Raw genomic sequence first — 288,358 nt, 5'->3', positions numbered from 1 at the left:
GCTAAGTGAAATAAGCCATACAGAGAAAGACAGATACCACATGTTTTCACTCTTATGTGGATCCTGAGAAACTTAAACCCATGTGGGAGGGGAAGGAAAAAAAAAAAAGGTTAGAGTGGGACAGAGCCAAAGCAGAAGAGACTCTTCAAAACTGAGAACTGAGGGTTGATAGGGGGTGGGAGGAAGGGGAGGGTGGGTGATGGGTATCGAGGAGGGCACCTTTTGGGAGGAGCACTGGGTGTTGTATGGAAACCAATTTGACAATAAGTTTCATATATTGGAAAAAAGGAAATTAAAGTATTTACATATAAAGAAAAAATATTTTGCTAACTGAAGGAAACCAACAATTCAAAGGGTGATCTACTCAATGGGAGAAGATACTTGCAAATGATATCCGATAAGGGGTGTTCTGCAAAAGGCAGAACGAATTCACCTAACTCAGCACCAAATAAATACAATGCAATTAAAAAATGGGCAGAGAATCTGAATCAAGACGTTTTTCCAAAGATATCCAGATGGACAACACATGCGTGAAAGAAGCCTCAACACCGATCATCAGGAAAATGCAAATCAAAACCACAATGAGATCCCCTCGTATCAGTCAGAATGGCCAGTAGCAAGACTACAACAATTCCTGGCAAGAATGGGGAGAGAAAAGGACCCCTGTACACTGCTGGTGGGCACGTAAACTTGTACAGTCACTATGGAAACCGGTAGGAAGATTCTTTCAAAAACAATTACCATGGGATCCAGTCGTTCCACTACTATTTACTCAAATTAGTTCAAGAAAACATGTGCACCCCTGTTTATTGTGGCATTATTTACGACAGCCACAATATGGCAGCAGCCCAAGTGTCCATCCGCGGATGGATAAAGGGGTATGTAGACAACGCAGTATTACTCAGCTTTAAGAAGAACATGCTCTTTCCATTTATAACAAAGTGGATGAATCTATGTAGAGGGTATAATGCTAAGTGACACTGGACCGAGAAAGAAATACCATGATTTTGTTTACAGGGAATCTAAAAATCAACAAAAAAACATTCATAGAACAGATGGTTGCCAAAGAAAAGTGTGTGGGGGGGTGAAATGGGGGCATTAGAAGTACAAACTTCCTGTTAAGTCACAGGGTGAGAAGTGCAGCATAGGGAATACAGTCAGTAATGCTGCAATATACTTACAGCAGTGAGCATCTTGTAACATATACACTTGTTGAATCACGGTTGTATACATGAAACACATTACAGCTCAACTACAATTACAGGAAGGGCAGGTAGTTTTTAATAGTTATACACTGTCCTTTATTTGCTGTATAGACCCAATGCATGTCCATGAAAATCAAGGAATCCCTCAAAAAACTAGACTGGGTCCTCAGTAGGTTTAATGGTCATTACCAGCAAAAACCTTCCTAATGTGCAATGAGCAAACATCCTCTAATCCAGATCAAGACATACAGATGGCCAAACACATGAACTCAGGATCACTAGTCAGGGAAATGAAAATTGAAACCACATGGAGTTATCACTTAACAGCTGTCAATGTCTAGAACAAGAAAGAAACAGCAAGTGTTGTCAAGGATGCAGAAAAGGGAACCCTCTTGCACTGCTGGGAATGTAGACTGGTGCAGCCACTGAGGAAACCAGTAGGGAGGTTCCTTAAAGTAAACCTAGAATTGCCTTACAATACAGTTAATCCCAGTGCTGGGTATTTACCCAAAGAAGGGAAAACACTAATTTGGAAAGAGATACACCTCGTTTACTGCAGTGTTTACAATAGCAAAGATACAGAAACATAAGAGTCCATCCATAAGTTAATGGATACAGAAGATAACCCACTGTTTGTATATACATGGTATATGTATTCAGTGGAGTATTACTCAGCCAGAAGAATGATCTTACCATGTTACAACATGGACAGGACTAGAAAGGATAATGCCAAGTAAGTTAGAGTCAAATTTTTACTCATTTGTGGAATTTAAGAAAAAAAAAAACCCAGACTCCCCAGTACACAGAACTGGCAGTTACGGGAGGAGAGGTTGGGGGGGGGGGGGATGGGTGAACTAGAGGGACTAAAAGTACACTGAACTTAAGCACAGAGAAATACATACAATGCTGAATGATTATATTGTATACCCGCAACAAATACTACATTAGTTATAACTGAAATACAAGAAAATGCAAGTGAGCTGGAAAACAAAGACCAAAACCAGCCATGAGGATAGCAGAGAAAAATGGGAGCCAGAGACTGAGCGGCTCTAGAGGCCTTGCTGTAAGCCAGGTGCACTCTGGAGCTGAGGGCAGGTTTGGCCGGGGCGGGGGGGGGGGGGGGGGGGGGGGGACTGTAATGCTAGTAGGGCTGGGGATTCTGTTTGAAAAGTTGGGTATCCTTTTCAAACCACTTCTAAGACCACCGTCAAGGAAGAAAGGCTTACACAAGAGGGAAGTTTTAAATACTGTAGAACAATTTTGTCTTGACCCTGGAGAATAAGTTTGTATTAGAATTAGCATATTTGAGGTGCTCTCAAAGATTTTAACACATCTCAATACTGTAAAGACATTCCATTCCTCCAAAGAAACAAAACGGCAAGAACATGAGGTACTAACTGGGGAAATTTTCACCTTAAGATGTTTGAGAGAGAGAGAGAGAGAGAGAGAGCGCGCGCACGCAGGAGAGTGCATGCAGGGAGAGGCAGAGAGAGAATCCCAAGCAGGCTCCACACTGTCAGCACAGAACCCCAAGAGGGGCTAAAACTCACGAGCTGGGAGATCACGACCTGAGCCAAGATCAGGAGTCGGACACCTAACTGGGCCACCCAGGCACCCCTTTTTTCACATTTTTAAACAAGTTTTACTAACTCGTAGACAGAAAGCACACAAATCAGTACAGAAAAAATAGAAGGAAAAACACCCATTTAAACACATGAAGGACCAATGAACAGGAGGATGTTTGACATCTTACAACTTCAAAGTAACAGTAATACATGCTTTTAACTATTGATTTGGCAAAGTAGTCTAGTATAACCATACTACAGCCAGAAAAGCCCACTCGTGTTATTACTGGTGTGAAAGGAAATCTTGGGCAGAGGTCCCGAGAACTTGTAATCCTTTCACCAACTCAAACATGTACATCACACGTGCTCTTAGTAACATCCCTCCCAGAGGGGAGAGGGTCACACGTGAGCACAAAACATGCTCAGGAACCTGAGCCGACAACAGACTGCACGCAGGGAAGACCTCCGTTAACGGAAAACTGAAAACGCCACGTGTTCACACGCTACAGCTGTGGAGGTGGAGTACAGCTATACGTGAAAGGGGACAGATCGTGGGGTTGGGCACTAGAAAATAAAATTCATACTGCACATAGCCTAACGCCAGTCATAGAAGATCAAAGGTAGAAGACGGTCCTACGTAGGATGCACACTTTGATAAAAACAAGAACAAAGGAAAGAATCTGGGACATCCCTCCGGGTCAGATCAGACAGGACAATGGGTCTTGACCGCAGCCTGCAAGTACCTTAGTGGTCTTGCCAATTACTTCTTAGATGTTGAGATAAGTATTTTTGTTGCTTCTTCTAGTTTTTCCTCCAAGTTTTTATTTACATTCCAACATGCCATTAATTTCAGGTGTAGAATTTAAGGATAAATCACTGAAGTATTAGCTTTATTATGCTTCCCAACTTATAGATCATTCTCAAATGCATTAGTCACATATCACACACATTAAGATTTCGTAAATGTATCTGTAACAACAATGACTTAATGTTACCTTTTACTATTTGAGTCTAAGAATTGGAGAAATAAGTTAAAGTATGTTTTGTTGTATAAATAGGTAAAGTAACCCCAACTGTATCTTCATTAAGACAAAGTTCTGATAGATTAGTCTTTATAAATAATCTGGAAAGATCAAGATGCTAAGAAATGCTCTCATAAAAAAGTGTTCAAAGTGAACTAATCAAAGCTTCTCAAGTTATGACAGGGATTGAAACCTTGACACAAATTTGTTTTGACAGTAGTCAAGGGATTCCGAATAGAAGTCTATAATTTAATCACATAATTTCAGAAAAGGAGTCACAACCAGAAATACTCTTGAACACCAGCAAGGCACCCAGTGGAAGCAGGGGATGGAAACAGCACATGGCAAGTGATGGAAGTTTGATTCTGGGGAAGGAAATCAGCCTAACAAATTAAGATAACCCCCCCGAAGGGCAGGAATTTCCTAACGTGCTTATGCAGATTTTTTAATCTTATAATCCTGCCACCCACCATAGAAGCTTATCCACCAGATGTTATGGGTCCAAAATACCGGAAATGCTCACTGAAGAGTAGCCTACATTTCTGACACCACAAACCCTCAGCTTCAGAGGACAAGGCATTGCTGCTACACTCAGGTGTTTTTTTTTTTTTTTTTTTTTTGAGTAGCAAAATACCTTCCAGTTTAGGTGAAATTAGACATTAGGTATTTGAGAAGACTGTAGTAGTACACATAATTGAAGGACTTCAGTCCATTTGGAATTTTCCAACTTTAGTTGAAAAATACAGTTTACCATTCCTTAGTAGGATCTTTAGGATTTGTAACTATTGCAACACCTCCCTCTTAGGGAGTTTTAGCCTTCAGCCTTACACAGGAATGACTGGAAGAATGCCCACCTACGAAAGAATAATCTTTGTACACACGCACATGCACAATATTTGCACACGTGCATAGGTGTCATTCTTGAATGTGTTAATTCTTGAGTTGTGTTGATGAATTCTTCAGTTTGTGTTCTTACCCAAAATTCCATTATCAACTCTCTATGCCCCACACATAGCATGGTTACTACAACTTAAATACTTAGTACATTAAATTGGATATTCAAGTCAAATTTCAGGGTTAGTGGAAAGAAATCTATAGAAATCCTTTCTCCAAGTCCTCGATACTAAAGACATTGTTTTATTTTTTTTTCGAGAGCAAGCATTCGCACACATGCAGGGGAGTGGCAGAGACACAGACACAGAATCCGAAGCAGGCTCCAGGCTCTGAGCTGTCAGCAGTGAGCCAACATGGGGCTCGAACCCACAAACCGTGAGATCATGACCTGAGCCGAAGTCAGACACTTGACCGAGCCACCCAGGTGCCCCAGTACTAAAGATACTTTAAAAATATAAACCCACAGGGCACCTGGACAGCACAGTCGATCAAGCACCTGACTCCATTTCAGCTCAAGTCATGAGCTCAAGTTTGGGAGATGGGAGCCCCATGCTGTCAACGTGGGACCTGCTAGGGATTCTTTCCCTTTCTGCCCCTCCTCTTGCTCACACACACTCATTGCTCTCAAACTTTAAAAATTAAAGGTGGGGGGGAACTGGAGAGAAGAAAGCCATAAGTCTATATATTAAGTCTGGAAGGAAGATGGGGAAATAGGAACCCATCTAGCAGATACAAGAGGGCATCCACAAACCTACGGGGAAGAAGGCCGATATAAATGTAGATTCCTCAGAAGTTCAGAAACTAGGGCCTCCAGTAACACTGAGTTGATGAAGGGGGCTAAGTCAAAAAGGTGGTTTTTGATGGTTGTGTGTGTTGACCACAGTATTCTTAACCATTTGGTCCAACAGAATTCTAGGGGTGTAAGGGCCTTTCTGGATGGAGAAAACACTTAAGCCAGTGATGCTGACTGAATCCTATAGGGGGCGAAGTTCTCCAATCATCAGAAGCCCTGAGTAGAACAAAGACTGACCCTTCCCCCAAGTAAGAAAATTACCTCTGCCCTCAAACTGGGACAGGAATTTTCTCTTCAGGGGGACTCAAACCAAAACCTTTTTTTTTGGGGGGGGGGGGGGGCGGTTAGGCCTGCCAGCCCCTGGACCAGAAAGTAAGTCATTAGCTTTCCTGGGTCTCCAATTTATGACAGATCTTAAGACTTTCCAGCCTCCATAACAATAAGAGACAATTCCTTCTTCTAAATCCCATGTATGGATTTCTATGCATGCACATCCTACTAGTTCTTTCTCTAGAGAATCCGAATACAACTCGGGCTTGCTTGGAGTCTTGAGAAGCAATGTGCTCCTCGGATGTTTTCCTCATTTCCAGGCTCCTGCCCCTGCCTTCCACTCATGCAAGTCTGCAAATTTATTCCATGTGAGGGGACAGAGGCTCAGGACTAGAAAACAGTCACAATTAAGGTCATGGCCCTCCTGCCAGGAGCAGTCCCGCCTTGCTCACTGGAGGCTGCTGCCTACTTCTTCCGAACTTGGCTCACCAATCACTGTTGGATCGGGGCACCTGGGGGGCTCGGTCGGGTAAGTGTCCGACTTCGGCTCAGGTCATGATCTCACGGTTCAAGAGTTCGAGCCCCACCTCGGGCTCTGGGCTGACAGCTCAGAGCCTGCTTCCGGTTCTGTGTGTCCCGCTCTCTGCCCCTGCCCCACTCATACTCTCAAAAATGGATAAACATTAAAACTTAAAGACACTATTGAATGGATCTCTAGATTTAAGATTATACTTATGAAGAACCTGAACCCCACCAACAACAAGACATTTTGTTTCGTGAAAACACATTTTACCCACCCGATTACTTCAAGCTCAAGACTCCAAATACCAGTTTATTATTTATCTACAAATACTCATGAAAGGCCCAATATCCAAGGAAAGTCTAGGACCCGAAATATAAAGCTTCTTAAGAGTTCAGGCAAGTAGTGCACAACTTTATACAAAGAAAAATTCACAAGCCAGGTCATTGAGTGACAACACGTCATTGTACACCTGAGACAAGGCACTTCTCAAAGACATTCGGACAAATCTCCGTTATTTGTTATAACGAAAGCTCAATAGAAAAACCGGAATATAGATGGACTCTGGAACAGAAGCACAGGTAACAGGAAGAGGGAAGGCACTTGAGGGATTAATCCTACCCAGTTCAACATCTCCACGTCCACGATGAGGGAGCGTGGGGCAAGCGGAGAGCACAGCACAAGCTAACAGCACACCCCTCCCCCAATAGGTGGGATGTGTGTGTGACTGTGACATTCCTCGGACACTCTTGGCCGCCCAGAACAGGGGAAAGGAAGGAAAGCATCTGGTTGACCAACAGATCAGTCATGCAGGACAGGAGTCTCCAAGTTTACAGGCAACTTAGTAACCTGCAAGAAAAAGGCAATCTTATCCAAAGCCTAATTTCCAGAAACCTACAGACTCCGTTTCCTGGAGCCCTAATATCACCCTCAGCAAGACGTAAGGGGGTTTAAGTGCCACGGTGACGTGGGAAACTCAGGCAGATTAAAAATTCCTTTACTGCCTACAGCCCAGTGACAAGTCCTTGAAAGAGTGACCTCCCCCTAGGAGCTCAACCTGTCTCGATGAGGATACCTTTGCTAGGGGCATAAGGGAATCTTGGCTTAACATTATCCTGACTCCCCCCACCCCACGAGGAACCCGTAAGCCTACTTTAACCTACAACAAGCTTCCTTGGGAAACTTCCTTTACCTCACCCTCACCCCAAGATATATGCTGGTAATCATCCTCCAAGTTTAGGGGCGCCCCCCCCCATATACATCTGAAGGGTCTCAGACTGAGGTTTTCCTAAGTGGTAACAAATGGCTTGTTTTCCTAACAATACCCAGCCCCCTCAAGGTCCTGGAAACCTTGCTTCCAAAGTACCAGAGACTTACTCTATCCTTAACCCCTGACCTGACGGTATGTAATCAGTTACCTGCCACAATCCCAGTGCAGCTGTTTACGGGTTCTGTTCCTGTGCTTTTATAGTCACCTTTTTGCACCAAAGAGGTCTTCAAGAATTTTCTTGGCCATCAGCTTCAAACCACCCTACCATCACCCCAAAGCTTCTTCAGGAACTTCCAAAAGTGGGTGAAGGAAACAAACTAAACCCAGAAAGGGGAGCCTCAAGAGTGAATGGTTTCCTAGTCAAAATGGCCCACTCCAGCAACTCCATATTTAAAGCTGTATACTTCCACACCAAGACACCTCAATGGTAAAGTTCCAGGAGAAAAAAAAAAAAAAAATCTAGTCCTACTGGAGAATTACAACATCCTTAGATTTCTCAATAGCACACTGGAAGTTACAAAATCATTTCAACAGTGTTTCCTAACAATGAAAAGTTATTTATAACTTGGAATTCTACCCCCAAACTATTAGTCAAGGGACATAACGGCACAACTATTCAGGAGTTTTATAACAAAACCTCGTTTCCCATAAATTTTTTTGCCAAAATCTACCTGATAGGCTTCACCAAATCAACGGCAGAGATGAAACAGAGGATCCCAGAAAACAGAGTAAGGAGACAGAGAAACCAAAGAGGATATGCAAGGCAATTCTGACCTCCCATAGGCAGAATGTACAAAGATTATTCCAAATTGGAGGAAGATCGATAACCTTGAGCCAGGAATGCTGCATGCATTTGTATCCATAATGGTTTCCTTCCAATGGCCACTGAGAATTATAGTGAGAACAATTAGGGCTATGAATCTCAGATCTTGGGTTGGAATGTGCCTCACAGAATTTCAGAGGTCACCACGAGGCTTGCTGTTAGTTTGCTAGTCAGCTTCTTGGCCAGAGCATTCTGATCTCCAAACTGGCCAGACCCAAACAGCAGAAAAATATTTCAGTAAATACCTAGAGATGGAGAACTGTGAAGCATGTTTAACAGTGGCTTTCCCAGGACGACTGGAGCATCAATGTACCAAGACTGAGCACTCTGGTCATGGACGGTGTAGAGGGCTTGGGATGGACGCATAAATGGTCTCCATCCATAAATCAAGGTCAGAGACCAAAAGTGACCCTAATGACCATCTCAAAAACTGCCTTGTTTACAATCATGCATTTGTTTTCAAATGCAGTTTATTTTACAGACAGTTTTGCTGAAATATGTGTTACTTTACCCCTATTGGATTTGATCTTCTAATTTTTAGTATTGTGCTTAGAGCTAACAGCATGAAACATCATGTGTGCACATTTCTTGCATGGGCAGGTCAAAAATTTAGACTACGTGGTCGAAACCTTTCAGAAATTGTTTTTGCAGTGACACCATGTACAAACGTGTCCTTGGGTCTCCTCCCTCCAAAAAAAAAAAAAAAAAAATCCTCCACTGCCCTTGATGGTACTTTTTAAGACATCACTAGTCTGGGCCCAGGGACTGCAAAGTTACAGAAGTATTATGGAAAGTCTTTTGAAAATGTTAGACCAAGTTGCTCATCTGCAATGTTGAGATGCTAAATCCCCAAGAGAAATGGATCTACAAAGAAGCCTGCATTAAGCGGAGTGAGTGATTTACAGTGTAAAACAAGTAGCGTGCAGTCCTTAGCAGATTAGTTTCTAAGACCATCTAAACCATCACCATTCAGTGCATGTACCAGCCACTGTTTTGCAAGGTTCTGGGCACAAGAAAAAGTAGCTCCTACCTTTAAGGAGAGAATACAAAGTGAAGGGAGTAGGAGAAGATTCCACGCAAATGGAAAGCAAAAGAAAGCCTGGGCAGCTCTACTTATCAGAAAATGGACTTCAAAACAAAGACCACAGTAAGAGACAATGAAGGGCATTACATAAGGATAAAGGGGTGAAGTACAAGAGCATGTGAATATACTCCCAACAAGGAACCTACATATACAAAGCAATCACCAACTGAAGCAAAGGGAGAAATGGCAGTAATACAGTAATGGCAGGGGACTCCAACACCCACATAGGCCAATGGAGAGATTATCCCATTAACAAGGGAACGTTGGCCTTGAGTGACACATTAGACAAGATGGACTTTATATACAGAACATTTCATCCCAAAACACATCAGTACACACAGAACATTCTCCAGGATAGAGGTTAGGCCACAAGACTAAGACTGAAATCCTCTTTTTTGGCAGGGAAGATAGGAAACTAAAAAGCAATTACAAAAAAAAAATCTACAAACTATGTGGAGATCAAATAGGCTAATGAAACAATGGATGAAAGAAACCAAAAAACACCTGGAGTTAAATGAAAACAAAACTTACAGGATACAGCAAAAACAGCTTATAGAGGGAGATTCATGGCCTTAAGCACCATTTCACGAAAGGGGGGAAAAAAAAAAAAACCTAACTTTACACTTCAAGGAACAAAACAATGAAGCCAGTAGTTATACCAGAGCAGAAGTGAAATCAAGAATGGAAAAGACCAACAAAAGAGTGGTTTCTCTCTGAAGGAACAAAATTGACACACCTTTGGTTTGACTCAGCCAAAAAAGAGGGCTCAGGGAAAATTACAATGCACACAAAAATACAAAGGATTGTAAGAGGCCATTATGAAAAGTTATACACCAACAAGTTGGTCAATCTAGAAGAAATGAGTAAATTCCTATACCTTTACCATCTTCCAAGACTGAATCACAGAAAATCTGAACAGACTAATTACTAGTAAGGAGATCGGAATCACTAATCGAAAACCAACAAAAAAAAACTGTCTAGGACCAGAGGGCTTCACAGGTAAATTTTCCCCAAACACTCAATTGATAAGGATTCTCTTCAAACCCTTTCATAAGAGGGGAACATTTCCAAACTCCTACGAGGCCAGCATTGCCAGGACAAAACCAAACACGGACACAAGACCTACAGGCCAGTATCCCTGATGAGCACAGACACAAAAATCCCTAAATTATCAAACCAAGTTCAATACTACATTAAGAGATCATGTTCAAGCAGGATTTATTCCAGGGATCCAGGGTTCCACATCCACAAATCAGTCTGTAGGATACCCTAGAACAAAATGATCTAAAAAATGTGTTTCAGTAGATGAAGAAAAAGCTTTGGACAGAATCCAACACCGACTTATGTTGAAAAAACTCAACAAATTGGGTATAAAGAGAAAAAGCACACGGCAGACAAACTCAGTGGTGGAAAGCTGGGATGGTTTCCTCAGAATGTGGGATCCTGGTCTTGGTGATCTGTTTTTTTACACCGAGTTTAAGTCCTAGCCAGACTAATTAGGCAAGAGGAGGCATCCAAATTGGAAAGTAAAACTGTCACTATGTATGACATGGGGTTTTATTGTAGAAAACCCAAAGGACTCTGCCAAAAATCTGTTCAAGTAAACTGTGAAGTTGCAGGATACAATAGCATTCTACAATAACCTGTTGTGTTTCTATACACAAACTGTCAGGACTTCGCTTCACTTGCAACTGCATCCAAAAAACCCCACAAAAACAAAAACATCTAGTAATAAGTATAATCGAGGAGGTGGAAGAGCTACACTGATAATTTTAGGAAACCGAAGAAATTGGAGGAATATGTTACACGTTCATGGGTTGTGAGAATATTGTTAATGACATCCACCATACCCAAAGCAGTTTAAGATTCAATGCCTTGGAAGTTTTCACAAAATAGAGCCTAAACTTTGTATGGAAGCAAAGATACTGAATAGCCAAAGTGACATTAAAGCAGGAGGCATCTCACTCCCTGATTTCAAACTGTTACAAAACTACAGTAATTAAGACACTGTAGTATTGACAAGCAGCACACTGCTCAATGGAGTACAGGGCCCGGAAATAAACCTGTGCATTTGTGGTCAATTAGTTTGCAATAAAGGAAAAAAGAATAAACAGGGAAAGGACAGTCTCCATAACTGGTGCTAGGAATTTATCTTGTATGTGGACAGCCACACGCAAAAGAATGAGACCAGACCACTATATGTTAGGCAGTACACAAAATTAACTCAAAGTGGATTAGAGCTCTGAAGCCATAGAACAAGCCAAAACAGATGGTAAGCTCCTTGACACTGGCTTGGCAAGGTTCTTCTTCTCATCTGATGTCACAGGCAATGACAAAATTCAACAAGTGAGACTATATCAAGTTAAAAGCTTCTGCACAGAGGAAACACAAGGAAAAGGCAAACCACTGAATGGAAGAAAATATTTACCAATCCTATCTGATGGGGGTTAGATTGAAAATATACAGAACTCCTAGAATAAAAACATGCAAGAACAAAAACATCAGATTAGAAATGGCAGGAGTATCTGAACATTTTCCCCAAGATACATACAGATGGCCAGCAGGTACCCTGGAAATGTGCTCAACGTCCCTAATCAGGAATATGCAATCAAAACCACAAGGTGATAGCGCACCTTTTAGGAGGACTATCAGAGACCCAAGAGACAAGTGTTGGAGACTTGTAGAGAAGGGACCTTGTGCACTGTTGGTGGACATGTAAATTGGTACAGCCACTATGAAAACTATGGGGGGCAGGTTCCTCAATTAAAAATAGAGCTACCATATCCAGCAATCCCACTTGTGGGGATCTGAAAAATGAGAACACTAATAGGATTACATGCACCTCAATGTTCACTGCAGATTTACCATAACCAAGAAATAGCCCACGTGTCCATTGATGGGTGGATAGAAGGGTATATATGTATATACACATACTTTTCAACCATAAAGAAAATCTTGCTATTTTCCAGGACACGGATGGACCTTGCAGGCATTAAATCAGAGCAGGACAAACACCAGATGATGCCACTGACGTTAAATAGTGAGCTCCTAGATACAAATGGGCAGTTACCAGAAGTGGAAAGGTGAAGGGGGTCCAAACTTCCAGTTAGGAGTCATTGGGATACAACGTACAGCAGGACTAGTTTATTCTGTACTGGGTATTTGAAAGTTGCAGAGAATAGACCTTAATAGCCCCAGTCACCAGAAAGTCAATTTATAACCATGCATAGGGATAAGCGTTGAGACAAATTTTTCCCCCCCTCAATGTAGACAGATACTGAATCATGCCATACAGGTAACCTACACCTGTTGCAGGTCCATTATACCTCAAAAGGTGAGTGTGACAGATGTAGTTGTTGAACATGGAATCAGGCTCTGGTGTGGAGTTTTGGTCTCCCCTGAAAGGTATAGCACAACACACGCACTGGCCAAGACAGACACACCCTATGGATTTGAGGACGTTCATACCCTCACGTCCCCCTATGCTGTCAGTTTATGCATACATTCCATTTTGAGAACAGAGTCCCCAAGTTTAGCATTCTCGCACATGCCCTGCAAGGAAGACCAATACTCCTACTTTAAGCAAAAGAAAACCAAGAACAATTTCCTCTAAGGTGTGACACCAGCAAATAGGAGTTTAATGAGCAAATTAGCAAGGCGATTTGAAACCGTGGCCTTCGGTGACCCCAAGAGAACACAGCCCATATTACTTCCCGGTGAGAACGTGGTAGCCCGTAACTCTGCTGGTGACCTCGTCCATTTTTGCTGTGCTTTTCCAGACTTAAATTGCTCGATCACAACGCCTGTTCTCTAAATACCAGCAAAATCCACCAACAACAGGACTCTAACAAGGACCATTGCTGGGGCAGCTGTCCTCCCCAACTCAGGCAAATCAGGTCTTCAAAGTGTGAATTACCCCTAATGTGTAAATATTTGAGAAGTCATGAAAACTTGTTTTCTAAGTAAGTTCAGTGTGAACAAGTGGATTACTATACCATAAGAATTCATAGCGATCTCAGAGAAAATAAGCTTGATCTCTTGTACAGAAGTTAGTGTGGTGGATCCATGTGGTTCCATTGTTTCTAAGTCTGAACATAAGTGTCTTACCTATCCGCGAAGATTGCCATCTCTGAGATAGAGAACAATTGAAGGGAAAAGCAGTCCCGCAGAACATCGGCACTCTCCAAAAGAGCAGCATCGATACAGAACTGCAACGCCAAGACCGTCTGCACATAACGTGAGATGATCCGATAGGACGTTCGTAGGAAATTCAGGCTTTTCCCAAGGAAAAGTCAACACAGATTACATTCTTCATCCCAGAAAACTGCCCCCTCAGCACCCCCAGTGAGTTAGGAAGATGCCCCGGGAATATCGAAGGTCTTGGTCACGCACTGAGCTATAGAATGTCTGAGGACTCTGCTGCAGTATGCCAGCCGCCGTCAGGAAGGCACTCGCTGCATCCTCGTCCTCAGCAAGGAGTACGAACATGTGGTTTTTCTGCCCTTTGCTGGCAGCTGTCAGATTTGTACTCCTGTAGCGGCCAGCAGCACATTATCGTTCCCGAGAAACGGCACATCTGACATTGCAAGATCTGACCCACTGCTTTAGTGTTTTTTAAACAGAAATACCTGAAATGACAGCCGATCTTCCCCACCCCTTTCTGCACACCACAAGCATTCTAAACTAGCTGTGGAGCCAGTCAAAATTCACTCAAATGTTGCCTCAGATACTCTTGGATTACGAAGGGATTTGTACACAATGATTTAAGATTCTGACTTAAAGCATGAAGTTTCCCAGAACACAAAAGGAATGAAAAACACATCTTGATGTGGAAACTAGATATATTCTTAATCTGCCAGTTTCTGAATACTTCCTAAAATGGTCTATCACTTTAGTAATTAACCCCACTGAACACGGACTCAAAGACCGAGCCCACTAGGCACACATGGCATTAAACTAGAGCCCCAGGTCTACCAAGTACAGCCCAGGTTACCCTGTTTTTCCAGACAATATCCGACAGCTTTGACTTGAAAGAGCTGACCCTTAGTTTTTCATCATCCTGCCAAAACAGTGATGATCCAACATGGCAGGAAGAGGTCTCTATGCATTCCATACAGGATCTGAACCGCCAGAATTCCCTTCCTTCAGATCATTTGTAAGTTGACCAAAGCAAATCACAACAGCCTGAGTTTAGGGGACTCATGTCATTATCAAGGTTTTTAATTTGCAGAGTTTCTTGTGGCTAACAAATACCTCCTACCCCCTACTTCATAGGATGTAAGAACAGATGAAAGGAGAATGGTCTTGATCCCATTAGGACACCAGCATTAGCACGGGAGCAATCATAGAAGTAATTGACTATACTTTACCAGCACCGGGAGGGGTTCATTGTCAAGACCCATCCTGCTCTGGGTTAATGCCGAGATCCTCCGCCTTCTGCTGTGTGCCCATGTGTTAGGTTTTCATCCCTCGGAGGCATTCAGCATTTCTGAGACTCAAAGTGCAACATGAGCACTATCTTGGAGGGTTGGTTACTGCTGCCTGCAGTTTACTGCTCACATCCCTGCTCCCTCAGAGAAGCCAAGTACACGACTTCCATCCCGACATTTTTAGGATTATCTGAAAACCTGCATAAGAAAGGCATATATTCCCTCTGGTGATGTGTAACTTAGGGACTTCAGTACATCCAGTAAAGCTTTTATCAGTAGTATAGATTAACTCCCAGGGTCTAAGGTTTACAGTACAAGTAACATGAACCAATTTTAAAACACATTTTAGAGGTTTCAGGATTATAGAAACAAACCTGAAAATACTACAAAAGATCCCAAGGACCCTATGGAAGACATTATGGTACATTTGTCACAAGTAGGAAATGAAAGGTTCTTTACTAACATCCATAGGTTTCTTCCTATTTGTTCCTCCCTTGTGTCCTTTTTCTGTTCCAGGATCCCACAAAGGACACATTACACTGGAGTGTCCAGTCTCCTTAGGCTTCTCTTGGGTGTGGTAGTTTCTCACACTTCCCAATGTTTGAAGACCCAGGCAATTTTGAGGGATGCTGGTACTCGGGAAGCTCCTTCAAATGGAGTTTGAGGTCTTTCTCAGACCGGGTTAAAGACCCTTGAAACCCATTGCAAGGTTCCATGTGGTTGCCATGACTGGTCACCATCAGCATGGACCTTGGTCACCTGGCCAAGGTAGTGTTTGTCCACGTTCTCCCATTCTTTCTACACTCAAGTGATATTCCACCAAATACTCCTCCTGGAGGGTAGAATATCTACTGGAGTTTAGAATTCTGCACAGATCTCTGCCATTTATATGTTCAATAACTTTATAGCCCTACAAACTCAAGGACACATGTTCTACTTTGGTTTATAACTTAGTTGCTCAAGTTATTCAAATTTGACCATTTGGAGGTTTCAGTCGGCTGTGTCCCTTTCATCTACTCAATGCTTGTCAGCACTTTTTCCCTGGAATTATAGGAGGCACCAGGCTTATGGAAACTCCCTTCTCTTTTAGGTTCAGCCATTTCTCTAGGAATCCCAGGATGCTTGGATTAGAGAATGGGATTAAAAATGAAGATGGGGGTCACCTGGGTAGCTCAGTTAAGCAGCCAACTTCAGCTCAGGTCATGATCCCACGGTTCATGGGTTCAAGCCCCACGTTGGGCTCTGTGCTGACAGCTCGGAGCCTGGAGCCTGCTTCCAATTCTGTGTCTCCCTCTCTCTGCCCTTCCCCACTTACATTCAAACTTAAAAATTTTTTTTTAAAGACATTAGGCATTGGACATGCTCCTTGCTACTTAGGTTGCTTCCAGATTTTATTAACTGACAGTAATAGATCTATTCTAATCCCTGCATACACCAACATTTAACTACTTTATATGTAGAGCTAGGCAGCAAAACATCATGCTTAGGGCTTATGTGTTACATGATCATTCAGGGGTTCTTTGGAGTTTATAGACACATCTGGCCTGTTCCCTGTGGAAGCTGGATCAGCAAGAGCAGTGCTTACAGATGGTGCCCTGGCCTCCAGTTGCAGATTCCACGATTTCCAAAGGTACTTAAACTGGTACATACCCAGCCCCAGGGCTTTCAGGGAGACAGACCCAAAGAACATTTTTGTACAAACTTTCATCCCAGGCTGCATTCTATGAACATGTGCTCCCCACACACAAGGGGGTGGGGGCTTTTGTAGAATCTTCTGTCCCAGGCTGCATTCCATCAACACGTGCCACACACAATGGAGTATTTTCTGTGTGCTACATAGCCACCATGACCAGAACATCAAGGATACTTCCACAGCTGACCACCTTACAAGAATGTTCTAGGATATATTGTTAGAAACTGAACTCACTGGGAGAGGATACTTTGGTATGAACAGCTTAGCAATACATCTCCAACCTTCACTAGGACACAAAGTTTCATCAAAATACCTTAATTTTAGCCTAAAATTCTTGCAAAGATAAGGAATCTTCTGAGTTCATTTAATCCTTTTCAGTCAACTCTCACCAGACTGGAGAAAGGTCTGAGAGGGTCAGATGGGAACACTTTGGTCCCCTGCACCAACATCTTGAACAGGCTCTAAGTGGCCCCAGAGGTCCTAGATAAGAATCACCTCTGATTTCGTGGGTGGGATTTCGTCTGAGCAGTAGAGATCTACACGTGTCTAATACACAAGGAGTTAGGACACCAACCTTTCTTTCCTGTGTTTACCTTTATATGATCTACTCACACCAGTGAGAAGACAAGGGGAACAAGGCTCAATTATGTTCTGACAGTAAAATATAGCAAAATAGGAATAACCAAGGAGGTGAAAGAAACACTGAAAACTACATATAAAAGTTGAACACACATGGAAAGCTATTTTCTGCTCCTACACTGGGATATGGTTAAGCTTTCCACATTACCCAAAGTTATAGATTTAACACAATCCAATGGAATTTTCCAGAAATCTGAGAATTTATATAGAAAAAGAACCCTAAAATGCCTAAGGAAACTTAAAAATAAAGCTGGAGGAATCACGCTGATACCAAGTTATATCATGAAACTACAGTGAACAGTAGGATATTGGCATGAAACAGATCAACAGAACACACACCCCAGAAATAAACCCACACTTATGCAGTCAATTATCTTACGACCAAAGAGCAAAGACCACACAAGATACTGCGAATTCTGGACAGCCACAAGCAAATGAATGAGATTGGACCACTATTCCACCATATGCAAAAATTAAGTCGAACAGGTAACAAGTGGGACTACATCAAACTATAAGGATTCTGCACAGCAAGGTAAAATGGTAAGGCAACCTACAGAGTGATGTTTGCAAACTATCCGATAAGGGGTTAACATCTGAACTACACAAATAACCACAACTCAAGAGCAAAAAGAAGCCTGACTTAAGAGCAGAGGAGCTGAATAGTTTTATAAAGACCTACAGGTGGCCAACAGTTACATGAAAAGATGCATCAAATGGGGAAGATGCAAATCAAGACCACAATGCTATCACATCACACCTGTCAATATCTAGAATCAAAAAGCAGGAAGTGCTGGCAAGGATGCAGAGAAAAGGGAACCTCACACACGGTTGGGGGGAGTGTCAGTTGGCACAACCACTATGGAGAGGAGTACGGAGTTCACTCAGAACAGGATCCAACAGTTCCAATAATGGGTATTCGAAGACACGAACTTGAGAAGATACACCCACCCCCACGCTCATTCGATTTACAGCAGCCTTATACTGAAACAAGGACCTACTGGTGGACACATGCCATATACACACAACAGAACACTCGGCTATTTGTGACAACACAGAGGATCTCAAAGGCATTAGGTAAGCGAAGCAGATCAGGAAAAAGTACATGATCTCACTTTTATGTGGAAACTAGAACACAAATTCAGAACAGATAGGTGCTCCCATAGGTGGGGGGGATAAATGGGTGAAGGGGTCAAAAGGGACAATTTTAAGTGCAGCTTTATAGAAGTCACAGGCAAGTGACGCACAGCAAGGCTGCTATGGTTAGTACCCCGTTACATATTGGTAGGAGATCTTCAGTTTCCAAAATTTGTTACTATGTAAAGTGACAGGTGTTTGACTTAGCATGGGGATCATTTTGTAAGTATATAAATATCATTGTGTTGAACACCTGAAACCAGTCTCCTGGGTCTGTTATACCTGTTATTTTCCAGATACAAAACATCAATGGCAGTTATTCTCAACAGAACTTTCCACTGATTTTCTTCTGTTTTACCAATGCCTTAAGAACTTTAGACAAAAGGGATTTTAAAATAGGCGATGTCAGAAGGCCATATAAAGATGGTCACAAAGGGACTAACCTTCTCACACACACACGAAGTATCCATAGTAACTTCAGAGAAACAGACATTAAAACATGGAAGATGAAGGACCAAGTAGAATTCCACAGTCATGAAGAGATCAACTCTCTAACATTCCCAAACAGGTCTGCACCCAACAGAGCTCACGAATACACAAGGCAAAAAACCCTTAGAGCCAGAAGAAACGGACACAACCACTCACCATAGTTGGAGACTTCAACACATCTCCAGTAACTGAGGGGTCTCACGAAAATGAAGATGGCAGGAGGAAGAGCAAGGGAAGGAGTCACGAGGCTCAGCTCAAAGACTAAGTGTAGATTATTCAGTTCAGTAGAACATCCGGTAATTGGTCCCTAACCTTACTCAAAAGGGCATACAACATGCATGGTTACTGGAACTTTGGACAGTTTCAGATGGTTTTTCTGTATAAAAAGTGAATAAACTACCGTTAAGTATTCTAGAATTGGATACAGGTAAGTGTAGGATGTGACATGGAGCCCAGATCTTAGGAACAAGGCCAATGCAAAGCCACTGTAGGAACACTTCTAGGCAAGGCCTCCTGTACACCCTATAATAGAAGCACCCCAGTATTTAACAGCCAATTCAGAGTGAGCAGGGTGGCCGCACAGGCTCCTCTGAGCACCAGTGTGGGTGTGACATGGCCCCCAGCCTGTCACCAGCAGCTCAGGAGTGAGCACGGACTGGCTACCTGCCTTCAGTGAAGAGCCTCTACCCATCGAGTGGGAGCCCCCCCACTAGAGTCAGAGGTAATAGCCTGGAGCCTAAGTGTAAGGGATACAAGGTGAGGTCTGCAGTCAGATTGCACAGTAAGGCAAACACGACCCTCATCTCACAGGACCACCCTCTTGTGAGGGTGAGAACACGAACACACTGCACAGCTTACACACACACGCACCACCCAGTGTGAACCACAGGTGTGGGGCCACACACCCGGTCCCTGGGACTTGTAATGAAGTCCCACCAACCTCTTTTCCCCCACCCTCCAGCCCCATCCCGCAGTTCTAGGACCTCAGTCTGACTCCACACATGAGCTCACAAGGTCCTGGGCTTCCAGAACTGTACTCAAGCCAACTGAACCTGTCACCCAGGAGCCCAAGTTGCAGGACAAGATGCACTCTATGTTGTGTTCATGTTTACCTGTAGTATTTCTATGAAGCAAGTTCATCTACAGGGGACAGGGTTTTGCCTCTGCCAGGTGCTCGGGAAGACCCAGAGCCTACATTGTGGTTTTCCTAGCACCTGTCAAATGGTTTATGCACCTTTATGAAATCTGAGAAAATACTCCCCATCCAGATCCTTCAATCTCCCTGTAATCTGCTGCCATAGGTTTTTTTTATTCCTTCTAAGGTTTTCCCAGAATCCATCTGTACATACAGACTAGAGGTTTTTCTGAACCAAAATCAGTAAACCTTACAGGAGACCGTTTATTAGACCTTAAAGTGAAAGCCCGAGAAGTTTTTTTTTTTTTTGGCTATAGTACATCTGGCCCGTCTTTCATGATCCCGCTGTTAGTCCTGGGTGACAGGGTCACTAGACTCCTTTGGGCCATTAAAAGCCAGACCCCAATTCAATTGCAACACTCCCCCCCCTCACAGGTGAGGGGAATCGGTCACTGGTGAGGGCAAGGGGGGCTGGCTTCCTGAGCCCCTACAGGTGTCTCCAGAAGCCAGTGATGAAAACGTGGGCCCCACCTGATCTCCACGGCAAAATTCCCACTAGGCAGCTGAAGCCTCCGGGAACCACAAAATCCATTTTCGGCTCCCTGTTCAGTTTTCACCCTTGGGGACGTCCCGAATTACTTCCTAGCTCATCTGGTTAGATCAGACATTCTGGGGTCTCTGGGAAGAGCACCCTCAGAGTAGCTTGGACAAGGTTACTTCCAAGCTGGTAGGGGAAGTCACAGGCCAGCAGTCCTAGGACACCAGCAAGTCGCCAGTGCTTGAGGGCAGACGGTCGTCTCCAACTACCCACCCCCCAGCTGCAAGCCGCTGCTCCACAGGGACCCCGAGTCGAGGTGGCACAGAGGAGACCCTCTGGGGGTGCCTTCCAGGGCATCCCGAACACAAACCCGGCCACCCAACCACCACTCACGTAGGCCTAAAGTCCCCCCCCTACCGAGTGATGCAGACTTCAGGACAAAGGTGCCGGGAACCCGGTAGACAGCTAACCACACCCATGTTCATGTCATAATGCTGGGACACCCCACCTGGGCCTCCTGAGGTCCCCCCAGGCCAGGGACCTCTCTGGAGGGGACCGGGAGCTGCTCCAGGCAAAACTGGTGGGCAGCATATGAGGAAGCACAGGGGCCCTCTTCTGAGGGCACAGCCTGACAGATACGAGCAGCTGACCTCTGGTCCGAGATTAGATCCCAAACCGGGAAGACCGTGTTTTCTCTAGGCTCTAGATTAGGACAAGTGGTGAAAATGAAGCGTGAACTGTTGAGCACTACACTGGTAACTTCCTGCTACTAATTGGGGGCAGGGGTGGGGAAGGGGGACTAGATTTCATTCCCCTGCATCTTGGTGTTTGGCTTTCAGAGATGAGAGTTTAAGAGAGGAGAGCACCCCAACACACAGCACAAGTGGAGACAAGCACAGGGAGAGAAAACTTGACTTAGAGGTGCCCTTGCTCGCTTTTGTGATTCTCCTATACTCACGGAGTCTGGAACTAGGTATACTGGTATTACTAACCCAAAGTAAGCAAAACTCGAGGCTGTGAAGCTTTGGGCCCCCATCTACCCATAAGCCCCCTTGGCTAATTCATACTGGCTCCCTGATCCTGGGATTGCCAGGCGTCTACTCAGAGACTTGTTAAATTAACCCATTTGTTAAATGATCCCGAGCTCCTGGAAGTTGCCTAGGCCTCTCTCTAAACGCCAGGCTTTGAGCAAGATCGACTCAGACTGGCATTTGCATTCCAGTGAAAAGGACAAATCGATGGAATAAGTTTACAGCTGATGGAAGTTTCTACAAGTCAGACACCAGGGGCCTGAGGCTGCAAGTGTAATATGGGCCGGGGGAGGGCCACGGGTCAGCAGGGTCGTGAAATCAGACGGGGCCCAGGTTTTCATCACTGGCTCCTCCTACAGACACCTGCGGGGACTCAGGAAGCCGTGCTCCCCATGACCCCACCGGTAACCGATTCCCTTCACCTGTGCAGGGGGCAGGGTGCCACTGGTGTCTGAGTTCAGGGGCTCCAGCTAGGATCAGGCCCAAGGGGCTCAGGCTGAAGCTCTCCAGAGTGGGAAGGGTCTTCAGACGGGCTTCTAAAACACTCTGCAGAGTTAGAGTGGGGAGCAAAGGGCACTAGGGGCCTGGGGGTGACCACACGCACAGGCCTGTGTGAGACCACTGCAGCCGGGCTGAACTCCGGGATTCCGGGGGGCTCTCCCTGTGCCTCCCCAAGCAGCCAGGGTTCACAACCAGATGGGAGAAGCCACCAACCTAGGTCTCTGAGCAACGGCAGATGGGTTTTTGCCATTTCCTAAGAACGGAAGGTCTGCGACACAGGAACAGTAGATCTGGTTTGGGGCAGATTCCACTTGGAACAGCCCAGTCAGCAGGGTAGCCCAGGGAGAATGGAGAAGAGCCCCGGCCAGTCCAGCAGGCAGATCCGTACACAGAAACACTCTGGAAAGAGAGAGGACACCCTTACCTGCAGCCTGTTTTCACCTGTGAGGAAAAGTTACCAGACAAGGATTAAAGTTTAGTTCTCTGGGGTTTTGGTATTAAACCCTACAAAAGTCCCCAGTGCGATTCTCGGGGGTGGGGGGGGGGAGCATGAAGGGTTCCCCCAGGGGAAGCCAGGGAACCAGCTCCCAGTTACCTCCTGTGCAGTAAAGACTAGAAAATTCCAGGCTGTCTGGAAAGGCGCTCGAAGACCCCTGGCGTGCCCCTGTCTCAGGGGGCCCCCTACGAATTTGCCGTGCTCTGGGGACTCGGAGCAGGCCCACTGGCCCCAGGCCACCTGCGCGCCAGTAGCAGGGGGGAATAGCACAGGAGAGGAGCTGACCAGGGCGCCTGCTCCTAGCGGGGCCCAAAGCCAAGGCTCACAGTCTTAGCCCAGCAACAGAGGTCCCCGACCTGGGCTTCCAGGCAACTGGCACTAACCTCAGACGCTGGTGGCAGCTGGAGACTCAGGGCTAAGGCCTAGCGTGGGGGTCCCGGTGAAGGCTGCTCCCCGGTGCAGGGACGGCGTCCCCGCGGGCCTCTTCCTTCTCGTCCACAGCCGGGAGAGAAAGCAGCCGCTGGGCCTGGCTTCTCTTTATAAGGGATGCACCACGTGTCAGAACTCCTGCCCAGAGGGACGGGCCGAGGCTCGGGCTCCCCGGGCTCCCCGGGCTCCCCGGGCTCCCCGGGCTCCCACCCAGGGGGCTGGCCCGAGCACAGCGGGGTGGAGCCTTTCACACAACTTCTAACAAGCAGTCCGATTGGGCGTCTGTGTTACAGGCTCCTGCGGCCACGTGGCCTCCCTTTGCTCTGAGGAGGCCCCCACCACCTCCCCCGAGGGGGCCGCCCTCCCTCTACCACCGCCAGGGCTCCGCCCCCACGGGGCCCACCGGCCCAAGGTGATGGACGGTGGCCTCACCTGGGGGGGTGAAGATTCAACACCGCAGAGGGGGTCGGGGTGCGAGCCTCCGGTCTGCGGTGCCCCTCCCGAGCCCCAGACAGGCTTCCTCACCTCCGAAAGCAGTCCTGATGAGAGAAAAGTGCATCTCGCAAAAGCCTAAGTAAATTCCACTTTTAAATATCTGTGTTCCAGGCAAGAGCACAGGCTGAAGTTGTAAAAATCAATCGGGAAAATGGCCCGTGTGTCCTGAGTGAAGACAGGTTTGACCCAGTGTCTCCCCCCGCCCCCCCCGAAATGCAGGTGCGAGGGCCTCAAGGGCTCCTCAGAACACTGGCTGGCTGGAATTCACGGAAACGCGTGACATTTTGCCTGGCACGGGGAGGGATCGGCACGTTTAATGTCACCTCGTGAACTAAGGCCGTGTAATTAAGGGAGAATATGAGTAAATAGTGTTCGTACGATGTCCAATTAAAATCACAGCTTCCTGGTGCTGGTACTCACTTAAACATATTCACCTGTTCCTAATGGTGCTGGTTAGTCCTGGCTCATTGAGTCCATCATCTGTCCCCTCTCTCTGGCTTTCTAGAAGGTACCCAAGAGGAAAAATGTGGGTGAAAATGTGAAAATTATGTAAGACTTTTTATTCATTAACCTGTTGTGGTTTTGTTTGTTTTTGTTTTGTTTTGTTTACAAACTGGTTTGGAGGTAATACTATACAGTTTGGTGGTAAACACTGTAATCTAGTTCTTGGGATAGCAGGGTTCTACAGAAATAGGGGGAAGACATGGCCATTTCCAACAAAAGTAGTAGACACTGGTTAACGTGCTTCCTAAAACAGATGCTCCCTGGAATGCTACATGAGGTAGCGTGACCTTGGCAGCTTAGCTGGGAACAGGAGAGGGAGACGTGCAGGTCCAGGACCTGAGTTCCGGTTCTGAGACGAGGCATAGGCTGAGTCCCTGTGTGCCTCACTTCCTGGAGCCTCTGACACATGGCTTTTCTGAGGACTGAACAAGAGGCAGAGGAAATGCTTAGAAACATATGTATTAACCTACCACAGGGTAACTGCTCAATGCACGTCGAGTTTACATCAATCACCTCGTCAAAGAGCATCACAACAACTGCTACATGTTTTGCCTTTGCAGAGAGAAAATCGTGACTCAGAGGAACTGGGCTTTGAAGGTCACACAGGAAGAAGACCACAGTGGGCGTTCGCCCGGGTGCAGACACCTCCAAAGCCTGAATTTTCTACACGATACCGGAGAGATGTTTATGACCGTGCACAGATTCTACAAAATTCTAAACGTTCTAAAGTTTGGGGCACTAATAAGATAACACCCAACTTCCTTCTTAAAAAAAGAACACTTGTACTTTGATTTTTTTTCCTGCTCCACAAAATAACTTCTCCCCCCCCCCAATTATGATTTTAAAAGTGAGTACGTGTGGGAGAATAATTTGAAAGATAATATCAACGTCAGGAAGTTCAAACGGAGCAATTATGCAGTTTTTCAGGAACTCTCTGAATGTGAGAGTAATATTGGCGGCAAATGTATCACCCTGACGTTGCTTGGAGAGCACTGGGAATTGCCCAGTACGGCAAGCGTTCTGTAGCACACGACAGCCCTGTGTGTGTGAGTGTGGACATCTGGGTAGTCAGAGGGACAGCCCCGGCGTCAGAGTGCTCCCCTCAGCTCTCCCCTTGGATGTCTAGACTCTACGAATCCCATTCTGCATGCGCGTGTCACGACCCGTGGCTGATAAGCAATGACTGCAGCCTTTGATTAATACAGGTTGCTTTGGCCAAGGGACTTCAGTGCTGAAATCCCCACCGGTGAAGGAAAATTAACAAAGCCCCTTCAAGGTCACGCTGACAGTGCAGGTGGTCCGTCCAAATGCAGGTAGCAACTTGGCAAAAACAGAGTTGCGCCCGTGGCCGGGACGTGCCGGAGTAAACCAAGCCCGCCCTCGCTCCTGGGTGCCACGAAGCCATGGGATGATTTCTACAAAGTGGCCTCTCAAGAGTCCCATCTGTAAATATTTTCCATGAAAAGACTAGGTAACACCAGGACGTCAAGCTCTTCCCCTTTTCGCCCTAAACAAGCAATTATCTCTTGTGATTTTCCAGACATGAGCTAAAAACATCTGAATGATCAAAAGGTTCCAAGCCCCAAACTGATCGCCCCACCTCTTCCCAAACACCGTGCAGCACACGTGTTTCTTACTGGAATTTTCAGCTGGCAACACTTTTTCCACGGCTTACGAATTTGCGGTGACTTAAGAGCAGCACCTCACATCTGCGGACTGCTCAACACCACCGTTTCAGTTGCTGAGTTGAATTAGAGAAGACGATTGGGGAAAAAAACCGTCTTGAGCGGGATGTTCTAAAATGAATTTTTAATCTCCATCTCTTATGTTAGTCTTGATTTACCGCCAAACGTGGTGAAAATTTCAGGTTTTTAAATTTATCAGCGAGTGGTTGGCCTGTGAATGTAAAATGACATCCTTGGCATTCTTGAAAAGATCGCAACTTTTTTCAACCTTTCGCCGGTTCGGCTGGTTCGAACTCTTGCTTTCCTCACTAGTATTTTTGCTTAAGTGGACAGATCTGGCCGCTTTCCATGACGAAATTAGATTCGTAAGCGGAGCCTGCACGAGGCAGTGGCGCATTCGCGCTCGGCTGTTACGGCCAGCTGCAACGCGACAATGTACAAGTGGAAACTGCTGAAAACAATAGCCTGGGGCAGTTACGTACCAATAACCGCGCTCAGAAACGGCCACACCTGCTCCCCATCCATCCTTATTAACAAGCGCCACACAAAAGCACAAGTGCTAGAAAACAAAGTAACCATTACCAGCTGGCACGGGCAGGTGTCGAAACAAACAAACGTCACTGAGCGGGAGACCTGAATTCCAGAGAACCTGCCAACGCGAGTGCTCCAAGTCCAGAACTTTCCTTGACTGATCATGTTGGGACAAGGACTTTTCTTTTTCTTTTTTTTTTTTAATGTTTATTTATTGAGAGAGAGAGAGAGAGAGAGAGAGAGAGAGAGACAGACAGAGCATGAGCAGAGGAGGGGCAGAGAGAGAGAGGGAGACACAGAATCCGAAGCAGGCTCCAGGCTCCGAGCTGTTAGCACACAGCCTACCGCAGGGCTTGAACTCGTCAACTATGAGATCATGGCCTGAGCCGAAGTCGGACACTTAACTGGCTGAGCCACCCGGACGCCCCGGTTTTTATTTTCAACATGCAACAGTCTACCATGGTTTGTGAAATGAAAGCTGAACGGTCCAAATAAGAGCTTTTTATCGGTTTTTTTTTTTTTTTTTTTTGGTTTTTGTGTTGGTTTTTTTTTTTTTTTTTTTTTTGAGACAGACACAGAGCGTGAGCAGGGGCGAGGTAGAGAGAGAGGGAGACACAGAATCTTAAGCAGGCTCCAGGATCCAAGCTGTCAGCACAGAGCCGGACACGGGGCTCAAACCCACGAACCGTGAGATCATGACCTGAGCTGAGGTCAGAGGCTCAACAGACTGAGCCACCCAGGTGCCCCAAGAGCTTTTTATCTTTCAGGAACTTCTCACATTAGGGTTTGGAACGGGCCAACTTGCTTGGGGAGAGCAGCAAGGGGTAGCACCCATCGTCTCCCAGCTGGGAGGGCTGGCGTTCGTCATCCGCGCAGACAATGGTGTGGGAAGTGATCGGCTTGAATTACACACACACACACACACACACACACACACACACACACATGCGTCTGTTCACATTTCAGTATTTTCTTGATTGAGAGTCTTTCCAAGGGAGAGACAGGAAGGCACGGTATCGACCAGTCTTTTTTTTTTTTTTTTTTTTTTTTTTTTGCAGCTCCCAATTTGGGTTCATTCCCTGAAGTAAGGTGTTTTGCTCAACAAAACGTGCTAAATGATACCACAGGGTCTAGCACTTAAAGAAAGAGCGTGAACGCTGGTGAAGAATCAGCAGAGGGTTAAATAAGCCCAAACTGATTAATTGCTAACGTGTGATTCTTTACAAATTTAATCCTATAAAATAGAAAGGTCTCAGAAGCAGTTTTGTTGGATTCTGCAGTTCTTTCAGGTGGGCAGGAGTGCCTCAGCCCATAGTTTCTTCTTCTCCAGAAAGGAAGGGTTGGTGGTGTTGAGCAGGAAGAGGGTTAACACCAGGCAGGGAGAGATCAGGGCCTCCGGGGAGGCTGCAGGGGGCAAGTGGGAGGTGAGGAGGCAGCAAAGGCAGAGGAGTTTGGAAAAGAAAAAGAGGAGGTAAACGTGTCCCGCACCTGCCCGAGCTAGGGGCCGTGCGCAGAGTTGCACAAACTTTCTGATCAGGTTCCAGTAAAAAGTCAGGGACAAAGTCCTTGGTGGCTGCCCAGTCGGGACCTCTCTCACTCTTGACAATTTGTACTTTCTCTCAATAAGCTATTGCTTTGCTCTCTCTCTGTTGTCCATGAGATTAATGCTTCGACTCCACGAGACAGGGACCAGCATGTCTCCCACCCTCCTTAGCAATATTAGAAACTGTGTGTGCACATGTGTAGGTGTGCATCTGTGTACAGATTTGTGTGGGTGTGTGCATGTGTGTGCATCTGTGTACAAGTGGGCGTAGGTAGGTGTGTCCAGGCGAGCATGTGTGTACACAGGTGTGCATGTGTGTGGGTGTGCATCTGTGTACAGGTGTGCATGGATGTGAGGGCGTGTGGGTGTGTGCATGTGTGTGCACAGGTGTGCATGTGTGTGTGCATCTGTGTACAGGTGTGAATGGATGCGAGGGTGTGTGGGTGTGTGCATGTGTGTGCACAGGTGTGCATGTGTGTGTGTGCATCTGTGTACAGGTGTGAATGGATGCGAGGGCGTGTGGGTGTGTGCATGTGTGTGCACAGGTGTGCATGTGTGCGGGTGCATGCATATGTGTGGGTGCATCTGTGTACAGGTGTGCATGGATGTGAGGGCGTGTGGGTGTGTGCATGTGTGTGCACAGGTGTGCATGTGTGCGGGTGTATGCATATGTGTGGGTGCATCTGTGTACAGGTGTGCATGGGTGTGAGGGAGTGTGGGTGTGCATGTGTGTGGGTGTGTGCATCTGTGTACAGGTGTGCATGGGTGTACGTTGTGTGCACGTGTGGGGGGGTATGCACGTGTGTGGGAGGTGTGCACGTGTGTGTGCACCCGTAATTACAGAGTTGTTAGCGAAAAACAAGAAATGTGCTGTGTCCACACTAGATTGTAGTGACTCATGGACAATCTACTAAAATTAGTGTCCTTAAATCCAGAGTTTATAGGAAAAGTGTAGAGAAAACAGTATTTGGAAAGCAAAAAAAAAAAAAAAATGAAGAAAGTGTTCATGGGAAACATCAGTAAAGTCAAAAGACAAGGGACTTCAAGAAACTGAGAATATTTCTATCTTTACTTAATGGCTTCACCCTGAAGGGCTGCCTCTCCTGGGAAGCCTTCCAGGGTTATTACCTCATTTGAAAGGGCAGATTTCTCACTCACCACTATTCCTTTGATGTCCTTCCTCACCACCATCACTACTTGTCACCAGACAATTGTTTTTGTTTTGTTTTCTTTTCAGATGGTCAATGGCAAGTCTTTCCCACCAGAAGACAAATGGGAAATAGGTCTTTCCCATCGCTGTACCTCTAGTCTACAGGACAGCCTGAGACCTACTAATTCAGGGAAATGAGGAACAGATAACTGGTGCAAGCTCCCAAATCCTTCTACGGATTCACACGGACAAACGAATGAACCTCCTTTCCATGCATTAACAAACAAGGCATAGAAACTTCCTGTTTCTGCCAAAAATACATCTTTCACTTAGAAATGTTGCAAACCTCGCACCAATTATTTCTGGTACTCGTCACTGATGAAAGATTAGATTGAAAGCACGGATTCGCCAGGGTTTCCCATCCCTTCTGGGAGAAAAGCGAGTTCATCATTTTGGCGGTGGCTTTGCACTGGGAATTTGCATGTCCTTGTTCAAATCCAAAACGAACGGAGACCAGCCTTGAAAAGTCCCTGAGCAGACAGACATGCTTTTAGTCCCACAAAGTTTAATTTAGTTTATTTGGCAAGACTGACCCGACCTGGGTCATCCGTTGTTTATGCCACTGAAAATCAGAAGCAAAACTTAAATTGTTTCCCAAGGTCAGTGGGAGGTAACCACTGACCAATTCCCTATCATTTAAGAAAATTCTTTTCACCTGTCACAGTGAGGCACGCATAGCACCTCCTCACCATGCCGGGGTAGAACAATACACCCCAAGCCCCGCTCTGGGGTGCAGTCGAGTGCCCCCCCAACTCCAGCTGCCTTTCTGGTGCATGCGCAATAAACTTCCACAAATTAGGACTTTAGTGACCCACTGGGTTTACTTCTGTCATTTCCGAACTTTTGACAACCTTCCAAGCTATTTTCAGTTATTGCTTTTTCCTTAAATCAGGACACATTGCTACTATGGACACCACTTCAAAAATAGAGAATTATGCACACTAAGTGCAATATCTTTTAAAAGAATGAGTAACTGATAATCAGGATGCCATAATAAAATATAGTTATATGTGATTTTACCAAAAACAAAAAACCCTTGTAATTTTGATATATTCACTATCGCTAGATGAATTTTGGTCTGTTTCTGTATTTTCTTGTAATTACATTTGACTTAACTAACAATCTAAAATTGAGATCGTTAAGGACGTCAATCAATATATACTTGGGCAAAGTAGTACAAATATGAAGTTGACTTGAAAGTTATAAATAAATGCCTCAAAGAATGTGTTCGCCTACTTTTAAAATATAATAAAATCATCATGATGATGATTTAAGCTAACACTTAACAGGTGTCAGGGTCTCTTCCAAACACTACATTTTTTTTTTTTTTTTGAGAGAGAGAGTACAAGCAGGGAGTGGGGCAGAGGGAGAGAGAGAATCTTGAGCAGGCTCCATGCTGATGTGGGACTTGATCCCATGACCCTGGGATCCTGACCTGAGCCAAAATCAGGAGTCGGACACTCAATCAACTGAGCCACCCAGGCACCCCCCAAACACTACATTTTTATTGTTTGTTACATATATATACATATATATATACATATATATACATATATATACACATATATATATATATCTTACGTGTATAATTTTAAAGCTGACCAAATATTTGTATTTCATTCCCACTTAAAAAATAGCTAAGCATTAATACAAATTTTAATTTGGTGAACATACTAATGAGTTCAAAATACCAAGTTTAAATGTCGTGCCTGAGCTGGGCCCCAGTGACTCATGACGGGGCACTAGACCGTGCTCCATTTTGGGACACAGATGTAATGTTGAGTAAGATTAAACCAAACTGAGCAAAAAGAGTTATGGGTCCACGTTGGGGCTCCCTTTCCTGATGCATGTGAGCAGGTAGTTAAAAGCGTCAGGATCTGTGAGAGGATTAGCCAGGAAGAGCTATCATCACTCTGTAATGAACAATAAATGTTAAAAATAGAAACCTTAATTCAAAACGTGAGTTCAAATTTACATGTAAATACACTCTATAATATAAAATAATCCTATCACATATCTGACATATATTACTCCGTCTAAATTATTTATATTTTGCTCACAAACAGTCCATATTCATAAATATCATGTTTGGATTGATTTATTTTTGTCTTTATACGCAGTCTGTTCTCCGAGCTCCAGGCTTTTAATTAATCTGGATTTGGGGTATAAATTCTTTGTGCCTTGATTAATACCAAACAGGCTTTATTTAATTAAAGAGACAGACTGGTGAAAGACATTTTAATCAAAAATTTCATATGCATATAGTACATCTGTATTTAATACTTGCAAAGGAAAAAAACCTGATTTATTGTATTTATTTTTTAAATGTTTTGAATAAAGCAATAGTTCCTGTGATGAATGCCTTGGTGTTCTACTTCATCTTGAAGCCATCACCACGGAGAAGAGAAAGAACACAGAGGCCCCCGAGAAAGCCCCCGGCATCCTGACTCGCTTGATGAGGAGTGTTCTGGCATATCTCGAAGCAAGACATGAAAACAGAAGAGGTTTTCTTCGTGCTTTCTTTGTCGGTTCCCGGCGGCTGTGTTCAGGCCCTGTGAGGCCATCGAATGGAGTGGAATGAAATCCTAAAATTTGAGAAACTATTTTGAAATTCGTGATTTATGCTGCTGAAAAGGGGGTGTCCTCTTAGAATGTTCTGCCTGTGCCTGCCCGCTGTCCTGCACATGTCAGATGTCAGCAGAGCAACATCCAGTCTCATGCAAATGCCACAATTTACTGCTGGTGGACTCTCACGGGGGAAGGCAGGACGAACATCGCAGAGGACAGCAGCCGTGAGACCTCCTGCAAAAACCCACAAGTTACCTTCTGTACAGCTAGAAGCAGCGGGCTCCCAACAGCAGTAAGGTGTGTGCACAGCAATCGTGGGGCAAGGAGTTTTCTTCGATGTTCTGTATTAGAGGGCCCTCAGATTTGAGGCCACACTTCTCCACACCGCTTCCCTATCGGGGGGAGACGGATACCTGGGGCCACAGAGACAGAACTGGAGGAAATTAGAAATACACTAGCTTTCTAAAAAGGGAGCTTTGCTTTTTAATGAATTAACTTAAATTAGCTAGAGGGTGGTTGGGGAGACAGGAAGAAGATCAGCATGAAATTTAAGCAACGAGAGTTCTGGTGGCTAGATGTAAGCCCACCGTAGCTGTGAGAGCACGTTTTCTTACGTAAACCAGGACTGAAGACCGCGCGTAGAGCATCAAAGCAATACTTCTTGGCAACATGTAGACCTGAGGTTAAAATCTGTGCCCCCACCCTAAGCGGTAACGCACTCTGTACGAGCACGTATCGTAGTGCTGTTAGCCACGGGTGGTTCTTCGAGACAGGTTCTGTGTTTCCTTCCTAAGACTGTTCTACCAGAAGCCCAAACCGGGTGGGCGTGGTGGTCGCTACTCCCAGAGAGGGACCCAAGGGACCGGCCAGTGCACCTGTCACCTCTCACCTGGCGCCGGGAACAAACCCTTGAGGCCATTCGGTGGATCGCGATGTACACGTTTCCAAAAGACACGCTCGTGTTGAAGTTTGTCAGATGATAAAAAGGACGGTTGGGGGAAACGGATGGCTGTTAGCAGGCCGAGATCCTACCGCTCTTTTCCGGTCAGTTCCCTGTGTACGTGTGCGTTTACTTTCCGTGTCTACAGCTGCTTTCGTCTGATTTTACAACGTGTTTGAACACTTGCCCTCATTAAATTAATGCATCCATCGTGGGGATGTAATCGTTCCCAAAATCAAAATTGTGAGGGAATGTCAACATTCAGGGGAAACAAGGCCACTTCTGATTCAAATATTTAGAAAGCCCTGGAAAGTATGGACCCAGTTATGTAAAATTGTAGGAATTAAAATATTTGCGTGAAACTTCTTTCTTTGTGAGTTTAATGTCCTCAAAGAATATAGGTGTGTGATCCAGAATAATACCGATATTAAATCAACAGAAAAGGAGATAGAGTTCTTTTGCCATTTCACGTGGGTTTTATATGTGGAAATGTGAATTGCTGGGACACAAAATATTAACAGAATCTCGTTTCTCTGTACAAATGTCGAAATAAAGGAGGTCTATATATCTTTAATTGATGAAGACGGCACAGTTTCTAACCTACCAATTAAATACGTTATCTCTATTTCTATGCTTTCTCTATTGCCCTATAATAATAGTACTTTGGCTAGTGAATTGAAATTTTGCTCTATTTTGTAGGAGCTGGTGCTTACGTAACTTTTTCGCGGGTGTGATTTGACTTTAAATTTGTTGTCAGAGCAAGTAGGAACCATCTGATGACGTTTTAGGAGCTAGAAGGGCGGCGAGCCACGGGAAAATACACATCTGTGTAGCTGACTAGCTGAGCAATGTATCCCAGAGCAACACTTTGGGTTGGGTGTAACAGAAAATCTGACAAATGTTAGCTAAAAAATAGTTGATGTTTTCACACAACAACTTTAGGATAAATGACTTACCATGGGTTCGATATATCCGAATCTCCCATTATTTTTTCCAGATGTTTCCCAAGTCGCTGCTCCAGCACCAAGCGTGGTATCCGGGTTTAAAGCAGGAACCAAGGGACGGGAAGAAATGGCACCCATGACGCTCGGTCAGTGCTCATCAGGGGAGCGTTTCCCTAGACATCTGCCAGCCCACAGCCCAGTTTCCATCTCTCTAGCTTGTAATGCTAACAGAGCCCCAGGCTGTCTTTAAAGAAGTGTCCTGGGGCGCCTGGGTGGCTCAGTCGGTTGAGCGTCCGACTTCGGCTCAGGTCACGATCTCACGGTCCGTGAGTTCGAGCCCCGCATCGGGCTCTGTGCTGACGGCTCAGAGCCTGGAGCCTGTTTCCGATTCTGTGTCTCCCTCTCTCTGCCCCTCCCCCATTCATGCTCTGTCTCTCTCTGTCTCAAAAATAAAGAAACGTTAAAGAAGTCTCCTTATTACAGCACACTCCCCCTTAGTTCCGATTTCTGTACTCACTGAGGTAAAGAATTCTGGTTCTTGAAATAAATGACGTGGTTTAACATCAGCAACTGTACTCCTGGCTCTCCTTGGAATCCAGTGTAGCTGGCCGGGCTCGGGGCACGTGCCCACACCCGGCCTCAGCAGCCCGTGTCGTCCGTGAGTCGTCTCTTCCATTGCCTGAACTTCAGAAGACTCCACCGGACCTTTCGCTCAATGACCCTTTCGCTGTATCTGCGAGGCTTGGGGCAAGCAAAAAAGTCCACATAGTACACACCTAAATATTTATAGTGATAAATCAGGAACTAACTGTGCAGGGCATTTAGTCCCCTACCTTGACAAACATACAGCTATAATCTTTCAAAGGACGGATTTAACCGTAAATTCTCAGACCCCTTGCATTGTGCCAAAATGTGGTAGTGGATGGAGGAACAGCCCTTGACCCCAGCACCCGGCTCTCACTCTCCACCCCAGCTAGTCTCCCTTCTTCTCCCTACCACCCCCCCCAGATTCCATCAATGTCACAAAGGGCCATGTTTGTCCATTTGTACACATGTAATCCCCATATGTATGCAGGATATCCCCTTATGCACACGGGCAATCCCCGTGTGGACCCATGCAACCCCCGTGGTATGTATGCAATCCCCGTGTGGACCCATGCAACCCCCGTGGTACGTATGCAATCCCCGTGTGGACCCATGCAACCCCCGTGGTACGTATGCAATCCCCGTGTGGACCCATGCAATCCCCGTGTGGACCCATGCAACCCCCGTGGTACGTATGCAATCCCCGTGTGGACGCATGCAATCTCCATCTGCCTACCCTGCCAACAACACTTGATCTCCAAAGCCTGGGCTGCCGAGTGTGGATGTTGACCACTGGTCGTCCCTCCAGGAAACGGGCTGGAGAAGAGGACCCAGCATGTCCTGGGCATTTGCTCAGGTATTTAGGCAGGCAATGCCAGGGCTCCAGCTCCCAATGGCGACTTTGCTTCATGCAGAAGGAGGCAGCCACAAAAGAGCCTGAGTGAGGCCTTTCCCGTCAGGGTCCAGGCCGAGGCCCATCAGGTCTGAGGTGGTTTAGGGAGGACCAACAGGAAGCACGCACACACACACACACACACACACACACACACAGCACACACCACACCTCTAGGCTTCTGTAGGAGGAAGACACACTGGTGGCACCAGCCCCTTCCACTTCCACTTCTGCTGCAATTCAGCCACGGTGCCCAGCCCAACTGCAGGGATGAAGGGGAAGCCTGGTCTCTGTGCCCAGGAGAGGGGGACACAGGCTTGCTGCACACCTGCACAGGCAGTACGTCTCCGTCACACGAGGCCATGCAATGGCGCCTCCCTCGGGTGCTAAATTACAAGGGCAATGCTTCGAGGCATAAATTAAAGTTCTGGTGGACACTCCGCACTGAGGTTCACGCAGCTGCTGATGCCCACCTTGGTTCAAGAAAGAGAGAACAGGTGTGTGACCCTGTATTCCTGGGAGGGGATACTAGGCATTTCCCCCCAGCTCTGTGGACCACAGCCCTGGAAACACATGGGCATTGTGGCACTGTTGGGGTTACTACTGGATTTTTAGAAGATTTTTTCTTTATCATCCACCTGTCTTAGCTCAGGCTGCTATAACAGAATGCCACAGCCTGGGGGCTTGTAAAAAATGAACCTTTATTCCTCAAAATCCTAGCGGCTGGAAGCCTCAGATTCAGGAGCCAGCAGACCTGGTGTCCAGTGAGGCTCACTTCCTGGCCCAGGCGGTGTCTTCTCGCTATGTCCTCGCCTGGCCAAGGGACAAGGGGGCTCCCTGGGGTCTCTCCTGTAAGGACCCATCATGGGGGCTCCACCCTTATGACCTCCCTCCCAAAAGCCCCACCTCCTAAGACCATCACTTTGGGGTTCAGTTTCAACACAGGAATTTGCAAGGGACACAACTATTCAGTCCATAGCAATAGCTAAGTCATGTTTTGCTGAATTTTACAGTTTTCTTAGAGCTCTCCATTCTTGTCATTTAGACACTCTTCGGTGTACAGCCTGAGGAAGTGAGTATGTGTGTCCATGTATACGCACAGACGCACACACTTTTATGCCCCTGTTCCTACTTATCTCCTCGTTCAAGAGAGATCGTTGGATGCGTCAACATTTGTGCCCCAGAAAATGCACAAATAGATATTTTCGATTGGATTTTTTAGTCCATGCGGATTGAGTCTATCTGACCCTGGCACGTGACAGACCATGTCCTGGATCATTTCTGTGAGGGCGGGGTCGAGCACCACCACCTGGGGGTTCAGCGCTGCCTCCATCAGCGGGTGCACGTCTGCAGAGCCTCCGGCCAGAGTCCGAAGTCAGACACGAACACAAGCCCTTCTCTCAGAACTGTGGCTCAGGGGCTCCCCGAGAGCCTCCGGGGGGGCGTGTGAAGTTCTTACCGTGGAAACACGGCGAGGACACACATAAACCTGAGAGGGAAGGAAAAGAGAGTAGTTGTACAGCTAGAGGCAAGAGCTGTGTTGTTAAAAATCTCCCAGAGGACCTCCAGGCATACAGTGCTCCTGCCCAAACAAAGAGGCTTAACGGACTGTTTAACCAGAAGGATTGTGTCGGCTGTTCGCTCAGGCACTGACCAGAGATAGAGCCGCCCGAAAACAGTTGTCCAAACAGCTTAAAGGCACAGCCGGCCACACGTGGCTCCCTCCCCGAACCCTGATCCGGGGAGAACACCACAGGAAACAGCGGCAGGGGCTCACGACTCACGTCGAGTGTTTTCAGATCCCCACACGTTTCTGTGCCTAACACCCTCGTGGTCTTGGACGACAACTAAGGAGACCTTATTCCCTCTGAGGGACATACTCAACTCGATATGCCCGCAAGCCTACGACTTTTAAAATGTTCCCAGCCACATCCCTGTGTCATCCATAAAATACACCCAACACCTGCCTCAAAATCTAATCAGATGTGTGTTTTACAGATCGGTTCGTGAAAACGTTCTGCCCACTGGGCTTATTGCCATGGACGGCTCAACGCTCAAATCAGAGACCAAGGCTGCACGTCCTAACCCTTTGTAAGTGAGTCACACATTAACTTCTTCAAAGTCATATCTACGCCTTAAAGCACTTAATGTGTGAATAGTGGCACACAGCAGAAGATACCTGGACTGGAGAGGAAGATGATGAGTAATGTGACTGTAGCCGAACCAGAACGCCAATACTGTGGGTTCAACAGGAGACCACGGCATCGTGGGGGGCTCTTTCCAGCCCTGGGCACATGCACGCACAGAGCAGGGCGGGTGGCTGTTACAGTGCCGGGGTTCGGGCGGGGTGGCCCGGAGAGTGGGGAGGGAGGGTGTGGGAGCCCAGGTGCACAAGGGTGAACCTGATGAGTCGTGAATCTCACTCAGCGGGGTGGGGAAGGGAGAAATGGAGCAGCAGGACTGAGATACCACATCACCACGGCCGTCTGGGCCACACGGAAACACCGTGGGGCAGCCATACGGTCCTGGGGCGTGTGCACAAGGGAAAGGGGACGGGGGCGCCGGGAACACGCAGCTCACCACCTGCCTCTTCCCCCGTCGTGGACCGGTACCCTTACCACGGAGACACCACGAAGAGCCTCCAAGAAGAAGGAAAGGGAAGAAACAGTAGGCCCGGGGCCCCGGAGCACACGCTCCTACTTTGCCCCATGAATAAGATGCGTGTCTGTGTGATTTCACAATGACAGAGTGCGTCCCTGGTCCACTCTCATGGAGATGTAACAGTTCCAATATTCTGATACAGAAAATACAAAATGTCGCTAAAAAGCACAGGCGGGCCCCTTCCGGCTCTAATCCACAGGGATAGATGCACATGTGCGGCCGCACGATTATCAACGAGATACGTGAATGGTTTACAGGGGTGAGTGAGGCAGGGCTAGGAGATGCCTCATCCTCACTGGCCCTCCCGTGCCCACCCCAGAGGGATCTCTGGTGGGATCCACACACATTGGAGACACGGGCTTCTGAGGCGTGTACCTCGTTTCGCTCCGTGTGAATCAGTGGCCCGGCGTGCACTTGCCAGGAGCAGTCAGCAGGTGCCCAGAGCGGGGAGAAGGCAGGGGTGATGCTCTCTGGTTCTGGGCCCACCTGCTCCGGTGTTCCTGAGTTCTGCAGGAAGACCCAGTGTCTTCGTGACGAAGGTCAATTCTACTCCAAGGCAAGGAGACTGCTCTCCTGTCACTTGCAACCGCAGAAATGTTACAAATATGGCCCATTAACCAAGAAAACAAAACAAAATACATGTCACAACACTCGGAAAATAATCGTCATTCTAGAGATTTAAACCCTCTTAAATCAGAACAGAGAGCAGGCTGATTAAAATGAAAAATCCGTGTTTAAAAATTCATTTTCATAAAGACGCTGTCCGTGTTTCTCCTGGTTCATCTGCATATTCCAGTAAGGCCCAGAAGATTCACTCCTGCGTCGGCCAGGGCCCGCGGGGAGCTGCACACGGACCCGCAGGCTCGGGAGGGCTCCACAGTGTGTACTCAGGGTAGGTGACAGTAAAGGAAGAGGGCACCATTCAGCCAGAGGAAGAGAGCAAGGCAGTCCCCGGGGTGGACACTCACTTTCTCGGCCCCGGGGCTGGGCAGCGTCCACACGCATCGCCAGGAACTAAGTGAGGTGTCCCGGCTTCAGGGGGGGCCAGGGGAGGGTGTCGATGAGGGCTTCTCTAACCTTGTGTGCAGGCAGTCAGGCAGGCTGTGTAGCCAGTTAAACCGTAAACATGAGTCTAGACATGCAGAAACAGTGAGGCGATGTGGCAGGGGGCCTCCAGGGAGGTCTCCGACTGTAAGAGCCACATTCCGGATCGACAGCTAAGCCCCTTCATCTCTACCTTGGGCAGCACCAGCGCGAGGAGGCCGGACACCCCTGCAGGTTAAGTGTAGACGGATGGTTCATTTTCTGTGCCAACTTGACCACGTCACGAGGTGCCCGCATATCTGGCTGAACATTACTCTGGGTGTGCCCGGGAGGGTGAGTCAATGTCCGTAAAGCAGATGCCCCGCGTGTGGGGATCCTCATCTAGTCCACTGTGGCCCTGGACAGAACAGAGGTGAGGAAGGAGGAGCTTTCCCCCGCGTCTGCCTGAGCATCTGAGCTGAAACGTCAGTCTTCTCCTGCCCTCGCACTGGGGCTCGCCCATCGGCTGCCCTGCTTCCCAGGCCCTCGGACCCACGATGAGTGACGCCACCAGGGTCTCCAGCTTGCAGAAGGCACCTCGCACAGAAAGACTGTGATCACATTTTTGCTAAACTGAGTCTCTAATACGGGATATTTATCCCACGTACTAAGAAATGTCACCTCAAGAGTCTGGCTAAGGAAAAAACTGCATATACATTGACAAATTTACTTATTTTTTGTAAAATTTTTTTAATGTTTATTTATTTTTGAGAGAGAGAGAGAGAGAGACAGAGCATGAGTGGGGGAGGGTCAGAGAGAGAGGGAAACACAGAATCCGAAGCAGGCTCCAGGCTCCGAGCTGTCAGCACAGAGCCCGACGCAGGGCTTGAACTCAGGGACCGCGAGATCATGACCTGAGGCTCAGCAGACTGAGCCCCCCACCCCAGGCGCCCCTACGTTTACAAATTTAGATGTTTAGAATTTCATGGGCCTTCTCGATAATATTCCATTCTAGTACAGAATGTACAATTATCAAAACATACAATTCTTTCACTGAAAACACAGTTCCAACGAAACATTATCCCCATAAGTGAGACATCACAAGTGACAGAGCATCTCGAAGTGAAATATCACACACCTTTGAGCTTTCCCCATGGAGTGAAAGCAAGCCTTTGGTCCATGCTTTGACCTTGTTTGGATGAACTACCATATTTTTCCTTTTTGCAAAGTTTGATTTTAGTATTCCAGGGGACAAAACCGTTCCAAGTGGTAAAGTGTTTTGGAGTCAGTTCATTGAATACTTGGATTAAATAATTCCCCTATTTTGACTGAAATGCAAAAAAATCAGCGTGTAGTTTTTAGTTCTGAATAATAGTAATAGAAAAATGATACCATTGTAGGAAACTGCAGAAAGCTGTGGTCGTTCCTCACGTGTATTTCACACACTTTACCCCATGTGCGCAGAGATGCCCACCCTGGAATTTCAGCCTGGCAGGTTTCTGCACCCCGTGTCTTTCCAGCCGCCACCAGCAAAGGCCTTAGCATGGAACGCCTCCCGCCCCAGGGCCATAGCTGCTCACGTAGGAGAGCGCTCCCCTAAAGGGGAGGTACTCCTCCATTAATGGTGTAGAAAGAGAAGCTGGTCATTGTTGCTTGTCATTTGGGTTTGGCCATGAGTTAAAGCGGTATCTTAGTCCGCTATACCAAAACACCACAGGCTGGCGGCTCAAAGAACACGTGTTTACTTGTCACAGCTCTGGAGGCTGGACATCGGAGGTCAAGGTGCCTGCAGATTCCGTTCCTGGTGTGCCTGTCTTCCTGGCAGACAGACGCCTCCTCTCGTCTCCTCACTTGGAGGAGAGAAGGACCTCCATCCAGCCTCTTCCTCATCTTATCAGGGCACCGATCCCATCCTGGGGGCCTCACCTGCACGGCCTCATCTAATCCTACTCTCCTGCCAGACGACCCGCTTCCAAACACCATGCTTTGGGGGTTAGGCTTCTACACGTGAATCTTGCTGGGGGAAACACGTACTCAGTCTAAAACAAGTGAGAACACTCTTCCCTCCTTACAGATTTTAGTGGCAGATTCGGAGAGAACAAGTCGGAGGCCCTCCAAACCCGTTCTGGATTACGACAACATACCCTCGGCGCTCAGAGTTAAGCCGGAATACCTGGATGTATATTAAACGCAAGTGTGCCAGGGTTTTCAGCAAGGAGCCCAGAAAGTGCGGTGACCACAGATTCCCTTCCAGCTGGGATGGGGGAGGCGTTCTGTGTCCTGAGGAAAATCCAGCACAGCAACTAGTTCGACTCTGTCATCACCACAGAGGACTAAGTTGAATTCAGGATCATGCATGGAGTGTTAAAAGACAGAGAGGGGCACCTGGGTGGCTCAGTCAGTTGAAAGGCCAACTCTTGATTCTGGCTCAGGTCATGATTCCAGGGTCGTGGGATCGAGCCCTCCGTCAGTCTCTGTGTTGAGCGTGGAGCCACCTTGGGATTTTCCTCTCTCTCTCTCTCTCTCTCTCTCTCCCCCCCTCCTTCTGCCCCTCCCCTGCTCACTCTCTCTCTCTAAAATAAAAGGTACATATATTTAAAAATACCAATCTAAATTCCTTACATACATTAAAAGCAAAAGCAAGGTTGACTTTACAAATGTCACCGAGCGTTATATACCCTCACCGGTCCCTCCCACGCGGACACTTTGTTGTAGATTTGAGAACAGAAAGGAGCAGGGCTTAATCTGCTCTACTGTGTCCTCATCTCTGTGGCATTTCCCAATTCTGGAAATGTAATTTAAACGCAGGGCGCACACACCACAATTTCTTTATCCATTCATTTGTTGCCAGACATTTAAATCGTTCCTCTATCTTGACGACCGTGAGTAACGCTGCAGCAAACACGGGGGTGCAGACAGCTCTTCGAGGTACCGGTTTCATTTCTGCTGGATACGTGCCCAGGGGTGGGGTTGCTGGGTCACAGGGTAGCCCTAGTTTCAACTCTTTGCGGAACCTCTGCGCCGTTTTCCACGGTGGCTGCCACAGTTTGCATTCCCACCAATAGCTCACAAGGGTCCCTTTCCTCCACGTCCTCGCCAACACTTGTTATGGTGTCAATAATAGCACCTGATAGGGGTGAGGTATCATATATGGAATGAAATATCATTCGGCTTTATAAGAGGAGATTCTCTCATCTACAGCCGTATGGATGCACCCGGAGGACATGATGTTAGTGACATAAGTCAGACAGACGCAGACAGAAAGAAAAAAAGCATGATCTCACGTGTGGAATCCTTAAAAAGTCAAATACAGGGAAGCGGAGAGGAGAAGGCTGGTGACCAGGGGTGGGGAGGGGGAGAAGAGGGGAGGTGAGCAGGAAGTTGCAGCTCTGTAGGGCGAGAGGGGTCAGGGGTCTCACGCACACCATGAGGACTGCAGTTGGGAATCCTGTTCTGAACACTGGAAATGCTAAGAGTGGATTTCGGGTGCACTCATCACACACACACACACAAAATGTGTATGTATATTGTCATCATGGTGTACAATTCAAGTGTTTTTTTAATGTTTATTTTTGAGAGAGAGACAGAGAAACAGAGCATGAGTGGGAGAGGGGCAGAAAGAGAGGGAGGCACAGGATCCGAAGCAGGTTCCAGGCTCTGAGCTGTCAGCACAGAACCCGACGCGGGGCTCGAACTCACGAACCGTGAGATCGTGACCTGAGCCAAAGTCGGTCGCTCAACTGACTGTCACCCAGTTGCCCCTGGGCACTTTAATTGTACAATTTCTATTAAAAAGTAAAACAAAGCAACTTTACCAGAGCAACAGAAAAAAAAACCCCACAAATATATAAACACTGCAATAGCTAAACAATTAACTACATTTTAAATGCATTCCTTGGTCTTTAGCTGGTAATAATTTGTTTTAATGTCGATTACATTTTCCCATTTAATGGGGAAGAAAATTTAGATTTTGCAAGAACAACTTATGTTGGTGATATTCCATGAAGAATCTTACCAGGATTTCAGGGGAGATGGAAAATTACCCAAATCAATGAAATCAACGTTTACTTACGATGGAAATCATGGTGAAACCTTTCCTTTCATATTTGTTTCTAGTTTTGTTCTGTGCACACATGAACATCTCGGTCTCGACAGAGCTATTCTACACCAGTGTCCCTGTGCTGATAAGATTCACAGGAAGGACACTGGATGAGGAAATGTGGGTGTTGGTCCCAGCCTGTCTCTGCTGCTCTTTGGCTGTGTGTCCATAGCTCCCCTGCCCAACCTCATCATCCCGCCTTAAATATGTGTCGACGTCCCCAGAGTTATGCCTCCTGCCCAGGCTTCTGTGCAGACCTCCGGACTTTACACCCAGCTACGCACTCAATATTCCCGTCTGGACTTGGACAGAAGTTTCAAATCAACACGTGCCACGGTGAACCTCTCACCCGTCTCCTCTCTTGAACTTGTTCTGCCCGGGGTCTTCAACATTTCAACTCTTCCAACTCTGCCTTTCAATTCCTTGAGGTCTCCCCACCCCAAAGAAAACTGTGTTTTCTTTCTTTCTGTTAACACTCAACCCTTCAGGAAAGCCTTTTTGCTCCATCTTAAACATAATTCCAGAATCTGGTCACTGATCTGAAAGCCACCATCATATGTCACTTGGCTTACTGCATTGGCTTCCTCCTTGAATGTCTCAGCTCCTTCCCTCCACCCGTGACAGTGTGCCCTCTCCAGGCAAGAGCCAGAGTGGTCACAGTCCCAGAATGTCCCCCATCTTGTCTGCAATAGAACTGATGTTCTCAGGATGGACTGACACCTGTGTCACCTTGCCTGCCCACTGTCCTCTGAGCCCTTTCTTGTTGCTCCTCCCCTCGTGCCCTGTTCCAGTCTTACCGGCTTCCTTGTCATACTGCAAACACACCAACACCACTCACTCCTGCCTTAGGGATGCACCGGGGGTACGTATGTATCTTCTCACAGATAACCATTTGATGGATCCCCTGGCCTTTGTTAAATCCTGTATCAAGTCTCAACTTTCAAAAAGTCCTGTGCTAACCATCCTACTTAATCTGGAAGACGTCCCTTCTCCCAAGCCTACGTCCCTCATCCTCCAGACTCTTCCGTGCTTTAGTTTTCCATTACACTTCCTATGTTCTAACATCATTTACAGACAAAGTGTCTGTCACGCTCAGAATTCGTTATGTGTCCGCCCTGCTAGGGTGTCACATCTAGGAGAGCTCATGCCTTTTATGAGAATTTCACTGATACTTCCCAAATGTTTAAGAGTACGTTTAGCACACTGCAGGAACTCAATAAATATATGTTTGTAAAAGTGACTGAATAAAAGAATAAATGAGTGGACTTGCCAAGAATTAGCTGTCTGACTTAGATAACTTCTTTTTCTCATCCAAATAAAAAAACAATAATAATATCACAACAGACTCAAAATATACTTAAGCATAACAAATAAAATAATTAATTGCATAAGTGATTTAAAATTTTTAAGGAAAATACAATAGAAACGCAGGGTCCTATTTTTAAGTTCAGCTCACTCTCCTGTTCAATATGGTCCCATGTTGACGAGCTCTAATTCAGGTTGGGGAAGGTAGGAAGACACCATAAGGGAAATTTCCGGTGTGCTTAAGGCATCCGGAGGCACCCTGATTCAACAACACTCAGGAGGCACCTGATTCAACCACACTCATGGTTTGGATTGCCTGAAGGAGCACAGCAAACTTAAATATAACAACCATACAAAGAGGTTTAAAATTCTGTTAATGCTTCTAAATCCCCAGCCCACAAATATCTGTAATTGTGGTCACACCTAACATCCGTCTACCACCTTTACTTTTAAATTCATTTAAGAATTTTTAAATAATTTTTTTTTGTTTTGGAATCGTTGTATATTTACAGCATTACTGTGGCTATATTACAGAGCCCTCACACAGCCTCCACCCAGGTTCCTCTGTTATTAACATCTTATGTTAGTAGGTACGCTTTTCAAAATTAGTTGACAAAAATGAATATATTATTATTCAGTAAAGCCAGTGATTCATTCAGATTTCCTCAGTTTATTATTTTTTAAGGTTTTATTTATTTAAAAAAATTTTTTTAACGTTTATTTATTTTTGAGACAGAGAGAGACAGAGCATGAACGGGGGAGGGTCAGAGAGAGAGGGAGACACAGAATCTGAAACAGGCTCCAGGCTCTGAGCTGTCAGCACAGAGCCCGACGCGGGGCTCGAACTCACGGACCGCGAGATCATGACCTGAGCCGAAGTTGGACGCTTAACCGACTGAGCCACCCAGGCGCCCCAAGGTTTTATTTATTTTTGAGAGAGCACAAGCAGGGAAGGGGCAGAGAGAGAGAGGGACAGAGGATCTGAGGCAGGCTCTGCGCTGACAGCAATGAGCCGGATATGGGACTCGAACTCACAAATCACGAGATCATGACCTGAGCTGAAGTTGGATGCTCAACCGACTGAGCCACCCACGTGTCCTCTCAGTTTATTCTTAATTTCCTTTTTCTGTCCCAGGTCTCACCCAGGACATCACACAACATTTACAAGTCACATGGCTGTCTCACAGACTTTCCTTGGTTTGGATGACCTTGACAGTTTTGAGGAGTGCTGGTCAGGTGTTCTACGGAATGCCCTCTGTTGGGATCTATCTGATGTTGTTCTTTTTAAAAATGTTAAAAGTTTATTTATTCATTTTGACAGAGAGAGAGAGAGAGAGAGAGAGAGAGAGAGAGAGAGAGAGAATCCTAAGCAGGCTCCATGCTTCTGGTGCAGAGCCCACTGTGGGACTCAAACCCATGAACTGCGAGATCATGACCTGAGCTGAGAGTGAGTTGGATGCTTAACCAACTGAACCACCCACGTGGCCCTATCTGATGTTTTTCCAAGGTTAGACCAGGACAATGTGTCTTGGGAGGTGACTGCAGTGGTAAAGAGCTGCTGTCATCGTCTCGTGTATTGCCTTCCCCAAGTTGGAGCCATCCCTTCTCAGATCCTGGTTCCTTTCTTTACAGAATGGTATTAGAACCCAAGACGTAGGAGCTGGGGTGCTCATTGCTACCGAGTGTCCTCGTTTCTAGGCCTTCGGCTGGCAAAGCAGGGAGATAGGTGTTTCTACAACCCCAGGTACTCACATGTATCAAAACATTTTGGTATATAAGCATCTATGTCTACACTAAGCTAAACAAGAGTTCATACTGACACCTGCAACTTCCATCGACTGCCACATGGATCACTCTGTCCTACCCCCCGTCTTACCTGTACACAACCCACTCCAACAGTGGAAACCTGGCTCCCACCCTCCCCCATGCATGTAGTTCACCATTCAATTCCAGTACGTGTGCGTACTGTTTCCAGAACTGTTAGTTCCTGTCCTCATGGGAAAGAACTTCAGCTCGATCAAAGAGTGCAGTCTTTATGCACAGCCGCTTTTGCCTTTACCCTTACAAACACCATGCTTTACCGAAGCTACCGAGGTCACACCCATTTCCTGCACAAATACGAAGTTGTTTCAGACACTGTCATAAATCTAAATGTATCTGCTATATTCTATAGTCTATCCAGCCCTTCCTAAGTGATCTTTTGGTTGCATTCATTAAAATTCCCTCTTTCTGCTCTGAAGCTTTGTTCCGTGAATTTTGGCAAATGCTCAACATCTTGAATTCATAATTACAGCAACCTGCAAAATAGTTTTACCATCCATAATTTTCCTTCATGTTTCACCTATTCAACACTCTGTCCTTTCTCAAAACCCCTGCACACTGATATTTTTCCCATCACTACTATTTTACCTTTTATTTTATTTTATTTTTTTAATTTTTGGAGGGAGGGATAAAGAGAGAGAGAAAGAATGCATGAGCTAGGAAGGGGCAGAGGGAGAGGGAGAGAGAATCTCAAGCAGGCTCCACACTCAGTGCAGAGACCAACACAGGGCTGGATCCCATGACCCTGGGATCATAACCTGAGCCAAAACCAAAAGTCAGGTTCTCAACCAACTGAGCCACCCAGTGCCCCTAAGTTTTACCTTTTAGAATAACATATAATTGGAAACATCAGTATGTGTCTTTCCAAAGACTGGTTTCTTTCACTTGGAAATAGGTATTTAAGATTCACTATTTTCTTTTACATGGGCTGCTAGCTCATTTCTTTTTATCACTGAATTATATCCATCGTATAGACATAACACAGCTTGAAATCAACTCACCGATTGAATTTTGCTTGCTTCCTGTTTAGGGCTATTATGAATAAAGCTTCAGTAAACATTAATGTGCAGGGTTTTGTGTAGACATGAGTTTTCAAATCAGCTGGGCAAACCCTTAGGAGCATGAGGAATGGACCATATAAGACCATGCTTAGTTTTGTAAGAAACCACCGGCCTCTCTACCAAAGGCACCACACCATTTCGCATTCCTACCAGCAGTGAACCTTCCATACCCTGGCCAAGAGTTTGCATTGTTCATACACTTATTTTTCATCTGTACATCTTCTTTAGTGAGGTGTCTGTTCAGATCTCTTGCTTACTTCCAACTGGACTGTTTGTCATATTACAGGTGAAGTTTAAGAGTTACCTGTATAATTTTAACACACGTCCTTTATCAGATTTTTCTTTTGCAAATATTTTCTCCAAGTCTGCCGCTGTCTTTCCATCCTCTGACAGTGACTTCCACAATGGTGACACTTTTAATTTTAATACACTACAAATTATCAATGTTTTCTTTCCTGGGTTGAGCTTTTGGCGATATGTCTAACAATGTACCACCAGATCCAAATTCACATAGATCTTTTATATTTTCTTTTAGAACTTTTACAATTTTGTGTTTGATGTTTTGGTCTTTAGTCTACTCTGAGTTAATTTTTAAGAAGGTTCTATGCCTTGGTTCTTTTGGTTTTCTTCTTATATATGGTATTCTAATGCCATTTGTTAAAAACACTGACTGTTCTCTGTTGAAATGCCTTTGCTCCCCTGGGAAGGCCAGAGGTCAGTTGACTATTCACTGTATTGTGTGGGTCCCTTTCCAGGCTCTCTATCCCTGTACCACTGACCTGTGTGCACGTTGTTTCAGCATTGGCACACTGCTCTCATTACAGCAGCCTCGTGGTACTTGTCAAAACTGAGTATGCAAAGCCATCCAACCTTGGAGTTACAGAGCTTTGTTCTAACATGCTGGCTATTTTTTTCAAGTTTATTTATTTCGAGAGAGGGAGAAAGAGAGAGAGAGAGAGCAAGGGAGGGGCAGAGACAGAGTGAGAGAGAATTCCAAACAGGCTCTGCGCAGACAGTGCTGAGCCCAACATAGGGCTGAAACTCAGGAACCGTGAGATTATGACCCGAGCTGAACCCAAGAGTCAGACGCTCAACCGACTGAGCCACCCAGGTGCCCTAACATTTTGGCTGTTCTTGGCACACAGCAATAACTTCCAAGCTTCCAACTTGCACTCTGTGATTGCTCATAACATTTCACTCCCTTGCAAATTTTCTTCTCTTGGACTGGAACAGAACATCTGAAATATAAGTATACTTATATACATATATATATATACACACACACACACACAAAGAGACTATAAGGAAAATATAAAGGAGAATATAAGGTTGTTATCCACCTAGATATCTATTTTGAGTTATTGAAGAAACCCAATTCTCTCCTTAAAAGTAAGCAAATCAGAGCCCTTCCCTTCAATTGTGCCAGGAAGTAACTAACCTAATTAATCACCAGTTAATTTATCTTGTGATCAAAATGATAAAAGTCAACATTTGTCAAGGGGGTGTTTATATGCCAATTACAGTAAAATATTACTAGCCCCTAATTAAGTTGTTTGTTTTGAATAAGCTGGGTTTGGTCTCTAGGCTTCTCTCATAAATTAGTCGCACATTTGAGTTATGGAAAATACAATTGTCACCGTAACACTCAAAGAGTATACTCAGTACCATAAATACTGAAATATAAACTCTCGATTTTTTTTGTTAAATTATTACAGTTCCAATAATTAGGGTGCCACATTTATTTAGTGTGTTTCTTTTAATGAAAACTTAGATCTCATTAATAACTTAAATAATGTAATTTTAAGAAACTTGTGTTCAGGATGTTATCATAATATTTTCACTAGTATCTCATTGTTATTAAACTTATTATCTTGGGGAAACCACATATTCATTACTTACAGAATAATGAATTTTATTGGTCTCCCAAACTAACGGCACTCTTGGCTATCATTCCTTGGAAATCTTTATCTAGAAGATTATTATAATTAGGAGCTTTGTACTATAAAAATGGAAACCCCCTCTGACTCATCCATGAGTGTATAAACATATTTTGAACCCTGTTGTACGCATCTGGAAGGTACAATGTATATTAAACAAAGCTATTTTGTATGCAGACACACACTGTATTACTTATGCTCTATAAATACACTAATGTGCCCTACGTGAACAAAAGTGATACTTAACAAATTTACAATCTCCTACGTTTTATTTATTTTGGTTTTGTGACTTGGTGAAACTAAGACTCTGGGCTTTAATTTTCTAAATCAGAAAAATAGAAAATAACAATAATGCCAGCTATCTCATTGTGTTGTTTTAACATTAGATGTTATGTAAAGGACCCTGCAACGTGTCTAGCCAGAGGAAATCCTAAATATATACTCAGTAGTCACCAAATTTATTGTCACTGTTTTTTTTTAAGTTTATTTATTTATTTTGAGAGACACAGAGAGATCACATGAGCAGAAGAGTGGGGAGAGAGAGAATCCCAAGCAGGCTACACATTGTCAGCACAGAGCCCAACACGGGGCTTGAACTCACAAACCTGAGATCGTGACCTGAGCCAGAATCACGAGTCAGACGCTTAACCGACCGAGCCACCCAGATGCCCGTTGATAGTCATTGTTAATACTGAAATCAATACAACCTTCACTTCTTTATTATTTATGACAATCCTTTCAGTATCTTTTTACAGTAAAGAAATTAAGATTTTAAAAGACATGTGCATCATCTTACAAGCTTTTCCCTCTAGAGCCAAACCAGGGAATCTCCTTAAAAATTGTAAGAGAGCTGAGGAAGTCAACCCTGTGATGTAGGTCTGGGGACAGGAACAACTGTTCACTGTAGGCAGATCATGAAAACCCAGCCGGCACTTTTCTCTCTTTCCTCTGTGGAAAAGAATCTGTAATCTTTAGGCATGGTTATCTATCTAAAAGTTCCCAAAGAATCTTTGAAAAAAATCTATCATCTATGGATATGAACATTACCACTTTCAGGATAGTGATGAAAACCCATTTCAGCTAGGGTAGTGGGAAAGGAGAAATTCACCACAAGCCCCAGACGACAAGCAGACGTCCATGCTGGGGACGTCCGTGCTGGGGACATCCGTGCTGGGGTCAGACTCACACTAGCATGAGGGCAGAGGCACCAAGAGGCTGCATACCGGTAACCCAGGCAGGTGTGCCTGCCCAAGCGGAGAATTAATCAGGAAAACAGACCTGCAGGTATAATGGATACAAAGAAAAACAGAAGCCTAGAAATTTGCCAACGCAGGTGAAACTGACCAGCTCCTTGAAAGACACAACTACCGAAACTCATTTGGGAAGAAACAGGTCAACAGTGTAGTAGTTCTGTATCTGTCAAAGAACTTGAGTTCCTAGTTGTGAGTCTTCTGATAAAGAAAATTCTGGGTCAGATGGTATCACTGGTGAAGTATAAGAAATGCTGAAGAATCGTTGGCAAGTCCACGTAATCTCTTCCACAACGCGGGAAAGAAATGGAGTGTAGAAAACCACACCAACGTCGCTCAGTATGGAATCCGGACAAAGTTAATACAAGATAAGCCAACTAAAGAACAGAATCAACTGGTCTTCATTCAACTAAGTATCAGCAACTCGAATCCAGCAAAGAAAGAAGAGGACGACCCATTAGTAGAATGGACGTTTACCCCAGGAATTTAAGGCTGGTTAAATATCAGCAGATCAATCAAGGGAATTCTCCATATTAATGAGATAAGTCACATTAGATTCAGGAAAAGCATTTGACAAAAAAGTAATAATCATCTTCCTTCATGATAAAAATTCTCAGTAAATGAGGAATGGATAAAAATTCCCCATTACATGTGCTGAGTGGCACCTATGAAAAACATACAACCAGCATTATAACTAATGATGGAAGCCTGAATGATGGCCCATCAGACTGAATGACAGGCAAGGACTTCCTCTCTTGCCACTGTAATTCGACATCAAATTGTGCTGTAAATCAGAAATTTCTATTTATAGAAGCACGATTATCCACCTAAAAATTCCCAGAGTCTTTGAAAAAGAAAAATCTTCTAGAAATAGTAAGTATATTTTGCAATATTACAGAAGAGGGTCATACATGGTCTATATGAGATCACTTGTATTTCTACCTGCTAGAAATGAAAAGTTGGTACATCATATTTGCCATAGCAACCAAAAAATAGAGTGCTTAGGTATAATCCTGAGAAAACATGTACAAGGTCTGTGTGCTAAAATCTACAAAACACTGACAAAGTAGATCAAAGAAGACTTCATTCAATGGAGATAAATGCCATGCTTATTAGTGGAAGTATTAATTGTTTATATGTCAATTCTCCCCCATTTAACATACAGATTCAACCTAGTATCCATCAAAATGCCAACAGACCTTTAGGAATATATTGGCAAGCCTATTCTAAAAATCTAAAAGGAAAAAACAGATGAAGGGCTGGAGCCAAAACAATTTTGGAAAACAATTCTATAGTTTTAGACCAAAAAGGGTATATAAAGGGAAGTTTCTTTAAACATTAAACATAAACTGGGGTGCCTGGGTGGCTCAGTCGGTTGAGTGTCCAACTTCGGCTCAGGTCATGAGCTCGTGGTCCGTGGGTTCGAGCCCCACGCCGGGCTCTGTGCTGACAGCTCGGAGCCTGGAGCCTGCTTTGGATTCTGTGTCTCCCTCTCCCTCTGCCCCTCCCCCACTCATGCTCTGTCTCTCTCTGTCTCAAAAATAAAGAAAGCTAATAAAAAAAATAAAATAAAATAAAAATTAAACGTAAACTTAACATAAACTTAACATTCAGCCTAGAAATCCCATTCCTAGGTATCTACCTAAGATGGACAGAAACACGAGTCCAAACAGAGAGATGTATAAAAGCTCAAAGCAGTGATTATTCACCATAGCGAAAAAGTAGAAATAACCTAAATGTCCACAAACTGATGATGAGATAAACAAAATGTGCTATTTTCTTACAGTGGGAAACTGTTAAGTATTTAAAAGACATGAAACGTTGAGGCATCTATAACACAGATAAACCCCAAAAGCATTGTGCTAAGTGAACGAAGCCAAAGACCTATTATATAATTCCTCTTACAGAATATATGCAGAATAGATAACAGATCGTTTATACAGAAGGCAGATCACAGTGTGTCTGGGGCTGGGGATGTGCAGGGATCCACGGTGAGCAGGCTTGAGGGGACTGTTCGGTGACAGAAACGTTCTGACGCTGGAATGGGTGATGGTTGAACAACTCTGAAAATCTCCTTAGAAGAGTCACTGGAGTGTTCTCTTGCAATGGTAGATTTCATGGTTTAAGTGGTTCCTTAATAAGGCTGTTAAAATCAGTGCTGAGAGGAGAGGACGAACAGAGAGGCACCAGTGGGCGCCTCGGTCCCACGTCCTGCGCCACGTCCTGTGCACCTGAAACACGTAGGCCCACGATGCCCCTGCTCTTCACAATGGGTTCTCAGAGCTCACCATTCAAGAATTTTGTGTTTTCCTGGAGAAATCCCCGTGATGAGCCCGGGAAGCATGGAGTTGGCGCAGTCAGAGGAGCGGGGAAGGGGCTGGAAGACGAGAGGAGCGGAGAAGGGGGTGGAAGAGCCGCGTGAGCCTGTGTGGTGACGCTCATTTGCTTTGTGACTTGAGTGGAAGAGACTGGAGGGGTGCGTCAGCCACCGCTGCAGCTCACCCAGCTCTCTGGGGTTCCTGTCTCTGTAGCAGGTGGTGGCCACACACCGTAGCCTTGACAGTGGGAGTTCCGCTATCCTTTGATCTTCCCCGTAGTCCCAAGACCTGACGGTATTGCAAGCATGAGATGGATGAACTTGGTCAGAAAAAACCATCAAGTCACAGGGATATGTCCTGTCATTACTGAGGGTTTAGCGTGGGGTGTGACGCTTCCTTACATTCGAGTAGAAACCCTCTCATCTCAGCGTAAGAGCGATGCTATAAGGTACATCCTGTTTATAGGCTCATTTCCGCCATTGAGAAAATATCCACAGAGGAGTTAGATCAGCCACTGGGGTCATGGGATGGCGGGGGTGGAGCCAACACCAGAACCAGAGACGGCCTGCTTCCCCACACATGCTTGACCGTCCCTCCAAACACCAGATCACAGATGGCCTTACGTGGCCCTGCAGGATGAGGCCACCAGCTGCCAGCGAGCACATGAGTGTGGGTGTCTATTTACCGAGGAAGAGACGTGTTCAGTTTCTGTGGGGAACCCTGATTTGTTCAAGCAAACCCTGGGCTGAGCTCCCCTCTCAAAATCTGTCCTCTGGAACATAATGTTCACCAGGACACATGTAGCTACTGGGGACTCTGAAATCACTAATGGATGGAAACTGGCTTAGGGGCACCTGGGTGGTTCAGTCGGTTAAGCGTCTGACTCGATGTCGGCTCAGGTCACGATCTCACGATCCGTGACTCGGAGCCCACGGGGGACTGACGACACGCTCACAATGCAGAGCCTGCTTGGGATTCCGTCTCTCCCTCTCTGTCTGCCCTTCTCTCTCTCTCTCTCTCTCTCTCTCTCTCTCTCTCTCTGTCTTCTCTCTCAAAATAAAGAAATACACTTTAAAAAATAATAATAATAAAACAAAAAGTTTACTTAACGAAAGGTCTTCACGTAAAACAAAAATAAAACAAAACAAACAAATAAAAAACCCCACAAGACCTCAAGCATCTGACTTAAATACCTAAGTGACATTTACCAGGTTTGATGCAAACATTCAATTCTAGAACATAAAATCTGCACTGGCTCAGCGTGAAGGCTAAATCGCCGTGGCCCGTGGGTGGCACGCGATTATCATCCGTGGCCAAATGTGCACCTGGGCTGCTAGAAGCGGCAATCGGCCGTCCTTGCAAGGCTGTTCAGCCTCGCTCCACGGGTCCCCTCTCCAGGGCTCAGATCCGGGGAGATACTGGGCAGGGGCTGGGGGTGGGGAGCCCCAGCCTCCAAAGCTCTGGGGCCGGCGAGAAGGCAGACCCATTATCTGATAACACCAAAGAGCCAGGCGCGGGCCGGGCTGATTGCATCAAGAAGGGGATTTGATGACTGTTTTCCTCCTCAAAAGAGAAGACAGCTGCTTTGAAGTCACCTTAGCACGGACCTTTCATCTGAGTTTTTACTCACCTAGACCCAAAATTAAAACTCGTTTTCAAAATCTCAAGGCTCCCTTTGCGAACAGTATGCTTTGGATTTTTAATTACCAGCCTTTTTGGGGGTTGTTATCTGGGACTACAGAAGGGTCGCTAAGATAAAATTTCTGTCCCTCCCGCAGCCCCGGGCCTGGCGGACACACTGCTGCTATCGGCCACCCTCCCCGGTGACGGTGGCCCTGCACCTGCCAGTGTTCCCCCCCTCCACCCCCGTTTCCGTTTCTCTCTAGCTAACACTTGGGTCCCTGAGCTCTGATGCCCGTGTGTGTCTGTTTCTGCGAGTGTCTTGGTAAAGAAATTCAGGTCTCTAAGAGTCAGACAAGTGGGACAGAAGCGCCCAGGCCTACTGATCTCCTGGGGCAAAATTCCTTTGGTAAAATCATTAAATGCTGTGTTCTAATGTCCTTGGATGCAGGGCGGGAGGCATCTGTTGTTAGCTTGATTCAAAGTATTATGCTCAGTGCCAGGTATGGACATGGAACAAAGGAATTGTTCAATAAACATTTTTGCTCTTTAAAGAAGGGATTAAAAATCTTAGGGATGAAAAGACTACATATTGCATGATTCCAACTCTATGCCATTCTGGAAAAGGCAAAACTATGCAGACAGTAAAAGATCAGTGGTTGCCAGGGGGAGGGATGAACAGGTGTACACAGGACCTTTAGAGCCGGGACAATACTCTGCACGATACCAAGAGGGTAGACACGTGTCCATATACACTCATCCAAACCCACAGAATCTACAAGACAGAGTGACCCTAATATAAACCATGGATTTTAGGTGAGGATGCCGTGACACTCCGGGCCCCTCAGCCGAAGCAAATTTAGCATCGGGTGGGAGATGCTGAGGTGGGGGAGGCTGTACGTGAGGGCCTATGATAAATCCTACACCTCCCCCTCAATTTTACCGTGAGCCTAAAACTGCTCTAAAACCATGTAGCCCTAATATAAAAAAAAAAAAAAGAAAGAATAAATAAGAATGAAGGAAAGTAAGGCCAAACCAAATACAATTCAGGCATGAAACATTAGGAAGAAAATCTTAGGGTTGTGGTCAAAGGTTTTAGTTTTGAGGCTTATCTGACCACAAACTAAATATATGTGTTTAGTTTGACAGCTCGTTTATTCTCAAAAGCCCTTCTGGGGTCTGTAAAATAGACCTAGTGGGCAATTGTTCTAAAGTAGTGAAAGGTCAGGGTATTTGGGGAGGTGCAGGCCGGCTGCCTCCCCGGGCTGGAGGGCCCTCACCCCCAAGCGACGTGGGGAGGGTCAGGGTGGCACCCGGGCTTAGGGGTGCAGCCTGCAGGGAACCGGGGGCTCGGCATCGTAACTCGTTGGTTGCAGGAGTGGAACAGATCTGCCTCGCCTGGGTCTGGAATACACAACTGACCCAGCTCTTCCTCTGCCTTCCCGAGTTCAGCCGCCCCACCCTTCCCAGGGGCCGGGGTTCTCCAACGGCTCGGGGGCCCAGGAAACAGCACCCCCCCACCGCGGTCAGAACCCCCACCCCGGGGGAAAACGCGCTGCGATCCGCTGATGGATCCCCGCAAGTGAGAGGTCAACCGGTTTGTATGTTTTCCTCGAACACACATCTGCTATTTGCTCACCAGCTCCGTTTTTGGTAAAAGCTCAGTGAAAGAGAGGCAATAGTAGATAACACAGATCTAAGGACGTTTTTACAAAAAGAACACATCAAACGAAGAAAATATCACCCACAAAGTTTCCTGCCAAGTGGGGGAAACAAAGGCTATTACTCACTTTCAGTAGGAGGACACCCTCCATCCACCTGCCAGAAATCCACACTCCCCAGGAGCGTAATTTGAGAACCTCAGCAGGAGATTGTGTGCTGTTTTTGTGTGGGCCACATGGAAACCTCTGGAAAGACTACAGTCATTCAAGAGAAGCAGAGGAGGATGGACAGGTGGCCCTTTGTGTGCTCCAGGCTCCTGGCAGGCGGTTGTGTGTGTTGGGAGTGCAGGGTGTTTATAAGCTGTTTCTTCTCGAACCAGTCTTTCCCAGCTTCTCTTTAAAAACTTCCTAGGCATTACAGGCACAGAGTAAAGGGCACACATCTTCCGTGTACGATGCAGCGAACCCTGCAAACACACACACCCTCACCCCCACTGCTGGTGGAGGCACAAGAAACTGCCGGGCCTCTTTGTGGCCCCCTGGGGAACCACAGTCAGCCTGGCTCCCTTCCCCTGGGAGCATCACACAGGCTGCGGCCTCGGTGTCACTGGCTCACAAGGCTCCCGTCATTAGCATCGCGTGACGCACCTCGTACCGCGGAAAGATCCAGAGACTAGGGTCAAATGGACCAGTGCTTTCGTGGTTCACCGTTAATACCGCTGTGATCCCTGCTAACTCTTTGACACGGTCCGACGGCCTTGACCCGAGGGAAGCAGAGACCCCTCTTCCGGGAAACGCTCCCCTGACATTGACCAGGAGGGCTAATTTGAGTTTATTTTAACTTGTGGGAATATAGGCAATAATTTGGAAAACCAATAAGAGAAATAATCCTACGCTGAATGACTTCCTGTTCCACACACACCAGAGCCTGCAGAAATATGCCACAGAGCAATTTCTGGGTCAGAGTAAATTAGAGTTTGCAATGCGTTTGCCTATATTGAGAAAGCATGAAAAGAAATGAGGTAATTTTGTCAGGGTTTGATGCTCATTGTTCACTGAAACATAATGCAAGTTATGTCTCTGGCCATAAAATAAAATAACGAGGCGATATATTCCAAGTCATTCTCATAGATTATAAGTTCAATATTCCAATTGTGTGTATTTAATGACTCTCCACAGTGCTGATCACTTATTTTCAAGTGGTATTTGGAGATAATAAGCCCGAGTCTTTGCAGCGTGCTGTGGAATTTACTTTTCCAAAATGAAGGGTGAAAGGAGATCTTGCCAGACTGGGTGAGTGCCACAGCAAGGGTCCTCCCCGGGCCAGCCCTCCTCACCCCTGGCCTGCGGGCCGGACAGCTTCCAGCACGGCGGGGAAAACTCTTCAGCGTTTCCTGCTGGGTCACCTCTTTACTAAATTCATTGATTGCTCATTTCTTAACAAATTTTTAATGTTTATTTTGGAAAGAGAGAGAGAGGGAGAGACAGAGCATGAGTGGGGCAGGGGCTGAGAGAGAGGGAGACAGAATCCGAAGCAGGCTCCAGGCTCCGAGCTGTCAGCACACAGCCCGGAGCGGGGCTCAAACCCATGAACTGTGGGATCATGACCCGAGCCGAAGTCAGATGCTTAACTGACTGAGCCACCCAGGTGCCCCCACTAGTTGCTCTTAATCACTTAATGATAATTGGCTTCTGAAGCCCATGACAGAACACCAGACTCGGCGGCCCCTGCCGGAGAATGAGGCTCAGAGATGAGGGGAGAACGAGATGGGGATCCGGTGCCTCTGAGCGCATGGGAGTGTGATCGCAGGTTCCACGTGTGAGTGATCTGAGAAGACAGAGCCAACGTCTTCCCTTGGGATCCAGAATCTTCTTCAGGAAGTCACGTTAGTACGTGAGGAGGTTTCCGTATACTATGATCTTTACTTGTCAATTATACCTCGATAATGATGGGAAAGTAAACGGGTAAGTGATTTTACGTAATAAAAAGAACACAGCTGCTTACCTCCTATTTCCATGTTCTCTGCACGACTTTGAAGTTCTGCGGTCGATGCAGAGAACACCTGCAGGTCTGGGCATCACCCACGTCCCCCCGCGGCCGAATGGGCGCCTCCCCCGCGGCCCTGGGGGAGCAGGACGGGAACGGCGCGGGGACAGCAGGGTTGTTATTCCGTCCCTTTTATCCGTGTTGACCCAGAAGCCCCACAAAAGATGACTTATTATTTCTCTAACTTTCATGCTCTGTGTTATTTACTCAAATCTGGGCTTGAAACTTTTATCAGTCTTCCCACCTCTCCAAATCCGGGTGCTATCAACCCAGCCGTCTACTAAGTCCAGAATGGCATTTTCTACCCCAGCCGTTTTCTGTCAATAATGCGTTTCTATTAAAATAAATGCACCCAAAGTATGAACTGCTTTATCATTTGCTTAAGGAACGTGGTGAGCGCTTGGCTTTCATAGTATGCTAAGGTAAAAATAGAATTTAACATTAGCGAATTATTTTATTGAGCTTCCAAAGCACAAGGAACGGATAATTTTGGCCCGGAGGAAATGAAAACAGCATTTAGGTCCTTCAGTCAATGGCATTAGGGATCTACACTGACAGAATTTAACAGACGTTGCCACCTTCCCCATGTACTATTTGCACGAAGATATTATGCCTAATATAACGTTCGATTGTCTTACTCTACTTTTTTTAACATTTTCAAAGCAACTCCGATTTTCACAGGCACATATTTTAATTCCCCAAACAAATGTGTTTCTGCTTAGTTATTATACATTCTTTACAACTAGTCAGGCGATGTTCCCAAGAATCACTAGGACCTCCTTTTCCAAACTTCTCTCCATGAAATCATCCCACAAATGCTGTTTAGAAGCTGCGAGCCCTGCACTAGCTGGGCGCCGGATATTAGCACAAAAGACACCTGCCCTCAGGTGTCACAGGCACGTGCAGAAGGGACAGGGCCTTTCAAGACAGGGTGGTAGGTGCTCAACGCGTTGGGTGTGGAGGACTGACCAGTACCTCGGCCGGTGGGGCTGATGGGGGACCTGGGACCCAGCCGGGGCACCTGTTGCCCTGGACCTGCTCCCCCACCTCAGCGTCAGAGCCCCGGGTGGTGCCTGCAGCCTGTGCTGGGGTTACCCCGGGGGTACCTGTGCACACTAGAGTTTGGGAATCACAATGCAGTGCACAGGACATTATTTCCAGGCCGTCTCTACGTCGCAACGGGGACACATTCACAACCAGGAAAATAACACTGTTCTGAGGGAATTCACTGTTCAGAGAACAGAGTTGGTTGACAAAAAAAAGGGGGGGGGTGTCTCAGAACAGTCCTTCCAAAGCCATCACTCTACAGAAAGGTTTACTTCTTATTTTCACACTTTCTGGAGAAAATAGCTTCTACTCGCCTCAGAAACCGAATTTTGATCTCAGGGTCAACGGTTATGTTTGTCTCCTCTTTGGTTTTAGAAAATGGCCACTCTTTATGAGGACAAGTAAAGAAACTGAGAGACAACTTCATCATTACTTATCGACTTATCAAGAAGATACCGAGAAATAACATTAGAACTTTGGGTGTGTTTTTTTGGTTTGTCTGATTCTAAAAAAATAACGTAAGAGTCTTGAAATGGGGAACAGAACCGCTAATAAGAATGGAAAGAAAGGCACACCCGTGCTTATTACTACCCTTACAACGTCCTTAAGTAAATATCGTTTATGTGACACACTTTAATGTATACACCTTTGGAATATATAACGTGTCAATTATGTTATTCTTCACATTTCTATTCTAGATTTACTTCTTCCATAAAACTCACCTTAATAAAATACACCGTCATTGAGAATATGCACACTTAACGCGGATACTTGACTTTATTTTATTTTATTTTTTTTTAATTTTTTTCTCAACGTTTATTTATTTTTGGGACAGAGAGAGACAGAGCATGAACGGGGGAGGGGCAGAGAGAGAGGGAGACACAGAATCGGAAACAGGCTCCAGGCTCCGAGCCATCAGCCCAGAGCCCGACGCGGGGCTCGAACTCACGGACCGTGAGATCGTGACCTGGCTGAAGTCGGACGCTTAACTGACTGCGCCACCCAGGCGCCCCACGGATACTTGACTTTAAAGGTGCGTCTGTACACAGAAATAAGCTCTTGTAAGAGCAGATGACTACCTTATCACAAGAAAAGAAAGCTTATCACAGGAGAAAAATATGGCTCCATGATAAAGTCACTATGATTTTTGATTTGGCATTTGCAGCCTCAGACAATGCACGCCTATTAATTATTAATAAGCGACGGGCTGTCTATGACACGGGGTTCGAAACTGTGTAAAGGAAAGGGCAAGTGAAAGAGACGTATTCGTGTGTTTACCTCTTGATTCAGGTTTAAAGATGATCTTAAATATTTGATTCATCAGGAAATGAGAACAGTTCCATTGTGACACAGAACATTCATCATATGGTTCAGACACATGAGAAAATGCCTTTTATGTGGTTCTGCAGGTTTTTTTAGAGGAAAAAAGAGGGAGCATCCTGACATTCTCGAAGGAGAGAAGAGTTTTGTACACAATGAGCCTCCCTCTCTGCAGGTTCCCTAAGCTGGCCTCGGACACGTGTCCCCTCAGGAACAGCCATCCAGCCTCAAAATAAAGGTATGCCTTTCTGGAGTCTGCCCCAAGCGGGGCACATTCCAACCTGGAGCAGAATGAGACGTCAGGAGGAGGATCCCCTACAACCTCCAGGAGGAGGGACACGTAACTGTTCTACCTGCAAGAATCCACTCAAGCGAACGTCAATGCACACGTCTGAGATGCACATAAGTGTGAAAGCTGCATTACGTAGGAGCTGGAATATCAGTCTCTCTTCCTGATTTGCCATGATACTTCCTTTTCCCTAAATGCTCCAAAATGTGATTCCATCAGTCAATCTGAGCTCTGTCAACCTCAGGTCTGTCACTGCCTCGCAGAAGAATAACACACCCACAGATCTGACTCGCAAATTGGAACGTTAAGTGTCATTCTCAAAGTCAGCCTACGGAGTGCGAACAGTGCCAACGGACAACATGGCTCGCAGGGACAGCACGCTGTCCTCATACGTCAGGACACTGGGGATGCTGGCACCACGTTGAGATGCCCGAGGAGGATGCTAATGTGGCCCAGGCAGTCATCCTCCGATACTCGGTCTTAGGAAGGGCAGGTGTTTTCTGAAAAGTCTTACTTGAGGCAATATGGGTTTAAGGTAATGGCTTCAGAATCTGAAGACTGGCAGCTACCACAAAGCATGGCTCCCTGGTGCATCCACACAGTGGCTAAGATTCGTCAATGAAAGGCATTTACTGAGACTCTCAGAAACGTGCTCTAAGAAGGGTGACTCTCACTGAATGCAAATTAGGCCTTCAGTTTTAAAAATTCAAGCGTTACTGGGCATAGCTGTTAGAAGGTAAGGAGTTAAGCTGGTGAACTTTTAAGAATATTCTCCAATGAGTTGTAGTTCCCTATATAACATGGCAACTCAGAAGACAGATTAGTGCCGTAGCCAGTGGTTTTGCCTGTCCAATGAAGGGAAACTGGTCGTTTACACCTGCATGCACCTGTCCCCTTCTCTTTAAAAAGCGAGCAGATGACTAGGTCTGCATTCAAGGACAAACGCAGCCCGAGAAGGTGTGATAGGGTTGTTAACATTACAGGTCTCACTAAATATTTGAAATGCTATGGTCACTGCTGGCTAAAGAGCTTTGGGATTTCAGAGGACGTATGTAGAATTGACAAAATCTACATTAAAAATGTGGGGAAGTTCGTCACACCTTTTTCAACAGCCATTCCTGTTAGTATTGTTTCTTGTCCCCAATGTCTCTGAAAGCCTGGCGCTCTAAGATTATTCGTGCGAGGGAGACAGCTGCACGGGAGCAGTTGTACGTCTGTTGTTCTGTCTGAGAAGTAAATATTACACAGAGGACTCAGGTCAACACGAGTATCAGCGGTAAAGCCTGTCTGTGGATAAACTCTGCTACTCTTTCTGCCCAAAAGAACGGATGTTCTCTGCCTGCTGGAAAATCTGTCCAGAGCACTGTGAACTTTAAATATGAATTCCTGGCAGGTGTCCTGATGCCGTAATCATAGAAAATAATGCTCGAGCATGAAGTTCATCAATAGCCCCAGCTTTATCATGAAGTCAACATGTGTCCTAACAGGATTCCATGTTCCAGATGCAATTCTAATGGCTTGGAGGCAACCACAGCTGGGACAGAGGAACCCTGCCCACATGGAGGTTCCAAGTAGATCCAGACCTGCCCCTCAAAGCTGTATTTTGTTATAGAACTATACTCTTTTAGACTTTCTAGAACACTGTTCAAGAAAGACCTCCCAGCCTACATGTAAGCAGGTTTCTTAGGCTCTGCCCCAAATACCTAAAATTTACTACATTTTTTAACTGTGTGGTTAGGTCCTTAGCAAGAGCTGTGATATCCAACCCGCAGGCATTGTAAGAAGTCACCATTTCACTGGAGAGTTTTGCTTATTTATGCAGTTAATGGAAAGGAGAGAAATCATGAACATCAGTGAGTTTCTTTGCTAATGTGACATTGTCAATTTTTAGCTAATGGATTTTTTTTGTGTGTGTGTGTGAAACAAATACCATATATATTCATGGAAAAATATATGAATAATCCAGAACTTTTTTTTCCATTAGTCCCTTAACATAGCAAGTACAATTACTGAGTTTCTTACATTAAATTCTTGGAATAAGCCCTATGTGGGGATGCTTTCAGATTTCTCAGAATTCCCAAGAAAAATCCATTGATAATTTGCCCAAAGGCAAATGCCCCCAAGAGTATTGAGAGAGCAATGTAAGATTCTGAATTGGAGACGAGGTGAAGAGAAAAGCTGGAAATACCTGCTGTTATCCCACACGTATTTTGATTTTATTTTTGTGTGTATGTGTTCAGGACTATTTATAACAAAATATGCACATGTGGAGGAGAGGGAAGAGGAAAAGTGAATTAATATGCAGTCACGCTCTGTTTAAAGTGTTGCTTTAGGAGTTATGTATTAACATGGAGCTATTTCCCGATACATAATTAGAAGAAGAAAAAAGATGATCACAAAACATGTCAACAAGAGCCTCATTGTATTTAAAGCTCTCCTGGTAACAGCTGAACTCAGAGTTTATTGAAACCGTCAGAAAACAAGGTCTTCTGCTTCCTGTGTCTCTCTCCTCCCCACCTCTCACCTCCTTCAGCGCCCTCATGCACGGATACTGACAACACTCTTCTAAGTCTGCTGGGTCACATAACAGCGGTAACCTCCTGTTTTCCTGTAGGGCCTGAATATGGCCTATTTATTCACTGGTCAATTTTCTTCTTTGATAAATATGCTCTGAGCAGCTGCATAGCTCTGGACGCTATTCTCCCATGGATGTCCAGCAGGAAAGAAAATATGTAAAAAATTAGCTGTCGCAGGCTAGACCTCGTATTCTAGCGGTGATGATTGCCGTAGGAAAAATAAAGACCAATGGGGTGTTGGGGACATCATGAAGTGGGGAGTGGGAGGCAGAAAAAGGAAGCAAAGTTGGAAGGGTATAAGGGGAGAGAGAAAGCACGGCGGGATAGCACGTCCTGGGCATCAGGAACACCGGCTGGCCATCTGGAGGGGACGGGGGCCCGTGTGACGGGAGCTGATTGGGCAGAGTGGGGTAGGGGGTGAGAGGGAGGTGAGAAGGGCTATGGGCTGAGTGGTGTCCCCTCAAATGCCAACGCTGAAGCCCTAACTCCCCCAATGGCGGCATTTGGAACGAGCCTTTGGGAGGTTTCAGGGCTACAGGAAGTCACAAGGGTGAGGGCCCCGTGATGGCATTAGTGCCCTTGCAGGAGGAAACCCCAGAGAGCCCCCTCCCCATCCTCCATGGGAGGACACAGTGAGAGGGCAGCTGTCCCCACGCCGGCGGGAATCCTCCCTACACCCCCGGCACGTGGGCACCCTGACCTCGGGGTCCCGGCCTCCAGAGCCATGAAAAACAAGTGTGTGTTGTTTAAACCCTGTCTGTGCTCTTCTGTTATGGCGGCCAGAGCAGAAACCAGGCTTGGGAGTTAATGGGGTGGGACTGTGAGGGGCTTAGAGGCAAGGTGATCATACTCCCCAGTGTGCCGGGGGCAGTCCCGGTTCATGTCCGCTATTCCAATGTAGCCATTGATCACTCGTCAGTTTTCCCTCGGTAATGAGCCAGCTCGGACCGTCCTAACAACTGTGTGAGTCCCACTGTTCCTCCTCTGCTCGTGCTCTCTCTCTTATAAACAAACAAGCAAACAAACTTAAAAAAAAAGAAAACAAAAATATGAATTCAAAAAGGTATCTACAACCCCATGTTCACTGTAGCATGATTTACAACGCCCAAGACATGGAAACATCCTGAGTGTCCATCGTTGGGTGAAATGATAAAACATAGTGTGGGATATTTTGTATATATATAAATATATAATGTATATATGTATATATTATATATATTATATATATAAATATATATGTGATCTAATATATAACATAATATATATAATGTAGTATCATTCACCCATAAGAAAGGATAAAATCTTGCCATATACGACAACACGGATGGCCCCTGAAGCATTATATCAAGTGAAGCAGGCAAAGAAAGACAAGCACCATATGATCTCACTCACGTGTGTAATCTATATTTAAAAAGAAACACAACTCAGCTCACAGATACAGAGAACAGTTTGGTGGGTGCCAGAGATGGGGTTGGGGGGTAGGTGAAACGGGTGAAGGGTCAAACTTCCACTTACAAAGAAGTCGTTGGGGTGTAACACACAGCATGGTGGCCACGGTTGATGCCGGGCTGCACATGTGAAAGGTGCTGAGAGAGTAGACCTTGGGAGTTGCTATCAGAAGAAAAAAAAATGCAACTGTGTATAGGGACAGATGTTAACTACGCTTATTGCTGTGATCATTTTATAAGGTATATAGACACAGAATCATTATGTTGCACACCTGAAACTAATACAATGCTGTATGTCAGCTGTATCTCCAAAAAAAAAAAAGAAAGAAAAGAAAGAAAAGGAAAGAAAAGAAAAGAAAAAAGAAAGAAAAGAAAAGGAAAGAAAAGAAAAAAGAAAGAAAAGAAAAGGAAAGAAAAGAAAAAAGAAAGAAAAGAAAAAAGAAAGAAAAGAAAAAAGAAAGAAAAGAAAAAAGAAAAGGAAAAGAAAAGAAAAAGAAGAAAGAAAAGAAAGAAAAGGAAAGAAAAGAAAAAAGAAAAGGAAAGGAAAAGAAAGAAAAGAAAAGAAAAGAAAAGAAAAAAGAAAGAAAAGGAAAAGAAAAGAAAAAGTAGAAAGAAAAAGGAAAGAAAAGAAAAGAAAAAAGAAAGAAAAGAAAAAAGAAAAGGAAAAGAAAAGAAAAAGAAGAAAGAAAAGAAAGAAAAGGAAAGAAAAGAGAAAAGAAAAGAAAAGAAAAGAAAAGAAAAGAAAAGAAAAGAAAAGAAAAAAAAAGAGCTGCAGAAAGGTAAAGGGACCTGTGTCTCTTGAGGTGGGGTGATCAACGGTTTGCAGAAGACAGGTGGCAGGATTCGTCTCGTTTCAGCAGGATCATTCTGGATGACGCAACAGTAGAGACAGGATCTACCATCAGTACAGCTAGAGAACGATGGTAGAAACGAACCGGAGACAGCAAACTTGTCTCTGCCCGCTCTCCACAGGGGCCAGGCGTGAATACTTCAGATGTGTCCTCCTCTCCCTCTGTCACAACGCCTAGGTGGGCCTGGGGGTCGGAAAGACAGCCACAGGCCATAGGTTAACCAACGGGTGTGGCTTCATTCAGTAAAGCTGTATTTTGTGACACTGCAATTTATAGTTCAAAGAATGTAGGTGCACAAAATATTCTTCTTTGGGTATTTTTCAACCACAAAAAAAAAAAAAAAATCTGAGCTCAGGGTCCAAAGGCGTTGCAGGGGCTGGATCTGGCCATAGACCATCCTGGAAGAGAGTGAGGGGAGCAAGTGGAAACAGAAAGACCAGAGAGGCTGCCCCAGTAACCACGTGAGGGTTGGACGTTGGCGCTCGGGTGACAGTAGAAAAGGCTCTCGATTAAAAAACGGATTCTGAGGATGGTTTGAAAGTTGCCTTGAGGCTCTTCGTGGGAGTCTGGACACAGGGAAGAGAAGAGTGAGATCCAGGGTGTGAGCGCCTGGACGCAGGGAGCTGCCGGTGGGGGCTGTGAGAAAGCTGGACGCAGGTTCGGACACGTTCACGTGTTGACAGCCGTTGGCCTTCCAGGTGGAGACGGGGAGCGGGCCCTCGAGATCCCGGCCGGTAACGAAGAGGTCCGGCCTGGAGACATCAGCTCACAAGTCATGGGCGCGGAGGGCCTGACAAGGAGGGAACGCAGCCAGAAAGCAGAGCGCACCGAGGACGGGACCCCGAGACACTCCCACAGCCCGAGTCTGGGTGCAGGGCACGGGCCCAGTGCCGCTTTAGTTCTGACGCCTCGGGATCCGCAACGTGGAAATCGCGGGTGTCTCCTGCACCTGCGGTTTGGGGGGCCTTCCGAGGTGGTGAAGCGGGTTCAGAACGAATGGGAGAAGAGTAATTAAGGACAATGTGTGCAGACAACCCACCAGAAGAAATCTCCTGTGGCCAGAAAGAGAAAGAGGGTCGGCAGGAGGATGCGGAGAAAGAAGATGTGCATTTCTTTGTCACGAGGTCAAGAAGACAGTGCAACACGACACAAAACACCTCCTGTCGCCCATCACGTAGACTGAACAATTGTCACCACTTCGCTACAGTCGTTGATCCCGTTTTTAACATTTTCTGAGGTACTTTCAGGCAAACCCCTGACCTTCTTACTTCACCCGCAAATATTTGAGAGCGCGTATCTAACAGTGGGGCCAACCGCTTTATGACCACAGTGCTTAATCTGCCTCGTGACGGCAAGAACCTGTCCCCGGGCCCGCAGGCTGCTCAGACCACACAGATGGTTTGCTCTTCTCTTTTACGCTGGGACAAAGTCTGGTAGCATGTGGATGGAGAGCCCTGCAGAGGGACAGTGGTGAAGCACAGAAGAGGGGAGATCCCGGGGCCACAGGCGGCAGCCAAGGTGGAGTCCAGCACACAAGGCGAGAGCCGGGTCTTGGCCAACAGCACACCCGTGTGATTTACTTTTGTTCTCATAACAGAAGGGCGAGGTTTCTTAAAAATGGCATCTAGGAGGGCACGGGACACGTTTTGCTGTGCGCCATACACACTCACGACTCTCCCCGTCTCTAGCTGCGAACTTCCAAGTTCTTATTTCAGGAGGAAAGAATCGTCAAGCGCCAGAGATCTCAAAAGCACCGTTTTGCTAATTCTCATGCAGAGAACGACGCGTGGCAACATGGACACAGTTTCTTAAAAGTTCAAAACCTGTCTTCGGGAACTGGTGTTTACAGAGCTGACGCAGCTACAGAATTTCTCAATGACGATGCTATTTTCTTATTTCAGGAGAGGCTGTCGGGGAGTGCCAAGTGCAAACCGAAGGAAGTAATTTGATATTTCATCCGGCGTCACCGGTGTCTTTCCACCTTAGCTTGAAGCGTGATTTCCTTGTTCAGTTTGATAGAACCTTCCGGTGCCTGTCCTTTGTTTCGGTGAGGAGCGGGTTATGGCCGGGATTAAATTTGTTAAGAAATCATGACGTCTTTCAGGGCAAACATTATAAAGTCAACGTATCTTTTTCTTTTAGTCTGAGAGCCAATATCCAAACCAACTTGACAAACTCCTTTCTGGTCCCATCTCAATGATGCCAGCGCGATGTAATCTCGAGGGGCTCTTGGTAAGGATAGACCCAGAGTGAGGCCAGCAGAAAAGTGACATTCTAGATGCCCTTAACGTATTAAGTATTATGACGGATCCTAAGTCTGCTCTAATTAAGGGTGGTGGTGAAATCGCATTTGTTTCTGTTTTGCAAAGCTTCTGTAAAAATAACTGTGTTTTTTATAGTATGTGTGAGGGGGGAACATGAAAAGGGTAAAATACAAGAAAGAGGGTTAAAGTTACACTAAAATCCCACAATCGGGAGGTAGTAGGACCAACACCGTAATTAATGAATGAACCCCCCATACGAGCCCACATGCTCCCATAAATGCATAAATGTACATAGTCTTGCATAAGTGGAATAAAGCTTCACAGGTTTTCCTTGCGTTTCGTATTCACTCGGTGATATGTTAGGAACATTCTTCCAGATGGCTCCTTATCTTTCTATTTTTAAAACATATTTTGCTTGCGATCGCCCGTTTGGTTGTTTGCTGTGTTTGTTTCTATATGGTATTTTTTTTCTTCTTTGTAGTCAAATCCATTTGTCTTCTTTGTTTCTGATTGTATAACATATTTAGAAAGGCTGTCTTTTCTGGAAAATTACTGAAGTTTTCATATCTACCTTATTTTTGTAATTTTAAGCACTGCTCTTCAAAATTGAAGTCTTTCTTCCACCTGTAACTTTTTAAATACAGCAAATAAGTCAGGAAGCCACTTTAATTTTCCCAAATTACAAGCCAGCTGTTTAAACTGCATTTGTTGAAAATTTTGACTCTATTGCCACTTATTTGTGCTCAATTGTGTAGCATTCCACACATGCCTATCTCTCCCAACGTGGTAGGAGATGAAAATAGCTGCTCTATGCTCTTTGGGTTCAAAGCTGGGCCCTGTGAATTAAACTGACAAAATACAGATTAACACAAGATCTATTTCATACGCATACAGGCCCCAACAAAAGAAGTAGCTGGCTTGTTGGATGGTTAAGGGTAAAGGCTTATACACCTAACGTAAGGGGGCTGAGGAGGAGGGGAGAAATCGCTTCGATGCGAAAATCAGACAGGTTTCTTCAGGAAAGACAGATGCTATGAAGAGCAGACAGGAGACAACGAAGTTGATAATAATGCTTGTGTCAAGTGGTCTTCCCAAATTCTTCAGGGCCCCCCCCCCAGGAGCCCCCAGGGTCTACCTTGGCTTATCTTCTTCTGAATCTGTGTGTGTCCTGCGGCTAAGGATGCCTCTCTTTGACTGCTGAATGGGGCACCACGGTGTCCTTCCCGGAAGAGGTCCCCAGGCTATTCTCATGCCATCGTTCCTGAACAAGGCACTGTCGCCAGGTTAAGTTCTAAATAATTCTAAAGATACTAAATAAATTCAATTAATTTGGGGAGATTTAACTTAGGCGTCCTGTGCAGGGACAAATGTTTTGTCTGTTGCTTGTTTGTCTTTTTCCGTTTTTGATTTCCCACGTAGAGTTTCACATTTGTATGTAAACAGATACACCATTTTATGAAAATGTTACTGCTAGGAATTGTAGTGTTTTTATTGCCATTATGAACGGAGTCTTATGCTTTATGACACGTTTTAATTACCTATGGGGTTATATAGGAACGCTTGAGTATGTAGTTCATTTACCTAATCTCTCAATTTGGCTTATAGTGTTCATAAAGTTTTTGCCATTCATTTATCCTGGATTTCAGAGCCAGAACTTTTTTGGCTACTGGAAATGACTACAATCTGTATTCTTCTTTCTGATATTTATACTCCCCCCCCCCCCTTTTAAGACTCTGTTGCCTAAAACTTCACAAATACTGTGGGTCTTGCAAGCAATACTGTATTCTCTTCATGATGGATAAGGATGAGGTTAAGCTTTAGGAAGAATATCAAGTTCTGGTCTGGGAGATACGTTTTTACAAGGTGCTGTCAGTGAAGTAGATGTCCATCGAGCACCAACCATCCCCAGGAAATGCACCGGCTTCTTCAAGGACAGATAGCGAGAAGGTCAGCTGACACTAATGAAAAGTATAGCGTGATACAGAGGATAGAGGGGGCACTTGTATCTGACCCATAAATTCAGAGAAGAAACAGACGGTTACCCAGGGGAGAGGGTGGGGGTTGGGCAAAGTGGTGAAGGGCACCGGAGGTGCAGGCTTCCAGTTCTGGAATGAACAGGTTGCGGGAATAAAAGGGGCAGCCTGGAGAGTGTGGTCAATAGCACTTTAATGACACTGCGTCGGGACAGGCGGTGGCTACGCTTGTGGTGGGCACAGCATAATGTCTACCCTGTCCCATCACTGCGCTGAACACCTGAAACTAACATTACGTTGTGTGTCAGTGATACTGAAAGAATGATAGCAAAGTCTAAAAATTGAAAACAAGAGCTCATCATTCTAAAACAGACAAGCCAAAGAACTATGGATGTTTGCAGGAACGCGGACCGTGAAGGACTCAGGGGCCGGGGAAGGCTGATCAGAGAAGCCTCTGGAACTGGGACGTCTCCGTCGGATCACAGACAGAAGAGGAGCCCTCAGAGGGGTTCGGGCGGAAGGACGACGTCGGTGGGCCACGGAGGCCTCGTTTGGGATCGTGATTGTTGACCGTATGCAATGCCATCTGCCCCGGGGCGGAGGCGGCCAGCGGAGATGGTCTGGAAGGGCAGCAGATGGGGCGAGGACAGGAGGGTGCTGTGTCCTGGGTCTGCTAAGACGAGGAGGTGAAGCAGGTCCCCTAACGAGGAGTCGCGTGGGCATCTCCGATGGTTTGATGGTCCGGCCACCTCCCTGCCGCTCCACAGGGCTCTCAGGATCTCGGCAAGAGCTCAGCCCGTCTGGCAGAGAGCAGACGCCGATGCATTGCTGAGGCTCCGGGCCACTCGCATCCGAGTGTCCAGACGTGCTCTGCAAATGTGCAAATGCTGGGTTGGGTCCACTGAGCTGCGGCGTTTACCATCGTCTAAAGCCAGAAAGAGGAAGTTCTTTCTCACGACACTGCCCACATCTATTTTTATGTAACAAAACACTGCATTGATTTTTATCATTCTGCCTTTTAACATTGGACTTCTGAGAGGTATTTAATCAGAAAGACGTTTCTGTGTGTTTGTGGGGGGGGGGGGGGTGGATTGCAAAAGGCAGCGGTTAGAAAGAGAGAGAAAGAGGCCATTACCGAAAGAGAAGTCTAGTGTTGCAGGACTGGGGAGCATGGGACTAAATCTACACCCTTACCAGAAAAAAGGAGAGATGTTTTTCTCTGCCTCATATAGCCTGATATTAAAATATATTAACAAATATAAGAAAAACAGGCTGAGAGTCAGCAAAGAATGAGCTGTCATGAAGTGGTAACCAATGACACTAATTTTCAAAATCACTTTTAAAAAGCACTTTGGAAACGTGTGTTGTAATTCACAAGAGTTCACCGGTTTTATTACGGCAAGGGGAAAATAAACCTCTTGTCGGCAGCACGTGCTAGGGACGTGTTATCTCTGCACCCTATTCCTGACGAGACGGCGTATTTAAACATCTCATGACGGGCAACCTTTTCAGCTTCCTTCTCCTCTTTCTCTTCAGACTTACATTTTAATGTGCCTCGAAATGTGCCTGGAAAACAAGCAAATGCTTATCCGCTTATAGTTTTCCAGGAAAGGAGAAACAACTAAGCGTTTCAATTAGACTTAAAGTGGCTAAAGTCTTTAGCTAACAACATAGCTTTTTAAAAAAGGTTTACTTACGTTGAGAAAGAGTGAAAGCATGAGTGGGGGAGGGGACAGACAGGATCCCAAACAGGCTCCGTTGGTGCAGGGCTCCATGTGGGGCTCGAACTCACGACCTGAGCTGAAACCAAGAGTTGGCCGCCTAACCGACTGAGCCACCCGGGTACCCCAAGTTTTTCTGTTTTCTAATATGTGCAGTGAATGCTATCAGTTTCTCTCTAACCACTACTTTTGCAGTATCCCGCATATTTTTTTTTAATTTTTTTTTTTAATTTTTTTTTCAACGTTTATTTATTTATTTGGGACAGAGAGAGACAGAGCATGAACGGGGGAGGGGCAGAGAGAGAGGGAGACACAGAATCGGAAACAGGCTCCAGGCTCTGAGCCATCAGCCCAGAGCCTGACGTGGGGCTCGAACTCCCGGACCACGAGATCGTGACCTGGCTGAAGTCGGATGCTTAACCGACTGCGCCACCAAGGCGCCCCTCCCGCATATTTTGATAGGTTATATTTTATTTTAATTTAGTGGACATTATTTTATTCTTTTTTAAACGTTCATTTATTTGAGAGAAAGAAACAGCATGAGCAGGGAGAGAGAATCCCAAGCAGGTTTAAGGCTGTGAGTGCAGAGCCCGATACAGGGCTTGATCTCCCAAACTGCGGGATCATGACCTGAGCTGAAACCAAGAATCGAACACTCACCTGACTGAACCACCTGGGTGCCCCAACAACACAGCTTTAATATGAGCTCTGGAAGTAGTCAAAAACCTAAAGCAGTTACAATTTCAAGTATATTGTGGCATAAATTCACTAAAGTTTAGAATAACTCTACTCTGACAAATTGATTCACTTTTTAAACTACAGTGGGAAATCACCCGAAATCCTTGTGGGGAGGAAGCCGTAACGTAATACTAGGATCCTGGCAGTGTGGGTGTATTTTTATCAAAAAGCCCTCAAAATAATGCTGCCTTCACGTGATCTTATATAGAACATCCTAATAAAAATACACGTAATATGTATACATACGAGTACATACACACAGGCATGCATACACGCACGCACGCGCGCACACACACACACACACACACTAGATTTAGCAGAACATCGAAAAGAAATATGATAAAGTGATCATGTTATGGCTCTGCAGGTAATTATATACAAAGATGAATGCTGGAGAACATGCATTTCCCTTATCTCATTGAAACCAGCCTCCAGCCTCTTTAATTTCAGAAATTGGGAAATGCAGGGTTCTGTACGATGAACAATATTTTTAGGGAGATAATAAAAACACTGTGTAATCACATACTGTTTTTAAGCCGAGCGCTTGGCAAACGTGGCCCGAAAGCACGCTGCTGAGCCGGCCGCAGTCTTTGTCTCATTGGGAAATGCTCATTTACATGTGCTGCGAAGAATTCTCGTTTTTAGAATATATGATGATAAACGTAGGCAAGCAGACGGTGACTGTAAGTCTTGCCGGTTATTTTCTAAGGAAGACCAAATATGCAATTAAGGGTGTCTTCATATAAGGAGTGGTTCGTGTACTCTCCTGTGTTCATTTATTTCCATAAACAGTCAACAAACTTCCAGCGTGTGCCCACCTCACGCTGGAAAAGCGATCGGTGTGCGTGGCAAACAAAACAAAACAAAACAAAACAAAACGAAAGGACGGTAAAATCCCCTCCATCTCAGGCTGAACATCATGAAGGTCTGCTTGGCCCTCACATGCTCCCAAGTCCTCCACGGCAGCCCGGGGGTCCTGCGGCTCTCTGCCGTCAGTTAGGGTCTCGGGCTCCCTCCCGCCTAGGGACCCTATCATGCCCTAGGGCCTCCGGGTTCCCTGTCTGCTCCAAGACAAGATAGATGTCTTTCTCCAGCAAGACCATGCCCCCGCCACCAGGACGCTCCCCCAGGCCGGTGCCCTCAGTGAAGCGAGAGCCATGGAATCCAGCCGTGTGCGCCTGCGGCCGTGCGGACAGACGGCCGGGGCCGGGTTCTGAGGGCAGGAGGTCCCGTAAGGCAGACCTGGCCATTAATGGCGTCTCTGGAGGACCATTCTCGCAGGATGCAGGATTCAGCGTGCGGACGGAGGGCTGGGGATGATGCTCACCCGTCAGTAGCACAGCCCCTGCAACAGGGGATACTGAGACCGCCACAGCAGGCCAGGGAGAAACACCAGAACTGTCACTCTAGGAGGACTCGGAAGGCTCCGGGGCACGTGCACGCTGCTTCCCGGGGTGGCAGCAACTGGGCGACCCAAGACAGCACAACTCGCTATCGTGGGGCTCCGAAGGCCACATGTCAGAATTCGGTGTCGTGGGGCTGCCCCGTGGTGACCCAGGCCCATGCCCCCTCTGCCGGGAGGAAGGGAGGGTTCTCTCCTCACCTCCCCCATGCCCAGGGCAGCGCCCTCACACCCTCGGCGTCTTCGAACGTGCAGCCCCACACCTCAGCTTCCCTCTCCGTATCGCCTGCCCCTTCTGGGTAGACTCTCCCTCTGCCTCCTCTGATAGGGACCTGCTGCTTACTTTTAGGGCCCATCTGGGTAATGTGAGGTAATCTCCTGTCTCCAGACGCTTAACTTAATCGCATGTGCAAAGTCCCTGTCGCCATGGGAGGGAACAGTCACAGGTTCCAGGGATTAGGAGCTGGCTATCTTTGGGGGTGTCAGGTCGTTACTCTGTATTCCATCCTACAAGGGCCCTGCGGACACTGTGTCCACAAAAGCAAGAAAGACACACAACGGCAAGGGACCTCACGGGCTCTTGTCTGCAGGCCAGGGCCATGTTAGCGAGGCTCAGTGATAGCCGGTGAAGAGTACCACGTGTCCTCAGTGTGCACGGAACCTGTGCGGTAGATGCGGTCCTGGCCTGGTCCAGCACACAGCGACTCAGCGAGGGAAGCTTTCCCTGGTCCCTGAACTTGTAAACTAATGAATGCACTCAGCACTGGCCACTGGCCTGGGGACTAAGAACCACCACGGTGGCGAGGTCAAAGCAGCGTCTCTGGATCTGCCTTCCTGCTCCCTTCACAGCCAGGACGGTAGACGGAGAACATTCCAGACTGTACTCAGGATAGCAGCACACTTGAGTCACAGGGTGCAGGGTTTGTGCTGCCTACACATCTTCACTGACCTCACCAGTCTGGGCCTAGAACAGCCAAACAGGAAAGCATAGTAGCAGTACCCTGGCTGCCCCTGCCACACCCAGTGTGTGATGGACGATGGAGGGACAGATGGAGGCATGGATGGATGGATGGAGCGACAGACGGATGGACAGATGGAGGGATGGATGGATGGATGGATGGATGGATGGATGGAGGGACAGATGGAGGGATGGACGGATGGATGGAGGGACGGATGGATGGAGGGACGGACGGAGGAAGGGACAGATGGATGAACGGATGGAAGATGGAGGGACAGATGCATAGATGGACAGGTGCACGGATGGGATGGATGGACAGATGGAGGGATGGATGGACAGACGGATGGACAGATGGAGGGATGGATGGATGGATGGAGGGATGGACGGAGGAAGGGACAGATGGATGAACGGATGGAAGATGGAGGGACAGATGCATAGATGGACAGGTGCACGGATGGGATGGATGGACAGATGGAGGGATGGTATGGGCCAAGGCATCACGGTCTGCGCCCATCCATCAGTCTGCTCAGTGTGCTCCTTTCCATCCCCACCAAATATGAGCATTGGAACCATTCCCACTACACTCACAGCCCAGCCCAAGGACTGGGTTCACTCAACCCAGTAACTCCCACCATACTCCAAGGACAGCCGGGCCCTCTGGCCATGCTAAGGACCACAGCAATGCTCCACTGTCCTCAACACATTAATTGAACTGGACGAGTAAGACCACAGGTTCAAGATGGTGGGAGATAAACCCTACAGATATCTAGGGGAGACATCAGAATGAAGACTTTAAAAGGTCAGTGGTCTGGGCCAGGATGCACCCTCCAAGTAAAGACAAGTTACCTTATCTTGCACATCCTACCAGGAAGCCTGGCAGGTCGCTTTGGCTTTGGACACACATATCCACATGGAAACCTGCTTCAGTCGGTATTCCAGGAGTAAGAAGAAGTTCCCAGCTTTGAGTGGGTCCAGGGTAGGGAAATCTGTGTCCGAGACCCAGGAATCCGTGCCGGCAGCCCCACGGGCCTCAGGGACAGTGTTCCAGCACAGTCTGCTTCGCGGGAGATAGGTGTGGGGGGAGTTATATGTATCTTGTGGGGCACACAACAGCTCCATCAAGGTAACCTCAGCACAGACCCATGGGTTCTGTCCGGAGCAAGGCCATGCTGCCCACAGTGGAGAACCACGTGCCTTTCAGGACACGGTGTAAGTAGACTAGAACACCCAAGAACGCTCTGCAATCAGGTGGCCTGCCTGCCTCTAAGTCACCCGCATCACCCACCATGGGGGGGACCCATGCCTCGCTCAGCACGAGCCCGAGGGTCCATGGAGATCTGCTGACGAAGGAAAGGAGCCCAAGACTGGTGTTTGGTATTTTGTACAAGCTGAATATAGACGGCCGCTGTGCCATACCCATGTCCAAGGATGACTTTGAGAGACAGGAGCGAGGGGAGATTTCCAGCAGAAGTCTGGGCATCCACCTTTTGCGGGAAGAGACACAGCCAGTGGGGGGACATGTACACACCAGGGGTCAGCAGTGGGTGACCTGACCAGCTGATCAGAGCCTGGAATACGGAAGGGGACCAGGCACACAGACGGATCTAGGGAGTGGGCCCCAAGCCTGAAGACGTTCACCGTATGACTGACACGTAGGGTGTGTGTTGTGGGAGGGAGAATCAGTAACCGAGGAAACCAAGGACTTGACCTTTCATGTGAGCCCACACGGACTCAGGGAGCTCCTTTGGGGACGAGTGATGGAACAGCCACCAGAGGCCCCGACGAGAAGCAGGCCCAGAGAGGGTGTGCAGCAGTGGGGCCCAGGCCGGCCAAGTGAGACCCTCCCTACACCGCGAGCCCCCGGTGCTACCTGTCAGACGTGTACATGGGAGAAGGGAAGGCATAGAGCCACCTGACTCCTGGAGACGCACTTTGGGAATATGTTTCCCGGTCCTCACAGCCCGGAGCTGCCAGAGAAGGAGTCCTTCTGTAGGGTGGGGGATGGACTAGAGACCCGGAGTGGCCTCCCTCCTCAGGGAGCGTCTGGTAGACAAAATGCGTACAGGCCCAGCCCTGTCCCCACCCCGAGGGCCTGGTCCAGCTCCCAGACCTCCCGCTGATTTGGCCCAGGTTTTGCCGTCTATCATGGTCCAGCTTCTCCCTCTGGATAATTCGGATTCAAATACGGTTTCTCCCTGTCATTCAGGTCAAAGTGTTTTCAAATTACCATTGTAGTTCCTACATACTGCACAGATTATTTAAACGTGTCTTGCTTGATATCCCAAAGTGTGGTATGTTTTGCTTGTCCCGCCTGGAGACTTCTAGATGAACCACGCTGTGGACGGCAAACACATTCCACAGGATTGCGACCCTTTGAAATATGCTCACGGGTACCCTGTGGCCCAGGACGTGGTCTGTCTGGGTGTTTCGTGCGCCCACGGAAAGAGTGTGCATCCCACACTCGGAACACAGTACACGTATGTGTCAGTGCATTTGCCGAGTTGCTTCAATCTACTGTGGATTAACTGCTTTATCGCTGCTCATTCTAGCGCTTATTAGACGAATACGTTAAACCTTAGATGATTGTCGTATCGGGCCCTGAGAGCTGACGTCCAGGGTTAGAACCAATTCTGCCGCTCGGAGTCCGCCAACGTAGTCACGCAGGTTTTCCAGAGTCACTTAAAACTCGAGTAAAGTATGTGTTGGTGACAAAGACCTAGGATTTCACCGCTGACTGAAATACACAAGTAAAACACACCTCCTTTTCTTACTGTGCTGAGACTGCACATGGCTAATCTCTGCTTTCGTTTTGAAACAGAAGTTGCGACCGTCGAAGTTGTCTATCAAACGAAAACGGCTGCAGAGCCACCCGCCCTCTCTGAGGCTGTGCGTTGCGGGGATGCCGAAGCACCCCCTGCACTCAGCTCAACACCATCCCGCGTCTCCTTCCAAGGCCCTCGCGGCCTCTGATTCTTCACAGTGATGTGCTCCTTACCTGGGTCAGGAGAGACGGGGAGTGGCTGGCTCTGGGCCCCTAGCCAGCTTTTGGATCCTGAACAAACTGCTTGCTCTCTCTGGGGTCAAAGTTTTTTTGTTTGTTTGTTTTGTTTTTTGGTTTTTTTAATGAAATGGATTGTTTTTGCATTAGATCGGTGTTTTTCAGTCTTTGTTTTTTTCTTTTCTGCAAACTACCTAAGAAAAGATTTTAGGACACAGGTGCTGGATACCACGTGGGCACGAAGATCACCTGGGGGCCACCTCAGAGCCGGCGATTCCGTCACTGATCTCTGACAGGGACAGTGAGGTTCCCCACATCCAAGTAAACCACTTTAAAAAGAGCAGAACCCTACAGTCTGAGAGAACTCCAGCCTCTCCCTTGCTCCCATTTTAACCAGAGCAACTCTGTTTTTATATTTTCAAAATGTTGGCTTTGGCGTAATGTTTCATTGGAGAATACAGTTCCATTTCGTACACGTATGAAAGCCAATGGGATGACGAATGTGAACCTCCGATCCACGGCTGGCATAAAGGAAGCAATCCCTAATGTATACATTATTTGTATGCATAATTTTTGGAGAACAGGTGTGATTAGGTAACTTTAAAAATCTCTAATTGTAGGGGCACCTGGGTGGCTCAGTCGGTTAAGCGTCCGACTTCGGCTCAGGTCATGATCTCGCAGTTCGTGGGTTCGAGCCCTGCGCCGGGCTCTGTGCTGACGGCTCGGAGCCTGGAGCCTGCTTCGGATTCTGTGTCTCCCTCTCTCTCTGCCCCTCCGCCACTTGCAATCTCTCTCTCCCTCAAAATAAATAATAATCGTTGCAAAATCTCTCTAATTGTAGGCTGCTTTGGTCACGCTGACTCCTTCTCATCATATTCCACATGTTCCATGTTATGTCCAAGCTTGTATGTGAACAACTTGTGTCAGAACAAATGGCTCAAGTCATCACAATGGCGCAAATGTAACTTTGGGGGTTGTCTGAGGGCACCGTGGTCTTGTCGGGCCCCATGTGGTCACAAATCCTGGCCACAGTTCTACGGAACAACAAAACATCGAACTCCTAGTAACCCTAGCCTGCACCCCAGCAGATGGTACGGACCGAAGGCAGCACGTGCCGGGGTCAATACCACGCCCCGCGATCAGCAGGATGTACTGGAGGGGAACCTTCACTGGGGAGTTCAACCACCACCACTGTGTCCCCAGACCAATGGGTTATTTTTCTGACTTATTCACTTCATTACTTGTAAATATCATATTTGTTCTCTTTAACTTCCAGCAGGGATGGATGGGGTAAAAATGATGTAATTTGTGCCTAAGAGATTTATAAATTTTTAAATAAACTAAAAATACCAAAAGGAATTGATAATAAACTTCAAGCACACTTAAGCTCACACACCCAGACTCTTCAAAGTGCTTGGACTTAATATCCTCGGGCAATAGAGCCGTCAAAATTAGGGACGACTTTAATGAGCACGTAGTAAATCCACAGTTACCATCAATCCCTCTGTCAATGAGCCAAGCAGGCGTGCGTTCGCTGTGGCCAGAGAGCGGGCAGCCCCAGGGATTCACGCAAGAGGCACCAAGCAGTGAGACTACAGAGGTCCCCACCTCCAGCCCAACAGACTGAGGCTCCTGCCCGTGTCAAGTCCCGGCGTGCATCCAAAACTCCAAGTCAAATTTCTTAATCATCTTTTTCAAGCTTTGAGCAATTTTTTTTTTACTTTGAAAACTTATATTGATTTAAGATACCATACATCCCTCTGGTAGGTCTTTAATCACTGGTTGCTTCCACTTGGAATTATATCTCATTTTCTTTGTCATTCCTACTTGGAGCTCCGTGAAACGAAATCACCTAGTTAATACTGAACAACTACCTACTGATTTGCTGTGAAAGAAACTGAATTTGCGTATTTCCTCACTGTTCGGTGAAAGGAAAATGATTTGTGGTGAGTAATGATAGGTCAATATGTTTATAAGTCTCAGCTTTTCTCAGTGCAGGTAAGATGTTGCTCTCTTTTTTCCTTTCTCTATCGTGGGGAGGAAAAAAAATTAATAATACAAAAAAAATCCCTATATTTTCGGTAGTAAATGGAACGTGTTTGAGCAGAAAGAGGAACTTCACTTCATTTGCTGCCTTGGGTGAGGTTATCTTAACGTGACAGACGACTTTTTTTCCACATTTTTCATCTCAGCCATCCATCCATAAGAGGAAGGCATCATGTTTTATGTGGCAGAAGGCAGCAGGCACTTTGGTGAATTATCTCTGCAGAGGACCTCGCCTTCTCCTGGGAGCTCAGAGATTAGTGCCGAGGCTTCAACACGAATTCTGTCTCTCGGTCATTAAGCTGGAAGGCTGGGCTACGTCAGCAATTAAAAAGCTCAACCCGCTGGAGTCAGGCCGGGGCTGGCCAGACGGCTCGGAGCAGGAGGGCCGCTCCCGCCGTGAGGGGTTTTTCAAGTTGAACGTGAAAACACGCTTGGAGCCTCTGATCCCATCAGGTGGCTACTTGTCAAATATGTTCTGCCACCATTAGCGGGTCGGGGGGGATAATTTGTCTGCCCTTCAAAAAAAAATTAAGTGAGGACCCAGGGCTTCCCAGGCAGGAAGTGGCGGGCCGCAGGAGGACCGGTGCGTACGGTGGTCTGGACGGCGAAGACAAGATGAGCGAATGTCGTGAATGCCGCAGAAACCGCTCTGCTTTCCCCGCATGCAAGGCCAGACCGTCTTGACGATTTTCTCAAACTCGGCCATCTCGTTTCCAAACCCTGCAGTAGGTGTTGAACCTTCCTGATGTGGCGAGACATTGCCACGTTCTTCATTTGCTCTTAAAAACAGTACCGTCCAGGGGCACCTGGGTGGCTCGGTCGGTTGGGCGTCCGGCTTCTGCTCAGGTCATGATCTCTCGGTTCCTGAGTTTGAGCCCCGCGTCGGGCTCTGTGCTGACAGCTCGGAGCCTGGAGCCTGCTTCGGATTCTGTGTCTCCCTCTCTCTCTGCCCCTTCCCCACCTGCACTCTCTCTCTCTCTCTCTCTCTCTCTCTCAAATGTCAACATTAAAAAATGGTATTGTCCAAAGGAAATGGGCTATTAATTTGTTATCAAAAAGTCATCTCTTTGGTTCGCCAAAGAATCCTTCTAGTAACTACGGCAAAACCATTCGAAAGAGCATATGATTTACCATAATACATAAACGAAGTTAAAACAGAGAAATGGCCGTGCCTGTGGATAATCCAGAAATATCTACTGATTCCTGTGTCAGGCAATGTGGGGAAAGTCAGATGTATAAAATCCTCCCCACACGGTACTAACAAACACGTTTAGAGAAAAGGATGACCATAGGAACATAATACTAAGAGTGTAGTAAATTCCAGAATGCTGCAATGCTTTCCCAACAATCCACAGAGTTTATGGACGACCCAGAGGAGCGACAGGATTATCACAGGGCACGTGAGAATCTCTCCTTTGTCCTCCTCTTTAAGACTTGGGAGCTGACAAAGGTTCTGTCGATATGAGCCACTCTGCTTAGCTGCCCAGAGTCCTGTGGATTTGCACCTGACTGTAGAGGAACGTGCAATCCAGCCGGAACTCCGTCAGTGGACGCATCCCGTACCTCCAGATAAAGGGGAGGACCGTGGAAGCAAAGCCACACAATGTGAGGAGCCACGGCCCACCCCCATTCATCTGTCTAAACAAGCAGCTCTTGTAAATCACCCCAATGTGATGAAAGAAGGCATTAATCTAGGGGCGCCTGGGGGCTCAGTCGGTTGAGCATCCCACTTCGGCTCAGGTCATGATCCTGCGGTTTGTGGGTTCGAGCCCCGTGCCGCGCTCTGTGCTGACAGCTCGGAGCCTGGAGCCTGCTTCGGATTCTGCGCCTCCCTCTTTCTGCCCCTCCCCTACTCACACTCTGTCCTCTCTCTCAAGAACAGAAAATGAACATTAATTAAAGAAAAAAAAAAGGCATTAATCTATACCACCGCTGATAGAGCACCGAAGCTGTAACCAAACAAATGGAGTCACGGGAAGGGCCAGAGTGAGAATACGATTACCACCTGCCTGGCACATCTCAGCGCTCCTCTGAAGAATGAAACAGGGCTCTATTTTAATCACTTAATTAAAGGAGTGGCATTTCACAGTGATGTCTATAGGCAGCACAGGGAGTGGTTTTCAACCCCGGTGAGTTTCTCCAAGAGGACTAAATGTGAAGGATGGCTTCCCCAACACATGCAAATCCTCTTTTCCCTCAGTCCGTTTTGTTTACCGAGGCGCGATGATTACAGATGATGGGGGCCCATCAGTCATGCTTCCAGCGAGCATTCACGAGGCCCCAGGAGAAAAACGCTGGCGTTGGATATGCAACCATCGGCCGCCATCTTTGTTCTCGGCGAACACGCCCACGCAGGGTCGCCTCTCACAGGTGCCTCGGTAGAGAAGGTGACTGCTGCCCAGAATGGGGTCCTGGTGAGGAGGGGAGAGATACGACACTGCGTTTCCTACTTGAAACGTTCCGCTATTTGCGCCCTGGCACAGCCAGCGTACAAACCACCGCAGAACCTCAGTGGTGCCCAGCACTTAGCACTAACCTTCCCAGACGCCTGCGGATGGGCTGGGCTCGGGTGGGCTCGGGAGGGCTGATGGGGTGTGCCCCTCTCTCCTTCCTGGCATCACGGGCGGGCCGGGGCGTGTTCTTCTCGCGGTGAGGGCTCGGGGCCCGGGGAACATAGGACTCCAAGGTCTGGAGGGGGCAGACTGGGGTTTGCCCTCACTCTACCGACCACACGGCTGGGGGAGTCACGTGATGCGGAAATACACTCCACTCCTTTTGTGCCAGGAGGTGGAAAGTCCCACAGAAAAGGCAGGGGGCTTAGGGGAGGGGAGAAACGGGCCAAGCCCGCTGTCTTTGTGGTCAGCTTCCCGAATCAGACACCAGCACGGGGTCAAGACCACCTCCTCCAGCACATTTACACCTGTAGCATCAACCAGCGGCCAAGCCGTGGCACCGACGACAGTCTGTTGACACAGAGCACGGACGGCGGCATTGCAGCAACGCAGAACAGCTCTCTCGGGACACAGACGTGTGAGCCACGGCCAGGCCCGGCACGCAGAGAGCGCAGCGAACTAACACGGGCTCGTGACACGATCCCTGTGGAAAGCGCAGGTTTGAAGAGCCTCTTAAACGAAAGCCGACGCTAACGTCATTCGCTCTCGGCTCCCGGGTCACAAAACCAAGGGCATTTTCGTCAGCATCGGCATCAGGCGCCCATCTGTCAGAACACTCACATGGGCCGGACGCGCCGGCCGGGGAGCACCCAGCTGAGGTTCTGCCAGGTGCGTGTGGTCTAAGGGTGACGGCATTTTCCTCAGCTGCTCTCAAATGCCAACGTGTCTCCTACATACTCGTCTTCAGATGGAAAGAGTTAAAAGCCCCCGGACCCTTTCTGCCGTGTCTAAATTCCCAACAAAACTGCATGTATTTTCCGTTCCAGGGCGGGCTGTTTTATTCCCAAGCCGACACGTGCGAGAGCGGGTCTTAAACGTTCAGGAGGACTTTACCTTCCCTTTTCTTTGCATCACCAGCATGACTACCCTCAGCAGCGTGAGAAGATTTCTCTGAAATTACAGTGTTTTGTCGGATTGTCCAAGGGAACGCCCAGACGGCAGGAGGCCTTTAGCACACTGAGCATCGTGTCAAGGGCGGGGGCCAGCTAACTGGCCTCGGGGACAGATCCACGCTTGGACCGCGGCGTATGGGAAAAGGCAATGCACGTGCCGGACAGGGGCACCCATCCCCCCGGCACGGCCAGTCTGGCGTGGACGGAGCGCCTTCACTTACCTGTGCCAAAAATCAGGTGGGGCCACTGCTCAACCTGTATGTTGCCAGAGGGCTTGCTTTTCTGTTTCAGTCTCCTTAGAAAAAGGTGGGAGGCTCCCGAACGGCTCCCCACTGTCCATATGTCCACCTAAAACTGCTGGCCACTTCCCCAAGATGTCACGACAGATGTCCCCAGGCTGAGAAGGAAGGGCTGTGCTTCCTAAACCAACAGCACCATGGAGGAAAGTTCAACCTCAGAAGTGAAGACAACTGTCCCCAAACCTTTTTCTGCTCCTTTTTAAAAAATTTTTTCACGTTTTTATTTATTTTTGAAGGAGAGAGAGAGAGAGAGAGCATGAGCGGGGGAGGGGCAGAGAGCGAGGGAGACACAGAATCTGAAGCGGGCTCCAGGCTCTAAGCTGTCAGCACAGAGCCCGATACGGGGCTCGAACTCACAGACGGTGAGATCATGACCTGAGCTGAAGTCGGTCGCTCCACCGACTGAGCCACCCAGCCGCCCGTCTGCTTCGTTTTTTAAATTAAAAATGTATACAGGGGCTGGAAGCCCAGAGAGTCTGAGACAGCAGAACACGCCACTTTCTGAAAGTTAAAATTCCACTTTCTGAACAGACCGCCATAAAAAGTATTAGCAGCAAGAAAAGTACTCTAATTCCAAATTCATTAATAACTAGCAATGAGTGATCTCAAGTAATACCATTTTCCCTGTGTTTTATTATCTTTCTCAAAAAGTGAAAAATAATAAACTCCTTGATCTCTTCAAAACATTTTTATCTAAGACTACGTTATTACCTTTTTTTAATGTGAAATTTATTGTCAAATTGGTTTCCACACAACACCCAGTGCTCATCCCAACAGGTGCCCTCCTCAGCACCCTTCACCCACCCTCCCCTCCCTCCCACCTCCCATCAACTCTCAGATTGTTCTCAGTTTTTAAGAGTCTCTTAAGTCTAGAGAGGGAGGGAGCCAAAACGTTATTACTTTTTAAAACGCTTTTTTAAACGGCTTGATGATGATCCTTACCAAAGTGGCAGAAGGCAATGAGGAAAGCAGGAAAGTAAAAGGCAAGGAGAGACAAGAAACACCGAGAACGTCGTCCTCTTTCTCATCAGCCGCTGCACATGGGCTTGTCAGTCCCGAGCACTGATATCTTCTGTTAGTTACAAGAAATAAAAGAAGTGTGATCGCTACATTTGTGGAAGAACACGGGCGACACCGCCATTAAATTACCGCACTATCACGGAATCCACCAAAGAAGTCTCCGGACTCCCTGCGACTTGCTGTGGCTCTGGCAGACCGCGGCACCCACCGTCAAACACCGCATCAGAGCGTCTAAAGAGTTGATGCCTAGCAGTGTGGATGGATGTGGACTCAGCACAAATAAGAAACTGCGGGGCAAAAAGGACCCACGAGGGAGAGACTGACAGACCGGTTCCTGCGGGTCTGACAAGTGTGGAAGGGAGGCGGGGTGCGTCTCTGCTCGCGCACGTAGCCAACGGTAGGTTGCAGTATGGGCTTCTTCAAAGCAAATCGCAAAATTACATAAGCTGAATTACATAAAATGAGTTTGGGGCCAATTATGCTAATTCAGGCAAGACGAGTGATCTTAATGCGTCTGTTAGGCTCAACGTCCCGGTGACTTCAGGCCAACCCGTTCCACACTGAGAGTTGGCCTAAATGCATGAAAAGGAGGGACAGGCATATTTTACTTCCTCAGGGGGCAGTGCACATATGCAGTCTACTTCTGCTGCTCCTAATGCCCTTGGCTTCACTGTTGCTTTTCAGTTTTTCATTGAGGGAAGTGAGGCAGAGGAGAGCGGTGTGGAACCCTGAAGGCAGCCTGCCTGACAGTCACGTGCGTCCCCTCAGCAGACACAGGCAAGGCTCCAAACACCGACCCCCGAACGCCGGCCCGGCAGCTCTGAGACCATGGGCCACAGGGTGAATGGCCAGGGTTTGTGCCGTCTCAAGTTTTGGGGACCCACTCGCAGAGTGCACGAGTAGCTGATGTGCTGACATCGAAAGGAAGCGCAGGGAAGGAGCCATCACAGGTATTCTAACAGGAAAACACAGTGACGTCGGACGGCATGGGACCAAAAGACACTCTCAGACGAGCTGTGAATCTATTGTCACCAGAGAGATTCAGGGTGAAGGAAGGGAGCAGGGAGAGAGAAATACTGAGATAGAGAGCGAACTCTGTTCCGGTTTTCCGTGCCTGAGGAGGTAACACCGTTTGCACGTTTGAACGATAGGGTGCGGGAGTTTTTGTCACATGGCTGGGAATGGACATAGTTATCGTTGTGCACTCTGGAATGTGCCCAGGTGTCCCTACAGGAACTTAGGAGTTTTTACATGTTTTTTAAATTTAAAAAATTTTTTTTATATTTATTTATTTATGAGAGAGAGAGAGAGAGAGAGAGAGAGAGAGAGAGAGAGATCCAGAGCATGAGCAGGGGAAGGGGCAGAGAGAGAAGGAGACACAGAATCAGAAGCAGGCTCCAGGCTCCGAGCTGTCAGCACAGAGCCCGACGCGGGGCTTGAACCCAGGGACCACGAGATCATGACCTGAGCCGAAGTCAGACGCTTAACCAACTGAGCCACCCAGGCGCCCCAACGGTTTTTAAATGAAAGCTAAAACCTTTTTTAGACAGTTTAGAGGTCTGTCATCTTTCTCTCTTTGAATCAAGAAAGAACACTTAATGTTTGTCTTTTTTGTTTTCTTTTTAACACTTGAAGAGTGTTGGTGGGGATCCAATGTTTATTCTTGTATTAATTTTTTTTTCACAATTCAAAACTTCACCACTTAACTTCTTTCTTTTTTTGTTAATTTTTAACTTCTTTCTTTTAAAAAGAAACATACTTGATCAAAACTATTGGTTTTATGATCTCTTAAAGCCTCGTCGTTTACAAAAGATATTCCATTTTATATTTTAAATAATAGAAAAGACACAAGCCAGCGTCTTCTTGAATTATACACCAAAATCACACACTGCACTCATCAGGTGTTGTCTATTTCTTGCTTCTCTTTTACTATGTAAAAATGGCCTGCATATTCTTCTATAATCTACTTTATACAAGATCAATGTCCATATAACAATCTTTTTTTTTTTTTTCGCTTTTATTTATTTATTTATTTTGAGAGACAGAGGGAGACACAGAATCCCAAGCAGGCTCCACACTATCAGCACAGAGCCTGACACGGGGCTCAATCTCATGAACCATGAGATCGTGACCTCAGCTGAAACCAAGAGTCTGATGCTTGACCGACTGAGCCACCCAGGCATCCCCAAGATCAATGTCAATATAGAAATTTTATTTAAAAACCCGTCTACTTTTTCCTTAAAGTATGTTTTATTCTCCTTCTCAACAAAAACCTGTTTTTTCACAGTGTTTCTGCTTTCATTTTCTTCCCTAAGAGGCAAGGGTAATGGAACCACTGACAAATTTTACACACACTTCTAGGGGTGTCTGGGGGCTCGGTCGGTTAAGCGCCCGACTCTTGGTTTTGGCTCAGGTTATGATCCCACGGTGGTGAGATCCGGCCCTATGTTGGGCTCTGCGCCGACAGTGTGGAGCCTGCTTGGGATCCTCTCTCTCCTTCTCTCTCTTTCTCTCTGCCCCTCCCTGCCCGCGCTCTCTCTTTCTCTCTCTAAATAAATAAACGTTAAAAACCATACTTGTATTAAAATGTGTAACTTGGCCTAATCAAGTAATTGGTAATCTCTACTCACCTGTAATTTTACAAAATTAACTCTGATCCTGATAGATTTCAAAACTCACCTGGGAGATGGGAGGTGGTGTCACGTTAAAACATACAATGCCACCACAAACCCATCCTTGAATTCCCAATCTCTTTCCTCAGAGGATACTTCTGAATTTTTAATTTCCATAGCATCTGAAATACACTGATTTTGAATACTCACATCCACTCAGTATAGGGCAGTGGGGCTGCAGAACAACGGCCACCCTAACACGTACTGCCGACAAGACACCCGCCCTTCGGCACTGCTCCTTAGCGTCCCTTTGTCTCAGCACAGCCATGGATCCTTCCGTAACAACAAAACTCCTGGCGGTTTCGGCAAACGCTCCATTTTAATGTGGAGCTCTGCAAAATCTATTAACCTGTCTACAAGTGATATTAGTATCAGCATGTGTCATCAATTGTGGCGAAAAGCAGCTTTATTATTAATTGCAACTGGGTAGCATGGCTCTGAAGGCATGTGGCGTCCCGGTTATGAAACATTCATCTCCAGACCCTGGGACACCTCTGACGGACGGTTTGTGCATTTTGGATAATTTTCACTCGAACGCAAGGGTAAGCTTTAACAGAAGCAACGGCCAGGACACGTAGTGTGTGGAGAGAAGCCGCGTGCCTTTTTGTCCCCAGTTCAGGTCTTCTGAGCAAAGGCTTGTTGGAATAGCTAATGTTTGCTTGTTAACCTAGAGATCATGAATCTGATCTGAAAGATTTAAGATACGTCTCCTTTGGTGGGGACCTTCCAAGATAATATACCCACATATCTTTCCCCCTTACTCATGGAGGCCATTGGCCTACTTTCCACGACGTGAAGTGATCTCTCTACAGAGGAAAGGGGGGATAGGTATGATAGCAGTCAAAACAAACAGCCGAAACCAAACAAAAAAACCCAGAGTGTGCAAATTTGGGCATTCCTTTCTTGTGGTGCCATCCAGTGCTGTCACAGGTAAACACCTGGCCCTCATCAGTGTGTCGTATGGGAACGTCGTACGGGAAGCAGGGCAGGGAATCACTGTGGCCTCTGCTCTTTTCTGAGTGATATCTGGTGTCTTTCTCTGACCTCTTGCATCTTCTGGTAGTGTGCGGGTAGGAAATGGTGGCCGCTAACTTGTTAGATTGCGAGCAAGGTAAAACTTCAGACCCTCTGTGGTTTCCGACTCAACGCATTTACAAATGAATAAAACACAAACCCATCTAGAGCAAAGTATAGGAGCCATAGAATACCTAGATCCAAAATAGTGATAAAATGACTTAAAGATTCACTTCCGTTTCTTGACCAGAAACATCACACACGGTGCTCAGGCCACCAGAAGAGCGCAAGCACCATTCAAGGTCTCTGCCCAGTTTCTGTCCTAGTTAGATCTGCGGCACCGCCTGCTGAGCAACCTGTCAAGCAAACGAAGAAACTCGGAGAGAGGGTCATGTTGCTTGGAGACGGAGTTTTTGAGGTCGGGATCTAGAAACAGTAAATGCACCAAAGGAAGCAAATCAAGAACCCGGGATATCTAAATTCAGACGTCAAGACGAGTTTAAGATCAGAGGTCGCCAGCCTCAAGTGGCGTAAGTCAGACATGTAAGCCGCCCTAAGACACAGCCTGCAAAGGAGAGGGCGACACAGAGGAACGACGAGGTCTAGATGCTGGTGGAGACCGCCCCTTCCACACTCCGGTCTCCTCAAGGTGGCGGCCAGCACCCCACACGCACCTGCTACCGTGGCTTGGACATCAGTGACCCACAGAGAGCATCTCTGAGCTCTACCGTTACCATTTGGAAAAGGCGCTCGGCTCGGAATTTCCAAATCAGCCCAAATCTTATCCTGGTAAAAGGAATAAATCTCTTGTAAGCGCCACTATTATTATATAACATTAACCCCAAATCCAACAAAACCTTTGAAAGCATCTAGAAGAACACTGATACTCCCTCATGCAGCGTCCTCTCGAAAAGCATGCCACGCGTCCTCTTCCAAATGCTTTTGTGCATGTATTTTACAAGACATTTGCTTTCATTCACAAGTTACTTTATAAAATTTGCTTATGAGATTAACTGGAACCTGAAGCATTTATTTTTCTCAAGTCCGGGTGTTTAAAAAAGTATTGTGTAAGGAAATGAGTTTATTTTTAATCATGAAACAGAAGTTCAAACTCAGTGAACGTAATGGAAAAAGCCCAGTGACTTGCTCTGTCAGGCTTTTTCTTGAGATTTCAAACATCAATATATTTGCCCTTAATTTACTTCTGCTGCTGAAACTTTCTGACGTTCCAGTTCTTCTGCATGAACAACTTTATTTTCTAGAAAAAAAGTAAGGTTGTGAAGTCTTTTCATATCATTGCCTTGGCAGCTGAATCCCGACTCTCCTATTGTTTTTTCAATGTCCTCACGTTTCACATAAGCCATGGCTGGAGACAAGGACAGCGAATTTACTGTGGGCCACGTCCTATTTCAAGCGTTTTCTGTTTGTTTTGATGAGTGTCCCCCTTGACAGATGACGAGTTTGGAGCATGAGAGCTGCCCTCTCTGTCACGTCCACCACGAGGGCCACGCAGAACTGATTTCCACCAAGGTCAGACCCCGGCCCCCAGCCCCCCCGCAGCTGCTCTGTCCTGCTCCACGCGGGTCACTTTCCCCAGTGCTTCCCAGCGACGGGCACGCTCACTAATGAACACACTGAAATTGTAAAAACAACAGGCAAAAATAAAAACAAAAGAAAACAAAACAAAAACAAAATAGAGGCAGATGTAAAATATGAAAAGTAATTTCACTCAACATTCTTCATTAATTTTTTTTAAGTTTCATTTGTTTATTTTGAGAGAGAGAGAGAGAGAGAGAGAGAGCGCAGGGAAGGGGGGAGTGAGAGAGAGAGAGAGAGAAACCCAAGCAGGCGTGCACTGCCAGCACAGAGCTCGACGGGAGGCTCAAACTCACGAAACATGAGATCATAACTTGACCCAAAATCAGGAGTCAGATACTTAAGCCACTGAGCCACCGAGGTGCCCCAATTTCACTCCACATTCAAAATAACTCATGCCACTGGCAAAGTTTCCAAGGATCATGTCTTGAATAAGGAAGAGTTTTTAAAAGACAACCAATGTGGTCAAGCACCTGAACAAATTTGTACAATTAAAACTGCTTCTTATGTCTGAGTCTCAGGAGGGCCCACGCTTCTACTGTAAGAAGTCACTGGGATATGGCGAACCCCCACCGGCTCCCGATATTTTGCGTCGATGAATGGAGCCCATCACGCCCAGAGAGCCCCAGCCTCTCTCTTCCTTACTCACGTTTCCAATTTACCACTCATGATAAATCGCCTGACATCAATGGTGAATCTACCATTTTGCCTCCTAAATGTCTTTCGAATTGTTCTGGATCTCTTCACGTCCAGCCCCACCATCTGCTAGAGGGTGCCTCATCTCATCCTGGCCGACCTCATGTTTCTCCTACGTGTTCAACTGCCACATGCTGCCACCATCCCGTTCTCCACACACCGCATCCAGAGCGATGGCTTGGAAGCACAAATCTGATGGTGTCGTCAATGGTTACAGTAATCCAACTGCTCTCTCCTAACTTAAACATAACAACAGAATTCCTAAACATGGCCTGTAGATCACATAGACCCAGTGCTATGTATATCTTTCTGGTTCCCTCAGCCCTCTTGAACAAAGTGGGCATCCATCTGGGCTCCAGACATACAGACGCACAGACGCTAGGTCCTAGGACCTCGGCAGGCTTCTTCCCTTGGTGGGCCTTTCCACTTGCTCGTCCTGACGGATAAAAGGCTCTTCCCTTCTTCTTTGCCTATTTACTTCTACATTGCCAGAAGACCTTAATCAATTCATGCCAATGCAAGGTTGAAAATTGTGACCAAAATTAACCGATTTGGAAGACAGAAATTCGAAGTGTTACCAAAGACATACGGATCGAAATCCTCATGTCCCAATTACTCAAATGATGAATCATTGTGAACTTCCAAGACAAAAACACATTTCTTTGCCCACTGTCAACATGAGCACAGGTTGACACTGCTTTATAAAGCAAATATAGTTCTGGTTTCGGAACTTGTACAAGAAAGCGAATGAAATACTGCATCACTTAAAATGATAAAATATCACAAATTAAATGGAATATCTGGCCAAAAACCTGTTGGGTTTATTCTGCAAATGGAAAGATGTTCCCTAGGAAATCTGTATTATAAGTCTTCTTGACAAACAAATAGTGACAAGGCCTACAAACACCCCAAAGGTATTCCAAAGTGAGTATTTTTGGATGTGTTAAGTAAAAAAAATAATAGAAAGAAGTTTACATAGGTAGGATATTGGAGAAGTATACAGACAAAGGGGTATGACTGCAGAGGGAAAAAGAAAAGTGGCATGGTGGTTATCCTACACTATCAGAACTTGAACTTTGCCTTGGCGTCAGCAACGAACATATCGTGTCATTAAATATCAACGAGAAAGGGGGCAAGATAAACATGGTACCATAAGCAACTGTAATTTGAAATAATTCTTCAGAACTCTTTTGAAGATTATGTCTACTTTTTTTACAATATTTCTTTTTGTCCAACTTGCAATGACCATGAACTCCCTTAAATAGAACTCTGATGGGAGGCACCATGCCTTCCCTTATCCCCAACATTACCTCAGACATCACTACAATATACTTAGTGGTTTATAAACACTTTGCACTCATTTTTAATTTCCCCTTTTTGCAGTTGCCAACCCTTTTACTCCTCTTCCTCCTCCTGCCTGAAGATCATGTACAAAAGTAAGCAAAATGAAGAGGTTCTCAGCTCTTTCTTTTCATTACACTGAACTGTAATTATTACACATGACCTTTTGTTTCGAACATGTCAGTAATGCTGCACAGATACTAACGTGTTCTATCTGCTGTGGCATGCTGGGCGTTGCCCCAAAATGCTTTTTTCGGAGCAGCCGGATGTGAGTTTACAAAGTCAATAGCAAAAGTTTCACAAAATGCATTTGGCAACGGGTTGTTCTCCCTCTCTTATGAAATGATAGCATTGGCATCTGTGTGGCCACTTGGAAGCTGGGTTTTATGTCCTGAAGGCACCTCCATACGATGCTCGGAGAAGCCCTGTCACTGACAGGACGGCCATTTCTCGGGAGGAGGCCAAGACCCCTTTGGACTGGATGTTGGACGGACGCCTCAACGGGCCACGAAGACCAGAGAACTGGTCAAAGGTGGCAGATGAGGGTACCTGTTTGTTTCCTTAGGAAGGACATCTAGTTCTTGTTGCACTACCTGCCTCTCCCAGGTCACACCTGAGCATTCACCACACTTGGTTCTTTGTGGTACCCGGTGTGGGGCCCGGAGAGGCTGGACGCGATCTTTATCACACATCCCCCCCCACCCTTTGAAACTGTCTCATGCTTGTACTAGGTGAGACCTCAGTCCAGAGATCGAGGAAGAACTATTTCTTGGACAACAATTTGAATTCAAACTTAAAAAAAAAATTTTAGAGTTTAAGTGCTAAAGATATATAATTATACCCAATTTGCATCATGAAAGGATACGCACATCCATAGGAAACATATATTAGGAAGACAAATTATCCTACACGTCTTTCCATAATTTACCAGAACATCTGAGGTATGATCTCTGTCTAATAATAAGCATTTAATTCATCTAATGCTGTTCCATTTTTGCTGTAAGTAAGTACTCTAAAGTTTTTTTTAAGTTATTTGCCTGAGACTCACAACTTGCAACATATTTAATTTTGTACATATTGACTTTATATATGTTGTTTCCTGATGGCTTGTAGTCCTTCACTTGGAAGAAGTTTATTTATATATAAAGTGGAGTAAAATATGAAAATTGTTTGAGCCTTGTCTAGCACATCAAGGTTATGAAAAATTAGCCTCCCTACCAGTCACCTCACAGCCTATTTATAACAAAGGAGGACTTTGTTCTATTTGATTCGCTGAAATCCATCATTGCCATGAAAAGGTGGGACAGTACTAGATTAATTTTTGACCAAAGTAGCAAGCTATTTATTTTAGAATTGCTGAACTGTAACTATTTTACCGCAGATAAAAATCAGAGTTGTGGGTTATACCATAGTATGATAGGCTAAATCAGAAGACACTGAGAAAAAAAATGTTCAGAGAGAAAAATGCCTAGTCTCTGCCAGGACTCGAAAGAAATTCTAAACACATTCTAAGCATTTGGAACATTTAATAATGAAGGAAGAGCATGAGCCAAACTCACAGAAAACCACCCAGGGATAGTTCTAGAGCAGGAGTGTAATAACACCCATTCTAAAAGTCTGTTTTTCTAAATGAGCATTTTTGTTTCCTTGCAGTGGTGCTCAGAAGAGTCTATCGATATCAGAGTTCTCAAAGCACTGCGTTACTTTTAGTCAGTTAAATAATAACGCTGACAAATAAATATATTCTCTACTCTTACGGATTCTTTTCATGAATTAATGTAATGATCACAGACCCTACCGATCCATGGTATCGTCATTCCAATGCCACGTGTGAAGAATCGGAACTTGCAGAGGGATTACTCAAGATCGTGCAATACCTTACACCCACTTTCACAAACTGAAGGGGAGGGATACTTTAAAGAAGGTTGGAGGTTTGCGGGTTTGATGGAGACCTCAGGACAGGAAAGGACAGATATTCAGAGCACTCTGCAGGAAAGCAAGAGCAAACCTGAGGCAGACGTGGTCTTGCATATGGCGGTGCCCTACCTGCTGACTTCATGCCACCAGCTCTTTCCTTACACTCTTCCCCTGGTGGTGTCCCGTCGGCCGGGCCCACTCATGCACCTGCCTGTTTGGAGACACGGACGTGGGAGGGCACGCATCTGTTCCCTTCAGCTCTTCCAGTGGGAGGACTGTACCAGGAAGTACACAATCACCATCTACATACACTTATTTTTCCCCAAAAGGAAAATGGGGCACTAGTAGAAAAGGGGAGTGGATATTTCAGAACAAAAACATCCTCCAAAAAGAGCTCCCGATCATACGTTAACTCTGAAACATGAGTACACATATTATCTCTAATTCTCGTAACAACCATGCCTGACACGTCTTAGTGGGTTCTGGTTGTTGGAAAACACCACAACCTGGGCACTTCCCAGCCACGGGCACTGATTTCTGGAGCCTGGGAGTTCAAGATCCAGGCACTGGCACATCTGGGGTCTGGTGAGAAGACGGCGCCTTCTCGCTGGGTCCTCACACGGGGGGAGGGGCGATGGGGCTCTCTGGGGTCTCTGATCAGGACGCTAATCTCATCACGTGGGCTCTACCCTCATGACCGCATCACCTCCGGGGGCCCCACCTCCTAACACCATCACCTTGGAGATTAGCCTGCAACATACGAATTTGCACCAACATTCAGTCTACAGCAGCACATATTATTATCCGATTTTACAGATAAGAAAACTTTGCCTCGGGAGATGAGCAAATTTATTTAAAGGGTCACATCTAATCAGCAGCAGAGCTCAGTCAAATCGAGGACTATCTGAATCCTAATAATCAATGCTTTTTCCCCGACTGGATTGCAGGTTTATCTCTCCCTCCCCACCCCCCGCCATGTGTAATTTAAAGCAAAGCTATGCTCTTCCAAAAAAGAAAATATAAATGCGACTTTGGCCCACATTAACATTATCCGGAGGTCTGTATCTTGTCACGCTACACAATGTAAGCCTGTAGCTATCTGTAGACAAAGAGCCTGGAATTAATTTATTCTTCAAGGAGTGTTCCTCCTTCCCCTGCCATACTGTTCTGTTTGCACCTCTAGGCACTTTCTTTGAATTCTTAGGAGCAAGACTTTCTAAGTCACTCAAGCTGACATCCTTCATGACCTGCCAAAGGCAAAAAAGTAAACACAGCTTTACTACTGAGGGGTTCTGACAGTGTGCTTCTTGAGGAAAAGTGAAGCTGTTCATTATAGGAAAGTAAAAGCACGTCACTTTTTGTGGGAAAAAAAATTCCCTCAGAAAAAAGACAGTAAAAATGCAATGTGGGCAATTCCATTTTAGAAATTTCCAACTTGACCGACTGGCCATTGTTGAGAATTAAGAGGCATAATAAAGACATGTTTTCGGTGGTAGGACACGGGATCAAATGTTTACCCTGGCTTTGAAGTGAAATCCCTTTCTAATGGACTTCAAAACAAAGAAAAGGGATCATGGCTTGGATTATGATAAACACGTCTTCTCAGAAACGCAGAACTGAATTCTTCACTGCAACACAAAATTTTACAAAATACGTTCTTGTAGATTTTTATCTTTCGAAATTTTTTTTTTATTCTAGAGAGAGTGAGAAGGGAGGGACAGAAGGAGAGAGAGAATCTCGAGCAGGCTCCATGATCAGTGCAGAGCCTGATAAAGGGCTGGAACCCACAACCCTGGGGTCAAGAGTTGGACGCTCAACCAACTGAGCCCCCCAGGCGTCCCTGTTCTGGCAGACTTTGAAATGTGACTTCAGTAAATAAGTTCTATGTCCACGATTTTCTGATTTTGAGAACACATACTGCTCAAAGAGTAGGTATTCTGCCATGAGTTTCCTAGACAGTAGCGTCAGGGGGTGAGGGATAAAACACCTGGTGTAGAAGTAAACAATTATTTTCAAAAGCAGCTAGTAGACTTTGTTTATTTTTAAGTAAGATTTTATTTTCAGAACCGTTGTAGATTTACACAAAAATTGAGAAAAGGGTACAGTGTTCCCACTTACCTGCACGGCGGTCTCTCCTTTATTGACATCCTACGCGAGGATGATGCCTTTGCGACAATAATACGTCAACATGGATGCGTTATTATCCACCAAAGTCCATCCTTTATTGAGACACCTATAGTTTTCTCCCACCGTCCTTGTTCTGTTCCAGGAGCCCACCCAGGACACCGCATTCCTTCTAAGTCACGTCTCCTAAGGCTCCTCTTGGCTGTGACGGTTCCTCAGACTTTGTCTGTTTTTGATGACGGATACAGTGCTGAAGAGTAAGAGGGATTTTGTACATCTTCCCTCTGTTGCAATTTGCCTACATTATTTCCTCAGGAGCAAAATGGGTTTTGTTTTGTTCTTCTCTTGGGGGAGAAAGACCACACAGATCAAGTGCCGTGTTCATCGCATTTTATCTGGGGCACCCACCACCACCACGGTTTATCACGGCTGCCGCCCCTGACCGCCTAGCTGCACTAGCCTGTCGACCTTCTCCATCAGAAGGTCACTCTGCCCCCACCCTCTCATTATATTTTACTCTTTGGAAGATGTTAATGTACACAGCTCACACTTGAGGGGTGAGAACTTAATGTTCTCCCCCTCTGAGAGCAGAATATTTGGCTTTTATTTTTGCATGGGAAATTTACTCTCTTATCCCCTATTTATTCAACCATTTATATCACTTTGGACATGATTTCATACTGTGGATTATAAATCAGTATCACTTTAATTACCTTGCTGCTCCAAATGTTTCCGTATTGGACACTGGGAGCTCCTTCCGTTGACTTCTTGTCCGCACGACGTGCCCCGTCAACGTGTTAGCGTACGTTTAGCACTTCCCAACTTTCTGTCACAAGACTCTCCAAGTGCATCTATGTGTTTGATTTCTTAACACAGGAGCCTACTTCACATCACCTCATGTATGAGACTCACTTTATTGGGGAAAAAAGTGCAACCCTGGTCACGTGACCATGAAATCCACTAGTCCTACCATCTATCAAAACACTTGTGCCATGGCTGTAAGCCTTTTGGAACGAAGAAAGGCAGCCTCAACGTTCAGAAACGCCACTGCTCCCGTACGGCAAGAGGCCCGAGCACTGTTCTGCAAGACGCACTATGCATTTTGAACCAATGGCTATTATATTATGTCACGCCCGATAGTTAGAAGATACGGTGACGGTAGGAGGCACAGCCTCTCTCATTACGCTTGCAGTGATCTGTTGCGAAATCTGAGATTCCCACTCCTGCAACATGAAGCTCTCCGATGGATGAGGTTCTCTGGGTCCTGCGGTGGGAATGAGCTCTTCAAGCAGAAGACAAGATAGGTGCTGCACGAAACCCAAATCCGACTGCTGACAAGTTATATGAGGCAGGTGCGTGCAGGCACAGCGTGTGTTCAAGTTCCACTTGTTAAAATTATTTGGCCATTTGGCAGAAGTACGCAATGTGCAACCACTGGACACATCAGCCACGAGTTCATGTTTGGTCTGTCTTGGGCTTGGCCACACGTATTTCCTAAATACCCTATGTTTTGTGTCATTACTGAATGGCCAAGTGCCTTCAGTTTCTCTGCCTATAATAACTTATGATTCATTGATAAGGCATTTTTAAAGTAAGATTGAAAAAAATATAAGCTGCAAAACACTCTCTTCAAAAATTGCGAAAAAACCAAGTGGATTAAAGACATCTACATTTAGTCCTCGGGGTGATGGGGCAGGAGTCTGAAGTCTGCGGTCTCTTGTTTTTACTTTTTGCTAATTAAACCACAGAAACCACTGAGTCTCCAAAAACTATAAACACTCTTATTGCTATAGCAACAAGGGTAACTGACCCCATTAATCACAAAAAGATGGCCTTTCTGCTACATTATGGGTGCAGGAAGGAGTGTACCTAGGGGCTCTCAAGGGATCCCCGAGGATCCCTACTCTGTGTGCCCCTACCGCCCGAGATATCCGCCAAAGGACAATTTCAACTATCACAGACTGACCTGGCCCATAGGTCGGGAGTCGCAGCTTGTGGGATAAAGTTCTAACTCAGCCCACTGAGCAAGTGATCCAGACCAGCACAACCGCTACCTGAGAGCAGGGCATCTAGGATCGTGTAGTGGAAACGATGACGGACATAAATCATGGCGGGAATTATTGTGTGTATTTTGTCACACGGGTCTTTCTGCTGTCGTTGTTTTTTTGTTTGTTTCTTTGTTTTTGTTTTTGTTTTTGATCCATGACTTTCACCTCCTTAAAGAATCAGTAATAAGACAGAGTGGATAAAATATGGAGCAAGCCCCGATCTTGGCAATGCAGTGCGTGACTTCAGCCGTCTCTACTGATGTTGGCCCGTATGTCTTTAGACTTCATCGTGCCTGTGTGAGCTGTTGGCTCCGATCTTCTATGAGCACCTGCAACCCTGCCTGAGGGGCGTCTCTGGCTGCAGAAAATCCTTGTTCTGCCAAGAGTTCCGGAGAGTCATAGCCCCAAGAAGCAGTCCTAGCAGATGGGAGTTAATAGAAAATTACTTCCTCTCCCTTTGCCCCATGATAAGACTCCACTGGGGTTCACAGACGATGTGCAGGGACACAGAGGCCTCTCTCGGGGTTCTGGAAATGATCTGTGCCATGATCTCGCAGCTGGCTACTTGAGTTTATATGTAGGACCAATCCGTCTAGCTGCACAATTAAGATATTTGCACATCACCGCATGTATGTCATACCTAATAAGTTTAAATTAAAAAAATCGAGAGAGAGATAGGCTTCCAATTCACAACAGTGACTGAACTCAAAGACCATTCTCCCAACCTTTGTGTAATTCCATGGAAGTAAATGTACAGAAAATAAACTGACACAATTATAACTGCAGACAGAACTGAAGTGTCTGCTTCTGCCAGGCAGAAGGTGATCGGCATCACGCTGGGAATGAGATGTGATAGAAGATGAACACTCAGCTCAGAATATACTTCACGAGATCGTCGATGGAGGCGGTCACCAAGCACCCTGACAGAACATGGGGTAAATTCCCAAGAAATGTCAGGAGTCACACAGGATCACGTTGGGAGTCCCGTTGATCGGCTAGGAGAATTCTCAAAAATATGGGAATAATTAAGCTTTGTGGAGAGATATTACTTACTGTTATGTGTGCATCTTCCACATATGTTAAATGGTCTTCTGCGACTACGGAGTTCTTAAAAGAGCAGATGACTTCTGAAGCCCATCTTGATACATCTTCAATCCTGACATGTCCTGTGGGTTCCATGTGATCACTGTGCACAGTGGTGGATGGCAATTGCCAATGAACACTTTTTACAATGTGCATCGTATTTATCTCATGTTGTTTTCACTCAACATCTGCCTTCAGTTTTAGCGCACTGCTACCCAAAGAGCTGATTAGGGAAATCACTGTGGATTTATCCTATATAGTAAGTGACACTGCTGTTGTATTGAGAATGTCAGATTATTTTACACGCACTTTATGGCAAGATTAGCTAAGCTTCTACTCACTCATCCCCTATTTTAAGAGCAGTTAACCCATAATTTTCTGGCTTCCTGTGCCCCTCTGGATGCATTTCACAGGCGGATTCCTCATGTATCAAGCACATGGGAACATGAGTAGGGCAGCTGTCAAAGAGTCCAGGGTAGAGTGCGGGGCGGCTATCACCAGTGAGTGACTCATGAGATTTAATTGAAAGTTCAGAGTAAGATCCTTTTCCATAGTAGAAACTGAAACTACAAGGTAGAAGTCTATTATGCCCAGCTTTATACTTCTTATACTCCAAACGTATTTTAATGAAATTTAAAACATGTTGTTCAAATTAAAAATAAAATAAAATGGAGCAAATTCTAAACCAGAAAAGGTCTCAGGACATTTGGCAGAAGTGAGGATGTATGACCATCCTAGAGCATAAACATATTTAGAATTACAGAGGCAGGAAACGAAGACTCACCAAGAAATTGTGGAAAGAAGTTCCTCTTTAGAACAGAACCAATAAAAGATAGCGTGTGTGTTTTTGGATAGCTATCTACAGCTATCTACATCTATATTGTGCAGATAATATATTGACCAGGTACAGACAAATAGAGAGACGGAAGTAGTTATATAACAGATCTACTAGACAAGTAGCTAAATAGAGGACAGAAAGATGATACGGGTGTAGATGTAGAAACAGGAGACACACCCATGGTTAGGCGGAAATACCAAGACCACAGTTGACTACTGTTTGGTAAGTTAGCTAGTTATCTGGGTGCTGGGTTATGACATTTTAATTGGGGCGAGAAGACCACTGAAAGGAGTTCTGAGGGGGCACCTGGCTGTATTAGGCTTCCTCTGCCGTGTCCCCTCATCATGTGTCATGCAGAGTGGCCCTATTCTCACATGACCTGCATTGTGTCCTACGGAGCTGCATCCTGCTCCAGGACTAAGACTAGTTCACTGCTCTTTCATTCTTCATAAGCGAAGTCAAATGTGTTTATAATTTTTAGCTGGTTTTGGGGTCAAAACGTTATTATCCTCAGAGATCTCCTGTGCCAGACATAAATATCTTGGTAGGGAAGAAAGAAAAACTCTTTTCAAAAAAGTTAAAGTAATAGATACTATTATTATTACAATGTAATGAATCCATTTATTAATGATATTAAATTCAGGCACATCAAAATTAATAACATCTGAAAATCACTTAGGGCAGCATTCAAATATTGATGTTCTGGGATGTTTTATGTTCTTCATTAGTAAAGGTTGTAATGAAGATTGGAAATACTCATTTACGTTAAGAAAACTTCAAAGTTAATAAAATATGAAACCAGAATATGTACTTCTTGGGTAAACTAGAATTTAAATGGAAAAGAAATACATAATATTTAATATATATGTTTATATATTACAATATATATCTCTCAATTTCACTGTCAGTCTAAACTTAATTATATTCATTTTACACAGGAAAATTTTCTTCGTATCAATACAACCAGGCAAACGTATGGCAATATTGGCTTGCTTCTCAGTGTTATTAAAAATAAGTTATCACCAATACAAACACGAAGTATTATTGACCAAAAAGACCAAATAAAAGAAAAAATAGGAGAACAACCTTATTTCAGAATGGACCTAACCACGGTCAAAACAAAAAATAAAAATAAATCCTTCATGTTAATCCAAAATTTTTATTTGACCAATAACTGTTGGTTTTAATTGGAAGAATTTTGAGCAATCATATAGTGGGTATAGGTTATATACTGCAATACTTATTTTATTTCCAATAGTTACTCTGAAGAATTATCAGCAACAGATTGCAATTTCTAGCCATAGACCGAGAGAAAGGGACTTGATTACATTTTTATTCACTTTTTGACTCTTCAAGAGAAGATATCCAGCGTATATCCAGTTGTTAAAAACACACACCCTCACTTATTATCTGCATTATAAAATTTTAAGTGTGGCAAATAAAAAAGCAAAAAAAAAAAAAGAAAGAAAGAAAGAAAAAGAAAGTCTCAAAGTAAAAGCAAAACAAAACAAACAAAAAACAAATAAACCACCCCTCGCAGACACACACACACTAGCAGTAGATGCCCACCAGGTAAGGACAATACAGAACATTGCCACTAGAAATATGGACAAAGAGATGCCCCGTTGGTGAACGCGGAATGAGGAGGAACTTTACTTTTCCAGGAGAAATCAAATGCCTCCGATTCCAGACAGTCATCGCCAACTTCTGTCAGTTTCCCCGCGGCCCCTGGCTCAGGACTCGCCGCTGCCTGTGGCTACGACAGAAACAGTTTCAAAAAGGACAAAGCAAAGCAAAGCAAGCATCCAAAGGTGGGGAGATTGGCTGTTTTAAAAGATTTTAATAATACTTCTCCAGCTCTTAACGTAATTGTAGCATTACCATTCATGCCTCTATAGTTAAGCAAATGTCACATTTGTATTGGGCTCCTTTTTAAAGCCCAATGGGGCGTTTTATCTTCCCTAATGTGGCGCCGCTATAATGCCTATTATTCATTACTGTTAATACTTACAGAAAATCCATGTTGTACCAGATCAGAAGGTGTTATTAGAGAGCGAATCGCATTAACAATCCCTTGATAAAATTTTGCCAAATAGCAGAGAATTGTATGTTTTATAAATGACAGCTCCTGACACGGAACCACAGACCACGTGGATCCAGCCAAACGAAATGGGAGGGGAAACCAGTCCAACTTTTAACTTCGGAGTTCACTCAGATATGTAGCAAAAGACCAGGTTTGATGAGTTTGCCATAAATTACAGGAAAACACTAACTGAATTTTTAATAATGGAATCATCTCACTCAAATACTGTAAATATATCTTGTCTCTTCTTTCCCCCCAGGTCCCTCCAACTGCTGTTGGTAATATCTTCAATTACTGTATGCATACGAATGCCAGGAAAACACGAGGTTCCGTCACATGAGTATACAGTAACCACATGGGGAGGAGGTGGACCCGTTCAGTCATGGGACAGGAGATCGCAGGCCCAGTCCGGAACGCATTCCAGGTACGCAGAATGAAAGCACTCCAAATTTTACGGTCTCAGCATACACTTTGAGAAACAATCATGAACAGTAAAGATGACAGAACGGGGGCACTCTGTGAGACCCCTACATTCTCCTGTCCTAACATATCTGTGCACTTCACTATTCTCATAACGGAAAAGCATGTTCTTCAGGCACCGCAGTCTTTTCCAAGACTGAGAAAGTCTGACAAGGTGGCGGTAAGTCCTGCGTAAGTGGAGAATTTATGAAACAGGCAGGCACATTTATGAGTTGAATTTCTAGTCTCTTTTTATCACACTTAGTGGAAGGCATTCATTCAGGTAAAAAAAAAAAAACGTAGAAAAACTCTAGGTTTAGGACATAATCATGAATGAGAGGCAACATTCGTTCTTTAAGGAACTAACATGATTTATCAGTAAAGACGTGCAAAGTTAGCCTCAGTAACAAAAACCTCCAAATTCCAATGGATTTACACAACAAAAGCATATATGTGCCCAGTACATGCTTGTTACGTCCGTTTGCACTGAACGGGCCAAAGCAAGTCCCAGGGCTGCGCCTCCACAGGGCGCAGGTATCACTGTAAAGACGCTGACAGCCCATGAAAGTGTCGTGCAAGGAATGAGTACTGCCTCTCAGCAGATTGCAAGGGCAATCTGATCTCGTCCTTTCCATCGCATACAAAAAGACGATGTTTTAACAGAGGAAGGCAGAGTAAATACAAAAACATGGGTCATCCGTGACAAAACCCAGTTTTTCCTGTGACACAAATTCCGCCTGCTTCCCTGAGATTCCTGAAGATGATGGCTGACCAACAGCATCACTCACTTATTGCTTAGCGATAGCTAAGAAAAGCAATAGCTAGCTTTGTAAGAAAGAGATGAACTTACCAGGAAAGAAAAAGGTATGGGAACTTAGCTATCGTAGATCCCCAAGGTGGTCACAGCGTGTCTACGCACACTTAGTGCTATTTGTCGGACCCCATCATTCGTTTGCTGGTAGGTTGATTTTGTCACCAGCCCTCGTTTTCAGCCATTCTCCACCAGGCAGTGTCTCGTGGCCATGGCTGTCCTAGCACTGTTAACACTCCCAAAGGACAGTGACCATCTAGTGTCCACTGGGGCTGTCCCCTCCATCTGCTCTGCGGGCTGCCAATGTGTCCAGTCCCTGCAAGACTCTAAGAACCCTGATAAATACCACCGAGTACCCTGCTCAAGCCTCACTGGAACTGGGCTCTTACTTTCCTTCAAAGCATCCACTTAGCATCCGGCAACAGCATAAAAATTGTGTTTGTGTTTGACTCTGTAATGGATGTGTTAAATGGTTTAACTATATTTAGCATACGTGGTTATAGTGCAAAGCAATCTAACCCTCGTAAGAGTTCAAGATCATGAGTCACGTTAAACCATTCACTCAGACGTATAGTCTGAGAGGTTAATTGGAAAGACACTGGCAGCACCACATGCCTTCACTTGTAAAAGCTGGGAAAGTGTCAGAGATGAAGAACTTCAAACTGTTAGAGAAAAAAAAAATTAAAAACCCTACTCTTGGCAAAGAGAAGAGCGCTCGGCGGAAAATAATTTCTCTAAGAGTCAAGAATTGAAGCCTATGGAATCAAGACTCGCGTTTCTTAGTAACGGTGACGAGAAACATTATGTGTCAACACGGGGACTCTTTTTCAAACACAGCTAAGAACACACGATGCCAGAGACAAGTTAGATGATACGGCAGCAGATAAATTCCTCAGTAATGAAGTTGGGGAAGAAGGTGGAGAAGATTCGAAACGAGCTGCAGCACGTGTCCCATAGGGAAGATTTTGGACTGTGGATTTGCCGGTGTGTACGTGGAAGCCAAATCCTTCATACCCTGAAGCCTGCCCTTTCTCACCAGTGAGACAGAACATCAAAAGAAGTAATGGGCTGATGTTAAAAAAAAAATAATAATAACAGGTAATAAGTAAATGTGGAAAATAGAATAATAAATGGCATCTAGATGGCAAGCTAGGAAGAAATGTTGCCATAGAAACAGAACTTAAGAAAAGGAAGTGTTGATAACTCATCTCGGAAAGTACGGAACGATTAGGCGGAAATGTGCAGGGGCCGCTGACCCCGCCAGGTTCATCTCACCAACAGTATTTCTGACGTCTCCTGATAGCACCATAGGTCTTGCGCACAGATGTGACAGGAGTGAGAGTAAACAGCAAAGTGAAAAGGAGGGAAAGAGAAAGACTCCACGACACAAAAACACTGTGTGCTCTCAAGTAACTAATTTTAGGCCTGCACGCTTACAAATAGCCGCCACCTGATCTTTAGCACAAGAGTAATCTTGTTATTTTTGAAAAAAGGACGTAAACCCTTTGTGGACACTCAAGCCAGACATGAAGGATAATCAAGAAACAATAGGACATTCCAAATTCCAGTACGAAGTTTATCATTTTCATTAGGTACTTATTAATCAAGCAAGACTGTGCATGTGGCGAACTCTGTGGAAGCAGAAACGAAAGATAGTCAGATGGTGAGTGAGACACGGACAGCTATCCCTCAGCGATAAATGGGACTGGAGTCTACCTGGTATTTTCTATCTTAATTTCACTTGAATTCCCCACATTAACATAAAAATTAAGTTAAATTGAAAGCGTACTTGAACTTCAAGGAAGTAGTCCTTCTTTTTTTTCAACGTTTATTTTATTTTTGGGACAGAGAGAGACAGAGCATGAACGGGGGAGGGGCAGAGAGAGAGGGGGAGACACAGGATCGGAAACAGGCTCCAGGCTCTGAGCCATCAGCCCAGAGCCTGACGCGGGGCTCGAACTCACGGACCGCGAGATCGTGACCTGGCTGAAGTCGGATGCTTAACCGACTGCGCCACCCAGGCGCCCCAAGGAAGTAGTCCTTCTTAACAGGGCATCTCATAAGTGACCATTCTTTTTTTTTTTTTTTAATGTATGCATTTATTTTCAGAGAGAGAGAGAGAGAGAGAGAGAGAGAGAGAGAATGAGGGGGGAGGGGCAGAGACAGGTAGAGAGAGAATCCCAAGCAGGTTCCGTGCTGTCAGCACAGAGCCCAACACGGGGCTCAAACCCACGACCCTGGGATCATGACCTGAGCTGAAATCAAGAGTCGGACGCTTAACCGGCTGAGTCACCTAGGCACCCCCTAAGTGACCATTCTAAGGATAGAAAGAAGTATGAGGAAAAACATAGAGAAGGTATCATAGATGTAATTTTTGTCCACTGTCTTACTACATGTGTTATCATTGCTATGAAAGAAAGAAAATTCAGTCTCTAATTAGTTGTCCTGTTCTCTGTAATGCCTGATTTTTTTTTTTGTTGGCTTTATTATTTTGATTATTTTGTCAATAATTATGATATGTCTGTTAGGTCTGTGAATGAAATGTTCTTTTTTAAAGTTTATTTGTATTTCTTTTGAGAGAGAAAGAGAGAGAGGGAATGCGTGAGTGGGGAGGGCTGAGAGAGACAGGGAGAGAGAGAAAGAATCTCAAGCAGGTTCTAGACGATCAGTACTGAGCCCGACTTGGGGCTCGAACTCACAAACCGCGAGATCATGACCGGAGCTGAAACCAAGAGTCAGATGCTTAACCAACTGAGCCATTTCGGTGCCCCTGTGACTGTAGTGTTCTTAATTAGTTAGGATAGCTTTATATTGTCATGCTCAATATAGTGTCTTTATCACATTTTCTCTGTTCCACCTGTGAGTGTTTCATATCTGTTCTTAACTGGCTGGGTTTTGTCTGAGTTCATGCTTCAAGATGCTGTCTTCTGGTTCCTTCTGCCTATAATGGTGTGTGGTTGGTAGTAACTGTCTACCTTGCTGAGATGCTGTCCCTAAGTGAAAGCCTCACCTGGTCACAGGTGTATTCCCCCAGGCCATATAGATGCTGATCCTCTGTCTTTTGCGAGGGACTACTGCTGTGAAATGCCTGAGCTAAAACTGACTACCTTCCCCAACACCAGCACCCTGGAACATAATGTAAATTTAACAGTGTAGTAGTCAGCTTTGGCTGTGTAACAAATACCACATGCTGGGGGCTTAAACAGAAGACATTTGTTTTCTCTCACTTCTGGAGGCCACAAGTCCAAGATCCAGGGGTGGGCAGGGTTGGTTTCTCCTGAGGCCTCTCTTGTTGGCTTGTAGATGGCTGTGTCCTCCCACCTTGTATGCCTAGAGATTTCTGCTTCATCCTTGACATCTTGATGTCTTACATATTGGGTCTGTGATGATGCTCCTTTAGTCCTGACTTTGAATCTTTATGTTATTTTATCATCTCATTTAAAAAATCTCTTCTCAACTTCATATTACTACATTTTCATCTATGCTTGAGAAATTCCATTCAAATTATTCTTTTGTTTTTTCTATTGTATATAATGCATATTACTTTACACGATTTCATTGTTCTTTTTTTTTTCTTTTTTCCTTTTGCACTTGATTCCTTTCTTGCAGTATGCTCATATAACTACCATATCATAAATTTCCTATTTCCAAGGTTGGGAAGCTCTGTTCAGAGCAGTTAAGACCTTCCTTTTTTTTTGTTGGAAATTGATGGCTTCCGATTGATTCTCTACTTGCAGTTCATTTTTCCATCTGAGCCATAGAGTGAGGGCTGCTTTCCTGAAGCAGAATATATCCCATCTAACCAGCATTGTTTAAATCCCCAGGGTGGGATGTGTTCTCCACAGCTTTAAACCATTCCCACAATTCAACATGTAGTCATGGACCCTTCAGTTTGGCCAGAGAGTGACCCTGTGGTTCCTAACGCTCTGAGATTCAACACTCTCTGTTAAATTTCCACTGCAACCTCATCTGAAGGAGAATAGGCAAAAGGCCAGTCATATATCCTCTTCAGACTTGGGTACATCTATGTAAATTTTCAGGTTTTTTTTTTTTGCCCTTTACATGACTTTTGGTAATTGAGAACACAGAGATGCTTCTCCAGAAATGTCTATTTAATCTCCAGGCCAGGGGTGCCTGGGTGGTGCAGTCGGTTAAGCGTCCGACTTCAGCCAGGTCACGATCTCGCGGTCCGTGAGTTTGAGCCCCACGTCGGGCTCTGGGCTGATGGCTCAGAGCCTGGAGCCTGTTTCCGATTCTGTGTCTCCCTCTCTCTCTGCCCCCTCCCCCGTTCATGCTCTGTCTCTCTCTGTCCCAAAAATAAATAAACGTTGAAAAAAAATTTTAATCTCCAGGCCATAAATTTTTCAAATACAAAGTGCTATATGCTCTTATTATTTCCTTGTTTTCCACTGTTCTTAATTTTATTGGAAGAAGGCCTATTTTGTGTTTTTATTTCAATTCCTTTATGGGAAACAAATAATTTACCATGCTCCATCCTGTTTATGTATGTTATTTATTCCTCACAATTTTCCTCCTATAGAATTACTGTCATTATTGTTATTATTATTTCCATTTTATCAATAACAATGAGGTTATTGGGGAGCGTGGATGGCTTAGTCAATTGAGTGTCCAACTTTGGCTCAGGTCATGATCTCATGGTTTGCGGGTTTGAGCCCCACATCAGGATCTCTGCTGACAGTGCAGAACCTGCTTTGGATTCTCTTTCCCTCTCCCTCTCTCTGCCTCTCCACCATTCATGCTCTGAGATAAATAAACATTTTAAAAAATAATTTAAAAAATTATAAAAAATGAGGTTACAAATTTTAAATAATTTACTCAAAGACAATAATGGGCCTAATGGGAAAAAAAAATCCTGAGTTCTGTTTTGTTGTGAAACTGTGATCTTAACCATTCCATTAAGAACATTCCTTCTGAATAATTTAATCTACTCATATAATGCTTCATATTGTACACAGACACACTTTCTAGTGGATGTGATAACATTCTTCACTCCTTCTGGTAATGATGCACAGTTTTTAAAAATACTAATGCTAGCAGCACCTGGGTGGCTCAGTCAGTTAAGTGTCTGACTTCAGCTCAGGTCATGATCTCACGGTTCTTGAGCTCAAGCCCCACGTTGGGCTCTGTGCTGACAGCTCAGTGCCTGGATCCTGCTTTGGATTCTGTGCCTCCCTCTCTCTCTGTCCCTTCTCTGCTTATGCGCTCTCTCTCGCTCTCTTTCTCTATCAGAACTAAATAAACATTAAAAAGATTGCTAATGGTAGTACTAATACTATTTGTAATAGTAATAATATCCCATTTATTTTAAAAAAAATCCTACAGGGGCACCTGGGTCACTCAGTCGGTTGAGCGTCTGACTTCAACTCAGGTCATGATTTCACTGTTCATGGGTTTGAGCCCCGCATCAGGCTCTGTGCTGACAGCTCAGAGCCTGAAGCCTGCTTCAGATTCTGTCCCTCTCTCTCTGCTCCTCCTCCACTCACAATCTTTCTCTCTGTCTATCTCTCTCTCTCAAAAATAAACATTAAAAAATTTTTAAAAAATAAAATAAGAAACTCCTTACAGACAGCAGAACTTAAACTTTTTGTATGAAAAACCCTTTGTTTCATGAGCCAAATTTACAAATAAAAATAAAAATTATAGTCACAATGAATATTATATATATAATATATAAAATACTCAACTGAATACACATTTCAGAATATAAAATTTCAAACTGAGACATGAAACAGATTAAGTCTGGCAAAAAATACATAACAAAGTGAAAAATATTCCGACATATTCTTACATTTCCCTAAAGTTTGTTTGAAATCATTAACCTGTACAACAGCAAGAGTGACTGTCTCCTTATTCCGTAAGGTCACCTCCACTTGCCATAGAATTTTATGTTCTGTTTTTCTTTGCTATTTTTTGCTACAAAACTAATGAATAGATGCCTTTGAGATGTTTAATTTACTAAGTACTTGATAGAGAGAATGCCAAAGTCATATAAAAACTAACCTTTTAAAACCATTGTGCTTTCTCTCAGAACATTTAAACCTAGTCATAAAAATCCCAAAACATTCAAATGCAATCCATGATAGTCTCCTTTTTCCTGAAAACCGTCCAAACGAGAGTATGAATTCACAGTAAAGGTCACAATTTTACACAAGATAAGTGAAGTATCAACATTAAAAATGCACTGCCTGGGGAACTAATTCTGAGAAGTGCACTGCTAATTAGACAACATGGAATTGATGCTTGGGACGCTTGTGTTGCCGGATGGTCATAACTTTCTTTAGTTTTAATTTTCCCAAAAGACACCACCCTAAATTAACATTTTATATAATAAAACAGCTTATGTTAAGTTTAAGCTGACAGTATTTCTGTTATTTGCATGGAAATAATATCATTCAGTTAAAATAAAAGATGTAAAGACAGGTGAACCACCGGAACCAGGACTGCAGACAGACCAAGGTGAGACCCAGCTCATAGACAAGGCTGCTCGGTTCTGCCTCAAATATTTCATTCAGTTAAATAAAAAAAAAAAAATCCTTTAAGGCGAAACTTTCTCATTACTGTTTTTGAAATACATAGAATGATGACCAACATATTACATAATGGCTAGAAAGTTAGCCATCTCCTAGATGTAGAGAAATAAATACAGTTACACACACAAATACATTGTCATCTCATATGTACGACAGCTTACAAAGACACCTGTCAGTCCCTACAATGCCTTGTGCTCTAAGACGGAAAAATCAGAACACACTTGCGATGTTCTAGTTACGGATAGACTAACCAAAGACTCAAAGAATGTTCTATTTTACTATCTGCAAGTATTTAGAATCCCGGGTCGGCTTGTTCTGCTCCTCTGGGCCAGGCTTGGCCAACCTGGCTGGGTTCAGGCATCCATCTTTGTCCAGCTGGCTGGCTCTTGGAAAGAACGCTCCGGGATGGCCCCAACTGAGATGATCTAGCTGTGCTCCATGTTGGACCCTCGTCCTACAGGAGACCAGCGTGGAGGGCGATCGGAGTGCAGGCAGAGGTACAGAGACCCTGCAAGACGCAGGAGGGAAGAAGCCCTCCAGGGCCAGGCTCAGAAGGGACGTGTGAGCACCCCTGCACCATCCTTACCTCCACGCCTGAATCATATGGGATGAAAACGTGGATTCTGCCTGGGGATGGAAGGAGCTGCGGATGTTGAGACGGGGATGGGCACGGGAGGCCCCTGGTCATGGCCAGGACTGTGACTGAACTACCATCACTGCCCTCAGGCCTCAATTACTCATTTTCCTTCGTGTGAGAACACGCTTCCAAAGCTTTCAACAGTCTCAGTCAATCACCGTCTCCGGGTGGAAATCAAAGATCTTACAACATTCCGCAGGGCCAGACGTTGCTGCTTTTCAGCCAGACGTGGCGGTGTGCTCATGAACATCTAACAGCTAATCCTAGGGGAAAACACCCCTGATTTGTAGCATTGGCTGCTCTCTGTGGTGGAAATACTCTCACCGTGGCCCATTTCTGGGCCCGTTTTTTTGGAAAACAAAAACCAAAAAACAAAAATACCCATACTGTGCAGTCAGGACACTCCGTGGTCTGGAAACTTGGAAACTGAAAAGGTATTTCCCTCCCACACCCCTAGCATACAATGATGAGACAGAACAACCACAATAAATATGCCCAACGAGAAAGAAAGGGGGAGGAACGGAAGCACAAAGCAGTCTCTGGCCCTCAGGAATTCTGAAATCCCACCAGGCAGATGGTGCCCTGATTCCCTTTCTAGGAGGAAGGGGTGCGCCTTAACAAGATCCTTGTTTGCCCCGGGAACGGTCCCCGTGGTTCTTGGATTCAGTCTTTGAGAAGTCCTTTCTTTCCTTAAATAGTCTCCTTAAAAAGCTATTTCTGAAGAAATGGTCCGCGATGGTCATGGAGTAGATCTCTCAGTCTGCTCCCGGCCCAAGGAAAGCTGTGATCTTGGAACTCGTTTTTTGTATTTGAATGATTTCAGTGCCTTTCAGTCCGTGTTTGTGGCCTTTGAGCCTGTGTGACCCCCACGGAAATTCTGCAGACTTCTTTGTGTCTAATCCCATGTCCGCCCACTTGAAAAGACGACAAACTCAATCCTTTTCCAAACTAACTCCTCTTTCTCTAGCTTTCCTCTGTGATCTTTTGGGCATGTCCAGCTGTTGGGGGTGGCCCCCTGTAGTCTTCTGTTTAGTTGGAAGTGTCTATTAGGAGCCTCCTTAGAGACCCTGAGGAAGCTTCTCACTGCCAGCACCATTGATTAGGTCGGTGCCCCCAAGCTATATATTATTTTGAGAGCCCTCTGCTGGCTGGAGAGAGGTGACAGATGGCAAACAGCTTTATTTTCCAATCCCCACAAGAGCAGGCCGCTGTACGTCCCCTCTAAATTCTGTTCACAAACAGGCCAGCTGTATGCTCACCTTTTACTGGTCAAACCTTCTAACATCCGACATCGAGCTCTTTGCCTATTTTGGCTGGAGATCTCGCGAGCCAACTGTAAAGGTTCACGAGGCTCACCGTCGATGCCGTCCTCTCCCCATATCCTCACTCAGTCATGTCTCTGTGTGTGCCTGTGTCCTGATCCCCACTTCTTACAGGGGCACCAGTCAGAGTGGGTCAGCGTCCACCCTAACGTTCCATCTTTGAAGTCACTGCACGTGACAGAATCTCAATCGTGTCTCAACCACAGAGTGCGGTTCACCGTGTCGTCACCAAAGCCAATTCCCTCAGTATTTTCTCAACTTGCAACACCTTGCCCAGTCTTCCCCACGTCCCCATTTCCAGTCCAAATGCCTGGGCTGCATATGAAAGGTCTTGTTCGGTCAGGGCTTTACTCCTCAGTCCCAGTTTCGGTATGGGTGACCTCAGATGATGATGATGCCACATAAGGAGTGACCACGAACCCCGCTGTGGGACACAGCAATAAACGTTCACGTTTTCTCAAACACCCAGGAGACTGCTGCTCTGAGCCAGCACGACTGACGTCAAGGGCGAGGCTCCAAAGGCTTGCGGTTTTTGCATCTGACCTCAGGCATCACATCACCCAAGAAGTTTCCCGTGTTACAAGGTGAGGTGTGCCTTCCCTCCTTCCCCTCCCCCCGCTGCACCAACACCTGACTTTGCTTGTCAGGGTCTGCATGGTTCCAACAGGAGAGCCCTCTCTCCCCAGCTTCCGCTACCCCACAAACGTGCGGCCAACTTTGCTTGAACGGAACAGCTCAGAGGCACTAACTGCACGTGAGGCATGCGTGAGTGATTAATAATCATCGTGAGTTATTTGTCAGCGAATGAGGTGAGCGGAGACTGAGGTCTGTGGGTAAAAGTGACCACCAGCTGGATTTGGGATTCTAGGAATCCCCATAGTTATGGGTTGAAGCGTGCCCCCCATCATTCGTATGTCCCCCCAGGACCCCAGAATGTGACTGTATTGGGAGATGGGGTCTTTAAAGAGATAATTAAGATACAATAAGGTCACTCATTTTATGTAAAGAAGAGGAGGTCAGGAGACAGACACGCACGAGGGATGAACAGCGAGGACACGGGGAGAGGGCGGCGAGAGAATCCTTGGGAGACACCAGCCCTGCCCTCACCTGGGTCTCAGACTCCGCGCCTCCAGGGTCGGGGGGACAGTAACCGTCTGCTGTGTGAGCCCCCAGCCTGGGGTGCTGGTTACGGTGGCCCTGGGAGATAAGTACACCTAATAGACCTCAGAAGGATAAAGACTGTATATATATGTCCTGTCGGGGAAGATCTCCAGTTGAATTCGTGATGGTTACACATTAAACTAACTTAGCTGGTGTCATCTTGATTTCGGCGCTGGCTGGTTTTACAGGTGTATGCGGGACTGAAGAAACTGTACACCTTAACTGTATGCGATTTAGTGTACCGTAATTATACCGCCATAAGACTGCATAAAAATAAAACAGACTTCTCTTTGCACCTAAAACAACTAAAGTAAAACATGACAGTTATCATATTTTGCACTTTTGTCTTCAATATATGAATTATAAGACAACCACACCTTTACATGGTATACTCTATTACATCATAATTTTCTCTATTCCTTTATTTTTTAAAAAAAAATTCCACTTGTAACTTCTTTTTGGACTAGGCTTATTCAAGGCATGTTTTATTTATTTATTTTATCATTTCTTTTGTGTGTCCATTATCCCCTTCCTTGCTCTGGATGAGTTTCTAAATACCTCCACAAAAGGTTTTTGCTATTTTTATTTCACTATTGGCTGTTGTGATTTATGAGTGAAGCACAATTGAACATGAATATAATTACTGTAATCAGCAAAAATATAATATCTCAGACCAACATCCTCTCCCCTCCTGAGACTTCCTGCAAAATGTTATTCTAAGATTCTTCTCTGTCCATATTCCGATTTTATTAAACTTATCCAGGCTTGTAGTGCCAAGTGATGGTTCATGTTAATAATATATTTATTATGAAAATGTAATACCATGTTATTAATAATTTCATTACACTTACAATTACTGTTATCAATTTTCCTAAATCTAACATCACAATGTACTTATTTCATTGATGGCCTCTTATTCTGTCAGGCTAGACTTTGCCTTGGGCTTTTTTTTTGTCTTGATTCAATTTTAATTTGACAGGCCTCAGTTGCTTATTTCATGAGTGTCTACCGTTCTGAAGGTGCGTCTGTCCCATGTTTGTCTGAAAATGTATTCTTCCCCAGAAGATACGAAGAATGCCGTAGCCTGTTCTAACGTGCTCAGATCACAATTCTGGAATCTCCCGGTAGTACAGAATTATCGTGGTGCTAGTGTAAGAATCACTGTTTGTCCATAACGATGAGAAGTACGAAACATACAGCTCTTCGTCTCTGCCAGTCAATGAACTATGGTGTTTATACAATTCAATCTTCATGACATCCTGTCACCGTTACTGTTCTCAGAGTTAACGTGCCTCATGCTATCTGATGTTCCCTCTGTACATAACTTACCTTCTGTATTCGGAAGCTCGATTCTCTCTCTATCCTTACAGTGAGGAATTTTACTAGGATATATATATCTTATTTTCTCTTCAAATCCCCCCCATCCTCAACAAGTCCTTTCAATTTGGAAAAACGAGTATATTTTACCTCAGGAAAATGTTATTTCACTGTGTTTTTGAGTACTACCTTCTCTTACTACTGTATTCCCATCTGGACTTCGGAGATTTTTCATGTCCTGGTTTTAGCCTCCTCCATAGCTCTCAGGTTTTCTCTCATAATATTCATTTCTCTGAATCATTTAACTCCGTGTTATAGAATAATTTACTAATACAATCTCTCTCTGCAGAAAGAGAGAATCCCAATCCCAAGCAGGATTCGCACTGTCAGCTTGGAGCCTAACGTGGGGCTTGAACCCACGAACCGTGAGATCATGAGTTGAGCTGAAATCAAGAGTCAGACACTGAACCCACTGAGCCACCCAGGCGCCCCCCTCATACAATCTCTGAAGTCAGTATTTAAAATCTTCTCGGCATCCTTGTGTTAATCACTGCCTTGGATGAATTTTTAAAGTTACGGTTATTTTCCCTTCCAACTATTTACGTTTTACAGTTCTTCACTTCATAATAGCTTCCTATACTTTTAAGTGTAAATTCCTTTTTGTCAAATGGGTAATCTTGTGTGACAGAGTCTTCTTTACGGACTTATGCCAGTGGTGGGAGATGGAATCGTCCCGTCTTAGTTACTCCAGCCACCTATTCACTTAATTTTCTTTTTTTTTCAACGTTTATTTATTTTTGGGACAGAGAGAGACAGAGCATGAACGGGGGAGGGGCAGACAGAGAGGGAGACACAGAATCGGAAACAGGCTCCAGGCTCTGAGCCATCAGCCCAGAGCCCGACGCGGGGCTCGAACTCACGGACCGCGAGATCGTGACCTGGCTGAAGTCGGACGCTTAACCGACTGCGCCACCCAGGCGCCCGCCACCTATTCACTTAAATGTCCACTGAGTTTTCCTTGCGCGCTCGGTGTTGACAACAAAGGCACAGAACGGATCTGTCTGCATATTGTTAACAGACAATGGGACCCTTGGGCAGAGGCCAGCCTGTAGGCAATACTCAAGAAGATGTGACAATCTTTTGAGCTGGACCAGTAATAAATGGGCTTGCAAGTCTGCTGTTCTGCTGGGATGAGAGGTCACTACCAGGCCTGCCATCTTGTTCCAGACGTAGCAAAGGCCCAAAGGCAGCTTCACCCAAGAGACTTGGTGGGGAATCTCCTTCTGTCCAGTCACCTGTCCGTGGCTGTGGCTAATGGCACAGTGCCCCAGGCTGCAGGACAGGCTGAGCACCAGGGGAGCGCACGGCACTGCTGTGTATTCCCGGATCAAGGTGGCAGGGCCAGGCTGCATCGTCCCTCATGGAATTTTAACGCCACATCACCATAAAGAAGCAGAGCTTCCTGTGCAGATGGGGAGGCACCGTCAAGCCGCCTTGTTTCACGAGGTGCCTTGTGGAGGCACCAGGGTTTCTGTGGTAGATGCTGGCGCGTTTCTACGGGATCGTTTCCCGAGTGGCCTGCTCCAACGTAAAATTCACTGCGTGGAGGCTTCAGATGGTATCTGGTGGAGGATGAAAGAGGTAAAGAAGCTGTAGAAGAGGCAATATTAATTCCATCTACTTGGCAATTTTACGAGTGACTCACGGTACTTGAATATCCGTGGAAAGGCCATACACATAGATTGTTAAGATCGCACAACATTTTTTTCTGTGTTATTTGTTTCTTCAAGCTGGGGCACAGAAACATAACCAACATCTGGGATGCCTGGGTGGCTCAGTCGGTTGGGTGTCCGAGTTCGGCTCAGGTCATGATCTCACAGCTCGTGAGTTCGAGCCCCGTGTCGGGCTCTGTGCTGACAGCTCAGAGCCTGGAGCCTCCTTCCGACTCTGTGTCTCCCTCTCTCTCTGCCCTCCCCCACTCATACTCTGTCTCTCTCTGTCTCAGAAATAAATAAACATTAAAAAAGATTAAAAAAAAAAAGAAACATAACCAACATCTAAAGTAACCTTTAGGTACTGTGACTTTCCAAATCCCAAATGTGAGCTCCTCAGGTTTCTGTCGGAGCCTGAGGCCAAGTATATCCTTCAGTCCTTCGGAGACTTGGATCCTTGACCACTAGTGTGATGTGCAATATCAAGGCAAAATTTTGGTTGGCAAAGAGGGACAAGTTCCCTGCACTGGAGACCCCTAATGTGGCTTCGTGGAAAAGGCCCAGTGGCAGAAACTGGGCACACAGAGAGGGCTCCGGGGAAGAGGGGGAGTTTCTGTTTATGCTATTCATGTGCCTCCTTTGAACATCAGCCTCTGCTCGGAAGACATTTAGTGATGAAAGAGTATGTTGATTTCAAATACATTTGCTGTTGGTTGACATGAATATGTGTAATTTTTGGCTTGCATCGCTTTGAGTCATTCTTAGATTTTTAGCACTAAACAAAGTGTCTTCATCAAGCTATTTCTGTGAGAATTGAAATAGATACCTAAACGTGGCAACTCCTTGTGCATGCTGTAAGAACATATTTCTTCTTTAGTTTGGCAGTTTGATGATATCACAGTTCCCATTTAACTGTTGAACTCCAAACTTAGAGTCTCCCAAGCTTACAGCACAATGGGCAAGAACAGCACTTTGTGTACGTTTTAGCCCTTACGGCAGGATTCTGCATGTTTTAACCTAATCAAGCCAAATTCTTTCTGTGTAGAATGACATAGTGCAGGACACTGGGAGATATCACAGACCTGGCAGAAAATGTGTTTTAAATGTAGACAGTAACCTAATTGAGCTAAAAATGAAGAGTTCGGGTCTGTTCTGGGTTGAAAGGGAGAAGCGCTGAAGCTGGCAGGAACAGTATGATTTCAAAATGTGTGCTAAATACTAATTTGTGTCATGGATACTTCATGTCCTCCTCCTCCCCCTCCCCTTAATCTTTTCTCACAGCATGCTCGAGCAGAAGAAGATAATAATTAAGCTCGCCCGCATTGTCTTTCACCGTCTTTGGGAATTCATGAAATGAGACAGGAGAAAAGGACCCCAAAAAGCTCTTTTTAAAATGTGATATGATATTTATGTCTTGCGAATTTAAATAAAACCACCGACACCCCTGCCCTGATGCCAAGCTTTTCATCTGCCATACTGCACTCGGGTTGTGATCTCTCGAGGCAGGCAGGGCAGAAGTTCTGGATGTAATGATGCTCGGTTACGGGAACGGAACGCGTGTTGCTGGTGATGCACACTTTCACACAAGAGAACGGACCTGATTTCTACCTCAGGGTATTTCCAGAAAACCTTTATAGATACCAGGTTAGAAACAGGGAAGCTCTGTGTCTCTGTCGTCTGGCTTCAATGGTGCAAACCCTCTAAATTTCAAATTACCTGATTTTCAATCTATTTGTTTGACTCAGCTTGACAGAAATCTGGGACAAACACAATGGATTAAGGTCTTTGCCCACATGTGAATCAACTATTTTCCTTTTTCTGGCTAGAAAATACACTGCCAAACCAGAAAAGGGGTCTCTATGACCACATGCCCTTGAACAGAAGGCTCCTTTCCAGGTTTATGTTGATGATGTGCATTGATTATAAAATCCCAATTATATGGGGCCCTGAGTGGCTCAGTTGGTTAAGCATCTGGCTCTTCATTTGGACTCAGGTCATGATCTCATGGTTCGTGACATCAAGCTCCGAGTTGTCAGTGCAGAGCCTGCTTGGAATTCTCTGTCCTTCTTTCTCTGCCCCTTCCTTGTTTGTTCTCTCTCTCTCTCTCTCTCTCTCTCTCTCTCTCTCTCTCAAAATAAATAAACATTCAAAAATTCCCACTTCTATAATAAATCCATTACCATTTAAGCCCAGCTGCATATACCTTAAATCACAGATTTTTCTTTCTCTGTAACAACTGCATCTGTTAATAGAAACCTGCTTAAATACATAAAGTCTTACTAGGTTCTACTTTATCAACACAATGAAGACAAGACACATTAGGTAACTCTCATTTTAGTGTAGGGTCAGCTTAATTTCAAAATGTTCTTGGTCAAGAACGAGAACATACCAACATAAACTAAGATTCATTTTCAGTCCTTACATTACAAACTCAAATAACCATTATAATTGTATGGACATTTTTTGGAGGGGGTAAATTTGAAAAATATAAAAATAAATTCAAATAATATTTAGATACTATCATTTTCATTACTTAGAATTAGTGACAATTAATTGCTTCCAGTTGATAAAGAAAACGAGAAAAAAAATAAGGAGGTAAAAGATCTGTACCTTGAAAATTATAAGACAGTGATGAAAGAAGTTGAAGAAAACAAAAATAAATGGAAAGATATCCCATGTTCATGAAATAGAAGAATTAATATTGTTAAAATGTCCATACTATCTAAAGCCATCTACAAATTCAACACAATCCCTATCAAAATTCCAATGACATTTTTCCCAGAAATAGAAAAGGAAGTCCTAAAATGAAACCACAAAAGACTGAATAGCCAAAGCAAGCCTGAGAAAGAACAAAGCTGGAAGCATCACAATTCCTGATTTTAAAACTACTGCAAAGCTACAGTAACCAAAACAGTATGTCATTTGCATAAAAATACATCAGAGGAACAGAAAAGCCCAGAAATAAACCTATGCATAGAAGTTCAACTAATATTTGACAAGGAAGCCAAGAAAACTCAACAAGGAAAGGATAATTTCAAAAAAGGGTGCTGGCGGGTGCCTGGGTGGCTCAGTTAGTTAAGCGTCCAACTTTGGCTCAAGTCATGATCTCGTGGTTTGTGGGTTCGAGCCCCGTGTCAGGCTCTGTGCTAACAGCTCAGAGCCTGGAGCCTTCTTCAGATTCTGTGTCTCCCTCTCTCTCTGTCCCTCCCCTGCTCTCTCTCTCTCTGTTTCTCTCTCTCTCTCTCTCAAAAATAAATAAACATTAAAAACAAAACTGGTGCTGGAAAAGCTGGATATGTACATGCAGAATAATGAAATTGGACCAGTATCTTAATATCACTAGAAAAAATTCACTGAAAATGGATTAAAGACTTAAATTTAATGTCTAAAACTATAAAACTACTAGAAGAACATTTAGAGAAAAAGTGTCTTGACGTTGGTCTTAGGAACCCATACAACCCCATAAAGAAAAAAAAAAGTACAGTTTAAAAAAATGGGCAAAGGACTTTCATAGACATTTTTTCCAAAGAAGGCTATATATAAACAGCTAACAGCTTTGAAAAGGTGCTCCACATCACCTCACACCTGTCAGAATGGCTAGACTCAAAAAGACAAGAGATATGGAGATGAGGATGTGAAGTAAAGAAAAACCTGTGCACCATTCGTGGAAATGTAAATTGGTGCAGTCACTATGGAAAATAACATGGAGATCCCTCAAAAAATTAAAAATAGAGCTAGCATGTAATCCAGCAATCTCACTTCTGGGTATATACACGAAGGAAATAAAACACGATCTCAAAGAGATATAGGAATCCCCATATTCACTGCAGTATTATTTATAAGAGCCAAGGCACAAAAACAACCCAAATACCAACTGATGGATAGATACATGAATAAGAAAAACGCTGTGTACATATATGTATATTATACAATATGGAATATTATTCAGCCAAAAAAAATGAAGGGTATCCTGCCATTTGGGACAACATAATGGATGGGCCTTGAGGGTATTATGCTAAGTGAAGTAAGGCAGACAGAGAGAGACAAATACTATATGATCTCACTCACATGTGGAATTTGAAGCAATAACTTATAGAAACAGAATAGAATGGCAGCTATCAGGGATAGGGAGATATTGGTCAAACACTACACACGTCCATTTATAGGATGGGTGTTTTGGGGATTTAAAATACAACATGCTGACAATAGTTAACAATATTGTATATTACATACTCAAAAGTTGTGAAGAGAATAAATCATAAATGTTCTCACCTCCCATCCAAAAAAATAAAAAATAAAAAAAGATTATGTAAGGTGATGGAGGTGTTGGCTAACTTATTGTGGTTATCATTTTGCAATGCATTATTGTATCAAATCATCACATTGTATAATGTAAACTTATATATATTTTATGTCAACAGCATCTTAATAAAGCTGGGAAAAAATAAACTACAGATAAAATGTAAATGTATCCTAACATATACCCTATCCCTTTCTCTTCTCATAACACATGAACTCCCAGGAGGCAACAACTTTTATGATTTTGTGTATTATTCTGGGCCATTAACACACATACACACACACACACACACACACACAGGTGCACTTGCTGAAGCACTTGCATCTTCACAGGCACATACACCATATTTGTACACATGTACGTGCATAAAATCATATTTATAATTTGTAAATAGAATTAAAATATGTTTTAAACATACACATAAATGTTTTCATGGCGCACAATTATTTGCAACCTGATGTGTTCATACAACATTGTATTTTTAAGATCTATTCAAATATTTGGGATGCATCCTAGTCTTGTTGGTTGGTCTACACTACTTAAGAATCTTATAGGATGGGATTACACACATCTTGATTTCCTTATTGATAAACATCTAGATTTTCTTCAATGTTTTCTTATAAGAAATATTCAATGAGGGACAACTGGGTGGCTCTTATTATAAGAAATATTCAATGGGGGACAACCGGGTGGCTCAGTCGGCTAAGCGACTTTGGCTCAGGTCATGTTCTCACAGTTTGTGGGTTCAAGCTCCATATCGGGCTCTGTGCTGACAGCTCAGAGCCTGGAGCCTGCTGTGGATTCTGTGTCTCCCTCTCTCTGCCCCTCCCCTGTTTGTACTCTGTCTCTGTCCCTTTCAAAGATAGATAAAACATTAAAAAAAAAGTATTCCGTGAACATGTTTGTTCACATCATCTCAGGTACATTTATGAGAATGTCTAGAGTATATAAGTATACATGAATGTGAATATGGACACATACGTGTGTGTGTGTGCACACTGATGTATGTAAATTGTGCACACACAGAGACAGGAAGATTTTCATTTTGTGCACACATTTACTAGGTTCTTCCGACTTACTTTCCACGGCAGCTGCACAGTCTATGCTCACACCAGCCAAGGACAGTTTATTTCCTCATAATGTCAGTAATGATCTATATTGTTAGATTTTGAAATAATATATTCTGAAGGGAAAACATTACTACTCCAATTTTCTTTTCCATGAATATCCATGAGTTTAAGTAAAATCCATTATTTTTATCGGTTTCGAAATCCTTTTTTATAAATTTCTTGTCCACATGCTTTGTCTTATTTTTCCCTATTAGATTTTCTATTTAAATTTGATTTCGTGGCTTTTCTGTATGTATTCTAACTATGCTTCCTATGTTTTGTTTTATGTTCCACACCTCCCTCCCGCCCAGTGTGCACCAGTGTTTAACAAAGAAGTCAATTATTTCTTTGTTTTCCTTCACAGTTTAGATAGTTTATTTTGGCTAATAAATTCCTATGTAACCTAAGTGAAAATCCGATTTTATATTTTCTTTTTAATGGTGTTATTTTGCATGTTTCTGACTTTACTTATCTGGCATTCGTATCTACATATGTAAGAGGTGGGGATTGAGGAGCATTTGGTATTAAATTTAACAAGGTATTCAATTCTTATCTTTCCATAATTATTTTTTTATTTCATTGCTACACTTCCCCCCTTTGCCATATTGCACAATGTGTCCTTAGATTCCCAGCTTTATTACGTTATATTACATTATGCTATTATCTATTATCTCTAGGACATTACATTACACTACACTATTATCTATGTCTGTCTGTATGACATCGTCACCAGTGTAACTATTATAGCTCAGACATTTTTTTGTTGATATCTGATGGGGAATATTTTGTATGTTTTAAAAACCACCTTCAATATTCTTTTCAACTTCACTAGCCTACATGCATTTTAGAGTCAGGATTTCAAATTTCATAAAGTGCTCTTTTGGTATTTTGACTGAAATTCCGTCAAACTGATGAGAAGCATTCCTATTAATGATATATAACAAATACCTGTGGTACTGTTTCTCATTTACATTTTGGGAACGGAATCTCAGGGTCATTTATTCATTCCTACTGGCAGATGTAAGTTTCAGATTCGACTTGATACTTCAATGCTAATATTATCGGTGTTACAAATTCAGGTATTTCTTTAAAAAATTGTGGCCTCCTGGGGCGCCTGGGTGGCTCAGTCAGTTAAGCGTCCGACCTCGGCTCAGGTCATGATCTCACGGTCCGTGAGTTCGAGCCCCGCGTCGGGCTCTGTGCTGACAGCTCAGAGCCTGGAGCCTGTTTTAGATTCTGTGTCTCCTTCTCTCTCTGACCCTCCCCCATTCATGCTCTGTCTCTCTCTGTCTCAAAAATAAATAAACGTTAAAAAAATTTTTTTAAAAAATTGTGGCTTCCTATTCTGCCAGAGAGTACAGACTTTGGAGCCAAAGAAAAGTTTGCATTAGTTTTGTACCGTTACAACTTTAAAAAATATACATAGGAGTAGACGCAGATCAATTCTTGGAGAAGTGCTCAATACCTGTGTCTATAAGTTGAACAGTAAACCTGTCTCATGAATCAACCTGAGTTCCAGTTTTCCTGAATATGCTTTCTTATCTTTATTACACATGTCATGGTGTTTTTGGTAGAGGCAAAGAAGTGGCTGTGATAACGTCTCTCCAAGAACCAGAAGGAACTGTGGTAAGGTTGTAAAACCTTTGATGCAATTATGGAGGCTTCTTGTCCAATCTTAGGGGATCAGCATCACATTGAATATGCAATAATTCATCGCCCATAAAATAAAAGTCAGAAAGTGATACTGGGAATTGTGGTAGAAATATGTAATGAATATTGAGAGCAAACTGATAAAAAAATACAGAACGTGATCACTGTTGCCACTATAAGTCATAACATTTGTTTTACTCAATTCCCTTGGCAGAAGGCAGTAAACAAACAATGGTTGAAAATAACAGCTTACCATACATGTTCAATCCTGACTTTTTTTTCCCCAAATGTAGCTGGAATAAAAAGAAATGGACAAAAATATGCACTGACAGTAGCTCTAAGAACAGGGCCTGGGTAAACTAGATATTTTAGTAAATCTGTATCAGAAAATATGTGGGACCATATTAATAATGAATTAACCAGAGAAGAGAGCACTAGTCTCAAATACACACAAATGCACGCAAATTCAAAAATGGAGATATTCTTGGAGAAGTTCCCAACTTTTTGTTTGGTGTAGAGAAGGGGTAGAGATGTGTGCAGGGTGGTTACTTAATAAAGGGATTATTCCTAGAAGGCCGCACAGGTCCTGTTTTACACTCATGACTTCCAATCCTCAAATTTGAGCACGTCTTGCATACACAAAGAACAAACAGTATTCAGAGCACGGGTTAATCTGCTGCGGGGGGCTCTGCTCCCAGTGGAGATGCTGGCACTCCGGGGTGGATCGTTCCTCAGCTTGGCACTCGAGGGGGGTTTTCAGCCAACTCCCCCCTCCTCGATGCAGCCAGCTGGAACTGAGGCTTGGCAGCTTGCGTGCCAACCCATCAACAACGTGCTCCCTACTTATTATAAATATCTGATTCATCAGGCCGTGGGTAGAAAAGGAAAAAAAATCGGCATGGTATATTAATTGGAAAAGTCATGTTAAGGTGTCAGCGCACATCTTTTAGCAGAAATGAGACAATAATCGGCATCACGAAAAGATACACGTGAGTAGAAAGAGCAGCAAAAACAAAAACCAACAAAAACCACAGAAATCAGAAAAGCTGCCACCAAGGAACCAACAAAAATTGTTTTAAGGTTATTTATTTATTTTGAGAGAGAGCGTGGGGGAGAGGCAGAGAGGGAGAGAGAGAATCCCCTGACACAGGGCTCGAACTCACAGACCGTGAGAGCGCGACCTGAGCCGAAATCAAGAGGCACACAGTTAGCCGACTGAGCAGTCTAGGTGCCCGGAATGCTTACCTTTTAATTTAATAACTCATAGAAAACTTGCGAAAGGTAAAACTACAATAAATAAAAATAAGTTGGTCTAACACATGAACGACGCAGACATTTTAAAAATCAACGAGCTAGTAAAATCTTTACTGTTACATGAAGTGTAATTAAAATTTAAAAATTAATAGAAAGTGGACTTTACAAATTCAAGGACCTTCATAAAATTAGGACAAATTAAATGTAGAACACAAGTGAGAAAATCTGGGAACCAAACAATTGAATTCAAAAATGGCAACATACACTTTATAGGAGTTAGAGAGAACAGAGAAACTATAAGGGACGATAAACTTTCGTGGCTAAACTTTATGTTAAATAAAAATTACATCTGAGTGCCAAGGGAATATGAGTCTTCAGTATGCTGAAGGACATACTCGGCCACGAGCAACATGAATTAAGGAGCTACACTTGGAATGCCAGTAACAAAATGAAGCCGCAAAGAGCCTCTCAGAAAAAAAAACAAAAAATGCACCTTCAAAAGGGTAAAGTATGGGCTGACAACATTGACAACGTTCATTCTTTAAGGCAAAGAAACATCACCTCAGTTTCAGAGGGGGGCGGTAATTTTCAAGATAGAATTCCACATCAAACCAAATTATCACTCATTAGAAACACAACTGCAGACATAAAAGGCTTTAGAAAATGTATTCATTATTGAAAGTGAGGTATTGGAGTCTCCCACTATTATTGTATTGCTTTATATTTCTCCTTTCAGTTCTGTCAATGTTTGTTTGATCCATTTAGGTGCTCTCATGTTGGATGCATATGTATTTATAATTGTTGTATCTTTCTAGCAGATTGATCCTTTTATCATCGTATAACATCCTTCCTTGTCTCTTAGTGGAGTGACCGTGAAAACAGAAGACCAATAAACAGGACAACACTATAGACCAAATGGACCCAACAGACATACACGGAACATTTCACGCAACAACAGAATATACATTTTTCTCAACTACACACAGAATTTTTCCAGCACAGATCATGTATTAGGTCAAAAAAAACCACAAGTGTTAACAAATTTCAGAAGATTTAAATCCCATCAAGCTTCTTTTCTAAACACAATGGAATGAAAGTAGAAATCAAGAGCAGAAGGCAAACCGGAACATTTACAAATATGTAGATATTCAACAGCAAACTCGAAGACCAAGAGGTCAAGAGTGAACGAAAAAAGGAAGTGAGAGGAAAAACATCCTCAAGAAATTTAAAATGAAAACACAGCATTTCAAAATTGAGGGGATGTAGCAAAAGCAATACTAAGAGAAAAGTTTACGGTGATACAAGTTGACATTAAAAATGAAGCTAATAAGGGGCTCCTGAGTGGCTCAGTGGTTTGGGCGTCCGACTTCAGCTCAGGTCACGATCTCAGGTTTGTGGTTTCAAGCCCCGCATTGGGCTCTGTGCTGATGGCTCAGAGCTTAGAGCCTGCTTCGGATTCTGTGTCTCCCTCTCTCTCTGCCCCTCCCCTGCTCACACGCTGTCTCTCGGTCTCTGAAAAATGAATAAACCTTAAAAAACTAAATAAATAAAAATAAAGGCAATATATCCAATTAACAACCTAGCTTTGCTCCTCAAAGAACCAGAAAGGGAAGAACAAACTAAGCTCAAAGATAGCGAAAGGCATTAAATAACAAGCATTAGTGTAGGAGAAAAAGAAAAAAGAAATAGAGATTAGAGAAACAACAGGCAAGAAATGAAACTGAGAATTGTGTTTTGAGAAGATAAACAAAACATTCAACTCTTTAGCTGTACTCTTAGAAAAAAGAGAGAAGGTTCAAATAAAGATCAGAACGAAAGAAGAGATGTTACAACTGATGCCACAGAGAAAGAAAGGAGGCACGACAACTCTAAACAGTTAAATACCAGTAAACTAGACAATCCAGAAGAAATGGACAAATTCCTAGGAATATACAACCTTACAAGACCGAATCTTGAAAAAATAAAGAAGTCTCAACAAATCTGTAATCTGTAGGCAAATTGAATCAGTGATCCAAAACTTCACAGCAAAGAAAAGCCCAGGACCAGATAGCTTTATTGGTGAAGTGTACCAAGCTTTTAAAGAAGAATTAACACCAGTCTTCCTCAAACACTTCCCAAAAAATGAGGAAGAGATAACGTTCCCAAACTAATTTTCTGAGGTCAGCATTACCCCGATACCAAAGCCGAGATGAAGACACTACAAGAAATGAAAGCTACAGGCTTTCGCTCATTGAGGATGAATACAGGTGCGAATGTCCTCAACAAAATACTAGCAAACTGAATCCAAGGGCACATTAACAGGCTTACACACCATGATCCAGATGGGATTTGTTCTTGGGATGCAAGGATTGTTTCAACATTTGTAAGTCAATAAATGTGATACAACACAGTAACAGAATGAAGGACATAAATCATACAATCATCTCAATAGATGCAGAAAAAGGATTTGACAAAATTAAGCATTCATTTATGATAAAAACTCTCAACAAACTGGGTAAAGAAGGAAAGTATCTCAGCATAAGGCAAAACATATATGACGAGCCCGCAGCTAACATCAGAATCGACTGTGGAAAATAAATAAATAAAAGCTATTCTCCTAAAATCAGGAGAAAAGCCTAACTGTGCACTCTCACTGCTTCTATTCAACATTAATACTAGAAGATCCAGCCAGAGAAATTAGGCAAGACAAAGAAATAAAAAGCATCCAAATCACATGGGAAGAAATAAAATTCTCCGTGTTTGCGGATGGTATGATTTTATATATGGAAACCTCAACTATATCAAAACACTGTTAGAAACAATTTAAAAATTCAGTAAAGTGCCAAGGTACAAAATTAACCTTCAAAAATCAGTTGCATTTATATACACTTGTAACAAACTGTCTGAAAAGGAAATTAGAAGATCAAATCTATTTACAATGGCATCAAAAATTATCAAATACTTAGAAATAAATTTAACTAAAGAAGTGGATGACTTGTATAATGAAAATTACACAATACTGATGAAAGAAATTAAAGATACAAACAAAATATAAAGATATCCCATGCTAATGGACTAGAAGACTTAGTTTTATTACAATGCCCGTATTACCCAAAGGAATCTATAGATTTAAAAAAAAAAATTCCTACCAAATCGCATTGGTGTTTTTACAGAAACAGAAAAAAAATATCCTGCAATTCATATGAAACCACAAAAGATCATGAATAATCAAATGACTCTTAAGAAAGAGCAAAGCTAGAGGCGTCACACTTCCCTGCTTTCAAAATACATTACAGATCCGCATTAAACAAAAGAGTATGATATGAGGGTAAAAACAGACATGTAGATTAATGGAACAGCATAGAGAGCCCAGAAATAAACCCAGATTACACGGTCACTTAATGTTGCACAATGGTGCCAAGAACACACAACGGGGAAAAACAGTGTCTTCCACAAATGGTGTTGGAAAAACTGGGTATCCACGTGCAAGAGAATGACACTGGATCCTTACCTTACAACACACACAGAAACTTCAACTCAGAATAGGTTGAAGACTTAAACATAAGACCTGAAACTTTAAAATTCCTAAACCACACAGGGGAACAACTTCATATTACTGGCCTTAGAAACGATTTCATGCATAGGACATCAGAGTCTCAGGCAGCAAAAGGAAAAGTAGACAATTCAGATTACATCAAATTAAAAAGCTTCTGCACCGCCAAAGAATCAGTAGAGCGAAGAGGCAACTTATGGACTGGAGGAAAATATTTGCAAACCATATATCTGCTAAGGTGTTAATCTCTAAGATACATAAGAAACTCCTACAACTCAGTAGGAAAAAAAAAACCCCAATTTTAAAAACAGTTTAAGGACTTGAGCAGATCATTCTTCAAAGAAGACATACAAACGGTTAAGAGGCATATGAAAAGATTCTCAACATCACGAATCATCAGGCAAATGTAAATCAAAACCACAATAAGACATCAATGCACGCCTGCTAAAAGGGCTAAAATAAAAATGACAAGGAATAATAGGTACTAGTGAGGATGTGAAGAAAAGGAACCGTGATACACTGTTGGTAGGAATGCAAAATGGTGCAGCCGCTGTGGAAAGCGACATGGGCATTCTCTTCAAAGTTGGAAATAGGACTGCTATGTGACCCACAAACCCCACTTCTGCATATTTATCCAAAGAAATGGAAATGGGTACCTCGAAGAGCTGTCTGTATCCCCATGTTCACTGCAGCGTTATTCACAGTCGTGAAGATGTAGAAGCAACATAAATGTCCATCGGCAGACGAAGGGATAAAACAAGGCGGCCTATCTATCCAGTGGAATATTATAAAATCTTTAAAAAGGAGGAATTTCCACAATGTGAAACAACATGGATGAAGTACAGGACACGACACTAAATGAAATAAGCCAGTTTACAGATGGACAAACACTGTCTGATCGCACTTATGGGAAGTCTCCAAAATAGTCACATTCATAGCATCCAAGAGTAGAATGGTGGCTTCAGGGGTTGTGAGGAGGGAGAGGTGGGGACTTATTCACAGGGCACAGAGCTTCGGTTAGGCGAGATGAATAAGTTCTAGAGATGTGCTGTGCGACATTGCACAATAGTCAACAACACTGTATTGTTCACTTAAAAGTCAAGAGGCTGGGTCTCACGATAAGTGTTCTTCAAACAAGTAAAAATCTAAAAACATAAACATTCATAAAGTTTTTGAAAAAGAATTAAATGAACTTTACCAAAACTCTTTCAGGAAAAGAAAGTTTAGGACGTTCCTCGGAAAGATTAAAATCTTATTTAATAAAAAAGAATACATGAGATTCAAGAGTGGATTGAGCCATTCTTCTGGTAGATGTAGTAACAAAAAAGGCAGTCTTAAAGCCAGGTTAAAAATAATAAGTCTGTAACATAATGACATGGTGCAAAAGTAAAAAAGATTAAATGTGGATAATCTCATCATATAAGAGTGTAATGAATATAAGTACTTTTAACCTTGGCAAGCGATTTTCCTTGAAACTCAGTGACACAACATTCTATGACCTATGTGACAAATACTATTTAGATAACTATAATATTGCAAATGTTGCTTATTGGATTTCTATCTTTTAAATCATCACATATGTACATTGAATGACTGGAAATCGCATACATTCAGCAATTTGTTATCCACAAAATGGTATGGTTAAGTCTACTATAAAATATAAAGATGTAGATAAGGGGCACCTGGGTGGCTCAGTCAGTTAAGCATCCAACTTTGGCTCAGGTCATAATTTCATGGTTCTTGAGTTTGGGCCCCATGTCGGGTTCTGTGCTGACATCTCAGGGCCTGGAGCCTGCTTCGGATTCTGTGTCTCCCTCTCTCTCTGCCCCTACCCTGTTCACAGTCTCTGTCTCTCAAAAAATGAATAAAAACATTTTAAAAACTTTTTGAAAAGATGTAGATAAAAAAGTTGATTATGCAAGTGTTTTTATGGATAAAGAGGTAACGAAGATCAAACTAAAGGTAACAAAATAACAAGAATGTTTTAGGAAAGGAACATGAACAGAAACGAGGGATGTATTGATATAACGCGGATGTATAAATGCTTAAATCTGAGGAGTGACCAGCCAGAGGAAGAACAGGGTGGGAAAGTCAGAGACACAGTTTATGGACCATATTTTTCATTTAGATTCCATGAATGAAGTTTATACATGTGTGCTTATGTAATTCAAAGACACAATCATCACAAGAAAACACCCAAAACGTCCTCCAGGGTTCTTACCGTCATAGTTACTGATTTCTAATGCCCTATAATACCTCCTTCTTCTGGAAGGTTTCCAAGATGTCAGTGGGGAGGGAGAGGAGAGGGAGGTATTCGAATGGTCTCTGGGACTTTTCTAAAAGATGGTAATACAGCAGCAATGCCCAACACTTTTCATAAAATTCAGTGGATATCCACTTTTGCAATGGTGGTGTGTGGACCACAAATCCACATCCAGCAAAATACAACTAGCAGAAATCATTTTTAAAAATGATGCAGTTTTTTTAGGACATGTCCTAAGGGAGCCATTGCCTCCACCCCAGCTCAGAGGTTTTGCCCAGGGGGAGACAGACAATAAGAGAACCCCGAAGGTCCCCACAAACAAGCTGACTTCATCTGGAAGAGAGAGTAGAAACCTAGCCAGAAACAAAATTCTCACTCCTTTCCAAACCATATCCTATTCAAATAAATGAATTTATTCTTGTGGACTGCATGTTTGTGTCCCCCTAAAATCATATGTTGAAGCCTTAACACCTTTTGTGACTATCTTAGGAGATGGGTCCATTGGGAGGTAGTCAGGGTTGGATGAAGTCATGAGAATCGGGTCCCAATGAGGAGATCAGTGTCCTTATAAGAGAAGACACCAGAGAGCTCTCTATCGCTCCCTCCCCTTTCCCCCACCCTTGCCATGTGAGGACTCAGCAGGAAGGTGTCTGAAACCCTGCAAGAGGCTCCCACCGAACCGTCCATGCGAGCAATCTGATCTCAGACTCCCAGCCTCTAGAACTGTGGAAAAGCACCTGTTGAACTGTTCAAGGCACCCAGGCTACAATATTTTACTATGGCGGCCTGAGCTATTACACTTCTATGGAGCAGGATAAAGCTCAAAATGTAAGAAGACAATTTTAATAATACTACGGAAACATGGGAAACAAGAGCCCATGAACATCATTTTGAAATATACATTAATGTGTTGAACTCTTCTCAATTCAAAAAAGACAAAAGAGAAACACAACAAAGGGAGCCCCCCAAAAGCTAGAGTGTTAAAACACTGATCTATTATAAAAAGAGTGGGGAAAGACATCACTATGTTGTTAACTATTTACTTTAAAAAACTGGATAGCATCTCTTTGCACTCTCTTGGAAATGCAGGCAAGTGGTGTGGCTGCAGGAGACGGGAAAAGACAGGCGAGGTCCCACAGCAACAGGTGAGAAACAGTGTTGCTGGCACTAGATGGAGGCGTGGTAAAAACACAGCAGAAATCAAAGTGGCATTCAGGCTGAAAGACCCGAATCCCCACTGCAGAGACTCGAATCGGTGATAGAAATATCAACACTCATCACGTCTTTTAGACTAGATGAAGCAAAAGGAAGAATTAAAAAAAAAATACAGGAAGAAAGAAAACTTTATCGGATTGGAAAACAACCTGAATCCATAAAGCAAAAGATCTAAAGAGCAGACCTCCTTGAGCGAGGGAGGCCGAATTTATGAGGGCAACTGCCCCCTTTCCAAAGCAAAACACACCAGGAAGGGAACACACGCGGACACACATACACACATTCTTTTAAATTATGCAGGCTCTATGTTTATAAAGATGCTTCCATGAAACTCCTACTATATCAAAGCAGTCGCTTCAATGGTAAAACTGGGGTTAACCCTAGCGCGCATTAGACTCACAAATTCATTTTGTATGGCAGGGACTCCAAATTCCCATTTAGAGCTGACGACCTTACCGCTCCCGATAAGCCCTGTCTTTCCGGGCATCTGGGTTTTGCTTGTGCTCAAAGTTTTCTCTATTCTTCTCACTACCAGGTCACCAGCACGGTATGTTTTGTATTTTCTTTCACATTTTGGGGCCCTTTGTTAGGAGGAAGTACAAATCCAATCAAATGTAGCAGCTGCGTCCCGCGCACGGCAGCTTTTGTTCCGTGGTAATTGGGGCTGGTTCCAGATGGTGGTATTAATTACTGATTTCAATTGCATTTTGACTAATAGCAGTTCACATTATACAAATCACATTCCCTTATGTCCTTGAATTGACAGATAAATATATTCAGTCCATGTTATGAAATCATACTCTCTGAGTTACGGCCTGCATTACCAAACCAAGAGACAAACTTTCTTTTCCCTCTGCTACTTTAAGCCTTTGGGATAGTTACCATTACTCAAGAATTTATATATATAAAATAACATAATATATAATAGTTATATATAATATACATAACAACATGATTATATAAAGGTATGCAACATAATATATGATATATAACATAGTATAGTATAGTATAGTATAGTATAGTATAGTATAGTATAGTATATATACTTGGCCTCCGTTTTCTTCCCAAATCAGTAGATGGCACAATACCATGGAATACGGTCTGTACAATTAGGAGGGACATAACTGTAACCCTGAATTATAGAAGCAATACATGAGTCCATTACATCAATTAAAATAATACAAATTACACTATATGAAATATAGTATAAACTACATACAGACGACTTAAAGTTCTAAATATTTTCATATTCCGTTTAAAATGTATGCTATGAAATATCACATAAACTGTATTTTTGTAACTATGTAAAGCGTGCTCAAGCTGTATTACATAACATAAAGTATCGCAACCTTAATATCTGTGCTACGTACACACTCGTTCTGAAAAATCGACCAGGTTAGACTCCAGTTAGCTGAGGGATAAATCAAGTTTCGTTGCTGTCGTTGTTGTTGCTGTTGCTGTTGCTGTTGCTTTGCTAGCTGGTCGGCTGATTTTAACCGGCATCATGATATTGATTGGCTGATGGTAGACACAGCCAACACTCCCCAGATGAGTTTAATAATAACAGTTGCCAGTATCTCTTGAGTTCCTGCTCCGGGCCAGCTCTTGTGAAAGAGTGCTGATGAGGACAGACTCATGCTCTTCAAATCAACTCTATATAACAATATAAATGCTTAAAAATGTTTTAAATAGGTACATAATGCCACTATAAGCAACTTTACAATTAAGATCATTGAGGAAAATCACATTAGATGTCATCAGCGGTGGGTAGGATATAAGCAGAAGTGTGAAAGCGTTTCTGTGCGTTACGGCAATTCAATAGATGCATGTTTTTTTCCTATACTGAGAGAGTTACACAAATGTTAATGTGTATTTATAGTATCTGAACGCCCAGGTACTACTCCTCGAAAATTACTGGAGAAAAAAAATACAAAGAAAAAGAATATGTCAGACAAAAGAAAAGAGCAAGGCAATATTAAAATATAAAATCTGAAATGAGTGTACAAGCTACAACCAAGTATTTCTGGTATTACGATAGATGTTAATGGGTTGAACACACTTACTGAATGAAAATCTCTCAAAAATTCTTTTCAAAAAATTCAAAAATACGGCGTATTCCATTTCTGTACACTAAAAGTGAACAAGTGGGAACCAAATTAAAAAACGCTAACACTGCAATCCCTCAAAAAAGAATGAAACGTTTAGGTCTAAGCAGAACAAAATGTGTAATGGACTAATACGAAGGAAGATACAAAGCGTTAAAGAATATCTCAATAAGCGAAGCAGCTTGCTACGTTCATGGGTCGGGAGACTCAAAATAGTAAGGGGGCCAGCTCTCCCCAAATTAGGTATAGTTTTAATGTAGTTCCTATTAAATTCCAGGCAAAATGTCTACAGATAAGCTTTACAGTAAAGTTTATATCAAAGGACAAAGGGGCTCTGATAAAACAAGTTTGAAAACAAAGAATGAAGGTGACGGTTTCACACTACCCAATTTTACCACTTAACCCTACACCATCAAGACATGATTGCGTTAGCAGAAGAATGTCAGCTTAGATCATAGGAATATAATAGAGAACTGAGAAAAAAACATACACAATTATAGCCATCAGATTTTTTTTCATCAACTTAGTTTTGGTAAATGTGCAAAAAGCATTTTAATGAAGAGAAAAATAATCTTTTGAACAAGTGGAAATTCACAGGCAAATAAAAGAATGTCAACCCTAACCCTCGTACCTTTTAAAAACATACCTCAAAATAGTTCATAGATTTAAGATTAAAACTTAAAATATAAAACTTAGGAAAGAAAATACAGGAGAAAATCTTGCGGATTTAGGAATAAGCAAAGAGTTCTTAAACATGTCACCAAAAACATAAAAGAGAATGGTCAATAAGTAAGACTTAACCAAAATTAGTAAACGGTTTGCTCTGCCAAAGCCCCTGTTCGGGGGACGAAGCTTCTCCGTATCTGTAAGTAAACTGACCAAGAACTTGTAGCCAGAAAATGTAACGAACTTTCAAAACTCAACAGTAAAAACCAAATACCAAATACATTAGAAAATGGGGAAACAGTAAGAATGGACACTTTTACCAAGAGGGAGATGTGGTCATAAGAGAGCACATAGAAGTGTTTAATTTCCTTCGTCATCAGAGGAATGCAGGCGATAGCCATGTTATCGAGATACAGCTAAAGGTCACAAAATCAAAGGCAGGTAGGGAGGCAGAAAAACAAGACTTGTCATGCATTGTTTTGTGTTTTTTTTTAAATATAATTTGTTGTCCAACTGGTTTCCATACAACACCCAGTGCTCATCCCAACAGGTGCCCTCCTCAATGCCCATCACCCATTTTCCCCTCTCCCCCAACCCCCATCAACTCTCAGTTTGTTCTCTGTATTGAAGAGTCTCTTATGATTTGCCTCCCTCCCTCTCTGTAATATTTTTCCCCTCCCCCCCCACCACCATGGTCTTCTGTTGAGTTTCTCAAGATCCATATGAGTGAAAACACATGGCATCTATCTTTCTCTGCCTAATTTATTTCACTTAGCATAACACTCTCCAGTTCCATCCACGTTGCTGCAAATGGCCAGCAACTGACGAATGGATAAAGAAGATGTGGTTTATACATACAATGGAATACTACTTGGCAATGAGAAAGAATGAAATCATGCATTGTTTTTGAGAATGTGAGATAGTGTGGCGACTCTGGAAAACAGACAGACCCCGTATGATTCAGCAGTCATACTCCTGTGGATTCATCTGAGGGATATGGAAACTTCTGTGGACATGAAAATCAGTATACAAAGGTTCATACCGGATTTCTGTTTAATAAGCCCCAGATTGGAAAGAATCAAATATCCTCCAGTGGGTGGATGACTAAACACTCTGTACATATCCACCACCCGGTAATGAAAAGGAATAACGCTTGCGGTAAGGAACAACTTGGGTAAACCTCAAAAGCATCGTGCTGAAGGAAAAAGACTTGTCTCAAAAGATCGCACACTGTTGACTTCCTCCATAAACCGTCTTGAAATAACACTGATAGGGAAACGGAAAACAGATTAGTGACTGCCAGGAGTCAGGGAAAGACAGGGTGACTATGAGGCGGTAACATGCGGGATTTCACTGTCATCAGGGAACAGTTCAGAATCTTGATCGTGGTAAGTTAAACATGTGAGTGGATGAAGACACACAGAGGCATAGAGCTCACACACACGTACACACACATCCAATACATGCAAACCTTGCTGAAACCTGAGTAAGACAGTTACTCTGCTTAACAGCACAGCACCAGTGCCAACTCCCTGGTTTTACATTTTTAAACACTTATTTATTTTTGAGAGAAAGAGAAAGACAGAGCTCGAGCGGGGGAGAGGAAGAGAGAGAGCAAGTGAGACACAGAATCCGAAGCAGGCTCCAGCCTCCCAGCTGTCAGCACAGAGCCTGATGCGGGGCTCGAACCCACGAACTGTGAGATCATGACCTGAGCCCAAGAGTCGGACGCTCAACTGACTGAGCCCTGCAGGTGCCCCGAGCATTCCTTACACAGGAAAACAAGATGCTGTTGTTGGAAGAATCTGGCTAAAGGGCACACAAAATCTCTCTGTGCGATTTTGGATTCTTCCTATGAATCTTTAATTATCTCAAAATGAAAATACATTTTTAAAAACATTAAAAAATAAAAAAAGAAACATTTAAAAAAACTTATTGAGAAACATCAAAGATATGAGGAAGCAGACTGAATTGTGATCATCCAAAATGAGGAAACACAATAGCATATTATTCATATATGTATATATACATGTCGTGTATCACGTACATCTATCATATTTATACACATATTCTCTTGAAGTGATTCATAAGGTTGCTAAGACTCTGACCACGATCTCAAGCACCATTCTGATATATTTGGATAAAGGAAATAAGATTTTCGAGAATGTTTCTAAAATTTATTGTTCTCACAAAATATATATAATTCGTCTAAAATAAAGTTCAAGGTAAACAAATAAATCAAAATGAATAAAATTGCTTATTTATACATGCTTATATTATCTTTAGTATATATAAGGTCTGTAACTCTTTTCTTTTTATCATACCTGTTACTGATTTTTTTCCTCTTTCCTTTTTCTATTAGTCTTGACAAGATTTCAGCAATTTTATTAGCCTTTTTAGAGAACCAACTTTTGATGGTTTTTATCGATCTTTCCCACTGTATGATTTTTTTCTGTAAATTAACTTATGCTCTTATCTCATTGTTTTCTTATATATTATCTATATTAATTTGATATTTTTTCTTTTTTTCAAAAATGTTTATTTATTTATTTTTGAGAGAGAGACAGAGAGAGAGAGAGAGAGAGAGAGGGCTCAAGCCGGGGGGCAGGGCAGAGAGAGAGGGAGACACAGAATCCAAAGCAGGCTCCAGGCTCCGAGCTGTCAACACAGAGCCCAATGCGGGGCTCAAACTCACAGAGTGTAAGATCATGAACTGAAGTCAGATGCTGAACCAACTAAGCCACCCAGGCGCCCCTGTAATTCTTCTTTTTTTTTTTAATGTTTACTTTTGAGGGGGGGAGGGGCAGAGAGAGAGGGAGACACAGAGTCCGAAGCAGGCTCCAGGCTCCGAGCTGTCAGCACAGAGCCGGACATGGAGCTCAAACCCATGAACCACGAGATCATGACCTGAGCCAAAGACAGACGCTTACTGAGCCACCCAGACGCCCTTAATTTGATATTTTTCTAAGCTCTTGAGATTGATTCTTAAATCGGTCTTCAAATTTTGTTCCGTGTGTGTGTGTGTGTGTGTGTGTGTGTGTGTGTGTGTGTGTTCGTATATATAAAACTTTCTGAGTCTGATTTTTGCTGCATATCATATCATTACATTTTGTAAATTGTATTTCACTGTACTTCAGTTCAAAATAGTTTCCAATTTCCATATTGATTGATCTTTCATGGAGGGGACTTGGAAAATAAGATGACTTGACCCCACCTTGCTGTGCTGCGGCTTCTGCTTTAAGCCCACCCTGATCAAACCCAGCCAGAATGCAGGGACACAAGAGCAGTGCACATTTAGTGCAGGGCCAGCAAACCCTGCCCCCTGACCACATGCAGCCCACCACGTATTTTATAAATAAAGTTTTATCAGCACACAACTGTGTCCTTTCGTTTATGTATCATTTTTGGTGTTTCAGTGCTACAATGTCAGAGTTGATTCGTTGTGTGAGATATTTTATAGCCCCCAACCCTGGAAATATTTACTATCTAGACCTTTACTACAAAAGTTTGCTGGCCCCAATATCATTTATGTAGACCAGTTTTTTTTAATATGAAATTTATTGTCCAATTGGTTTCCATACAACACCCAGTGCTCATCCCAACAGGTGCCCTCCTCAATGCCCATCACCCACCCTCCCCTCCCTCCCACCCCCATCGACCTTCAGTTTTTAAGAGTCTCATAAGAGAAACTCATAAGGTTTGGCTCTCTCCCTCTCTTTTTTTTTCCCTCCCCCTCCCCCATTATCTTCTGTTAAGTTTCTCAGGATCCACATAAGAGTGAAAATATATGGTGTCTGTCTTTCTCTGTATGCCTTATTTCACTTAGTATAACCCTCTCCAGTTCCATCCACATTGCTACAAAGGGCCATATTTCATTCTTTCTCATTGCCACATGGTACTCCATTGTATATATAAATCACAATTTCTTTATCCATTCATCAGTTGATGGACATTTAGGCCTTTTCCACATTTTGGCTATTGTTGAGAGTGCTGCTATAAACATTGGGGTACGAGTGCCCCTATGCATCAGCACTCCTGTATCCCTTGGGTGAATTCCTAGCAGTGCTACTGCTGGGTCATAGGATAGGTCTATTTTTAATTTTTTGAGGAAACTCCACACTGTTTTCCAGAGTGGCTGCACCAGTTTACATTCCCACCAACAGTGCAAGAGGGTTCCCATTTCTCCACATCCTCGCCAGCATCTATAGTCTCCCAATTTGTTCATTTTAGCCACTCTGACTGGCGTGAGGTGGTATCTCAGTGTGGTTTCGATTTGTATTTCCCTGATGAGGAGTGACGTTGAGCATCTTCTCATGTGCCCGTTGGCCATCTGGATGTCTTCTTTAGAGAAGTGTCTATTCATGTCTTCTGCCCATTTTTTCACTGGATTATTTGTTTTTGGGTGTTGAGTTTGGTGAGTTCTTTATAGATTTTGGATACTAGCCCTTTGTCTGATATGTCATTTGCAAATATCTTTTACCATTCCATCAGTTGCCTTTTAGTTTTGTTGATGGTTTCCTTTGCAGTGCAGAAGCTTTTTATCTTCATGAGTCCCAAGAGTTCATTTTTGCTTTTAATTCCCTTGCCTTTGGAGATGTGTCAAGTAAGAAACTGCTGCAGCTGTGGTCAGAGAGGTTTTTTCCTGCTTTCTTCTCTAGGGTTTTGATGGTTTCCTGTCTCATGTTCAGGTCCTCTATCCATTTTGAGTTTATTTTTGTGAATGGTGTAAGAAAGTGGTCTAGTTTCATTCTTCTGCCTGTTGCTGTCCAGTTCCCCCAGCACCATTTGGTAAAGAGAATGTCTTTTTTCCATCGGATATTCTTTCCTGCTTTGTCAAAGATTAGTTGGCCATACTTTTTGTGGGTCCAATTGTGGAGTCTCTATTCTATTCCATTGGTCTATAGATCAGTTTTCAAAGACGAGTGGATGGCAAAGCTGGAAAGGCCAACAGAATTATCAAGCACATAGGATATGTCTTTTTCCCCCACAATTTTCTTAGACTTAAGTTCTACGGTCTGAATGTGTCTCCCCCACATTCAAACTAACCCCTAAGGTGACAGGTTTAGGAGGTGGGGTCTTTGGGAGGTGATGACGTCATAAGAGTGGATTGTGCATGAATGGGATTAGAGCTCTTATAAAAGGGAGCCCAGAGAGCCTCCTCGTCCCTTCCCCATGTGACGACATGGAGTGAGGATGACACCTGTGAATCAGGAAGGGGGTCTCACCAGACACGGGATCTGCCAGCACCTTCACCTGAGATTGCAGCCCCCAGGACTGTGAGAAAGAAATGTCTGCTGTTTAGCCCCAGACTGTGGCGTTCTGTTACAGCAGCCCGAGCTAAGACACTACGGTATCCACCTGTAAGAATCACATACGGTTTCTTCTGAATGCGCTTTGACGATGTGTAATTACTGGTCTATTTGGGCTTACATCAATGTTACTGTTTTCCTTCTTCGCATTTTTGCATTAATTATTGTATTTATTATCATTTTACTTTTCTCCTACATTGGGTTGAGATTTTCTTTAGTGGACACTTTGGTAAGGTAAGCATTCTCGCCCTCGTAAAGTCTAACGGGAAACACAGGTCTTACCACGACCAGAACAATTCAGTGACCACAGACCACAGACGTTCACCTGCATTTGTCTTTGTGCCCTCCTGCAATGTGAACTATGGTGGTTTTATATCTACATCTATCTATCCCACAGAATATTCATATTACTGTTTTAAGTGCACAGCAGGCGAATACCTAATTCGATTTATCTACCTGTTTCCCTTTTCACATTTTTTTAATCTTCCCATATGTTCATGCGTCCTCTCCCTGCTGTTGGAAAATTTTACTTCTCTCTTAATGATCCACTTTGTACCTCCTTTGAGGGATTTTGCTGTTAACAATTACTCTCCATTTTTGCTTGTTTGAAGGTGCTGTAATTTTTCCTTCGTTTTGGGCACCATTTCTATTTAGCAGGTACTTTCCTTCAAGTTAAATTCCGTTGTTGTCTGGCGTCCACTTTGTTAGAAATAAGCTGCCAGTCTTACTATTGCACATTTGCGAGTCTTGTGTCTTTTCCCTGGTTCCTTGCTCTTCTTTTTTTTTTGTTTTTCCAATTCTACTATGTGTCTAACTATGGTTATCTTGGTATTTATCCTATTTGGAGGTTCAGATAGTTCTGTGACTTAACGTCTTCGACCCATTTGGTAAATCTCAGCTATTAGCATTTTAATTATTACTATTTTATATTGTCACGCTATATTATGTCTTCAATGTTAGTTTTATTTTATATATTTACTTTGGGAAAGTCGTGATTATTACTTTTATTACTACTAGTATTGTGGTATTATGCACGCTATCACGTAATGGTGTCTTTAGTGTGGTGCTGCCATGAGTGTTGTTACGTGTGTCAGCAATACTTTCAGAGTCAACAACTGTATAGCTTTTCCTGTGTGTCCACCTCCTTTGCATCCGCTAGCCGCCAGCCGGAATTAGGTTCCATCTGCCAGACGACAGGTAAGGATACTTCTTTTGATGCGTATTTTTAGTGACACATTTTCCTCTTTCTGTTTTCCTGAAGATGGTTTCTCTTGCCGTCACTTCTGAAGGATGTTTCATTGTACACAGATTTCTTGGTTCACCGTCATTTCTTTCCCAGCACTTCAGTGATCCCGCGTCGATTGTCAGTATTTTCCTTGCTCCTTCGAAGGTCATTTGTCTTTCTTTCTGGCTACACTGAAGATTTGTATCCTGTCCTTTACACGCTGGTCAGTAAGTTACTGTCTTCCTGCTGCGAACACTGCCCTCTGCTCTGCCTTGGGGTGGGAGGCTGGGTCCTGGGCCCCGCGCGCCCCCTGCCCGGCCGCCCCCTGTGACGTCTACAGGACAGGTGGCAGGGTGGCTCCTGTCCCGCCAGCAATGTTCGTCCTTCTTTACCTTGACGGTGGGGGTGGTTCCTGTCTCTGGGTGCTCTGTGGTGCCAGACCAGCCTTAGTACACCCCTCAGACAACCTCCTGTTGGGTGCGCGTTCTCTCCTGACCCCGTAAGGCAGTCACACCCCCATGCACCGACCCCGCTTGCTCGGGGCCCTCCTCCAACCCTTCTACGTTCCTCCAATTCTCCCTGCCACCCTGATCCCCAGGCACTTGCTGGTGTCCCTGTGTCACACCACGGCTGCTGTTTTGCTTTTGAGTTCCCCAAATCCATTTACCCAATCACCTATAATACCAGTATATTCTCTCACTTAAAACAATGCTGCCCTGACTGATAGGCGTTGTTTTCAGCAATACACTGTGCCCACCTGTGGTTTTCTTTGTACTCTGTTTTTTTCACTAGTAAGAAAGCTATTTTTCCTTGACAAGTTTCAATTGCCTTATTTGTGGAGTGTACAAAACTTTCATGTTCTGCACATTGACACTGCAAAATATTCGCTGAAAAAATGAATATTAAATCTAATACATGTTCAATTAATTTGTTTGGTTATTATAAGCAGTCAGTGTAGTATATAATTTAAAAAGTCATCTCTCTTCCCAGATATGCATTACATAATTATTATTGTCATGGGTTTTACGGGTTTTTTGGTTGTGTTTTATTTTTGTTTGTTTGTTTTATTTTTTTGGCCAGGACAATATTGAAAAGAAATAGTGCATATCTTTGTCTTGTTCTGACTTTAACAAGATAACTCTATAATAATAAATTATACTCTCTTGACTTTCAATACGTATAATCAAGTTAAAATAGTTTTTTTTTTTGTCTTAGCTTACTAAAGAGTAGAACTCATTTCATTATTAGATTTCCTAATATTGGCCATTTTCCTCTTCCTGGCACATATTCTTTGTATGTACTGCTACTTGGTTGGCTATTATTTTGTTTTGAATGCTCCATATTTTATTAAAAAGTAAAATCAGCATATATACATATATATATATACAGTGTATAATATATACAATATTAATAGCAAGGTTATACCAACCACTAAAAATGAACCTGCCACCTTTACTTCTCTACACATCCTGTACACTTCTAAATAACATACAAGTGGTTGTTTTCCTAAAATTTAATAAAATTTAAGCATAAAACAATGTCAAAAATCTCCTTGAGTTACAGATTATTATTACCTTTCAAACTTCTCAATGATTAGTGACCTATTCAATATTTATAATTATACCAGAAGTAATTTGGATATTTATTTTTCAAAACTTGTTCATTGATTTCAATTTCCCAAGGCATGAAAGTGAAGTTGCCCACAACGGTCCCTTTTAACTTCAAACGTTTGTGATTACTTTCCCCGATATGTTACTGCTAAAGCTTATTTCTATGCTTCTTCATGTCACAACAGATTCCTAAAGAATTGTGTATTTTATTGTGAGAATGGCCTTTTAATATTTTTAATGATCTCATTCCCAAGTTTCTGCTTTTTCTCTTAAACTCGTTTATTTCATCTTGTGGCTGTTATTGCTTTCTGAAATTCTTATGTCAAATACTTTTCTTATCATTTTGAGTATGTCTTGTCTTTCATTTTTAGCTTCTCTGTATTTTAACCTTTACCTCAAGGCTTTTGATGAGAACATTATTAAAATGAATTCATGGTGTTTTGGGATTTATTTCCACATTTTGTTCTAAATAGGCAGTTAATGCAATTATTATCAAAGTTTATTTTCCACTTTGACTAATTAGTTTATATTTTCTTGGCAGCCTAGTATATGGTATGTTGTTGAAAAAGTTAACATTACCCTTTATTACCAACTAATATATTTATTTTTTCCAACTAATATATTTCAACATAAATTCCACATTATCATTAATCTTATGCATTTTTTTTAAATTTTTTAACATTTATTTATTTTTGAGACAGAGAGAGACAGAGTATGAACGGGGGAGGGGCAGAGAGAGAGGGAAACACAGAATCGGAAGCAGGCTCCAGGCTCTGAGCCATCAGCCCAGAGCCCAACGCGGGGCTCGAACCCATGGACCGCGAGATCATGACCTGAGCTGAAGTCGGACGCTTAACCGACTGAGCCACCCAGGCGCCCCAATCTTATGCATTTTTAAATAAAACCTCAATAGAAAGAAAGAAATGTAGGAGAAATATTACTAAACCTCTTGAGTTTAAAAATAAGAAAATCAATTTGTCTAATAAACTGATAATTGTACTTCAACCATCCCAGCTGAATTGCATTTTCTTTTTTTTTTAATTTTTAAATGTTTACTCATTATTTTTGAGAGAGAGAGAGAGAGAGAGAGAGAGAGAGAGAGGCAGAGAGAGAGGGAGACACAGAATCCAACGCAGGCTCCAGGCTCTGAGCTGTCAGCACAGAGCCCGATGCAGGGTTCAAACCCAAGAATCTTGAGATCGTGACCAGAGCCGAAGTCAGATGCTTAACCAACTGAGCCACCCAGGTGGCCCGAGTTACATTTTCATTGTACAGTATTTTCAAAACAAAAATAAAATTAGTGCTATAGAAAGAATGCTTTTTTCTCTTTCCCCCTGTTTTAATGGTAACGGGTTGGGCACAGCATTTCCCCAACAGTGCTCCTTAAATCTCTAGTCACTAGAGATGTTCCTCAAGTACACATCCACAAACACATTCAAGATGCATTTGTAACATCTACTTTGTTCTTTCTTCACCGTGGCCTTTTCTTCCATGATATGTTTTATTTTCCCAAGGGATTAGGCAATTACACATCCAGTTTCCCGTTTCTCGAATCTCATGATTCCTTTCTCATCTGCATGGATGACTTATTCAGTACTTGGGTTTCCAATTCTTCCATTCCTTCCTACATTCAGATCTGCTGCCAGAGAGTCATGGTTGGAGATCCAGAAGAGCAGGTGGGAAGTTGGCCCGCGGGTGCACCACCGCCGTCTGTAACCCGCGGAGGGGCTGGCTGGGTCTGGCCTTGGCTTCGCCTGGCTTGACTCTAGACTTGATTTGCTCTGTGGCTTGTGGCCAAGCCTTGCTCTCCAGCCTGGCTTCTTGCTGGTGTAGGTCTCCGCTCTCCCCAGATAAGCTCTGCCATTTCCCCCAGTTTTTTAACCTCACAACCTTCTCAGGATTGCTCAGACCCTGGGGCCACCGCTGTTGTAGGACAGACTTACATCCGCTCCTGTCTCAGTCTAAATGGAACCTTGTCTGGGTTTTCTGAACTCACCACCGAGGACACATGACAAGACAGGAGGAACAGAAACCGTCGGACTATGAGCCGGAGGTTATTTTTGTAATATTTGTAAAATATTGTAATATTTGTAAAATATTTGTAAAATATTTGTAATATTTTTTGTAATGTAATGTTTTATACATAATTTTCTGAGATTATTTTATCTAAAATTATCACAGGCATGCTTACAATACTTTCCCTTCTTTTTGGAATTTTTATTTGGTAATGGAAGGGCTGCTATTAATGTACAAGTGGCCAAGCTTTATAGTAAAGTTTATCCATTCTTTCTTTTTATTTTCACTTTTTTATTGTGGGAAAATAGACATAACATAAAACTTATCACTTTAACCATTTTAAGTGTACAGTTCGGTGACATTAAATATTCACACTATTGTGTGACTACACTGTTTCCATTCTTGACCTTGGTGTTGCATATGAAAAACCAGGTAGAAAATACCAATTCTATCACTGAATAAACTGTTTTTTAAATAACTTGATATTAAATATCATTGACTAACATTTTTTTCACCAATGATGGCAAATAGTGACAGTCCCATGCTTATTAAATTACTCTTAATTTATCAGGACCAGTAAGCTCTCATCCCATAGGGAGAAAGAGCTAAAATAAATGGATCAGGTAGCCATTATTAAACTTCCTTCATTTTAATTTTTTTATTTACAGGACCAAACTGTAAAATGTTGAAAGGCTTCTTGCTGAGTTGTGCTAATATCAGTCCCTCAACTTACAATTGAGACCCTCATGTCTTTATTTTCCGTTTTTTACTGACACTTATTTTTTTGTTTGTTTGGCTTTGGTCTGGAATGAATATTTTCATGTGGTTTATTTCAGGTCGGACACGGCAATCACATTCATAAATCAGTCAGCATCATCATGACTACCATTGGTGATGGTCATGTAATCGGGACCCCTCTGAGCCAGGCTCCGTGTGAGGGGGTCTGTGTGCACCCTCCCTACAAAACGGGTGTTCATCCGTTTGAAGATGTCAAGTGTGGGGATTTGAGAAGAAAAGGAGATCATCTAAGAACCCGTGTCTAGAAAACAAGGGAATGGGAAGCCGAACCCCGGTGTGCTTCTTGATTCTTGGTCCTGACGTTTATGTTTAAAACCAAACAGAGTCATAAATCAATAGTGATTGAAAAATAACAGCATAACAATTCCATAACCATGTCTTATCATAAGCTCCAACCAATAGAGAATCTGTTTCGAGGTGAGAGATTGTAACCGGAAGTGAAGGGGTGGAAGGAGGGGATAAAAAACCAGGTAGATTACCAAAATAAACAGGTGATATGTCATCAATCGCTTAAGACATTTTAACAAATACAAAGCCACAAATTCCAGGATTTTAATCCTCCGAGTTTCATGACTCTGTGTGTGTGTGTGTGTGTGTGTGTGTGTGTTTCCTAATTTTACAAGTGTGCAATTATCCATCACTCTTGATGTCATTCCAGCCAGGTGGGTATGTGTCTCACCTCATGTGCCACTCTGCTACTAAAACAGACTAAATGAATTCGCCCATCGCTCCCTCTACACCACAGAAGAGAAGTGTTTGTTCCTACAGTGAAAATACGGGGAAACAGACTGTCCGCTAACCCACAGAACGCAGGTGTTCCTGAGGTCACAGAAACCTGAAGAAAGCATGGAGCTTTTGTTTTCTGACATCCTGAAGTTGGAGAGCATGACCCAACATTTAAGTGAGTTGATGCAAAACTAAAATCCGGGAGAGCCAAGGACAGTAAGGGGGCGCCACACGGTGATCCGGTTGTCTGCATGACTTGAATTCTGAAAATAGCCAGAACGCTTCAAAAGGCGGGACATGATTTTCATGTAAATTCTTCTGTGCTCACTGCAGTATGTCCCTAATCTAATACCTTTTACTCTCTCTACAGAACAAATTAGAAATAAAGCCCCTATACATTTCTTCATCAAAATTAATTACAGGAGGACATGTTTTGACTCTGAATGACCACAATTTTCAGCGATCTTGCCGCATCGTACATTTCTCTAATGGGAAACGGTCCTTGTCCTGTCGCAAACCTTCAAATTCCAAGAATCAAGATGGAATAGCAGAATTGGTGTGTGTGTGTGTGTGTGTGTGTGTGTGTGTGTGTGTGTTTGTATGCTGAAAAAAGGTTTCAGATAGAGTCATGGAATTAATTTTGATACGTGTTCAAAGTTATTTCTGGGTCCCATCCTTAGCCTACGATGGTGGATACACTGAGGACAGACACACACGTAGGTACATCCGTATCTATGTCCCCTTAAATGCTTAAGTGAAAATGCCATATACATGGCTTTATAAGTTAAATGTCCTAGTTTTGGCGCTAATAAAGAAGTCTGGGGGAATCTTCTGTAGCTAAATAGTGGACAGAAGGCTTCTGAAAAATCCAGGGACTGCTGTCGGAAAGCAATTAAGCTGAAGAAATTACATTAGCGGAGAGCAGATGCCATATTCAACCCAGTTGCCTATTTTTCATGCAGTTGGGGCTCACCGGTCCTTTCTTTCCCAATAAACAAAAGACTGACAAACACCTGTCCCTTCCAGAGTCAGGTGAACCTGCGTATCTGAAGAGTGAGTAGAACACCAAGGGCAGTTGTGCTCATCTCTTCATATTCCAAATCTGTTTCTGATGAAGGAAAAGAGAAAATCAAGGAATTTGGACTATTTATCACTTTTAGGTTGAGCTTCACTGACATCCTGACACAATTTTTGTTTGGTCATTTTATTCTTAAGTCATTCAAGAACTGCAACAGCTCTGGCAACCAACTGGTTAATAATAACAACCCATTTTTCTAGACTCTTTTGCCTCCTGTCCATAAAACCTAGTTTTTTTTTTTCTTTTTGAAGTAACAATGAGAAAAAGACCTAGACATAATTAGAAAGAATAATGTTTAAATTTTTTTTAATGTTTGTTTATTTTTGCGAGAGAGACAGACAGATCATGAGCAGACAGAGAAGGAGACACAGCATCTGAAGCAGGCTCCAGGCTCCGAGCTGTCAACAGAGAGCCTGATGCGGAGCTCGAACCCACGGACCGCGAGATCATGACCCGAGCCGAAGTCGGACGCTTAACCGACTGAGCCACCCAGGTGCCCCCCGAATGATTATGTTTTAAATTATCACAGAAATATGTTTCTAAAACAAAAAACGTTGAGTACATTTTTTTATTCTGAATTTTATCCTCAGCAGGGGCCTGAATTTTTCTTTTTCTTTTTTTTATCATGCCATATTTTTTTACTTTGCAGACTTTTTGTTCTTGCACCTTCTCTATAGGAAGGTGTAGATGACTTTATCTCCTTTTGGAAACTTTAGAAACACCTTCTTGTTTTTCAGTTGAAGGATTCATTTCACCATATAGTCCGTCTGGCCTGATAACCGCCCCCAGCAGGTTGTGAAATCCGCCCGGACCTCGAGTTAAGGTCGTGCCAGGGTTGTCACGAGCTCTGACCACTTCCCCGATTTCAGGAAGTTATCGCTGTGCCGTCAGTTTGTTTCAAACCCACGACCTGGCAAACACGAGCTCCTTGTTCTTATGTGTGCTGCTCAAGATCCGCTTAGGTCACAGGTGCGATGGGTATACTCACATCCATTGTTTTCAGAAGTCGAAATAAAGCAAACATCTGTGTCATTTCCCAGTGTCACAAGTAACAGCAGCGATGTCTCCAATTAAAACAGAATTAAGCGTTAAATATTTTTCCAGAGCCTTACTAGTCACGTATGAATCCAACACAACAAGGCAGATTCTAAAGCCCTTGGCGGGTAGGAACACTGTTGCCTACAAAGAGAAGGGTACTTTATTTCCGTGATATTTAATTTCTAGTGGAATTATTCTGGCTGCCGCACTGCTGAACTTGCAGCTCTTGTTGGATTTTGTTTTCACTCATGTTCAAGTGACTTAAGTCAGAAACATATGCCATCTAAAAAACATTGCAAAATGTTGGGCATAATGAGAAAAAAAGCAATAAAATGCTTTTGAAAGCACTCTGCCAACCACCTCCCTCTTGGTACGCAGGCCTCCCTTTGTGTTGCTTCTCATCCCCTTCACACAAACCGCCTTCCTGCCAGATAGGGGTCCATCCAGCTGCCTGGACGAGCTCTACCAACCCGTCTATGAACCCCACCCGGTTTTTCTTAGAGCCTGGCTTCCTTTTTTTTATTTTTTAATTTGAAGCTTTATTTATTTTGATAGAGTGTGCGAGCGAGTGTGGGAGAGGCAGAGGGAGAGGGAAAGAGAATCCCAGGCAGACTCAGTGCAGAGCCCGACACGGGGCCTGAACTCACTAACCATGAGATCATGACCTGAGCCAAAAATCAAGAGTCGGACGCTTAACTGACTGAGCCACCCAGGCACTCCTGGAGCCTGGCTTTCTTATGAAGATGGATAGATCCATGAATTGTATTTAGCCATTTGTTACCTGTCTGTTGAAGATAGATAGATAGATAGATAGACAGATAGATAGATAGATAGAGAATAGATAATCACCCCTTTTATGCCAGACCACTTTCCAGCAGGTCTGGCATGGGGTCCCTCAAGGGTCAGATGTTCTGGTGTTAAGGATAGGAGAAACAAATAAACGCATAAATAATATTGTATATAAAATATTGTCTATTTCTACTTTACTAAACACAGTGACAATTAAAATATAGATAAAAATTTGAGAGACTTTTAACCAAAAGTCCTCTTGGGTCTTGAGAAACACCATTACCCTATGTTACAACTGTGTTCAGTCATTACCATAATTTCATTTTTCTGTGTGGCATTTTCTCCATTGTACTAAAATAAGTGAACGGGTTGGGCGTTCTGAGATCTAACACAGAAACTCAAACTGTGCATTCAAGGAAACAGGCGAGTTGCAGAATATTTATGATACATGCAACTGTACTTTCATAGTGAAAAAAATGTTTGGAATTCAAATCGTATTGTCTCCAATTTTGACTATTCCTAAGTGTCCCCAGACCAATGACCGTTATCTGTAAGTCTGCATGAATATAACCATTCGTGGTTAGCTGACTCCACTGACCATCCTGTTCTGCATAAGACCCCTTCCTGTGGGCCGAGTACACGCACACATCTCCCGGAGACACAGCACGCTCTGTGTGTGTCAAAAAAATGCAATAAAGAGTCCAACTGATAGTGACAGTGACAGAGGCAGAGATAGTATCAAAGCTTGTAGGCAATTTGTGGTCCTTTGCCAGAAAATAGAGATTTTTGATAAATTCAGGGACAAAATCTCAAGTAACTCATGAATGAATAGGCATTAATTCACTCTGTACTTAGTGGGATAAAGGAAATTCAGTACACAAAACCATAACTTCTTATTACAGAACAAGTCATGTGAGAAGCAATGTACTTTCAAAGTTGAAAAGGCAGTGGGGTGTGGGGTAAAATACAAAAAAGAAACACAGAAGAACAGATGGAAAAATACTCAGGGTAAATTGGAAACACATGCAGGATTTTCCTGAAATAATTACGGTTTTGAAAAGAGGCACGGACAGCTCCTGGTTATTTGGCAACGTTAAGGAACACCTTCCTTCGCGTCACGAGTGTGTCCATCAGGAATTGTAACAAAAACAGGAAAACAACAATCACTAGTATTCACTACTAGCAATAATACTAGCAACTATTAGTAACGATACTAGTAAACGTTACCATCAATAGTAAGAGTATGACTAGCAATGATAGTAGTGTTACTAACAGTAGTACTAGTAAGCACTACTAGCAACACCTTGCACACGGCTCTTACCGTGTGCCAGCCACCACCGCTAGCACCTCTCAGGGATGAATCCATAAGAAATACTCCCCATCATGAAATGCTTATCCTCGCTATCTTAGCTCTGAAGCTCCCGGAACAGTACATGTAATACGAGACACTGCCATCCGTGGCGCCAGTGCTCACACTGCCGCTCGTGGACGGTCCACCACGCCGGCCGTTGTCCACGTGTTCCGCCACCACATCCTACAACTATACCAAACTGCAAAGGCGACGCGTCACTGCGCAGGGGAGGCTTCACCAAATAGGGAGGGAGCACACGATACCAGATAATCAGTACTCCTCACAGCACCTGCGGCTTCACCTACTCCTTGGGCTTTCATCACTTCCTTTTCAAGTGTCCAATTCATTCCTTTCTTAAAGTTTATTTGAGAGAGAGAGAGAGAGAGAGAGAGAGAGAGAGCGAGAGCGCCTGAGCAGGAGAGGGGCAAAGAGAGTGTGAGCAGGAAAGAGGCAGAGAGAGAGGGAGAGAGAGAGAGAATCCCAAGCAGGCTATGTGCCGACAGTGCAGAGCCCGACGTGGGGCTGGCTCCCGCAAACCAGGAGATCATGACCTGAGCCAAAATCAAGAGCTGGAGGCTTAACCGACTGAGCCACCCAGACGCCCCACGTTCAATTTATTCCTTCCTCCCATCTTCCTATGAGCTCTGAAAAGAAGGGGAACGTGTTTGTCTTACCATCGTGGCATCACCATCATCTAGTGAAAGACCCGGAGTATTTCTCTTTTACCATCTTAACCATTTTTCCGTGCGGAGTTCAGGAGGAGTTCAGTAGCTAACATACTCACATCGCTGTACAGATCTCTACGAGTTCATTTTGCAAAACAGAAACATTCTACTCGTGAAATACTAACCCCCCCACTCCCAGTCCATGGCAACCACTTTACTACTTTGTACATATAAGACTTTAACTGCTTCAGATAACTTCCTGTGAGGAGGAAGTCACACCACACTTGGGCTTTTGTGAACCGGCTTATGTCACTTAGCATAAAACGTCATCCGGGTTCATCCATGTTATAACAGGTGTCAGGAATTCCTTTTTTTTTTAAGGTGGAATACCGTTTCACTGTACGCATACACCACGTTTCTTTATCCACTCACCCATCAATGGACAGCTGCACTTCCAATCTCTTGGCTGTAGTGAAAAATGCTACAATGAACATGGGGGTACAAATCTCTCTCTGAGATCCTGCTTTGACTTATTTTGAATATATTTCCAGAAGTGGGATTGCCGGCTCATATGGTAACGTCACTTGTAATTTTTCAAGGGCTCTCCGTACTGTTGCCCATACACCTGTCCCACACCCCACCAGCTGCACACAAGGTTTCCAATCTCTCCGTATCCCCGCCAACACTTAATTCCCATCCTTTGGACAGCGGCCATCCTAATGGGTGTCAGGTGAGATCTCAGTGTGCTTTTTGGTTGCACTTCCCTAATAATTGGTAATGATGAACATCTCTCCATGAGTTTGTTGACCATTTCCATATCTTCTTGGGGGAAATGTCTATTCAAGTCGTTGCTCATTTTTTTCACAGACATATTTGTAGTTTTGTGTTGTTGAGTTGTAGGTGTTTTTTATACAGTATAGATGTTTACCCCTTGTCAGATATATGATTTGGAATATTCTCCCCCATTCTGTAGGTTGTCTTTTCACTTGATTGTCCTTTAATGGGCAAAGGTTTTGAGTTTTATGTCGTCCAACTCATCTGTTGTTGCTTTTGTTTCCTGTGCTTTTGGAATCACACCCAAGAAATCACTATCAAGCCTGATGTTGTGAAGTCCTTCCCTTGTGTCTTCTCCTAGGAGGCACAGAGCTGTAGGTTCCATGCTTCGGTCATTAATCCGGCGTGAGCCAATTTTTCACATACGGTGCAAGGTAAGGGTCCAACTTCATTCTGTTGCATCTGGATATCTGGTTTTCCTTTCTTTCCCGTGGCATTAGGACTCTGGGCTTCATGTCACTAATCAGGGCCTGGAGGTCTGAGCCTCACCTGGATTTCAGTCCTGACCATCAGAGTAAGCACAGAACGAACACATGTAATTTCTGAGTGGTACAAACAAGACAGCTGCTTAATCTCATCTTTGACTGCCCACTGACCCATGGCACCATTCACACTGGAGGTAAAGCCCACTTTACCCAGAGGACAAAGGCAACTCGATAGCAGACAGCAAGGAAGAAAGACAGGAAAATCCCATGAGCGCTGGATTATGTGACTGGTGGAGTTGCCTCCTGCTCTGAGCAGCCCCACCTTCCACACTTGGAAAGGAAATGAAATCAGTGTAAAATTTTGGAGGAGCAGGGGTATTACATAGATTAGCCTGTACCCTCAAGGCACGTAGAAACTGGTATCTGGAGGTGTTATACTGGCTCTACAAACTCCTAAAACATACGACGTTGCCTTGGTTTTGACAGAGGGAATGGAAAATTTATTATCCTGGTTACACCACACCATTTTTTTTCCATTATAGCCCGAAATGCAATGAAAGGCAGAACTCTTCTCTATTGAACTTTTAGTTCTGGGGAAGGGAATAGGAACATCAAAATAACATTTTTCTTTTGCCCTTCATTTCTACTTTGCCAAGATACTAGACCAAAATTAAGCCAGACAAGAACTAGCCAGTTTGAAAACACACATGCAATGAAAATTCTGCTTTGCTAAAGGAACGTCTCTCACCCTGTGGTCAGAAAATGAAAGGGATTCCATACAACCGGGACTCTGACAAGACCAGATACTGATCGTGGCTACTTTTTGCTTCCGGAACAGACAACCTGCCAAGTTGTGGAAGGAAGGAATTTATTTCAACAGAAACTGCAGCAACCCTCATAAAACAGGGTGTAACAGATTGGGTCCTAAAGACCATCCACGGGTCCCGAGCCCGTGGCGCCAGGAAACAGGCTGTAGAAACAGAGAGGCCTCAAGTCAAATCCTAATCCACAGACAACAGACGGTCCCCAGGTCCCCGGGTCCCCACTCTGTTCTTCTTCCTTACAGAGTTGGCTGGGCACACGGACACGTCCAAGAGCAGCAGGACAGAGCATGGGAGGACCCAGGAGCCCTTCACGAGTCCATGGCCGCAGCTGGCCACCTTCACTGGGCCACTGGACTTATGACTCATAAGAATCAAAACCACTTCCTTGCTGTGCTTCACTGGGTCTTGGGTCTTCTAGAGAGGCTGGGGGTTCAGTAATGCACCATTTTTGTTCTATAAAAAACTTCTATAGAAACTGGGTCTGTTTCCGGAAATTAATATTTGTTCTGCCCATCTCTTTATTGGTGCACACGCGACATTTTCTCTTTATTCGTGCACATGTGACAAGTGCGAAAGCTTTATTTTATATACATTTACAACTTACGCATTTCTTCTTTTATTTTTCTTATTTTCCATGATTCTTTCTCTTTTTCTTCTGGAAGTTTTTTTTTTTCTCATAAACCTTAGTAAATTTCTAAGGGAGTATTTTTTTAAAATAAATTTCATTAGAATTTATAAACTTTACAGAAAGACTTAAGAACACTTGAGATACTTCTGATATTCAGCTTTTTATCTATGGACAGGCTCTATTTGACATTTATTTGAACTCCACCAATTTTGTCTTTTGATGATACAAACGTTCTTTCTTTCATTATATGTTCTAATGGTGGCATGCACAGGTTAAGTTCATTCTTCTATATCTTGTCTAAATTTTTAAATGTATCGACATAAAACTGTTAATAGTGTGATCTTACCATCAGTTGTAACATCTGCAGTGGTATCTTTTTTTTTAATGTGTGGCATGATTTATTTGTTTCATTTCAATCTTTTTAAAAATTAATCCACTTTACTATGAGCTCCAGAAAATGTATTACATTATCCAAATATTTTATCCTCTTTCTTAATTTATCAACTCATTTCATTACACGAGTTATGCGCATTTGTTGAAAAAAACTGAGGCATTCCAGATAAGCAAAAAAACAAAACAAAACAGTAACAACAACAACAACAAAAAAACACCTATGATCAGGACATCTGGAGATAAAATCTGTTAACATTCTTAGGTGTGAATATAAGTGTTTATGTGTGCAAAACGTGTATCACCAGTCTATACATTTCTTAAATTTTAATGGTTACTTAATGTTCCATTTACAAATATGATTTACTTAGTGAATTTTGCATCCTACTTGGAGGATCTGAATTGTCTGTAATTATTCACAACTTCAAATAATGCCATGATGAACACTCTCATAGAAAATTACAGATGAAATTAACATTTTTTTGCCAAGTTACAAAAAAAAATAAGCCAATTTGGAATTTAACTGAAATGTAATTGAAACTACAGTGCAAACTTGGAGGTCACTGTTACTCTAGTGCCACTGAATTTTCCTATCCCGAAACATGGTATTTCTCATTTTATTAAGAATTTCTTCTATGTATGTTTCTTTGTTCGCTTGCAAATTTTCTCCACCATAATCTTCCTAATCTGCGAGACATCTTCACAGAAATTCTATTTTATTGCTCTATTACATTATTAAATACTTTATTTTATCAATATACATTCTAATCTATAATTGTTAAAATGAATGCCGCTCGATATTTGCATCCCGATCCTGCATCCAGAAAGCATAATGTATTATTACCCTGTCCATCCTACTGGCTCAGCTGTGAATCACAGAAAGCCCTGAATCAATCTACAGGCAAATATGACAGTTTTCTATCTGTAAAGCTTTACTCTAGCACTGTTGGAGAGAACCCCACTTCAACTGCCATTTCAGAATTTTGCTCATACTCAGTTACTGTATTTCTAGGAGACCTAAAAAACTTCCCCAAATCACGCAATGTTAATTAACACCCACGTGCAGCACCTCCAATCAGCCTGTTCTGTCCACTCTATAAAGTGGTCACTGCCCTAACTCAATTCTCAAGCTCAGTTTTATGAGCTTTCAAACCTTACATAAACAGCACTACCTACTTTTCTTTCCTAGCTGGCTTCTTTAACTCAGCATTTTGCTTGTTAAATGTTTTCCATCCTTTTGCATTAGAGTCTATCAATTTTTTTTCTCTATACATTCATATCCCTTAATAGTAACCCATGATTAATTAATTTATCTATTCTACTGTGGATGCACATTCTTATGAATGGCATTAGGTGCAGAGTGGAGACACTGGGCCGGGCTATGTGTATGAACCCGGTTACATTTCCTCCACCACTGTACCAGAGTGCCCTTGGTCCACACCCCTGCCGACACCAGGTTCTAAAAGGCATTTCCTGGGTTACTTTAACTAAAGCAGTGGGAACGTACGCCATAGCATGATACACTGACTCACACTGTACTAGTAATCAAGGTGCACGTCTGCTGTCTGTATACATTTGGACACCTTTTATGAAGCAACCGCCCAAAAGTCTCTTGTTTTGCCAATTTTATTTCCATAGGACTGTTTGTCTTTTCCTTAGTGATGCTGGAAGTTCTATATATATTCTGAATACGAGTTCACAGTTGCTCATTTGTTGGTCAAATATCCTCTCCCAGTCTTTGGCCTACGTTTTCATTCTCCAAATGGTATCTTTCGATAAAAAGAGGTTTTTGATTCTAAGGTATACGGGAGTTATCCATTATTTCTTTGTAAGTGTTTTTCATGTCCCATGTAAAAGTCTTTCCCTATCACAAGACCATGAAGATTTTCATATATATATATATCTCAAATATAAATTATAATATATATTTTATGTATAACTAATTTTCATATATAACATGAGGTAAAGGTCAATTTTTTATGTTTTCTATTGAACTGAACCCAACAGTATACTTGAAAACCTCTTCCTTTTTACCACAGTTTACGATGCTGCCTTCACGTCCACGTAAGTACGCCTCTTCTTCCCCATCCTCAATTTTTTGGGGGCATATCTGTAGCTTTACCAACACCAGTCACATTACGGGAGCAGTGAGTGCTGATGCTTAATGGTATTACGTCCTTTTGCTTTTTCTTCTTTAAAATGTTCACATCCATTCCTGGCCCTTTAGTTTTCAGCTTATTCAATTACACACACGTGCTCAAACAGCTTACAAGCATGTTGGGATTTCGACTGAGCTGTTACGAAATCTGTAGATAAATGGGTAACTGAATATATTTACAAAGTCGAGTCTTCCAATCCATGAATACTCTATACCTTTCCATTTATTTAACTTGCCTTTATTTTTGCTCAGTAACGTCTGATAATCGCTTTCTGCGTTACACCAATCCGGTTGGGGGTTTCTCAAGGTGTTGGGTATATTTTCATGTTATTCTAAGTGCTTTCTTCTCAAATTTTAGTTCTCAGCTGCTGGCACCGACATATAAAAAGACTGTGGTCTACAGGGGCCTTGTGTTGAGCAGACTTGATAAATTCCATTATAAACCTGACGAGAAATATTTTCAAAATTTTTATGTGCATATCATACCATCTGCAAATAACGACAGCTTTATTTTTCTTTCCATCTTTATGGCTTTTATTTCTTTGTCTTGCTGCATTTCACCATCTAGTGGATGCCATTGTCTTGCTCCAGCTATCGAAGGGAAACCCTAAACATTTCACCCATAAATATGTCTAGGGATGTGAGGCATTCTTAATCAGTTTAAGGGGGTTTCTGCCCATTCCTAGTTTGCCGGGAGTTATGATAAACTAGTGCTAAAATGGAATCAGTAAGTACTCACACGATTTCACCTCTTCACTCTGTCAATGTGGTGAATTTTATGATTGATTTTCAGTTAATAATCCAATATTGCATTAAGGAGGCAACCTGGTCATGATGAAGTATCCTCGTTATATATGGCTTTATTAAGTGTGCTGGTATTTGGTGACTTTCTTGAGTCTTAATTCAAGAATGTCATGAATTTCCTTTCTTATACTCTCCTTGAGTGATTTTAGTGTCAGGGACATGCTGGCCTCATTAAATGAAGTCAAGCCCCCTCCCTTTCTCTGTGTCTTTTTTTAAAGGGTGTTATTCTTACATTTTCTTAATACGCCACTTTTAGGCTCACAGAAACCGAAGGGAAGGTACGGAAGGTAGACGTAAGCCGTGCGCCTGGACACACAGCCTCCCCCACTGTCAGCAGCCCCCACCTGATGGTACCTGCCTCACAACTGATGCACCCACAGGCACACGTCGCAGTCACCCCGCCTCCACCACTCACAGCAGGGGTCACTGTTGGCGCCGCACATTCTACGGGTTTGGACAAACGTATAACAAACGTATAATGACACGTACCCACCATTATGGCATCACACAGTGTTCTCTTAAAATCTTCCCGTTTTTGTTTTTGTTTTTTTTTTTTTTTTTATTATTCCCTGGAAACGGTTACGTGAGACCAGAGTTTTTCCTACCTAAATATTCAATACTTTTGATGGTAAAGCCATCTGGACTGGGATGGGTGCTTCCTGTGGGTTTCCCACCTCTCTTTTTATGAATGATGTTAACGTGCAGCTTTGATTTTTTTTTTTAAAGCTTCAAACAGTCAATTTTTTTTTCACGTCTCATTCCAGGTATATCATCTTTTTAAAATGTTTTTTGAATTTAAATTTTCCAATTTACTTACAGTAGTTTTTTCCAGTTTTCCTTCTATAATCTCCTTAAAAGCCGTAAGCACTGGTTTGTTTTTTTCCCTGCTGACACTGTACACTATGAGCCTCTCTTTATATGGTGTCTTTCTCAAAGCCTAATTTTAATCGAAAATCGATCCCTCCCCATTTCTTGCGAAATATTTCCCTATCTAATGCACAAGACTCGTTACGCTGAAAATACCATTTTGTATATCAAACTTAATGATACTCCAAGTGCTGAAATGTTATAAAAATCTGTTAAGATATTACAATCTCCCATGTCTGTTATCAGAGCTCTCCAGCAGCAATTTCTGGCACGATGGAATCGATCTATATCCGTGGAGTCGAGAGGCAGGCACTAGCCTCAAACAGCTGTTGAGCCCTGGAAATGTGACCAGTGCCACTATCTTTAATTTAACCTAATTTTGGCTTATATTTATCTTTAAATACCTGCATGTAGTGTTGGTGACCACTCTACTCAATTTTGCAGAGTTCTCAACAATGAAAAATGTACACAAAATAATCAAAGTAACCAAATCCATATTTATTCTTTTTTAAGTTTATTTATTTATTTATTGAGAGAGAGAGAGAGAGAGAGAAAGAGAGAGAGAATCCCAAGCAGGCTCTGTGCTGTCAGCACAGAGCCCAACACGGGGCTTGAACTCACAAACCCCAAGATCATGACCTGAGCTGAAATCAAGAGTCAGATGCTTAACCACCTAAGCCACCCAGGTTCCCCTTTATTCATTTTTAATTTCAGAATATCTTAGTGAATTTTAGGAAAAAATACATTACATTGTACAAATATGTTCAGCAGGACGACAATATTATTTTCCAATTCTTCAAATGTTAATAAACTAAAAATTATTGACATAAAATACTTTTTTTAATATTTATTTATTTTGAGAGAGAGAGAGAGAGAGCGTGCCTGTGCCTGAGTCAGGGAGGGGCAGAGAAAGACAGAGAGAGAGAGAATCCCAAGCAGGCTCTGCCCTGTCAGCACAGAGCCTAATGCAGGGCTTGAACACACAAACTGTGAGATTATGACGCTTAACTGACTGAGCCATCCTGGCGCCCCCGTTGATATTGATACAAAATTCTTAACCCAATTCCTCACTTCTACCTTTATCAGGTAGAAATGTGTGTGTGTGTGTGTGTGTGTGTGTGTGTGTGTGTGTGTGGTTGAGACGAAATGTTGGAAAACATCTTTATCTCGTTTTTTTTTTTCAAAATTTAAATCTCTAAATCATTTTGATCAAAGTCCAGAAGCCACCTTCTGACCCCATCTGTGTCCATGTGAGTGACGCTGAAAGGCGGCTGGACAGGTGTGTGGGCGGACGGGTGTGGCCGCCTGTCTTCTGAACAGGACACAAGATCAGAGGGTGGCCTGACCCCGCTCAGCTATTACGGGCAGAGCAGAAGATGCCACTTGTCCTGAGAAGAGCGAGGGGGCTCCCAGTGGTCAGCAAGGTCACCCCCACCTCCCACAGTAGCTCCATCACGTGCCTGCCGCAGGGAAAGGCAGTCGAGTCGACTCAGGGGACAAACCAAGTGGACAATAAGACCTACACAGAGTGGTAGGTCTGGAGCCCCACTGGCGAACTGTGGAGCACATCCTGCACCCCCTGCCAGGGGTAGAGGGGGCCACCACAGGGAGTGTCTGCACTTCCCACCGGTTACTTAAGCCAGGTTGCCTGTCGCTTTGCTTCTACAGATGGAAAACCACCTGATGGGTGTGGAATGACCGCTTTTTCTCTCTTTCTTCCTTTTCCGTCACTACCCACCTGATGTGTCTTCACTGACTGGCTCACTGCTCTCTCTGCTCACATCAAGCCGGGCATTGAAAGTCTGGCCACCCTGCGGTCACTTCCTTCCCTGTCTCCTTCTTCAATCAGTGGCTTCGCACACACCTGTTCTGTTAGCAATGACTGTATGAACTCAGTCTTGTGCTTAGTGTTACTTTTAAATATCACTCAGGGGGCGCCTGGGTGGCGCCGTCGGTTGAGCGTCCGACTTCAGCCAGGTCACGATCTCGCGGTCCGTGAGTTCGAGCCCCGCGTCGGGCTCTGGGCTGATGGCTCGGAGCCTGGAGCCTGTTTCCGATTCTGTGTCTCCCTCTCTCTCTCTGCCCCTCCCCCGTTCATGCTCTGTCTCTCTCTGTCCCAAAAATAAATAAATGTTGAAAAAAAAAATAAATAAATAAATATCACTCAGGATTTTAGAAACATTTTAGAATAAAAGGAATGCAATAGCTTTTCACCTAGCGATTATTATCAACTAAAATAAAATATGTAAGATGACTCATTTTTAAAACAAGTGAAAAGACTATGTTAGCTGGGAATGACCTCAGTAATAAGCTATGGCAAGCATGTACCAAACCACGAAATCTGGCATCACAGAAAAGTATCAAGTCATACTCGCATTATTTATCACCCAATGCTGGGGGCGCCTGGGTGGCTCAGTCGGTTAAGCCTCCTACTTCAGCTCAGGTCATGATCTGGTGTTTTAAGGGTTTGAGCCTCGCGTCAGGCTCTGTGCTGACAGCTCGGAGACTGGAGCCTGCTTCGGATTCTGTGTTTCCCTTACGCGTACGCTCTGTCTCTCTCTCCTTCAAAAATAAACATCAAGGGGCCCCTGGGTGGCGCAGTCGGTTAAGCGTCCAACTTCAGCCAGGTCACGATCTCGCGGTCCGTGAGTTCGAGCCCCGCGTCAGGCTCTGGGCTGATGGCTCAGAGCCTGGAGCCTGCTTCCGATTCTGTGTCTCCCTCTCTCTCTGCCCCTCCCCCGTTCATGCTCTGTCTCTCTCTGTCCCAAAAATAAATAAATAACGTTGAAAAAAAAAATTTAAAAAAATAAAATAAAATAAACATCAAAAAAAAATTTTTTTTTAAATATCACCCAATGTTTCAACTCAGAAAAAGACCAACTCTTCTGAAGACAGTTTCTCGCAAATTGCATATATTTGAAAAAGAAGAACTTAACAAGAAAACAACATAAAAAAGAAGAAAAAGAAGAAAATTTTAAAAATGCAGAAATGCTACAATTACTAAAGTAAGCAGAGAGACGTTGAGTAGCAAAAACACTGTACATGTGCAATCTCTTCATTACTGTTTTATAATGCCTCATTGTACAAATAAGCCTTACTTTAAAGATGAGCTCCATTTTATATTTTAAAATGAGGCAGCAGAAAACAGCACCGGGCTTGAATTATTTAATAAACATGGCCAGAATATTGGTTTTATGGGAAAAATATGTACTCCCACTATTCATAATCTAATTCTGGATGGGTTAAGGAGATAAGAGGGAAAATCAAAGCATGAAAAGAGAAGGAAGTGTTGATTAATATTTATCTGATTTCTAGGTGGGGAGAGCCTGCTGAGCACAAAGAAATGAAACCTGATTTAAAGCAGGATTTGATCGTAGATTATTTCTGGTGATGCCGGCTGCTCAGAGAGCAGAGCCTGGGGCTGGTGAGCACAGGCCTGCAGGCAGGAGGGGTCTGGCCACCCACCCAGAACAGTCAGTGTGGACCATCAGCCCCCTCCCCAGAGTCCCCGCGACCAACAAAGAAATGTACGGGGCTCCGTCCCACGAACCATGAGATCATGGCCTGGGCTGAAACCAAGAGTCGGATGGACATTCAAGCTTCTGAGCCACCCACGCGCCCTGGATATCACACTTTGACGTGGCCGACTGGCAGGAAGAGGTTTTAAGAAATGTGTGACTCGGTGATGTCAAGAGGATTTTTGGCATAACTTTGGGTCAAGGGACTTTGGTAAACTCAACCCAGCAAAGCAACAGATTCAGAAGTCACTGTGTCTCTTGTCAGGATCTAGGGTGACCCTGTCGTGCCCCGCAGTGTTTGGGGCTAAAATACATGTATCCCGGGGCAGGCTGGTCCCTTTGTGTAAGTCTGTGCGGGCCTCGTACAGACGCTTCATTATTTCCCGAAGCGAAAGGTGAGGGTCACGTGCACGGAGGCTGCTTTTTCATCCACGTTGCCAGGGATACTTTCCACCGTGGAAGATTCAGAAAAGGATGGCTTCATGGTATTTATCACCGTCTATAATAAGTAGATACCAGCACAACGGCATTTAAATATCTTCTGCGTGGGGCGGGGCAGGAGTCATCAAGTATGAGGCTCTCCTGCGTCAGTTTCCACAGAACCTCGTGTCCCACACTCACACTCACGCAGAAACTCAACGCCAAAAAGAGATCGGCAGACTGAGACTGGTGGCAGGAGAGACCACAGGCTACTAACCGCATCCCTGGATGGCTGGGAGCGAGGTCTGCACCGCGTGGGTCACAGGCTGACCGCAACCCTCACGACACCTAGAATCTTTTTTTTTTTTTTTAATCAAAATGTTATCTGTCTCCGTCTGCAAACGTGGGGCGAAAATCACTCCCAGCGCATCATGGAGTGGTTTATGACGGTAATTCTAAGAGGTTTTCCTAGCTTTACTCCAGCCAATGGCCTCCTTGGAATGTTTTTTAAACCTGAGCCAAGAGGTACCCACTTATCCATGATTTGGGTTTGTTTGTTTGTTTGTTTGTTTGTTTTCAGAAATTGAGATGTAATTGGCAGTTACGTGTGTTTAGTTGTGCTACTGTTGGGTAACTGGACATGCGCGTGCACTGGGGAATAATCACGACGAGCCAGTCAACACAGCCAGCGTGTCTCAGGTTACCTTGTGCACGGGGAGAGCCCGTGACATCTGCCCCATCAGCAAGCTCCCGGGAGGCGACGGTAGCCAGCCTTCGCAGAAGAGGAAGGAACAGGTGGACGCCGACCCAGGGCTCCCGGGTGAGCGCAGGCCCGTGCAGCTCCACAGACCCGCATCCTGGAGCCTCGCCACCTGTCACATGCGCTCATTTTCGAGGTCCAACGGGTGGAAATCAGCACCCACCCAGCCAACCTCCACCCGCCTGCCTTCCTGCCTCCGGCCTTTGCTCGGCCTGGCGGGCCCCACCTCCCCCCACACCAGGCTTCACTTCCCTCTCCCTCCTGCAGGCAACCCAAAGCCCCGAGGGGCTCCTCGCTGCGGCTCCATGAAGCCATGCCCGGCCGCCTCTGCACATTTTGCCCCTGACCTCAGGTACCGTGTAAATCGCCTTGTCTTTGAAGTGGAGCCCGTGAGACCTGCTTATTTAGAATTCTCTTCTATCCAACAGAATGGTGAGCAAGGCTCACTGGTCCATATCCTGAGTGGACATCACTTCTTCCCACAACTCCCTTACTTGTCGTGTGCCCCCTGCACCCCCGACGTCCAGATGCCCAGCACCCGGGTTCTCCGGCCCACTGCACACACCTCCATTCCAATCAGCCTGGTGCCCTGGGTCTCCGCTCCCCGGGCAGCTTCCTGGGGCCTCTGCTGGGATTCCCAGCAAAACCTCCTTGTAAGTAACTGAATCTCACGGCTGTGGTAGGTGACACCCCTCCCCCCCCATCCTGTCTCAACCATTCTGGACGACAGACCAGCACGTGTGGCAGGGAAGGTGCACGTTGTGACTCGGGTAGTGTTTTCCCGTGAGCGCCCCTCACCTCCCTCAAGCGGCTAGGACTCAGCCCCTCCCAGAATTCCAGTTGAATAAGCACTCCGGTGTCCCACCTAGGATCCAAAGCAACCCACCCCGGCTCTAACGTGCTGTAACCTGTGAGCGGTATCAGTTTAACAAGACCGAGGCAGGCAGCACGGTAAAGGATGCCGATGGGGCTGGGCAGAGATCAAATAAGAAGATGGAGCTGAGGGAGCCCCAAGGAAACGTCTACACTGTGGACGTCTACACTGCAGACGCTCAGGGCGCGTCCCTCCTCTCTCCACTCAGCAACGACCATGGCGTTCCCTGAGCGTCCCAGAAACTCACCCAAATACGTAACATACACGGTTGACCCAAGCAACGAAACATTTATGTGCAGAACACATGAATATATGTGTATCCACTGTGCATATGCTAACCACCCATTCGCAGGAACCAGCTATTTGTGACTTGTTTTGAGGAAACGGGTTAATATTACAGGCAAACAGGCAAATTTAAGTAAAACAAATCAAGCCTTACATCATATGCTAATTTCAAGCCATAATTTCCCTTTCTTTATGCAGTAGTGAACCCTCAAATCTATAAACACAATGCTTACAGTGTTGTATTTTATTTTGACTCGTGAATGCCGTTGCAAAGCCGGTGCAGTCGAAACTCTTAAAGGTGAGGGCTGACACTCACCATCGGCGTATCTTTCTTTATTTAGAGTAACATATCTGTATGCTCAAAATAAACGCCTTAAGGTTTGCCCAAGTTAGAATTTATATTAAATAAGACTTCTTGCAGGAATATGTATGCGTTAGCGAATTTGCAATCGCCCAGGCCCCTTGCCAGTAACGAAAATTATTACAACTTCAAGCACGCACAAAAGTATACTGCTTATTAATATGAAATATTGAAAATGAAAATGGTAAAGGATGCTCTATTCCATTGAATTTTTTCATTTCAGAACCTACTATTTTTCTTCCCAGATATCAAGTCAGTGTCCTACAGTCTAGGTTACCAACCTCGATTCTGTAAGGAGCCTGCTTGCTCTCACAAGGGCAATACTGTATAGTATATATTTCTTTTATATGTCTTTATATATGTATTCTTTCTATATATATAATAGCTAAGAATATATATATTCTATAGGTGTATGTATATTTCTGATATTTTTTCTTTCCCCTTTTTTTTTCTTTTTCAAATACCTTACAACCTACAAAACTTAGTTGTGTCATTTAAGAAGCTCAATTTTCAAAACTTTTTAAAAGGAACACAGTGTAAGGGTGCCTGGGTGGCTCAGTCAGTTAAGTGTCTGACTCTTGATTTTAGCTCGGGTCCTGATCTCATGCTTCACGGGTTTAAGCTCTGTGTCGGGCTCTGTGCTGTGTCAGATGGAGCCTGCTTGGAATTCTCTCCCTCTCTCTTTCTCTCTCTCTCTCTGTCTCTCTCAAAATAAACTTAGGGGGGAAAAAGGAACACAGTGTAAAGACAGCAGTAATCTCACCTCACAGAACCACCTGCATTCATTGTCCCCCAATTTGTTATGTTCTAGAGTATGATAGGCATTATTAATATCGTATGTGGGGTTTTTTTCCCAGCTTCATTGAGGTACAACTGACCAATGAAAACGTAAGGTATTTAAAGTGTACATTGTGGTGGTTTGAAACACGTACACGTTGTGAAAGGACCCCCCTGGAGTTCATGAACACATCCATGATCGCACCTGTTTACCCTCTCTTTTGGTGAGAACATGGAAGTTTTACTCTCTCAGCAAATTTTGAGTACACAGCACTGTGTCATCAAGGATAGTCACTGTGTCTTACATGAGATACGTAGACCTTACTCATCTTTTAACTGGAAGTTTCTACCCTTCGACCAACTTCCTGCTACTTTCCCCAACCCCGAGCCCCTGACAACCACTTTTCTGCTATTTCTATCATTTCATTTTCTTCATTTTTAGACTCCACACACGTGTTAGCATGCAGTGTGTGTCTGCATTTGTATGATTTATGTCGCTTGGCATAATGCCCTCAAGGCCATTCGTGTTGTCATAAATAGCAGAATTTTCTGCTTCTTCACGACTGGGTAATATTACTGTGTACACATAAGCCACTCCTTCTGTGTCTACTCACCATCAGCAGACACTTCAGTTGTCTCCACACCTCGGTGATTGTGAATAACTCTGCAATGAACCTGGGAGTACACATACCTCTCCAAGATAACAGTTATTTCTTTTGGTTATATACCCCAAAAACGGGATTGTGGGATAATATGGTGGCTCTATTTTGAATTTTTTGAGAAACTTCCATACTGTTTTCCATAGTGTTCATGCCAAGTTACGTTCCCACCAGCAATGCACAAGACTCCCTTTTCTCCCTGTCCTCCCCAACACGTGTTACTTCTTATCGTCTTGGTAACAGACATCTTAACAGGTGTGAGGGGATATCTTGTTGTGGTTTTTATTTTCATTTTCCTGATTAGGTAATCATTTGAGGTACCAGTTGGCCATCTGTAAGTCTTCTTTAGGAAAGTGTTTATTCGGGTCCTCGGCACATTTTTAATTGAGTTATTTGGGTTTGTTTTTGTTTTTTATTGAATTGTAAGAGCTCCTTGTACATTTTGTATCATTAACCCCTTATTGGGTATGTGGGTTGCAAGCATTTTCTCCCATCCCATGGGCTGCCTCTTCATTATTGCTCTGGCTGGTTTCGTTTGCTGAGCAGAAGCTTTTAGTTTGATGTAGTCCCACTTGTTTGTTTTTGCTTTTGATGCCTCTGCATTTGGTGTCAATTTAAAAAATCATTGCCTAAAGTACTGTTAAGGAGCTCACCCCTTATGCCTTCTTCTAGGGGTTTTATGGTTTCAGGTCTTAAGTTCAAGTCTTCAATCCATTTTGGGTTAATTTTTGTGTATAGGGTAAGACAATGGTCCAGTTTCCTTCCTTCGTATGTGGTTCCAGCACCATTTATTCAAGAGGCTATCCTTCCCTCATTGCACATTCTTGGCTCCATTGTCATAAATTAATTGACCATAATATAGGTGTGGGTTTGTTTCTGAACTCTCTATCCAGTTCCATTGATCTATGTGTCTGTCTTAATGCCAATATAAACATTTTCTGGTTACTATAACTTTGTATAGAGTTTGCAATCAGGAAGGGTGAGGCCTCCAGCTTTGTTCTTTCTCAATATTATTTTGGCTATTTAGGGTCTCTTGTGGTTCCATACAAATTTTAGGATTGACTGCCCTATTTCTGTGAAAAAAATGCCTTTGAAATTTTGATAGGGATCGCACTGAATCTTAGATTGCTTTGGATAATATGGACATTTTAACAATATTAAATCTTCCAATCCATGAGCATGGTATATCTTTTCATTTATTTGGGTCTTCTTCAATTTCTTTCACCAGTGTCTTATAGTTTTCAGTGTACAAATCTTTTACCTCCTTGGTTAAATTTATTCCTAAGTATTTTATTATTTTTGATGCTACTGCAAATAGGATTTTTTAAAATTTCTCTTTCAGATAGTTTGTCATTGGTGTATAGAAACGTAACTGATCTTTGTATATTGATTTTGTATCCTGCAGTATTACTGGATTTATTAGTCTAACAGCTTTCTGTATATAATATTGTCTCATCTACAAATCGAGACAATTTTACCTCTTCCTTTCTGATTTGGATGTCTTTTATTCTTTTCTCTAGCCTAACTACTCTAGCTAGGACTTCTAGTACTATTTTGAGTAAAAGTAGCAAGCACAGGCATACTTTTCTCAATCCTGATCTTAGAAAAGATTTTAGTTTTCCACCATCGCATACGTTATTGGCTACGGGCTATGGCCCTTATCATGATGAGGTACATTCCTACTTTGTTGAGAGTTTTTATAATAAAAAGATGTTGAATTTCATAAAATCCTTTTTCTGCATCTATTGTGATGATCATGTGATTTTTATCCTTTATTTTATTAATGTGGTGTATCATGTTGGTTGATTTGCAGGTGTTGAACCATCCTTACATCTCCAGAATAAATCCCAGTTACTCGTGGTGTATGATCCGTGTAATGTATTGTTGAACTCATTTTGATAATATTTTGTTGAGATTTTTTACATCTGTGTTCATCAAGGATATTGGCCTATGGTTTTCTTTTCCTGAAGGGATTTTGTGTGGCTTAGTATCAGGGTAACACTGGCCTCATAAAAGGAGTGTAGAAGTCTTTCCTCCTCTTCAGTATTTTGGGAGTGTTTGAGAAAGATTATTACTTTTCCTTTAAATGTTTGGTAAAATTCCCCAGGAAAGCCATCTGGTCCTGCACATTTATCTTGTCTCTCCTTCTTTCCTTGTTTCTTTGGCGCCTTCTTTGAAACCCAAAGGCAGTGTAATTTTGGAAGTAAACCTTGCATATTCCCACTTCCTCAATACAAAACGGATCTGAGAGGGGCGCCTGGGTGGCTCAATTGCTTGAGCGTCTGACTTCAGCTCAGGTTATGATCTCACCGTTCATGACTTTGAGCCCTGCATCAGGCTCGCTGCTGTCAGCACAGAGTCGCCTTCAGATCCCCCTTCCCCCACTCACACTCTCTCTCAAAATAAATAAGTAAATAAACATTAAGAAGGGGGGCAGCATATCAAAAATGATGGACCCATGACTGAGCCAATAGATACACAATCGGAACCATCAACTTCTGCTAGTCAGTATCCCTCCATAGCCACTTCCTGGTTCTTTAACAAGATGTAATTAGCATATAATTTTTAAATGTTCTCACCCTCTCTCTCAAAAGAAAAACTGCATGGTATCCATTTCTGGGAGCCAGTCATGTTATCCATCTTTAGGCAACTTTAATTCTTCCTGTCTGGTTTGGCCATAAACCCAAATGAATATTCTGTAATCTTTGTTCTTGCTTCTCTTTAATATCCTACCCTTCAGGCTCTCTTTTCACACCCAAAAAGGGGCTTAAAAGGTCTTCCCTTCGTTAAATTCCCTATATTATTTAACTCTGTTATATAAGACATTACTGAGCTTCTATTTATTTATTTTTCCCATTAGGGGGCTGAGGATATAAAAATGAATAAAGTTAGAGGCTTCATGCCTTTTTATAACTTAGGCTTCTCTCTGTTGTGGGTGTAAAGTTTCCTCTTTTGTTCTGGGTGATCCATGGAAACAGAAGTATCCCAGTCGCCACAGGTTTTCAGAAGGTACTCTGGCTTCTCAAATCAATGCCAAGTTCTGTTGTCTGGAGGCTCAGAGCCACTGCTGGTTCCGTCCCAGGTCCAGAGGAGACTGAGTCCCCTTGGTCAGTCTTTGCCCTCCAGGGTCATAGGCCACAGTGACCTGGAAGAAAAATGTCTAAATGTCCTAGAGTGATGTCTCAATGGTGCCGTTTCCTCTTTGCCTTTACGGGTTGCACAGTTTCTTTTGAAATCAGATGGTACTTGTAACTTGCATGGACCCTGATATCTTGACGTCTCAAGCTGCATGATTTAACTCCTCTGCATTTCATTTACTCACCTTTTCTAATATGAGGAACTCTGATGATTCTCCCGACTGTGAATCTATGAATCATCCATTTATACCACATGGGAGAGACATGAGGGTAGATAAGTGTAGGTAAAGTGCCTCTGCTATGATACTAATTTGAGATGACAGGCTGTCCTCTTTGGGTTCAAACTCTGTCTTCAATGGCACCCAGCAATGGAGTCAAATTCACTGGACTCCTATTCAATTCTTGAGATGATGAACAATATTGAGTAAAGAATAGACAGGAGGAGATTACGCTGTGCACAGACTTGATTATTCTCCCTGCACAAGGTAACACCCCCAATAATTCTGACATCTTCAGAATCTCTGCCCACTCCTACAGTTCACTTATAATTGAGTGATTTTTAAGAAAAATATAATCTTTTAAAATCTGTTCTATTATTAATATAATAGATAATATATTAGATAATAGATATATATAATATATAATATAGATTGATAATATAATAGATAATATATTAGATGATTAAATAACATAATATATAATATAATATAATATAATATAATATAATATAATATAATAATCTATTATATTATTAAATATATTATTTATATTGCCACTGCTGTGATAGACTGGACTTCTTCCAGCTGTCTTGGACATGGGGGTTATCTTATAGATGTCATAGAAGTGTAAGTTTGGCCTTACCAGCACTTAACACATAACTAGCATGGTGGCTGACATTTACTTAAACATTTGCTATGGTAGACAATGAGACTTCGGCTTCATAATGAGAGTATCAAATGACAGCAGAAACGCTTAAATGACTAGAAAAAGGCAGGGAAGCACATGGTTATATGGCATGATTCTATTATGTAGGCATCTCGAATACTGTTTGGAGAATAAATAAATAATATAATTAATTGCAGACTTCTATCATTAACAATTTATTTTGTACTCACTTGCTATTCTAGTGTTAACACTCTTCTACGGAAAGAAAAATTGTAATAACAGTGTTTACTTTTATGCAATTAAAAGCACGGTGTACACAAGTGTTACTCTATCCAAAGAGCCCTGGAGATGGTTATTGGCTTCTCGTTCAATACAGTGGCCTTCTCAAACTGCGTGACACTAACATATTAGCCAAAGTGCATTTATTATAGCTTTTTCACCAACCCATGCAACTCTGATTTAAAGTCATGCATTCTAATGTGTTTTGACAAGTAAATTGCTTGCCTTTTTTCACGATAGCCAACCACATAAATAATGCATGTGTGGTAATAGCTGCAGCAAAAATGTAAAAGTCAAGCACAAAGAACATGCAGCATGTTAATGATAAAGGTGCTTTCGCCTCCGAAGGAGCAAGTCACAACCCAAAGAAAGCCAACGCGCCTAAATGCATATCTTCTCATCCACAATGTGCCCAAGCTCGGAGCTTCCTTCTCCTTCCTCGACTTCTCCCTAGTTAAGACCCAATGTTTTCCAAGAAATATGCAGATTCATGACATTGTTCTGATGTTCATAAAATACTTTATTTTCCTCGGAGTTATTTTTCTGAATATAACACTACGGGAAAGCATACTGAAAATAACAATCAAGGGAACTGTAAAGTACAGGTGACGATTTTATCCTAAACTGAATTATTTTCCCAGCCTATCTACTACAGTAGCCCAGCCTCCTACCTACCAAACCATAACATGAAGCAAAATGAAAATTATCGAAATTACTCTTCCATATCTCCCGCTGGGTCATCTATAGTGCACCCTACTTCTTCTTTAGAGTCTCTACGTTTGTCTGCAGTTCTACACCATGGATAATTTGAATAATGCACATACCCACATGCTGACTATGATTATCATCATCATCGCCATCATCATCATCATCACCATCATTATCATCACCGTTATGATTATCATCATTGCCATTACTGTTGTGTCAAAGGTAAAGCAAACCGTATAGACAGTCCCAAATCCTTCCTTGCTAATCCTTGGTTTTGTGTACATCCTAGCAAAGGAAACAAATCATAATGCATTTGTCTAACACCGTAGTCTCTCTTTCCCCCTTATTATTTATTAACACTGTGGTGCTCACGTGTGCCAGAAATATTGATGCTCACCAAATATTGATGTGTTTCCCAAATATCCCAATCTCTGTGTAGTGTCCCATGTTTCTGAGCCAATCTTTAAGCAGAAGACAGGTGGGCTGTTACCAGGATGAAGGTACTTAGATCCCGTGTAAAAAGCTTCCCCATCTCTTTCTATGGTAATAGCACGCCCTGAAGTTATCTGTTGAGATTTCTGAGACAATATCACAACACAGAAATGGTCTGGATCTCAGTCAAAGTTCAGGAGGGAGTTGCTCAGGACAGCCACTGGACCCACCGTGGGTTATGTGTGAAAGAATAATAAATGTGAATGCATCAAACTTCAGACAGAAAAGGTTTGTCTGCCAACATCCAAACATCTTGTTAAGTAAATAAAAAATGGCCTTATGGTTTCAGCCCCTGTTAGTCAAGCATTGTTTTCCTTATAACCAAAGCCATTATACCCTTGCTTTTGCAAGAGAGGCCACTAGCCATTACCAACAGTGGGGTTTTACTTGGGGGGTGGGGCGTGGAGAGGGGAAATCCTATGCATTTTCATTCACAATTTTTATTCATGCATTTCTTCTTGTTATTATCCTATCACAACCATTATTCTGGCTCACTCTTTCTGCTACTTGATCTGAAATAGTTCCTCAAAAATAAAAGCCTAGCACAGATGTGTTTGGAAGATAAGGAAACTGAGATACAGACATTTAGAATGACTTAGTGAAGATCTCAGGGAACACTATACAGTGAATTAGATCTCCTCAGCTCCTTTAGAAAGCCCTTTTCACAGCTCAGTTTGTATCCCATATGCTGCCCCAACAGGTCTGTCATACTTTCTAATATTTTAGAAATTTGATTTCCATTCTTAGAAGAGAAAAACAGAAGACACCGAGTTTCCAGTCCACCATGTAAGGACCTTGAAAGTCATTACTTCCACCCTCATGACAAGTAGAAAGCTGAGTACACTGAAAATCAGCAACTCTTCATAGACATGTGACAGAAGGGAAGCCACCAGGCAGACAGCTGCCCCCAGGATTGGAGAGCTGAGCAGGAACATACAGAAGGTCGCAATTTGGCAGAGCAGAAAGCTCTAAAAGAGCCGATGTCAGCCCAGGAGAAGCTGGACAGTAATTGATGAATTGCTGGAGGCTCCATGCGGACTACTCTGAGGGGTAAAAACTCCAGTGGACTCAGCCACGTGGGGCCACAGAATTTTGTCAGGTTTTTTTTTTCCCTTCAGGAGCCCCAGCAAACTCTGAAGGTGAAGAAATAAGAAAAATCTCCTAGTGTTTCTGGCAGGGAGAGGGGAAAAGTAACCATCTTGAAATATGCCTGTTTCTCTCAACGAGATCTGTCCTCAGGAGAAACCATTTTTACCAGAGCTGGATTTACCAGAGCCTAACAAAATGGGCAAATGGAGATACCTACCTCCACCCACCCTGCCAGCCCTGCTGTCACCCCTACTGGGGAGGGGACTTAGAAATATTTATAAAGGTCACAGTCCAGGGACACAGACACCAAAAGACTGACGCCTAATCGTAGACTATAGAACATTTTCCATTTCCCCACATCACCAAAGGCCTATTCATCATGGTAACAGCATGCCCTGAAGTTTTACCCAATACATCATGCCCAGCTTTCCAACAACAAGTTACAAGGCATACTAGCAGGCAAGAAAGAAAAAAAAAACCAGTTTGAAGAGACAGAGCAAGAATCAGAGCCAGACTCAGATATGCCTGAGATGTTGGAATTATCAGAACAGGGATGTAAAGTAACTACATTAAAATCCTGAGGATTCTATGGGAAAAGAAGGCAGCATTCAAGAACGGATGTGCAATGTAAGCATAGGGATGGAAATTTTTAAAAAGAATAGGAAAGACATGCTGGAAATAAAACCTACGGAAACAGAAATGAGGATTGCCTTTAATGGACTCACATACAGGTGAAGAAAGAATGAGTAAGCTGGAGGATATGTCAATATGATCCTCTAACACTGAAAAGCAAAGAAAAAAAAAAGACTGGAGAAACTACAACCAAAAAACCCAAGTACGTGAGACAATGATAACGGTGCAATATATGTGTACGGGAACTAGAAGAACAATTAAATAAGAAAGGAATATGAAAAATATTTAAAGTAATAATAAGTAAGAACCTCCCAAGATTAATGCCAGAAATCAAACAGAGATCCAATAAGCTCACAGAATACCATTAAGGATAAATGCCAAGGGGCACCTGGGTGGCTCAGTCGGTTAGGCGGCCGACTTCGGCTCAGGTCATGATCTCGTGGTCCGTGAGTTCGAGCCCCACGTCGGGCTCTGTGCTGACAGCTCAGAGCCTGGAGCCTGTTTCAGATTCTGTGTCTCCCTCTCTCTGCCCCTCCCCCGTTCATGCTCTGTCTCTCTCTGTCTCAAAAATAAATAAACGTTAAAAAAAATTTATAAAAATTAAAAAAAAAAGGATAAATGCCAAAAACCTACACCTTGGCAATCATATTTAAACTTCTGAAATTCAAAGACAGTGAAAAAAACCATGAAAGAAGATGTGTGGTAAAACACACCTTAGTCATAGGGGAGTAAATATAACACTTATAACGAATTTCTCTTCAGAAGCTATGCAAGTAAGAAGACAGAGCATGAAAGATTTGAAGATTTGAAAGAAAAACAAGACATCAACCTACAATTTTGTATCCAGTGAAATTTTCCTTCAAAAGTTAATGAAAAATAAAGACTTTCTCAGAAAAACCAAAACCGAGGAAATCTGTTGCTGGTAGACCTGCCTTGAAAGAAATGTTAAAAAGAATTTTTTCTGGGGCGCCTGGGTGGCGCCGTCGGTTAAGCGTCCGACTTCAGCCAGGTCACGATCTCGCGGTCCGTGAGTTCGAGCCCCGCGTCGGGCTCTGGGCTGACGGCTCAGGGCCTGGAGCCTGTTTCCGATTCTGCGTCTCCCTCTCTCTCTGCCCCTCCCCCGTTCATGCTCTGTCTCTCTCTGTCCCCAAAATAAATAAACGTTGAAAAAAAATTTTTTTTAAAAGAAAGAATTTTTTCAAAAAGAAGAAAATGATACAGATTCCAAAATCCAACCCATATAAATAAAGGAGGAGAATTAGAGACGGAGTAAATGAAGGTAAGACAAAGTCTTTTCGTTTTCTTATTCCTATTTGGTTTAACAGGTAACACTGCACTCAAAATAACAACAGTAACAATGCACTTGATGATTACATCTTATGGACAAGTAAAATGGAAGCAGTGATAAAAGGAAGGAAAGGGAGGAATTAGGAATCATTTGTGTAAAGTACATGAACTACTCGTGAAGCAATCCAGCGTTCTATGAAAGTCGACTTGTATTAGTTGTAAGTGTATATGTGAACTCTAGTGCAACTGGTAATAGGAGGCAAAACTAAACACATAATCGGTGTGCTATTAAGGGGGAGAAGCTTCAAAAAATTTTTAAGTTTATGTATTTTTGAGAAAGAGGGAGAGAGAACAGGGGAGGGGCAGAGACTGAGGGAGAGAGAGAGAGAATTCCAAGCGGGCTCTGTGCTCACAGCACATTGGCTCAAACCCACAAACCATGACCTGAGCCAAAATCAAGAGTCGGATGCTTAGCCAACTGAGCCACGCGGGCACCCCAGGAGAGACAATAAATTTTAAAATGCTCAGTTAAAACCACACATGTTATATCTCAGGAAGAAAAGTCCCAAATATATAACCAAACTTTACACCTAAGGGAGCTAGAAAAGGAGTAGCAAATAAAGCCCAAAGCCAGAAGAAAAAGGGAAATAATAGAGATTAGGGCAGAAATAAATGATATAGAAACCATAAAAAAAAAAAGCCAGAACAGATCAATGAACCTAAGAGATGGTGTTTTGAAAGAATAAACAAAATTGATAAACCCGTAGCCAGACTCATCAAAAAGAAAAGAGAAAGGACCCAAAGAGACAAAAATCACAAATGAAAGAGGAAAGATCACAACGAATACCTCAGAAATACAAACAATTATAAGAGACTACAATGAAACATTATATGCCGACAAGCTGGGAAATCTGAAAGAAATGGAAAAACTCCTAAAAACTCACAAAGTATCAAAACTTAAACAGGAAGAAATAAAAAATTGGGACAGACCCATAATCAGCAAAAAAATTGAATCAACTATCAAAATGTCTCAACGAAAGAGTCCTCTGCCAGATGGCTTCACAGGAGAATTCTACCAGACATTAACTCTAAAGAAGAGTTCATACCTATTCTTCTCAAAATGTTCCAAAAAAAAAAATAATAATAATGATGGAACGAAAACTTCCAAACCCATTCTATGAAGTCAGCATCACCCTGATTCCAAAACTAGACAAAGACCCCACTAAAAAGGAGAATTACAAGTCAGTATCCCTCATGAACACGGATGCAAAAATTCTCAGTAAGATACTAGCAAATTGAATTCAACAGTACATTAAAAGAATTATTCACCATGATCAAACGGGATTTATTCCTGGACTACATGGCAGACTCTCAACACTCACAAGTCAACCAATGTGATATGCCACATTAATAAAAAGAAAGGATAAGAACCATTTGATCCTGCCAAGAGATTCAGAAAAGGCATTTGACAAAATACAGCATCCATTCTTGATAAAAACCCTCAACAAAGTAGGGATAGATGGAACATACCTCTCCATCACAAAGGCCATATACAAAAGACACATAGCTAGTATCATCCTCAATGAGGAAAAACGGACAGCCTTCAGGAACAAGACAAGCATGTCCACTCTACCCATTACTATTTAACACAGCACTGGAAGTCTCGGCTCAGCAACCAGACAACAAAAAGAAATAAAAGACACTCAAACCTGCAAGGAAGAAGTCAAACTCACTATTTGCAGAGGACATAATACCGTATGTAGAAAACCCAAAAGACTCCACCAGAAAAATTGCTAGGACTAATACATGAATTCAACAAAGTCGTAGGATATAAAATCAACACGCAGAAATCTGTCTCAGTTCTATACACCAATAATGAAGCAGTACAAAAAGAAATCAAGGACTCGATCCCATCTGCAATTGCACCAAAAACAGTAAGATACCTAGGAATAAACCTGACCAAAGAGGTAAAAGATCTGTACTCTGAAAACTATAGAACATTGGTGAAAGAAATTGAAGAAGATACAAAGAAATGGAAAAAACGTTCCATGCTCATGCATTGGAAGAACAAACACTGTTAAAATGTCTATACTACCCAAAGCAATCTGCACATTTAGTGCAATCCCTATCAAAATACCACCAGTATTTTTCGTAAAGCTAGAACAAACAATCCTAAAATTTGTATGAAACCACAAAAGACCCCAAATGGCCAAAGCAATCCTGTAAAAGAAAAAGAAAAAAACAAAAACTGAGGCATCACAATTCTGGATTTCAAGTTGTGTTACAAAAGTGTAGCCACCAGGGCAGGATGGTACTGGCACAAAAACACACACACAGATGAATGGAACAGAACAGAAAACCCAGAAATGGACCCACAACTATATGGGTAACTAATCTTTCACAAAGCAGGAAAGAATATGCAATGAAAAAAAAGGCAGTCTCTTGAACAAATAATGTTGGGAAAACTGGACAACGACATGCAGAAGAATGAATCTGGACCACTTTCTTACACCATTCACGAAAATAAATTCAAAATGGATGAAATACCTAAATGTGAGAAAGGAAACCATCAAAATCCTAGAGGAAAATACAAGCAGCAATTTCTTTGACCTCAGCTGCAGGAACTTCTTACCAAATGTGTTGCCAAAGGCAAGGGAAACAAAAGCAAACATGAACAATTGGGACCTCACCAAGATGAAAAGCTTCTGCACAGTGAAGGAAACAATCAACAAAACTAAAAGGCAGCCTACAGAACGGGAGAAGATATTTGCAAGTGACATATCAGATAAAGGGTTAGTATCCAAAATCTATAAAGAACACTTACACTCCCGCCCCCCCAGCAAGGGAGGGGGGGGAACTTAACACTGCCCCCCTCAAAAAAAATAACCCACTTAAGAAATGGGCAGAAGTCATGAATAGACACTTTTCCAAAGAAGACATACAGATGGCTAACAGACACATACAAGATGATCAACAGTACTCATCATCAGGGAAATATAAATCAAAACTACAGTCAGATGCCACCTCATACCTGTCAGAATGGCTAAAGTCAACAACACAAGAAACAACAGGTGTTGGTGAGGATGCAGAGAAAGGGGAGCCCTCTTGTACTGTCGGCTGGAATGCAATCTAGTGCAGCCACTCTGGAGAACAGTGACTACCCTACAATCCAGCAATTGCATTATTAGGTATTTATCCAAAGGATACAAGAACACAGATTCAAGGGAGTACATGCACCCCAATGTTTGTAGCAGCATTATCAACAATAGCCAAACTATGGAGAGAGCCCAAATGTCCATCAATGGATGAATGGATAAAGAAGATGTGGTATTTATGCAATCGAATATTACTCAGCCATCAAAAGAATGAAATCTTGCCACATGCAATGACATGGATAAAGCTAGAATGTATTATGCTAAGCAAAACAGAGAAAACATACCATATGATTTCATTCACATGTGGAATTTAAGAAATAAAACAGATGAACCTATGTGAAGAGGGGGGAAGAGGAGAGAGGGAAACAAACCACAAGAGGCTCTTAAGGACAGAGAACAAACTGAGGGTTGATGGAGGGAGGTAGGTGGGGGATGGGCTAGATGGGGGATGGGCCAGATGGGGGATGGGCATTCAGAAGGGTGCTTGCAGGGATGAGCACTGGGTGTTGTATATGAGTGATGAATCACTGAATTCTATTCCTGAAACCAATATTTCACTGTATGGTTCACTAAGTAACATTAACATTAAAAAAACATCACACATGGAGGGCGCCTGGGTGGCTCAGTCAGTTAAGCATCTGACTTTTGCTCGGGTCATGATCTCACAGTCTGTGAGTTCGAGTCCCACGTCAGGCTCTGTGCTGACAGCTCGGAGCCTGGAGACTGCTTCGGATTCTGTGTCTCCCTCTCTCTCTGCCCCTCCCCTGCTCATGCTCTCTCTCTGTCTCAAAAATAAATTTAAAAATATTTTTAAAAAATCACACATGCCAGAAAATGAGTAGATAAAAAATAAACAAAGAACAAGGGCAACAAATAAAAACATAAATATGGTAGATATTACCCCAACTATATACATAATCACTATAAATATCAATCGTATAAATATACCAGTTAAAACACAGAGTGTCAGAGTACTCAAAAAATATAACCTGACTATATGCTGTCTATAAGAAATCTACTTTAAATATATATAGACACATATAAATTAAAAGTAGATGAATAAAAATACACCATGCTAACACTAATCTAAAGAAAGCAGGAACTGCTATATTGATTTTAGACTAAGCAGACATTAGAGGAAGGAAAATTATCTGAGACAAAGACTGATATTACATAACTATTAAAAGTTCAATTCTACAAAAAGACATAATAATCCTTAACATGTATACACCTAACAACAGAGCATCAAATTACATAAGGCAAAAACTGATCAAACATCAAGAGAAACAGATGCATCCACTATTGTAGCTGCACATTTCAACACCCCTCCATCAGTAATGGACAGATCAATTCAGAAGTATGAAGATCAATAAGGACATAGTTGAACTGAACAGCATGATCAATCACCTGGATACAACTGACATGTAGAGGCTATTTCTTCCAACAACAGCAGAACACACATTTTCTCAAGTTCAGATTTATCATTGACTTATCACATTCTTGTCTGTAAAATGCATCTTAACGGATTTTAAATAACAGAAATAATTCAATGTATGCTTTTAGACCCCAATGCACAGAACAGGAAATAACTACAGAAATCACCTGATAAATCCCAAAATACTTGGAGATTAAACAATGCACTTCTAAATAACACGTGGACCGAAGAAGAAATCTCATGAGAAGCTTTAAATAGTTTCAACTAAATTAAAATTAAAATATAGTCTATCAAAATATGTGCGATACTGCAAAAGTAGTGCTTAGAGGGAAACTAATAGCGCTCACTGCATATATTAGAAAAAAGAAAAACCTAAAATCAATAATCCAAGCTCCCACCTTAGGGAACCAGATAAGGAACAGCCAATTAAGTCCAAAATAAGCAAAACCAAAGAAATAATAAAAATCAGAGGAGAAATCAGTGAAATTGAAAACTGGAAATCAGTTAAGAAAATGATGGAACCAAAAGCTACTTCTCTGTAAAGATCAATAAAATCGATACGCCTCTAGCCAGGTAACTAAGAAAAAAAGAGGGAAAACACAAATTACTAATATAAGAAACAAAGAGAAAACAATACTACTGACCCCATAGGCATGAAGACAATTAGAAAGGAATACTATGAGTAACCCTATGCCCACAAATGTGATGACTTAGTTAGAATGTATCAATTCCTTGAAAGACATGATCTTCTCAAACTCACACAAAAAATACAATCAGAATAGGTTTATGTGTATTAAAGAAATTGAGTCAATAATTAATATCATTCCAATACAGAAAGCTCTAGGCCCCAAAGACTTCACTGGTAAATTCTTCCAAACACCAGTAGAAACTATACAAATTCTCTACAATATGTTTCAGAATATAGAGGCGAGGGAATATACCAGGCCAGAATTACCTAATATCAAACCCAAACAAAGACATCGTGAAAAAAGGAAAACTATAGACTGATATCTCTCATAAACATAGATGTGAACAATCTTTACAAATATTAGCAAATCAAATGCAATGATATTTAAGCCTACCTATGACCAAGGGAGATTTATCTCAGGTCTACAAGGCTGGTTCAATAAGCAAAAACTCAACGTAATCCACCACATTAACTGAAACAAACAAACAAAAAATCACATGATCGTATCAATAGATTCAGAAAAAGCATTTAACAAAATCAAACACCCATTGGTGATAAAAACTTTTAGTGAGATAAGAATAGTAGAAAGCTTCCTCACCTTCATAAAGAGCATCTATAAAAGCCTATAGTTAATGTCAGGCTTCATGGTGAGAAACCAAATGTTTTACCACTGAGATCTGGAGCCAGGCAGGTATGTCTCCCTCCTACAACTAATCCCCAACACTGTAATGGAACTCCCATTTCCTTACTAATACAGTAAGAAAAAAAGGGAAATAAAAGATGTACAGATTAAGAAGAAAAAAAACTTTGTTTGCAGATGGCACGATGATGTATGTAGAAAACCCCAAAGAATTGATTAAATAAGCAATTATAGCAATGTTTCAGAATATAAGGTTAAATGTACAAAAGTCAATTGCTTTCCCATAGTCCAGCATTAAACACTTGGGATTTGAAATTTAAAAATGCAGCAACGTTTACATTAGCACCAAAAGAATGATATGTTTAGTTATAAATCTAACAGAATATGTATAAGACTTATATGGGGAAAACTAAAAAACTCAACCAAAAATAAAAGAAGTAGAGAAATATTCCTTATTTATGGATGGGAAGATCCAGTTTTTCCAAACTTAATCAACAGATTCCATGAAATCCCAATTAAAATCCCAGAAAGTGATTTTGTGGATATGGACAAGTGGACTCTAAAGTTTATATGGAAAGTCAAAAGGCCCAGACTAGCCAGCACAATATGGAAGAAGGAGAAGAGAGCTGGGGGACTAACACTGCTTGACTTCAAAACTTACATAAAGCTACACTAAATAAGACAGTGTGGAACTGGCAAAAGAGTAGGCAAGTAGACCAATGGATCAGAACATAAAGCCAAGAAACAGACCTTCACGTACAGAGTCAACTGATCCTTGACCAAAGGGCAAAGATAATTCAATGAGCAAAGAAAGCCTTTTCAACAATCGGTGGGGGAAGAATTGGACATCTACATGTAAAAAACTGAATCGAGACACAGACCTTGCACCAAACTAAGAACATTAACTCGAAATGCATCACAGACCTAACCGTATATAATCCAAACCTATAAAAGTTCTGGAAGAAAACGAAGGAGAAAAATCGATGTGACTTTACGGGTATGCAATGACTTTTTAAATACAACACCAAAAAACATGCCCCGCGGAACGACATTTGAAATTGATAAGCAGGACTTCAGTAAAATTAAAAACTTTGGCTCTGGGAAAGAGGGCACCAAAGTAACGGAGGACAAGGCACAGACTGAGAAACTACGCACAAAAGACGCGGCTGATAGAGCACCGTTAGCCGAAATGTACAAAGTGCTCCTACAATATATTAAGAGCACAAACTATTGCGGTAAAAACCGGGCCAAACGTAACAAACATAACGTAACATAACAAACATGCGAAAGCCTATTCGACATCATATGTCATCAGGGAAACCCACACCAAAACAACGAGATGCCAGAATACAGGTATTAGAACGGCAAAAATCAGAAACACCGACAACACCGAATTCTGGCAGAACCGTGGAGCAGCTGTAACTCACTCACTGCTGATGGGAATTCAAAATGGGCGGCCACTTTAGAACCCAGTTTGGTTGTTCCTTACAAAACTACACTACTTGTACCAGGTGATCAGGCAGTGTGATCACTGCTACTGGCCCACAGAGGTGAAAACGTACGTGCACACAAAAACCTGCCCATCGATGTTTATAGAAGCTTCAAAACTTGGAAGCCACCAAGGTGTCCTTCAAAAAGTGTCCTGCAGTACATAAACCGTGGTGCATGAAGATGATCCAATATTATTCCATGCTGAAAGAAAGGAGCCAGCGAGCCGTGGAAAGATACGGAAGCACTCCGCATGCATATAACTAAGAGAAAAAAAAAGCTGCGCACGTATGATCCCAATCTTATGACATTCTGGAAGGGGCAGAACTGTGGAGACAATAAACAGACCGGTGACTGCCAGGCACCGGGAAAGGGGGTGAACAGGTGGGGCCCAGAGGATTTCCAGGGCGTTGAAAATACTCTGTGTGATACTATAATAATGGACACACATTTGTCCAGCACCGAGGGTGAACGCTGTGTGACAATGATGTGTCGGTACAGGTCATCAGTTGTAACAAAATACCACTGTGATGTGGGGTGTTGATAGTGGGTGGGGTGGCTGCGTTGTGTGGAGGGAACTGTCTGCAATTTCTGCTCAATTTTCTGTGGACCTAAAACTTCTCCAAAAAATAAAGGCGATTAATTTCAAGCAGAGAAAGCTAAAGTACAAAGCTTCAGCAAATCTATTTTTATGCAAAGCACAAAATGCACTTTTATTTACTCAAAATTAGAATATATTGATCTGTTAGGAAAGCAATACATTTTGGTAACAGCTGTGCTTTTCAGAAACTAAAATTCCCCTTTGACAAGTATCTGGCTGACTTTTTTTTTTTTTTTCTTATTTTTCTGAGGTTGGTTATGTCTTCCAAGATCCGGCTTATGAGACTATGGTTTCTATCATTCACACAGCATGCTATGCTATATTATGTAATGACACTGAGCCCAAATCTATCTACAATCTGTTGTTTTAATAACAACAAAAATGCATTAAGCAAATGGAGTAAAACAGAATTACTGCCACAGATGCCCATTTCCACAGCTTTTTGTTTTGTATTTTTACCAGGCTGCCAGGGTTCTTCTCTGATCAGGTTTATCAACCAGTAATTATAAGTGTGTGGTTTAAATGTTCATGTCTTTCTACAAAGCAGGACATAACTGCCTAAATTCCTCCATGTGGCCCTTTGAAACACTCGAGACATAAACCCACTCCACACCTTATCAGCAAAGTGCCCTTGGTGACTGATGGTGTATTTGATTCTTGCAAAATTACTCACGTGCAAATTTACTTAAACTATATCATCTACTTTATCCAGCTTAAACAGGGGTGCCATTTACTTTTTTTTTCAGGCCGATACACTGACATATGATTATGTCTTTGTCCTTGACAAATGGCATGATTCCAAACAAAGTCAATACAGGCCTTTGAACAATCACCAGCCCTGTTACGTGTACAGGCTGTTCGCATTTTGACCCTGAAGTGCACGTTGCAGAATCTAGATGCTGGCAAGTAGCAAAAGTTGAATATTCACATCTTTTTTTTTTGTTTTTAATTCAGACCTATTTTTGAGTAAATACCAAGAGTGGTGAGTTACCTAGGTCTGTTGAATTAACTGTGTAAGAGATTTATGAGATCAGATAATATCTGGAATTACAATAAAATCGTATATACATCACTCAAGGCTTTAATCTTGAAATCACTCTTATGTAGTCTTTCAACCTTTTATAGCATGAAAGTAGTGTATCATCATGAGGGAAAAAGGGAACAGAGATATCACAGAAGGAAATACTATAAGTGTATTATTCCTCTGCCCAAAAATGGTTTCATGCCTATTACACCACATTTATTTAAATGTATGATGAAGCTGGGGCGCCTGGGGTGGCTCAGTCGGTTAAGCGTCCGACCTCGGCTCAGGTCACGATCTCACGGTCTGTGAGTTCAAGCCCCGTGTCGGGCTCTGTGCTGACAGCTCGGAGCCTGGAGCCTGCTTTGGATTCTGGGTCTCCCTCTCTCTGCCTCTCTCTCTCTCTCAAAAATAAACATTAAAAAAAATTTTAGGGCCGCCTGGGTGGTTCAGTCAGCTGAGCGTCCGACTTTGGCTCAGATCATGATCTTGTGTTTTGTGAGTTTGAGCCCCGCATCGGGCTCTGTGTTGACAGCTCAGAGCCTGGAGCCTGCTTCGGATTCTGTGTCTTCCTCTCTCTCTGACCCTCCCCTGTTCATGCTCTGTCTCCTTCTGTCTCAAAAATAAATAAACGTTAAAAAAATTTTTTTAAATAAATGTATGATGAAGCTTACATTTTATCACAAATAAGCTCCACTGTTCCATCCTATAAATTGCAACTACCAAAATTTAACTAGTCAACCTACAGATCTTGGACAAAATGTTGCTCCCATCTTCTACAGGCTAAGAATGCTGATCAATGAACACAAAGAAAGGGCATTTCCTCTGAAAAAAAAAAAAAAAGACATTCAGAATAAAGCAGCTAGGACCTCAGTTAACAGAATGTGAAGCTGAAGGAAATGTGCCATCTGGGAGTCTCAGGAGATTCCCGGAGACCCCCTTTCACCGAGCAGGTGAATGAGCATGGGCTCATCTGGGTTTCAGAATTGCCTATACCTGGAGCTACCACGCAGTAATGACCCTCAGGATTCTTGCTTCCCCAAATGTCATAGTTACCATCCCGGTATCCCCAATGGGAGCCAGGAGCATGAAGGGCAGACAACTGGTCACTTCACTCACAGGTCTCTGAATCCCAGAACCCACTCAGAAGCTGCTGTGGGGCTTTGCCCACACTCACACCCTATAAGGCATGAGGTCCCATACCCCAATGCTCTGCTTGAAGATACGATGGGGACAGGGGTCTTGTGGGAAGAAGATAAGTTGCGATGAGCTAAGATTGCCCCAAATTCCTTGTCGCTCCATCCATCAATAGATGGTGGCTACTCCCTCACCTACAATCTAACCTGACTTAGGATCCTGGAAAAATTTGTTATGTGTCATTTCAATGCTGGCCTTGAATATGGGTGAGCACAGGGGATGTTAGGGCAGTGAAACTACTCTGCATTACTCTGTACACTGTAAATGTGGACAGGTGACATCATACACTTACCTAAACCCAGGAAACATACAACCGAATGGACACCAGGGGCTTTGGTTAATCATAACAACTTGATACTGGTACATTGGTTGGAACAAATGACTATCCTAATGCCAGATGCTAATACATATACAAAACAAGTGTTATAACATACAGATGTTAATAACAATTACATGTGTGTATTCAGTGAGGAAAGTAAATCATCACAGATATGATGACTGCTATTTAATATAGAAATCAGAACCAAGACAATGGCCAGGTATGTTAGAGCGTGAGATATTTCTGTAACTTAGTTTCGAGAGCTACAAATTATTAAAAATAAAACCCTCCAACACCAGAAAATTATTCTCTTCAAATGCATTATTAATAGAATTAGGAATTCATCTAACTAGCAGGATCATTAGTGTTTACACATTTTCCAATTCACGAAATTCTGTTATAAGGCTGATAGAAACATCATCTAATTTACAGTTTCTGAAAGAATATGAGACAGGTGGCCTTTCTACGGAAAACACATTTAGGCATTGAGCAGACAATTTTTCAGGAGGATAAGTTAGAAGAGGGTTGAAATTTACATGAAGACAAGAGTAAGATTAAAAATTAGACTAGGTTTACTGAATTATTTATTTAAAAAGAATTTCCTTTTTCAATTGCTTTTCCTTTTTTTTAAATTTTATTTTAGAGAGAGAGCACGTGCACACACGAGTGGGGGAAAGGGGCAGAGGGAGACAGAGAGAGAGGGAATCCCAAGCAGGCTCCATGCTGACCATGCAGTCTGACATGGGGCTCGATCCCACAACCCTGGGATCATGACTTGAACCGAAACCAAGAGTTGGATGCTCAACCGACTGAGCCACCCAGGTAACCCAAGCATTTCCTTTTAATACTAATTTAATTATGACATTCTCATCACCTCTAAAGTCATAAAAAATTTCCATCATACTTGTTTGTTATTTATTTATTTATTTTATCAACAATCCACTAGTGGTCTCCTACTATGTTCTAGGCTGTATGCCACAGGCCCTAAGAATATAAAGTCAAAGTATGTGTAATTTTTAGTCACACGCATGCGTAGTACGTATACCTGAAGAAGAAAAGTAAGGACACATCATATGGAAGAGAAAAGCTGGATTTCAAATAACTATCCAAACTGACAGCAATTCTGTAACTCCCTTTTAACAATGCCCTAACTATTTTGGGGATGTGTGTTCTCCGAGCTCTGGAACATTTATCATACTTCCCACACATCTGGCATGAACAATTAGTCTGCAGTGACTGGCACTCATATAAATAGGGGCCATGCTTCATTTTTAAAAACTGCTGCTGTAATTTACAATGACATCATTTAATTTTGACATCTTAATACTGTCTCCATAGGTTTGCTTTGACAATGTTTTGTTGTGTTTTGACACTGTTTGTAGTTTTATCCCAAATGCTTAGAATCTTGGCTCTTTGTTTCACATCAGAGGCACAATAGCACTCCATTAAGACTTTTCTTGCTCTTGGAATGGAGAGCTGTTCTCTGAGATCCGCTTGACAGTTTCACTGTTATGTGGGGTGTCATTTACATCATGACCCGAAAGGCTGTTTTTATCCCCCCATTTAGAGGTAGCTCAAAATTAAGGGTTCAGGAAATAACACTGAAGCATGAAGTTTCACTTTGGAAAGTCTGGAACCCTGAGCTCTCAGGAAGTTTGACTTGGCGAATAATATTTACTTTTCCATGCATCTGAGCATAAACTCTTACAAAGGGACAAAAGGCATCGTTCTATGTGTCCAAAGGTATCATGTGCTTTACGACAGAGGATTCAACATGGAACTCATCTTGGAATCAGTGGTCATGCGTGCTGCCTGGCCATCAGCCTTGAAACCATTAACCGGGTGATAGCCTCCTTGTCTGTGTGTTTATATTACTGACTCACCAAGTTGGGAGTCTCTAGTGATTCAAAGGAACCGTAAGAGTAAGGACTTAGTCAGTGTTTAAATCCTAGCTATGAAAGACTTTCATATCCGACAAATTGGTCAAGGGGGGTCACGTCTCATCTTTACTTTTACTTATTTTTTAATGGAATTTATTGTCAAGTTACCTAACATGCAGTGTATACAGTGTGCTCTTGGTTTGGGGGCTAGATTCCCATGATTCATCACTTACAAACAACACCCAGTGCTCATCCCAACAAGTGCCCTCCTCAACGCTCATCACCCATTTTCCCCTCTCCCCCGCCCCCCCATCAACCCTCAGTTCGTTCTCTGTATTTAAGAGTCTCTTATAAGTAAGTCAGAGAAGGACAGATATAATATGTTTTCACTCATATGTGGAACTTGAGAAACTTAACAGATGACCATTGGGGAAGGGAAGAGGGAAAAAACAGTTTCAAACAGAGAGGGTGGCATATGAGCCTATCCACAATGACAAAAGATCATTCTACCCCTATGGATCCATACAAACTAAAATGTATTGATATTTTACAACTCAGTCTGCATGAGACAGCTGTCCTACAATCCATGCTTTCTCTTATCCAGGCAAAATAATCCACATATTTTCCAATTCTTGGTGTGATGTGTGTGTGTGTGTGTGTGTGTGTGTGTGTGTGTGTGTGTGTGTGTATCTAGGATGTTTTAGGGTCTCCGACCATCCTAAAAGATGTTCTATGAATATTTTTGTCATACCATCACCTTTTAATATTTAAAAATATTTTATGTTATACCATATGTATTTCCCTAAAATATTAAATATAAATTGCATTCATTGTACTAGACGGGCAAAACATTTTTGAATATTTATCCTGCCACTTGGTACATTTACCGGGCTCTAATTTTTTTAATGTGTATTTATTTTTGAGAGACAGAAAGAGAGACAGAGCATGAGCAGGGGAGGGGCAGAGAGAGGGAGAGACAGAATCCGAAGCAGGCTCCGAGCTGTCAGCACAGAGCTCAATGCAGGACTCAAACCCACGAGCTGTGAGATCATCACCTGAGCCAAAGTCGGACGCTCAACCGACAGAGCCACCCAGGCGCCCCACATATTTAAAACAGGATAAAGGGAGGGTGCTGAGAACAGTGGCTCCCTGCTATCATACCCTGCGCCTAACCCCAAGTGGAGAGCACCCCCACCTGCTGGCTCACTGCTCGGCCCGCTGCAAAGCCACAGCGGTAATCCATTCTACAGCCCCCACTGCTGAATTTTAAATCATCTCAAATCTTTTCCCACCAGTTATTAGTCTGATAAAACAGGCTTCTTCTAATTGTTGGCTTTTAGGATACTACTGAGTATCTAACACAAAGTTAGAAACATCCGAAAAAGTCAGTCACCCCTCCACGTGGGAGGACACGAATGAGTTCTAGTATCATGGGGTAAATAAGCTTGACGTGGCCAAGAAAGACGCACGAGCATCAAATTGCTATCTGTCCCTCCTCCTGAAGCCACAGGCATCACAGCCATGTGCTTCACCTGTGATCGAAGCAGTCGTAAAGACGTACGTGTCTCAGTGCAAGGTTTTAATTCGCGTGTGCTTGTTTTTCTTAATTACGGAAGTAATGTGTATATATAGTCTCACTGGAGAAAAATCAAATAAATCAAAACACAGAGAAGATTCACCACGCAATCCCACAACCTGTTTTCTAGAAATCAGCATTACCGTTTGACGTGTCACTTTATCTAGCTTAGATGAATTGACACTTACATAAACGTGTATAATTGTAAATTTTTTGTCCTTAAATGAATTTCAAGGCCTATGTATGTCACATATCTTTTGTTATCCATGTAGCTGTCATTTTAGGCCTTTAAAATAAGGTCTTGGATAATTCAAATGATGTTTGGCGGCCAAGGGGTTCAAGTCTGTGTGTACATCAACCACCACCATACAGCCCACGGTGTTTTTTAAAAGAAATTAAAACCGGAGTGCCTGGGTGGCTCAGTCGGTTGAGCGTCCAACTTCAGCTCAGGTCATGATCTCGTGGTTCATGAGTTCCAGCCCCGCGTCGGGCTCTGGGCTGACAGCTCAGAGCCTGGAGCCTGCTTCTGATTCTGTGTCTCCCACTCTCTCTGCCCCTCCCCCACTCATGCTCTGTCTCTCTCACTCTCGAAAATGCATAATGTTAAAAAAAAATTTAAAGAAATTAAGACCAATGTGAAAATTAAAGAAATTAATGCTAATTAAGATACATTTGTAGTCTTTCCAGGGTAAGCATACCAAGAAAGAAAATTTGAGTTATAATTTAAAAAAAAAAGTTTCCATATATTTGATTTTATAAAGCTGTATTCTTCACCTTGATATCAAACACAGACCTTAGCATTTTCTTACACCAGATTATTGTTTGTTTGTATATGTGTGTTTGTGCGATTTTATGGCAGACACTCGAATAACAATCATTGACTTTTCTACCTCTTACATGTTCAAACACATGTATTGAGACTCTAGTATAAAATAAGCAGACTGCATGTGTTTTCTAAGGAGAAATGCTTCCCAAAGCAAAAGGAATATAACATGACAACATAAATTGTTCCTATTTGGAAAACGCCAAACTGTAAAGGTTCCATAACGGGCTACTCCCTCCTTCTCACTTAAAGAAGATGATACACACATATGTTATTCAAGATGGGCCGATTTAAAAAGAAACCATTTCTGAAGCACTTAGACATATGGTTGACTTGCTTTTGTTTTAAGAACAAATAATAATATTTAGGCTGGCAGACAAATATATTTTTATACGTTCCAATTAATCTGGAAAACATAACCAGTAGTAGTAAAACAAATCTCGGCCAGAAAATGAGGGGCAGTACCTAGAGTAAGTCTCCAAATACATGGACCTCTCGCCGCATTCGGGCTAGGGGGTTCTAGCCCCTCCCTGGACCGGCGCTGAGCAAGGTGGTTCGGTAGGAGTCCCACGTCCTGTCCCCACACAGATGCCAACTTAGCAATGAAATCTGGCCAGAACCCCAGAGTAACTGGAACTCTTATACACTGTTGATCAGAATATAAAATGGTGCAGCCGCTGTAGAAAATGGCATGGAGACTCCTCAAAATATTAAAAATAAATGATCATATGATCCAGCAATCCCACTTCGAAAAGAACTGAAATCGGTATCTCAAAGAGATACCTGCATTCCCATGTTTACTGCACCATAATTCACAACGGCCAAGGTGTGGGCACAGCCTAATCCATGGATGGATGAGTTGATAAAGAAAGTGGGCCACATGCCTAGAGCGGGGCCAGTATTCAGCTCTAAAGGGAGAGGGAGATTGTACCACACACACACTGCCACATGGGCGAACCTGGAGGACTTTTTGCTGGGTGTTAAAATAAGCCAGTTACTGAAGGGCAAATACTGCCTGGTTCCACGTATGTGAGTATCTAAACTAGTCAAACTCATAGAGACAGAGAGTAGACGGATCGTTGCCAGGGGCCGAGGGACAGGGGAGAGACGGGGAGACGCTGTTCAACGGGTAGGCAGTCTCAGTCACTCGAGATGGACACTTCTCCAGGTCTGCTGGGTGGCATTGCGTCGTAGGTCAAAACCACGGCATTGTGCCCTCAAAACCGTATGAAGGGGGTGATTTCGTGGGGTCACTGCAGTGAGGGACTGCAGAGCAGAGATATACGATCCCTAGATGTAGACTGCCCCTTGGAAAAGCATATCAGAGATAGGACTGGGTGTGAACAAGAGAGAGAGGGACATGGGTGACAAACTTGTATGTGACAGTGAAGATACCGTTTTCTTAGTTATGCTACCAGTTTGGGGCAAAAGAGATATAGCAGCAGTAGACCTGTCACGGTACCCGTGTGCTACTTGATGTTCCAAAGATGACTGGGACAATGTCTCCTACCCCACATTTCCTTCTACAGGGAGACCACCACTCCATCAAGGTGGGCCCACGTCCTTGTGTCTGGGCAGGCCCGGGACTTTCAGCAAAGCACCACAGAAGCAACGCTACGTGACTTTAGAGCTGAGTCACGGATGCAGTGGAATTTCTGCCTTAGCCATGGGAAAAGCACACAGCCATAGCGCACCCAGAGGACCTAAGCCAACGGGAAGACACAGGAACCCCTTCCAGCCGCCACGTTGCCGGCAGACCACACGGAGGAGCCCTGTGCTGACGCTCAGGTTAACTACCGTGGTGTTGGAATCGTCCCTGCCCAGGCAGAGCGGCCGTGGTGGTGAAAAGGAAAACTCAGTGATTCCAGCCACCCCTAAATCTAAACCAGATGGCGCTGGCTTTGCAGCAGGTGGTGCAGAGGAGCTAGGAGCCATTCATGAGAGGTTGACACCCTCGCGGGGGGTGTTAGCGCCAATCCAAAAGGTTCTAAGGAGGCTGTCAGTAAGGGCTCGTGGGAAAGACAGGGAAAATGGTCCTGAAGCTGGAGAAAGGCAGACCCTTGTCAGGATGCGGAGGGAAGCTGGCAGCCCCCACGTGAGCCCACACAGACAGTAACTCAACGACGGGGCTCGGGACACTCGAGCAGCACGCTGGGGAGAAGAGCCGTCTCCGTGTCCTCTCGCTGATCTTGGCAAAATGCCAGGAAGCAGAGGCACAGAGAACAATCTATTCAGATTTCAGGAGGAATCTTCTAGAAACCAATGAGCCAGCACTTGCTGGGTCTGGAGATCAAACTCTATCTCATCCCCAGTCTCTCTCTCTCAGAGAAAGACAGGACCTCAGAGGAAAGACCAGAAAAATATGGCCCTGGGGTGACTATGGGGCCAACGGTTTGTAAATCCACCTCCGACCTCAGAAAGATTCTCACCTCACACACCCTCCCAAGGACAAAACCCTTCCCATGTACGAGGGCATGGCTCCCGGCACTCGCTGTTAGATGTTGTTAGATACAGGGCCTCTCAGGAGGCGAAGGGTCGGGTCCCACGTCCCTCAGTCTCTTCACATGGAGCCCAGGACAGAGAAGGCCTGTCTCAGGGTTGGGATCAGGGTCTGGTTCATGGACTGAATCCCGTATCTTCTAAAATCCCACAACGTTTGCGGACAAAGGGACCGGCAGAGGGAACACCCACTGAGCTGAAGTGACGGAGGTAAGAGGAAAATACGAAGAAACGAGCCCGTCACGACAGGAAGCAGCTAGAAAGGCCGGTCATCGCCAACACCGGGCATCTCCCACAGAAGGGGCGGGCTCTGTGAGCGTGTTTCGTTCAGTCGGTAAGCTCTGGGGCCGTCTGTTCCACATCAGTAACAACCAGAGCTGCAACTGAGTCTTTTGCTGATAATGATTTGAGGAAAATGGTGCGAGTGACTTCTGGCCCAGCCCCGTTGTACCAGCGGGGTCTCGTCCACCAGGCACAGAAGTCCACTCCAGGCACCCGGAGAGTCAAGCGCAAACCTCTTCCAGTCCTCACGGCTCCTGGCTCCGCAGGGACTCTTAGAGGTCAAGGTCACGGCTCCCGGCTCTGCAGGGATTCTCAGCGGCCAAGGTCACTGACAAATATTCTGCCCGCCACACACCCAGACGCTCGCACAGTGTTGGAGAGGTTTCAGGAAGAAACTATGCAGAAACAAGTCAGAGAAAAGTATGCTAGTCTTAACAGTTCTTAACAAAACATTTCTGTAGGTAGAACACCCGACTTACATTTCTGTCATTTAAAAAATTTTTGTTTCAGAGACAGAGAGAGCACAAGTGACTGAGGGAGGGGCAGACAGAGAAGGGGAGACAGAGAATCCCAAACAGGCTCCATGCTTAGCGCACAAGCAGACACAGGGCTCGAACCCACAACCCGGGGATCATGATCTGAGGTGAAATTGAGAGTCAGACACTCAACTGACTGAGCCCCCCAGGCACCCCACATTTCTGCCATTACTAATAAATATTTTGAATAAATAAGTCTCATTTTTATTTTTTTTTTTAATTTTTTTTCAACGTTTTTTATTTCTTTTTGGGACAGAAAGAGACAGAGCATGAACGGGGGAGGGGCAGAGAGAGAGGGAGACACAGAATCGGAAACAGGCTCCAGGCTCCGAGCCATCAGCCCAGAGCCCGACGCAGGGCCTGAACTCACGGACCGCGAGATCGTGACCTGGCTGAAGTCGGACGCTTAACCGACTGTGCCACCCAGGCGCCCTGTCTCATTTTTATATGAGACTGCTCAGGTTAAATAAAGTTCAATCTCCTTACGGCTTATGAAATGCAACTTGAGTAGAAAAAAGAATCTCTTGGGGCACCTGGGTGGCTCAGTCGGCTAAGCGTCCGACTTCAGCTCAGGTCATGATCTCGCGGTCCATGAGTTCAAGCCCCGCGTCAGGCTCTGGGTTGATGGCTCAGAGCTTGGAGCCTGCTTCCGATTCTGTGTCTCCCTCTCTCTCTGCTCCTCCCCCGTTCATGCTCTGTCTCTCTCTGTCTCAAAAATAAATAAATGTTAAAAAAAAAATTAAAAAAAAAAGAAAAAAGTATCCCTTTAATGTAAACACGACCTTCGGTTTTCCTTAAGTTATACGTTGGAATGTCTTTTTCATCCTGTAGATGAAAACTTCGCTCTATTACGAGGTTTAAGAGATCGTTAAGCCCCGGTCGGTTGGCACTGTGTGAAGGTGTGCCTGTCCCTAGACGAACACAATGTCAGCTCACCTGTGACACCCCTTAGTATATGACAGGGACGCAGCCCGTGTGGGTAACAGCCTGTCTTGGTCCAGACTCTGCGATGGGCTCATCTTCTTTGTGTCCAAGAAGATGTGCAAACAATAACCCCCTGTTTGTAACGGTTTCATGTGACAATGCAATTACCCAGCAACACAATCCAACACCAGTCTATATCATTACCTATTTTTATATGATCGCTCAGCAAAATCCGACAGTTAGAATTACTGAGGGGAGTCGTGATAACAAGAATAATAATTCTTCAAACGTTATGCATTTTGGCATCGGTTTTGATACGTGCACCTGCCAACAATTACTTCTCAGCGCGGAGAAAAGCTTTACACTAATTACACGATCCATGGTTTGGAGATGGTCCTCTGCCACCCCTTCCCACCTTATCGGATCAAACGGCTCCCCAGCTCCCAGGCAGAGGTCTGTGAGTGTGTATTTGCTTATAAATTATACTGCAACTGACAGTTCACAGAGCATCGCACACAGTAGGCGCTTGAGAAAGAATTATTTAATGACATTTTTCATCCACGGTGCTGCAAATGCGCTCCGTTTACAATAACAAATGGAAAAAACTCAAACATGAAACAACTCAATTTTGCTGCAAAATCTTTGCTTTGGCTTTGGGATCCGTTCTGTTCTCAGCCTCCACGTGTCTCCTCCTCCTAACCCATGCTGATCTCTGCCTCCATCCAGGGAAGGACCTTTCCCAGGTCAGGAGGGACACCGAAAACTCTCTCAGGATTAACCAGCTAAAAGAACAGAAACGTGGTGTAGGTATCAGCCAAGACGCTATTTTTGTTGTGGGGCGAGGGTAGCTCTCTTACCATAAACCCGCCCTTCGTTTTTCTAACAGGGACACTGCTCATCTCCTGGTGCCAGAAGGATATTTTTTTTAATGTACCTGGAAAGGAAAATCTACCACCAGCGCCCACAGAACCAACTGCCACCGCCCGTGATCTCCACCATGTGCCACCATCCTGGACTCTTACAGGGACTCAGAGCACGGCTGAGGCCCATCGGCAGAGAACGTCACCCAAGTATATCAAACACTTAGGGTAGAAAATAAATTGATTCTTCACAGCTAAAAACTCAACCTTTTGCATTTTTTACTTTTCTACTAATCTAATTTCGTAGGGTGTACGTGTAAGCCAGTGCAAACCCCCGCCTCCCGTGGTAGTGTGCAATGCGGTGAGCCTGGGTGTGGACCTCCATGATGCCCGGGTCCTCCTGTGGGCGCTGGGTGCTGGGTGCCAGGTGCCGGGTCCTCCTGTGGGTGCCAGGTGCCGGGTCCTCCTGTGGGTGCCAGGTGTTGGGTCCTCCTGTGGGTGCCGGGGGCTGGGTGCTGGGTACCGGGTCCTCCTGTAGGTGCCGGGGGCTGGGTGCTGGGGGCTGGGTGCCAGGTGCTAGGTCCTCCTGTGGGTGCCAGGTGCCGGGTCCTCCTGTGGGTGCCGGGGGCTGGGTGCCAGATGCTGGGTCCTCCTGTGGGTGCCGGGGGCTGGGTCCTCCTGTGGGTGCCAGGTGCCAGGTCCTCCTGTGGGTGCCGGGGGCTGGGTGCTGGGTGCCGGGTCCTCCTGTGGGTGCCGGGTGCTGGTGCCAGGTGCTGGGTCCTCCTGTGGGTGCCAGGTGCCGGGTCCTCCTGTGGGTGCCAGGGGCTGGGTGCTGGGTACCGGGTCCTCCTGTAGGTGCCGGGGGCTGGGTGCCAGGTGTTGGGTCCTCCTGTGGGTGCCAGGGGCTGGGTGCCAGGTGTTGGGTCCTCCTGTGGGCGCTGGGTGCTGGGTGCCGGGTCCTCCTGTGGGTGCCAGGTGTTGGGTCCTCCTGTGGGTGCCGGGGGCTGGGTGCTGGGTGCCGGGTCCTCCTGTGGGTGCCGGGGGCTGGGTGCCAGGTGCCGGGTCCTCCTGTGGGTGCCAGGTGCCGGGTCCTCCTGTGGGTGCCAGGGGATGGGTGCCAGGGGATGGGTCCTCCTGTGGGTGCCGGGTGCTGAGTGCTGGGTGCTGGGTCTCCTGTGGGTGCTGGGTGCCGGGTCCTGGATGCCAGCGAAGAGACAGCACAGACATGCCTGCTGTCCGCATCATGGGTTCACGATTGCTGGCTGGCCCCCAGAAGGCGGTAACGAAGAAAAGGGTCCTCAATCCACCCTACCGTGCAGAAAGTGACCACGTGCCACACGCCCACGAAATAAAAGGGAAGGAACTGTGGACGTGGGGTCAGGAGGCCCTGAGCAGGGCCGTGCACAGCGTGCACATGGGGCTGGCGGTAAGCACAGGCAGATCATGAGTTTGGGGTGGGCATATTTTAAGAAAATCTGTACTTCGTGTGCTCAGGGTAACAACCCATGTGACTGCGAAATCCCCGGGCAGCCTGATTTCATTTTGTAGTTAACTCCACGTCCTTTCACAACAAAATGCTTTACCGGACTGTCTGGGTCACAGCGCATGACAGGCCCTCTGCCTTCCGTGTCTCCCTGTCACAGCGGCTCGGCGGACGGCCACAAAGACGGTGGGCAGGGGGCCTGGAACACAGCCGGGAAGCCAGTGTTCGAGGCCGGAGGGCCAGAGGAGGTGTGTGTCCGACCGAACAGATGCTAGAAACGTGCCCCAGTCACAGGAGACCGTCCCTCCGAGCGTAAACAATGGGCGCTCCTAACATAAGAGCCACGAGGACAGCAGAAACCACACAGTGTCACGAAACAGACGCGGCCTCGGACCCTCCTGTGCCTCTACCAGCGAGGGCGCTTGCCTAGGACCCCTTCATGCAGAATCTCTCACAAACTGGAACGCTGCTATTTTATGGAGCTTTAAATAATCAGAATTAGTCTGGTGGATCAGAAGACATTTAAACTTTCTGGAAGTTTCTGCTCACGTAACAAATGGGACTGAAATACGTGAAGGCTGCCATTTCGTACTGCGCACTGATTTTTGAAAATTATCTTACTGTTCTAAAAATATCCCTGATGTATATGTTCTAAAAAGGTATTACTCTTTGGATAAATTGGCTAAAATCACGTTCATTGTTCACAGATCTTTGTAGCAGAACCTGCTTAAAGAATTCGCCAGCTCCTTCAATCAGACACAGAACAGGAGATTGTCTTTACCCGCTAACGATGCACAGGAACCACGGGGAAACTTCCATCTATGTGATGTCGCAAAAATTGTAGGGTTGCACTTATTTTGAAGGTCACATTTTAGCAATTTCTATGTTACATTTTTATACATGAAATCAATGAAATAAGTAAATACTACAGATCTATTTTGAAAAATATTTGCCTCAGTGATTATAATCTACGCATTATAAAACTTCCACATGATGGGGCGCCTGGGTGGCTCAGTCGGTTGAGTGTCCAACTCTTGATCTTAGCTCCAGTCATGACCTCAGGGTTACGGGATCGAGTCCTGCGTGGGGCTCTGTGCTGACAGCACAGAGTCTGTTTGAGATTCTCTCTCCCTCTGCCCCTCTCCGCCACTCGCTCTGGGCACTTTACCATACATAAAATACCGAAAACTAAATGTTATATTTTGGTGAAAACACAAAAGTGGAATTTGCATTTAGGAAAACACAACATTAAATTCTATTTCCTTTAGTTGGGCTGCACGGGGTCCTTCCTGATGTCCCCGCAGAATGCACCGCCAGCGTTCTGGCGGTACCGCATTCTGTGCTCACTGCCACCGTTCTGTCCGCACACATCGCTCCAGAAGTAACTCTCCCGTCTCATCCTTTCTGTGTGTCCAGAAGCCTGATGACTCCGCCAGGTCATTCCCTGCCGCCCAGCAGCCTAGACGTGCTGTCCCCACAGACGGATCCCCACACAAAGCCAGGGACCGGCGGTGCTCTCCCCGTTGCAAGAACTGTCCCCCCTCCTGCTCTCGGGGTCACCTCTCGGCACAGCACTCCATCACAGCAGCCCACGCTCGTCTTCCTCCAACACACGTCCAAAACTGCACCTCTTAAAAGAACTTCGGAGGATAATTTGGAAAAGAGGATGTGTTTGCGAAGAGAGAGAGGAGTTCAGGGCTTGGTAAACAGCTGAAGAGAGAGACGATCTCACTGCGGGTGGGCCCAGCTTCCCTCACAAAGTCCCAGTGGAAAACTCAAAGGCCGCACGGGGCACAACTACGTCCCGACTCCCAGGGCTCTCTGCACTCTGCTCCGGGCAACAAAATGACGTAAGGGAGCCAAAATTAAACGTTACCTTTCCTCTACTGCCGAGGCCCTTTGGTTATTTTCGTAACATGCAAATTGCATCTTTAAAACTCAACGTGCATAATCACCTGAGAGTGCCTGTAAGAATCCAACTTATTAATTACATTAAAATTTATTCCATTAATTAAAGCCAACTCACTGCAATTAGAAGCCTGCAAATGAGGCTTCCGTTAGAAAAACGGAGGCGTGATTACAAGAGGGATGCTTTACTTGCTTTTAAGTTTATTTATTAAGTCGTTAATACACACAGACGGTTTCATGAGCCGCCTCCCTGACTCATTAGCACAGACTGATGTGGGCCAGGGAGGAATTCAATGACACGGAGGCCATGCCCACGGTGAAGAAAGACAAGCCCAGCCCGGGACCGTTTCTTCACCGTCTGCACGTCAGGCTCTGACGCTGGCACAGGGTTGCATCCAGGATGACGGCTCCCAGCCAGGCGCTCTGGAAGGATGCTCCTCTTTTCCACCAACTACCTCTACGTGGACAATACGCGTCAGCTCTCACCAGGACCGCTTACTCTAACCAGAAGGGGCATACGTGCAGACATGGTGCCTAATTATCGCAGGGCACTTTCAAGTGTACAGAGTATTTCAATATACATCACCCACTAGCTGAACATTCAAGGGCGCGTGGGCAGCTCAGTCAGTTAAGGGTCCGACTTCAGCTCAGGTCATGATCTCGCGGTTCATGGGTTCAAGCCCCACGTCAGGTTCTGTGCTGACAGCTCAGAGCCTGGAACCTGCTTCGGATTCTGCATCTCCCTCTGTCTCTCTCTACCCCTCCCCTGCTCGTGCTCTCTCTTTCTCTCTCTCAAAATTAAACATTAAAAAAACTAATAAATAGCTGAGCACTCAATAGCCAATAATTTATCAATAGTTTTATGAGGATATTCAACTGAAATAAAACACGTAAGCTTTAGCCGCATACATAAGTAGTCAGGAAGAAGGTTCAAAACCACGTGGGCACCCCTGCAGACCAGCTCCAACACATCAGCAATAAGGGGAAACGGAGGCCATCAGAGTCTCATGCTAGAGACAGAGAGTAGGAGAAACGGAAGTACGATCCAAGGAAGAGAAAACCGGCCTGAGATGCGTCGGAGCTCTTTGCTCCACGGGGCCGACTCCTGGCTGTGCCCTCACTTAATGGCAGATGGCAGACAACTACTGAGTTGCCATCCCCAGGGAAGGCTAGCCAGCCGGCACGGGTCAGGCTGAGAAGCGAGGAGACAGGAGCCTCTGAAGGCCGTGGGGACAGGTCCCTCCGGGGGCCCCGGAACCCCGGCTCTGACCCCGTCTCCACGCACCCCGTGTCTCCCGCCAGCTCTCTCCTGGGGGCATCTGTCTCGATGGCGAAAGTTCGCCTTTCAGGAGACACCGGTCATTTCGGATTGGGTCCCGACCTAATGGCCTCATTTTAAGTTGTTCACCTCTACAAAGACCCCATTTCCAGCACGGTCACACAGGCTGAGGTGCTAGAGAGAAAGACCTCAGTATATTTGGGGGGACACAGTTGTATCCCCCAAACTGTTTGATGGAGCTGCCATAACAAAGCACCACAGGAGGGTGGTTTAAACCGCACGGACTTATTTCTTCACGCCCTGGAGGCAGGGAGTCGGGATCCGGGTGTGGACAGGGCTGGTTCCTCCCCAGGCCTCTCTGCTGGACGTGAGGACGCAGTCTCCTCCCGTGGCCGTCCCTCCGCACGGGTCTGTGTCCCGACCTCTGCCTCCATCAGACTGGGCGAGGGCCTCACAGTCGTGCCCTCTGTAGCAGAGCCCGTGGTGTGGACCACTACTCCACGCTCAAACCCAAACCACACCCTAAAACCGATTTTGGTGAAAATATATAAATCAAGACTGAATGAGAGAACATCACTGTCCTTGCATTAAAACCACTATAAGGCAGAGAAGAATGCCCCCAGAGCCACACAAGCATTCCAATTTTCAAGTAAAATTACTAGTTCCAGGACTGTGTAGACAACCCCCATAGGTCTTTTCCAAATTCATTTTCATACATATTTTCTTTTTATAAAGAGTTCATGTTGAAAAACTGATATATTTTTTTTTAAGAAACTGAGCCTTATTGGGGCGCCTGGGTGGCTCAGTCGGTTGTGTCCAACTTTGGCTCAGGCCATGATCTCGCGGTTTATGGGTTTGAGCCCCACATCAGGCTCTGTGCTGACAGCTCGGAGCCTGGAGCCCGCTTCAGATTCTGTGCCTCCCTCTGTCTCTCTCTACCCCTCCCCCAGTCTGTCTCTCTCTCTCTCTCTCTCTCTCTCTCTCTCTCTCTCTCTCAAAAATAAATACTTTAAAAAATTAAAAAGAAAAAGAAACAGCCTTATTTGAACTTTTATGCTTTCCCCGCTTGGAAAAGTCCTTAAATACAGAGCCAGAAACCTATTAGGTCACTACCAACCAAACAATATAACAGGAAGTAAGCAAAGTGCCATGATCTCCAAGAGTGATAAATGGCCGTCTGTGTTGAATTTCCTCCTGATGAGTGAATCGCGTCCTGCACGAATATGGTGGGTGCTTGTCAAGGAAGACAGTGCACCTGTCAGAGTGCATTCAGATACAATAACCGCCTTCATCGGTTGGCGAGGAACACCTCCCACGTCATGCTGAGGTCAGGATCATCGCTACTCTCTCTTTGGATCGAATGGTCGATATTTCAAAGTCACGTGATCAAAACACATTACTGGAGGCGTGTTTTCACACCTCCCTGCCTCTTTCAACCCTGTAAGCAGCTTTGGATTCCTTAGTCTCCATCTGAACAAGCATCATTTTGATAGATTCTGCTTTTCAAACAGCTGCTGAGCAGTGTGCTAGCTGATGTCAGGAACCTTCCAGCTCTGCCCTTCCCCAGCTTATGGAAATGACGTGGACACAGCTCTGGGCGAGCCCCTCTGCAGGGCCCCTCAGCTGCAGAGAGCCAGCCCGCCCAGCCATCCCCCCTCCCCAGGGCTGCCTGCCGGTCACTCAGGCGGGTCGGGGATGAGACCCCTGGGCCCTGTGTCCCCCCTCACATTCTCCCCGGCTGCCTGCTCCCTGCACCCCCCACAGGGGCCCCATAAACTCCCGCACGCGAATCCACAGCCCGGGACCTGCTTCTCGGGCCACTGATTTGTGACGATGCCTCTAAATCCTGGGCGTCTGGGTGACGAGAGCGGGCGTCATGCTGAGTTAGCAATCATGTGTGGCTCACTTTATAGGCGAGGAAGGAAAGATATTATGGTGAAATACATTTCACTCCTATTAGCATTTTTTTTTTATCTTTGAGAAAGTTCTCGCCAAAATAACCACGGATGAGAAACTGCCGTATGAGGAGGAAATAGAGAGCTCGCATAAAGTGAAGCATGCTTCTCATGCTGTCTGAAGCAGTCCCACTAAGACTGATGTGGAACCTCGTCGCGTCCCAAAATGCCTGGTTAATTCTGTCATCTGTAAGAGACGGGGGTGCCGAGGCGTCGTCCAGCCCCCCCACAGCAGCGCCCGGTGTGGACAATCCCTTTCCATCTTGCCCCACAGGATGCCCCCCACCTGTTAGCGGGCATTGTAGGATTTCCACGTGGGAGCTGGTCTGTCAAGCGCTTGCGTGGGCTCACTGTTTCTATTGTTACTTGTCTCCCGGTTTTGGTTTCTTCCTTCAGGCACTGGAACAGGATGCCTGTTCCTTACTTTTCACCAAGTGATGGCCCTCCCTTACTAAAAATGTCCACAGCGTTTTTACAAATTTAGTATTGATCGCTTTTGATTAAAAGCAGGAGAAATAGGGCCTCATGTGGTCTTGCCTACGATTAAAATCTGTGGGAAGAGAGTCTGGAGCAACGGTATAATGGCAAAGCTCGATGTAGAGAGCACTGAGCGTTCACTAATAAGGGTTGGCCCGTCGGCTCTGTGGAGGGAGAGGCCGGGCTCCCACGACAGGCGTGGGGTGGGGGGTGTGGGCTGAATATGGTGAGATCCATCACTAAGACTGCACCCTCCTCTATTTAGGGGCAGAAGTCTCATTCTGGGCTGCACTGCCTGCTAGTACAGGCACGAGCCATCTAAGTGGCTACTGATACTGGAATTTACCAGACAAGAATTAAATTAAAAATAAATAACATATAGTTCCTGTGTTGCACTAGCCGCAGGTCAAGTGCTCACGAGCCACATGTGGCACGTGTAGGGGGTAGCACGTGTACAGGACATTTCCATCGTGATAGAAAGCTGGATGGGGCATTGCTGTCATAGGGGAGAAAAGGCTGAAACTTCCAGGCACAGATTTACGAAAATGTGTTGGGGGAACACATGTGTCTCCAGCCAGTGTCAGATGCCAGGGGGGTAACGCGGGCACTGGGGCAGTGGGGAGTCACGCCTGGAAGCCAGGTCCCAGGCGGGACTTGGGTCTGCCCGTGGTAGCTGAGGCTGGGCTCCTTTCAGATCTGGGGTGCTCGGCAGTTACCGGGCAGAATGGTCTTGGGTGAGTGGAGATGTCCCCGTGACTGGGAAGCTGCGACAGGGAGAGTCGTAACCCACCCACCATGCCTGAGAAGTGAGGCCGGGTCACGACCTAGTGGGACCTGACCCTCGTCAGCCGTGTGGTAGCCCCCACCTCCAGGACCCCCAGACCGAGATGCCTGTGTGATGCCCTAGGTCTTGAACCTGCCAGACGCCAACGTGGAGTCAGCAGCAGGGGCGGGCTGCAGAGCTCAGCCACTCCTGGGCCAGACTTGACGAGCCAGGGGGACCAGGACGGCCGTGTCCTGTGAAAATCACCTGTGTTTCATGGACCAGCAAGAACTCACCACTGCTTTATTTTTCATGTCCTAATTACTAGACTCCGTCAAAGTACAGTGCTGTATCATGCAAACACATGACAGCTACGCTTGATCTCAGTGGTACGTAGGGCAGCAGATTCATGTGCCGTTTTGTGAACTCTTAGGGAGTCCAGGTGACAAAAAATGACACCTGCAGGTATGTTCATCAGCCCCTGTATTTCTGCCATTTCACTCTGGCCATCTCATGGCCCATCTGATCCTGGGGCGCCCCCAGTGGCTGCACCACCCTGTGCCCAGACCACAGTGAATTAAGGGGGAAGTGCACAAAACACCTCGCACCCAATATCAAATTAATTCCACGGGGAAGAGAGGAGTCCTATAAATACAAAACTATAAAAATAACACTGGGTAGATACTTGAGATTTTAAAAATAACCTGAATATAGAAAGACTTTTAAAGACTGGCGACGTACCCAGAAGGCAAGAAAGAATACTGATAAACCCAACCATACAAAGATCCAAAATTTCCACACAGGAAAAAAGCCAAAAAAGCAAAGTCAAGAGGCAAATGAGAATGCAAACAACACTATGTGCAATGCCTATTATTGATTAGAGCTAATTTAATCATATGCCCAACGTCCTCTAAAGCATCTGGGGAAAAGTCCAACAACGATAAAAAAGAAAAAAAGATAAGACAGCATGAGTTCAAAGGATATAAATAGAAATGCCTCTCATACTTTTGATAAGATTGCATAAGAAAAGAACACTGAAACTATGCCAAGATGCCATTTTCGTTGGTTTGGGGAAGCGGGACACTCTACACTTGTGGACAGGAGTCTGAGAGTCTCTCCAAACCACACCATCCACACCACAGAGCTGGACCTTTCTCTCTCTCTCCCCCACGTGGGAAATGACAAAGACACGTGTTCATTTGCTATTCTATCGCTTCTAATACTGGAAGCACCTTCCTTGTACAGCAACAGGACAAAATAAATCCACGGTGTTTTAGCTACACAATGGGACACTACGTGGGTCTAAAGAGTGGGGAAGCTTTTACTGTACTTCTATGCATTTGATATAAAAGGTATATGATTGGTAAGACAGAGTTCAGGAAAACACGCATGATATCATTTCCATAAGAAAGGAACATTCTGTTTATCAATTAGATGCACATAAAGCGTCTGTGGGAAATTCAACAAGCATGTGGCGACACGGATGGCCGCGGGAGGGAACGGCTTCGGCTGAGGAAGGGGAGAGAGGTTTACCCTGTTCCCTCGTGCGGTTTCCAAATGTGGACTTGATGAAAACTTTCACCGTGATACTTCCTTGTCCTTGCAAAACAGGTGAAACATCTAGGGAAGAGACAGCACACTCGTCGTCAGCATGGGTGTTTGGGGGCTCATCTGTGAGATGGGAAGGGGGGAGCACCATTCATGCATCTCGGCAACCCCCCGCCTCCCGCCCTGCACCCCATGACCCAACCCTCACCGTATAACCCGTGTGTGATTCTCTAAACATTTTATTAGGGGAAACCGCAAACACGCAAACGTGGAAGAAAGGTACAGTGACTCGCCCAAAGCCATCACGCAGCTCCAGCACTGTCCGCTCACGGCCGACGTTATTTCACTGCTGACTCCCACACATCACACAGCAAAGTCTGTCCATCCCGTCCCGCCATCTGCAAACATGCAGCGAGCCCATCTAGAGGGCTGGCGCTCTCTCCGAAAACGTAATCTCAACTCCACGTACACACCTGAACTTGAGCAATGCTTTGTCCATAGTATCAAATGTTTGATCGATGTCCAAACTTCCCCAACGATCTTAGAATGTTTTATCGTCTGCTTGTTGTTACGAGTGGCCAAGTGAGAAGTCATAACACTGAAATCGGTTGTACTTCTTGAGCGTCTTCTCGTTTAAACGTTCCTCTTGCATCAAACTCTCTTGCATTTTGTTTTTTCTTTCTAAGTTTATTGATGGAAAGAACAAGATTGTCCTGCAGCATGTACCACTCTGGGTTTTGGTGACTATAGTGTTTTTAAACGTGCCTGAGGTTTTTTGTGGTTTTGTTTTTAACAAAAATGTTCTTGTCTCATTCCCCTGCACGTTATTAACATAAATTCTGTTTTGAGACACGGATTCTGAGGACCGTTCCCACGCTGGATTCCTGGCTTCTCTCTTAGCATCACCAACTCCCCCCACCTCCCTCGACCCCGCTTTTCTCTGCCCTCCCGTGCTCACCTGCCTGGCCCAGGCTCTCTCTCTCCTGGACTAGCCTCCTGGGAATGTGCCTCAGGCCGAGCCCCTCTGACGCTCTGTGTCCACATCCTCTCGTGGGTTGTCTTCCCAGTCTGACTCGGGCTCACGTCTCAGAAGTCTCCCTCAAACGTGTGCAACGTGCCTCCGTGCACCCGCCCTCTAGATGGACGGCCGTACAAGAGAAATGTCCAGATTGCTGGTCTATATTGGTGAAACAACTGACTTAGGGTTCGTTCTTCGATGTACACAATCCACGTCAACTTCGTGTCGAGGGCGTGTAAAGGACGGCGTTATGCTTGATGGAATGTACCCTGACCAGAAAGGTGGTCCCCCAGAGCAAGAGACAGGTGCAGAAGCAGATCCACATGGAACAGGCCTCTGCCCGGCGCCTTCTCCGTGGCAACGGGCCCCATCGGCAGGTGCAGGGCCCTGCTCCAGAGGGCAGGGGTGACACCCTACAGCAGAAGGAGAACAGCTTCAGAGCGCAGGTGCGGGTGTTCACACGTGTGTGTGTGCACATGCACGTGTGCCCACGAGGGTCTGTTTGTGTACACGCACGCACGTGCACACACGTGAGTGTGCACGAAGGGCACGCTTGTCGGCACGCGGTACGTGTGCACCTGTGTGCGCATGCACATGTGTGAGCCAGGGGTGTGTGCAGATAAAGTAACTGACGGCCACAAAGATACACCCCCAAGTCCTCCGCTGGCAGTGACCCGATGTGTCACATAATAACCGTCAGCTCACTGCAGCATTCAGATACGTGCCAGGTGGATTCTGATCTGTGCTCTTGCCTCGGGCCTCGTAAACATTAGGAACAGCAATAAAAAATGTCAATAAACGGACCTCTTTGAAAGTCTGTAGAGGGATCATTGAATTAAAGTAAGTATTTTCATAGGAAAGCAATTTTAATTCTACTCAACAGTGTGCACAACACTTCTAGAAGGCAAACACATATGTTACCACATAGAGAGAGTCTAGGAAGCTGTCTTGATAAATGAGTTTCACTGTTAAGTGAAATGATGTCTGTGAACACGATCGTGTCCATAAGACTCTATGTTTTTGGCAGAAAGTTAAAATAATCACTTGGCTGGTTTGAAAAATCATTTTTCTTTAAATGGCGCTATTAAATACGTCTTCAACGGCGACGTGTCACAGAAAAGGACAAACTCACCTCCCAACCTTCACCTGCACTTAGGGAACGCTTTTCTCCTGGTCGATTCCTATGTATCACCTCCCCACATCTCCAGAAACAAAAATAAAATCTTCAACCAGTGTCTCCAAACACAGCCTGGCAACGATGCACGGAACTTGGATTTGAAAGAGAGTATCCAAGAAATACACCGACTTGACTCCCACGTCCAGACGCGTCAACGTTTTATGTTAGATAAGAATGTATGTGCCCTCAATCAGCAGATACCACACTTCTTAAAAAACTCCTATTTGTTTCCAAAAGTAACCCTTTTCTAATTCTACACAAAGCTTGAAAAAGTGAATGTTTAAAACAATTTTATCCACACGTTACCCACAGTGAGTCGTATTAATGTGATGAGTCTGTGAACAGGTATAAAATGAAATTGAGCCCGAATATTAGACTTGAAGTGCACACGTTTTCTTGCCTCTATGTGGTATGTGGTCTGATACCACCACGGGTAATAGATCCTACCTGGTAATTTGTCTACAATATGGTATTCTCAGTACAAAATTCTCCCATTCCCATATTGAAAACAGAAGTCTTCTCAAAATTTTCAACAAAATTTTAATACACGTAAAACAATCAGTATTTTGTTCTATTGACAAGATTTTTAAATTTGCATCCTAGAGAGTATGTTAAGGGCCCAGAAAATGAATGTTTCTGTAAAAGTTCATGCCTGCTTATGCGGCATTGTACTCCTAGTTAGAACCCTGAGGTCAATGTTGTATTTTCGAGCAAGTAAAAAGTGATAACTTGGAGAAGATAAATCTCCACTGATACTCTGTAATCTTTATGCTTATCTGAAAATTGTGATGCCAAAGTCCTTAACCCATACAAAATAATCTCTGAAATTTCCAGTAGAGTCGTAAGTATAGACAATCCGTGTGCCTTTTTAACTACAGCCATAAACTATTTAGAAATACCCACTAGCACTCCCTTTATGTTGCAATGCTTTGACTCTATCCTTAGAGATCTCTGAAAATGAATCCTTGGTCAACAGATTTATGGACATTCTTTATACGAAATTCTCTTCTTGGCAGCTGGCAATGCACTGAAGTTTCTGATAAGTCCTGCAGTGGTTGGGGGAAAGGCTTCAAGTTAACCTCGTGTGTCGCAGACTTACTCCAGGACAGACGTCTATTCCAGCATTCCACGGATCTGCTCTGAAGACGACAACAAACACTCCCATTGCTCAGAGGGCATTAGGTGCTTCAGGCCTGGGTGAACAGAAACCCTCCCCCGAAAGACAACAAGAAAGACATCCCTGTCTTTTCAGCTGGCCCGTGTCGGAGCTGCTGCTAACTGCTCAGTCTCCCAAGAGACGCGAAATGGTCAATGAGTAAAATATTGACCAGAAGCTTCCACTGAGGATGCTTAATAATGTTGCGGAGTCAGTGCCGGAAAAATCCATGTCTGTGCCCGTGTTTAGGAAAGTCGGTGGAAGTTTGCCTCCAACTGGCAAGTGCTAAGATAATAATAAAGAACAAAACAATCTCTCTAATACCACAGACCACGCCCAGGCAGAAGGGCAGTGCTTCAGCACCCGGGCAACAGGCCGAGAAAAAAAATAATTCAGGTCAAAGAGAAACGGCACGGCGACAGAACGAACGCCCACCGCGATGGGGAGGCAAGACGTCACGCTGGAGACTCCGCGAGACGGGAAACAAAAGTGTGATTTCCAATTTGCTAAGACTCCAAGTTTGACTCAAAGTTTTTGGAGGCAAACACTAAAATGGAAATGCGTGCATAAAGACAGATGCTGTTCAGTCTAAGGTAACCCTATTTTGGTACCAATTACCGAGTCCTCAGAATGGCTAAGATGGTAATTCGGGGACGAGTAACAGGCATGGAGAATTGTAAGCACATTTGGACGCGACAGGACCGAGCTGAAGCCATCATTAGCAGCCAGGATCCCTCCTGCTCCTCCAAATACCCCTCTGTGTCAAACACCTGCAGTTCGGTTGCACTTTTTTTTGTTTTTGTTTTTGTTTTTCTGCCAGGAGTATCAGTAAAATACAAGAGCGTGTGCCACAAATTCATCGCAAACATTAAAACCACGCAAGTATGGCTTCTCCTTCTGGCCGCTCCTTGCACGGGCAACACTGTGGAACCCTGTGTGTTGGGAGACCGTAGCGAAGCCAGTCCACAGAGACTCTGCTGAAGCTGCACTGTACTGAAATTCTGTGTTAATTATCACAGCACCAAAGCTCCAATAACCACTGTAAATTGTTTCCGCGAGGGTGCAGCTGATGATGGTAAAGAACACTCCCAAAGGTGATATTTATAGTAAAACATGATGTGTCCAGTCCATTCCAAGTAATTTCCACACTCTTAAAATTTTAAAGTAGTTTCAACTACTTTGCTTTAGGATCCTTAACACTAAATTACTAAAAACTAAATATAGAGTTATGTTTAAAGGGAACTTTTATGGCTACAAATACCATCTGGGGGGGGGGAACTGTATTTTTTAAGTACTATCTTTCCAATTTTTTTAGAAACTTAGTGATTCAAATATTTCTGTGTTAAGTGAGAAATATATTTATATCTGATTGCACATAATCTAGTTGAAACCTGCACAGACAAAATTCAGCTAATTATATGTTAAACTTTGGTTAACTCTGTTCTCTCTCCTTTGAACCCATCATCCAGTGAATGATCAAATTCATCATTGAATTTTATAGATGAACAAACCAACCTTCTGTAGTCAAACTTTTCTCCACTTTTTTCTTATTTCTCTACTCAAACCTGTAATAATGAAATGTTTTGTAATTAGCCCTAAAAATAAGACAGGGAATTCTCAAGATCACTTCATATACTCCATATGACTTTTTCCTAATACGGTTTCTGGCGCCTTCTATACAGTGGCCCAGGCATAAATAAGCATCAGGCATTAAGGATGAAAATTAATTTGCATATTTTAAAATTGAATTGGGATTGCATCAAGAAGGTGTACATGTTAAACATCGCTAGAGCTTGGCATGTGTATTATTACTGACACTTGCTCTCATCACAAAACTCCTCTCTTGCCCACATTTCCGCTTTCCACAGAGAAAACTTTGGAAGTGTCCCGGAGTTCACGGGCACCCCGCCTCGTCCTGCACCCCTGCACACGCTCGGTATCACCAAAACATCCTTCACTCTCGGGCACTCAGGAGGGGCTCGACCAGATCTGCTGTTCACGTCCTCCTGAGCTCTTTTTTTTAAGGTTTATTTATTTTAGAGAGAGAGTGTGCGAGTCAGAAAGGTGCAGAGAGGGGGACAGGGGATCTGAAGCAGGCTCCGAGCTGACAACAGTGAGCGGGATGCGGGGTTCAAACTCACGAACCGTGAGATCATGGCCTGAGCCGAAGTTGGGTGCTCAGCTGAGCCACCGAGGAGTCCCTCCCTCCCTCCTGACCTCCGATGGCCCCACCGCTTGGCCCACAGGTACAGGCCCCTGTCATCACTGGACGAGGAATGCAGTTCCTCAAGCCGGCACCAGGAAGAAAGGATGCTTTGGGCACGATCCACACAGTGTGAACCCTGGCCGTGAAAGATGGGCTGTCAGAGCCTTAGGCTTCCCAAACCTGCCAGACCTCGCCTGGAACTGGAGCCGGGCCCTCACCTGCCTTCCGAGAGCAGCCTCCGTGAGATCTGAGCAGATTCTCAGGGCCACCGAGTCACTCCCAGCCTCGTATCTCCTGCTTTTTGAGAATACACCCTTTGTATTTATTGCAGTCAACTTTTCCTTTGATGACATTTGCATGTAAGCGTCCCTGTGGATCGTCCAGTCCGCTAAGTTGCTACTTGAAGAGCGTATCACCTTTAGTGCATGCTCAGTCTACACGGGACGAAGAGAAGAATCCTCAAAATTTCTCCTGAGGCTTACTCCGAACCCAAAGTTGAGCTAAGCTTTGTGACAGTTTTAATGGCTTACAATACGATCTCCTCAAGGAGTTAACAATGTATTTAAGAGGATGATTATAACGCATGACACAAATGTGAGTGTAAGACAGCATGTAATTGAGCGCTAAATTGTGTGGGGCATTCTGTCTACGCACTGTCAAAGTGGGAAGGAGACAAATTAGTGATGGCAGAAGGCGCTGGGCGAGGCAGTGCGCAGAAGGAAACGAGCTGTCTCCAGATAAAGTTTGGGTGGAGGCTGTTGGGGGCAGGGACTCGGACCCAGGGATGGGAAGACAGGAGAAAGTCACTCTTGCAACAAGCTGACAAAGGGACTCCTCTCGGGAAAGTGCTGGCTCAGCCCCCACAGGGACTTCAAAGATAATCAAGGGCACCGAAAATAATCGTCCTGGCTGAGCTGGTCACCAAGCGCATGCAAAGTGTGCGTCTGGGTGATTCACAAGCAGGACCCCCCTTCCTCCTTACAAACCACCTGAGGCGGGTGCTATTATTACCCTGTTTTAGAGACAAGAACTGACACACGCAGAGATTCAGTGAATGGCGAGTAGACTGGGGCCGAGAGACCGGACCCCACAGGAACGCACCTGAGGGTGACCAGTGTCGGGGCACAGAGAACGGAAGGTCAGGAAGGAGGACGCAGGGCTAATTAACGCTGGCCCTAACAAAGGATCCATGAAACAAGGTCTCTAAGGTAATACGAGACTTTGTGGATAAAACTGAGGGTCACTGAAAAGCACAGAAAGTAGTGTAAATATATGCTCATATAAAGAAAAATACAGGCCAAGACAACAGTACATAATGTAATAAGGTGTAATAAGTATATATGATATAATACTTGAGCATATAACATATACGTATATTAGACGTAATATAATTATACAATATAAATAAATCTGCAGTCATTGGCCCCATTTTATTTTTTATTTTTTTAAGTTTATTTATTTTGAGAGTGAGAGAAAGAGGGAAAGGGTCAGAGAGAAAGAGAATCCCAAGCAGGCTCCACACTCAGCAGAGTCTGACACAGGTCTCGCTCTCACGACCCCGGGATCGTGACCTGAGCTCAGGAGTCAGTAGCTTAACCAAATGAGCCAACCGGGCACCCCACTGGGCCCCATTTTAGACTCCAGAACAAATTAACTTTCTTTTTTCTTCCATCCGTTTTGACCTTTGGTTCCCTCTACCTGGAACCATGACCTCAGCTGGACCCAATGCAAACACGTTGACACGTGTCCCTGTGTTTGTGTCACACTTGTTCCCTCAGTTCCAAGCAGGCATCACATTCCACATTGCCTGCCACGTTGGGGAAGGAAAAACGGAAGTGAAGAAGCCTAACTTATTTGGAAGGATAGTCAGAAAGCAATATAAAGAGCAGACTAGATACACAGGACGCCGATAAAGTCCGGGGTGGGGGCTGGCTGACGCAGAAGTGCACCAGGAGGGGCCACATCAAGCGGTGGGTGTGCACCAGCCCCTCGACCGCGACCGAGGACGCTGATGGAAACGCACAGGCTGTAAGAGGCTCTCTGGGTTTGCGGAAAAAAAAGGCTAAACACTTGAAGATGCTGGTATTACTGTTCACTTGAGGGCATGTGAGCACACAGAGACTTCCTTTGCTGAGAGAAACCTAAGGTCTCTCCACCTAAAGATGGTGGGAGAGTGGGTTTGGGTTTGTTTTGTTTAGCCCTTGATGCAAGTACTGAGTGGTGCTCCTGGCACGAGCCTAGAAGTCAGGGATGGAAATGCCCTGCAGGGTGTGGGATGGGTCCGCGAAATGCAGCCCACCAAGCCCACCGCCCGTGCCCCCACCCCGCACATCGAGAAATATTAGGACCGCGTAAGGTAGGGGGGTAGTCCTCTAGAGCAAAATGTCACTCCTTCAGTAAAAGTGTTCATTAAGGATTAGAGAAACAGGAAGGTAAATTTTGTGAACAAAAGTAAATCCTCAATAACATTTTTCTTTGTTTTTGATTGATCTTAACGGATACTCTGTAAAGTTTGGGAGTGGGTGAAATGCTTCGTTCCGCTGCACCAGCGACACGAATGGCCGTGGGAACGCTTCTAGCCACCACTGCCTGCCGCTTACGGAAGAGGAGAGCTTCCGTGTGGATCCACGGGTCATGCAGCCTATGCAACAGGCAGATGGAGAAGTTTTCATTTATAGTATCTTTTTTTTTTCTAACGTTTATTTCTATTTGAGAGAGAGACAGAGCATGAGTGGGGGAGGGGCAGAGAGAGGGAGACGCAGAATCTGAAGCGGGCCCCAGGCTCTGAGCTGTCAGCACAGAGCCCGATGCGGGGCTTGAACTCACGAACTGTGAGATCATGACATGAGCCGAAGTTGGACATTCAACCGGCTGAGCCCCCAGGCGCTCCAATCATTCACGACATCTTTAACACACCCCTTGATGCTTCTGTTCGGCTGTTCCCGGAAGCCGTTAAAGACAGCGAGCGCTAAACAAGCAGCTCAGAAATGGAATGATGATGTGTTTCCTTCCTTTTCAGGGAGTTCAGCTGGCCCATCATGTTCCCAATCGAAGTCATTTCTCAAGTTGCAGCTTCTGCTGTTTGCCGTGCCCAACCCCAGAAACTATTCTTGATGGATTAGGACAACTCACCTCACAGTTACGTCTTTCTGTGGGACTACAAAGTGCTAGAGGCTAATTTGTCATGGATTCTCTCGTTAGAAATGCCCAATGCATCTGAGTTGAGTTCCCTATTTTCCTTCGTGTCAGAGACTCATCCGTTCACCACTGGGCATGTTTGGAAACAGCATTAATGTGAAAAGTTGTTTTGAATATTTCCACCTGGAGTTGCCTGCAGCCTCCGAGCCAGTTTGGTGGAGGGCAGGAAGGTCCGTCCCCCTTCCGTTGGGCGTGACCTCACGGCACTGTGCGCAGGCTTCTCCCCTGCATCGTCTGCCACCTGGCTTACGTGATGGAGCAAACAGCCCCCAGCCTACGGCTCTGTAAATAAAGGGAGAAACTGAAGCAAGTACCCAGAGTTTACCCTGAGTTTCCTACTTGATTTTGATTATGGAAATTCAAACAACGAAGTACTGAGTTATAGGAGACTCTGGAAAAGATGGATTTCTTTATGTTTCTTCCATGTGATGATCTGTTAATAGTAGTTTTATCTGAAAAAAGGCAAGAAGACAGCTCCTGAGGAAGCCTGCCAGCGTGCCCTGCAGGTAAGATCGAAATCCCGTTGGGTTCTTTGTAAACGGTCTCTCCTGGAGCTGATCCGGCAACCGTGTTTGGATACCTCTACGACTCCCTATCTTTCCACACCTGCTTTATGTCCCCACCACAGTCCAATCCCCAAAAACAAGACATCTGACTACATTTCTCGAAGAATTTAATTCCTGCTGTGAACTTTCCTTCACGGCGTTCTTACGTTCAAAACTTAAGACAACCTAAAATAATTTAGGTTTCGGTAATAGTCACGTTTTAAAATATAATGTGCATTCTCAGGGCATCTGAGTGGCTCAGTTGGTTAAGCGTCCGACTCGTGATGTCTGCTCAGGTCATGACCTCGCCGTTCAGGAGTCTGAGCTCTCCGTGGGTCTCCATGCTGATAGCGTGAAGCCTGCTTGGGATTCTCTCTCCCTCTCTCTGCCCGTCCCCTGCTCTCTCTCTCTCTAAAAATAAGTAAATAAACTTAAAATATATATATATTTAATACATATTATATACATTTAATGAATTCTTTCTAGGTGATGGGTGATAACTCTCTAACTCTTAACAGGGCAGTGTGTCCCCAGGGAGGGGGAGCGTGTGGCAGGCATGGCTGATCAGGCCCCTGAGCCCCTGAGGAGAGCACAGCACAGGGGGCCCCCTCCACTGGCACAGGGGGTGGGCCAGTGTGAAGGGGCTGGGGGGACAGGAGCTTGTACACACCATCAGCTGACTGCGCACCGGGCAGGGAGCGAGGAAACCCAGGGAAACCACAGTGGTGCTTCCTCTCTCTTGAGACAAAGGTCAATGAGGGACACGAGGATCCTGAGCGTCGAGCCACAGCCTTCTCCACCCACTGTGCCCCCAAGACAGTGCCCATCCTTTCCACAAGGCTCAAGGAGAGAGGGGTGGTCTGATGAGCCCATGGAGGGAGCTTACTGGCCATGCAAACACGCATTAATCGTTAGTGATTTTGCATCTCTCCTCCGATTTCCTTCTCCAGCCCCAAACACGGAGACGCCCTCCCCTTGACGGTTTCCGGCCCAAAAGCGATGAAAATGCTATGACTGATCCTCCCCCGCTGTTGGCATTTAGCTCGAAGCACAGAGGCGGGCTTGGGGCTCAAACTCAGTATCTGTGAACCAAGACACCAAGCAAATAACAAAATAGCATTTTCTTTTACTATTAACATAAAACACAAGATATTCCAGACGAGCAGTTTCAGAAGAGACCTCAGGCAAGGGCATAATCCCCCTGCAGTCTGCCCTCAGATGCTCAGGTATTAGCTCAAGAGCCGACAGGAGGACACTCATCAGGGAGATGGCACGGCAGGCTAACCAACTTCCCTCTGTCCCCTCATTCCCCTCTGCAGGATTAGAGAAAGGAGTTAACTCTTTAAAACTATATCCCCACTTACCTCGCATCCTGTCTCTCCCAGGAAAACTCCCTCCTTTCCGCAACAAGAACACCAGGAGCACCCCACGGATCCCGGGATCTCCAGTGAGATTAAGAGTCTCTGCTCAACCTGTGAACGTTGCTGGATCAGCCCCGCTCACTCCAAAGCCTGCCCTTGGTTTTCTGGCTCCAGCACAAGGCTCCACCTCCCTGTTTCCCCTCATTTGCCTGGGGGTGCAGCACACCGAGCGGGTAAAATGCACGCTTCGCAGCGCACAGGCTGACAGGTGACGTCGCACCTGCTCCTTGTCTGTCCAGTGCAACCTGAGAAGCCCCATGTCTTCAACCTCAGCTTCTCCAAACAGATGAAAATGCTGACAGTACTTAACACTGCTCAGACTCAGTAAACGTAACCTGTTCGCTCTGGGTCTATTTTCACCTTTTGTTTTCTGAAGGTAGATGTTCCTTGAGATTCAAGTCTTTCGCTCATTCGTTCCCCAGCCTACGTTTCAGAACCTCCCAGAGAGCCACCTGAAAATAAAGACCGTGAAGTTTTCAGCTCACACCTGCTGGGTCAGGGTCCACGTTTGAGCCCCTGCTCTGTGCTGTGTGTGCCCACTTCTGCTCTCAGCGGTGCACCCTGACTTGTCTTGTCTTCGTCTGACCGTTAACCGAACACAAACCCTGCCCTTCCTCAGATTGTTGCTTTCTCCTCTCACGTGTTATAAATTACTTAGCGTTCGATGGCACCATGCAATATAATCTTCTCCCAAACATCCAGAAATGAAACTCGGTGCCTCCTGTACCAATGCAGTCTCTGGTGATGAAATTTGTAGCAGTGATGTGACTCGCTGGTCAAGGTCAGAGCCAGATTATCTCATACTGTAATGGTGGTGCATAAATCACTCTCAACTCTAGTTTAAGAGTTAAAAAACAAACATAATAAAAGTAAGCATAGCTCCAAAAATTTGACATTGGATGCACAATACAAAGAATGTAAGCTGCAACATGAGTAACCTAAACTGTGAAGTATGGAGATGCCAATGTACAGAGTTTCTGGGCGCTATTAAAGTTGGTCTCAGGTTAAGTAGGATGCTGAGCCTCATGGCAACCACAAAGGAAAAACAGGTAGTCGATACACAAAAATTATGATAAAGGAATCAGAATATATTACCACAAAAAAGTCATCAAACCACAAAAGAAGACCACAGGGGAAAAAATGGGGGGGGGGGAAACACAGTCAGAAAACAACAAGATGGCAATATTAAGTCCTCGTCTATCAACAAAATTACTTTAAACGAAAATGGTTCCAATTTCCAACTGGAAGAAAAAAACATAATGGCTGAATGGATTAAAAAGACAAAATCTAATGATAGGTTACCTACAAGAGGCTCAGTTTAGCTTTAAAAACACACATTGGCTGAAAGTGGAAGAACAGAAAACAATAATGATAACCAAAAAGCAAGAGTAACTATACTTATAGCAGACAAAAGAGATTTTGAGCTAAAAATGTTTACGAAAGACAAAGGAAGTCATTGATAATGATAAAGGAGTCAGGTCCTCACGAAGATAAAACTGTAAATGTGCATATGCACCCAACATTGGAACACCTGAATATATAAAGCAAAAACTAACAGAACCAAGTGGAGGAATGAATAGCGATACAATGATAGTAGGGGACTTTAATGCCCCACCCTCAACAAAGGATGGATGACCCAGACAGCGAATCAATAAGGAAACAATGGATTAGAACAGCCTATAGATCAAAGGCATGCAAAAGACGTATCTAGGACATTATATCCAGCAGAAGACAGATTCTTCTCTGCAGCACAAGGATCATTCTCCGGGACAGATCAGGCGTCAGGCCACATAACAAGCCTCAACACATTCAAGGAGGCAAATTATATCAAGTATCATTTCTGACCAAATGCTATAAAATTTGAAATCCATATCAGAAGGAAAATGGAAAATTCACAAATACATGGAAATTAAACATCACACTCTTGAGCAACCTTTGGATCAAGGAAGAAATAAAAAGGAATATTAAAGATATCATGAGATAAACAGAAACAGAACCACAACATACCAAGCCTTATGGGATGCAACAAAAGCTGTTCTAAAAGGAACATGTGTAGCAGTAAATGTCCGCATTAAAAGAAAAAGAAGAATCTCCATACACTCTAAAGAAGTGGGACAAAATAACAAAGTCCGCCCACGTTTGCAGAAGTAAAGAAATAAAAAGATCAGACCAAAAATAAATAAATAGAGGCTCTGACCTTGACCAGTGAATCACATCATTGCTACAAATTTCATCACCAGAGACTGCATTGGTACAGGAGGCACCGAGTTTCATTTCTGGATGTTTGGGAGAAGATTATATTGCATGGTGCCATCGAACGCTAAGTAATTTATAACACGTGAGAGGAGAAAGCAACAATCTGAGGAAGGGCAGGGTTTGTGTTCGGTTAACGGTCAGACGAAGACAAGACAAGTCAGGGTGCACCGCTGAGAGCAGAAGTGGGCACACACAGCACAGAGCAGGGGCTCAAACGTGGACCCTGACCCAGCAGGTGTGAGCTGAAAACTTCACGGTCTTTATTTTCAGGTGGCTCTCTGGGAGGTTCTGAAACCAGAAAAGAAAATTACAGGTCAATACTCCTGATACATATAGATGCAAACAATTCTCATGAAATACAAGCAAACCAAAATTAACAGCACGTTAAAAGGACTGTACCCACGATCACACAGGATTTCTACTTGGGATGTAAGGATGCTTTAACATAGGCAAATCAATAAACGTGAGACATCACACTAATAAGGTGAAAATAATCACACGATCATTCAACTGATGCGGAAAAAAGTAGTTGACAAAGTTCAACATCTTTTCATAATAAAAATTCTCAACAAACTGGGTAAAGAAGGAATGTGCCTCAACATCAGAAAGGCCATATATGACAAGCCCCCAGCTAACATCATACTCAGTGCTGACAGGTTGTAAGCTTTTTCTCGAAGATCAGGAATAAAACAAGTGTCCTTATTTTCACCACTCCTATTCAACATAGTACTAGAAATCTTGGCCAGAGCAATTAGAGAGAAAAAAAAGAGAAAAAGAAAGATATAAAAGGCATCCAATTTGTAAAGGAAGAAGGAAAATTGTCTCTTGGCAGATCTCATGATCACATATATAGAAAACCCTAAAGACTCCACCAAAAGCTGTTAGAACTAATAAATTCAGTAAGGTTACAGGATACAAAATCAACATTAAAAATCATCTGCTTTTCTATACACTAGCAGCAATCTGAAAAAGAAATAAAGAAAACGATCCCATTTAAAATAACATCAAACATAGTAAAATACTTAGGAGTAAGTTTTGTCCAAGGAGGTGATATAGTTACACACTAAAAACTGTAAGACAGTAGAAGAGAAGAAGTTGAAGAAGACACAAGTAAATGGAAAGGTATTGTATGTTCATGGATATCTTCTGTATTAAAGATTATTAAATTACAAAAATACAAATATCGTTACATTAAATATTTGTAAACATGGCCTACTACCAAAAGCCATCTGTAGATTCGATGCAACCCTTATCAAAATTCCAATGGCATTTTTTACAGAAATGGAAAAAAAAAAGAATCCTAAAATTTATATGGAACCACAATCACAAATAGCCGAAGTAATCTTGAGAAGGAACAAAGTACAAAGCATCACATATCCTGATTTCAAACTATGTTACACAGTATACCTGAAAGTTGCTAAGAAAGATCTTAAAGGTTCTCATCACTAGAAAAAAAAAATAACTATGTGAAGTAATGGATAGGTTAACCAAACTTAATGTGGAAATCATTTTGCAATGTATTCATATATCAAGTCATCATGTTATACACCTTAAGCCTATACAGTGTTATATGTCAATTATATGTCGATAAAACTGAAAAAAATACAAAGCTACAGTAATTTAAACAATACAGTACTGGTATAAAACAGACACGCAGATGAAAGTAAGGCAATCAAAATCCCAGAAATAAACTCGGACATATATGGTCAACAAATACTTGACAAGGGAGCCAAAAAGACTCAAGGGGGAAAAAACAGTCTCTTCAATAAATGCTGCTGGGAAAACTGGATATTCACGTACAAACAAATGAAATTGAACTCCTATCTTACACCACTCACAAAAATTAACTCTAAACGAAACACGGACTTTAATGTAAGACCTGAAACTATAGAACTCCTAGAAGAAAACATAGGGAGAAAGATCCTTGACACTAGTCTTGACAAAGATATTTTGGATACGACACCAAAAGCATAAGCAACAAATGCAAAAAATAAATAAACAAGTGTGACTACATCACACTAAAAAGCTTCTAAACAGAAAAAATAAAGGCAATCTATGGAGTAAGGGGAAATATTGGCCAACTATCTACCTAATAAGGGTTAGTATCCAAAACATGAGTAATTCACAGAACTCAACAGCTTGACAGCAAAGATGGATGGATGGATGGATGGATGGATAAATCCCGTTAAACATGGGCAAAGACATGAATGAACATTTTCCCAAAGAAGACATATAAAATGCCAACAGGTACATGAGGAAGTACTCAACTTCACTAATCATCAGGAAATGCAAACCAAAAGTACAATAAGATATCACTTCATTTTTTTTTAGAATGACTATTATCAAAAACCCAAGAGATACCAAGTGTTGGTTGGGGGGTATAAATTGGTACAACCGTTGTGGAAAAAATACTATGGAGTTTCAAAATTTTTAAAATAGACTTACAATACAATGCAACAATCCAACATTTGTGTATATGCCCGAAGGAGATGAAATCATTATCTTGAAGAGATATCTGCCCTCCTGTGTTCACTTCGGCATTATTCCCAATAGCTAAGACGTGGAACCAAGCCAAGTGTCCATCTTGGAATGAATGGATAAAGAAGATGTGGCATGTGTTTGTACACACACACACACACACACACACACACACGGAATACTAGTCAGCCATAAAAAAAGGAAATGCTGCCATCTTCAACAACATGGATGAACCTTGAAGGGACTAAGCTAAGTCAACTCCAGAAAGGCAAAGACTGTGTGATCTCACATGTGCAATCTAAAAAATGGAACTCCTACAAACAGAGAGTAAACTGGTGGAAGGTGGGGAAAATGGGTGATGTTGGTCATAAGGTACAAATTTTTGGTTACAAGATGAATAATTTCTAGGGATCTAATACACAGCATGATGAATATAGTTAAGAATAATGGGTCACATCCTCGAAATACGCTGAGAAAGTAGACCTGAAGCGTTCTTACCACACAAACACAAATGTTAACTCTATGAGATTATGGAGGTGCTAACTATACTGCGGTACTCATTGTGCAACACCCGTGTATATCCATTCATCACAATGTATACCTTAGACTTACACAATGGTATATGGCATTTATATCTTACTTTATGACTGGGACGGTAAGGCCTTTACACCTTTTTTTCCGTTAATAGGAAAGGTAATGAAATAAACATAAAGGAGTTTCAAGTAGTAGTTTTAAGTATTTTAAACTATGTATACATGTTATATTATATACACATATTTTAAATTGCATATACATATTTTAAGTTATACGTACACACACATACATATCTACACAGGTTTGATTCAACCATTAGCTAGAAACACCGGCCGACTTTCACATGTGGTTCTCTACCGACACCAAGCCGGTTTTCTTTTAAACTGACCGCGTTTGGGGCTAACTGAGGTTCCTTCGCCATTGAGTTTCACTGTATTACAGGCTAAGCACCGTCATTAACTCACACCAGAATCAACTATGCCTCGAGGGAGAAAATCGCCAGAAATCATCAAGTTACTTAGACATAATTTCTATCTTTGAAATCTTAGTTCCCCTAGATGCCACTGTCACAACTCTTGAATACCTGAAAAGAGGATCCTACTCGCTGCCATAGACACGTTAGCCTACTTGGTCTACTACATTCTATTTGGATGTTTCTGCTCCAAATTTTCTAAAGACGAGAGAATACATCTATCTCCCCCATGCCCTCATCCTCTTGGGAAAAGCATGGTCTTATGGAACGGTGGTGTTCTTCTGAGATCCGGGAGCTTTTCTCTCAGTTAACACTTTGATGATTGTCCTTCCCATACTTGGCAAGTCGGGTTCCAGTTAAGGATTTTATTTTAGGGATTCTTAAAATAGCTTAGTTTCAATACCTAAAGCTTGGAGATCCAGAAAGAAAATGAGTATCAAAGTGTGCAGAATATGAAAAGGGAGCAGGACGGGATTGGGAAGTGGGCAGTACAGAAAAATTTTTTAAATGAGAAAAAAAGCCCGTGACATGCCCCCTTTCTCTGCGCGAACCCCACACACCTACTAACAGCATCCTTTTTCTTCCCTCGTGCAAGAAACATCGATGGGGTGGTGTTTACGCATCGAGATGCTGCTCACGGAGTTGACCGGTGAAAACAATAACGTGTCGAGCAGAGACTGAGAACCAGAGCGAGTCCCCAAGGTGCAGTCAGCCCGACACGTGTGGGGGACAGCCGGGTGCCCGCTGGGCTCTCGGGGAACGAGGTGAGAGGCGCCGGGAGGAGGGGTCTGGGGGCGCAGGACCTCTGTGTCGGGTCGGCTACCGGGAAGACCCCGGCGCGACTGGGAGCGAAGCGGAGATCCGCCGCGGGGCTCGGCCGCAGCAGCGACACGAACGTGATGGTGGAAGCACACTCTTCCCAAATTACTCACCCCCCAGATTTAAAAGAACAAGTTGTTCGGTACTTGGCTGTTCTCACAGGGATGCTGGCAGGAACAGCTTTTTTCTGTTCACGCGTGCCCACACGCGCACAACTTGACAGATTGCAGGGAGCAGCGAGTTCAACCGGCATTCCCGCTCTTTCATTGGCTAAGTGGAGCGTATTTTGCACAGTAATTCTCTTGGCACGCCAGGTACGTGTGGTCTCCCAGCTCCATTGTTCGGAGGCATTACTTTCTCTAGTGGAAAAGCAAGATCCGCGAGTCTCTGCTTCTGAAGACACGGGGAAGTATCTTGCTTTTCGAATGACTGCCAGCCAGTGTGTTTTATGCTTCAGTTTTTTTATTAACACGACTCTAAACGTGAGTGCGATAAACAACGTAAATATTCTAATCACGTTTTATTTAACAACTTCGTTTTCCCCCTGGTGTTAAACATTGTGCTTTTTGGGGGGAGGGGCAGTACTGGTATGGTAGGTATATTTACTGTTATTGTTAAAGAATATTTATCACAAATGCATCTCCCGACTCTCCATGAGAACTGTTTAAACCACTCTGTTACACATTCCAGCACTTGAGGTTATATATGGATCCATTTTTAACGGAAAACATCCCTCCTGGGGAATCTTCCAGGCTGGTGTCCTACTAGCTACCAATGCCTACGGCAAAGCTGCATTCTGGGACCCCGTTCACTACCCACAAATTATCCCTGTTGATTCATCAACACTGAATCTCCTTCCTCCTCAATCTCATTTATCTCCCCATCTTTATTTGTTCCCCTGTTTGATGAATCATCCTTGATGTTTCTCATCCTTTGATGACAAATGATGTATGAAAGTGAATTTTTTGTTTTGGTCCCAGAGTATTTCAAAAGCTCTTTGTTTCTTTATAAGTTGTGGTAGTTTGGCTAGATGCAGAATTTTTGTTGAAGATAGCGTTCCCCATCAATTATCACGGCATTAGAGTGTCCTCCTTCCAGTGCTGCTGAATTCCACTTGGGTCCGTACACTTTTGAGGTGCCCAAATCACTACCGCTATGCCACAGATCACCCCAAATGTACTAAAGCAACAGTATCATCCCAAACGTGGTAAAACGTCAAAATATCATTATGTTTAGAGTACACAATAGGGTCAGGAATTTGGGAAGGGTGCTGTGGGGGAGGGGGGGGAGACAGGTCCTCTCTGCACCATGATGTCCAGGGTCTCAGCCGGGGAACTGGCAGGTTCCACTGGGGAGGGACTGTAATCACCTGGACACGACATCACACCGGAGTCCAGCTCCCGGGCAGGACCACTGATATGAGCATGTACACATCGTCTTTCATACTCTTACTCATTTCTCCAGCTTTGTTGAAGTACGAAAGATAAATAAAGTCGTATGCATTCGCTTGCACTAGGTGAATTTATAAGGTGTACAGATGATGACTGAACACATACATCACATGCATATGTGTGTGTGTATGTATGTATATATATACAAACACACGGACAAGTCCGTATATACACATACACACACCTACTACGAAATGATCTCTTCGATCAAGGTAATTAACACACCCACCACCTCACATCGTCACCTTCTGAGTGTGCGGCAAGAACAACGCAACTGTACTCTCTTAGCAAATCCCAAGTATGTAATGCGGTACCGTTAACTACAGTCGCCATGCTGGATATTAGATCTCCAGAAGTCATTCATCTTCAAACCGAAGTCTCCACCCTGTGGCCGCCACTGCCCACTGCCCCCTCCCCACCGCCCCCGCCCCCACAGCCATCATTCTGCTCTCTGCTTCGAGGAGTGCAGATTGTACATATAAGTGATATCACATAGCGTTGGACTGTGTCCGAATTATTTCACTTAGCTTAATGCTCTCCAGCTCCATCCATGATGTCGCAAATGCTGGACTTCTCCTTGTTTTTTAGTTTTAAAAATGTTTATTTATTTTGAGAGAGAGAGAGAGAGTATGAGCAGTGGAGGGCAGAGAGAGGGACAGAGAATGTCAAGCAGGCTCCACACTGTCGGTGTGGAGCTCCATGTGAGGCTTGAATTCACGAACTGTGAGATCAAGACCTGAGCTGAGATCAAGAGTTGGACGGTTAACCCACTGAGCACCCCCCCCCAGGCACCCCTGGACTTGCTCTCATTTAACGGCCGAAGAACATGCCATTGTGTGTGCACATATACTCTTTCTTCATTATATATAAATTTTTTTCTTCACTCACCCATTGAAGGACACTTGGGTTGTTTCCATGTCTTAGCTGTTGTGAAAAATGCTTTCAGTGAACACAGTGGTGCAAATACCTCCTCGATGCAGTGTTCTCCTCTGCTTTGGATATATTCCCAGAAGTGGAACAGCTGGATCCAGTGGTATTTCTATCTTTAACTTTTTGAGGAGCCTCCACACTGTTCTCCGCGGCGGCTGCACAGTTTACTTTCCCACCAACAGTGCACGAGGCTCGCTTTTCTCCACATCCTCGCCAACGCTAGGTGTCTTTTGATTTTTTGTAGTAGCCATCCTAACAGGTGTGGGATGAGAGCTCAGCGTGTAGTTATACTTCTTAAGTAGTGGCTTAGGGATGCCGAAGGGCGTCCAGCCAGCAGAGCAGAAGCCACGTCTTGAGCTTGGGTCATCCTGATCTGAAGGCCCTGCGCCCAGTCCGCTGGTCCAGCAGGTGCACTGTAGCTACCTGGGATGCTTCTTCCAGAATGGAGGAGCCTGGGAGCCACGAGGCCACCTCCGACTCGCAGCAACTCAACCCCACCTGTGCCATGTTGTGCATCCGTGATCAGGGCTTGGTCCTGCCCCGCTGGGGCCTCTCCCTGCGCTGCTTGGGTCCAGCTTGAGTCATCTTCCTGTTGTGAGGGTCCACGTTTGCACCCAGTCACCCTTGCAGCCTCCTTCCTGCATTAAACTCTTGGGGGCTCATTGCCTCCCTGTCATTCTCTCTTTACCGTGTCTGTCCTTTTCAGTCCAAGCTGATTCCAATTGTTTAAAAACAAGTCCACCTGGAGTGTCTGGGTGGCTCAGTCAGTTCAGCGTCTGACTCTTGACTTTGGCTCAGGTCATGATCTCACGGCTTGTGGGATCGAGCCCCGAGTTGGGTTCTGTGCTGACAGCTCGGAGCCTGCTTGGGATTCTCTCTCCCTCTCTCTCTCTGCCCCTCCCTGCTCAAGCCCTCTCTCTCTCTCAAAATAAATAAATAAACTTAAAAAAAAAAAAAAGAGTGGCCCTCACAGGTCTCGATTTCAGAAAAGCCCATTACAGAAAAGCCACACCCACAAACGTCTTCAGGATCATCTCTTGTCTGTCTCGGGCTCACGAAAGGGCTCCTGCTTCTCTCAGACCCCCTCATATGTGACAACAAGGACCTGTAGGAATGTCTTAAGATCCTCACAGGACCTCCTGTCGCCCTGAAAGGGACCGTGGGCCCCCATAACCCTTTCGGGGGCTCTTACCTTAAGACCCTATACCACAGGGACAGCATGTCGATGACTCAGAGTGCAGACGTCGCAATCCCAATCAGCTGCGTCTGCTGTCCATGTCCTTTGAGGACCAGACCTCACCAGACAGAGAACCTCCAGTCACTCACCAAGGTGTGACGAGACCCTTACTCACTGGTGCAGGGATGGGGGAGGGGGTCTGGAGCTCCACACGCTTCTCCTATGGATTTTCCACCACCCCTCCTGCTCTCCGGGACGTCTGACCCTCACGCGAGGCACCTCATTCCCGGGCTCTGTGACAGGCATGGGCTGGCCAGCCGCCATCCCTCTTCCAGAACTTTCTGCCATCCAGATTGTGACATGTCTTGTGTCCTCTCCAGTTCCTCTGATCTTTGTAGGCTGATGCACATCGTACAGCCCTTTACTGTCGTCTTAGCAGGGTTCCGGAAGGAAACAGAAGTAAATGTGAGAATGAGGCATTTTGAATGCCTACTCTCCTCTTCCTGTAGGACTTTCTTCTCTTCTCTTCGGAGACTCCACACCTGCTACCTTTCTATTTGACGGTTGTAGAGGGCACTTTCAATGAGCCATTTTTAATAAATGCTATTGAACCGTAATTGTTAATATGATAGCACAGACCGGTATAATTCTTCATTAGTTTTCCAGTAACACAGAAGGTAACTGTCTATGTTTTGATAATTCTTTCAGTCATTCTTTATTATTAACCTAAACCCTTGTGATACGCTTTTGGAATAGCATGTCCTGGTGCAGTCTGCTTGTTTGTTTTTCCTTCAGGATGAAAGGGTTCTCCTCCTTTAGAGACAGCAGTTAAAATCTGGAATGAACTTCCTATCAGGAAACAACAAATTTGGGTTTCTGTCTTTAGTGTTCCTCACCATCTGCCTGTTTTCACGTATACATATCTGAAACTGTGTAAGAATAATCTGAAAGTGCCACGTATAGACACTTCAAAAATATTTTTATTGTGGAAAAATACAGGTAACATACAACTTCCCATTTAAACCACGTTAAGCATACACTTGGTTGTGTTTAGTGACATTCACACTGCTGTGCAATGACCAGCCCCTTTTATTTCCAGACGTTTTCACCACCCAAAACAACATCGCTGTACCCATTAAACGGTATTTCCATCCCAACCCCCGCCAGCCCCTGGTGACCATGAATCTGCTTATTGTATGCATCTCACATAAGTGCAGTCACACATGATTTGCATTTTGTGTCTGGCTCATCTCCCCGGACCATGATGCCTTCGCTGTCTCTCATGGACACTGTAAGTACTGTTATTCCTCTGGACATACGACTTTCTTATCTTTACAACCCCGGGCTGGCTCTCGGAATGACCCTAAGCTTTCCTGAGTCCTTGTAGGTTAGGACACAGGTGCTTTAGGAAAACGTCTGTGAGCAGTAGAGGCGAGAGGAAGATCCTCACACGGTTTCCACTCAGCCCTGCTGTGTGGTTCACAGGGTTCTGCCTGACTGACGCATGGCCTTTAATTCACATACGTGTTGCAACACATCCAACCGTCCAGTCTTCCTGACTGTAAACTTCAGGAGGAAGATGTGAGCTATCCGCTTCCATAACCTCATGAAGGGTCTCACGAAGGATATACAGCAACATAGGTGAAATAGATTATGTTGTCAAAGACAAAGGGAAAATATGAATAATCATTTTGTGATATTTTTAGCCTGTATTTGCTACATAACTGCTTTGGCATTATAGCGTTTCCACATTAATTGTAGAAACTACTACCACTGTCATACCATTGCACAGAATAGTGATTTGATTGACATCATCCTTTATCCTCTCAATACTCCTTGTTTACTTTCTATAGCGATTTCATGAGGATCCTTCATTTAATACCCGAGGAAAGGGAGACACAAACATTGTGATCAATTTCTCCAGCTTACATCTCTACTGGCTGACAAAGCAGACTTGACCCCTAACATGGATTCCCATTAGAGGCCACGTGCCTCCACTGAAAATCTGGCAGGGGTGCCTGGGGGGCTCAGTCGGGTAAGCATCTGACCTCAGCTCATGATCTCACGGTTCCTGGGTTCCAGCCCCGCATCGGGCTCTGTGCTGATGGCTCAGAGCCTGGAGCCTGCTTCGGATTCTGTGTCTCCCTCTCCCTCTGCCCCTCCCATGATCACGCTCTGTCTCTCTCTCTCTCAAAAATAAATAATAAACATTTTTTTAAAAACTTTTAAAAAAGGAAAATATGACATATACAAAGGACAACGCATAGATTTTTTATTGAAAATAAATGCTGTTATAAAGGTATTATTATGATATTTCTAAAACTCCAAGAACACTGATAAGATTCCTTACTTTTTTCACCACACTAAACACTGTCATCAACCACATTAGAAGCAGTGTAAATCTTAGGAGAAGTAATCACAACTGATGGATTGATAGTGATTCTGAATTTCTTTCTGACCACTGCTTCTCCAAATACAGCTAAAGCTTCATCTGAGAGAGCTTATTGTTTGGGACCATTAACCAATAATAAAAATAAAAACTTTTTTTTCCCCAAAACAGAAATGTCGGATACAAAAAAAAATCATCTGACTTGACACTTTACAATCTATCAATACAGTTCTGACTTCATCCTTCTATAAGTTTTTGTTAGATAGCAGTTTCCAAAATTTACCAGAATTTTAACCTAAGAAAAAACATATTGAAAGTAAGTATTTACTCTAAGAACAGAATAGAGAAATTGGATGGTGGGTAAAGTGACTCAAGAAAAGAAAAATGTTTAACTCCACAAAATGCAATTTATGCCGTCTCTTCCCTTCTTTACAAAACGAGTTCTATTTAACAGAATTCAGAATTTACGAATAATTGGCAATAAAATGATGATTATAATGATACTGATCATTTCTGCTCAGTGATGACCAGGAAGGTCTGGAATGTGTTTGAAATGTACTTGGAATCATAAATAATTATACCGAGTTGTAGAAAGGCAGAGGAACAGAGAGATTAATTAAGATTTGTGTTCAAATCTTTATTCTTCCACTTAACTGGATGTATGACTTCCAACAAATTATCTCCAATAAGCCTACTTTCTCATCTGTAAAATTAGAATGTTATGTAATGAGTTTGTAAAAATTAAACACTTTAATGACTGTAATGTGCTGGGTGCAATGTTGGGCACATCCTGAACGTCCACACACATGGACGGCCAAACGTTTACAAACAGGTGGCACATTCTTCATCCTGTGTCTGCTCCTGCTTCCCTCTTCCTGAGGAACAGGCTAGAATTTCCACCTTGAGAATTGTGCTTCCCAGCATTACTGCCTTACAACAAACATACTCCACTGAAAAGTGAGTACCCTGCACCCGATGGGTGAAGGGACAGCTAGTTGTTTGATTTAAAGTATTAGCCAGGTGCAGGGTGCCTGGGTGGCTCAGTCGGTTAAGCGTCCAACTTTGGTTCAGGTCATGATCTCGCGGTCTGTGAGTTCGAGCTCCGTGTCGGGCTCTGTGCTGACAGCTCGGAGCCTGGAGCCTGCTTCCAATTCTGTCTCCCTCTCTCTCTGCCCCTCCCCCGTTCATGCTCTGTCTCTCTCTGTCTCAAAAATAAATAAACGTTAAAAAAAATTTTTTTTATAAATAAATAAATAAATAAAGTATTAGCCAGGTGCCCTGATGTGTGGGGACACTGGCACAACATACCCACCCACCCACAATGGGCTCTGCCACAACCCAGGACCCAAAGTACTCCTTGTTCTCAACACGCAACAAAACAGACGTTCTCCTTAATCCGTAAAGTGTGTGATTTCCCAGCCTCCAAAGAAGCTTTTAAAATTCCAAAGCAGGAAATGCATATGCTTCAGCTCTTCACCACAGTGCACTGTGACGTCTAATTTCACCTTTCTCAGGGCACATGGGTGGCTGGGTGGGTTGAGTGTCCGACTTCGGCTCAGGTCATGATTTCGTGGTTTGTGAGTTCGAGCCCCACGTCGGGGTCTGACAGCTCAGGGCCTGCAGCCTGCTTCAGATTCTGTGTTTCCCTCTCTCTCTGCCCCTGCTCTGTTCATGTTCTCTCTCTGTCTCTCTGTCTGTCTCTCAAAAATAAAATTAAAAAAAAAACCAAGTAATTTCACATTTCTCTCTCAAGCATGAATGAGCGGTTAAGGATCACCATGCTTTGTAGGAAAATTTTGAAGAAAGACAGAGATCCAAATTTTAAAAAAAGAGAGAGAAGAATGAAAATTGGAGTAAAGGGGCAATTAATGTAGACTACAAAAGTATATTTCAAAAAATCATTGACAGTTTCAGAACCAAAACAGGACACTATGGTTGAGGAACAAACAAAGACTGTTGGAAGTTAAAAATATGTTAGTGGGAATTTCAAAAAGTAAGTACAGGATGTGGAAGGCAGAGCTGAGGGAAACTTCACAACACAGAACAAACCGTTAATGAAATACCAAGCAGATGTCACAACTCTATTTACAAGGAAAAGATCTATTCAATGACTCCGGGAAATCCAACCAATAATAATTGACGAAAGAGAAAACAGAAAAGAAAGGGACGCAAGTCTGCAGTGAAACCAGAGAAAAATAACTTTAAAAATAGAATATTTGGGGGTGCGTGGGTGGCTCAGTCGGTTAAGCGACCAACTTCGGCTCAGGTCATGATCTCACGGTCTATGAGTTCGAGCCCCGTGTCCGGCTCTGTGCTGACAGCTCGGAGCCTGGAGCCTGCTTCGGATTCTGGGTCTCCCTGTCTCTCTCTGCCCCTCCCCCTCTCATGCTCTCTCTCTCTCTCTCTCTCTCTCTCTCTCTCTCTCTCTCAAGAATAAACAAACATTTAAAAATGTTTAAAAAACAGAATATATGGATTTTCAAAGGAAATTTACTGAGACAAATAAATTGAACACGCCTTAAATCAAGGATATTGCCATTAAATCTCCACGCTAGGAATGAAGGGGGAGAAAAGTTCACACATGAAGAAACGAGGATAAGGATGACACGTACCTCTTACCAGGCTACCATCTGGGGGGGAAGATGCAGAAATGTTTTCCAAATTTGGAGGGCAAGTCATTCTCAAGCTACACTTGAGACTCATTCTCAAGCTAGACGTGTCCGTCCAGAAAGCTAGGAACAAACTCAAGCTAGCGTCTGTGATTAGATCAGGACGTGCCGCAAATCCGCGCCGCATCACTGGTTTGTCAGTGCAAGTCACACAGAAGGAAGTTGAGTTTTATGCGTACGAGGTATCGATTATGTCCCACTTATTTGTCCTCGGGAGGCAAATGTGGGTCAAAAGCCGGGACGGTGAATCAATGGGAAGGAAGACACTGGATCCTGCCAGCCTGGGATCCTGCGGGAGGCAAGAGTGAAAAGCCGCGGGTAAGAGAGAAGGGACACCCCCCACAGCCGAGGCCGACCGAGGCCCGCCTCCAGGACAAGAGACTTGGAAATCACGACTACCTGATCATTCCCACCCTGATAAAAGTGTTCTTCTTTCGTTGACTCATCTCAAAATTTGAGAATTAATGATGGGTCCATAAAGCAAACGAAAGCGATGCCAGGAAAACAGCCAATGTGTCAGTCACATGCATTGAATGTTAACGGAATTCGCATAGTCTCACTAGCGTAACCAGCAAAACTGATTTCACAAAACCTTGAGATAGAACCGACTTGGGGACATGGCAAGGGAAGGATGCGAGTGTGCGTGTCTACGAGGAGGAGAGGCTACGGGGTCATAAAAACCTTGAGATAGAACCGACTTGGGGACATGGCAAGGGAAGGATGCGAGTGTGCGTGTCTACGAGGAGGAGAGGCTACGGGGTCATAAAAACCTTGAGACAGAACCGACTTGGGGACATGGCAAGGGAAGGATGCGAGTGTGCGTGTCTATGAGGAGGAGAGGCTACGGGGTCATAAAAACCTTGAGACAGAACCGACTTGGGGACATGGCAAGGGAAGGATGCGAGTGTGCGTGTCTATGAGGAGGAGAGGCTACGGGGTCATAAATCTTCCACAGCATGGGCTCAGCGGCTACAGCCACCCAAGGCGACAGAAGCAAATTCTTAGAAATCTGGAGCCAAGCCCAGCACCAAAATTTTGAAAGTTTGACTCTGACGAGCCGTCAGATGAAGGAGACAAGGCGGTGGGTGGCCAGCAGCAGCCGGCATGGGTAGTGCAGTCGACCTCGGAAACTATGTTAACACTATTATCGTTTTTATATTTTTCACCATGGTTGAATTCTGCGTGTGTAAAATTACATGCAGTTTTCAAAGCTGTGAAATACGCAGCATCCGTGTTCTTCTCCTCAATGTTTAATCGCTGCTTCACCGATGAGGAAATGGGGCCCAGACTCGCTAGGCGATTTTCCCATGTCGTCCAGGGAGCGACCACACACGCGGGACTGACCTCCAGGTTTGTAAATCCCAAACCCTCAGCCGGCTTCGGGGCGTTACCGACAATGGAAGCAGAGAGAACGAAAGAAATAAAACAGCTTGTGTCCGTTGGTTTGGTAAAGAAGGGCCCGGGCTGAGCCCCCAGCTTGTCTGCACGGAGGCGGCAGCCTGGGGTCAAGGTCAGAACCACCGCCACCACCGTGCCGAGCGAAGGTGAGGAAAGACGGCCCTGTGCACCTCGGGAGGACAGTGTGGGCACAAAACGAGAGCGTGTGTTCTTAAGCTGATGCAGGGCTAAAAGGGCGGTCACTCCGCCTGTGCACCTGCACCTGTGGGGACACCTGCCACTCCGGACGACAGAGGCGCCCATGGAGCCCCCTTCCCGTGGCATAAAGGGGTCGGAAACCAGAGGTGAGTGCGCAGCGCTCCCCTTTCGTTCCTCAGCCCGTCGATAACTGGCACCCGCAACCTGTCCAAAGGCCGGGGTCCCCCGTTCCTGGGGAATCTCTTTACCGAGAGACCTCCCCAACAGCCTCCCGGGGCTCCTCGACTGCTTCTGGCGGGTCACCTTCGTGGCGCGTGTGGGAGGAAGCTGTTCCCCTCCCCCGCCAGCACCCCATCCTGCTCAGGTGTGTGTAGCAGCCTGACTCAGGGCTCCCCCACATCTCGGGCCACGCGCAGGATCGCAGGCCACTCCTGTTAATACTTTATGTGCCGCGGGGGAGGAACCACACGGACACACGGCTCCAAGCATCTTCCGTGCATGAAGCCGCTTCTCCCGTGGAAACAGTGCAAGGCAGGCAGCGTGCATCGTAAACGTGGGCAGAGTTACACGAAGTCAGACAGGGAGACGAGCCCAACACCGGACGGCTGGCAGGCAGCGGGAGGGGAGAGTCAGACCCACGCCCTGCGGCTCTGGACTCTGTGCGTCCGGGGTTCCTGCCTTAGAAACGAGGGGCCGCCGCAAGCGGAAAGGGCTGAAGCAGCCTGTAAACATAAAATAACTACGCTGCTGTCTACAGCTCTAAGCAGCTCAGAGCACACGTTCACGGAATCAGAGTTCCTGCGGGTCAGAGATCCGGCCGTGGCCGCACCCCTGCTCTGCCCCAGTGTCCCCTGCGCGGCAGTAAGGGGCCGACCGGGCCCGGGGGTCTCTCCGAAGACTGGCCGGGGTGGGTCTGCCTGCAGGCAGGGATGCGGCTCCCTGTGGGATGTTACACTGAGGACGTCCGTCGGTCCCCAGCTGGCTCAGGACCCGAGGCCGCCCCCGGTTCCTTGCCACCTGGACCTCTCCAGGACGGCCACTTGCTCTATCGGGGACAGAAGCTGAGGAGGGGACAGAGAGACTTGCCGGGAGCCGGAAAGGGGTGCCAAGCGACACAGCCATTGGTGCGAGTGTTCTGTTGGTGACCAGGAGGTCGGGCTGTCACTGAAGGCGCGGGCATTCCAATCGGCGGAGGGTCTTGCCCGGCGCGTCTCAGAGTCTGTCTACCACAGGGACCAGGTCCACACTTGGTGACGAGTACACCGAGGACGGACGAGTGAGGCCCTCGACACCCAAACCTGGACCAAACCGCCACCTGTCCTCTCGACCTCAGAGCTGACAGTCTCCTTCACAAACAGTGTGATTATCGGGGTACTCTGTGCAGCCCAGCAACCTCTTGCTGGGGATCAAACTTCCTGTGAAAGCCATAAAACCCAGGTGATAGTAGAAACGTGAGTTTGAAAGTACCGGGCAGGGAGGACTTCTTTAGAGCACGGGGGCTCCCTTCCGCTCTGGGGTGTAGACGATGCAGACATGTGGTCTCGTCGGTGGGGGGTGGGCCTGTTTTCCCACGAGGCAGGCAGCTTCCCCAGGTGATCATCTCAACGCGCATCTTTCTGTCTTGTGTCCTCGGCCACGCAAACCCATTTCCGCGAAGCCGGGAGCATGTAAGGCATGGACCTACCTCACCGCCAACGACAGTCAGTCTGACAGGGCGCCGTCGAAGGGTGAGCACACGGCCGTGCCTCATAGTAGCCCTGCCTGGCTTCTGAGCTCCAGGAAGACACAAGCAGGCCTTCAGGAAGAAGGTGACTCTGTGGGTGATGGCGTCCCACGACGGGATGCTTCGGTCAAGCCTTATTGTTCCAATTCCATACGTGGAAGCATCTCCACGAGGAATCACGTGGACTTGTTGCAACATTAAAAACGTCAGTATGACAACCAATGGATTACAAACGTGCTGGCTTAGGAGTGCTTACAAATATGTGAGTATGAATTCATCACCAAGACGGAAAACAGCTGGCAGGAGAGCGTCCCCGAGATCTGATATGTCAGTCGCCCTCCAGAATTGAAGGATCCCTCTCGTTTTTATTAATGACCTTGTGATTTGAAACAGGGTGGGGGGTGGGAGGAACTACAATTACACAGGCTTTCTAGGCTTAACGCAGGGGAGTGGGGAGGGGCGCACCGACGGATTACCGTGGCCTCCGGCTCGGAAGAGTGCAACAGCCAACCCAGTTAAAAGCAGCAGCAAGAACTGCCCTCTGCTTGTGATAAACAAATCTGCTTTTAATCTCATCCTCTGGGGCTCAGATTAAAACAAATATGACCCGATAGGCTTGGTCCAATTTACTTTCAGATTATGAACAGCTCTCCCTGTTACGTATCTGCCAGAAAAACCCTGCTGGTATTTTTAAGCCGCCGTCTATGACAAACATCACGTGGCACACGGTGGCAAGATGGAAAGGTTTGAAGGGAAAGGCAGTGTTCAGAAGCGCCCCGAGTGGAGGAGAAAAGAGGAGCGGCCGTGCACACACGCTCTCCAGATTTCAGATTTTTCTCCGTGTCAGCTGAGTGGGGGGGATATTGAATTGCTTTCTGGAGAGCGAATTCCACTGTAGGCTCACTTCCCTTCGACTCTGCATTATATTTACCAAAGACGGAGAGCGCGGGGAGCACTGAAGCATTGCTGAGAAGGTGAACCTGATACCTCCTCATATCACGGTTTAATAAACCGATAAACTGATTATTGAATTCCGTTTCCATATGTAAGAAGAAACCGGGGAAGTCGGCACATCAAACCTGGCTGGGTTTTCGTATGAACACACACTGAGAAATACTCAGAATGAGGACATTCTGAACTGCATCACTGTCAGGTGATTCAATCCCTTTCCTTCACAAATTCAATTTAATACAAAATAATCAAGTGGCACGGGGTCTTTCTTTTGGACCACAAAAAATGGCATCAACATATACGCACATTAAAAAATATAAGGAATGATACTAATCAGCTGAAAAACATACGGGAAATACAACCACTTTTGACTATCAAGACATAAGCATATGTTATAAGAGGTATTACCTTTCGGTAAATGTTTCGAGAAAGCAAACGAAACGAACACAACAAAAACACCTCCATGATTCCACGTGGTTTGGAAAATAAATTCTGATCTATTTTAATATGATTACTGCTTGTGTTGGCCACTCGACCACACCCAGAGACCAGCACAAAGAAATTATACACCAGTTGCACTAAATGAGTAATTAATTTATCATTCATTCACGTATTTGTGGTGTTTAATAAATAAGTAGTGACTTTATCATTCATTCAGTCATTTATAGTACTTAATGAACACCTAGTGTTTGCCATTTGCTGGTTTGGTGACAGGCTTTAAAGCCAGCAAATGAAACCAAGACTCTGATGGACACTTAAAGAGCAAATACGCAGTAAGAGCACAATGTCCATGATAGGACTCGTGCGCGTGCCAGGGGGACAAAGGCACGGGCTACATGTGTGCAAACACACATGGTCACAGAGAGAGAAAGACCTCCCGGGTGAATACAACAGGCTTACAGACGTGAAAACGCTGTTGGAGCATGTGTCATTCAGCCACCTCGGGAACAGCACCTCTCGTCAGACCCTCTGTGTCCTCGCACACACTTCATAACCCCAAGAGTCCACAGACGTCTCTGCGCACTGTCCTCCCTGGTGTCACGACCTGCTCGGTCGCGGGTGTCCACCTCCCAAAGAATCTCTGTGCTGTCTGATGTTTCTAGTTCTTTCTCTCCATAGAGATAAGCGCTGAAATGCAGGTAACATAGCAATTACAACAACCACGAAAACAAGGAATGTAGTGACCGCTGAATTCACCACTTTCACTCCCAAAGCACTTCCACGGGCTTGTGACACACAGACGCTGTGTCCTGATGAATATGTGTCCACTCCATCAGACGCCTTGAGCCTTGAGTTCTACTTCCAAGAATTTATTAAGCACAATAATTATAGACAGAGTGCAATGATTTTTAAATGTGTACAAATCATACAAGCTACAATGTCAGGTGGGGCAAACCCCGACGCCAGCTCCTAATTCCTTTATTTAGTCCCAGCGTAGGGAACTACATGGTTATCTTTGGTAGACATTTGACCCACTGTGCTTGTAGTGGTTATGACACAACTTTGACATTGAGAATTAAAACTCGGGATTTTGAAATTTTGAGACTCAGCTATTTCTCTATTATCTCTTCTGGAGGTTTAGAAATTCAACTCTGACACTCAAAAGCTTACTATTGATCCTTCTCTCTTTTGTTGTCTTGCTAGGGATAGGGATTCCCTTCCTACCTCTGACTGGAATAGGGTTGAGGCAATAGAACCAACAAAACTACAGTGACCGATGCACATACATTGGTTAATATCCAAATACTACTCCCTTAAAAATCTTAATTAGAGCAGGCACCTATAAATCCTAACAAAGGGGAACAGGTGAAGGAAGTAAGGCCCAATCCGAGAAAGAATACTCTATACATAAAAAACTGTTGTTTGTGAGTTAAGAAAAGTTCACTATGAATCACGAATTAAAAGTGTTCCAATGTGGATCAGATGGACTTGACAGATATATTTAGAATTCTGCATCCCAAAGCAACAGAATATACTTTTTTCTCGAGTGCACATGGAACATTCTCCAAGATAGATCACATACTGGGTCACAAAACAGCCCTTCATAAGTATACAAGAATTGAAATCATACCATGCATACTTTCAGACCACAATGCTATGAAGCTTGAAATCAACCACAGGAAAAAGTCTGGAAAACCTCCAAAAGCGTGGAGGTTAAAGAACACCCTACTAAAGAATGAGTGGGTCAACCAGGCAATTAGAGAATAAATTTAAAAATATATGGAAACAAATGAAAATGAAAATACAACAATCCAAACGCTTCGGGATGCAGCGAAGGCAGTCCTGAGAGGAAAATACATTGCAATCCAGGCCTATCTCAAGAAACAAGAAAAATCCCAAATACAAATCTAACAGCACATCTAAAGGAAACAGAAGCAGAACAGCAAAGACAGCCTAAATCCAGCAGAAGAAGAGAAATAATAAAGATCAGAGCAGAAATAAATAATATAGAATCTAAAAAAAACTGTAGAGCAGATCAACGAAACCAAGAGTTGGTTTTTTGAAAAAATAAAATTGATAAACCTCTAGCCAGGCTTCTCAAAAAGAAAAGGGAGATGACCCAAATAGATAAAATCATGAATGAAAATGGAGTTATTACAACCAATCCCTCAGAGATACAAGCAATTATCAGGGAATACTATGAAAAATTATATGCCAACAAACTGGACAACCTGGAAGAAATGGACAAATTCCTAAACACCCACATGCTTCCAAACTCAATCAGGAGGAAATAGAAAGCTTGAACAGACCCATAACCAGCGAAGAAATTGAATCAGTCATCAAAAATCTCCCAACAAATAAGAGTCCAGGACCAGATGGCTTCCCAGGGGAGTTCTACCAGACGTTTAAAGCAGAGATAATACCTATCCTTCTCAAGCTATTCCAAAAAATAGAAAGGGAAGGAAAACTTCCAGACTCATTCTATGAAGCCAGTATTACTTTGATTCCTAAACCAGACAGAGACCCAGTAAAAAAAAGAGAACTATAGGCCAATATCCCTGATGAATATGGATGCAAAAATTCTCAATAAGATACTAGCAAATCGAATTCAACAGCATATTAAAAGAATTATTCACCATGATCAAGTGGAATTCATTCCTGGGATGCAGGGCTGGTTCAACATTCGCAAATCAATCAATGTGATACATCACATTAATAAAAGAAAAGATAAGAACCATATGATCCTGTCAATCGATGCAGAAAAGGCCTTTGACAAAATTCAGCAACCTTTCTTAATAAAAACCCTCAAGAAAGTCGGGATAGAAGGAACATACTTAAAGATCATAAAAGCCATTTATGAAAAGCCCACAGCTAACATCATCCTCAATGGGGAAAAACTGAGAGCTTTTTCCCTGAGATCAGGAACACGACAGGGATGTCCACTCTCACCGCTATTGTTTAACATAGTGTTGGAAGTTCTAGCATCAGCAATCAGACAACAAAGGGAAATCAAAGGCATCAAAATTGGCAAAGATGAAGTTAAGCTTTCACTTTTTGCAGATGACATGATATTATACATGGAAAATCCGTAGACTCCACCAGAAGTCTGCTAGAACTGATACATGAATTTAGCAAAGTTGCAGCATACAAAATCAATGTACAGAAATCAGTTGCATTCTTATACACTAATAATGAAGCAACAGAAAGACAAATAAAGAAACTGATCCCATTCACAATTGCACCAAGAAGCATAAAATACCTAGGAATAAATCTAACCAAAGATGTACAAGATCTGTATGCTGAAAACTATAGAAAGCTTATGAAGGAAATTGAAGAAAATATAAAGAAATGGAAAAACATTCCGTGCTCATGGATTGGAAGATAAATATTGTCAAAATGCCAATACTACCCAAAGCTATCTACACATTCAATGCAATCCCAATCAAAATTGCACCAGCATTCTTCTCAAAACTAGAACAAGCAATCCTAAAATTCATATGGAACCACAAAAGGACCCGAATACCCAAAGTAATTTTGAAGAAGACCAAAGCAGGAGGCATCACAATCCCAGACTTTAGCTTCTACTACAATGCTGTAATCATCAAGACAGCATGGTATTGGCACAAAGAACAGACACATAGACCAATGGAATAGAATAGAAACCCCAGAACTAGACCCACAAACGTATGGCCAACTCATCTTTGACAAAGCAGGAAAGAATATCCAATGGAAAAAAGACAGTCTCTAACAAATGGTGCTGGGAGAACTGGACAGCAACATGCAGAAGGTTGAAACTAGACCACTTTTCTCACACCATTCACAAAAATAAACTCAAAATGGATAAAGGGCCTGAATGTGAGACAGGAAACCATCAAAACCCTAGAGGAGAAAGCAGGAAAAGACCTCTCTGACCTCAGCCGTAGCAATCTCTTACTTGACACATCCCCAAAGGCAAGGGAATTAAAAGCAAAAATGAACTACTGGGACCTTATGAAGATAAAAAGCTTCTGCACAGCAAAGGAAACAACCAACAAAACTAAAAGGCAACCAACGGAATGGGAAAAGATATTTGCAAATGACATATCGGACAAAGGGCTAGTATCCAAAATCTATAAAGAGCTCACCAAACTCCACACCCGAAAAACAAATAATCCAGTGAAGAAATAGGCAGAAGACATGAATAGACACTTCTCTAAAGAACACATCCAGATGGCCAACAGGCACATGAAAAGATGCTCAACGTCGCTCCTCATCAGGGAAATACAAATCAAAACCACACTCAGATACCACCTCACGCCAGTCAGAGTGGCTAAAATGAACTAATCAGGAGACTAGAGATGCTGGAGAGGATGTGGAGAAACAGGAACCCTCTTGCACTGTTGGTGGGAATGCAAATTGGTGCAGCCACTCTGGAAAACAGTGTGGAGGTCCCTCAAAAAATTAAAAATAGACCTACCGTATGACCCAGCAATAGCACTGCTAGGAATGTATCCAAGGGATACAGGAGTACTGATGCATAGGGGCACTTGTACCCCAATGTTTATAGCAGCACTCTCAACAATAGCCAAATTATGGAAAGAGCCTAAACGTCCATCAACTGATGAATGGATAAAGAAATTGTGGTTTATTTACACAATGGAGTACTACGTGGCAATGAGAAAAAATGAAATATGGCCCTTTGTAGCAACATGGATGGAACTGGAGAGTGTGGTGCTAAGTGAAATAAGCCATACAGAGAAAGACAGATACCATATGGTTTCACTCTTATGTGGATCCTGAGAAACTTAACAGAAACCCATGGGGGAGGAGAAGGAAAAAAAAAAGAGGTTAGAGTGGAAGAGAGCCAAAGCATAAGAGACTCTTAAAAACTGAGAACAAACTGAGGGTTGATGGGGGGTGGGAGGGAGGGGAGGGTGGGTGATGGGTATTGAGGAGGGAACCTTTTGGGATGAGCACTGGGTGTTGTATGGAAACCAATTTGACAATAAACTTCATATATTGGAAAAAATAAAATAAAATCATTGTGGAAAAAAAAGTGCTCCAATGTATTATGACAACTGAAGTACACTAACATGGACAATATTTATCTCCGTGTTTTGTCACACTCATTATTTGGAATTTCTTCTTCAAATATTTCCTTTTCCTAAGTTATGTACAGTCATAATACTTGGTCACTAACTCTACCAAACATTATTTCTACCCCATCCAATTGGCCTACAAAACCCTAATATTACCTTCTGTCTTACGATGGCTGATTACATTTCCAGGGATCTGGGGAGAATTCTCAGCTGACATACAAAACTTGCAACAGACAGAATAGAAAAGAAGTTCTATTCTTCAGCATGCCCTTTTTCCATTAAAAAGGAAAAAAAAAAAAGCCAGTTCTGGAGGTGTCTGGAGAATCTAAGAAACAAACACAACAGGAAAGCAAGGAGATAAAGGTTTCGTGATTACATAAAGTGAGTTCATGTTTAATCTTATTTGGGACATACCTTGATGTTTTCTGCACACCATCCACTCTATGTTTGGTTTACCCATGTAATCATAAAATGAGTTCACTCTGGTCATGCTTTCTAATGCGGTACATTTGAAATCACATCTCTCCAATGCTCCGTTTTTCCTTTGCTTTCCCTGGAGCAAGGCTTATGGTTAGCTAGGGCACAACAACATATCGTGGAGTAGCACTTCTTACTGGAAATAACCTCACTAACAGTTGCAGACTTGATAAATTAATCACCGAGGTAAATGAAAACATAGCCAATATGGCAGATCAGATGAGGCCAGGAGCCACCCGGCTGAACAATCCGTATCTTAGTCCACATTTAGTGGACTCAGCCCTCAGTCAGCAGAGGGCAGAAGTGTGTGTGTGTGTGTGTGTGTGTGCGTGCGCACGCGCCCACGTACATGTATGCGTGTGTGTATGATTTCCTTTTTTACCTGATTCCTTCACACCATATACACTGTTACAACTTTTTGAGTTATTTTATGTCAGTACCTGTTCTTTGTCTTTTTTTGGTGACTGCAGAGTATTCCATTATAAGAACAGACATGTGTTTTGGCCCCTCTTGGAGGATATTTCATTGTTTCCACACCGCAATGATATCTTTGTTTGTGAGCACATTCTGCCTCAGGTGCTTTCACTGGCCCTCCATCCAGAATCTCTCCTCACCTCTCACACCTGCAATCTCTTCCCTGGATCTCACATCTGGGATTTCTTCTCAAATCTCACACCTTGTTGCTTTTTCTTGATCTGACCTCAAAGGCCACATCTTCAGACAGGTCTGCACGGAGCGTCATGTGTCTCAATTTCCAATTCTCTCTTGAATGGTTTTTCTGTAGCAAATTTCATCATCAGAGATGATCACATTCACGGGTGTTCAGCCTGCTTCCCCAACTGGAATGCCATCATCATGGCTCCTTTACTCGCTGCGCAACAATTATTATCTGAGTTCAGGAGAAGGCCAGGTGGTAGAATTCAGAGGCAAAGGACTGTGCTCTGGAAACGAGGTCCACAGGGTGAAGGCACTGAGCACACCCCAGCCACAGCTTTCTGCCAGGCTCCCAGAGCAGCTCCACACGCATGTTCTAATTCAGCAGACACTATTCCTCAGCCTCAGTTCCAAGAGGGACCAAAGGGGGAGGAACCCTTGTCCCAGCAGCCCCTTGCCATGCACCAGCTGCCATGCACCACCCCAGCCCCAGCGGCTGCGTTTTCCAAGAACAAAGGAACGATGTTCCCAGTTCACATGCTTTTTCCGTTTCCACGAAGAGCGAGAGGTCACTTCTTCATCTCCTTTCGTCTGCTCGAGTCCTGAGCTGGTTTCACAACTGGAACATCAGAGACGTAGCTCCAGCTCTAACTTGCCTGAAAGTTCCTGCCTCCTGCCACTAGGAAAGCCCGATCTTGGGACGACCCTCTTGGAAGCCAGAGGCCGCGGCAGGAGAAGCCAGGCCATCTCGAGGGACTGAGCTTCAGCTGACAGCTCGGTTCATTTGTCCGATCCAAGCTGTCTTGGAAGTGCGGTCACTGACGTCAGAGTCCTCTCGCCCCGGCTACCATCTCACTGCAACCGTGACAGCCCCAGAAAGAGCCACCAACGGACTCCAGCCAACCCAAGGAACGGTGCGCAATACCAAGAAACAGCTGCTTTAAGCCATCAAGTTTGGGGAAGGCTTGTTGCACGGCAGCTGATAACTGAAAAATTATTTTGTACTTGGAAATGGGGGGGACAATGAAAACAAGAGTAGGGCACGTGACTCTGAGACCAGTAGGCGGGCAAGGGTGGGAAGGTGTCTACGGAGAAGTCTGTGAAGGCCTGGGGGATAGCCTGTATTAGACGCAGAGCTGTGGCCAGCAGTAATACACGAGGGTAAGATACCAGATGAACTTCTGAATCTGAGTAAGGGTATTTCCGGGCAAAATACAGAACATACCAACCGGATTCTTCTAGTGTCCCAAGATAAAATACAAGAAGTGGAATGGTTTCCTAAGGAGCAACAAACAGAACATCCCCCATTTATTGGAAGTCTGAGGTGAGGAGTGGTCTACAATGGTCTTCTGCGGGATGAGGAGGATGTGTCTGCTGCAGGGCACAGAGGACCCGCAGGTCTTACAGAGGCAGGAAGGACGTGTGCTCATGCACCACTGGGGCCCAAATCGAACAACGTCTGGAGTTCAAGTCTGCAACCGGCCATCTCAAACTCTCTCCAGCATAAATGGCCTCCCAAACGCCCACAGAAGTATGGGTAATGGCATGTGCCCCTGCACTGTCTGGGGTAAACACAGATCAGAGACAACACTGATGCCCATCACTGGGATGCCGGTTGGACAAACGATGGCACGTGCGTGAATCTCGTGCCGTGCAGTCTACCATCACAAGAACTGACAGCCACAGAGTATCGCTCAATAAAGTAACACAAAGCAAAGGTGCACGGTGTGGGGCAGTGCGTCTAGTGTCTGATCAAACACTTAAAAAAAAGACACACCCATTTGGAGGCATGTAGCAGGCACCCAGTTTTACGCAGAAAACATGGCAAGAGTCGCTGCCTCTGAGAGAGAGCCCGAGAGACTGGAGGCAAGTGTGGCTAATGGCCTACAAGCAATGACAAAGCAGGGATATTATTCGCGGGTAAACACGTGACCTCAAGTGTTTCTTAACCATGAGGTGCTCAGGGCTCAACCCCCAGACCCAGAGGGTGGGAGTGTCTGTTCTGCAGGTTTGCTGTGGTGAAAACAGTAGAGAAACACCGAGGCAGAGTGGATGGCCCTTGGGTAGATCAGAAAGTCTCTGCAGGGCCCACAAGGACTTCAGCATCTAGCAAGAGGAATACACACTCCAATGTCATCGAGGTTACTTCCTTCTGCAGTTCCACTGCCCCAAAAACCCTCTGTGCTCCGGCATCCACCCTTCCTCCCCCAACGCCTGATCTTTTACTGTGTTCATAGTTCTGCCCTTTCCAGAGTATCATGAAGTTGAAATCGTACAGTGATTTTCAGATTGGCGTGTTTTACTCAGTAATATGCACTCAAGATTCCCTCATGTCTCTTCAAGGCTGGTGGCTCGCTTCTTTTTAGACCCGAATAATGTTCCATTGTCGGGTTACGTCTTTCTTCAATCTTTGCTCTTATATAGGGAGACACATATAGAGTTTTATACAAGTTTACAAGTATAACATACACAGATGAAGAATGAACGAATCATTGCCTTAGGTAACCTTTTGGAGTACATACTCTCTAGAGCAGGTTGGAAAAAGCATCCTATAACCTGAGTTCAGACTCCCACCAGACAGCCTTCTTGCCATGTCTTCCCCAGACCATTGTAAACTCTTGGAGGAAAATTATGATGCCTGTAGGGTCCCCCGCCAGGGGTCATGTTCTTAATCTGCCTCTAAACAACTAGGTAACCTTATTACACAGAGCTGACGTCCCAGCAAGCGTTGGAACTCTGACTCCATTATTCTCTTTCAGCCTTTGTGCCCTTGCCATCGCCAAGATGCTGCTAACAGTGAAGAGTGCACATCAAGAGACTGGTTTATGTGGCTTTCCATAGGCATCGTCTGTCCCTAATAAACAGCCACCACTCCACACAGAAGGGCGCACACTGATTTCAGTTGAATTTCAGGAAACTGGCAGAGATATAAAAGTGAGGGAGGCATCAATCGGCTGGCAATAAATGAGACACGGTTTAAGTGTGACGAGGAAAGTGTATTGTTTCCACAATAGCTGGGTCTCTGGGTCGGCCTTGCCGGTCTCTGTGCGGACCGGATGCCGAGTGGGAGAACCACACAGGCAGGGTCTGGGTCGAGGGCGCGCACTGAGGAAGTCACTATCTCACGACTGAAATTACGGCTTTGGAACTACAAGTCTTTCTAAAATGAGGCTCACACCGTCAGAGCGGCCAAAATGAACAAATCGGGAGACTATAGATGCTGGAGAAGATGTGGAGAAACGGGAACCCTCTTGCACTGTTGGTGGGAATGCAAACTGGTGCAGCCGCTCTGGAAAATAGTGTGGAGGTGCCTCACACTATTAAAAATAGATCTACCCTATGACCCAGCAACAGCACTGCTAGGAATTTACCCAAGGGATACAGGAGTGCTGATGCACAGGGCCACTTGTACCCCAATGTTTATAGCAGCACTCTCAACAATAGCCAAATTATGAAAAGAACCTAAATGTCCATCAACTGATGAATGGATAAAGAAATTGTGGTTTATATACACAATGGAATACTACGTGGCAATGAGAAAGAATGTTATATGGCCATTTGCAGCAATGTGGATGGAACTGGAGGGTATTATGCTAAGTGAAATAAGTCATACAGAGAAGGACAGATACCATATGTTTTCACTCTTATGTGGGATCTTGAGAAACTTAACAGAAGACCGGGGGGAGGGGAAGGGGGAGAAAAAAGTTACAGAGAGGGAAGGAGCCAAACCATAAGAGACTCTTAAATACAGAAAACAAACTGAGAGTTGATGGGGGGCGGGGGAGAGGGGAAAATGGGTGATGGGCATTGAGGAGGACACCAGTTGGGATGAGCACTGGGTGTTGTACGGAAACCAATTTGACAATAAATTTCATATAAATAAAATAAAATAAAATAAAATAAAATAAAATAAAATAAAATAAAATAAAATAAAAAATAAAATAAAATAAAATAAAATAAAATAAAATAAAATAAAATAAAATAAGGCTTCACCTACAGAGGCTAATGTGTGGGGAGCCGCGGACACGCAGGATGAGCAAGTCTTTGCAAACGCTGTCCTGTGGTTGAAAACCACTGGGTCAGCCCTGCTGTGAATCCGTGCTGCACAGATGAGCACAGGGAGGGGGGCCTAAAAAGGTACTTTTCCTGCTTAAGGAAGACACTTAAGTAATTTGCTACAGTATGAGGGTGGGCTAAATTCTGAAAATCACAGTGTATTTCTCAACACCAAGATAAAATCAATCTATCAACCTACGATACAAATTTTATACTTTACATATATGTATGCATATGCTTTTCTCCTGGTATTGAGAAATAACCTGATTTTCACATTTCAGTAACTATATAAAACATAATAAATAAATAAGTATATATATGTATATGTACACATACGCTCTTTATATTAAAAATAAACCTCACGGCTACTGAACGATGCTAGTGACCGTAATCAAACAGGCCATCTAACCCAGTCGTAATGGACACAGACTGGAAGTTACTTTTTCTTCGCACTCTGCTCGCCTCCAGGCTCAGCTGCAAGGAGTCCGTCCAGCCAAGCTGAGACCCCGCGTGTATCTCCATTCAGCCGTGTAATCAACTATGAACGCTAGGGCAGAAGACTCTCTTCTGAAACCACCACTGTCACTATGACTTTCAGGCTCCGAAAAAAAGCCGCTTTCCTGCCTGTTCACAGAGCACCTTCGACTAGAGAGAGAGAGAACTAGAGATCCAGAAGTCTGAGATCTGGGTCTCGAGATTGTGCCTTTTCCTTGTACAACAGGGCAAGTCGTGGGCCAGTCACCGTCCGGACCTCACGGGCCTTGCTCCTGAAACAGGGGAGCTGGGACAGACGGTCCTAGCATCTTGGTGGCTCAAAACTGTACGTCCCTGGGAACGCTTGTACGGTTTAGATGACTCCCTTTGGTCTTCATTCGCTTTTTCCAGAGGATTTTATTTTAAATAGTGACCGCTGCTTTCAGGTGGGAGAGGTAAATCTAGGGAAACTCACCGTATTCGTGGTCCTCAGGGAGGAAACTGCAACTCTAAGGAATTAATCTGCGCTGTGGGCCAGCTTCTCTGGAGCAGAGCTCAAGCGCGTGGCATTCAGGAAAAGCTTAGAAAGCAGTGGGAAAGGATGAAAGAGGGACACCGTTCAGACACGGGCCCAACCTGAGACAGCGTGCCCGGGGGGCTGGCTGCCCTCTCATCTTCAGGACACTCTGGAAATAAACCATGCCTGTCTCAGCCGGACCCAGCCTGTGGCAGAGGTTGCCCCCGGGGGACACAGACATGCGGGAGCTCCCTGCACTCCGTAGACAAGGCAGCCCCAGGGAGCAGGTGCAGTCTACCAGAAGGCAGTGCACACACGGCTGGGCGGGGCACAGAAGGACCAGAGCAGGGCCTACGGGACGCGGGCAGAGCGCCCCCAGAACCTGCTGCATGCTCTGGGCCCAAAGTCATTTGCTCCAAGTAATTCAACGTTAGGAGTAAGAGGAGAGAAAACTGGTCCCGGGACCTGATTCACCAGGGTCCACTCAGCACATCTTTTCCACGGGGCTCGGGCAGCCTGAGTCTCTACTAAGAAAAGATCGAGAAGGTTGTGCGCAAACTTTTTGGTAGGATACGTCATTTGAGGGGCCCCAGCCAACGTGCAGAGAAATCCAGACGCATCGGTCATGCTGTGTTCTGTTTGACGATCTTTCATTTCTCCCTTTTTTCACCATAATTAACGTCAAATGCAGCCATCCAATTCTACACCATTGCTTTAAAATAACCTGAAGCCTAAAAGGATGCATGTTAGAAGATTTCAAACCACAGGCGGAAGTCTTACCCCAGATTGTAGGAGCCGTTTAATCCCATCAAATTATGGAAGGTGTGGCGGGACGGGAATTAACCTGAAGAAAACCCACAGTGCACGCTGCTCAGAGAAACTACAGTTTTCATGTAAAAAACAGATAGGTCGCCAACTTCTTTTTTTTTTTTTTTTAATTTTTTTTTTTCAACGTTTATTTATTTTTGGGACAGAGAGAGACAGAGCATGAACGGGGGAGGGGCAGAGAGAGAGGGAGACACAGAATCGGAAACAGGCTCCAGGCTCCGAGCCATCAGCCCAGAGCCCGACGCGGGGCTCGAACTCACGGACCGCGAGATCGTGACCTGGCTGAAGTCGGCCGCTTAACCGACTGCGCCACCCAGGCGCCCCAGGTCGCCAACTTCTTTTAGTTGCAGAAATTAAGACACTTCCACACAAGGAGAGTGACACCTGTTAGGTTTAATCTCACTCACTCAGCCCCGAGACCAGGCCCGGTATTGACTCGGTGGGACCCGGGACACAGCGAGAACGGCTCAGCTGTTACCTCCCGTACAGATGTGACCCGCCGCTCCCGTGGTAATAACGAGGTGGGGTGACACCCAGCCAGCTCTGGGTGGTTTTCTTCCAAGTCTGACTGAAGAAATGACTGCATGCCAAGTGGGACGGCCTCTCACGGAGCCAGCTAATGCCAGGAGATGTGTTAAATTATTATTATCTGTTGCCATCACCGGCTCTCAGGAAGTAGAAAGGACTTTGGGGATTACTCATGGCACTGTTTTAATAACTCTCCTGTAGCTCGGCTGATGTATGGTCATTAAAATTTTTATAGGCAACGATTACAGTGGAAGTGGGTTTTCTGAATAGATATGGGACTTACAAAATGCCATCTTTTCTCAAAAGATACTTTGAAAATCTTTTCAAGATACTAATTTGACCCACAGGACATAGAAAAACTGCCAAAGCCCCATCTCTAAAGCCAACAAAACGGATGAGAAAACCAAGAAGGAGCAGGTGCAGGGGGTTCGTGTGAAAAGTTGGGACAGAACCCCTTTCTCTGTGCCTCCCTCACCCTTGAGGATAAGCCAGTGTGAGGAAAGAGAAGTACCAAAAGAAATCAATTTAAGCAGGAAAATAAGGGACACCAAGCCCAGCAAATATGCAAACAAACCCTGAAAATCAGCCTGAGAAGTGCCTACCTTCTCACTAACAGGTGAGGTTCCAGAATTCAGGGCGGGAATTTAATGAGCTGAGCTTAGATACAACAGAAACAGGTCTGGGGCAAAGAGAACAACTTTGTGAGTCTTTGCGGCTTTAAAAAAGCTATTTGGCCTTGGATGACTCATCCATGTTTTGGGGCGCAGGTAGAGACGTGGTGAGACCTCCAGCCTTGGACCCCAACGGTCTGTGTGCTCCGCCCCAGGACTCCTCCAGGCTTATAAACTGGACAAGTGATAACTGCTCTGCGTTTCCTTTTCCTCAGTTACAAAATGCAAGTGTTAACAATACCTGCTTCACAGGGTTGTTTTAAGCACTGAATGAATTAAGATATTTACTATTAGAAAACATACAGTAAAAAGTCAATGCTTTGCAACAGTGCCCTGTTCGGACTGCTAGTAATTGTTACAGACACAATTATGTGTCAACAAAAGTAAACCCTGGCTCGGTGGCCTCAGACACGTTATAATACTGAGTGGTCCACACCTGTTACTTACAGAATTTTCTGGAAATGCCGTGAGAGAAATGGTTACACTGTTCTTCATGGTGGGCTACCCACTAAATGCCAACTTCACTCTCTTTGAAACACACTGCTACTTTATTTCAACATGAAGTCTCAACATCTATTCTGAGATTCGTAAAACATCCTTTGTGTCCTTTGGGATGAAAACCGAAACACGCTCCTGGGTTTTTGGCAACATGTCTCTATAGTCCTATCAGCCCATCCGCGTGTTGCCTCGCTTCTGACTGGGTCATAGCACAAAGTTCAGTCTAGAATGACCTGCTGGAAAATTTGCAACAACCTGAATATTCTCATGGATGGAACAGTTGAGTCCTGCACTGCCTACAGTATACAACTTTTTGCATTTTTCCCAAGTAAATCTGACACTATTTTGGCATGCGCTTATCTTTAGTAAACAATTTATGGGAACTTGGGGTCCCCATTTCTTGTAGTTAATGCACAGAAGCAAAGTAAGATGTTTCCCATAACTCCATTCCTCACAGAATCACTACTGAAATGGTATCTTCAACGCAGCTGCGTGTCATCAGAATTGAATCCTCTCACCTCCCCCCAAGAATACCCATCTCTTCTGAAATTGTGGACGGGGGTTCATCTCTTACGGTGTTGTCATTAATAATGTATTTAATTATGAACTCATAAAAATGAATATTGCAAAATGCAGCTAAGTGACTGACTAAACATTTAAAGCAGGTGGAGTCCACGCACGGTATTAAGCAGAGAGCATATTTTAATGGATTCCGGGCACCGTTCCATCTCAGGGGGATTGTGTGCATTGGGTGACAGCCCGTCCTACATGCCCCAAACACGAAGCTGAGAACAATCATCTCGAGATGGGGCACAATGAGCTTTTAGATAAAACAGGCTTATGGAGTTAAAGACCGGCTGCTGACTGATCTCCTTAGGATACATTTAATCCAAAAGTCAGAGTAACGGACTAGGGCCAGGAAAGTACTTGGGATAATAAGAAAGTTTTAAAAATGAACACACAAGGTCATGTAGGGTAACAGCCAGAGTCAAGGACGGTGTAGTCTACAAGTCACTGTCGACTCCTAGTTCAGAAGATCACACTGACACAGCTGTGTGGACCGTTGAATTACTACAATAAAATACAACTTTATCTAAGAACGAAACAAACTCTTTAAAACTACAACTTGTTTAGACAAGTTATAAAGTGTATTCCCTCTTATTTCCCTCCGTAGTACAAAAGTTTCCATAAAAGACTCATAAAATGTTTTTTCAAATATATATTTCCTGGGACACCTGGGTAGGTCAGTCGGTTAAGAGTCCAACTCTTGGTTTCGGCTCAGGTCATGATCTCTTGGTTCGTGAGATCAAGCCCCATGTCAGGTTCGGCACTGACCGCGTGGAGCCCGCTTGGGATTCTCTCTCCCTCTCTCTCTCTGCCCCTCCCCTGCTCGTGCTCTCTCTCTCTTTCAAAATGAATAAACATTAAAATGTGGTTTTCCCGTAGGATCTGATTTTCTTTCCAAACACACTTTCCATAACAGTTTTATTCACTCTCCCATCCTTCGTTGTTTTTCTCCTCTCTCCCATCTTTGAATGCTTTCCCAGTTTGTTGAACCATCTGCAGATTTTTGCACTCCTTAACTCCTGAACGTCGAGAGGGACCATGGTCTCTGACATGAGCAGCACAGGCACCTTTATATAACTGATAGTTACAGAGCACTCCATCAAAAAGCAGAAAGTACATTCCTCTTAGGGCCACATGGAACATTCACCAAGACTGACTGCTTTCTGGATCATGAAATGCACCTCAACAAATTTAAAGTAGGAGACAGCGCACCAAGTGTGCTCTCAGACCACAGTGGTGTTAAACCAGAAATCAGTGACAGACAACTGGCAAATCTCCGCATATTTGAAAATTAGATTCACACTTCCCAATATCATGTGGGTCACAAGAGAAAATGTAAAAAGTCTATTGAACTAAATGAAAATGAAAACACAACTTTTCGATCAAACTCTTTGGGAAGCAAAGTGATACTTATGAGGAAATGTCTACCATTATTAAACGTACATACATATTAGACAAGAAGAAAGATCTAAAATCAATAATCTAAGCTTGGACCTTAGGAAAATGGAGAAAGGACAATTTAAGCCTTAAGCAAACAGGAGAGAGAAAAAAAATAAAAATAAAGCATAAATCAATAAAATTAAAACCAATAAATCAATAGAAAAATTCAATGAAACTATAACTTGGTTCTCTGAAAGGATCAGTAAGATTGATAAATCTCTGGTCAGGATAACTAACTTTAAAAAGAGAAGACACAAATTACAAATCTCAGAAAAGAGAGACCATCACTACGACTTCCATAGACAATAAAAAAGGTAATAAATGGATATTATGAACAACTCTGTGCCCACAGTTGTGGTAATGCAGGTGAGATGGGCCAATGAGAAATAGATCAATTCTGTACTTAAACACCACAATGAAAACTCATATAACAAGTGCTAGATAATCTCAACAGGCCTGTATATATTCCAGAATTTGAATCAATAATTAATCATCTAGGGGCGCCTGGGTGGCGCAGTTGGTTAAGCGTCCGACTTCAGCCAGGTCACGATCTCGCGGTCCGTGAGTTCGAGCCCCGCGTCGGGCTCTGTGCTGACAGCTCAGAGCCTGGAGCCTGCTTCGGATTCTGTGTCTCCCTCTCTCTCTCTCCCTCTCTCTCTGCCCCCTCCCACTTGTACTCTGTCTCTTTGCCTCTCAAAAATAAGTAAACATTTAGAAATTTTTTTTAAATATGGGCTAAATGGGTAAGAGGCATTAAGGAATCTACCCCTGAAATCATTGTTCCACTATATGTTAACTAATTTGGATGTAAATTTTAAAAAATAAAAAATAATATTAAAACCAAAAAAAAATTTTTTTAAATAAATAAAAATAATTCAATGGAATCTATCACTCAACAAGCTAATTAAGCCAAATCATATGAGCATATCGACCGATGCAGAAAAGGCATTTGACAAAATTCAAGACTCACCCGTGGGGGGGGGGGAAAAAAACACTCAGCAAACTAGCAAGAGAGGGGAACTCTCCCAACTTGATTAAGAACATCAACAAACAAAACCAAAAAACCAACCAAACAAACAAAAAACAAACAAAATAAACTAGAGCAGCATCACACTTAATGCTGAGACACTGAGCATTTTCCTCCTAGGACTGTGAAGAAGACAAGGTGTGCCTTCTCAGGACTCTTACTGAACACCATTCCGCAAGGGCAGTAAGAAAAGGAAATAACAGGTATTCAGATTGTGAAGGAAGAAATAAAATTGTCTTTGTTCTGAGATGGCATGATTGTTCACACAGAAAATCCCAAAGAATTGACAAAAAACAATCTTTTAAACCAACATATAAATAATTATAGCAAGTTGCAGGACTAAAGGTTAATATACATACCAACTGTTTTCCTGTATACTGTCAATAAATAATTGTCGTGTGAATTTAAAACACAATACCATTTGCAATAGCACAGAACTTAAATACATAGGCATTCATCTATCAATTATGTACGATATCTGTATTTAGAAAACTATAAAAGTCTGATTAAAGAAATCAAAGAAATCTAAATTAAGGGAAAATACCCCATTTTCATGAATAGAAAGACTCAATATTGCAAGAGGCCAGGTCTACACAACTTGATTTATAGATTCAATGCAATCCCAATCAAAATCCAAGCAAATTACTTTGTGGGGTTAGCAAGTGGACCCTAAAGGTTAAAGAGAGAGGCAAAGGATCCAGAGCAGCCAGCACAATATTCACTAATACTGGCTCTCCAACTTCAAGACTTACTAGAAAGCTACGGCCATCAAGGCAGAGTTGTACTGGCACAAGAGAATGGAGAGCCCAGAATCAGACTCACATAAATACAGTCGGCTGACCTTTAAGAAAGGAGCCAAGGCGATTCAATAGAGAACGGAGTCTTTTCAACAAATGGGGCTGGAACAATTGAATATTCACATGTACGAGAAAAAGAATACAAACACAGAACTTACACATTTCAACGACAGCAACAACAAAATTCAAAATGTGCCATAGACCTAAATGTAGAACATAAAATAATAAAACTTTGAGAAGAAAACATAAGAGAATATCCACGTGACCTAGGAATGAGACCTAGATACTTCACAAAAACCATGACCCATGGAAGAAAAAATGGACAAATTGGGCCTTACGGAAATTAAAAACCTCTGCTCTGTGAAACACTCTCAAGACAATGAAATGACAAGTCACTGACTGGAAAAAGAATTTATAGAACACACATCCTTAATTTTTTTTAATGTTTATTTATTTTTGAGAGAGACAGAGACAGAATGCGAGTGGGTTAGGGGCAGAGAGAGAGAGAGAGAGACACAGAAGCAGAAGCAGGCTCCAGGCTCTGAGCTGTCAGCACAGAGCCCAACACAGGGCTCAAACTCGTGAACTGTGAGATCATGACCCGAGCTGAAGTCGGACGCTCAACCGACTGAGCCACCCAGAAGCCCCTAGAACACACATCTTATAAAAGATTGGTATCTAAGTTGTACAAAGGACTCTCCAAAGTTACCAACAGGAAGACAAACAATGAAACTAAAAAATGTGCAAAAAAATCTGAACACCTCACCACAGATGATAGACAGATGGCAAGTAAGCACATGAAAATACACTTAGAACCATTTGTTACCAAGTAATTGCAAACTAAAACAAACATGAGTCACCATTACACAACCACGATGGATGAAATCGAAAGAACTGTCAATACCAAATGGTAGGCAAGGACACGGGACAATAGGAAGTCTCTTTCGCGGCTGGCAGAATGGCAACATGGCCCGCTCCTTTTGGAAGACATTCTCTCAGTGTCTGACAAAGGTAATAAACAGTTTGGTAATATGATCTAGCGATTACGTTCTTAGGATTTACCTGCCTGATTTGAAAACTCCTATTCACCCAAAAACCTGCATGTGAAAGTTTATCACCACTTTATTTGTAATCACCCAAACCTGGAAACCATCAAGATGTCCATCAGTTGAATGGACAAATGAATGATAAATCTGTACAATGGAGTATTACTCAGCAATAAAAACACTGAAAAATTATATCAGAAAAAAAGGCACTGAGGAATCCTAAAATCCATGTTGACAAGTGAAAGAAACCATTTGAAAAGGCCACATACTGCATTATCTCAATTATAGAGCATTTTGGAAAACACAAATATATAGAAATCGTACAAAGATCAGTGGTTGTCAGACATCAGGGATAGGAGCGGGATGAACAGGTGGAGGACAGATGATTTTTAGGGCAGTGAAAGCACTCTGTGTGGCACTATATCGTATATACATGCCATCATACATTGGTACATACCCAGAAAATGTACAAGATCAAGAGTGAGCCCCAATGTCAGCTGAAGACTTACAATGATGCTGACAAGTCAACGTAGGTTCATTACTTGTAACAAATGGACCATCTGGTGGGGGATGTTGATAATGGATGAGGCTGGACATGGATGGGGAAAAGGGGTATATGGCAATCTCTGACCTTCCCCTCAATTTTGCCATGAACCCAATTCCTTTAAAGAATAAAGTCTATTATAAATATTCTATAGGGCAGTTTTTAAACGTAAAATTGGACGATCCACATACAATTCTCAGCACAATCGCTAGCATATACTATGCGCTCAGTTGATGGTATTATCCATCAAAGCAAACAACAAACTGTGGGGGCACCAGGGGAGCTCAGTTGCTTGAGCGTCTGACTCCTGGTTTCAGCTCACAGTTTGTGAGTTCCAGCCGCACACCGGGCTCTGCACTGACAGCACATCGCCTGCTTGGGATTTTCTCTCCCTCTCTCTCTGCTCCTCCCCCCACTCGTGTTCTCGCTCTCTCTCAAAAATAAATAAACATTAGGAAAAAAAAGAAAACAACTGATGACTTCTTTTCTTTCTTTTTTTGGAGAGGGCACACTTTAGGATTATTTCAGATATTACTGTTTCAAACATATTTTTGGAACATAAAAAAGCATATATAAGTTAAAACGTGTAAAGACCAGATGTAGCCTAGTTAAGAAATTCTAGCCGAAGGGATGGCCAAGAGCAGAGAAAACTTGGAATCAATTATGGGGTAAATACCAATTTGAAGAGACACAAACCGTAACAGACCCACATATTTTCCTACATAACCCTCTGTGTTATGTATATGTTTTACATAGTTAGCAATTCTTTCCTTTACTCCACCCTTTCCGCTTCTATTTTATATAAAGACCACTGGTGACCATTATGGTTGTAATTAATCACCCCTAAATATATGGATGGGATTATAGGAGACTGAGAACAGTAATTAACACTATCCAGAGTTGGACAGGGTTACTGACCGATATTTGTGTCTGTCTTTATTAGGGAGACCATGAGGTCTTTGTTTTATGTGAGACATACTTGCATTAAGGGAGGCAACAGCAAGATTTTCCTTTATGTTAAAGCAACGTATTAAATATGGAGAAACAGATATTGAGTAAACGAGGGTATAAAATATGCTCACTTGCCTAATGATTCTCACTCCGTTCCTGCCTGGCATGGCTCTAGAAGTGTTTGAGGAAGGGGGTGGGTTGGAGCCTGCATGATGCCCTCCCACACCCCCTTACAGTGGGCTTCTGTTTACGTTCTGCCAGCAGGAAGCACTAGTAGAGACCCAACTGCAGAGTGGGGAAAACATTTTCTTTTCTCATGGCTGGGCCATAGGGCGCCAGCTCCTGGTGGTTTTCCAGGGAATGCAGACCAACATCAGCAGCAGACGGGGCTCTGGGCCTCTGGTCTGGCCACAGCAATGACATTATAAAGGACTTCAATCCCCTCACGTCTCGCGGTGCTGGTGGGATTGCTCCCTCCTGACTCCTGCACAGAAGTGGCTCACCAATCCCCCAGCAGCTCATAGTTCTGGGGACCACAGGCTCTGAGAAATGCCATTTCTCTCTCTACTTCTCTGGCCGTGGCAACAGTGGCATCTTCCGATACTTTACAGGTCTCTGAGTGGCACATCATCCTCAGCATCGTATCTCTTCTATGTGCAATACCTGAAGTGGTGGTTTCTGTTTCATGGAAAAATCACTGACCGATGCTCCATGGATAGCCTACATTTGAGCCGCTGACCCCAGTGCGAGTTTGCCCACAGGTGCGAAATTGTGCGATAGACATAACCGGCAGAATGTCTTCCTGGTGAATGTTACTTCGGTAGCTTGCCTGCTGAACTTTATAAAATATTTTTCCTTTTAATATCATTTTGGGTAATATTCTTATAGAAAAAAAAATGTGTGCATACATTAAACTCAAAACTTTACCGACATGATGAAATACACGAAATGTTCTGACTTACATTACAAATAAAATTGGCTGAACATCACAACCACATGTAGACATTTTGAAAAGGAACTGAATGTCCACACACAAATAAACTTCTTGAATTTCTCTGAAGCTGAGAGACCAAATTCATGCCCAACAAACAACTGTTTGCTAACAAAATGGTTTTTTTATTTTTTTAATGTTTATTTATTTTTGAGAGAGAGGGAGAGAGAGAGCGAGAGATTGTGCCAGAGGAGGGGCAGAAAGAGAGGGAAACACAGAATATGAAGCAGGCTCCAGGCTCTGAGCTGTCAGCATACAGCCTGACATGGGGCTCGATCCCATGGCCTGAGCCATAACCAAGAGTGGGACCCTCAACTGACTGAGTCACCCAGGCACCGCTAATTTCAACATTTTAAAATCTACTGCACATATAAGTTTAAACAATTTTTTTTAATGTTTATTCATTTTTGAGAGACAGAGAGAGACAGAGTGCAAGGGGCAGGGAGAGGGGCAGAGAGAGGGAGACATAGAATCCAAAGCAGGCTCCAGGGCTCCAAGCTGTCAGCACAGAGCCTGACACGGGGCTTGAACCCATGAACGGCAAGATTAAAGTCGGAGGCTTAACCAAGCGAGCCACCCAGGCGCCCCGTGCTATCAAAATATTTTTAATTGACTGGGAAAGATGTCTTCGGTATTTTGCTTCCTAATGTAATTTCTGTTTAAATATAGATGACTTACTGAATTTTAGTGATATATTTGGACAACGAATAGGGGTTTTGATTCACACAAAATGTCTGGATTTCAGAAATAAATATAGGCTCTATCGTGACAGGAAAGAGGTTTTGAAGACAACGTAACCTTATTAACTCTGACCCAGACTCGTAAGTGACACGCATTTCCTCGCGGGTGCCTTTTGTTGGCAGGGCGACGGCTCCCACGTCATCCTTCCGCTGAGGACACGAATTATTTCGTGTGTCCCGGCCCAGAGTAAAGGTCTCAGACTCCCCACGTCCTCTTCCAAGTCCGAGTTGAGTGCCGGGCTCGAACTCGATCGCCGTTCGCACGAGGGATCTTCCAGTGTCCGTGTTCTGAACATTCACCCACAAGGCAGCGCCAGCTCCTGACTCCGCTCGTCCCCCCATCCCCCCCGCCCCCGACGCGAGCGACACTCGTCTTGTTGAGACTCACACGGAGGTGAGTGACGGCAGTGGGTCTTCTCAGGGTACGGACTCTGCCCTGGTGCTGGGGACGGAAATCTCTCCTCATTTAGTTATAAGCCGCTGGAGTCACTTTTTAATCCTCTTTCCCATTTTCTCCTCTGCTATAATTCTCCCTTCAACACGCGGTGCCAAACAATACATATTCTGCAGGGAGACTGAAATTCAAAGCTGTGGGGCGACATTCCCGACACCTCTGACAAGCGCCGGGCATGCCAAGCCCAGGCAGCATTTTCCTCGACACGGTGCCCGATGCCGCCTCACTCCTTCTCGTCCGAGCTGTTCCAACATTTCCAGCCACGTTCTTCTTCGGTTTCTGTAGCGGCCTCCCAATTCCCGCAACTCCGTCCGTCCCCACACCCCAGTCCGTGTGGCTGCCAGCCTAAAATTTATTTGTAGTAACTCATCAGAGTACAAAGTTCATTGTCCAAAATTATCATCGTGAGTGAGGTTTCTTTCAAGAGAATACTCGATAAGATCAGTAAGTATAAAGATGTGTTTGATATCCAACGTTTTGCTTATGGCTTTGAACACCTGAAAATAACTTCAGGTCAAGCTTTGCCCTTGAACGGCTAACATTTTTTTTTTTTTTAGTATTTTAGTGCATCATTTAGATTCAGTTCTTTGTAGAACAAAAATAAAAATGCATCTGAAATCTGTAATATTTTGGGGCGCCTGGGTGGCTCAGACGGTTAAGCATACGACTTCGGCTCAGGTCATGATCTCGCGGTCCGTGAGTTTGAGCCCCGCGTCGGGCCCTGTGCTGACAGCTCGGAGCCTGGAGCCTGCTTCGGATTCTGTGTCTCCCTCTCCCTCTGCCCCTCCCCTGTTCCTGTTCTGTCTCTGTCTCTCAAAAACAAATAAACACTAAAAAAGCTGTTTGAAATCTGTAATATTCCAAAGACGGCCAGCTGGATGATTGAAATAACACGACTACAAGTCTCGTTTTTAAAATAAAATTCCTTTTATCGGGAAGCTTTTCGGAATCTCACTTGAAGACTGTGCTCTCAATTTTTCTTTCTTCTTGGTCTTTGATTCCTACTGCTCAAGAAACACAGGATCGGAGGCCACTTTACTGGATTCTGCAAATAGCCTCCCGTGTTAAATAACACCGATGCTGCGGGAGCGGCTGCCAAATTAGCAGTGAATACGAAATGCAAATCAACTTCACAATGTTCCCCAGCCTCTGCCGAAAGGCACAGAGGCAGAAACATGACACAGGTACTAACTACCAACAAAAGCACGCTAGCAAGGGGCAGCCTGAGCCCGGGGCTCCCGCCGAAGGAGCAGGCAGGCAGGACTCGGCCCGGGCGCCTCTCTGGGCGGAGCTGGAAATCCCGGCAGGTGCGCCCAGGGCTGACGTCTGTCACCTGAGGGCACAGTTCTCTCACGGGCACAGGAGGCTGTCTTCGCGGGGTTTTGTGGCGTTACCTGTTTACTGTAAAAACCCTACTCCTCCTGGGGACGCGTGCCTGACAGCCTGCCGTTACGTGGGGTGATTTTAGGACAATTAACTGGCAACGTCACAGGGTGGTGCTTCAAGTACGAGCGTTTGAAATCCTCCGTCAACAAGCGCGATTTCTTAAGCACCAACTCACACTTTCCGCCATCGCCCACTTCCCCCGCCTGCCACTCGGCCGGGCCCGCGGGGACGACAGGAACGCAGTCCCTCCCCACGGGCGCCCCACGCCCGCAGTGCCCGGGCACCACACGCCCCTGCGTGTGACACAGCGGACACGGCCCCTTCTCGGGGTGCAGTCGCGTGGTCTCACCTAGCGGAGGTCACGGGCCCAGCAGGACCTCACTCTGCCCGCGTCACCATCTCCCCCTTTCTGGGAACATCCGCCCCCACGTGCAACAAGACACCATTTCCCCATCCACCCCCTCGGACCCCATTTCTCGGCTCTGCTTCCTGAGAGGGAGCTCAGGGACGTCCACACTAGCTGTTCCCGACCCCTCCCATCTCCTCCCTGCGCCCGGGCCAACCACCTTCCAAAAGCATCACGCCAGCGAACGCCAGCTCTCCAGGTCGCGGACGATGCCCCCCGTCCCCACGGCCGGTGGCAAATCTGCATCCAGAATCTTCTGCCGCTGTAGCAGCACTTGACAGAGATACTCGTTAGTCTTCCTTAATGCATCTTCTTCGCTCGGGGTCCCAGGGCCACCAAAGCCACCCGCACTCAGGGTCTGAGAGCGAGCCTGCTTCGGGCCCCCTGCCCTCCCTGCCCTCCTCCAGCTCCCGCTGCCTTGTGGCCGTGGCGACGCCGTGTCCAGAGCCGGGCTGCCAGGTGGTGGGGTAGCCGGTTCCCACCACAGGCCGCAGGCAACACAGCCGTGAAGCCCTTATTCACCTGCTGGACCGTAAGAATAAGAGGTCAGGCCACGGGAGGCTCGCCCTGCAACCTGGTCCACTTTCCCACCGAGTGGCTCCGAGGGAGGGTCACACGGGTCAGCACCAAAGGAGCAAACGGGCTCCTGCGACTTCCTGGGCCCGGAGGCCAAGGGAGGGAGAGGGCAGGGCCGACGGTGGGAGAGTATGGGTCCCGAACCGGTGAGGGGCGTCGCCACCGAGCTGATGTTCCCACTGGGCCACCAGCTGCCACCGACTCCCACCCACACGTGAGCGTCCGGGCACTGCCTCAGTCTACCCGCGGTGAATGTTTCTTAGCGCCGTCTCAATGTGGGGAGTAACGACGGACTACCAGCATTGCCGGGGTTCTGCGAGATCGAAACAGAACTGCCAAGTCCAATTCCTCAGGACGATTAAACACCAGGTCAAAGGCAACTCGTCAAAACAGCAGTAGTAACAAAAACATCACGTAAAAGTTATTCCTAAAAATGTAGTAAAGTAGGGGCGCCTGGGTGGCTCAGTCGATAAGCGTCCGACTTCGGCTCAGGTCAGGCTCTGGCGGTCCGTGGGTTCGAGCCCCGCGTCGGGCTCTGTGCTGACCGCTCGGAGCCTGGAGCCTGCTTCAGATTCTGTGTCTCCCTCTCCCTCTGCCCCTCCCCTGCTCGTGCTCTGTCTCTGTCTGTCTCTCAAAAATAAATGAACATTAAAAACAAAATTTTTTAAAAATGTAGTAAAGTACTATGTTTAGGGGTCCCTGGCCGGCACGAGACAGCTTCTGGGACCCTGCACTCATTTGATTTCTCCTGCCATCCGCCGTCTGAAGCGTCACACGGATCATAAGTATTCCGCAGCCATGCCGTGTCTGGGGGCTTCTCACACATCACACGCGCATTCTCAATTTTTCCCTTCTCTCGAATAGCATGCCGCGGCTAACCGACTCATCAAGGTTAACCATTCTTCTTGCCACCTTTAAAAATTACACTCTCAGAGGAATCGCACAACCCAGTCAGATACCGTGGGCACATTTAATTAACTAAATGTCAGCGACCATAGTTGTTACAAATGACATAAAGGAGGAAACAGGATAGGGCATAACCTTGAGCTACCTGTTGCTAAGTGTTGTTAAAGGACCGTTCATTTGGGCATCAGACCTGTGGACCCAAAAGCAGTTAAGAAATTCCTGAATATTTCTGTAAATAAGTAACTACAATGTTATCATATCTTATGTTGAGACAATGTGCGAGGTAGAGAATAAATGTTTTCTGTTCCTCTCTCAAGCGTAAGTGTATATTTATCTGATCCTAGCTTCAGAGAAACTGCCCGATCAGCTAGCAGCTGATCGATAGGCGTAGATTGAGGCCCTACGAACAGGACAGCCTGCTTTTGAATACTCACAACTGCCTTCACCCAATGTGGCCCCACAGAGGGGGGGCATGGGAGCTGGGAGGACAGAAATATTTCCAACATCTTCCTTGCCAGTCAAGCCCACCTTGACCTTGGTACTAAATATCTCCACTTGTGGGGCTCCTGGGTGGCTCAGTAGGTTAAGCCTCCAACTTTGGCTCAGGTCACGATCTCTGGGTCCGTGAGTTCAAGCCCCATGTCGGGCTCTGTGCTGACAGCTTGGAACCTGGAGCCTGCTTCCGATTCTGTGTCTCCATCTCTCTCTGCCCCTCCCCTGCTCATGTTCTGTCTCTCTGTCATAAATAAATAAACATTAAAAAATAATAATAAAAATAAATAAATATCTCCACTTGTTTCTATCCTGCTCATCTTTTCTCTTGGCCACTCCTCTTATACCTGAATAATTCTAGGAAACAGGGCTCATTTGAGGCACATGCCTTGGCTTCATCTGTCTGCCCCAAGCCCTGAGTGAGAACTATTTGCTAGTGTGTAGAACAGCCCTCATCCTGATTCTAACTCAGACACACTCAATTGCACTGGTCACATGAGACTTCCTTGCGGCTTTCCAAAATCTTGACCTCTTCCTGATAGCTAACGTCCTCTGCTGCCTACCACTGGGTAGAAAAAATGTATCCATAGCCAAGACCAGAGCTAAAGGCATAAATAATGTCACATATTTCCGTCTGAAGTTCCTCACCTAGGAATGAACACAAGTATCATAAACTCAACTCTACCCACATGGCTGGCTGGTTACTTTGTTTCAAATATATTCCTACTAGAGTAAGATTTCAGAAACTCCCCCCAAATGTAAAGTTGTGTCCACTTGCCTCCACTGTGTCCATCTATGTACTATAACAATGCAGCAAACACAAATACCTGCAATTAAAAACAGTTTAGACTGTAGTTTCTCAAACCCAGTCGAGCCATTGCATACGAAATACCAGTAATGACTAGCACAGCAGTATCTTCAGTAAATAGGACCCTAATTAAGCAAAAAGAAAGATAGGAGTACAAATAATAATGAGTAATTACAATTATTTCTCAACTTGACTTTGAGGAAAAGCATTTTGAGAAAAAGTTACCTGACGGTAAATAACCAAACAACATTACGTAAGGATAACAAATTAGCCCAATATTGTAAATTAGTTTATAAAGTACAACTTAGATCTACTAGTGCAGAATCTTGCAGTAAAAAAATGCTTTTCACAATTTGGAATCTAGTCCCATTTACATATAACTTTTAAGATACACTTTGTATAGAATGTGAATGGATGCATAACTTTTGCTTTGTCAAAATACTATATGGAAAAATAGTTCTGATGCTCAGGTAATAAGAAAACATTAGTCAAAACATATTTTTCACTTAGCAATATTGTTAGCAGACCTTTTCTTGCAAAAGCACTGTTTTTTTTCCTCTCTCAGTTTTATTGAGATGGAATTGACGTATAGCACTCTGTCATCTCACATAGTTACAAAAAAGGGGGAGGAGGAGGAGGAAAATAATTGTAGTTACTTATTATTATTTGCACCCCATATTTATTATTAATATCATTAATAATAATAATTACTATTATTATTATTATGAGGGAGGAAAGAAGGGAGAGAGAAAGAACAGATGAAAAAAAAAGAAAGACAAGACAGAAAAGAAAGAAGGAAAAAACAGTATTTTTCCTCAGGATGAGAACTTTCAGGAGCTACCGTCCCAGCAATATTCGAATACAACGTCCAACAGCATCAACCAGAGTCACCACAGTACACTACCTCTCCAGCATCTATCTTGTAACTCAGTTTGTGACTCTTCTATTTTGTCTATTTTGCCACGCGCTGTGGGTCGTTTTGTGTCCCTCCAAAAGCCACATGGTGAAGCCCTAGCCTAATTATATCTGCTATATCTTCGAATATGCATGTTTGCGTAACGTCACAAGGCAAACATTAGGGTCATCGCAGACGCAGCCAAAGTAGGGTCACGCTAGAGGAAGACGGGCCCCAATCTGATGTGACTGGCTTCCTTGTAAGAAGACAACCACACAGAAATAAGGCACATGGGGAGAAGGACTCTAGGGCTGCAGCCAAGGCCCCTCAGAGACCCTCAAGAGAAGGCACTTCTCCCATCGCCCTGGGATCTAACAGTGTCACTCCTACCCTGTCAGTAACGTATCTGCTGACAGAAGTCTGCCCAAGAAAGATTTAGCCATGGGGCGCCTAGGCGGCTCAGTCGGTGAAGGGTCTGACTTCGGCTCAGGTCATGATCTCCCAGTTCGTGGGTTCGAGCTCCGCGTCAGGCTCTGTGCTGACAGCTCGGAGCCTGGAGCCTGCTTGGGATTCTGTGTCTCCCTCTCTCTCTGCTCCTCCCGTGCTCACACTGTGTCTCTCTCAAAATAAACAAAAGATTTTTTAAAAAGTTTGTAAATAAAAAGAAAGATTTAGCCATAACAAAGGCCATATAGAGAAGCAGTGAACGTGATTAAGGTTCCCGTTACATCGATTCATGAGAGAATCACTGAGCAAACCAAGCACTCACAGGGGTCTATCTTCTCAGGCTGACAGACAACAGCACGGAAACAGAACTGGGCTGTTACCACTTCTACTTTTGCACTAAGGCCCTTTTAGTGCAGGTACCCACAGCGGTGGCCCTCGGACAAAGATCTGAGGCGGAGGCCGCCCCTGCCATGTACTAGCAAGGCTGGGGAAGTCACAAAGGGAGTCGAGGCGGCCAATGCCAGGGTATATTCTCAACGAGCCACTGCTGGGAGGGTGAGTGGAACTCAGTGCAGCTGGAGAACCAGGAAACTCAATCCGAACCACTTGGCTCAGGGCCATCCACTAAGGGAAGGGCGAAGGGGACTTGGACAGCCATGCGCTAACTCCCTTGGTCATCAGATGTTAACTCTCCCTCATGCCCAACTGCTCTCCTTGTGGAAGGATAAGCCCTGGGGCACTGGTAGGTCAGGCATCAGGCATTATAACCACAAACCTAAGGCCCAGGTACGGGATTGGATGCTCCCTGTGCCTCCTCCAAGAGCATTCATTCCTAAGCCCTGCGTTGATCGGAATTCTTACATGAAGCTTTATGTCACAGCCATCGTCTGAAAACAAGTCACTGTGGGCCAAAGCCCTTAAGAGACCCCTCACTAGAGAAGACATACAGATGACAAACTAGCATTTGAAAATGCTCCACATCATGGGGCCTTGGGGAAATGCACATTGAAACAAGACAGTGCTGCACACGTCTGAGAAGGGCCAAGACCCAAAGCACTGGCACCACCAGAGGCTGATAAGCACGTGGAGAGCAGGAACTCTCACTCGCTGCTGGTGGGGAGTCAGAAGGGTGCAGTCATCTTGGAAGATGGTTTGACGATTCTTACAAAACTAAACTTACTCTTAACGTACGATCCGGCAATCGGGCTCCTTGGTATTTACCCACAGGAGTGCAGTATATCCACACAAAAACTTACACACGGACGTTTATAGCAGCTTTATTCATAACTGGCAAAACTCAGAAGCAAGCAAGGCGCCCTTCAGTAGGTGATGGATAAATACACTGATACGCTGGCCCATTCCGGCAATGGAGTATTATCCAGTGCTGAAAAGAAATGAGCTCTCGAGCCATGAGAAGACATGAAAGAACCTTGAACGCATATGACTAAGTGAAAGGGGCCAGTCTGAAAAGGGTGTACACAGCATGGTCCCAACTGCATGGAGTTCTAGAAAAAGCAAAACCAGAGACAATGGAAAGATCAGTGGTTGGCAAGGGTTGGTGGGGATGAACAGGAGGATCCCGTAACAACTAATTCTGCGTGACACCGTTGGACACATGACAAATGTTGGACACATGACATGTCCAACATGTGTTGGACACATGACAAATGCATGTGGGGAAAATCCGTGGAATTCACAGCACAAAGAGGGAGCCCAAACGTGGAGTATAGACTTCTGTTAGTAACAACATAACAGTATCGTCTCGTTAATTCTAGCAAATGTGCCACACCGATGCAAGGTGTTAGCAACAGGGGAAACTGTGTGGGGAAAGGCGGTATGTTATGTGCAACCCTCTGCTGGTTTTGTTCAATTTGAGCTCCTGTGTGACTGTCTACTCTGCACATACTCGCAGTTCGTTACTTTGGGCCAAACTGATGTGCTGACATCTAAGATCTCCCGATTTAGCTCAGTGCTTAGAGCAAAGTAGGCTCTTTGCTCATTTTGGACTAAATAGTAACACCTTCATACTCACCCACCTTCCCCGGCGCTCAGGGTTCTCTTGATTAACCAACAAACAGAGATATGCCCCATAAAATGTGTGTCCAAAGTTTAGAACCAGTAAGTCCAAAGGGACCGTGTCTCACTTAACAATCCCTGCACAAGTAGATAGGAGAACAGTTTACGATCCCAGACCCACACCCAGGAAACCAATCACGGTCTGTGGGTACATCATGCCCCCCATCACAGGCGTGGGTGCTGAGCTCCTGCCTCCGCCGCACGGCGGCCGGCACAGAAAGAGCCATCAACACGTACCCACTGGCTGCTGGATTAAGTGAATGAATAAGCAAATGAATGAATCCCCAACCAGTTGGTAGGAAACTCAGCAAACAAGAAGTGGTTAAATTTATGCAGTTGCATGACTTTTCCAAGTGGTAAACGTGTGGCCAATGTGTTAAGGATCCAGGGCAGGAAGGATAGAGAAGGACAGAGAATATATTTTCACCACCGAAGGGATATGTGCTGTGTGCTACCCTGGGTGAAAGAGAGACAGGGAAGGAGGCACCAGGTGGGTAAGGACGGTGGGTGGGGGGTGAAGACACAACACCACAGCTCAGTGGGTTTACTGGACTGAAGAAAGAGGGCAAGAGCAGTACGGGGGGGGGGGGGTTTGTGGGTCTGAGTGGGGACCTGGTGGAAACAAAAAGAACAGGCTGTAGGACTGGAAAACGCCCAGGCTGACGTGGATCCCGTGTTTAGGACGGTGACTGTCGACCCTCCCAGGGACGTCACAGACGGTCACGGCCACCATGACTGGGTTCTTGGACAAACCCACCAGCACGACTGGAATTATTACCACTCCAAGGACGGGCTAGAGTATCACAGGACCCAACCACCGAAGAGGGCACTGTGGTCATCACCAGGTTTAGTGGAAACGTGGTATGAGGTTTACCCGACAGAAATGAAAAACCTGGAGGAACTAAGGTAAAAAGCAAATCTGCCTTTTGGTGAATCTTGAAAAGAGTCTTACCACCTGATGGCATAAACACTTCCCCCCGTAAATTATGAATCTCACTTCCCTATACTCACTTCACATAAAATGTGTGAACATTTTACAGCTATATTAAAATGCATTTGGATTTCTCGGGAAAAAGTATTATTTTCTAGTCTAATAATGTCTTAAATTTGTCAGTAGCTTGTAAGAACAGCTTAGAAGAGGCACTTAAGCATGTCAACAAGCAGAGTGCGTTTATACCCATTTAAAAACGGTTCGAGATAGTAGCTAGTAAAACAAAAGCAGCACCGGGATTAAAGAATTAATTAAACTTGACAAATAGAGTTACGAGTAGACGTGGAATTGCTATAAGCATGAAAAGTAGTATCCTCAGGACTCGCTTGTTTCTAACAAAAAAAGTGAATTAGCTCCTAAACAAAAGTAGGGGTGATAATCCAGGAATGCGGCGTGAACAAAGAAGTATGCGGTCCTGTGAACGTGAGTTACACGTAGCCTGTGATACATACGTGCCAACATACAAAAACACACAGAGACGACACACGGTGAACGCCCGGAAAAATCTGGCAGAACAAAAGCAATTTAGAAAAATAAATACTTGAAATTTTAGTAAGAACTGTTGTCGGATGTCCTTGAGATGCAAGCCATCAGAAACAAAGCCAAGCAAAACGAAAACAAAAGGGATATTTTGCACAGTTTCAGTAAGGTCATGGGATCAAATCACAATAAGAGATCTCCTTCGGGACTGCCTTAAGGAAATCATATATTGGTATATGACTCTGTGCTGAGGATCATCGTCAAAGATCCCTACTGTTGTCAGAACTCCCTGGAAGAGACAGGGTCCTGGGCTATGAATCCTGTCTTTCACCCGTGGCTGGGAGGGACCTCACAGGCCCACATCCTGCCGTCCTCCTGGGGAGGCGTCTTGATTGCTTTGCTTTACATATATGTTAAGTGGTACATAATAAAAACACTTCTCATTTCTCCCTTGGAGACGCGACGTGAGGGAGCTGACCCTGCAGATGCTGAAGTTTTCATCTGGGTCAGCAGGCTGCGACGTGAAACAGAACTTCAGAGTATGCAGGAGTCTCTTGAAGCAACGGATGACCGGCTTCCTGTTCCCCGCCACCACGGCTGACCTACATTATCTCCTTCCACGTTCTCTACTTACTGGATGTACTTTGTGCCACACGAAGTAACCCGTTATTTGATATCGCCAGCTGCCCAAACCGCTACACGTATTGACAGTGGAACGTCCCTCTGCTGCTGGGTGGGCTCAGAGCCGAGCCCACCTGGAATACGCCCACCTGCGGCAAGAACACGGCTTTGCTCTTGGAAACCCGCACGGGAGCCCTGAGCTAGAGGACCCCATTCTCACACCCCTTCAAAGGATCCGCACTCCTCTGAAACCTTCATTCAAAGAAAGTCATGGCACACTTCGGCTTCTCCAGGAGCACACAGTCTTTTCCGTATTAATATCCAGTCTGTTCTTTTTCCACCTTCTCACCATAATTAGGTCACCACCCCTCCAAAGTCCTAGCCAATTGTTACAGGCGATGCATTACCTACCTTTAAATGGGACTGCAGAAGACATGTGTAGCACATTTGTGATAGTAAGAAGGGAAAAACCGAAGACAGTAGGTAATATATAATTAGTACTCAGCACATAATAGCAGAAGTCTCAGGATTCTGATGCTGTCGATCCAGGATGGGCTTGGGGTTCGCTCTCTTCTGCATCTGACTTGGGGTTGGGATGAGGACCAAGGCCTCATCCAAGTGCCCTCCCGCGTAGCCGAGTATGCGTACTACCTTGAACAGGGATCGGGGAATTCTTAGCAGAAAAGGAAGTACAGTCGGGGTCGTGACCATCACTGATGATCGGAACTATAGGTGCACCTCTGATGGCCACGGATGGGCTCCCGCAAGCACGCAGAAGCTGCCGTGAGCAAGTGGAGGGCTGCACTGGCTTTGATCCCACCCCGTGCCCTACGCAGCTCAGGGGAGCGGGTGATCCCAAGTACGAGACAGAAGGGAGACCGCAGTCAGGCCCGCACCCCTGCTCCGTCAGTAACTCGGTGCACCTTGTTATTTCTTTAACTCATTAGCGTTTAGGAAGCAGCTCCGGGTTTCTGTTCGGGTCAATGTGAGTACAGGACAGAATCACTCTCTTCCTCGCTGAGAGGGCGGCTTGCAGGTTGCCACAGTGACAAGAGAGGAAGATCTCGAAGCGAAGGTGACGCAATGTGGCAGAACTTTCGCTGGTAGCCACCCTCGGGCCCCAGTGCGGACTGTGGGCTGGCAGAGATCAGGCTTTCCCTGTGGGTGGTGGGTGTGGCCGTCAGGGAGCCACCCTGGCAGGGAGCGTCTGCCAGGGGGGACCCGTGGGGACCAGTCCTGAGCAACATTCTCGCGCCTGACCGGCGTTTCATCAGGTAGGAAGAGACTCGGAGAGCGTGGTTTCTGAAGACGTCCGACAATGAACGCTTGTATTCACTGAGGGATCGGACACCTGCTTCCGTCCCTGATCTTTGGTATCAGCCCTAAGCGAGAACACCGCGAGCCCCGCCGAGAGCGGACGTACGTTCCAGAACAGTCCGGGGTGGAGGCGCGTGCGTGTTCTCGAGCGTTTCTCTCCGCCTTTCTGCACAGAACACTCATTTCCCTACTCACAAAACTCAGGAACGTGTAACAGTAACAGATGTACGCTCTTCCCGAGGCAGCGATGTCATCGTTTGCTTTTTTCCCAGGGACCCAAGGACACGCTCTACCTGCACGGAGACAGCACTGAGCACCGGACGGAAGACTGTTAGCCTCTCACTGGGATTCACTTCTGTGCAAAGCAGGTAAATAGAGGCTCACTACTAAAGAAATCACGGACTACCCTGAACTCCAAAGATCAGCGTGAATTGGTGCGAAAGCCATAATCGTTAGTCGAAAGGTAAGTTAATTACCAGTGTCCCTTTAGCTGCATGGTAAACACACATGTTTGGAGACTACATCCCTCTTAATTTGGAATCTGCTCCACTCGTACGAGTCTGAGAGTTTATCTGGGAGCACAGTCTTTTTGTGGTGACTTTGTGATTCCGGGTCCCCATGCAGTGACAGCCTTGAGGATCCAGGTGACCCTGTAAGGATCTGGGTTGGGGATTTCAGAGATGATGTGGGAATGGTTTTGGTTCTGTTAATGTGACATACAGCTGACATACAATATTACATTGCTTTCAGGTGCACAGCACAATGATTCGGCAACTGCATACATTACAAAATGTGCACCACGCGAGGGCAGTCACCATCCACACCATACAAACCCATGACAGTCCACCCCTATGTTGCTGTCCACCCCTATGTTGCTCGCTCATCAATTCTGATGAAATAAACCATCATGTTCCCGCATGCTACTTTGCCACAAACATCATTACAGGGTAAACCCAAGGTGACTTTGACGATAGCTTACGATGCCTGAGCACACTGCTACTTGGCCTCTGTTTTCCTGTGTCCTTCGCAGCCCAGAAAATTCAGAAGGCATACATAGATAGAAGTCAGAAGCTGGGTCTTATTGGACCTCTGTAATCTGAGGATTGTAACCTCATTCTAATCCTACCCAGCATTCATCACCTATCATGTGTGTCTTTCTGTTGGGGACACAGCCACCTGACCTCTGTCAGTTAAGGATGCACCCTTAATGAGACCCTATACCCAGGCCCTTCCCTGCCTTTGTCATTACAGTATAAAGAAAATGTGTACTGCCCACCAAATCTATCTACACATTGACAACAAGGTCACGGAACCCCTCACGTCCAGAAGTGACGACAGGCTGACAGAGGGACCTGTCAGAGGGCTGATAGAGGAGCCGAGTCAGGTCCTCTCCTAAAGTCCAGCACCAGCTCACTCCCCATTTCGATCTTCAAGTCCTTCTTACAGAGAGGTGTCTTCTTGAGGACAAGGCTGTCATGCCCTGGTGTTGGTCCACTGCTGTGACGGCTTTTATCAGGCGGTCAGTGCGCACTGGCATAATGTTTCTGAGGAACACGCATGTTCCTGTACATTCCCCTGTCCCTCCTCCGGGGAGGCCAACGTACCTAAATGCCTGTCGTGATGCATATTCTGTAGTGCAAAGCAAATGGGACAGGAAGTTCGTATTCAGGAAAAATTAATTGGGATGGGGTGTGGAGAATGGAACTAATCAGGATTCGAATCCATACCTTCTGGACTATCCTAATTTTTATGACTTTGAGTCAAGTCGTAGGATTTTGGTCACACACTGATCACAAATATGTCAATGCAAAAGGCTGGCAGAACACTGAACTCTACTTCCAATTCTCCTGAATTATGAGTAAGCATGTGGCTCCAGTACCAGCATGTGATTTGGCTAAAAAGGCGCTGGTGGGGTAACCGTGACATCAATGCCTCCGAAAGCCAACTGTCCCTGACTCCACGGGAACTTAGTGAATGGGTTTAACTCTCCAGGCAAGCCATCGGGCTTCCCGTGCAATTTGCCTTCTGGAGAACTGTTCTCAACGTAAAACATCCCGACCTCTCTACGTGTGCGGCCACCCCCATGGGCCTCGACACGCCCTTCCTGCCCCTCCTGTGCCCCCGCCCCAAAGACAGGCTCTGGGCCACCTCACGGTCAAGACCCCGGAGAAGGCAGGACAGAACTGGGAGCACAAACGTGAGCCTTGGGTTCAAGCCCTGTCCTCAGATCCTGAGGAGCGGGGACATGTCCTTCCACGTAATGATTCTATGACCTCATTCCTCAGGCCCTTCCCAATTCCCAAATCATTTGCTCCTAAAAATGTAATTGGACAGAGGTCAGGAAGCAATGTTATTCTACTGTATTTTAAGCGTGAAAACAGAAGTGTCATATTGTGTCTTGTTTCTAAACCAAGCACAGGTTTACCCTGGCAACAAGAATTAAATTCCATGGGTGGGCTGCAGAAACACACACACAAGAGAAGTAAGACGAGGTGCACGGGCCGTGATGTCGTTGGTGCCGGTAACGGACTCCCCCCGACGTGTGCGGATTAGGTGCTGAGGGATGCTCTTTGAAGGCTGCTTGGTGATCCTGCAAACCTGCAGCGACCCAACTCTTGTGGCACCAAGAAAGAGGCCACAGCGGGAAGATCGGTGGACCGAGTCTCTGGTTTGCGCTTACTCGAAAAAAATTATTTGATGAAGTACGTTAATCTCTCTGCATAGTTTATAATTAGAATTGCACTTACATTTCCACCTTACTAAGTGATTCTGAGAGGCCTGGCAAATTTAGGTTATGAGTTTCATTACAGGCACGTTATTAAACCGGACCCAGTGCCGCACACAGCCCGATGTCAACAACGGCCAGGGGACCTGGCCTCTGTCTACCTAGCATGGCATTTTGCTGCTGGTGTAATTCAGTCTGAGGGTTTTTGAAGGGATGCAAATTTGCTGCAAGCAACACGTATTTTCTCAGTAATTAAACACGAGGCTCAAGTGGAACCATTTATCTCGCATACGACACCCATGAACCTTCTGTGCGTCCTTCTAGTTGTGGGGCAATCGTGCTGAAATCCTGGGCGCGTTCAGTCTCCCAACTGAAGAACCACTTCTCTGCCTCCCCTCCCCGACCTCCAAGCTCCCCACCCCACCCCGTCCTGAGCTGTTGCTTCCTGCTTGCCCTTGGAGCGTCAGAGGGAGCCCGGCCCAGACCACGGAGGGCACAGCAGCTCCACGGTCTGTGCATGCCTCCTTTCCACTCAGCAGGGAGACCAGATGATGGACACGGAGGTGATGGAGATGACAGAGACAGAAACAGAGATCTCTGACATAGAGAGATAATCTTTGGAAGTTCAGACCAAACATCCAACTGCGTATTCAACATCTCCATTTGGTTGTGGAACAGACGTGTCAAGTACAAGATGTTCAAAACTGAACAGCTGCTCTGCCCCCTAACGAAGTATACCCTCCCCACCATGAGGTTAGAAGCCTCTACCTCTCCCCTGGTGGAGCTCTATCTCTCCAGCTGGTAGAGATAAAACCCTTCCACTCAAGCCTGACTGCACCGTCTCGCACCAATATCCAATCGTGTAGGAAATATTTTGGCACTGCCTTCCCAGTGAAAGCAAAGCTCGTAAAAATGGCTCTGAACACCTTCCATGTCTGGCTCCTCATCTACTGACCTTATTTTCTGCTCCCCACCCCGCGCCCTCCAGCAACACTGGATTCCAGGCAGCCCCCAAGCACAGTCTCCCATGTCCTCTAGCGGTTTCTTCTAGGTGGAATGCCTCCCTTCCTTGTTCCCTTGACTAACCCATTCATCTTCTTCAAATCCTATTTAAGCACCTGAGTTTTAATAAGGCTGACTTGACTCCCTATTTAACACTGTAAGCCACACATCATCCCCTTGGTTCTGTGGTATCACTTTTACTTCCTACAGCAAACTCCATCTTCTGACATTCTACGGAATTTAGTTACATTTATCATTCCCTGACTTTACCTACCGACACGAAAGGTCCATCGGCCCGGAACCTGTGTCTCCTGGTACATGCCCAAAGCTAGAGCAGAGTGCCTCGTACTACTGGGCATTCGACAATTATTTGTCAGAGGAAGGAACGAACACAGGAGGTGGACCTTTCCTTCTCCATGGTGTGGACCATTTGGCTCAGTGTCTGCTTAGACTTACGGCAAGGGCATCAGGTGGTTTCAATGGTACCTGTCTTCTTTCGCATCCTGACTATGTCACTCTCTTTCTGCCCCTCCCTCACACCGCCCCTGGCCCCACCTATATGCACTCCACATCTTTTCTGGCCTCTAGATCTCCGTCAATATGTAGCCTCCACTGTGGCAACGCTACTGTGCATCTGGCCTTTAACGTCTTCCTTCACATTACTAAATAAATTCAACAGATAAGACGTCATCACATGCTGAGTGCCCTGGGAAATAACAGTGAATAGACAATAGTTTCCACCCGTTTTTATTAAATAGAAAAACATTTATCGATTCAAATAAAACAAGAAATCATACTATCATACCTATGGGGATGACAATTGGGGGAAAGTTGTTATTAATAATATGTTAGAACTTTTAGAATCTTGCTGTCTTTTGTTATTCAAAACGGCTGACAGAGCCTTCAGAGTATTTATCCTCTTGGCTGAGCTTTCAGAAATCGGAGGCGGTGTGAGAAGGCAACGGCACTTTAAAATTTTCATAAATGCATGGGTCACGTGGTAATTAAGAGGCTGGTATTTTACTAACAGAAAAAGATACCTTGTGTTTAAAAAAATACATACAGACTAACATTCCTCAAAATTCTGTATCAGAAACAAAGACTGACTTTAGCAACCTTCAAAATATCCCTTCCGTCTCAGTATTACCTGTAGTATCTCTTGCTATCACTTCCTTAGTACGTTACCCATAGTCTGTTTTCTTATGGTCCCCAAGAACAGAATCACATTTAGATAGTCTTCTATTGTATTTTCAACAGGATAGTAATACTGCTTAGATTAATCTCACAAACTCTTTAAGAAAAGTGATCATTCTGAACTATTTTTTTTAAGTTTATTCATTTATTTTTGAAGAGAGAGAGAACATGAGCAGGAGAGGGGCAGAGAGAGGGGGAGAGAGAGCACTGTCAGTGCGGAGCCTGATGCAGGGCTTGAAATCACAAACTGTGAGATCACGACCTGAGCCAAAATCAAGAGTCGGATGCTCAACAGACAGAGCCTCCCAGGTGCCCCTGGACGTAGGGGAAGACGGTCTACTGGCCGTGCACATTGGGAGAACACGTGAAAACATGTCCATGGGAGACAATACTCATCTACGGAAAAGCTAACATCATAAAAGAACACAAATATTGAAAATACATTTATACTATATTTTACTGTAAAGAAGAAAAATATCCTGGACAATTGTACACTAAACTGAGAGCTGGGGTCAACTCTTGGTGAGGTGGACAGTCATCACAGCCTTTTGACCTTCTGTGTTTTGCTTGTACTTAAAAAAAATGTAACTTTATAATTATAAAAATAAGAAATAATATATTTAATTAACCTATAAATACTGACCAGATAAATCAATCTGTATCCTCTTTAACTGAACATTGATTTTATGTTTTTATTTGTTCATTTTTATTCTAAAGGAGTGTTAACTACACTTTAACTTAAAAAATTAAGTGGTTTACTTCATACTTCATCTTCTTAAAGCCAACGTTCAAGTTTACATATAGAAATTTATGATTATAGAATGTGTCACCAGTTGTACAAGGAAAGGAAAATGAGGTCGAACAAAATGCACACTTACGGTCATGGCCCCTTTTCCAAAAGTTGTTTTTATTGGAAAGATATTCAGAAAAATAATGTATATATAAATTACATAGCACTGAAGTGTCTTCCCCTACCAGGACTAGTTTCATAGGTATTCCTCTATCTATTAGCATAAGAAATAGTGATAAATTGTACAACATCTTACAAGATTTAAATTCTTGCAAAATTTTTCTACGTGTTAGACTGTTATCAATAAAAAAATATTTTAGAATCTAGTGAAATTTTCCCGTATTTAACACTGGTGCGATTAGAAAGCATTGCCTTCAATACGGTGAAGGCTTGCAATTATTTTTAGAGAGAAAACTGCATGCAGATTTGATTACAATAGTCACAATGCTTCAATATTCCAACAATTGAGTCCTGTAGCCAGATAAACTGCGCGTGATAAAGTAAAGGTATCCTTTTTTGAAATAAAATCAGTGGTTGCCAGGAGACACTGTGCTTGCTCACGAAGAAAGTCTAATCATATCTCCTGTCTCATTAGTAATAAATGTCGTTATTAGTTCAAATAACCTCAAACCTGTGTTCAAATATTTCCCAGGTTTCTAATTGCCTGTCCTCTGGCTGGCACTTCAAGTATATATGCAGGACTTTTATTGGGTACTTAAAATGAATAGTAGACTCTTGTCCAGAGCCAATTTCCTCCATTCTAACAGGAAAGGGAAAAACAATAACTGTTTCCAGGAAGGAGCAAAGAGCATTTCTTCGCGCATAGAACAACCCCCACTCCACGTGCACAGAAACGTACGCAAACTGGTTTCCCTCCCAAGTTCTCCAGACCAACCTCCAGTGGGGAAAAGCCAGTGTGGGACTGGGTTTTCCACTGTTTTTCTACTCCCTGACACTTTCTCAGATCATCTGTTTACATCTGAAGAATCTCCTGCTTTCCTGGGCACCGGCAGCCCCCTTCGCGAGCTTTAAGGTAGAGCACCCCGGACAAAGAAACCCCGTGCCACAGTCCTCACTCCACCACTCACCGGGTCCCGGGTGCAACCAAATGTGCATTGTGGGGCCCCGTTTTCTTGTCTACGAAATAAAAATCACGCTCCCACAACCATCTTTGTTTAGCCCGCAAATTAAGGTATTTTGGAAATAACAGGTGGCCTAAAGATCAAATTGTACTAAGGCATGATTAAGACAGACCTCTGCTTACTGCACAACCACAGCCTCCCAGCATGAGGCCCAAATATGGAAGCACAAGTCCTGCAGGCCCAGAGCACGTACGGTCCTTCCGTGGTGCTGGACGCCGCCTGCGGATTTCTCAGTAATCAGCAGACGCTATTTCTTGAGTATCTACTTGGAACGTTATCGACGTACCACTGCACGAGACGATCAAGTTTACTCCCCCACCCACCTGCCCCTCGCTCCGTACGGTCTCACACCTGTTGATTACGTGAGTGATTTTAATGGAATATACTTAACTACTTCTATTCTTTTCTTTCCTCAAAAATGGAGTCTCCACCTTGATTCCTCATTTCGTAAAAGGATGTGAGTGTTCGCACACCCGCGCTCACCACCCCCCCCCCCAACCCCGGCTCTTTTGATTTATCATCAGCACCTCTACAATGGACACTTTGGAAACATTCCCATGACAATCTCAAACCCCACTATCTCCTGTATTAGGTGCTCTCTGATTCTAATTGCTGGAAATGCATTATGTATAGGTATTTTTCACCATTTAGAATAATGGTTGAATAGTCTCCCAGGACGAAACTTCTTTTCTTGAAAAACTTTCTTGAAAGTCCCTTGACTTTCAAACTGACACGATTTTCCTCGTTACGAACGTACTTCTGTTCTTTACTTGTCTTCTATTTAATTTCTTCCAGCATCTGCATCAACCCGTCTCGTCTCTCATCCTCTCTACAAGGAGATCCTTCCCTGGTCCCTTCTTCCTCTGCTCCAGTGGAAAATAATTGGTCTCTGTGGAGCTGTCCCCTGAGATGTGCAATGTATTACTCTTATAAATTGAACCATTATTCTTAGATCCCAGCCTTCTTTTTGCTTGGCTTAGTTCCCGCCTTACTGGAGAGCGAGCTACCAGAAAGCCCTCAATCACATCTTAGGAAACCTGTACTGGGGGATAAACAGCAGGAATCCTCGAATGTCCCCACGTCTCCCATGCTGCAGACGCTCCGCTCTTGGGACCCTGGATGGGGTCTAAAAGCATCAGAACCACTTCTTGAAAACACGTTGATGGAACTGCTTCATTCCATACCACCACACCACCGCCCACTATTGCTTGTGAGAAGTGTTCTATCATTTCCAGGTAGGATAACCTCAGTTTCTTTCTGTGGATTTTCAAAATATCTTCATTTTCCTTGTAGTTCCAAAAGCCCACAATGCTGGGTTTGTGTGGGTCTTTTTTTTCTTTTTTCTTTTTTTTTTTTTTTTATCTTGTTTAACAGTCATTATACTCATGGATCTTCAGGACTCTCTTCTGTTATTTTTTTTTTAATAATTTTCACTTCTCTATTTTCTTTGTGTTCTCTTTCTTGAAATCCTGTTAGTCAAATGTTGGGTCCCCTGAATTTGTTTCTCTCTCTCTCAATTTTTCTCTCACATATCCTGAACATTATATTTCGGTTTTACATTTTATGAGACTTTCCCAATTCTATTTTCTAACCTTTGAAAAAAAAAGTTAACAATCATAATTTTTTTTAATTCCTTACCATTTTAACTCCTTATTGTTAAAATCCAATTCTTTTTTTATGGATACAATATCTTCTTGAAACCCTCTGATTATAGAAGTTAAAAAGTTTTGTTCCTGGGGGGCTCAGTCGGTTCAGCATCCAACTTCAGCTCAGGTCATGATCTCACAGTTCATGAGCCCCTGCGTCGGGCTCTGTGCTGACAGCTCGGAGCCCAGAGCCTGCTTTGGATTCTGGGTCTCCCTCTCTCTCTGCCCCTCCTCTGCCATGCTGTGTCTCTCTCTCAAAAATAAATAAACATTAAAACAATTTTCTAAGGTTTTGTTCCTTTGTTTCATATATGAACAATTTTGTTTTTTCTAACTTGAGTTTTAAATTTCATGTTTAAAATAGTCCTCAAGCACACGTTTATACTGGATCTTTCATTTATATTTTCAGACAAGGCAATAGGAAGGCTGATGGATGACAGTGCATGTGGACGAAACCATCTCTGGAGCAGACCGTGTGAGGAGGAAGAACCTCAAATTCCAGACTCTGGCTTGGTTCTAACACAGGCATACCCACGTAGCTTGGGTCTAGTAGTTCGTCCCAGATCCGAGGATCAATTTCTCCATAATAACCTCCACTTAGTTGGCTGGGGTGGGAAGGCTGGGTGTGAAGGTTTCGATGGCTGCATGTAACTTGCAGAGTTGGAACAGGGAAGTAAAAGGCTGACAGCCGTGTGTGTGTGTGTGCGTGTGTGTGCGTGCACGTGCGCACGCTCATATCTACAAGTCACCTGCCCCCTGTTTTTCACACCGCACCTCACTCTGCCCTTGCAGTTTCAAGGGTCAGGACCTCTGCGGCCTTCTGCCCGAGGTCAGCTCCCACCTACACTGCCTTGAATGTAGCTTACTCACCTCCATGTTGCCAGTCAGCACTGATACATTCACTTTCTTCGATTCAGAAAGTGTCCAAGTGCTCTGAACACGGATGGATCCGCTATTGTTGTAATTCATGGATTATGACTGAGGACAGCCATGTCAGGAAAAGTATATAAAGGTACTTTCCTCAGGGTGCCTGGGGGGCTCAGTCGGTTAAGCGTCCGACTTCGGCTCAGGGCATGATCTCCCAGTTTGTGGGTTCGAGCCCCGCATCGGGCTCTGTGCTGACAGCTCCGAGCCTGGACCTGCTTTGGATTCTGTGTCTCCCTCTCTCTGCCCCTCCCCCGATTGCATTCTGTGTCTCTCATTCTCAAAAATAAACATTTAAAAAAAAATTAAAAACCTATTGAGGAAAAAATGATGAATTTTTTAGCTCCTATTGTACCTATACATGTGTGTATGTACAAATCCTATAACTTGATATTATATATATAATACGTTTAACTGTTCTATTAGTATAACGTTTATCACATATCACAATGAATTAGTCTTTCATTCACATTGCAAACAATTAATCCCATCATTTTCTAAAAAGTACAGTAAGAGAACAGAATTCAAAGACGAATAAGAAGCTCAGATTAACTTGGTTAATACGGCTTCTTTTTAGATGATTTTAAATAAATGTCAGTTGTACAAAGTTCTACTTTAAATCAAAGAAGCATTCATTATATAACATACTTTCTTCCAATTGATTTATGCAGGGCTGAGTTTACTAGACTCTAAAAGTCCATGACTGCATTTTCTTATTCACTCGTTCGCTCACTCATTCACTCATTCACGATGCCTAGCACAACACCTCAAATTTAACAGGAGATCGACAAATGGGTGCTGGCTGAAGAAAGACGTTTTAGAAATGCATATAGACCTCATGATGTAACTGCATAACCCCTTATAGTATTTCAGATAACCCTTCAGAATGTTCTTGGGTGTAAAAACTGTCCTAAATAACCTCAACATAAAGTTAGGCTTCAAGTCTGACACTGAAACATCCAATTAAAATGTAAATATCTAACCTAGCATGGAAAAAAAATAAGAAAGGAGAGTAAAATATACCATTTGGCGACACAGCAGGTCAGATTAATTATCAGATTGGCCAGACATCTGAAATAGAGCACGCTCCGTGTCAGGGGGACAAATGAGGGGCAGAGAGGCACAGTGGAGGTCGGGAAAGTCCCAGAATAGGCAGCACAGCTACAGATTGTGGGTCAAGAGCACACCTTGGTAGAGGGGAACGTTCTGCAAGAGAGAATACTTAGAAATATTCAGAAGTGCTTATCTCTGTATTCCATAGAGAATATTATCGTGGCTCTAAATAAATGTTGGAGTCAGACCATAATTGACTTTTCTTGAATCAATCTTGACTGAATATAAATGTTGGTAAGAGTTTTTTTTTCTCTCTAAAGAGCTTTTAATGTAAAAGAAATTCCTGCAATGCCACTATGCATAATCCTCTCTGTGAAACACTGTAGGAATCAAAACTCCGGAAAGAGAAAAACCCAATAAATCTAATATTTATTAACACGGATCTGAATTTGATATATACAAAGAAGGTTGAATAAAAGCTAACACAGTTGACTCTTAACTCAGTAAATGCTAACTTACCAAGGATTTATGAAATTTGACCTTTTATTTCTTCTGTTAAATAGCCTACATAGAAAATGGTAACATTTGTTACCATTGATACACATAATATCTACTCCTGATTAGTCACATTATCAAATGTATTTACAGCAACTAGTACTTAAGCAGGAAAGTTACTAATATCTTTACGCACTTATATTTCTATTTGTATCCTTAAAACTTCCCTTAACTTTCTTTTTTATAATTTTTTTTTATGTTTATTTATTCTTGCAAGAGAAAGAGACAGAGAACCAGAGCGGGAGGGGCAGAGAAACAGGAAGACACAGGATCCAAAGCAGGCTTCAGGCTCCGAGCTGTCAACACAGAGCCCGATGCAGGGCTCGAACCCACAAACGGCAAGATCATGACCTGAGCTGAAGTCGGACACCTAACCAACTGAGCCACCCACGTACCCCCATACCTTAACTTTCTTATCATTTAAACCGTGTTTATATCAATTTTCACATATCCTGGAAACGGATAAGGATGGCTTGAAACTTGATAGAATATTAATGTGAAGTTTTTCAGAGTGGCTCATGACAGAAAGGATGCCATACAGAAATGTGAACCTTCAGATTTCAAAATGAAACAAAAACCATCAAACCAAAGCATTTGCAAATTAAGCAAAAAAAAAAAAAAATAACAAAAGGCTTTTAGAAGATTTCCATCAGTGAACAGAGGACAGAGGAATGCTTCAAAATCTCACTGGCAGGCGGTCCATTTCTGTTAAAGGCTGTCAGTGCCCCAAGAAAGCACCAGTCACTAGTAACTGATAATAACTGAACATCACAATCAACCAACAGGATGTGACTGACATCGCCAGATGCTCCAACCAATTAGCACAAATACACAATTGTTGGAGCACCCAGATTATATCCTGATTCACAGAACAAACCTCAAATATTTAAAACATTAAAACCACACAGACATCAATGTTCTCTGACATCAATGAAGTCAAACTGGAAATTACTGACAGAAAGAAAACAGGAAATCCCACTGAAATTAACCGACACACTTCTCCATGATCCATAGGTCATAAAATAAGCCTCAAAAAAGTAAAAATACATAGAACTGAATGAAAATGAAAATTCAAAATCAAAATATGTGGAAGACATCTAAAACACTGTTAAAGGGAAACTTAAATGTTTATGGTAAAATATGAGAGGTCTCAAATCAATGTTCTAACCCAAGAAACAAAGAAAATGAATAGCAAAATTTCCACAATAGAAGCAGAAAAGAATTCATAAAGAGTAGAAATAAACTGGGGCGCCTGGGTGGCGCAGTCGGTTAAGCGTCCGACTTCAGCCAGGTCACGATCTCGCGCTCCGTGAGTTCGAGCCCCGCGTCAGGCTCTGGGCTGATGGCTCGGAGCCTGGAGCCTGCTTCCGATTCTGTGTCTCCCTCTCTCTCTGCCCCTCCCCCGTTCATGCTCTCTCTCTCTCTCTCTCTCTGTCCCAAAAATAAATAAAAGTTGAAAAAAAAAATTTTTTTAAAAAAAAGAGTAGAAATAAACTAAAAATATCAGTGAAGTTGATAACTCTATACCAAGACTAGCAATGTTAAAATTAAAGAAGACACATCACTAACTACAAGAATGAAATAAGAGGCCATCACAACAGATCCCACAGAAAACTAAAGGAAGTATGGGGAATTACCACAAACAAACGTATGTGCATAAATTTCACTACTTTCAAGAAATGGATCAATTCCTTGGAAAACACAACTACAAAAGCTCAGCAAAGATGAGTGAGGAGCCAGAAAATATGCACTATAACCATTAAAGAAACTGAATCTGGGGGCGCCTGGGGGGCTCAGTTGGTTGAGCGACGACTTCGGCTCAGGTCATGATCTCGCGGTCAGTGAGTTCGAGCCCCGCGTCGGGCTCTGCGCTGACAGCTCAGAGCCTGGAGCCTGCTTTGGATTCTGTGCCTCTCTCTGTCTCTCTCTCAAAATAAACTTGGGGTGCCTGGGTGGCTCAGTTGGTTAAGCAGCCGACTTCAGCTCAGGTCATGATCTCGCGGCTTGTGGGTTCGAGCCCTGCGTTGGGCTCTGTGCTGACAGCTCGGACCCTGGAGCCTGCTTTGGATTCTGTCTCCCTATCTCTCTGCTCCTCCCCTGTTCACGCTCTGTCTCTCCCTCACTCTCAAAAATAAATAAACATTAAAATATTTTTTAAATTATTATAAAGAAACTGAGTCTGTAATTTAAAACTCTTGAAAAAACAAAAACAAAACAAACAAAAATCTACACTCCACAGCCAGATGATTTTAATGGAAAAATTTTACCAAACATTTTAAGAATACCAACCAATTTTACACAATTTCTTCCAGGAAACAGAGCGGGAGGCACAGTTTCCAAATTATGGTATGAAGTTTGTATTACTGTGATACCAAAATCAGGCAGAGACAGTAATTAACAGGCAGTAGGAGGGGAAAAAGCAGGGCAAGGATGAAGAAGAGGAAAGGAAGAGGAATGAAGAATACAGACTAATCTCTTTCATGAACTTCAGTGCAAACAGACTCAACAAAATATTAGCAAACACAGTCACCCGTGTGTGAAGAAGAATTAGGTATCATGTTCAAGTTGGTTTTCTTCTAGGTATGTAAGTCTGGATCAATATTAAAAACGAATCAAAGGAACCATCATACCTACAAGCTAACAGAGAAAAGACATATCGTACTGTTGACTCAGAACAAAACATTTGACACCCAGTACTCATGCATGGTTTTTACAAGATGACAATTTATATGAAATATAACAACTTCTCAAAAATCACAATCTACCAAAGCTCATTCAAGGACAAACATGATATGAATAAGCCTATTTCTATTAAAGAAATTACACCAACACTTAGTAAATATCCAGGCCCAGATGGCTTCATGAGGGGTTTCTATCAGACATTTAATAAGATGTTATGTCAATTCTCCACAATCTCTTTTGTGGGACAGGGGTACAGGAAGTGCTTCCTAACTCATTAAGTAAGGCAGTGTCAGCCTAATACCAAAGCCAGACAAAATGTTATAAGAAAGGAAAACTACAGACAAATACATCTCTTGAACACAGATGCGAAAATGCATCCAATATTAGTATACAGAATCCAACAATGTAAACAAAGACTTACATACCATGACCACATTGGATTTATTCCAGATAGAAAAGGCCAATTTAAGATTCAAAAATCAATACATCTAATGCATTATGCCAACAGGCTAAAGAAGAAAAATCACACAATCGTACAACAGATGCAGAAAAAGCATATGACAAAATCCAACACCAATACCTGATTAAAAACTCTCCATAAACCAGAAACTGAGAGGAACTTCAACTTGATAAAGAACATCTACAAAACCCCACAGCAAACACTTCTCTTAATAATGAGAAATGACATGGGGCACCCGAGTGAGTGGCTCAGTCGGTGGAGCGTCTGACTTTGGCTCAGGTCATGATCTCGCGGTTCGTGAGTTCGAGCCCCACGTCGGGCTCTGGGCTGACAGCTCAGAGCCTGGAGCCCGCTTCAGATTCTGTGTCTCCCTCTGTCTGCCCCTCCACTGCTTGCGCTCTCTCGCATTGTCTCAAAAATAAATAAACTTTAAAAAAAATAATAAAAAAAAAAAAAAAGAGAGAGATTACATGCTCTCCCCCTAAGAACCAGGACAAGACAAGAATGTCCCCCCATCATTCCTACTTATTAACAAGGTATTGGAAGTCCTAGCTAATACAGTAAGTCAAGAAAAAGAATTAAAGATACACAGATTGGTTAGGAAGAAATAAAATTATTTGTTTTCAGACACATGATTTTCTATGTAGCCCAAAAAATTAACAAAAAGCTCTTGAAACCAGTAAGTGATTATAGCAAGATTACAGGATACAAAGTTAGCATAAGAAAAGTCAGGGGCATCTGGGTGGCTCAATCAGTTAAGCGTCTGACTCCTAATTTTGGCTCGGGTCGTGATCTCACAGTTTTGTGAGTTTGAGCCCTGTGTTAGGCTCTGTACTGACAGCATGGAGCCTGTTTGAAATGTTCCCATTCTCTCTGCCTCTCCCCTCCTCACTCTCTTTCTCAAAAATAAATTAAAAAAAAATAATAAAATAAGAAAAGTCAACGGCTGTCCTGTAACCCAGCAATGTGCAAATAAGTGTACTTTGAATTTTAAAACAAACACGTTTAAATTAACACCAAAAATATGGAATAGTGAGTGCAAAGCTAACAAAACATGTACAAGGTTTATTTCAGAAAAACTACACAACACTAACAAAATGAATCAAAGAAGGTCTCAATAAATGGAGAAGTATTTTATGTTCATGGTCAGAAAACTCAATGTTGTTAAGATATTTAATTGACCCTATTTAATATATAGATTTAATAGAATCCCAGGAAAAAGTCCAGCAAGTAATTATATGGATATCAACAAACTGGCTCTCAAGTTTAAAGGGAAAGGCAAAGACCCAGAATACCCAACACAATATTGAAAAATGAACAAAATAGGAGGACGACAATCACCTGATTTCAAAATTCTCTATAAAGATAGTGTAATCGAGGGGCGCCTGGGTGGCGCAGTCGGTTAAGCGTCCGACTTCAGCCAGGTCACGATCTCGCGGTCCGGGAGTTCGAGCCCCGCGTCGGGCTCTGGGCTGATGGCTCAGAGCCTGGAGCCTGTTTCCGATTCTGTGTCTCCCTCTCTCTCTGCCCCTCCCCCATTCATGCTCTGTCTCTCTCTGTCCCAAAAATAAATAAATGTTGAAAAAAAAAATTAAAAAAAATAAATAAAGATAGTGTAATCGAGACAATGAGATATTAGTAAAAGAATAAACAGATATATCAGGGGAGCATAACAGAAATCCCACAAACAGACTAACACAAGTATAGTGAACTGATTGTTTTGACAAAAAAGCAAAGTCAACTCAACCAAAAATGGATGATCTTTTCAACAAATGGTACTTAAAAACCTGTATGTCCCCACCCCCCCAAAAAAAAAATTCCAGACACTGCTCTTACACATTTCACACATACTTACCTTAAAATGAATCCAGACCTAACATAAAGAGTAAAATTTCTAGAAAATAAAATAGGAAAAAAAACCTGTATGAACTTGAGTATGACAATGACTTTTTTAGATACACATGACAACACCCATAAAACTCAACAATAACAAGACAGACCAAATAAAATGTGAGCAAAAGGGGACAAGAGTCAGGGTCATCTACAGAATCTCCTTTATGATGACCAAGAAACTTTGGCCTCTTCTTAGCAGATTGTCCAAAAATATTCTTCTAAAATTTCATGTCACATGACTGATTTATAGAGCCACTTGGATCTGAAAGGTAAATATGAAAAAAAAAAATCTCCACATTTCCAAGAAATCAATTAAGACCCTCAAAAACATGCAGATGTTTTTCTTTCCTTTTTTCTCATTGTAAGCCCACTTACAAGGACTTGGAAGAGAGATCATATGTTAACTCCCATGTGGGCACACATCACTTAGCAAATTCTATAAGTGAAAGGGGTGAGAAACACAACTTCAACCCTCCAATGGTCTCTAATCCAACTGAAAGAAACAATACCCGTCACAAAATAAACACAATGGAAAGAAGATATTATGTGTTTTCCCCAGTGTATTGACTGAGAAAATATGATGGATGTTAGGAAACGCGTCTGCCTAGACCCAAGGAATGAAGGCGTTTTTGCAGGAAGAACGGTGCACAGGCGCACGGAGAAGGTCATGTGGCACAGGGGGATACAGCAGGCGCTCCAGAAGCCTGCGCATAATGCACGACAATGAACTCGGCTCGGTTTCTTTATCAACAGGCATAAATCTTCTGAGGAGGTACAGCCATCTGCATGGATATGTTGGAGGAAGAATTTAAACACCAAACGACACCAGGGCATATATAACCAGTTATACAACCTTGATGCAATTTATAATTGGAATTTCAGAACCAAAAATACAAATTTATCTTACTTTTATTGGTGCTCTGGGACTAAAAACAATAAGAATATTCCAAAACTGACCAACTGTTGCAGGGAATTCTGATATCTTGCCATAGTCACATGTACAAGACAGACGATTTCTTTTCTATATGCATGCATAAATTCTTACATTCTTCCATATAAATTTCATACAGATATAACGGATAAGAGCAATTTTACTAAATTACTGTCTCAGCACAAATCATCACCTTGGTTGTTTAGTCTGTACAGACTTTTATCAGCACCTTATGGCGCTGACGAATGCTTCTCTGGTCACTGGGCAGCCTCTGATAGACCAAGCAGAAGGCTATGGGTTCTACTCAGTGCAGACTTTATTTTGGCAATGACATAATCATCAATGTGAGGGCGCATTCACTTCATCCATCCTGTGGGATTGGGAGTACAAGGACAGGCGAAATGGACTTTGACAACCAGAGCGCAATTTTGAAAATTACTAGCTACACGTATAATTTTATTAAACAACAGTGTCAAGCTGGCGGAGTAAGAGTGAACAGGTCATCGTCTGTAAAAAGTCAATTAGGAATCAGTGCCATTTAATACAGTTGATTTTGCAGGATGCCTATCAGAGTCATAATTTTTTTTTTATAATTAGGGACGGTCCCATTTTATTCACCTTATTAAGAACGATTCTAATATTGCCAAGTTTACGCATTCTGATGAAAGTATTCGCGGTCCCAATGAGTCATCAGTTGGGAGACCGATCATTAAAATTTCATGCCCCCAAACGTTCACTGTCCTTGAAGCGGTAGCACAGTGGGGAAGGTATGAAGGTGTGAGCTGTATGCCAGCTTTCCTACACTGCCCAGCTGTTCATTTTCTTTATACCGCATTCATAGTGACTGATAAAATTATTCTGTTATCTCTCAAAACATGGCAACTTTATGCAATATTAATTTTGACTGCTACATGCACAGTGAATTCATTGATGATGTGGTCTGAGAATCTGAATAAATTCACTGAGTCTTAAAATGTTGAATCTTGAAGTTTTCTCCAGTATCAGCAGCTCCCAATGTGAGTGTCTTCAATTTGCTAAATGCTTTCTTTCCTTGTGTTTCCTAGCAGTCCCTAACCACACAGCCGGCGCACTCACCCAGCCATAATTACTGTTCACGAATCATCTTTTGTGGAACCTGATCAAGAGACTTTGCAAAATCATTTTCAGAAATGCAATTTTCCCCCGTCTTCTTTACTATCTGTCAGTATAATTTATAACTGTCATTTTAAAGCTTTAATTTCCTGGTGGATATTGCATTATGGTGCATCCAGGATAAAGGATTAGGAAAAGCCACATCCCTTAGTGCGAATGTTCCGGCACACAGAAGTTTGCTTTTCAGGGGGTTTGCTCACTAAGCCGATCTTTCTCAATCCCATGCCATCCAAAAGCTAATTTCCACACCCTCTTTCTCATGCCCATCCAGAAAGAGGTGTGCAAGAGCTTAAAACTAGAAAATCATCTTAAGTGAATTTCCATATAATTTAACTCTTGACTGCTTTGCCGTCCTTGTGGTTTTCGTAAAAACTAGCAGGTCAAGAATTTAAATAAAATAAAGGTATATGCACAAAATATACGACATCAAGCTGCCTTCTGAGCTTTTCATAGCCTAATTTTCCTGACAGATGGCCTTTCCTGCAGGGGAACCATCCTTACTTTCTCCAAAAATTTCAGAAACCTGAAACACAAAGTTATACTCTGACATGTGACAATGGCTGGGGTCTCTAAGCAGGGGAAAGGACAAAGATGGAAAAGATGAGAACACATTGGACGGAAGGAAGGAGATTGCGGGGAGGGGGTTCTGGAGCCACTTGACTGAATCCTACCCCATTACTTGTTCCCCGTCACTGTCTGACTTGCCAGGCAATCTCCTGCCCAGATGTATGGGATTATGTGTCTATCTCCGACCCTAGTCGTGACGAAAGGAGAATGTCATGTGGCCACAGAAGTGGGGCGGGGGGGGGGGGGGCACATCAGGAACTTCACAATATGGGGAGTAATCTATGCAAAACACCAAATGCTTCCCCAATACCGTGTGAGAGGGCAAAGCTCTGTGTCGCTTGGGGACTTCATCTGGGACTTGTTTGTCCATTCCAATACCATACTGGCAACCACCATGAGGGTTGGTGGGTTCCGCACGTGTGTAAAGACAACAACTGAGCTTATCACCTGCTCTCAAGAAATACGCTTAGAAAAAAAAAGACTGAAACATGTTGATCAGTAAGAAGAATTTCAAACATATAATCAGAGTATAAAATGAGTATAATTAAATGTCGAACTATACGCTAAGAGCCATACTATCAAAGGTATGGTTTTGATGGAGGAGAGAACAAATTCCGTTTGAATATTATTCAAAATAATAATAGAATGCTTTCTAAAGGAGGTGAATTTGGGCCAGCGTGTAAAAAAAAAGAAAAAAAATGGATAGGAAGTATTTTATGTTAACATGTCGTGAGCATATGCTTACAAATATTAATTTGCAATTTAGAGTTTGGTTTCTAGTCCTTTTCAGAAATAACTAGACTCAGCAGCTTTCCTATACTTCACAAATAGCCACTTATAAAATGTAAGAAAGAGGTGTTTTCTCAATCCAGAAGGAATTGGATACACACATGGGGCACCTGGGTGGCTCCGTCAGTTAAGCGTCCAACTCTTGGTTTGGGGTCAGGAGATGATCCCAGGGCCATGAGATCGAGCCCCGCATCGGGCCCTGTGCTGACAGTGCACAGCCTGCTTGAGATTTTCTCTCTCTCTGCCCCTCCCCTGCTTGCTGTCTCTGTCTCTCTCAAGATAAATAAGTAAGCATTTAAAAAATGAGACAGACCCATCTCACCATATTCCTCCCACCAAGTACAGCTGAAAAGCACGAATGCCACGCACACAAGAAGCGCAAGACAGAGGTGGAGAGAGACTGGGGGGCCGGACGGGAAACCGGACACATGGCAGTGAGTTTCTGGAGGTCCTTCGCCTTCTGTGCGGCCTGGGTCGGAGCTGGAGAGGCACACCGCCCACAGACATCAGCACAGCAGGCTGTTACCTAAAGGCCCACAGCGAAGCCCGCCCTCACCTGGCAGAGCAACAGCCAAGGGGCGATCTCACAAGACAGAAGACGTTTGGACCTCGGCCAGCCCCTGCCAGCCCACCCTCAGGAAAAACGCACAAACACTCATCGGGAGAAACCAGGAGAGGTTACATGAACATCAGGTTAAGCAGGCCACACAGCAAATTACACTAACAGCGTCAAAACCGAGAACCAAACCTGGCTAAGCACACACAGTATCTACAACTACACTATTCACGAGCTCATACAATCCCACTGCACTTTTACAGCTTCTCCTGCAGCTGATTTGGGACCACACGACTGGGTTACGTTCTGCGTGACCGGAGCTAAGTGGGGTTGGCCAGAAATCTCCTTGTGCTTGTCCACTGCTTTCCACATTGACCTCAGAAGGCAAATGTCCAACAGGGTCCCACCGCATGGATCCCCAAGTCACTACGTGGAGGTGAGCATCCAGGGGGAGCCACCTAACCCACCCTGTGACTTGTGGAATCACGAGTCTCCTCAACTAACGCAAAAAACTCAACTTCACAGAGGACGAGGGGCTGGCATTCAGCTGTCAAAGGTGAATAGGCACCTGGACAATGACAGGTGAAGGGCAGGGAAGTTAACTGTACTATTCACTGAGAAATACTGGGTTTAGCAGACTATGTGAATGAACATTGGGTAAGTATCAAAGTAGGGCCACAGACCTAGTAATGGTTCCCCAATTCTGTGGCTGAAAGATCGTTCGTTTCTCTAGGAAGGAGTCTACTCATGCCCCATCTTTATGCTCAGCTCACAGGCAGTGAGTGCTTATAAAGCCTGTGCCAGAAACCGAGGCTTATGCTGACACATTGGCTCTAATCTCCACAGCAAACTGGCCTCGTATCCACCACTTCTCTTCTGCCAAAACAGACATCCAGACTCCCAGAAGCAACCGACGCATCAAACAACTGAACAAAGTACAGCCTCATCTAGGTCTTGGCGGTGTTGAAGTCCAGATTCTTTCCACTAAAATTTCTAACTCAGTGAAACAAGCCTGTACATTTATAATGCTATTTGTGTGTGTGTGTGTATTTTGCTTTAGAACTTAGTACATTCAAAACTCACAAAACGCTCCCACTGCATTTGAGAATCTGTATGTTTTTACCCATTGAATGCTGAGTTTACATATGTCATTATTAGTTCAAACTGTGAATGATGTTGTTCTAATTTTCTATACGTCGATCTTGTTTGTCATCTGCTGGTGAGTTGCTTGGATAAATACCTGTAACCATAGAAGTAACATTTT

This window comes from Prionailurus bengalensis, chromosome B4 (assembly GCF_016509475.1).
Source record: "Prionailurus bengalensis isolate Pbe53 chromosome B4, Fcat_Pben_1.1_paternal_pri, whole genome shotgun sequence".
Classification (NCBI taxonomy): domain Eukaryota; kingdom Metazoa; phylum Chordata; class Mammalia; order Carnivora; family Felidae; genus Prionailurus; species Prionailurus bengalensis.
This window is presented reverse-complemented; position numbering follows the sequence as displayed.